The sequence below is a fragment of the Rhineura floridana genome, chromosome 7, assembly GCF_030035675.1.
Source record: "Rhineura floridana isolate rRhiFlo1 chromosome 7, rRhiFlo1.hap2, whole genome shotgun sequence".
NCBI lineage: Eukaryota > Metazoa > Chordata > Lepidosauria > Squamata > Rhineuridae > Rhineura > Rhineura floridana.
Genome location: NC_084486.1, coordinates 93,695,238 through 93,983,595, shown reverse-complemented (window position 1 = coordinate 93,983,595; position 288,358 = coordinate 93,695,238). Strand labels below are relative to the sequence as shown.

Genomic DNA, 288,358 nt, shown 5'->3' with positions numbered 1-288,358 from the left:
TCGGAGCCCTGAAGAAGGATTGTTAAAAGTGAGCTAGGAGTATGACCCGGTGTATTTAGAAGAATTGGGTTAAGAGATCGTTTCTAGCTTCCTCATAGAATTTACATTTAAAAAGAACATGTGAGACCGTCTCCACCTCGAGTGTTTCCCAGGGGCAATACCTAAGAATTCTCGGGGTCTTATCATACCTGCCGTCCAATAATTTCAAGGGTAGAGCTTCGAAGCGGGCCAATGAGTAGGCACGCCTGTACTTAGGGACAGCCAGTATAAGTAACGCATACCATCTTTACTAGGGGGTGCGTCCATGCCTAAGGCCCAAGGGGAACATGGGCCGGATGCAGCTATAGAAAGCTCTTGATTATCTATATCCATTGGACGATGTTTCACCATCGCCTTAGCTACATTAAGCTCCATACAAGAGGTCTTCTGTATCTTTAAAAGTTGTGCAGGGGGAAGGGAGAATTCCACCTTGGTTTTTCCCATTACAGTGTTGCAAGAACACCTGCACTTGGCTGACTTTCTCTTCTCCTAAAGATACAGGATCAGTCTCAGGCCATGAACCTGGCAACCCTAATGACCACCAGTCAAGGTAGGCCAGTCATGCCAATGGCTTAGGAACCCCCTAGCCCCAGACAGGAGTGCTTTTTGGGGATCCAGGGCAAATTCTTAAAGGGGAAACAGAGAAAGCATCCAAGTAACCTGGCTCTCCTCAAAGACCAAAGTAGCTTGCTTTTCTCTGTCAAACTCCTCTTGTACACACTTGTTAGCATGAACCAAGTGACTAGGTGCATGAGGAGTTGGAATAACTCTGAGAGTTTGGGCATCAATGTACCCAAGACCCCAACAGCCAAATTTTATGAAGTTTATTCAGAATAAAAAAGGAAGAAAGAGGACAAAGGGAAGAGGCAGAATGTTGCTACAAGAAAGTAACAAAAAGAACCTTTTCGTTCCTTATAGCTACCTACAAACAGGCTTCTGGTCTCCTCACATGTAAAGCAGCAGCATGAATAATCAGGTGAGATGAGAGACAAAAGACAGTTTGGCAACAGTCCACTTTTAAGAGTTTTGACCCGGTGGGTCTCCACTGACAGGCGGCTGTGTCTTGCGAATCACAAGTCAATGACAGAGCTTGGGAGAGAGCTATCACAGCATTAATTACCACCTAATTTCTCCGTCTCTCTGCCATACAGAACCTATCCTATACTTTGTGTATTCAAGGGGAGATGTGACCTCTCCATGAAGTCATAATGGAGAATAAGAGATTATGAGCTTTAGCTACAAGACCCACTGAATTCAGTAGAGTTTGAGCTGCAAATGTGTGCATAGGATTACAGCCTGGAAATTGCAACCCACTCCTTCACCTGCTAAGTGTCTCAATACTTGCTTTTGCTGTCCAAAAACCGGATGGGATGTCTGGACCTGATAACTGTACTAAAAGGCGGAGGAAAGACCCAACACCGATCAGGTCTTTAATTTTACTGAGTTAACAACAATGCAATTTGGATTCTCTGGAAAACATGAGTCGGGGGGTGGGGTAACCTGCAGCCCACCAGACGCTGTTGGATTCCAAGTCCCAGTCAATCCCACCCAGCATGCCGAAATGTCAGAGATGATAGCAATTGTAGTCCAACAACATCTGGAGTTCAACAGGTTCCCCATCTCTGGCATGAGTGAATGAAAGACAGCAATTCCAGATAAAAAGGGTTCATGTGAAAGCAACACTATTCACTCAGCCACCAATTCACCCTTGCAACATGTAGCAAACCAACCAGAGCTTCAAGTGAGTTGAACGGTTGTTACTCCAGGAGAAATTATGGACATGGAACCTCAGTCCTGCACAGAACTGAAGCTTCAGATCCATTTCCCACTGAAGTTCAGCTCATTTTGTTTGTTTAGAGTTTGAACAATGTTGAGAGGTACGGAGAGCAATTGTTCCTCTCCCAAATCAGGAGAGTGAGCACATAATCCTGTTTTCCTTCTGTTTAGGATGCCCACACATTACATTTCAAAACATGCATTCTCTCACGGGGGCATTGCTTTTATCAGTTCAGAGCATCCACCTCACAGGCTGTCACAAGCTTTCCACTTAAAACTCTGCATTCTGTTTATTTATTCTATCACATTCTAGGAAGATATCTATGCAACTCTTCCCAGGCCTACATCTACCTTCACCAACCTGCTGCCCTCCAGAATTTTGGCAATGGGAGTTGCAGCTCAAAACAACTGGAGAGCACCAGATTGGGGAAGGCTGCTCTACGTTATTCTCAATAAACAACCCAAATGAAAGATAAAGCACAGTGTACGATTGCCAGCTTGATTACCAGCCTCTACTGTGCTGTGGTGAAAGGTGTCCCCAAATATAGGTGGTGCTATAAGTCAAAACCGCCCAAGTTGCAACACCGGATGTCAGGAGGTAGAGTCTTGGTCAGGAGATGGGGCACTGAACAGCATGACAGCCATTAGGACTGAGCCATGGACAACAGTCTGGGACAAGCTGGGAGCAAACAGCCAGGACTCATGGGACTATGGTCACATCCAAACCATACACATTAAAGCACAGGCCTTCCTCCAAAGAATCTGAGCTACAACAGAGCTACAGTTCCCAGCACTGTTAACAAACTACAGTTTCCAGGATTCTTTGGGGGAAGTCATGTGCTTTAATGTGCTTTAAACACATGGTGTGCTTAAGCCAGTAGTCAGGACCAAAGAGCAAATCAGGACCAAACAACAAACCAGGATGCAGGACTGAGCCACAGCTAGAAGTCATGTTCTGCAGAACAAGTCCATTTGAAGGGTCTTCTATACTTGTAGCCAACAGCTGTCAGTCATATGCACTCAGACTTTAATGACTTCTGTTTAATGGAAGACTCCAGATAAAAGAATCTAAGCCCTTGCTTTCTAAGAGGCACTATTGTCTCAGTAATGCAATGTAATCTTTAATCTGAAAGTCAGGACACACTGCGATCATAGAAGCCATGATAGAGGCAACCCAATTGCAATATGCACTTACTGAGCTAGCTTGGCAGCTAAGCTAAAATGTGGGTTGGAGTCCAGCAGACAGCCAAAGCTACCTCTTTGCTGATTTTCCTGCCCCTCTAGTTAATCAAGGGGAAAGCAGCAGAGGCATTTACAAGTTTCCCATTTCTCAAATCACCATGCTCTGTGTGTTTAGCCTTTCTCTTGTGCGTGTCTTTTGTAGTGCACTTGGCCTTTGAGATCATTGGATGGGAGACAAACTGTTTTCCCAGGTCCTTTTCCTGGTACAGCTTGTCGGAAAAGACTTAAGAAGAGGTGGACGATAAATGGCTTTTCCTGAAAAGTGACTAACGCAGGAGACTGATTCCCACAGACCTGGCTAAGTTTTATTTATGAGGAATCCCTTGCCTATTGCCTGTTATAGTGTTCAGGAAAATGAAGAAAACAAAGGAGAGGATGCTTCATTGGCAGTTTGGAAGGCAATGGCCTCATTAAATACCCACTTTTCTAAGTCCTGCAGCACAAGTTTTCTTTGATCAAAATGATGTCAATCCTGGAGAGAACTGCTGAGAAAAGCTTTGTTCAGCAAAGCAAAGGCTGCCAAGGCTAGGAGCTTCCACATCAGTGTGGAGCCTGCCACTCCCTTGTGAGACAAGAAATGCCAAACCAGGGGTGGATAGGTGGGCTCACAGAGTATATTGTGATACCAGCCTGGCCAAGGGATGGAGTCTAGCAGGGCAGAGGGCAGAGTCCACAGAAGACAGTTTACTCATCCTAAGAAACTATTGCATAGGCACACAAGCCCCTGCCCACAGTACCATCCACACACAGTACAGCCCACTGAGGATCAGCTGCATACATCTTAGACTGCATCTGTAGCACAAGTTCAAGCACAAAGCCATATCTAGATGTGCACGCCAAACAGATAACTCAGTGATAGGAACAAGCTGTCTTATCCCAAGCCAGACCATTGGTCTATCTAACTCAGCACTGACTACACTGACTGACAGCAGTTCTCCAGGGTTTCTCACAGGAAACTCCCAGACCTACCTGGAAATGCCGGGGAGGGAACCTTTGCATTCAAAGCAGTTGGTCTCCCACTGAGCTACAGCCCTTCCCCATGGCCAGAAGTGACACATATACACAACATCTTCAGGAATTAAGCATTTTTAGAAGATTTCTAGGGCTGCAATCCAAACCGTCTTTGCTGGGGGGAAGGACTGTGTTAGGTGAAAGTGTCCCTTCCCCAGCCCTGGCCTCTGTTTCCCATTCCACCAACTAAACTTCAGGGATGTGTGGATGTGCTGCCTCGAGAAGCCCCAAAGCATGGTGTTCTGAGGGCAGGGAGGGCTGAGACAGCCCAGGATCTCTGGACCCTGAGCCACCCCAACTGCCATCAAATGACAGCACTGAGCTCCAGGCTGGCACAACAAATTTACCTGTTCCCTTGCCTTCTGCCCTGCCTGGAGTGACTGGCAGGGCTGCAGATGTGGCAGTAGCCCTGCTGCCGCTTGGGGTTTGGATTGCCGCCCATGTTATACATCTTACAGATGGGGAAGACTGGACCTAATTCCAAAGACAATAAATAATTCCATGGCAGAGAGCTAAAAAACCACACAGAGTAGATAGGAAAGTGGGACAAACTACAGATCAACTCACGCAGATAAAAGTATATGGTCAAGGAATTAAGCTTGCAGAAGACATGCTTTGAAAATGTTTACTAGTTCCAAAGACAAAACAGTGACTCTACAACTATGACACGGACCTCAAATACAAACAGGAGAGGAACACGGAAGCTCAGAAAGCCTGCATCGTACATATATCGTACAGAAATGTAGGTGGTTCTGAAGATTCACATGTAGTTAAGCTGAAATTCCCTCTTCTGCACAACCATTAAAAGTGCAGGACCCTTGTCCTCTTTTTCATCTGACCAACCTACATTGGTCTGAAATAAAGTTGCTCTCACTAATGATGGCCTTATTACTATAATAGAATTAATATGGCATTTTAGTTTGGATGCAAGATGTATGATTTCATACGTCAATAAAGGCTCTAGGGGAACTAGCCAACAGTTGTCTCTTTCTCTGATCATTCTAGACATACTTACCTGCAAGTAATCCTCACTTTCTTCAATGGGACATACAATAAATGCAACTTTTGCACATATAGATTACAACTCACAATCCAAAACTCCTTTCGGCTAGGCTGAAGAGGTGGGTTGGATTGGATGGAGATGTCCCTCCACCCAGCCTCTGCCTGTGGAATGATGCCACCATCACTCTGCCAGTGCAGAGCTCTCCTTTCCACCTGCTGAGTTCTGCACCTGCAGCAGCCAGCAGAAAGCCTCAAGGCAAGGTCTTCTAGGGAAAGGACTGAGTTGGCTCCACTGCCATCACGTAATGGCACCAGACCCAATCCAGGTCTGATTGCTGCACCAGCTCCAGAGAGAATAGTGGTATTAAGAACAGTGGTGCAGCTCTGCTTTCATACAGATCATTTAATGTGGAGTATAGGACTCCCTTTCTAATGACATATATACTCAGGAGCAGACAAAAATCTCCACTTAGGCCTATGACTGTGTGCGAGACAGGAAGTGAGAATGTAAACTTCTCTGCACCTTCAGCTGCACATGACATATTCATCTCCATGGCTAGAAGGAGCAAAGAAGGCATTGGGTCCTTATTCTGCCCTTTATGAGTGGAGAACACTGCAGGACCCAGGAACAGCCCTACCATTGGGCAAAATGAGGTGGCCACCTCAGGCAGTTAATTCAGGGTGTCATGAAATGGCTGCAAATGGTTTGGATGATGATGATGATGATGATGATGGTGATGATTGCACCTTTATTCCCAGAGAGATGCTTGAGGGATTTTGTGCCTCAGGTGCCAATATAACTTGTGCTGCCCTGGGTACTATGCACCTTAAATTGGGGAGGGGACAGGCCATGCTGGAGCAGCAAATATTCCCTGTTGGAGCTCCCTAGTCATCTCCAAGGAACTATGGACCCCAGGTGCCCTTAGGGGAGGGAATGGCTATTAAACCAGTTTAAAGAGTGTTCCAAGAATCACCATTTGGATTACTTTTTCCTCAGAAGACATTATCATCATCATCAGGTTAATAGCCTATGCACCTAATGAAAATGTGGGGATGCATTTTTTGAGCTGGGCGGTTGGACCACTCCTCCTTTAAATAACTGCACCTACCAGTACAAAGGGACTGTCTGGCAAATTCTTATCCAGATAATGAGCTTTCTTTCTCTTTTTCTTTCAAGTGCTGCTGCTAATGAGGGCTGAGTCAGTTTCCATGTCTTCAGAAAGCAAGCATGCAAGGGTCACAGATGTAGCTGAATCTAAATTTGTTTTCAAACACAAATGTTTGCAGGAAATATTGCCCATTATTCTCTCAGCTGTGCTAATTAGGGTACTGTTCTGACTATGTGCTGATGGCAAAGTGTTAATTAGAGTGTCACCATTACAGTCTGTTGTAAATAAATGCAGGGGCAGGATACTCGTGTGAAAGCCACAGAAGTATTGCCAGATTTAGACACAATTAGGGTTGCCAGGCTCAGGGCCTGAGACTGATCCTGTATCTTTAGGAGAAGAGAGAGTCAGCCAAGTGCAGATATTCTTGCAACATTGTGATGGGAAAAACCACAAGGTGGAATTTTCCCTTTCCCCTGCACAACTTTTAAAGATACAGAAGACCTCTAAGGTGGGAGCAATGATGCATCCCTGTTTTACACCTGATCCGACTCTGAATTGATTGCTCTGAAAACCATTGTTGTCCAAAATTGTTGCTGTCATGTTGTCATGAAGTAGTCGCAAAATATTCACAAATTTATCAGGGCATCCAGTTTTCAGAAGGATGGCCCAGAGAACGGTTCGATTCACAGTGTCAAAAGCCTTAGTCAGATCATATATAAAGGTTGATTCTGCTCCCTGCATTTTTCTTGAAGCTGTTGTGCAGTGAAGATCATGTCCACTGTCCCCCTGGAAGGGTGGAAACCATTCTGAGATTCGGGGAGGACATCCTCTGAGATCAGCAGGAGGCAATTTGTGAGGATCTGTTGCGCTGCAGCCAACTCAGAAGGGACAGGAAGGGGAGAGGCATGAGTTTCAGGCACCTCCGCAGCCAGAAGAAGCAGAGTTGGGGATTGTTGTGTCTGAGCAGGATCGTGCGGGGGGGGGCAGCCTGCTCTCCAGCCAGTTCCCACAAGTAATGCCCTTTCCAAGGAGCCGAGCGCACCGCCCCCAGTTGATGCAGAGGACTTGTGGGGGGAAGCTTCAGAGTCAGTGCCAGCTCCTCCTTTACCAAGCAGTTCCCAGGAGGATTCCAGTGTGGCACCGCCCCCTGACCTCGAGCCCGTTGCTCGGGAGCAGGTGTCTTCAGATGAGCTGTTGGATGCGCGTCCCCTGTCTCCTCGTTTCCGTCGCCGCGAGAAACGGACAGGGCAAAGACAGGAATTACGAAGGAGTCAGAGATTACGTTCGAAAACATTTCCTATATAAGCCTGCTGTTCCCAGTGGGGGGTCGTTGAGTCAACTTCCTTCACACGCTGCAGAGCATGTCTAGAGTATAGTTAGGGACTCTAGTGAGTTAGCATAGGGTTTCCTATGAAGCGCAATGCCTTTGATGTATCCATTACTCTAATAAAACGAGATTTACTTGCACACACACTCCAGCCTCATTCTTTCGGCTCTGGACGGGACAGGATCCTTACAAGGATTTTACCTACGGTAGCAAGAAGAGAAATACCTCGATAGTTCCCGCAATCTGTTGTGTCACCCCTCTTAAAAAGGATGATAATTATGGCGTCCCTAAAGTCTTCCGGGATCTCCTCCCTCATCCACATTTTTTTTATGAACTTATGAAGTTGTTGTGTAAGTTCAGGCCCGCCTTCTTTAAAGACTTCAACAGGAATCCCATCAGGTCCACTAGCTTTGTTGTTCTTCATTTGATTGATGGCTTTACTGACTTCATCCAAATTAGGGGATGCTGCAAGCTCGTCTCTAGTTTGTTGTTGTGGAATTTGCAAGAAGACCTCATCAGCCATTATAGAGTTACAATTAAGGAGGTCATGGTAGTGTTCGTTCCAACGCAGTGCAACAGACTCTTTATCCTTAAGATGTTTGCTACCGTCCATTGAACGTAAGGGATTTGTACTGTAATTTGTTGGTCCATAGATGGCCTTTGTGGCATTAAAAAAGCCCCGTGCATCATGAGCATCTGCAAAGTGCTGGATTTCTGGAGCTTTCTTTATCCACCAGGCGTTCTTAAGTTCTCTAGTTCTTCTTTGGACCTCAGCCTTTGCACTAGCATAGATGTTTTTCTTAGCAGCACAATTAATGTCTTTCTGCCATATCTGGAAGGCTTTCCTTTTCTTGTTGATGATATGTTCAATCTCACTATCATTCTCATCAAACCAATCCTGATGTTTCTTAGTTTGGTATCCAATAGTTTGTTCACATGCTGCAATAAAGGATGTCTTTAGTTTAATCCAGTGTTCCTCGACATTTTCAGGGAGTTCCATCGGTAGATGTTTCTTGAGAGTTGTTTGAAAGCAGGCTCACTTAATAGGATCTTGAAGGGCATGGATGTTCATTTTACACCTTGGTTTTCTTCCTTGGAGCCTACGTTGAGGAACAATATTAATGGCCATAGTGGATAGAATTAATCGGTGATCTGTTCAGCAGTCATCAGCACTCATCATGGCCCTGGTGAGGAGTACATCACGACGATCTCTGACACAGACAATTACATAATCCAGGAGATGCCAGTGTTTTGACCGAGGGTGCTTCCATGATGTTTTAAATTTATTTTTCTGACGAAAGAATGTGTTTGTGATAACAAGATTATGCTCTGCACATTTAGTCAGAAGTAGAATGCCATTCAGGTTGCTATTGCCAACTCCTTCTTTCCCAATGTTTTCTGGCCACAAATCGAAATCACGCCCAACTCTTGCATTGAAGTCACCCAAGAGGATAATTTTATCCTCCTTAGGTATCTCTGATAAGATGGTGTCCAGCTGGTTATAAAAATTTTCCTTGATGTCTTCATCAGCATCAAATGTTGGTGCATAAGCACTTACAATAGTTGCCTGCTGGGTTTTGGCGAGTTTTAACCAGAGAGTTGAGAGTCTTCATTAACGCCAATAGGAACTTCTCACAAGAGTTTCACAAGACTATTTTTAATAGCAAAGCCTACTCCATGTATTCGTTGTTCTTGTTCAGGCAGTCCTTTCCAGAAGAAGGTATAACCTCTTTTTTCTTCCTTCAGTTGTCCTTCTCCTGCTCTTCAAGTTTCTTGGAGTGCTGCTATGTCAATATCAAAACGTCTCAACTCCCTCGCGATGATGGCATTCCTGCGTTCAGGATGTTCACTGTCTGTATTGTCCAGCAATGTCCGTATATTCCATGTTCCAAAATTGATTTGTCTTTTGCAACCACTAAGTGGTGACTCCACTGGACGCAGTAATCCAATCAGGGAGAGATGAGGCAGACTATGTTTAGGGCACCTTTTCTAACCCCCTCCCCATATGGGGTGAGCAGAGTGGATCCTGAATAGGACTACTCAGTTGTGGATATAGCTGCCGAACTACTCAACTGCCTCGGTCCTTGAGCCAGGATGACTGAGTCTGTATCCACCACCCATGTGCCGGTCCATAACTAGGGGCTTCTGGATTTCACAGTCCTGCCCCCATTGCCATTCGCTGATTGCCATGGGACTTTTGGTTTGGTTTGGTTGGAAGACACCTATGCGTGAATTTGTTTTATGTGGGGAGATTGGTGCACGACGATCAACACACAATCTTGACAGAAAAAGGCTCTGATCCAATGGCATGGATACCACGACAATTGGAAGTCTTTTATCCTCGCTGGATCGTCACCTTGCAGTGGTGAGTGGGCTTGCATGTTCCAATGATCCCTGTGAGCGATGCAGTCGGAGTCATGTACTCCCAGCAGGGTCACCCATGGAGGTAAGGTCAAGCGAGAGGAACCAGACAAAGAACAATCCAAGAAAGTCCTCAATGGCAGAACAGGCAGAGGATAACAATGTGTACGTTACAATGGCTGTGAAGGCGGATGAAGGCTGCAGCAGATAAAAGACTACTTGCAAGCACACAATAACTAAAAAGTAAATATAAGATAGTCAACCAGATTTGGCTAAAACACTGTCATCCCAAAAACCCAAGCTGGAGTCATTAACTCAGCCTCAGCTGCAGTGCTGTAGTGGACCAGGAATGCCAGGGAGTGCAGCTCTGGTACTTTTTTTTTTCACAGCAGGAGGGATGACATCATCCACGGGAGTGGTGTTTTTCACTGTTGTAAGGTTCGGGAGGGGGAGGTTGGAAGACAAGTCTGGCCTGGCAATTGATTTCCTTGTGAGGTAGGCTAGGCTTAGAGAATGACTTGCCCAAGGTGACCCAGTGAATTTCATGGTGGGTCAGAAATGTGGACCCAGGTCTCCCCAGAATGCATTGTGGAATTTTCTTGGGAGCATGGCTATAGGAGCTGCCATGATAAAATCCTGGACTTTAATATTTACCACTATGCTACTGCCCAAGTGGCAATCTCTGAAATATCATCAGCAAGTATACTATCAATCTATTTTTTTGTTTTGTTTTTCTGTCTACCTAGCACTAGTTTTTCCCCCACCTGGTGTCTGTCAAACTTTTTGACAAGGCTATCTTGTACTTCAGTTTGTGCTGTGAAGAAATCCTTTATGCAAGAATCCATTACGCATCCTTTCCTTGCATTAATGGCTGCTTTATAGTTCCTGACTCTTTATGGGTCAGCTGAGGCTTGGATATTTTATGGCATCATAATAAACTAAATGCTGCCCTGGGCTCCTTTGGGAGGATGGGATATACATTTAATAAAAAAAAAGTTAAATCATCTAGACAAAACCTCTGGTGCTTGTTCTTGCATGTTTTGACTAGAAGACTACATCTATATTTCTGTCATGTAAAAAAAAAATTCTTCCTAAGTTAAGTGGTTGCCACTGATATGGCCCTCATCCCAACCAGCACAAATCACCAAATTAATACGGTGTTTTGCAATAGGAATAAGGCCAAATATGCTATGCATTGGTCAGAAGCATATTGGAATTAAAAGGCATCACATACAGAGTGATATAATCTAACCTGTTACCCAGGCTGAGCCATATGACCCAAAAGTAACCTTCACTGAATGAAGTTCATGTGTAGAAAGTGCCATTTCAGGTTTTGGAAGGGGCAGGGAGAAGAGATTTCAGCAGAGAGGGCAGATTCACAGCAAGTTTCAAAGTTTCTGGTCATTACTGGTCATTATTTAAATTGCAAAACAAACAAACCCCAGCATATATTAACAGCATTTTTGTGGTAGATATTTCATATTTCATAACAAATCAGAGATACAGGGCCCCTCCAGACTGGTGTTTTATTGTGAGTGTATTCTGCAACATGTTTGATAGAAATCTGTTGGCTATAGGTACTTTCTTAAACAGGAAGGGTTTCTTTTTTTTTTTGCCTATTAGTGCATTTCTCTGCTTTTTAATCTGGGAGGTAAGAAATGGGATCCTGTGCAAGTTTGCTGAGAATGGATTGATCATTTGCATGCTTATTGAGTTCAATGGGATTTACTCCCATGCAATCATGATAAGTGAAAATCTCCATGGGGGAGGGGAGGAGGTGGGGGAGGGAGGGCAGAGGGGAGGAGGGGCAGGGGAGCAGTCAGGAGGGGAGGGGAGGGGAGGAGGAGGCCAGGTTTGATCATTTGCATGCTTATTGTGTTCAGTGGGATTTACTCCTGTGCAATCATACTTAGGATAGGTGAAACTAACCATGGGGGGGAGGAGAAGGGGGGAAGGGGGGCTGAAGTGGGCAGGAGGAAGAAAGAAGAGGGAAGGGGAGGAAGAAGAGAAGAGGAAAAGAGGGGAAGGAGGGGAGGGGAGAGGAAGGAGAGATGGGGAAGGAGAGGAGAGAGGGGGAGTGGAAAGGCAGGGCTGGTCATACATTCTTATTGAGTTCAGTGGGATTTACTCCCACGCAATCATGCTTAGAATAGGTAAAACTGACACAGAGTAGGAAGAGGGGAGAGACAGGAGAGGGAAGAAGAAAGGGAGGAGAAGGGGAAGGGGCAAAGGGGGAGGGAAGGAACAAAAGAGAGGGGATAGGAGGGAGGAGGAGGGGAGGGCAAGTGTGATCATTTGCATGCATTTTGGGTTCAGTAGGATTTACTCCTGTACAATCATGCTCAGAATAGGTGAAATTGACCTGAGGGAGGGGCAGGGAGGGGAGGAGAAGGGGAGGAGATTGGATGGGTGAGCACTGGGCAGAGGGAAAGCCGCTTTCCTTTCCAAAAGGAATACATTGTGAACAGTATCATTCTTTTTCAGGGTTTCCCCCACCTTTTTATTCTACAGCAGGCACATGTAGCCTCCTACCCAAATTTAAACCAAAGCTGTCCCTGGCCACATCCTCACCAGGCCTTTATTTCACTTTAGACAGTCATGGCTTCTCCCAAAGAATCCTGGGAAGTGTAGTTAGTGAAGGGTGCTGAGCGTTGCTAGATGCCCTGTTCCCCTCACAGAGCTTCAATCAGAGGGGCTGACTGTTAAACCCCTCTGGCCACTGGAGTTCTGTCAGGGGAATAGGAGTCTCATTTCAGCACCCTTCACAAACTACACTTCCCAGGATTCAAGCCATGACTGTTTAAAGTGAAATAAATATCTGGCATGGGCTTGGCCCCCTGTGAGTCTGGCTTTTAGAACACTGACAGTTCTTACTGAGCACGCCTGATGCTTTCATAGACTCCAATGTTAAATTTCTTAAATTAATTTAAAAAATCACCCATGCATTTTTTAATAAACTACAGAGGATGAAGGTCAGAGTATGGGGCAAGGCCAGTAACAGGATTACAGGTACTCTGTGAACATGGCTGATTGTTAACTAATTTCAACAACTTATGAGACCACTGACAGAAAAAAGTCCAACAGGGGTCTGGATTTTCCCCCCTCTTGTTTTACACTTTGAACTCTCGATTATTTGAGTGTTTTGTGTATCGCCATGAAAACTTAAGAGTGTTCTTAAGCAAGCATTCTGAGTTCAGGACTATAAGTTTCGTAAGGTTTTGTTTTGAAACAAGCTTATGGTAAGAGGCAGAATGTCGTGGGGGTATTTTCAATTTAACATTGCAGAATGCAAAAAATCCATGGTGGCTATAGTATACAGCCACTCTTGTGGCTGTATAATTTTCTTTTCTAAACTACTTATATGAGTGACTTTCATAATATCCGCAGGGAATGTGTTTTGTGAGTGAACTGTATGTGGCATGAAAAAAACAACTTTTTTGCTTATTTTAAACATGCAGACTTTGAATTCCACCTGATTCACTTTTTTTTCTAACTCTGTCTCTTGGGAGATAATTGGTACATGTTATAATGTAGCAGTGTCCTTTGCACAGCATAGTGAACCATAGGAGGTTGTGACAGAGCACCTGCTTTGCATGCAAAAGATCCCAGGTTCAATTCCTGGTGTCTCCAGACAGAGCTGGGAAAGACTCCTGCCTGAAACTGCTTGAAACCCCAGAGAGCTGCTGCCAGTCAGCGAAGACAAGAGTGAGCAATGGATCAATGGTCTGATGCAGTATATGTTGGAAATGTGGTTCAACTCCTACTTGTGGGTTGAGGCTGCATGGGGTTAAAAAAGGTAGCTAGAGAGGAGACCTCTTGGTTGCTAGGCTATACCTGTCCTTTGATCTCCTGCTGTCTCTTCCTTCCTGCTAGACTGATATGCAAAGGATGTTGATCACAGTTCCTTCCCTCCTTCTTACTTCTTCTTTCTCTTGAGAGGGGAGCAGACATATTCCTTTGTCTCTCCCTCTCCTCCAAAGCATGAGGGCAAGCACTGGGTTCAGTGTTTGCAGCTCCAACTTAGCTAGTTAGCTAGATATAGGACTCTTTCCTATCAAGCATGTACTTCCAGAATAAAGTAATTATTTCTTATTTTAAAGCTTAAAGTCTCTGTCTGACTAATTTGCAGGGAAGGTATCATCTTTAGCAAGGATTCAAACACACACGTATAAGCTCACTCATAACTCTCCGTTCCCAGCACTGCGACTCTCCGACAGTATAAACCTTTTTGCTTGGTGTACAGCCAAACCATTCCTGTGTTCCTATGTTGTTCCAACTGACTGGCATTCTTATAAGAAGAGGAATCCCCCCCCTCCAGTGTGCTCATCTTCAATTATTTTATTTTTCTCTGGGCTTGTGGAAATGCCCCTCAATTCCCTACCCCACCCCCTCACACTTTTGTTTGTAATAAAGGAATCCGCTTCTGCCAGGTTATTTTAAGTGTAGTTGATGAAAAAAGTCAACTCTGAACTCTTGTCATGGCTATATATAGCTGGAACATCTCTCTCTCTGGGATTCAGACTCTATTTGGAAACCTTGTAGCTTGGTGTACAGCCAAACCATTTCTTTTTGCACAGACATCCCGCAGCATATGGCAAAGGGTTTTGTCCCTTTCTTTGTTTTATGAGTAACTGTCACTGCCATGTTAATCTGACTAGCTGAACAACAATGCCTTTTACGGTGCATCTGACAGGGTGGGTAAAGGTGGGGTGGGGAAGGATGTGGCTCCTCAGGCACTCTTCATCGAATCCCGGGATTCATTTTTTTAGCCTCCCTGGTACAGGGATAAGGTCAGCCTTCCTACTCTTGGAACAAAATATTTTACTAATTTGGAATTGGGGCCACTTAGACCAGTGGTGAAGAACCTCCAGCCCGTGGGCCTCCTTAGGCCCACCAAGCCATTTGGGGTGAACCATGCCCACATTTCCCGTGCCTATTGTGATGTCAGGCACGAGGAAGTTCAAGCCACAGCTGTAAAGGTAAAATCAGGAGTGCACTCTAAGTGCGCTCCTGATTCTTCTTTTGCAGCTGTTGCATTCTGAATTTGGCATGGAGGGCAACAGAAAAAGGCCCCACATTCACAATGCACTGGCTGCAAAGAAAGAATAGGGAGTTCAGTTAGAGTGCACTTCCAATTCTGTTTTGCAGCCGTGGCTTGAATCCTTTTAAAATCCAAGCCATTCAAGCCGTGGTTGGAAAAGAAAAGTGTCCCTTTGTAGCCTTGGCTTGAATTCAAGGACTATTGTTCAGACCAGTTACACAGAGATGGCCCTGACCCACACCTGTACCTGTAAGCAACTAATTGCACACTTTAGCTAGTGGCTCTGGGCAGTTTTTCCCCAAGGATAAATCTAGACTGGGGACCACTACAAGGGCAAAGGGCTAAATTCCCTCTCCCCCCCATACACCTGAGGCTTGGTGCAATGCCAGAACCTCCAAGTCATTCTCTAATAAGGAATCCTCAGACTCAGACATGACACCACAATATGTTGTTGTTGTTGTTATATTTAAATTTATATCCTGCCCTTCCTCTCAAAGGAGCCCAGGACAACAAACACATCAACAAAACAATTTTAAAAAGGCATTCCAAAACCAGTTAAAACATTCTAAACACAGTTACAGTTAAAAACATTCTTTCATCCAGTGATCTCGGAAATGCCTGGAACAGTCTCCTTCAGCCATCAAATGTCTGGGTAAATAGGAATGTTTTCAAATTCCTCTTAAAAGTCAATAATGACAGAGACAGGTGCACCTCACCAGGGAGGGCATTCCACAAGTGAGAAGCCATCATTGAAAAGGCCCTGTCAATGCCATGTCAACACCAACTGAACAGTCCCTGGTGGAACCACCAAAGCCAAACCCCTGCTGGACTTGCACCAACCAGAGCAGAAGGTGGGAAGGAATGGCAGGAGGGAAAGGAAGTATACTAGCTTCAGGGGTGGTGTACTTTCCCCTCTCCCCCATGGGTGTGTTGGAGCCATGGGAATTCTTTGGATCCTCCCCCAATCCCCCCCAACACACTCCTAGAATACTCTTTTCACCCTCTTCACTGCCAGGCTAATGACCATGGAGGGACAAGAGTGGTGGTCTCTTCCGAGGAAGGATGGAAAATCTGTCCATTTTGGTTTCTCATTTTTCCAATCTAAAGTTCAGTTCTCCACTTTTCCACATCAGTTTGCATTTAAAAAAAATGTTAACAAAAATGTTCATCAGCATTTTACTGCAAATTTCTCCTAATATACACATTTTTGTATGCAATTTTGCCTAATGTACAGCTTTCTGCAAAGCACTGTTCCCTAATATGATGCATTGTAAATACATAAATATATGCATTTTAATGTACACATTACCCCAATATATGCATTTGTGAACACGTTACTTGGCTGGAGACGTACACTACAAAATTCAGAGAAGTGTAGATCTCAAAGAACAGCTGTGTTTCGGTCCACATGTTGTTTCAGAAAAGGCTAATTAGGCAGGTTTGTCTTTAATGTGAACTGAATCAAATTTCCCCCCCATTCCTACTTCTGAGGCAGCTGGGACAGGGCAGCCCTCTCCACCCATGGAGAAGGCAATGGACAAAATCTTAATAGTTCCTGGGACACACACACACCAAGACAATAGGACTGCACACTTATTGATTAATCAGATCAACCGATTTCAAAGTTATAATCAACTAAAAAAGTCCCTCAATTAATCAGGCAGCAGATTATTTTCAATTCAGACTACAGATGGCAAGGACCATTATATCTTCTCTCACGCATACGAGGGGATGTATCTTCTCTAATGAAGCCTGCTACAACAAATGGGTGCATGAGCAATAAAAAACAAAGAAAATATGCTTCTTGCTTCACAAATATCATTTTTGCTGATATGCAAATATAACTGATGGATCACTCCATCAATCAATGGAAACACATATGATTCACTGATCAACATTTCTTTAATGGAATTGAATCCCTAATTTCAACACAATGTAAGTGTGCCTTTCATTGGAATGGGTCCTCTCAGGTGCAACTAGAGCAGAGATGAGGAACCTGTTGGCCCTCCAGATATTGTTGGACTCAAACTCGCATCATACCTGGCCATTGGGTGTGCTGGCTGGAACTAATGGGAGTTGGAGTCCAATAATATGAGGAAGTCCACAGGTTCCCCATTCCAGAACTAGAAGATATGCACAGAAGAACATCTGTTTGAGGCATATGGGGACAGCTGAATCCAGTCTTGCACTCCCCCTCCAGTCAGTATTATTGCTACAGTAATCAGTGAGTTCTGTAATGAAGATGTGGAGGGATGGAATGGTTTCACTCACTCACTCACTCACTCACTCACACACCCCAATTCTTTATCTTTTAGGTTTTCCATAACTAACAATATTCACTAAATATCAAGCATAATACTGTGAACCACCAAATACAAATAATTCAAACCCCAAAGAATACCATTTACCATGAAAACTCTATTCATAGGGTCACCATGAGTCAGAATCGACTTGAAGGCAGTCCATCATCATCATCAAGAACATAGGAGTCAGACCATTAGCCCACCTAGCTTAGTATTGTCAGCGCTGAGTTTTAGACAGGATTTTTTGCAGCTCTACTGGGAGATGCCACGGATTGACCTTGGGACCTTTGGCATGCAAAGTAGGTGCTCTACCACTGAGTTATAGTCTCTCCCTTGAATTCAATAAATAAATAAATAAACCACAGTTGATTACAAAGCCTAGTATTGTTCTTCCCCATTTCCTTAGTCTATTGTTTCTAGTGATGGATGCTGAAACACCTTGGATAGCTCACTGAAAGTCTGGACTAAAACCCAGAGTGACTTCCACTACTCCACTGATATGGAGCCACCAGCCACCATTGGGGAAGTGTGAATTAGGGTACATTTACATTAAAATGCAAACCAAACCAAATTTCTCCCCCCTCCGTAGTCATTTCTAGCCATAGTTGTTTTCCCTGTTCCTCTCAAGCTGAAAACTGGTCTGGTTGACTCTCTAGTTCCTCTTCACACTTGGCTTTCCCACTCCACTCCTGTGCCTTGTCTTCCTCTGAAAACTGGTCTGGTTGACTCTCTAGTTCCTCTTCACACTTGGCTTTCCCACTCCACTCCTCTGCCTTGTCTTCCTCCTCAGCTGCTCTTCTTCATTCCATCCTTGTCCTTCTCTGCTTGTCTCCAACTCTACTGTCTCTCACTCTGCGTACACACCATACATTTAAAGCACATCACATTTAAAGAACCCTGGGAACTCTAGTTTGTTAAGGGTGCTAGGAATTGCGGCTCTGCAAGGGGTAAACTACAGTTCCCAGGATTCATTGGGTGGAAGTAATGTGCTTTAAAGATATGGTGCGTACACAGCCCGAGTCAGCTTTTCCTTCCTCACTCTCCACGTTTCATGCCTGTCTCTCACCAGTCCAAAGTTCTAAGCCCTTGCAGGGGCAGGCATTACACTAGCCTTAGCTGGATATGCAATGCATAATGTTGGATGGGAGCATCTGCGTCTAAGCAAGGGTAGGATCATTCATTTAGCTCTGGCTCCCCCAAACAAGTAGCAAAGATAAACACAATTACTAAACTCTTCTTAGTCACTCGCATATAGAAAGTATTTCCTTATTGAGACCATCAGCACGGTAGACTCTGACATTAACAATGAATGAAAAGGTGAGGGATGCAATACCCTATAAAAGAAACAGCAGCAATTTTCTGTATAATAATTTTTTGCGTAAGAACTTTGTAACATATCATGCTGCCCTTTCATCCAATGTGATTCCCAGCATTATTCTGATGGAAAAGACACTGGTCTCATGTAATAGGCAGTCTGGAATGTCATTACAGTACTTGTACATCCATCACCAAAAGGAAGAAAATATAGACTGCATAAAATCTGCATATGTTAATTATACATATGGGCAACTTCAGGCCCCTGCTCTCCAGACAGCCCTTTAAATAGAACTATCCTCTGATACCTCTTGAAATAAAGGATTGTCCTCTGTAAAACAGAACATGTAGCCACCCTGAACTTTAGAGCATTTCAACAAGCAAAACACCTGGTTTATTTCCACTCAGAGGGACAAGGCAAACTCATGTTACCTAAGCTTTAATAAGCAGAAACGGAAACCCCAGGAAAAACTGATTACAGGGATCAGCTCATGGATGCATGATGGTGTTTTGCACCTGTGACTCAGCCATGCTGTTGTACTTGTTACTTGAGCCCAGGAAGTCTCCTGTGCTTTGGGCTAATTACAGCGCCATTATGAGTATACATTTTTAAAGTCTGGCAAAGGAGTTGGCCATCAGGCCTGGAGGAATCCGGCCAAATCCAGTTCATCCCAAGCAGATGGATCCTGTAAAAAGATGTCAAGCTGTTAAACCCACCTCAGCAGCTCCTTGCCTGCATTTCTTTCTCCAATCAATATAATATGGCCTCAGCCACTGGAAGAAATAAAGATGGCTTGCGAAGAAAGTGAATCAAACACCTTATTCTTTTCAATCCTTGTAAGCTCAGAGCGAGATGAGAATAAGCTCCGTTTTCTACCTTAGATTGAATTCTCATCCAGTGAGTCAGTAAAATGAATGAACATTCAGATTGACATGACCTGCTACACATACCTCAAGACTGTTCAGTCTGTGCTATCAGTGGCTCATTTAGCTTAACAAATCATCTGGGTTCATCTGGGCAATTTGGCTGCATTAAAAGCAGACAGGCTTTCTGCTGGAATGAGATGGCTTTTACTAACCATGAACCAGGACTCTCTCTGAATCACTTGGTTGCCTTTTCAGTTTCACCAAATCCGACAAGATTCCAAATAGGGCAACTTGGAGTAAGAACAACTTTCACATGAATATATTTCCTTTCATACTGCGCCTTCATTTCTATACTTACATTTTCAGATGCTCTCAGATGATCTGGCTAGGAAAGAAACAAAGCACGTTTTGCACTTTGAAAATATATGCTTCCCATACTCCACTGGTGATTTAGGTATAAATCTTAAAGCATTTAGACCTCCAAAGCACCAAAATACAGAAAATTAGACCCATCTGTCTCATTTTTTAAACAGAGCTTGTGGGGGAAGGGGGAACACAATAAACTCTTACTACATTTCAATTCAGTTTTTATCCATCGCTATCCTGGTACCAATCTTTGTGTAATTCCTTGGCATCCTTCTCCATGGTGGCTCTGTTTTTTCACCTCCACCCCCTCCGAATACTGCTGTAGATACACAGTTGCATCTGTGAAATGGCACCTGTACACATTCCAGTCAAGTTGATGCATTGTGCCTCAGTGCAGGATTATGAAGCTGCCAGATTTACCTTCTACTAAAATGAATTAGAAAGGTGTCTGTAGTGAAAGGCTGCATGGGTGCAATGATACGATATCTTTTATCCAAAAGCACCAGTTAACAGAACGAGGAAGAGCAAGGTAGTGGATAGGAAAGGAACAATATGAGACAGATTGCATCTTTTTAATAAAACAAATTCAGGAATTATGGTGCTGAAAACTGTTAGATTACAGGATGCCATGATGACTGCATCACATTGCAGAAATAATGATCACTAGCAAAACCTGCTCATCTTAATTCATCCTAAATGGTACAAGAGACCCACAAGTAATGCCTCTCTCATAGAGATTAGCTATAGCACCCAGATAATATGGTTTGAAGAATAGCTAAACAATCTGGGTACAATTAATTGGATCTCGCTAATTGCTTAATTGTTAACATTCCTGGAAAAAATTGCATTGTAAAGAAGAGATCTCAGGGTTATTGGGGAAGGGCTGTAGCTTAGTAGTAGTGCATCTGCTTTGCATCTAGAAGGTCCCAGGTTCAATCTGTGGCATCTCCAGGTAGGGCTGGGAGAACATCCTTTCTGAAACTCTGGACCAATAGATGCACCAATAAAGCAGCTTCCTATGTTCCTAACAGATTAAAGGCAAATCTAGTTATCTTTGCTTATGCCATAGGAAGCAGACCTTGAAAAGCCCAATAGCAGTTTTATGAACTAACCAGCTACTCTGCAGAAACCTGTTGTAATGCATCACAGCCTGGAAAAAAAATGTGTGGCCTCCTTAATTCCTGCTTTTCAAAGTTTTAGGGCATATGCTAGCTGGAATATAACATATCCATTCTACACTTTGCTCAGTTTTCCAAACTTGATTTAAGATTATAATTAGGCAGGGAGTTGTAGTAGAAAGGTTAACCAGAAAAGCCAGACCTTTCTTGGCTCAGTTAATAACAGGTTACAGGAAGAGAGTCTCAGGACTGCAGGGAAGAGACCTCTCCTCCCCCCCCCATCTCTCATTATCATGAAGTGTAAGAATGTAATTCGTATTTCTGGTCAGTGGTCATTATGAGGTGAAATGATAGGTCAGAGGAGTTAAAGGCAAGAAACTGTTTTATTAAAGAACTAAGTACTTAGCTACCTGCTCACTATGACTTCTTCCCTGCCCCCTGCTTGGGCCTATCCACCTAACTAGATATGGAGGTGCCCTTGTGGCGTAGTGGTTAAGGTGTTCAACTACAACCTGGGAGACCAGGGTTTGAATCCCCACTTAGCCATGAAGCTCACTGGGTGACCTTGGGCCAGTCGCTGCCTCTCAGCCTCATGAAAACCCTATTCATAGGGTTGCCATAAGTTGGAATCAATTTGAAGGCAGTACAAAAAAAAAATCCTTACATGAGGTATAAAGGAAGGATCATAGTTCAGTGGCAGAGCACCTGCCCTGCATGCAGAAGGGCCCAGGTTCAATCTCTGACACCTCCAAACAGGGTTAGAAAAGATCCCTGTCTGAAACTCTGAAAAGCCACTATCCAGTGTTGCCACCAGGCCAGAACTTTGGAGAAGAAGTCTAGGGTCCCCCTCAATGGAATGGAGGTCCCCAAACACAACATGGGCACATTCCGAAGTAAATCTAAAGGGTAGGGTGGATGCTTAAGACCATTAAGTCCAGGGATTAATATTAAACTGCCTCATTGCTGCTGCCAGTCAGTGCAGAAACAACTGAGTTAGATAGACTCAGTATAAAGAAGCTTCGTATGTTCATATAACCACAAAGAGTGCTCTTAAAATATGCTGCTTTTTGGCAATTTAATCTTGACTATTTTCAAAAGCCTGATTCTTTTTTCTATGTATGCTTCCCCCCCACTGAAATCTCCTCTCTCACTCCAAAATAAATCTGTAACATCTATCTATGTATATGCTGCTTTGAAAAAATCCTCAACAGTGAAGGGCTTTCCAGTTCAGTCTAAGTATTTAAAGATAAAGAACCCAAAGAAGGGAGAGCAGGGGGCCTTGAAGTTGCCCATCAAGAGTTAGCATCTGGATAGCAGACTGGGTAGACACAAGGTCAGCTGTTCACAGTCTGCCCCACTATAGTGAGATATATTTCTTTTTAAATTATGGTAATCATTTATATATTTGCAAATATCAATTAGCACATGGACATTCTATCCAAATCTATGTCATCTTTATCATGATGCATAAGTGGCTACACTGTTTTTGATACTGTTATCTAAGTGATGGGGATCATCTAGTAATCCCTAAACTGGATCTAGTCCACAAAGCAGTATCTTCTGCATATTTGTAAACAAAAATATTAAGCTGCATTTCAAGAATGAATTATTGTAATACAGCCTAGTTTTTGCATAGCTTTATTTTCTGTAATTTTATTTCTTTTAACATTTCACTTTGTGTTTGCCAATAAAAAATGAAATGGACTGCCTTCAAATCGATCCTGAGTTATGGCGACCCTATGAATAGGGTTTTCATGGTAAGGGGTATTCAGAGGTGGTTTACCATTGCCTTCCTTTGAGGCTGAGAGGCAGCGACTGGCCCAAGGTCACCCAGCGAGCTTCATGGCTGTGTGGGGGTTTGAACCCAGGTCTCCCAAGTCGTAGTCCTACACTCTAACCACTATCCAAAAAAAGCATGCTGGACTCAAATATATTTTGTAACTGCTATCCTGGCCTCACAAGCAGCACTGTGGTGTAACTATTTTATACCAGTGAAGAACTTATTTTTAAAAAATCAGTAAAGAAAGACCTTATTTAAAGAATATCCATCTCCACTCTTATGGGCCACTATGAAAGCTATAGAGGTATAGACATATGGTTGTGTTGATGGAAGTAAGTAAAAGAAAACATAAGTGAAACATTTAACATAAGGAATCAGGGCAATCAGAAAAAGACACCATAACAACACAAAGGAGACCTCACGTCAGTGAGCATATCCATAGATTTACAGAGCAGCCTGCGGCCCTTTCAACGCATATTTTCTGCACTTATTTTCTTGAATGATACATGGAGATAGGCAAACTAGTTTACTCTCACTTTTTAGTAATAATAATAATAATAATAATAATAAAAAAAAAAAATTGGCAAAGGATGCACATTTGCTCCTGTTTGGTGACTGAAAATAAATAACAGCCCTCTAATATTGAAGACTGTTGGAACATAGACTGAGGCACCAATTAAAGAAGCATGGGGGAGGACATTGACCATCTTTACTCCACCTCTGTTTCTGCCCACACATGATTTTTTTGCTCAAGAATATCCATATTTCTGGCCAACTGACTGGTTCTACATGCTAAGAACCTAGACATGATAGGGCAGCCATGCTAAGAACCTAGTCATGATAGGGCTCTCATCATGCCCAGCCAGCATAGTCAATGGTCAGGTATGATGGGAGTTGGAGTCCATCAACATCCGAAGGGCTATCGGTTCCCAATCCCTGATGCAAGGGAACAAAACCAGTTCCCCTCTCCTTTTTCCCCCCTGCTGTCCTTGATTGCTATAAGCAATTTTATTCCTGGCTTGCCAAATTTAGTAAGGTAAGGTGGTGGAGGTAGGCTGTCTACTTATGTATCACCAGAAATAGGAAATCAATCACCAAAAAAGGACATAGGTTTGCATGAAATTTGCATATGCAAATGCATATATATATATATCAGAGCTTGGAAAAGTTACTTTTTTGAACTACAACTCCCATCAGCCGAAACCAGTGGCCATGCTGGCAGGGGCTGATAGGAGTTGTAGTTTTAAAAAGTAACTTTTCCAAGCTCTGATATATATGCAAATTTAGAATAAATTTAAATAGAAGTCTCCAATACATCTCACCTTAGTGGGGAAGACCATGACCTGTGTGCCTGCTCAGTTGGCTGTCCAGGTGATATTTATTAAGCACAAAAAGGGAGAAACTTCTCCTCAAAAGTGCCAGCTATTAAGATTTATTACAGCTTAAGACATGTCAGAACACAGGTTCCTTCTTCAGGAGCAATCTTAACAAATTCTACAGAGTAGCTGAAGTAGTTTGCACAAAAGACCTTTACAGAAGACTATTCTTTGACAACCCTTCAGAGGACTGTTCTCGTTAAAGTAGGACATATGGTCACCTTAAGTGGAGGGGATGTGACTTTTGTTCTGCACACCCATATGCTGCTTTTCATGTAAACAGTAGACTGCCCCCTCCCTCCTGCTTTATATGCCAACAAGGCTGACACTTGGACGATTGCACCATCATATCAAACTTGGCACTGAGATTCTATTGTTATTAACAACCAAGTGTGACCTAAAACAAAATATGTTGCAATGTACCCCCAGACTGTAAGAGTGCTCTTGTTCAGGGCTTCAGCCAGCCTGTTACACAAGTTTTGTTCAGCCCATTCCTGGGAAGAGAAATAACAACTTTTTGCATCCAAAATCTGTAATGAGAGACAAGACATAATGATTTAGAATTTAAATGGCATATTAAAATTTCTTTAAAGGATCTGCAAAGAGGTAAAACTGCTATCATAACAGGGCTATTATTATTATTATTATTGATTAATATTAGCATGGATTTTTCACATTCTGCCATGTTAAATTGAAAATATCCCCCACGCCATTCTTCTGGTTCCCATAGGGTCATTTCAAAACAAAACCTTACAAATCTTATAGTCCTGAATTCAGAAACACTTGCTTAACAACTGTCTTAAGTTTTCGTGGCAATACACAAAACACTCAGATAGAATCCAAAGTTCAAATTCTAAAACAAGAGTAAAAAAATCCAGACCCCTGTTGGACTTTTTTCTGTCAGTGGTCTCATAATTTGTTGAAATTAATTAAAAATCAGCCATGTTCACAGAATACCTGTAATCCTGTTACTGACCTTGCCCCATACTCTGACCTTTATCCTCTGCAGTTTATTAAAAAAATGCATGGGTGATTTTTAAAATTAATTTAAGAAATTTAACATTGGAGTCTATGAAAGCATCAGGCGTGCTCAGGAAGAACTGTCAGTGTTCTAAAAGCCAGACTAACAGCTGTTTGGCTTGGCTAATCAGGGGGCCACACCCATACCAAACATTTATGCCACTTTAAACAGTCATGGCTTCCCTCAAAGAATCCTGGAAAGTTAGTTTGTGAAGGGTGCTGAGAGTTATTAGGAGATATCCTGTGTAGCTTGGAATTGGAATCCTTGGATTTGGGGGCAAGTTCCCTTGGTTCTGGGCATCAGAGCAGTTAACTCCTTACTCCTAGCCCTTCCTCACCAGCACATTATCTGTACCAAGGAATGTCTGACCTCCTCATGCCCCAATCCAGTCTTGAGACATTGAGTAGTTAAGCAGGCCAATCCTCAAGCAGGGCTTCTGTCCTAGCCATCTAGCCATGAATCATTGATGAACATGTATGAGGAAGAAGCCCTTCATCTCCTAGAAGTTTCCTCAAGGTGCTTACCAATTTATCCTTAACCCCAAATAAACGAAAAAGATTTAAGACAGATCAACATCTATGCATCTGGAAAACAGAAAGGTTTTAAGCAGGACTTCAGTACTTTCATTACAACGTTTTATGGATATCAGCACATTTAAACTTTTATCTTGAGACATCTTTCCCTGTGAGTTGCAAATGTATTTCACAGCAGAATAATTTTTTGAATGAGGTTTCCAAAAGTCAATAGATACTCCACACAAATTAAGGGAAACATCCCCCACCAAATTTACCATGTATGTTTGTGTAAATTCCATTGTAGGATTCTACAAATTCCCTTGATATCCTGTTGTATTACACAAATTCATAAAAGTTAGAAACTTCTGTTAAACTACCTCCTTCTGCAACTGGTTCTTCTCTTAATTATTGGGAGTAAGGCACCAATGCATGTTACAAGTGACCTGGATTGGGGGGGGGGATGATAGACAGAAAGGCAAGCTTTTCTTCCCTCTGCTGATTCCTCCTCTAAAGTTTTTGTAGTTTTTGCTCCTCCCCCTCCTTCCTTCTCTTCCTGTCTTTGTTCTTAGTAATAGCTGCCACAGTGGAAGCAGCATGGCTGCTTCAGCATGTATGACTTTACCTTTTTGTAGTAATAAAACTTGTTGTTTTATTCTTTCAACTACCAGTCTTTATAGACCAGTTACTTCTGCACTCCACTGCTATATAAATATACATATACATACTGTACACACTTAACATTAAATACTTGTGGCTGCTCAAGTAAATTTTCACCCATCTTATAACATCACTGAAATACTTGAAAATATTTGAATTTTCTTAGACTTCTTAGTACTGAACATGGCCACTTCCTTTAATCTCTTTTTAGATCTTGCTTTATTTATGAATCCATCATTTTTAATGTTCTGTTTTGTGCCCTCTTCAGATTTAGGTGTACTCCACTGAACATAACACTGAGATGTGACCAATACTGAAGTCAGCACAACTATGAAATTCTCCATAAGTGAATTTGGCTTTGGAGTGGTTTTGAATCATTGCTTCCTTCCTTGGATTTTGGGTGGTTAATGCTATAAACAAGTTTGAATGATCCCTAAAGAATATAAACCAGAATAGGAGAACTGATTCACACAATCATTCATGGCTGGCTACATTTTTCTTCTACAGATGAGACTTCATTCATGGTGAATGGGTTTGCTTGAGTCATTCACTAGAAATAGGAAGCAACAATAGGAAGTGGCTAGCATCCAAACCAAAAAAAAGAGGGGGGGCCAAAAACCAAGATGCTAGAAAAGTAGGAATTTATTGTATGTTTAAACCCAACATGTTTCAGCCTGTTGATTTTCAGGCCTTCATCAGGGGAATGCAGGCTAATGAGAAGTTCAAATGAGCAGACCACTTACAACAGTATAAACGCCTCCAAAGGCATTTGAACTTCTCGTTAGCTTGCATTCCCCTGATGAAGGCCTGAAAATCAACAGGCATCTGATATGCGTTGGGTTTAAACATACAATAAATTCCTACTTTTCTAGCATCTTGGTTTTTGCCCCCCCCCTTTTTTTGAGTCATTCACTAACATCTAGCAATGAAACACATTTTTGCAAAATTCTAGAATTTTGATGCTGAAATATGACAGCTAAACTTTAGCCTCTAAAATTAACATCCACATTTGAAATATTCCCCTTTTGACGAAATGGACAGATAAAGATAAAGTTAATATGAAATGTACTAAATTCTTTTCAACACAGCTCTTGGATACCATCAAAAGCTAGTTGCTGCTGCATGTCGGATGTCATACAGCAACCCAACACTGATTGATGCATGTCAAATGTTGACATCTGCTGCAGGTTAACTATCATACTGTCACATCTGAATGCTACTGCATCTTAGCTATCAGACAGATTTATGTTAGACTGCTATTGCATGTTAGCTGTCAAATTCTGGCAAATATTAACTGCTACACATCAGATACTGTTATGGATTGACCTTGCAGGCTTCTCTCACTTTCATATCTCTTCCTAAAGCCTCCTCTTGCTGCATCATATTCTAAACACTACCTCCTTTCCTACATAAAAGTGACTGTAGCTTTACTAAATCCTGTTTCTTTCAGCTCCTATGTATAAATACGAAACTGCTTCTCTCACACTTCCAGTCTGGCCAAGCACCCGTTTCTAGCCACCACCTTCTCCTGTTGTTCTTAATAATAATGGTTGAAACACACTCCCTGTTCTGCTGGTTCCAGTGTGCTTCCACCTCTCTCTTCTGAAAACAGGGGCACACAATGCTACTCAAACCTTGCCCCTTTTTACTGTAAAACCTGGTGGGAGCAGCTCGAGTGCATTTTTTAAAATTCGCTCCTAAGACATTTCTCAATTGATCAGCAGATCAAATCATTCCCCTTGCAGGTGTGGCTAATGGAAACATTTTGATCTGGTGACTAGTGTGACCAGTGTGTTTACAGCCTAACATTGGGCAGTAATCAGCTAAATCAGCAAGGATTTGTGCCAGCACAACAGGACTCTCCCCTCTATGCGCCCCTAATCTGTTCTGGGAGTTCCCCAACCCTCTGGAGCAGATTTGGGGATGGTTTGGAGCGCATGCGTGCAGGGGGAGAGTCCCATTGTGCCAATACTAATCCTTGCTCTAGTGCTATAATTTTGCTGAATACTGCCTATTATTATTATAGCAATTTAAAATTCAATATTAAGAGTTTAAAACAAATTACAGGCACAAGAATAGGGGGAGTCCTCAAGACATATATCTCAGGTGTCAAAGGCCAGGGTAAAGACAATATGTCTTCAGCATATGAGGGAAACAATTTAAGGATGGTGCCAGATAAGTACCTCTGTGGGGAGGGAACTCCACAAGTAACAGCCCAGGAGCTGTCTCTACCTCACCCGTCCCCAAATTCATAAGCCTGCCAGCCATTTCATTTGATTCATTTCTTTAGTACATTGATACCCCACCTTTCTTCCATGATGGAACTCTTGGTTTATCTAGAGTGCCTAGAGCACCATCATCTAGAGTTTATCTAAGGAGGCTATCCTTGCTTAGACAGATGTTGCATTCACCCATGACCCATGGCAACCCTCTGGGGACCACATGCCAGCAATGGATATGGTGAAAAGTGGGTGTGGCCACCACATATTCTTTCACATACCCTCTTGCGCATGCACACACAGGCAGACAGCTCTCCCTCAGCCTTATCTGATCTCTGCAGATCAGCTGAGGAGAGGGGTTATTGCCCCCTCTCTGCTCATCAAATAATCAATCTGATGCCCAGGGAGGGGGCAATTTACACTCCCATCAGGGCACTGGGCTCCACCCATCCTAGTGCTGTTGTGTCTACTTTAATTTATTTTCTTTTTGATAATGCTACCAGTCAAAATTGTTTGGGTCTTTGGGGAACCAGAAAATTTTGCTGGAAGAGGGTTGACTCAGCCCCCCAAACTGGGAGTTAGCTACCCCTGATTGGGAGTTCCCAGACAGCTTTCCATCCAGGCACTGACCAGTCCTTGACCGGCTTAGTTTCAGCAAGGTGGCTGCATCATATACTCTCAGGCCATGGTCTTGATCAGTTCCACTGGCTTTCCAGAACCCTTATTTCACCCTCTTCAGCACTCAGTTTCTAAAACAAGAAGTTGGAAATCACATCCATCAAACTGGATGCACTTCCTTCCAAATCTCAGACAAACGGATGTTGATTATGGCTTCCTTTGAATGGCAGAATTATATTCTGAACATGCGAGTTACTCTTTATTGTACTCACCTTTCCAGAACCACATCATGAAGTGAAATTATGAACAAATATGCTTTCCAACACAATGATTTATGGGATAAGAGCCCTTTTGGACTTAATATGTGATAGCCACACACTAAATCCTTTTCTCTCAGCCTTTGTTCCCAATCTGCATAAAGGAATTAAGAGGAAGTCATCAACGGATTGCGTTTAAAGATTTCCTGCTGCAGGCTTACTGTCTGGCCTCAAACAAATCATTTTCCCACAAGGGAGGAGACAAGTGGGGCAGGTGGGAAGTGTTGCATAGGGCGGGGCTTAGTGCAGAGCTATGGTGGACCTCTGAATGCTACCACCTTAGGGGGAGCATCAGACACCACTGTAGGCCCCCTAAAATACAGCTGCCTGGAACAATGGCTTTGGTCACTTGCCCAATTGCCCTGATTCTACTGAGAAATGACCCTAAACCCACACATTCTTTTGGTATTAGCTAATTGTCTTCATATATATGTTATATTTCCCATGAATATTCCAAGTGAGGGTGACGGAAATCTGAGAATTTCAAATGCTGCATGCACAAGTCTAGCAGATCTGACAAGCTTTTCCAACTGGCTACAATGTACCATCGGTATGCAAAATTCTTTCTCTGTCAGATCTTTTGATAAGACTTCACATGCTGAACTAAACATAAACCTCAGCCTTTCAACTTGAATGGACCCATTTGCTTTTTCACGGTTTGGGGCCAGCAATAACTTTTGAAAAGTGTTTTATCTATTTCATTAATATCCCCTGTGTGGAATTCAAGATGACATTTTAAAATTATTATTATTATTATTATATCCCACCCTTCCTCCCAAATGGAGCCCAGGGTAGCAATCAGATGATAAAGCACTCACAAAACTTTAAAACAAAACATCTTAAAAACAATTCCAATGCAGATGCAGACTGGGATGAGGTATCTATTAAAGACATGTTGAAAGAGAAAGGTCTTCAGCAGGCACCAAAAAGACAGCACCTATCTAATATTTAAGGGAATGGAATTCCAAAGGGTAGGTGCCACAACAATAAAGGTCCACTTCCTATGTTGTGTGGAGCAGACCTCCTGATAAGATGGTATCTGCAGAAGGCCCTCACCTGCAGAGCTCAGTGATCAGCTGGATATATAAGGGTGATAATATTTTATTTATTTATTGTATTTATATACCGCCCCATAGCCAAAGCTCTCTGAGCGGTTTACAGTAACTAAAAACATTAAAAACAAATATACAAATTTAAAACACATCTTTTAAAAACAATTTAAAACACAATTTAAAAATGTAAAACAATTTAAAAACACATGCTAAAATGCCTGGGAGAAGAGGAAAATCTTGACCTGGTGCCAAAAAGATAACAATGTTGGCGCCAAGCACACCTCATCAAGCAGATCATTCCATAATTTGGGGGCCACCACTGAGAAGGCCCTCTCCCTTGTTGCCAGACTCCCAGCTTCCCTCAGAGTAGGCACTCGGAGGAGGACCTTTGATGTTGAGCGTAGTGTATGGGTAGGTTCGTGTCAGGAGAGGTGTGTAAGGCTTTATAGGTTAAAACCAGCACCTTGAATCGAGCTCGGAAACCTACAGGCAGCCAATGGAAGCAGGCCAGAATCAGTTTTATATGTTTGGACCGTCTGGTCCCTGTTACCAATTTGGCTGCTGCATTTTGCACAAGCTGCAGTTTCCAAACCATCTTCAAAGGCAGCCCCATGTAGAGTGCATTGCAGTAATCTAACCTGGAGGTTACCAGAGCATGGACAACTGAAGCCAGGTTATCCCTGTCCAGATAGGGGCACAGCTGGGCCACCAACCGAAGCTGGTAGAAGGCACTCTATGCCACCGAGGCTACCTGAGCCTCAAGTGACAGAAATGGTTCTATGAGAACCCCCAAGCTACGAACCTGTTCTTTCAGGGGTAGTGCAACCCCATCCAGGACAGGTTGGACATCCACCATCTGGTCAGAAAAACCACCCACTAGCAGCATCTCAGTCTTGTCTGGATTGAGCCTCAGTTTATTAGCCCTCTTCCAGTCCATTGTCGCAGCGAGGCACCGGTTCAGCACATTGACAGCCTCACTGAAGAAGATGAAAAGGAGAAATAGAGCTGCGTGTCATCAGCATACTGATGGCAACACACTTCAAAGCTCCAGATGACCGCACCCAACGGTTTCATGTAGATGTTGAACAGCATGGGGGACAGAACTGACCCCTGCGGAACCCCATACTGGAGGGTCCAGGGTGCCAAGCAATGTTCCCCAAGCACCACCTTCTGGAGCTGATCCGCCAAGTAGGAGTGGAACCACCACCATGCAGTCCCTCCCACTCCCAACTCAGCCAGTCTTCCCAGAAGGATACCATGGTCGATGGTATCAAAAGCCGCTGAGAGATCAAGAAGAATCAATAGAGTCACACTCCCCTGTCTCTCTCCCGACAAAGGTCATCATACAGGGCGACCAAGGCTGTTTCTGTGCCAAAACCAGAGCTTGGAAAAGTTACTTTTTTGAACTACAACTCCCATCAGCCCAATCCAGTGGCCAAGCTGGCTGGGGCTGATAGGAGCTGTAGTTCAAAAAAGTAACTTTTCCAAGCTCTGGCCAAAACCAGGCCTGAAACCCGACTGAAATGGATCCAGATAATCGGTCTCATCCAGGAGTGTCTGGAGCTGGCCCGCAACCACTTGTTCAAAGACACTGCCCAGGAATGGAACATTTGCCACTGGCCTATAGTTATTAAGATCTCCTGGGTCCAGGGAGGGTCTCTTCAGGAGTGGTCTCACTACCGCCTCTTTCAGGCAGCCTGGGACCACCCCCTCTCTCAGAGAGGCATTAATCACCTCCCTGGCCCAGCCGGCTGTTCCATCCCTGCTAGCTTTTATTAGCCAAGAAGGGCAAGGATCCAGCACAGAAGTGGTTGCACGAACCTGTCCAAGCACCTTGTCAACGTCCTCAATAGTTCAAGTATCCTGGTCCCAAGCTGTTTAGGGCTTTGTACACCAAAACCAGAACCTTGAACTTAGCCCAATAGCTAATTGGCAGCCAATACAATCCTTTTAGCCATGGGGTAACATATTGGTGATATCTTGCTCCAGGGAGCAGTGACACCACTGGCATGAGGTGCAGCTTCTAGACCAACCTCAAGGGCAGCCCCACATAGAACACATTACAGTAAACCAGTCTGGAGGTTACCAGTGCATGGATGACAGGCTGTCCTGGTCCAGAAATGGTCACAGCTATCTTACCAGCCGAAGTTGTAGTAAGGGCAAGGCAGTCTTCAAATACTCAGAGGCACTCTCTTCATTATTATTACTTCATATATTCCAAGGCTAAACCGTGACTCCTCGATACAAGTTCTGGAGCGAAGCCATGGTTTGCTCTGGCTCAAATTAAGTCCTGCTTAGGGCTGGCCTTTAGGAGCTAAGGACTGGGTTTGTTCACATTTGCCCATCTGCACTGTAGGAGTCTACTTCAACAATCTTCCTCCTTACACTCGATGGCCCAGTTCTTCCTATCTCACTTTCATTACTGAGCATCTGACAATAATAGAATCCTAAAATATAAAATGGCTGGGGAGAACACAATCAAAACCAGCAAATCAAACTCCACTCTGGCACAAGGCCCCAGTGTTCAAAGGAGCTGCAGCAGGGGAGAAGCAAGGATAAAGGCTTGCATGCCAGTTGCTACCTGCCAATCAGAGCCTGCTAGTTATTTTTTCCACATACATAAGTAGCTTTTAGGCACTGAGCTCTAAGCCTAGCTGTACAGTAGGTGTAGCTGAAGTGGCCATTAAATCCACAGCAGGTGTCCTACTCAGGCAATTATTTCAGGAACATTAGTGTTTTCAGATCCCTGCAACCCTGCCTAAAAATCGTGACCAGAGAAGTCACTGAGTACCTAGTGGGCACCAGAAAATATGAATAAGTAGTAGCCTGGGTTTATGAAAGATACCGTTCTTCAGGGAAAAACCCCATGCCTTTCTTTACTTTTCGACAGGACTACAAAATAAATTGCTAGAGGGGATGCAAAATGTATGTCTTCACAAAGCTTTTTCTCTTTCTCTGTCTTTCTCTTGCCCCAGGCATCTCAAGCACAAAATGAATTCTGTGTGTTGGGATGGGAGTTTTTGAAAGGGCTGTAAGCTAGATGGAGGTGGGGGGAGTCTCCAGCTCCCCCCCAATGGAATTTGTGCTCCAATGCATAGAGTAATTTATTTATTTAAATGTATAGATTACTATTTTTATATGCATATTATATCACTTTCTAAACAGTAGAAGATGCCTAAGCCTGTTGATTAGTAACATACATTGTGCCATGCGCATTGCACACCTACCTACTTTACATACTAAAACCATTTTGGAAAGCAGACCAAATGACCACAGAGATTCCAAGTTTTGTTATGGGTTTTTGGAAATGAAACTGGGCAATTCATTTAAACGATAAGACGATAAACAGGGTGAACAGAAAGGCCCTGTCAGGCACCTGTGTAACTTTATTACTTGGCTGCTCTCCAGGATTTCAGGCGGTGTCTTTTCTCATACTTTATCTTTTTAACTGGAGATGCCAGGGGTTGAACCTGGGACCTTATGCTTGCAAATGACCTCTGTCACTGATTTGTGAGGGTTGCAGAAGGGGTGGCACAAAAAGTAGCTTGTGCCACCATAAAGACAAAGTCTGTGTTGGAATTGCTTTTTAAGAATTTTTTTTAAGTGTTTCTCTTTTTTAAAATATGTTTTTAAAGATGTTTTGTTCGAATATGTATTTCAAATTGTTTTGTTTTAATATATTTTAAAGTCTTTTGTTTTAAAGTCTTTTGTTTTAAGATGTTTTAAGAGTGTTTTTGTTTGCCATCCTGGGCTTCTTCTGGGAGGAAGGGCGGGATATAAATTTAATAAATAAATAAATAAACAATACTTAATAGTCTCTAACTATTAGGAACCTAACCTTGAACTTCAAATTGACTTTCTCTCTCTCTCTCTTTCATGATTTTGCAGCCACAAATCAAACTGTTCATAATTTATTCCCCCTGCCCACCAACCAAGGTCAACCATTCAGCTGAATGTAGTTACATCAGTGGCTTGTGAACTGTTGTGCACATAAATATTAAAGACAATTCTGCTTGGCTGAGGCATTTATTAAATTCATAGATGTCTGGCAGTTATCAGATCGAGAGCACCACTGATATCCTCCAAGACATTTTTCAAAATATCTTAGCTTTGTCAAACTGTCTGAATTCTGGTAGACTCTGGTCATAGAAGTACATTGCAGTGAATTGCCCTCTGTTGTTGAGATCAACATTCCTGATGCAGTGCTCCTTCAAGAATATAGAGCATTCTAAAGATTAATGCATTGAAACAAAATGATCATCTATCACAGATGTATGAGGACAAACAATTTTGAAATAAACTGTGCAATAACTCACAAGAAAGAAATATCTCGGTGTACCAACTACATAGCCTCTACTCCAGGCTCCGTTGGGGCTTATGCCATGGGCCACCGTGGCAGGATACAGCAACTGCAAAATATCTCTTTATGAAATCATATTATCCTGTTAAGATGTGCCCATAATAGTCAATTAGTGCATAGACAGTGGCATTCATCAAATTCTGTTGAGTGACCACCCAAAAATGGCATGTATTTGAGACAATGCATAGTGGGATACCAAAGCAAAATCCTCACAATGCATGGAAACATTCCAGCTATAAATTACAAACATCAAATGATATTTCTGGGGATATATTCAGTGTAGCATGAGTTGAAGACCAAATACTGAGTGTGGTTGTCATGGAATCAGCTTGCTGTATTGGAGTCCTGTCTTTCAAAAGATTCACATCATGAGGTGATTGGTTACCATATACAGCAGGACAGGAATTAAGGGAAACTGAAAGAGGCCACACAGACAGCTTTTTAACCACACATTCAACCATCCATTTTCATGCATGCCTCTATGTGCACATCTAGCAGAAAAAAGCATAGAATGCTAAAGTACTAGAATGGACTGTACCGCTTCAGATTACAGGGTGCGGCATATCACTTTTGACTGCTTCTGCAAGTAGGGTTGCCAGGTTCCTGGCCTGAGACTGATCCTGTATCTTTAGGAGAAGAGAAAGTCAGCCAACTGCAGGTGTTCTTGCTACCCTGTAATGAGAAAAACCACAAGGTGGAATTCTCCCTTCCCCGTGCACAACTTTTAAAAATACAGAAGACCTCTTGCAAGAACACCTGCACTTGGCTGACTTTCTCTTCTCCTAAAGATACAGGATCAGTCTCAGGCCAAGAACCTGGCAACCCTATCTGCAAGTTAAAAGCAACCAAAAAAACACCAAGACCCTGCAAAGAGACAATGAGCAGAGCACATTAAGCAGAGCACATTAAGCAGAAAGCCTTTAGCCTGGCTTCTGGCTTGTTTTGCTGGTTTCCTGTTTGCAGGAAGTCACTAACATAGAGCAGAATTCAAAAAAAGTTTTATAATTTTCCCCCAGTCTGAAGAGCTCCAGCCCATTCCATCACCTTGTTTTGTTGCACATGTAGACCAGGCCACCATGTCAGTAGTTGGTGTGTGGTAAAATTACCTTTAGCACTGGGCAGGTTGGGAAAAAGAGGACCTTTGAATAATTTGGTCTTCTGGATGGGGTCTGAGCCAACCAGGCTTTCATTCTGAGGTTCACCTGCCATCAGTTTCTTTACTACCCAACAGGAGACCTGAGGTCTGAGTTATACTGGAACAATTACTTTAAACTAGAGATATCTTTGCCTTATGGACTACCATCAGGGCCAGCATCAGCAGGTACCTGTTAAGGCCTGTCCCCTAGCAGAGGGGCTCGCTGGAGTCTTCTGCTCCTTGCAGTTGCTGCCTGCTCACCTGTCCTTTCTAAGCAAGCAGACAAACAATGTGAGGAATGAGAAAAAGGAGTAGTAACCTCAGTCTGCCTTGTCCTGTTCCTCTTTGAGGTGGGATGGAGTGGGCCCAGGGGGAGAGGTAAAGAAATAGGCAGTGGCAACAGTGGCAAAGAGAAGAATATGGACACACTCAGTGAGGGATGGACACTTAGAGACCACCTTGCTCTGAGGTTTTCCAACACTTGAAACTAGCATTGGTGCCCTGAGGCCTCCCCTGCTGACTGAAGGTTATTAAAACAGGCTATGCTCATTTTTTATCGATTACATTGCCAGATTAGCAGCTCATGGTTCTGGGCTGTGATATCACTGTCAATGGGCAGACACACCACTGCTACCATACTTGGCCATTATTATTCAAAGGGCATATAGAGTAATACCTGCAACCTCTCCAACTAGCAGGATAACAGGAGCATGGCCGTTCTGCAGAACCTAGCTCAAACCCTTCTGCTATTGAATGTAAAGGTATTGCATGTCTAAGTGGAAGGCTTGTCCTCAAGGCTGCAAACCTACATACACTTGTTGTTATATGCCGTCAAGTCGATTATGGTGACCCTATGAATCTGCGACCTCCAGTAGCATCTGTCATGAACCACCCTGTTCAGATCTTGTAAGTTCAGGTCTGTGGCTTCCTTTATGGAATCAATCTATCTCTTGTTTGGCCTTCCTCTTTTTCTATTCCCTTTTGTTTTTCCCAGCATTATTGTCTTTTCTAGTGAATCATGTCTTCTCATGATGTATCCAAAGTATGATAACCTCAGTTTCATCATTTTAGCTTCCAGTGATAATTCTGGTTTAATACACTTACCTGGAAATAATTCCTATTGAATTCATTGGTGCTTACTTCTCAATAGACATGTGTAGGATTGCAGAGAATACAAGGAGGCTCTCAGTGTTGTAATGACTTCACAATCAAAGATGGACTGACCATACCTCCTATAGATAGCAAGCCTTATTGCTGCACAGCTGTAAATTTCAGCAAAATGAGAGTACATTTTTCTCCCACAGGGCTGTCTGTTAGCTAACAAACTAATGGTTCATTCCTTAATAGTACTTAAAAGTGAATGGAAACTATTAATTAATCCCAGGAAGAAACTCAACCAGCTAACAGCACGTGTAATTAGAAATCTCCATAGCACACAAATGGGGTGATTTCTATGTACAGCCAAGATGGTTTTTCTATAGCTAACAGAAACAAATGATTAATAACGTCAGCAAGTATATTTCTGTTAACAGTTCTGCACAGAGCTTTCAACAAGCAGCAAAGTCATGATTTGATCAGGTTTTGCTGGCAACATGTGCCGCAATGAAGGTGTATCTATACCTAAGAAAAAATATTATTAGACAATATTCCCTGAGATGAGCATGAATCTGAATACTGAGAACCATTCTTTAGGCTGCAATTCTAACTTCATTTACCTGGGAGTAAACCCCATTGGATTCAATAGGATTTACTTCTGAGTAGACATGGTTTGGATTGCACTGTAAATTTGGGAACAAAGTATATAGATTGGTGAATTTAGGGCATAATCTTATAAATATTTATGCTGGGCTGAAGAGAGTTAGGATCTGGTAGATCTCTGGCTCAACTGGCTGGTACCCTGCTGAGCCAGGCTACTCCAGCATAAGTTATTTCAGCTCAGCCAGCAAAACCTTTCCCTCCCTTGGGCCTGTAGCGGGAGGGGGGAATGGGGGCACACATCCCCAGAGCTGTGTTTTGACCCCCAGGATTTTTTTCAGAAATTGTCATTTTAATTTGTGACATGACAGACAGTGACAACCTCCATTTAAAGAATGATAGCTTGTTTTAAGAACAGGAACAATTTAAGAAGAGGACCCATTGAAAAATTCAGTGACTAAGGGTGGATTTTTCATGATCACTATCGCTATCACTATAATTACTTAAGTGATCCTGAAAAAACCAGCCTGCAAAGTAACATGACCCTTGAAGAATTAAATATTAGAACTGTGTATTATGGGTTAGAGTTATACTCCACCCCTTGGACTTTCCTTTGCTCTGAGTTTCAGTTCCAGCCAGCTAAAAAGAAGCATGTTTGTTTGCCTGGAGTAAAAAGCAAGTGTTTGTTTATTCTGCAGTTATTAAAATGAGTACAGCAGGATTGGTGCTTATTGCTAAAGGGTGAAACACAGAGCTATCAAAGTAATCTGAAAAAATAGCTACCTTAAGTTACCTTTTACTCTTTTAAACTCACTAAAGTCACAATTATAGTGGCTATTTTTTCTTTTTTCTTGAGTACTTGATGGCAAAGGAGGAAAACAACCCTAGAGGACTAAAAATATTGCTATGTACACTACAGTTAGGGGGTTGGCTGGCCACCAGGGCTGTAACTGAGGCCTAATTTTGGATTTTCCCATTATGTGCAGCTCAGTGTGAGGCCTTTTCAGGTTTCTGTACAGAAAAATCAACTAAACAACCAGTTAGAAAAAATCTAGTTTCTTTCCGCAATTAGTTTCCAAATGCTTAGTTAGTCCTGTATATAGCAGCCAGTTTTCCCTTGATTGTCCAAAGGAAGGAAAATCTAAACGTCAGGAACAAGACTAGAAGGGACTCTCAAGGAGGAGTTAACAAACACACCCTAAGGAATTTATTTTCTCTCTTCCCCAAGGTATTTATTTTCTCTCTTTGTAGTATGGGCAAGTTTGTTTTTCGAGTGGAATCAGTTTGTGACGTGGCATCAAAGGCAAGCTCAGGAACTCATTGCCATTACCAAAGCAGTTCAGTTCTTAAAGAATCAGAACACAGGGTCAGACCACAGGTGAAAGAGGACTGTAACTATAGGCAAAGGCAAGAGTTTGAGTGTGGTATTCCCGGGGATCTCTCAAAACAGGATGAGCCAATTCAGTAGATTAAACTTCATGCATGTAAGTTAACATAAGAAGAGCCTATTGGATCAGGCCAATCGACCATCTAGTCCAGCATCCTATTCCCACAGTGGCCAACCAGTTGCCTACAAATTAACACACTCTCTGGATGGAGGAGGAGTTAGAGAGAAGGTCACTGCCCTTCCCTTCCTCAGCCTGACCCTCACATTCTCTCCACCAGTAAGGGGGAATGAATGAATGAATCTTTATTTTTACCCTGCCCTTTTTCCAAAACTGGAACTCAGGCGGCTTACATATAAAAACTACACATAGGTAAAAAAACATACAAAAATATACAATTAAAATAGAATTAAACTATTCACAACATTAAAACCATGAAACATACACTTAAGATACTAAGACAATTTAAACATTAAGAATAGGACCATAGAACAATCCAACAGACCTTATGAGGCCCTATCTTAAACATCTTCTAGTCCAAAAGCCTGTTGGAATAAAAAAGTCTTTGCCTGCCGATGGAAGGATAGCAAGGAAGGGGCCATTCGTGCTTCCCTAGGAAGACAGTTCCAGAACCTGGGGGCAGCCACCGAGAAGGCCCTATCTCACATCCCCACCAGTCGCGCTTGCGAAGGTGTTGGGACTGAGAGAAGGGCCTCTCCTGAGGATCTCAGCGCCCGGGCAGGCTCATATGGGGAGATACGGTCTGACAAATAGCCTGGACCTAGGCCGTATAGAGCTTTATAGGAGAGGATTGGTTGGTGCTATGTGCCTCTCCACCCCTTGCTGCATTGTAAAATGTGGCTACCCCACCTAACAAGGTCCAGGTTAGCTGGGGCTTAGCCAGCTCAACCGAGGCCAGTGTAAATTATGCTGAAGTAAGTCCCCAAAAGGGGTGTTCTGGGAGTTTGGCAGGGTGGGGCAGAACCAACGGGAAAGGGACATGAGGTATCCTACATCCATTCAGCTTGGTCATGTGACCTCTAGTCCCAGCATAAATTAAACTGGGAAAAAGGAGGGTGGAAGTAAAAACACACAATAGCTTTGTTTTTTTGCTGTTTTTATTTTCTTTCTACTGGCTTCTGGTGGCTGAGCTGGCATTTTTTCCTCCTAAGGGCTCCTGAATGGAGCTAATTTGTTTGACTGATGCAGGACTGTAAGTTTACCTCTTTGGCGGATATTGAGTTTTGAGCTATTATAATCCCCTGATGAAAGCCTATGTTTGGCTGAAACACGTTGGGCAGCTTAATAAGGATTTACAATAAATATATATTTTTATTAATTTTTCATCTTTGGCATTCTTGGTTTGCAACCTTTTTTCTGGTACTTTAAACCAGCATAATTTACAGCAGGCTTATATATACATATATATTTATGTAGCCTCCAGTAAAGTCCAATATCAAAGGCAAGCTGGTTGGTTAGTGGGTTTAGTTAGTTTTTAAAATCTGCAAAGTTTCAAGGCACAAAGACAACTCTTTTAACTTTTTATTAAGGGAGGGGTTGGGGGAAAAGTGAAATAATCCTTTCCGAAGAAATACATTAAGATCTGCGCCGGTATTATTGTGCAAATGAAAGAGCTGGGAAATATATATATTCAAATGTACTTAAGGAAAATTCTCCCCCCCTACACAACCTGTAATTTTTCCTTACCATGCTACAGGAAAAAATGTCCCCCCCCCCAAAAAAAACATTTATTGGATTTTTCTGGTTCCTCATATCACAAATTGTTCCTTTCCCTCACCCCTTCTATAGCACATTATTAGATTCTTGGCAAAGACCAGAAAAATCAGGAGCAAGGTGATGGGGAAGAGTTTAAAAACACCTGAAACATAAACATTCGGATGTGTGTCGAAGGCAAGCGGTGACTGAACGTGTCTCTGTGTGTTATGTTACGCAAAGGAGCAGAGTCTTCTTACCCATCAACTTCTCATCAGCTTAAGCCATCATTGCACTTTCCCAGCTTTTTGAAGTCAGAAAATTCTCTTTCTCTCTAAATGTATATATAGTACTTCTAAAATGAATATAGTGCAATATGATTAGATATAAATAATACAACATGCCTGAAATAGTGTCGCCTCTTGGCATTAAAGCATGCACGTCATGGAAAGAAAGGGGGAAAGCTTTTTATCTATTTTGGCATATTTTGTTTGCTGTGGTTTGTTTTGTTCCTTAGGAAAATTCAACCTTTGCCATGGAGGAAAACGATCAGAACCTTCCATTGTTTTGTTTTTGAAAGGAACTTGACAGAGAGATGAAAGAGAGAAAAAGGAATTTTTTTGACTGAAGGGCTGTCATAATAACACACTTGAGGGTTGTCCCAGCACCCCAGGTCCTCCTGACTTGGAATCAGAACACAGCCTCAGTTGTGATATCAGTAGGTGCCTGCAGTGTTGTCCACACAAGGAAACAGTCCCACATTGGGAAAGAGGAAAGCATTGCAATGGTCCTTCAATTTGCCCCATGTTCCATATATTCTTGTGGCTTATGCAGGTGATATATTTTCAGAGAAGTAGTAGCATTCTTATCTTCCTTCTCTTGTAGCACAAGATATATGTTTAATAGGGCTGAGCTGAAACGATCAGCCAACTTTACCACTCTGTTCTAGGGCTGTGACGAGTGTCCGTCCCTTTCAACAATTTGTTTTTAGGATGAGGATTTGCCACTGCTGCTGAGAACAATTTTTTCTCCTTCCTTCTCCCTCCACGACTCCATGTAGTCAGATCTTGCTACATGAAGATGTCCCAAAGCCAAATCAGAGTGAGGACATTTCCTGACCTCACTCTGATGTGATTCGTTCAAAAAAATAGGGGGGGAATGGTTACCAAGCAGCACTGAACAGCACAGTGGCCACCACTGACAGTATCACAAACAAGGACCAAAAAAGTAGAATGTAGGAGAGGCTTTTGTGAAGCCTTCTCCCTCCCAAAGTACCTCCTTTCAAGCCAAAATAAAAATTGCCATAGAAATATTCAAATTAGTCCTAATATTTGCTTTTTCAGTTGCTCTAGCAAACCAAAACTTTTCTGGGTTTTCACAGTACACCAGGAAGTATCTGCTAAAATCAGAAACCTCCCCTGCAATAAGTTCGGCCAGTGCTCTTATGACAGAGATTTGTACATTTTTTCTGTGATTATTAAGAGGACCAGCATAGCATCAGTAATGGCAAGACAAAATTTTCTTGCCCTAGTTTTAGAACTGTTTTTAAAGATATTTAACAACAAAGGATGAGGAGGTGCAGGAAATGGTTACTGTATCAAATTTGCAGATGATACAAAATAGGGAGGGATAGCTAATACCCTGGAGGAAAGAAACAAAATTCAAAGTGATCTTGATAAGCTGGAGCATTGGGCTGAAAACAACAGAATGAAATTTAACAAGGATATGTGTAAAGTTCCACACCTAGGGAAAAGAAACCAAATGCACAGTTATAAGATGGGAGATACTTGGCTCAGCAATACATGTGAGAAGGATCTTGGAATTGTCGTTGATCACAAGCTGAATATGAGCCAACAGTGCGATGTGGCTGCAAAAAAGGCAAATGCTATATTAGGCTGCATTAACAGAAATATAGTTTCCAAATCACGTGAAGTATTAGTTCCCCTCTATTCAGCACTGGTTAGGCCTCATCTTCAGTACTGCATCCAGTTCTGGTCTTCGCACTTCAAGAAGTATGCAGACGAACTGGAAAAGGTTCAGAGGAGGGCAACATGGATGATCAGGAGACTGGAAACAAAGCCCTATGAGGACAGATTGAAAGAACTGGGCATGTTTAGTTTGGAGAAGAGAAGACTGAGGGCAGATATGATAGCGCTCTTCAAGTACATGGAAGATTGTCACACAGAAGAGGGCAGGGATCTCTTCTCGATCGTCCCAGAGTGCAGGACATGGAATAATGGGCTCAAGTTGCAGGAAGCCAGATTTCGACTGAACATCAGGAAAAACTTCCTAACTGTTAGAGCCATACGACAATGGAATCAATTTCCTAGAGAGGTAGTGGGGTCTCCAACACTGGAGGCATTCAAGAGGCAGCTGGACAGCCATCTGTCGAGAACACTTTGATTTGGATTCCTGCATTGAGCAGGGGGTTGGACTTGATGGCCTTATAGGCCCCTTCCAACTCTACTATTCTATGATTCTACTATTCTATGATTCTCTATTTCTATGAAAGAGTTTATGGTACCTTGTGGCACCACCAGATGCATCTGATGAAGTAAACTGTAGTCCATGAAAACATATGCCTTTAGAAATGTGTTAGGCTTTAAGGTACCACATGTTGTTTTTGCTACAAGAGACTATTCCCTCCAGAAATTATATAAATTATATAGTTTGATAACAGGATTGCTGATTGACTCTGTCACATGGGTACACATGCATTGTCTTAAACAGAAAAACAAGTACGAAGCTACCTGCTACCATTGCCCTATGTCTAGCATAGCCTCTATTCAGCAGAGCCTACTGTAACCAAAAAGCAAAATCTTCAAGAACTTTAGCATTTGGAGGTATTATTTGCTCATTTCAGGTTGTATTTGCACTGTAGGTACCACAGTTATATTGTATCGCTCATCTATGTTGCTTTTGGGGCATTTGCTTTGTGCCATCCCTTTCGCCCATATTCTGATATATCCAGTACACACACAACTCCCCACCATCCACTATCCACAAATGGACTTATGCAAGAGTAAATGAATTACTTCTTGAGATATGTGAGCAGTGCCTGCCACCCTTAGAATTACCTTTATTATTAAGGCTTTAATTGAAAGGCAGCGGTGGACTCAACCCAGGGACTTTACCAGCAGGGCCCAAGCTTTTTATGGCCAAACTATGCATGTAACATTAAATGTGTCTTTGCACGTATGCACAGGATTTGTTTGTGTGTGTTTTGTTTAGATGCAAATAGCATCATCTGAGGGCTTATAAGCATGGAGATCACAGCAAAGTGTGTGTGTGTGGGGGGGTAATGTTATCGTTTCATCCCATGTTGTTGTCCTGAGGAAGCTGGGGTTTGCTTTTGCAGGAAATCATCCTTTGGTGGCAAAGTTTTAAACTTTCTGGACTGAAAGGAGGGGCAGAAATGCTTTTAATAAAAGAAATTAAAGATGACATGACAATAGAACAAAATGGTAAAATCCTCTCAATGTGTCCAAAGCGTACCAGAGTATGATATGGAGGCACATGAGACCACCAGTGTACTGAAGCTAAGCAGGTCTTAGTGCCTGGATGGGAGGCCTCCTGGGAACCACATGTATATCCTGCTTGGATTCCATGATGGGGGGGATGGGATTTAAATCTAAAAAACAACAACCATACACTCAAAGGGGTTGGGGGGGGGAGCAAAGCAAGCCCTGGTTAGAAAGACAGCCTTGGCAAAGGCAAGAGTGGGTTATGTGGAGTTCTTGCTCCCTTTCCCTGCAAGACCAATTGCCATTGCTGAAGGCTTGGTGGGAAGATAAACCAGGGTCGCTGACCACCAGTGAAGTTTCCATTGCGAAGGTAGGAGACACATCTAAGTATATTGGCAAAGTCCCAAAGAGCTTAGTTTCAGAAATGGCATTACAACAGACACCTTCAGTCCAGCATCTGGGGTTTAGTACTGCAACTATTCCTAGTATCTGTGCTTTATTTTGCACTCTTAATTTGCCAGGTAATTTACAGTCTATATGTTGATCACCTTAACAACAATCCTGAGAAGTAAGGGACCAAACTAGATGTGCACACATCTATCAAACACATGCTTGCCCATCTGCATATGAAGCTGGGGTAGCAGGGTCCTACTTTTGTCAAAATGAACATGCTGAGCGAGGGGACAGCAAAACCTACCCATCCCTGATTTTCTCCACCACGTTCAACTCCTTGGAACTGTTTTTCCTCAGCCCAGCTCCAATACTGGAAAGTCTTCCTGATCTGCATCCAACTCTGTATCTAAACATGTGGCGTTTCACATGTTTTTGTTGCAGCTCAGCATGTTGCAGCAGAGTGATCTATCAATTTTTCACACTGGTACAATTTTCAGCACCAAAAACAAGGCTAACAAAACTGCCAGATGGTTTCTGTGAAGATGGGTAGGGCTGCAATATTAGTTCAATAATTGGCTATATTAATCAATTAATACATTTTCATCAACTAAAAGTATCACTCAACAGACTTGCCTATTGAATTCAGTGGGGCTTACACCAGGTACATGAGGTTAGGACTGCAGCCTAAAAGCATTATTTTATTTATTTATTTATTTATTTATTACATTTATATACCGCCCCATAGCCAAAGCTCTCTGGGCAGTTTACAGCAATTAAAAACATTATAAACAAATACACAAATTTTAAAACACACAAAAAATTAAAAACACAATTTTTAAAAAATTAAAAAACACATTCTAAAATGCCTGGGAGAAAAGTCTTGACCTGGCGCCGAAAAGATAACAGTGTTGGCGCCAGGCGCACCACATCAGGGAAATCATTCCATAATTTGGGGGCCACCACTGAGAAGGCCCTCTCCCTTGTTGCCAGACTCCCAGCTCCCTTGGAGGAGGCACCCAGAGGAGGGCCTTTGATGAGCGTAGTGTATGGGTGGGTTCGTATTGGGAGAGGTGTTCCATCAGGTATTGTGGTCCCAAGCTGTGTAAGGCTTTATAGGTTAAAACCAGCACTTTGAATCGAGCTCGGAAACCTACAGGCAGCCAATGCAAGTGGGCCAGAATCGGTTTTATATGTTCGAACCATCTGGTCCCTGTTACCGATCTGGCTGCTGCATTTTGCACAAGCTGCAGCTTCCGAACCATCTTCAAAGGCAGCCCCACGTAGAGCACATTGCAGTAATCTAACTTGGAGGTTACCAGAGCATGGACAACTGAAGCCAGGTTATCCCTGTCCAGATAGGGGAGTAGCTGGGCCACCAACTGAAGTTGGTAGAAGGCATTCCGTGCCACCGAGGCTACCTGAGCCTCAAGTGACAGAGATGGTTCTAGGAGAACCCCCAAGCTACAAACCTGCTCCTTCAGGAGGAGTGCAACCCCATCCAGAACAGGTTGGACCTCCACCATCTGGTCAGAAGAACCACCCACTAGCAGCATCTCAGTCTTGTCTGGACTGAGCCTCAGTTTATTAGCCCTCTTCCAGTCCATTGTCGCAGCCAGGCACCGGTTCAGCACATTGACAGCCTCACCTGAGGAAGATGAAAAGGAGAAATAGAAATAGAGCTTTCCCCTTAAAGCAGTTGCTTTTCATATGCAAATTTATGCAGATTTAATTTACCAAGTTTTCTTCAAGTGGGTGACAGCCCTAATGCTGGTCATATATGCTTTATACAAATACTTCAAGCAGGCACTGATGTGCCATAGACTATTGATATCAACAAGGTCTTACTGTTCCTTTGGTGGAATTTGTATAGATGCAATTAGAACAGGAACAGAGAGCTCTTGTACTGATGTTTGTCAAATTCAGTTTCCCATTTTTCCCCTAAAAAGGGCTTATCAGTTGTCTTGACAGAAACCTCACCCAGTTACATGAGATAGCACTAGCAAGGTGTTACATCTTGTTTGTGCAACCAGAATAGGTAAAGCCTCTTAGCAAGACAGTCAAGCAGACATGTGACATGGTTAGCAATCTGTGGACATACATCAGACAAGCATGCACAGAATGCCAATTCACACTTCTAGATCTCTGAGGGTTTTGTATGGAAATGACACAAATTTTACAAGGGATGTGTGTGATCAGTCATGGGGAGCATCTCTGTGTATCAAGGTGAGTCAGTGAGCTTTTCATCAAGGCTCATCCATGAGGAAGCTTTCAGTTCCTCCTGGTTGAGCACCTTCGTCCAAAATTTGAAGTGTCTGCAAAAAAAAAAAAATGCAGACATCAGCAATGAGAAAAGATGTGCAAATCACACATCATCTTTCCAAGCTTCCAGGCATTAAGCAAAGGGGGAACATGCACATCAGCCCGGCAGGGAAATGCACACGTTGGGGCCATGTGGGGAGTACATGTGGAGATCAGAAGTGCTGAAGCAGAGCAAAGCAGTCTGAACAAACACATATGCAGTAGGAACGTAAACTGCTTTGGAAACGATTTTGATCCAGTTTAACAAGCACAGCTTTCTTCAAAGAATCCTGAAGGTTTTAATTTTATAAGGGTGATGGAATTTGCCGCCCCCCCCAAGACCCCTTTCATAAAAATACAGTTTACAGAGTTTCTAGATAGAAAGTCAGGATACTTACCCAGGTTTGAAATGGGTTGACATTATTATTATTTTTAAGTATGAATAGAGAACTCTGGGCTGCCAGCCAGCAACATTCTCCATTAGTGGATGCTACAGGAGGCTGACTTTCAAACATCATATCTCCAAACACCTTGAAAACAGAGGGCTACTCTCCAAACCAGCCTGAATGAGTTTAGTTTCGCTCCAAATCCCTGCTGACAATCAGGCCTTGACATTTCAAGCCTAGGGCTTCTCCCCCTTAGGGTTTGCACAGGTCCAGATGAGATCTAATGAACAATTGAAGTGAATTAACTGGAAATAGGGAAGCAATTCAGTTGGTGCCATGGATTTAAAGAAGGGCAAGGAGGTGGGGACAACACTCCGCCAGGGCTGTCCGTGGGTGTCTTTAAGAACTCTTGCCGAGTGTAAGAGACTCATTCCTGCTTAGCTGTAGCAAGCAAAACATTTCCGCATATGGTGAAGTAAAACAAAAATTACAAAGAGAGGGAATAATCAAAGGGGATGGTTGTTTCCCCATCTCATTCTCTGTAGTTAGGGGGCTTTTTTTCATTCCTGCTGAGAAGAGAGAACCAGTATGTTGCCTGAAGTATCCAGGAGGTACAGCTAGATGCAACCCCCCCTTTTTTTTTGGCAGGAAGAAAATCCTGTAGCTAGGGATTGAGAGCTACCTTAAGAGTGGTAGCTGGAGCTGTCAGGCTGAGCGGGGAAGCGCTCAGACAAACAGAGACAGCCGCTGCCAGCAAAGACAAGCTCTAGCCACAACAGCACAGCGAGCAGCCTGGAGGAAGATAGCAGGCACTCCTCCAGTGCACCCCTTGCCCCCTTTGCTTGCCTCCGTTTCCTGACACCCAAGGAGCCGGCCAACTAGCTAAGCCTCCTGGATTATAAGGGCCAAGGGTACAGATGGCAGGCTTGGGCATTCAAAGCCATCTGCTTGGTTTATTTGGTTGCCCTCCTAAGTAAAAGGGAAGAAAAGGAAAGGAGAAAAGAAAAGAAAAGCAAGCTTCTGGCAACTTGAACGGTAAGGCTAAAAAACACTAAACAAGAGAGAAAGGATTGCAGTCCGTGTAGCTGTGCACGTGTGTTTGTGTGTTTGTGCTTGAAGCTGCTGCATGCTTATTTCACTGGAGCCCATGTTGCAGACAAATGGAGAAGCTCTGGCTGGTGTCTTAATGTGGGGAGTTGGTCTGCAGTAGAACTGAAAGGAGGATGTAGCTTGAAGACTGCAGCAGGATGTCTGAGAGAGCCTTCTTTAATTCAACTGCAGTTTAATAGTCTGTTGGGTATAGTGCAATGTGAAAAAGATACTGGGCATTTGATGCTATTAGCATAAATACGTGTTGCCTAGTGTTGGGGCTTGTTAGGATGTAAATGACTATCCATTAAGAGGGCTGGAAGGAAAGATGTGAGAGAATGATGGGAGGGGGGGTAGAAGAAATAAGAATAGCCCCCTCCTGGTTTAAATACAGCTTCTGGTTTAGAGAGATAGTAAATGAGGACTTCCTTCCATACAATTTTTCTCACTGGTTAAGACACATAAAAATGGGGTTCTTCCTTAAACTGCTAGGATCCCAGAGCTTCACCTGTTCTGTTGGGAGACTAAAGTTTTGCCACTGCTGTTTTGCAATGTAAAAGTGGCATAGTTTCAAGCTGCCTGAAAATCTGATCCTGTTGTTTAGTAACGTCAGATCTGCAAGGTGGGCTTTTGCAAGTCATATTCCAGAAAATCCATTATGGGATAGAAGGAGGGTACCCAGATGCAAAAGAGGACGGTTCTCTTTTGACAAGCAACACCTTCTGAAATTCCCTCTTCTACACAGCTGTTAAAGGTGGAAGAGCCCTGGCCTCTTTTGCATCTGGCCACCCTAGACAGAAGGCATTATTGTTTAACCAAGAACAATATGATGATTTCCTACCAACCAACTTCACTCCAAATGGCTCTTATAGTGCTAATGTCTGCAACAGGTGAGTATCAGGTAAACAAAACAGAATGGAGCACACATATTTAATATTTATAAAAATGCATCAGGTCTGTACTTGTACAAATGTGCAAGCGAAACATCATCGAAGGAGCAAGTCTCATGATACATTTTTGAGGTCAAGTTGATTAGATCCAGGCTAAATATATCATGTAGTTATGATATTGTTCCGTCTTGCACCTAGCTTGGGACTTAAGCCACATTGCTGCTCATTGTCAGCTGCTTTGTGGTAAATGTATGTTGAATTGCAAGCTGAGCACATAACCTAAGCAGTCATCATTTCATCATGTGGTGCACTTTACCTTTATCCACTCAACACATACTCAGTCTGATCAGGTCTTGTGAATCAGCCTTAACCTTCAGGTTTCACAGCAAAGAATCTGTCTACGCTTCAACGTGGAGCTCAAACTACAGATTCCATGGCAGGTACTGGGAGATTCTTAGAGGTCCATAGAATGAGTCCAGTTAATATGACATATGATTATACGCTGAGTCAGCCAGTTAGTCCAATCATTTACCATTGTCTGCTCTGACTGACAGCAGAAGACTAGCCATGCTAAGACGCTACCCAAAAACCTTTATAAGTAAACATACTGGAGACTGAACAAGACCTTCTGTATGCAAACAATGGGTTGTAGTAGTGATAAATGTCCTCTCCTTGCAAAGTAATAGAAGCAAACACATGTCCATAGAATCAGGAAGTGCACTATAGTGCCACATCAAAGATGTTCTGGAATTGTCTTTCCTCAACATTCTTCTTAGGCATGGCACAATCTAACCTGGGTGTGGAGGTGACAAGTTTTGATCTGCCCACAAACTGCACCTTCAGAAAGCAAAATGAATGGTGGTCTAACTTGATGCTGCCATCTCCAAACTGGCTGGTATTTTTTCAGGCTATTTTTAGGCAAGCACTGATGATGTAAGGCAATGTGCAATTTTAAATTTACATATCTAACAAAATTAACAGAAGCAAATTACACCTTTTCTCTTTGAGGGAAATGGCAATCTATGATTTTATTCCAAGAATTGTGTCATCTCCCTCCCACCCACCCTGTTCGTGGACCTCAGCAATTAGCAAAATTAATCAAAAGGGATCTAGTCCCAATGTTTGCTAAAATCTTGAATGTGTGAAGTGGGTATCCCAATTGCCCTTAACCTAGCAGGCAAATAAAACCAGGAGAGAGTTAAATATTTTCCACTGAAATCAGTAGAAGTTAGTCCAGTCAAAATTAAGTACTTTTCAGTCCCATTGATTTCAGGGAAAATATTTAAGCACATGCTTAACTCTCTAATGGAAATCAATAGGATTTAAAAGTGCTTATCTCTGAATTGTGTCTCTGAACTGGAGCCCTTCAAACAGCACCCACTGATTCTCTGTTGTGGAGCGATGTATCTTTTCAGATGCTTAAAGGGTTTGGGTTCCCTTCCATTAGTATTTTGTGAGAAAGTAAATGAGCAGTATTATTCCTTCAACTGGTTGAAGCATTCACCATTATTATAATTTGCATAGCATTTCAATTATACAAGCGTTTCAAAGTCATTATCACATTCACTCCCACAACAACCTTGATATGTAGGTCATTCCCACTTTACAGATGGAGAACAGGGTCTGAGGTTCTCTTAGTGACTTACCCAGCATTCACAGCTAAGCAAGGATTGAACTTGCTTCCCTCCAGCCTATATTGCTGACTTCTTACTTTTCCCTGGGATACACAGCCACCTGATTATAGGCAAACAGTAGGCATTCTACTGTGGGTCAAAGACAGCTAAGTCATATGGCTATTGTATCTATCAAGCATGAACTGGTAACATAAATTAACTTTGAGGATATAATTCATGATTTTGCAATGGAAAAGACCAGAAAAATAAAGCTTCTTGTGAATTGGTCTGTTTATAAAATGTTTGCAGCTGCATTGGTCCCTTTGAATTGAAAAATATATAAAACATTACCGGATAATACCTTTATTAAGACCAACCAAAACATTACAAAATAATCAGCAAGCTTTGTAAGACTCTTCTTCAGGCTGGATATTATGCTAAATAAAATGGAAAAAAGAGAAGGGGTTTTGGGCGTCATGCTAGAAAAAGCTCAGTGTGGGCCATAGTGTAATTTCAGAAAAGTAGAAAATGTAGTATGTGGGCATACTACCTGTTTGTACTGGGCCGATAAATAATGCTTTGCCCCAGTTGTAGCTGGCATGGCAGAGCAAGGTAGCTTCCCAGTGCAGAGGTTGCTGCTGTTAACTGAGGCTGTGGTTACACTAGTCACTTCAAAAGCAGCAGGAATGGCTTTTCTGGCTGAGTTTTGAAGTGACTCTGCCCTCGGCTGGATATACCTCCCTTCTCCATTGCTGACTTCAGGACTTTCAGGACTTTCAGGACTGCCCATAGCAAAGTGCTGGGCCAACCACTGTTTCTACCTGAGTCTACAGCAAAGTGTTTCCATTGTCCACACCTAGAGGGGCAACAGATTGATCTACCAATCAGTTGCAAAATCTGTCTGAAGGTGAATTTTTAAAACAACCACACTGGAGCTATCCAACCAGATCCTAGAGTAAAGAGGAGCAGAGTTTGACTAGCATCATGTGCCCTAGTTTTCAGACAACAGAGGTGGAAATGCATGGGAACCGGCACAACAGTATGTCTCTACCCTGAGAGTGGGATGGGTGAGGCGGTGGAGAGGTTGGTGTGGTATAGGTGAATGTCAAGAGCATCAGATTGGCAGCACCAGCACTGTACCAACCTCCACGCTGCCTTTCTTCTCTCCCTCTCAGTAACTGGCAGCAACCTCTGCATTGGGAAGCCAGGTGAGCATGGTCCACCCCCGGACACTAATGGAATCCAATGGATTCCTGAATGCCCTTGTCATGCTGTGAAACAAGGTGCATCAGGCTCCTGACATGGTTGCCCCTGCTTGACCTCTCCAGCATTGTGGAGCCCATTCTGCACCTCGGTACACCAGTGAACTAAGGTAGTGAAATAGGCCAAATGATGGCTAGAGCACAAGTAGAAAAAAACATGCTGTGAAGCCAACCAAGCACATGTGAAACAACAAAATGGTGCTGTGTGGAGGTGAGGGCAGCAAAGAAGGCTACTTCTCTGCCTCTACCACATCCTCAAGTAGCATCCAGTGGAGCTTTTTCATATTGTCTGGGGTCTACTCAAGGGAAGGGAGTTGTAGATCCTTCAGAAACCCACTGTGAATTGTTTGCAAGGCACTTCGAGGATAAAGCAACTCACTTCCATAGCAATCTTGACACTACATCCACTTTCACTGCAGTCTCCAGTGAGGTGTCCAGTGCAATGACTACTGTAACTTCTTGGGATCAGATTCAGTTCGTGCAACCTGATGATGTGGACAAGAACACGATGCAGCCAGCAACATGTCACCTTGCCCCTCTTGGCTTACTAAAGCTTGCTAAGGAGGTATGACTAAGTGGATCCAGGGTGTGGACAATGCATCCTTGTGGGAAGGAGTGGTCCTAACTGCCCTGAAATAGATGGTGATCCAACCTTTTTCTCACCCTGGACATATTGGTTTGAAACAAAATGGAAATGGATTGCCTTCAAGTCAATTCTGACTTATGGTGACCCTATGAATAGAGTTTTCATGGTAAGCGGTATTCAGAGGTGGTTTACCATTGCCTTCCCCTGAGGCTGAGAGGCAGTGACTGGCCCATGGTCACCCAGTGAGCTTCATGGCTGTGTGGGGATTTAAACCCTGGTCTCCTAGGTCGTAGTCTAACACCTGAACCACTACACCACACTGGCTCTACCACCCAATCACCCTCTTTAGGAAAGGTGATTTGGAGGATTGTGGTGCAACAACTGCAAGTACAGATTATCTTCATCCCTATCAGTCTGGATTCAGGACTGTTCTGGGACTGAACTGGCCTTGTTTGTTCTGATGGATGACATTTATCAGGAGAATGGGGAATGCGACCCTGTTATTCTTACTTAGTCTCTCACTGGCTTTTGATACCATTGACCATGGTATCCTTCTGAGTTGACTTAATGAGATGGGCATAGTTTTACAGTGGTTCCGATCCTATCTCCAGGATCGGTTTCAGAGAATAGCATTGGGTGATTGTCTTTTGGCCCCCTGGCAGTTGTGCTGTGGAGTGCCACAGAGTACCATCTTGCCCTCAATGCTGTTCAACATCCATATGAAGCCTTTGGGAGCAGTCATTAGGAGATTTGGGGTGAGGTGTCATTCGTATGCTGATGATACTTAGCTCTATTTCTCTTTAACATATAAATCAGAAAGGCTGTGGAAGCCCTGGACTGATGCCTGGATGCAGTGGTGGGCTGGATGTTGGCTAATAAAATGATTCTGGATCTTGGCAAGATGGAGGGGTGGGTGGGTGGCTCCTGAGTCCAGATAATTGGTCAATTGCCTATTTTAGATGGGGTCATACATACAGGTTCATAATCTGGGGGTACTGGATCCATTTTTGTCACTAGGGATTTGGTGTCTGGATGCCTAAGTGAAGACCTCTGTTACGGTCCTAGGGAGAGAAGCATTCAGTAGCAGTTGGTTGGATGGGGTGGTGCTTCTTATCTGACCTCCTGTCACTGTGATGGTGAGATCAGAACTGTGCAAACACACCAGAGGAGCCAGTCGGGTGTTTATGCCAGTCCGCTTGCACTGCACGAAGCATGCCACCGCCTCACCCCTCCAGCTACACCACAGCAATGGCAGTGATGGGAAGTTAGGTAAGCAGTGCTGCTCCATGCCACCTACTGATACTGGAAATGTTAGCAATGTGCTCAAGTTCCCATGGGTGTTGTAAATCCATGCTGCTTTGTGCAAAATGCCACCCTGGGCATGTTAGGAAGAATGGCAGGATATTCATTTTATTCATCAATGCTCTAAGTGCACAACAAGGGGATAGAGAGCAATACTCACATGCCCCATTGTCTGAGATGTGTTCTTTCTATGTAGGGTTGATATATGGGTATTGGTGTGCTGTGATCCTATGCTCTGTGAGGGCAACATGGGTGGGGCTGTTGATGATACAAGAGCAGCTTTTTTTCTTAGTGCACGGAAACCAAGTTGAGTAGACTTTATGAGCCAGATCTGGAGCTGGTGTAAAGTAACAAGAGTACTATAATGGTTTATGCATTTGGTGGAAACTGGTGTACAAAATCATAGAATCATAGAATAGCAGAGTTGGAAGGGTCCTATAAGACCATCAAGGCTAACCCCCTGCTCAATGCAGGAATCCAAATCAAAGCATTCCCGATAGATGGTTGTCCAGCTGCCTCTTGAATGCCTCCAGTGTTGGAAAGCCCATTACCTCTCTAAATAATTGGTTCCATTGTCAAATGACTCTAACAGTTAGGAAGTTTTTTCTGATTTTCAGTCAAAATCTGGCTTCCTGCAACTTGAGCCCTTTTTCCCCGTGTCCACTGTGTGACAACCTTTCATGTACTTGAAGAGTGCTATCCTATCTCCCCTCATTCTTCTCTTCTCCAGGCTAAACATGCCCAGTTCTTTCAGTCTCTCCTCATAGGGCTTTGTTTCTAGTCCCCTGATCATCCTTGTTGCCCTCCTCTGAACCTTTTCCAGTTTGTCTGTATCCTTCTTGAAGTGCGGAGACCAGAACTGGACACAGTACTCAAGATGAGGGCTAACCAGAACTAATACTTCACGCAATTTAATAATAATAATACTAATAAACTTTAATTTATAGGCCGCCTATCTAGCCAATGGCCACTCTAGGCGGCGTACAATAAAACGTAATAAAATACAATAACAATATAGCCAGTACAGTACAGTAAGAATTACAGTATTTAGTAGATTGTTCGTATTACAGTTCCAGAACTAATTCATCTTGGAAGTCTCAAGGATCGTAAAGGCCTGATGAAAAAGCCACATTTTCAGGCCCCGGCGAAATATGTCTAGGGAAGGGGCATGTCGAAGATCTATTGGGAGGGAGTTCCAAATCGTGGGGGCCGCCACAGAAAAAGCCCTCTCCCGAGTCCTCACCAACCTAACTACCTTAGTCGGCGGAACTGAGAGAAGGCCCTGAGTGGCAGATCTTGTAGGGCGGCATACTTTATGATTTGGAAACTAAACTTCTGTTAATGTAGCCTAATATAACGTTTGCGTTTTTTGCAGCCACATTACACTGTTGGCTCATATTCAGCTTGTAATCAATGACAATTCCAAGATCCTTCTCACATGTCGTATTGCTGAGCCAAAATAATGAAGGATTGTCCCCAATGAAGGATTGTTCCAAAATACATTGGATCTGTAATCTTTCTTCAAGCACCTGGAGACAGAAGTTTCTTCCTCTTTTTTTTTTCTTGTAAGAAGGAGCATAAGATGTGTCTTGCTGGACCAGACCAAAGGTGCAGTTGGTCTAGTTGGCTGCTTTCTACAGCAGCCAATCAGATGCCTCCAGAAAGCCACTTGTATGATCGAAGGCAATAGTCCTCCACTCCTGTCCCCCCCCCCGGTAACTGGAATTCAGAGGCATACTACTGTATCTCTGAAAAAGGAGGTTTCATCTGGCCACCATTATGAACAACCTTTGATAGACTCTCCACCAGGAATTTGTCTAACTCTTTTTAAAAGCCATCTAATTGATGGGGTATCAACACATCCTGCAACAATGAATTCAATAAATTAATTGTGTGCTATTGCTTCCCTGACACATTTCAAATAAATCTAAGGGTGTAATAAGAGAATATAAATCATCTACTGAAGAAATTGAGAGAACTAAACTCTTGCTATCCAATGCAGTGGCATGATTACATCCACCTACACAGAGCAGTGTAGGAGCCTGACAGGGCTTTGTATCTTTTAGGTATCCATTTCACCATGCCATTATTCTTTGTATTGACTGAAAATAGTGAACCTATCATATTCAGAATATTACAAACTCAACGTCTGAGGATAGTAAGGATTCCAAAATTAAAGGAGGCATAGATTTTCTTCAACAGAACATGATCATGCAATTGAACAAAGATGCAACAAAGATTCCATCTCAAAAAGTGGATTAGCTAGAATAATTATTCTGCAATTAATTGATGGGCATTGTACCAAGAGAGCCTTTCCCAAACTGGTGCCCTCCAGTGTTTTGGACTACAATTCCTATCAGCCCTAGGCAGCATGGCCATACTGACTGGGGCTGATGGGAGCCATAGTCCAAAATATCGGGAGAACCCTAGGTTGGGCAAGGCTGCTCTAGAGTGAAATGGTATATGGAGATGACAGCTACGATGACTTCAAATGTATGCAGATAGAAAAATCTTGAATAGCAGATGCATTCAGAAGATGAGCAGATCATAAAGCTCATTATTTTCACTATTGAAAGCTCCCTTTCCAAGGCCTCAAAATGGCATTCTGCATTTAATTAGTAATCTCACTTGTACTAATACTGAACAGAAAAGTGAAATTGTACAATGGAATTTTTGAATCAATCCATGATTGCTTTCTGTTCTTCAAGAACTTTTCTCTTCCATCAAAAAGCATAACCTGGAAAGATCCAATGATCAAAGCAAGAGCAAAGTGTTATGCAAATGTATGGTTTTGCTCTGTGATGACAAACTTCATGCAACATTTTTAGGAGACCAAATAGAAAAACTGAATTCATAGAACTCTTGTCCTGCTCTATGGGAGACATTCCATACTCAGTCATGCCCTATGGTACTCTGGCACATCTTACCAGTCATCTCTCCTTGATTTTCTTCTGTCCAGAAATACAGGTTGGCTTACTGACATTTTTTGGAGAAAATTGTGTAACAATATTTCATAGCGTGGCTATTGTCAAAGAACTACATAACGCCTGTTCAATATTTGGTGAGCTTGCAAATACATTTTTGCTGAACATGTCTAATCTTGTAGCAAATGTACTTATAAGGCTTTGTTACAGATTTGCATCGTACAATTAGTTCACAGAATGTGTAACGGTAGTGAGCAGCTGGTGGATCCCATCCTATTCATTTTGTAGCTTTCCACATTTTAGTAGAAATGGCTTATTTTTGACAGCAAAACAGATTATAGATTACAGTCCCCTCCATACATTCATCGCATGAAGGTGCTTCATACAGTTACAGGGACTGTAGGGCTACCTGCTCTCTGGCCTTGCCTGCCCCCGTCCCACATCTAAAGGATGTCTGGATGTCTGAGAAGAAGATGCCTGTGGTTGTAGACGTCCACACAGGTAGGTTTACTCTTCTCAGACAGCCATGCTGAGGTCATGGACACTGGAGGGAGTGCAGCCTTGCAGGCAGGACTAGTGATGGGGCCTACTGCTACTTCAGTCATGTGAAGGAGGGTTATGCAAAAAGATGAAGGCTTGCATGCTGTAGGCAAAAGGCATAACTCTAATTGCACATTCTTTATTGTATTCAAGTTTCAGCACATTCACTGGGTGCAATTGAACAAAGCCCTTCTATGCGAAAAAATAAGGGAAGGGTATTTGGAAGAGTTATTTGATGCTTTTGCTCACATCAGCCACAGCCAGCACAATGCTTTGTAATCCAAAACATCTGGAGGGCAACAGGTTGACTAAGGCTGCTTTTGCCGAACTTCACTAACATGATCACATTGACAGAATCATCATACTGAATTTAAGAAACTTGAATACCTTCAATTTGGAAAAACGTCATCAAAGGATTTAAATAATGCCTGATATACACTGTTTTGCTTGGTATTCCCTTGACTGGTGGCATGCCCTTCTCAGGCAACTGATATTTCCTCACTATGCCAACACCACAAAAGGGAAAATTATAAGGCTGTTGTAATGAAGCACTCGCTAGTTAACGGGCTCCATATTCTTTCTGTTGTTGACTGTAGCTCTGGCTGAGACACTGAAAAGCTTCTCCTTGTCAAAACAGAGCACAGGTGGGGAACCTCAGGCTTAGGGGCCAAATGTGTCCCTCCAGGCTTCCCTGTCTGGCCCTCAGGGCTCTTCTGACTGAGGCCCATGCCCCCCCTTTCCAGGCCACACCTCCTCCCCCCAGGCCACATCCCTTATCAGCCTTGCTCTGACCCTCCTTGAGTGGTCTTACCTGGCTGGGATGTGCCTTTGAACTGGGATAATGCCTTTTGCTTGCATGGACGAAGGATGGAGAGATGTAGGTATGTGTGTATCTTCAGTGTATTGCTTCCATCTTCCTTTTATTTCATCTCAGTCAGTCAGTGTGTTCCCCTGTTGATTATTCAACATCCCTATCCTTGGTTTAAATTTCCCGTTCATTTCTCTAATCTCTTGTTCTTCCCTTTTTGTTGTCCTCTTCTCTTTCTATACAATAACTATTATTATTATTATTATTATTATTACTCTTTATTTTTACCCGCCCTTTTTCCAAAACTGGAACTCAGGGCGGCTTACAAATAAAAACTACACATAGATAAAAAACATACAAAAATATACAATTAAAATAGAATTAAACTATTCGTAACATTAAAACCATGAAACATACACTTAAAATACTAAGACAATTTAAAACATTAAGAATATTGTAATAGTTCCCTTTGTCCCTAAGTACTAGTCGCTGTATTGTTGCATTTAGGCTTCGGACCTTGTTTCTATCTCCTTTTGCTTTTGCTTTCCTTCTCTCTTTAACCATTTTAAGAGTTTCTTCAGTCATCCATTGTAACAGTTACTAATCTGTGTAAATGTATCCTGAGTATCCACTAGAAGAGTCCACTGGAAATTTGTCAGTGGTCCACTGGTAGATTGCAGCCTATGAGCTGCCTATTCTCAGCCAGGGTGACTAGAAGTCCAGCACCCCATAATATACTTAAGGCAGTGCACTGCAGCTTCAAGCATATTAAATGTCAAGCAGCCAAGAGGTGTGTACATATCTGCTGTCATGCTATCCTGCACAGACTTGTGTAAATGCGAGCAGGGTGAAAATGCTGGGGGGGAAACAACTCATCCTATGACCACCGAGGATCAGAAAAATTCATGGAAGATAAGGCTATCAGTGGCAACTAACCTTGATGGCTATGTTCTCCCTCCGCAGAGAAAGTATGCCTCTGAATACCAGTTGCTTGGAACCGCAAGTGGGAAGAGCGTTGTGGCATTCAGGTCCTTCTTTCAGCTTTCCCGTAGGCATCTGGTTGGCCACTCTGAGAACAGGAGGCTGGACTAGATGGGCCTTTGGCCTGATCCAGCAGGGCATTTCTTATGTTCTTATCCTGTAATTCAGAATTGACCTGACTATTGAGAGTGATTTTAAGTAGGATGTTTTGATTTTTGCACAGAAAACTTGAATACATTTTCCTTCTAACATAATCGCTACTCACTGGTTGTATACCATGGCAGTAAGCTGTGTTGGCCACCTTAATAATGTTTCTGCCTGCTCATATTTTGTTAGAAATTAAACTATTATTTGACAGAGACATTAAATGTAACCTGTAGGCCTGTTCTGCATGGTATTTTTGTATGTACTATGTTTGTGTAAGCTGTTTCTCTTTTAAGTTGCCACTAAAAAAAAAGTGCTATTTTTGGCTTTGTTCCTGTATATGAATCCTGCTGACAAAAAAAAACAAACCCTGCAAGAAATCTTGTGAACAACTTTTTTAGTCCAAGGGCAGTGAGGTTATTGACTACTTACATCCAAAAGTAGTTCCCAGATGGTGGAATGAAACAACACAATAACAGATCTTGCCTAATGGCCCACTGGTGGTTTCTAACAGGTTCAATTACCCCATGATTGTGCCTCTGCCAAGGTAAGAGAATGCTATAGTCATTAAGTACCAGTGCCGAGAGGAACTGGAAGCTGACTTGGGAGCTAAAGTATGTATCTCCTGAATCTATGATAAAATGTACTTCCAATAAAATAAGCACTAGTCTCTTAGAAGGATGAGAAGCTCTGCTGTTTGCAGTTAGGAAACAACAAAGGAATGAGAGTGGAAGTAGCTTCTCACATCCATTTCAGCTGAAGCAAAGAATGTGGCACTCAGCTGGGAATGTAAGGTTGGAAAAATGTTTCTAACATGGCCCAAGAAAGCTTGTGGCACAATACTGTCCATCTATGCCTCATCATTGTTTTTGTTCCGCTGCCCCTCTGGAATACAACAAAATTAACATCTTTGCTACTGATTAGCTGCTTTGGTGAAATGTATGTTATTTGGAATAAAATAAATAGAAATTGCAGCCATTGCTAATATAGCTCAGGGGTGGGCAAAAGATAGATCATGATCTACTGGGAGATCAGTGTTAGATTGGTGAGGGTTTCTAACTACAATTGTATAACAATGGAAATGGAAATGGACTGCCTTCAAGTCGATTCCGACTTATGGGCGACCCTATGAATAGGGCTTTCATGGTAAGTGGTATTCAGAGGGGGTTTACCATTGCCTTCCTCTGAGGCTAAGAGGCAGTGACTGGCCCAAGGTCACCCAGTGAGCTTCATGGCTGTGTGGGGATTCGAACCCTGGTCTCCCAGGTTGTAACACTACACCATAATAGCAGCAACTTAAAGGCTTCCCTTTACCATACTAAATCAAAACCAAAAACAGTGTGGGGGAAAACAAGGTGTGGACTTTTTCCCAGCACATTTAAAACACGTTTTCTATGCACCCTCAAATAATCCTGGGAATTGTAGTTTATTAAGGGTGCTGAGAATTGTGGTTCTGTGAGGGGCAAACAACAGTTCCCAGGATTCTTTGAGTGAGTGTGTGTGTTTTAAATGTGCTGGACAAAAATCCACACCTGGTTTCCACATTTCAATGTGCTTTCAATGGATGGTGTGTATGCAGCCTGAGCATGTGCTCCAAGGCACCCTGTCTAATTCTTAGCATACGTTCACCCTCCTCATTTTTTTGTACCTGTCTCTGACTGGTGGACCCTAGGATTCTAGTAAAAAAAAGAAAACAAAGTAGCTCCTACAAGCCTAAAGTGTGCACTCCTCTGATGCAGCACATTCAGTGTGCATGGCACTGCATAAAGAATAAGAGAACAGATTCTTGTCCCTATGAGATCACAATCTAAAGTGTAACAAAGGGGAACAACAGAGGAAAGGAATGGAGGCAGAAGTAAAGAGGGGAAGATCATCTATTTCAGGGGTTCCCAAACTGTGGTCCACAGACCACCAGTGGTTTGTGAGCCTCATTCTGGTGATCCATGGTGTGTCCAAATAAAAATAATACAGCTAATAGCACAGTGTATAACAATTGCTACAACAGGCAGAAAAATCAATAAGTGGTCTGCCAAGATCAAGACTTTCACCCATTTTCAGGTAGTCTTAGGGGATAGAGTTTGGGATCCACTGTTTGATTTCATTAACACATACTTAGACATAGTGGGGATAAACAAATCTGTCAATTTCAGTTTCTCTCAGTTTCTCATTTTTCCAGCCTTAATTCAATTCACCACATTTCTGCATCAGTTTGGGATCTTTTTCAAAAAGGCATCATGAAGATTCATCAGCATTTTAGTGTGCGTTTCTCCTAATCTACACATCTTTGCAAGCCATTTTCTCTAATATAATACGTTTGTGCGTGTTATATGCATACACAAATATATGCATGCTTTCCCTTAGTATATGCATTTTTATACGCACTTTTTGGTCAGTTGTATTGCAGAATTTGGAGAAATGTAGCTTTCAAAGAAAAACTGCATTTTGGTTTCCCGTATTGTTTCAGGAAGTGCAGTTGAGATAGATTCACATAAAAATGCACACTGAGCCAAATTCCCCCCCAGGCGCCCCTAAAGCTTAGTTACAGAGCTATGGGAACTAAGGAGATATGCTCAAGGCTTCACAGAAAATGTCGGTTTTGAGGAACCATTTGAGGGAGGTTGCATTACACAGAGGTTTTATCCAGGCAGCAAGGGAGAAAGGGTGGAGTCATTAGAGGGAGGGAGCAGAAAACCCTTAGATGGCTGAGGGTCATACAGCTGGAAAAATAAAGGTCAGGGGTAGGGGTATAAGAGCAGAGTTGTGGGGAAGTGACAAGATCATGGAGGGCTTTGATGATAAAGAAAAAGAATTTGTGCTGGACAGGAAGCCAATGTAAGGACTTAAGGAGAGTGTCATGTGATCATAGGAACATAACAGCCTGCTGGATCAGGCCAATGGCCCATCTAGTCCAGCATTCTGTTCTCACAGTGGCCAAGCAGATGTCTATGGGAAGTCCTCAAGCAGGACCAAAGCACAAGAGCACCCACCTCTCCTGCGATTTCAAGCAACTGGTATTCAGATGCTTACCACCTTCAGCTAAAGGCTGAGCATAGCCATCATGGCTAGTAACCATCAATAGCCTTTGTCCAATCTTCTTTTCAAGCCGTCCAAGTTGGTGGCCATCACTGCCTCTTGTGGGAATGAATTCCCACAAAGAAGTATTGTCTGTCCTGATCAAAGCAACATGAAAGCATGAATGTTTGGGCTGCAAAGATCTATCCTGACAGAGGTGAGGAGGCTAAGGCTACATGCACATGAGTGTCCTTAAAAAGCAGCGAGACCATTTTGTCTGGGTGCGGTTTGAAACATTTCTGCACCTGGCTGGACACATCTTTATTGTTTGATTCATTTTTTTATTGTATTGACTCCATGTACACACCAGTGGATGGAGCAGGGCAATGCTGATCAAACAGTTTTGAAATCAACAAGACAGTGACTTCTCTCTCCCTCTCCTTCCTCATAGTTACTTGTTTGTGTCATTTGTGGATGGCCGTGGATCTCACTTTTAAGCAAAGGGAGAAGAGCAACACTCTGTTGCTTTATGGCTCATGACTAGATGTTCTCTTCTTATTACTTCAAAGTTTTACAGTCAAAAAGGCAGCAGCTGAGGAGGTGAGGCAGTTTTGGAGCCTCTGAGGGAAGCAGAAGGCAAACAGGTGCCTCCAGGAGAGGATGCATGTGAAGGAATCCGCCATTCCCTCCCACTCCCCTGCACTCCCTGATGTGTGCTGGCATGGTGGCCCCCACAGCTCCCCCTGCCCCCTTCCTGCTTGGCTGGAGCTGTGGGGAAAGTGAGAGGTGCCTCCAGCCCCAGTCTCTTTTCTCCTGCCTTCTTCTGCACCCAGAGGAAGCTGCTCACCTCCACTGCCAGCCAAACAGTTTTGAAGTCTTTGTCAAGCTGGTTTAAAGGGAAAACGCATCTGATCTCTAAAATCAAAGGCAGGCAGATGTGACTGATGACATGTGTTTCTGAGTCAGGGCTAGCACCAGGTGTGATTGGGCACCATTCGTCCCACATCCCCTCCCGATACAGGCGGTGCAGAGCTTATATAGGCCCACACACCCCACCTACCTCTGGCGTCAATGTGCACACCCTGCATGCCTGCCATCACCCAACATAGCGGTGGGGACGTCAACCCTTTAGGGACACCACCACTGCCATCTTGGGTGAGGCAGGCATGCACACACATTGGGCTCCTGCTAGGAGGAAGGGCAGGGTATAAATCAAATAATAAATAAAAAATAAAAAATTGTGCTGGGCATGCACACTGACGCACTAATGCAACAGGTAAGTGAGGCAGGTGGGTTTATTGAAGCCTGCACTTCCTGTATTGGGGGGTGCCTGGGAGCTCCTACTCTGCGATCCCACCTGAAGGAGAGTCCAACCTGGCCATGCACTGGCACGAAGTCTGTCCCAGGTTCGCAGTATGGAGGTGGAGGTGCACCAAAACCAGCATGACTGCAAGTGTGTCTCTACCCACAGAGGACACAAGAGAAGAGAAGGCTGCAGACGTCAAGGCAAGGGTGTGGAAGACAGTTTTTGTAGAGCCAGTGGAGTGACAAAAGGCCATACTTTTGCAATATTGTAAAAAAAGAAGCAATGTGAATATACTTTTACCTATTGTGAATCTTGTTATCAAAACACACTAAGTTTGAATTTCTGTTTGTTTGGTTTTTTTGTTTCAATTTCCAGTCTCACCCTGGGATCTGACAGTCAAGCTGGACCTTTCCAGTTCTTCTGTAAGATTCTGCAACTGGATATGTAGGTGTTTTTTTTGTTTTTTTTAATTGTTACTGTGAGAGCTACGTAATACCCACCCTGGGTCAATTATCTTAGAGATTGCCATGTATATATGAGCACTAGGGTTGCTTTCTGAAAAGCAAGATAAGGCTCTGCACATTTATTTGTGTTTATTTATTTCATTTATATCCTGTCTTTCTTTGATGAGCTCAAGGAGGCATACATGGTACTCCCTGGTTTATCCTCATAACAGCCTTATGAGATAGGTTAGGCTAAGAGACAGTGACTTGCCAAAGGTCACCTAGTGAATTTCATGACTGAGCAAGGATGTAAACCTGGGTGTCTGCAATCATAGTCTGAGGCTGTGGTCATACTCTACACCTACAGCAAACCATTTCTATTGGGCAATGGGTTGATCTGACGATCAGTTGCAAAATCTGTTTGAAGCTGAATTAAGAAAAAAAAAGCATTCGCGCTGACCCGACCAGGTTTTTGAGAAAAAAGGAGTAGGGTTTGACTGGAAGAATCTCTACCCTGATACTCTAATAACCACCATACCACATTGGCTCTGGTTCATGCAAGAGCATCCTGTTTATAAATAGGACAATTGGTTCAGAGCACAACACCAGAGTGCCAGCTAATACAATTCCCAGTCAAAGATGGCATGGATATGTAGCACTGAGGGAGAAACTGGAGAAAAACACTGTTATTATTCCAGCCCATGCAATCTCTTTCTAATGTGTCCATCTTAGATTCCAAATTCATTGTGTATTATCAATCACAGTGCAAAGAACTGTTGGGCTAGGAGCAGGGTAAGATAAGCCAGCAGCAAACTATGATGGAAAATCAAGGGAAACGTTCCATTGTTGCATTGCTAATTACAAATGACATCTCAGTGCCTCATTGTAGAGATACAGGTTCGAGCAGAGCTACCTTGCTACCATATTTCTTTATAGACAAAAAGCTCTTTTCAGGAATAGCTAGTGAGCTAACAAATCTGATTTTTTTTTACTCAATCAAAGGTAGTTTTTTACACTTCAAACTAAATAATGGCTTAACAGCATGTAGTACAAAAGAGATAGGAGTAGCTACATCTTTTTCTCCACAGTTAAAAAATGGCTGAAAGGAACAGTGTCCTGACCCCTTGATTCTAGCTGCGATCTGGACACAGAGTCAGAGGCTGCCTGGGTACCATATGGGGAGCTGGGTTGGGTTCAGGGCTCAAAGCAGAGTGCTGAGCATGGGGAGACCAGTGCATTTGAGTCTGTTGGGTAGGAGCCCTCAGAGGAATCTCCTAGACCACGAGAGCTATAAGGACAAAACACAGACTGTTACAGGTATCTTTCCCTGAGCCTGAAAAACCAGATGCCTCCCATCTCCCATCACCAGTCCAGCAGTGCAAGGAGAGCACCAGGAGGTAGGCTTTGGAATAGGGAAGGAGTGCCCATCTTCAGGCTAGAGGATTGGCCTTTTAAGGCTCTGAAGCTCTCTACAGTGGGGGTGGAGGCTGGAGGAAGTAGTCTGGAGACAGAGGCTTAAAAGGCCTCTTTCAGATCCCAACCTTTGCTGGAGCAAATACTCACTTGGAGCTATCCATGGTCTAGCACCTCTGACAAGCCTTGCCTTTAGCCTGCGTTCTCTGTGGGATCTGACATTAGACCTAAACATGACAAAAAGACTTAAACAGGTTTTCATTCTCTCACCGTTCTAGAGGCTGACTCTGATTTTAAAAAAAGAAAAAGACAAGATACACACAGTTAGATGTAATGTATAGTTTGGTCATTTTAGAAGCAGCTGTGTGAGCAGCTGAAGCAAATGTAGAAATGCATTTAGCTCAGCATGTGCAAGTCAATGCGGCCAGGTGGGGTTGGGAAGATAACTCAATCAGCTGGTTAATCCATTTACACTCATCTCGAGCCATCTCCGTGCAGATGACCCTGTAGAGTGTGTGCCGTCTAAAAGGAACCAAGGGCTTATATATTCTCAGGGAAAGAATTATATAAGAATATCCATGACAGGAAGCTGAAGTGAGTGTATGTATTCTAGTACTTGTATCCACCTTGAACTCATCCAGTAACAGGTTCCCACAATAGATTCCACTGTTATTGTACATAGTGGTGAGATTTCTGTTGGGGAGAGAGGAATCTTACTCTGCGGGTGATTCATATGTGACAGTTACATGGTATCATAATTTTATTGTCTGCAGAACAGGTATTTCCAGCAGTCCATTCTAATCTAGACAAAGTTAGAAAGAGCACCCACTGCCAAATATGGATTGTGCCTTAACACAGGCCCTTATAGACATCTGTTTTCATTGTGCAGTCATGATTATTTGTGCTGACGCTTTCAGTACTGTTTGCATTTGCAAAAGTGCTGGGATAGCCATGCTGCTTCATTTCCACTAAGTGCATATCCTGTAACTTCCTGCTGAAACCCCATAACTTTTCATACTGCTAATGTTTGGAGGGGTGATCCCATTTTAGTTGCACTGTAGCTCCTCCAGATAGCCATAATGTGGTAGCATTGGGGAAACATCACAGAGCAACTAACAAAGCGGAATGATGTGCAGATAGCCCAATATAAATCTACCACTAATGTACTATTATTGTGTCAAGAGCATGTTGCAGAATACATTGACACACACACACAAATCAGTGTGGAGGGGTCCATTGATACATAGAGAGCCTGATTCCAGTATCAAAATCCTTGCCTTTACTTTCTCAGAATACATAGAGTGCACTAGCATTTGATTCTCATTGGGGTAGATGGCTCCAAAAGGATAAATCAATGTTAAATAATCCTCCCTTTGATCTAATGATAGACTAACAGTTCTGTAGGTGTGGAGGTGTGTCATACTGGGTGGTAAAAAGCAGTATGAATGAATTGCAGAAATCAGAAGGAGAAGCTGCCAGTGAAATGTGTGCTTTCCCCTCCTGGCACTGACATTATTAACATCAGTGTTCATTAAATACTTTGAAATAAAATTACCTTGTAATTGCCTGGAATATTTTAAGCAGGAATTGATTGGGTTCTCCTTAATTTAGTTAAGAGGGGAAGCCCAGACTCAAACTTAACGCTTTCCTTTCTTACATCAGAGGCTTATCTGAAGCAAGGCCTGAACACAGGCTGTTTTGGGGACAGCTACAGGGCTGAAAATACAATTTTTGAGTGGGACCTGGTTTTCCTCTCTATGCAGAGAGCAGCACTGAAGATGCCCCTATTCACTTTGATAGGACCAGCAAAGAAAAAAAAGGGGGGGGCGGGAGGGTGAACCATAGACACCAGAGGTCCCATCTGTAGCTCTTCCAAATATGTGTCTGTCTAGATGACAAAGGGTTGTATCAAATGCAACTTGAAGTTGCTTAACAGTATGCTTGTTCTGCTGGCAAAATGTTTTGACCCAGCAGAACACTGAGGCACAAGAGAATGCGTAAGCAGATTGCTGGTCACTTTGAAAGCACAATATATTGTGCAATCTGTTGCACAATGAGTTTCTACTACCACAACTGTTGCATTGGATTCCTCTGTTGCACAATATTACAACTCACTTGTCTGCTAGCACAAGAGCCCTTGTGCCAGTGGATGGAGAATACTGGATGCAGCTCTTAAGATTTTTTTGAGTTGCAGTAAATTCTTGGAAGCCCTGGGAAAGCAGGGAATTTTTTCCTGACACTGAGATAATATTAGCCAGAAGCAAAAGGCAGGCCATGAGGGGAAAAGGCCTTTCTTCCTGCTCTGTGGTGTTGCTCTTTGGGGGGATATATGTGCCTTTGTTTCTCATTTATTCTGCGCTGTCCAAACATCTTCCATCAAGATTGTGGGATGTGACAAAAGTATATTTTACTAAGCTAATCCCTTGAAACTTCCACCATGTTGCATCAGTGGGAATCCAAGATCTGTGTGTCTTTATTTTTTGCTTTTCTGTATACAGTGTGAAGGAGGAGATGATAGCCCCTGGCAGAGGGATTCTCCGCTTAGCAGCAGGGATGGAGCTTGAATGACTTGAGGCAATATAATGACTTTCTGGGGCTGATGGAAGGTCTTTAGGTGGACCTTGTACAGCCAAACTTTTCTTCCTTTGGTCCAGGTGGTGCCTACCTGGGATTGTGGCTGGCATTATCCTTGTAGTTGTCTTTGGATATCTCTAGCTCAGTGTTCTTTGATCTTGGGTGCCTAGAAGATGCTGATGGACTGCAACTTTCACCATCCCTGACCACTGACCATGCTGTCTGGGGATGATGAGAGTTGTAGTCCAACAACATCTGGGGACCCAAAGTTGAAGAACAGTGCTCTAGTTGATAATGAAGATCTTGTCAGATCTGTTTTAGTGTAGCAAGTTGGTTTTAAAAAATCAGCTTTCAATTTTCTGTATAAAACAGTAATAAATAGCTGTATTTCATCATGGCTTGTTATTTTTCTCATAATTATATTCTTATATTTTTGATATATACCTACTCAATGCTTTATTTTATTTTTTATTCTTATTTTATTTATATTCTTATTATTTGCTACTGAATTATTTTTATTGTAATAATATTATTTCTTTCCTGATAGTGTTTGTACCTATAATTATGCCTATATATTTTTCTGCATATATATATATATATATATATATATATATATATATATATAGTCTTCCCACTACATTTCTTCTCCTCTCATCTTCTCCTCCATCCTCTCTTTCATGTTCTCCTCCCTCTCCCTTTTTTCTTTTCTCCCTTCACTTATCTTCATTTCTTCAAGAGTAGTAATTGTAAATCAATTTCCTTCAAAAAGAAATATATAGAAATCATATCAAACAGAATAAATAATAAGGGGGGCATATTTCCTTCAGTTTAATTAATGAGCAAGGGCCATCTTTCAATGAATTAATCCACCTGTGAATTCATTACTGATGTTCTTTGGTAACTGTAGCAAAGTGAGGTATAGTGTAGCTGCTGCAAAGCGTAGATAGGGAAAGAACGTGGAAGCCATAGTTGGGGAGGAAACGGTTGTGTTTGATAGAAGTATGGCAAATGGTGCTGATAGGCAGCAATCTCCAACACAGCACCTGTGGGTGCATATTCGCCCACAGAGGCCTTCCCTGGCATCCATAGCCCCCCCCCTCAATTAAGCTTGAAAGAAACCTTATATTGTAGGCAGCCAATATAATAAGTTGTGGAGTGTGTGTGGTTGTGAGGCTAATGACAGTTTCTGTTGGTTGCAAATGTGTTAGTGGGCCCTGATTTAGGCAAACTCTATTAAGAACTGGTTGCCTGGTTATCCTATGCCAACTGCAGATATATTGTACCAGTATTTGGATCATCTGTTTTGTCTGCTCATTTATTCAAAGATGACAAATGGAAGAGAGTTGATTTCTGATTTGTAGAGGTCACTCGAACCATAATAGGAACTATGTGTATTCATCTGTAATAACCTGAGTACTCTGTGAAGCCAAAGAAGAAGAAGTGAACCATTTTGCTAATCAAAGGTATTGGATTAGCAGGGACAGAACAAATTGTAATCATTACTGGGAGGTTGTTACACAGTGAAGCAAATGATGGTTGCTCAGGGATAGGTTGGCATAGGTGATGGCAACAAATCAAGACACCACAAGACTCTGTGTTAAGTCTGCAGCAGCAGAAACAGCATGCCTACTCTGAAAGGCATTAGGGAGTGCGCTGTGTGAGACTCTGGTGTACATGCAGGAATTGCACTGGGGCAGATGTTTCCAAATGGTGAGTAGAAAGTAGAACACTGGGGGAAAGTGGCTTACCAGTTCAGTGGTGTGTGAATCCCAATATCTCCTGTAAAGGAGGAGTTATGGCACAGACGTAGCACCTTGAGTTCCAGCAGGCATCTTTGGGTGTAAAACTGATGGTTATAGAAACGATTTGCAGTAGGTGATATTAACAGAGCAGATAAAAAGGTCATGGGATGTCAGAATGCATCTGTTTCCTACTTATCCTTATTTGGTTTTATTTCTTAAATCAGGGGTGGGGAACCTCAGGCCCAAGGGCTGAATGCAGCCCCTGGGACTCTCTATATGTTGCCTTGGACTCTCCCCTAGTCACACCCCTCATACTTGTTCTGCTTTGCATCCCAAGGGCGTTTTGCCTGGGTAGAATGTGCCCTGAACTCTAATAATATGGGGTGTGAGTGCATGTGCATGTGTGCAAACTAGGCTACTGTACAAGTGTAAAGTTTACATTTCTTGTTCCCCATCCCTGCCTTAAATTTTTGGAGACTGGATCCTCCTTTCTCATATAAATAGGAGGGTGAACATCAGTACAGCTGTATCTTTCACAACAAGGCTATCCCCTTCGTCTCTGGCACGTAGACAGGAGACTGAATCACTGGCATTGGGAAGGAGTTTTGGAATAGAATGCAAAAGCTCAATTCAGCCAATATGCATTTTGGCTGTCTGGGCAGGAGGACCTAAGGCAAAGTTGCACAAACTCCCATTGATTCTTCCCGCTGCAACCAGGGCCTTTGCAAACTCTCATTATTTGGAAGGAACTGGGGCAGGCAGAGAGTTACTTGCTTCCTGCTGGGATCCCACAACCCTCTCTCTTGGTAAGGAAAATCCCTGCTATGAACATGCTGTCATGCTGTATAATCATGACCAGGTTGAGAAACTGAATCTATAACCAAAACATTTCCAAAATAGCCTAGCCTCAGGGGATTTCCCACTGGTTGCTTGCTCATCTGCTGTACCCAGAAAGGGTGCCTTCTGTATTACGTCATAGATGCCTGAGAAGAAAGCTGGCAGCAAAGATCAGGCTTATCAAGAGGAAATGCTTTCTAGTAGTTTATGGTCTCGAGCACCAGAGCTTCTGTTTCTGGTCTCTGTCAAAAATGTTATGCTTTGTGGCTCAGCCAGCCGTCAGTGCAACTCTAAAGAGCCTACGATCTTAACTGCTCTGGGAAGGAACAATAAAAGAAAACAACCAAGCTAAGACACCAGGAATAGCACAAGGGAGTTGCAAGACAACATTTGGATGTAATGCTAAGCTAGAGTTTGATTAAACCACAGTTGAGCACAACAAGCAAAGATTCTGTTTACGGATACCCATATAAACCATGGCTTGATTCACCTAATGTCTCCCCCTCCCCAAATGACCAGCTGCTATGTCAAAGCCCTCTGTGTCACCCAAGAACTGGGCAAGAATTGCTAGTTCAGTTCTGCAGAAATGAGGGGGGGGGGAGAGAGAGAGAGAGAGAGAAATACTCTTCTCTTGACCACAACTCTGAGCAAAATGCTCTCTTCCCCCAATTCTAGGTACTTCATGAAGGCTTGTTGTAACACACACATGCCATTCAGTCTTCCTGAACAAAAGTCCTTCCTGCTATGGCCACTCTTTCAATAAAGACATAAGAGCCCCTTCCCCCAATATTAAAACTTTATTGGTGAACAGTTACTCCCCACACCAACACACGCATACACACACACAGAGAGAATTGAATGTCTTGGTCAGGCACTCACTTCACCCCAGCTCCAGAGAGATTTTTAAATGGTGTGCAAGTTATTTGCCAGCACAATCCAGAATGTTGTTATGAAAAAGTGACAGAGAACATAAGAAGAGCCCTGCTGGATCAGACAAAAGGCCTGTCTAGTCTCATATTCTGTTCTCTTCTCACAGTGGGCAACAACCTCAAGCAGGACATTTGTTATTTTAAAATATTTGTATCCCACCCTTAATCTAAACATTTCCAGGTGGATGATAAAATACATTAAAAGTACAATATGTACTATAATTAAAAACACAGAGAGAAAATACAATACACACCATATAACACATACTTTCAGCTATACGTCAGCGTTACCACAATCTTTGCCCCCAAAACCTCATGTAAACAGCCAAGTTTTAATCTGGTGTTTAAACACTCACAATGAAGATGGCAGAGGGATTTCAGGGGGTAGAGGATTCCAAGCATGAAAGTAATAGCTCCCTCTCAGAAGTATGGGACTCTATGCAACTAAGTCATATTTGGAGTAGACCCATTGAAATCAGTTTTGGGTGTTGTGGACATGCAGCAAATTGATATTTAATTTATTGTATTTTTATTGATAGGGATGGTTGCTTGTGAAATTTTCTGCCAAAATAACTTGCCAGCCTTGGTTTCAGTGAACCTTGACTTGAACCTTGACAACACTTGCTGTTCTAGAGAAAATATCTTGGGTTGGTCCTGGTATGAGTGATATCCAACTTACTATCTGGAAATTGACAATGCCTTATGTGCCTAGCGCTAGCCCTGAGAACAAGTGGCTAGAAAATAAAGTGAGTGACGCAGATTTAGAGCGACCACAGAAACAGGGTTCAGCATGTTTCTGGCTGGATGGCACTGGGATAAGACCTTGTAAGAAAAATGGACCATTTTCCATTCTTACCACATATGTAGGTCCCTGGATTAGAAGAAGACATCAAAATATTATTTGAATGTTGCTTTGTTCCTAACCTCCAGTCTAATTCTAAGTGACAAAGGTCATATACCAGTATCTTTCTCACACACACTCACACACCTTTGCGTCAAGTTAGGGAAATCTAGAAGGTTTTCCTGTTTCTTTGGAGTTGCTTAGAAGTGGGTGTTTCCTTCCAGCCCTTTTTTTTCTATCATGGTGCTGCAGCAGCAGGACATACCACAACTAGCAGAAGCGGCCCACCTTAGAGTCACCACGACTCCTGAATAAGGAGACACATACTTACCTTGAGTCCATACTTTTCTCTCCTAGTGAACATGTGCCCCAGGTTTAGGTCACCGTTTATCGTTCTAGATTGTGCAAAATAGAATAGAGGCCAATGTGTGCATTTACTGGTGGATTCTTATGCATGTTTACTCCAAAGTAAGTGCAGTTTAGTCTTACTGTCAGGTGTGCATGGGACTGCAACCTAAGTTATGAACACTGGTTGCGCAGAAGAAACCACAGGCAAACCTGCTCAGGGGTCTTGAAAACAAAAACTTAAAGCAATCCTCCTTGAGGAGGATTAAACATTTTAGGGCATCTCCAACACCACAGGTTTTGTTAAGTGTTCTTCTTCTCAACATGCTCTTTCTCAATTGTACTCAGTTGTGCTGATACAGCACACTATCCAGAAGCACTTAAACGCTGTGTGTGTTGGCGTGCTGTTTGGATGTAGAAAAAAAACACGAGGCTTGTTTCTTTGGATATGTAGCATGCGTGACGGCCTGTCTAACCATCAGAACAGAACAAGACCCCTGCTGGATCAGACCAACAGCCTATCTAGTCGAACATCCTGTTTCCACATGAGCCAACCAGATGCTTAAGGGAAGCCCAGATGCAGCACAGGAGCACAAGTCCACTCTCCCACTCATGAGCCCCAGCTACTGGTATTCAGAGGGACACACCCTCAGATACTGGAGGTAATATATAGCCATCATGATTATTAGCCTTTGATATTTATTCTCCATGAATTTAACCAATGCAGTCCCCTGTCAAGCTATCCCAAGTGACAGCTATCACTCCATCTTGTGGTAGTGAATTCCATGCAGCTGTGCCCCTTGGGGGGGTACAAGGCCCAGGTCAAATCTCACAGTGTGCCCCCCATTGTTTCATCCAACCTTGCCTCTGCTGCCCCTCCTATCTTCATGTCAATAGTGGCAGTGGTGGCCCCACCTTCTCCCTCTTCCCATCTCTCTCTCTCTCTCTCTCTCTGTTTGTGTGTGTGTGTTTACCGCTGCTGCTGCTGCTGCCCCCCCTATTGCTGCTTTAGCAGCACCAGTGCTGGTGAGACCCTCCACCTCCTTCCTGCCTCCCTGCTTTGTTCTAATAATGAAGTAGGTGGAGGGCCTCGCTGGATGGGCAGGAGGTGCCAGGGCTGGTCAGGCCATGGGGCTGTTGTTTGTATCTACTGGCACCAGGCACAAAGCCCCTCAAAGTACAGGGCCTGGTGAGGTCACCCCTATTGGCCTCCAGCAGAGACAACCCTGTTTCCATGGTTTAGCTGTGCAATGTTTGAAAAAGTACTTCCTTTTGTCTTTCGCTCTACTGTTCATAGTTAGTGGAGTCCTGTTGCTCAAGGCTGTTCTTGCCTTCCAATTACCTTTTATGTAACCTAAACAAAGCTTTTCTTTGTTTCTTCCTTATCAGGGTTATGCAGATGGGCACAAAACTGCTGGGCATAAACATGCTAGCCTCCTCATTCCATGCACTGCTGCTGAGTTTTGGTCTATATTATCTCCTTCAGTTAAAACTTAAAAACAAAAGCAAAAAATAGACCGTTCTAAATATCTGTGCAGGCAGGCTTGGAAGAGAAAAGTTCAGGGAAGAAATTGGAACTGAGCACCAGGCTCACAATGCCGAATACTTTATGCACAAGAGGAAACTACTGCACAGTTTTTAAAAAAGCATGAAGGTATTTTCTGTGCTGTTTTTCTCTCTTACTCAAATCTTACTGCTGTGCATTATGACCATATAAAGAGAATCATGAGATGTTACCTGTGGGCTGTGGGCTGTATATTTGGAGCACCAGTGCTGTTTCTGTCTCAAAAATATGAATGTCCCATATGTGTCCGAATAGCAGGTGTGTTGTTTTCTTTTATTGCAAAAGCAGACCATGGCAAATGGTCATTTGCTCTAGTTTCTTAAAGAACTTCACTTTATTCCAAGTGGATTATTCAGTAGGTTAAAAAATGTTTTTAAAAGCAAACCGATGTACAGGAACAGCAACTGACCACAGACCATTATCGGACTGTAGAAGTAGGAAGTGTTTGGTATTTTTCCTTGCTATCTTATTAAGCATTCTTTCAGAAATATGATGTCTTGCAGTGAAGGGGTCACCAGTCTGTTGTATGTGGCTTCTCTCTATATATATACATTCAGTTAGTACCTACATTTCTACCATGCCCTCCCGCAGTGCTCTCAAGGTGTCTGACAAGATCACAGTCAGCTTATTGCTGGGCAATGATGAAACTTTGTCATGGTGCAACTGTTCAACGCCCACAGCCTGTGCAGAGTAGATAGCAAGAGTGACTCTTAAGGGTTCACTGGCAGAGAATCCAAAGCCCCTCAGAGTGCTTTTGGGGAGGGAGATGTCAATATAATATTACTGCTTCAAAATTTCTCTCTCTTATATAGCTTAGGGGGGAAAGCCTTTTGAATGTTTTAGTGCTCTGACGATCGAAGCTGCCCTCTCTCCCCCAGCAGCAAAAGCCAAGATCCATTTTCCAATCTAAGTCAGAAGCGATGCTGCTGGATCCCTGGCTTCCCATCTCAGGCACTTTAAAAGCAGAGTTGCTACTGGTAATGGTTCTTTCAGCAGCTACCACCTCTTGTCCCCTGCCCACTCTGGCACTAGAGATGGAGAAAAGAGTGGGTGGGGATACTAGAGGAGGCAGCAGTTGAAAGTAGGGAAGAGTGGGGAAAGTTGCAGTTGATGAGAGCAGAATAGCTTTACAAGAGATTCTGTGTCAGAGGGGAGGAAATTCAGTTGTGGGCAGCAGCACTGGAGAAAAGTGTGTGTGTGTGTGTGTGTGTGTGTGTGTGTGTGTGTGTGTGTGTGTGAGTGAGTGAGTGAGTGAGAGAGAGAGAGAGAGAGAGAGAGAGAGAGAGAGAGAGAGAGAGACATTTCTTGCTAAGATGCCAGTGGAGAAAAGAGGGTGAGTCTTGCCGAGAAATCTTCTCCTCCCCTCTGTCTCTTTCCCTCATTTCACATCTACTTTTTGCAAGTATAATGATGTGAAAATGGGGAAGCCAGTTCTTAGAGTGCTATGGGGATCACAAGTGTGAACATTTTAATTCTAAAAGCATTGTGTCCAGGAAATTACAACACTTTCAGAGTGAGAGAGAGGGAGAGGGAGATACAATAGGTTATCTGAATTATATTTATTGCCTGGCTTTCACCAGCAGGTCCCAGAGCGGGTTACAGCAGTCTAAAATTCAGTATTAAAAGCATTTAAAACAAATGGCATTCACACAAATGGAATGGGTCCTAAAAACAAACATCTCAAGTGCCAAAGGCCAGTGTAAAGAGTCTTTAGCATTTGCCAAAAGCTATAGAGCAGAGGTTCCCAAGTTGTGGTCCATGAACCACCCATGGTCCACCAGCTTCATTTAGGTGGTCTGCAGCATGCCCACATTAAAGATTTATATCAACTTTAACTGTATTTTTATTGCTTCTTTTGTTTCTTATATTGTATTTTATTATAATTTGGATGCTAAAGAATGCAAATTGTAATACAATAAAATAAAAAAATGAGAAATAAAAGGAGCAATAAAAATCCCATTAAATTCATACAGCACTTCGCACAGTGCATTACAATTGCTACAACAGGCAGGAAAATCCTTAAGTGGTCTGCCAAGATCCCCAGCAATTTTCAAGTGGTCCATGGGGAAAAAACATTTGAGAACCACTGCTGTAGAGCGATTAAGGGAAGGACCTGAATTGCATTCATTGTCCTAGGCTTGAGACCAAAGCAACCTCATGTCAGGACACTGAACTGCCAACAGAATTTGTTTCATCTCTCTGTTGGCACAAGGAAGGTACATGATCCAGGTTTTGATACTGGAAATGGCTCCAGTTTCCTGTGCCCTAATGTTTGTTGTCCTGAATAGGGCCCTGCAGGTTTTATTTATTTGCTTGTTTAAAACATTTCTATCCAGTCCTTCCTACTAGTGGAGTCTCTGCTTATGGAAACAGTTTAAAAAGTATTTATAGGAAATAATGAGTTTTTATGATATATACGGTATTATAGTTTTTCTACATTATTATACTATATATTAATATTAGTGTGATTTGTGTGTATATATTATGAAAAATAAAAGCAATAGATTGCAATTAAATAAAGACAAGCCAATTAACACCAATTGGTTTTAGTTAAATTAAATAAGCCCTCCAAAAGCTTGGTCAAATTTCATTGATGACTAAAAGGTAACCATGTAGGAGCCTGACAAATAGCCCTAGGGAGGACATTCCAAAATATGGGTGCCACCACATACAAGAACCTGACCCCATTAGTCATCCATCTCACCTCAGAATTTGGAGACATACAGAATAGGGCCTCAGTGGTGCTGGATTCTATATATGGAAGCAGTGATCCTTCAGATAAGCTGATCCCAAACCATTACTCACAGCTTACCATGCTTTAATAACTGCTTCTTTTCCTAGGATCCTGGCTGATCCCCAACATCTGGCCAAGAGTGTGAGGTAGCAAGCATATATTGCCTTGAGCTATCCAGGAGTCCCACTTGAGCCCCATGAGAATGGAATGTGGTTCCTATGCCACATGCAGTGGTGGCTGGTGACTCCATGTCAGTGGGACAGTGGAATCCGCTCCAGGTTTTCGGCTGAAGCACCTTGGACATCTTGAAAGTCCAGACTAAATCCTGGATTGGATTCCACTGCCCTACTGACAAGGAGCCACCAGCTGCTGCTGGTCACACATCTTGATGTAATGCTAAAACCGTAGCAACTTGTAGAAGAGAGCTGGAGTGATGGCATGTTCATGCTAATTCCTGTGTTCTTAAGCCCTTTCCTTTTTTCCTTGTTTGAAGATCCTGCATATTAACTGTGCAGAAAGAAAACAAATGAAGAAACAGAGGTATCCATCCCTGCTCATTCATGTATCTATATCCGTATATATAGGTAGAGGTTTTTACCGTGCCCCAAATTTCTGAAGCTGTACCTGATCGCACAAGACAATGTGACTGCAGTAGGGAGCTTGAGACCAGTTTACTGTGTCTGCCTCCTTTGTCTCTCCTCACTAGGACTTGAGGTGACAGCAGATCTTGAACATGTGACCTGAGTCACACTAGGCAGGGATGTTTCAGCTTAAGTGTTGCCCCTCAGCTCTAGCCAAAGGAGGGGACTTCATGGAGACCAGCCAAAAGCTTCTGAGGCTGTCTTACTCACTGACCTAAGCAACTCGGAGCCCACCCACCCCACTCCACCCTGGATTAAAGTCTGGCACCCTCTCCCATTCTTCTCTCTAGGTTTTCTGCTAGACTACTGTACTCCATTTATGTTCACCCCAGGGAGATTCACCTGGTGATAACTTTTTCTGCCTCTTTTGGTACCAAGCAAAGGCCATTTCATTTTCCTGGGCCTTTTTTAACATTGGCTGAAATTTGACTTTTATCTGCTGCTCTGCTTTTTAAAATCAGCTCTCTTTTAATTACTATTGTTCTATTGTGGATTATTTTTACTTTTGAATGATTACTATTATTTATTTGATTTATTTATTTATTAGCTGTCTTAGTATTATTCATGCTTAGGATTGGGGTGTAACTCTTTTAATAGACAGAGAAAATGGAAGGTGTTGTCTGGCATATTTATCTACTCATCCCAATCTCCTCCTCTGAATCCCTTCTTTAACAAAGCCTGTCTCATCTCCTGGGCTCACCTGACTCTTACAAGATTGACTGACTCTGCTCTAACCATCTCTGCTATTCAATGTTCAGTGCTGGTCTCTCCCAGCATCTCTGACTCATCCATCTAATACAGACTAAGGCATAGGGACCTCATTACTTGGATACCTAGATTGCAGTTGGTGCTTAATGATATGTTCAACAGAAGTCGCCATGGCACTGATGTACTTTGGGAGCTGCAGCTATTAGGAAATTCCACCAGGAGCAGCAAAATGCCATGTTAGCATTTTGTAGAGTTCGAAACACTGCACATTCGTTATCTCTAGCAATCCTTTCAAAAGTCCTGAAGGTGGGTCAGTTTTCATATCCTCTTATTGCAGATGGGTGGCTGAGGCTGAAAGGCAGAAGCGGCTCCCTGGGTGGGGCAGAACCAGTATACCAGCTTCCCAGCAGGTGGTTGTCGGTTACTGGGAGGGAGGGGGCAAAGTGGTGGGGAGGGCAGCGCAGTGGAAATGCACCAGTGGAGCCAATCTGGCCCTCCTGCCGGGGCATTTGCACTATGCTGCCTTCCCCTCCATCTCCCCCTCCAGGTAAGCAACAGTGATGCATTTATCAGAAAGCTGGCATCAGTGCTCTGCTCCACCTGACAAGGTCTTTCTGCTGAAAGGTAGTGGCTTGCTTAAGACCAGGACATTAAGGCCCAAGACATTATGCTGCTCGAGGCAAAGGACAAGATGACACCCCACACATACCTTCCAAGTACAGAAAACCAACTGGATTGAATGTTACTTTACTTCTACCACATCTGAGGGCAGCAGAACCTGTCCCCATTAGTCATCTTAGCTTAGGGGGTGCAAGGCAGGCCATGTGACACACACGCCTGTCCTCTAGCCCCTTGCTGCTGTTCATGCTCCACTCCGACTGGTTGCTGTCATCACCACCATCCAGCATCTACTGCCTGAGGCAACTGCAATAATCTTCCTAATGGTAGGTCTGTCCCCACTAGGCCAGCTGGTAAGTTCATTAGTGAGAGAAAATTTAAAGCCAGGACCTCCCAGCTCATAATCCACATGCTACACCAGATGTAGTGTACAAGCAGCCTGCTGTTTCCTTCTTCTTTGAAATAATCACCCCCCTTATCTTTTATCAAATGACCTTTCTATGTAACAGTGGCAGGTAACTTTAGAAATGTCTATAATTTATTCCTGATGCATTGGAGTACGTTTCAAATGTTGCCTTAAATAAATTGGGCTGTACTTCCATTTTGCCCTGGATATATGTAAGGTAAATGAATCCAGTTGATGGCATTTCTTTTATTAATTGACAGCTAGTTTTAAAAGGGAAGATGAATCTCAAATAACTGTTCTTCTGTGGCTTCTCTGTTTATATGTGCATGCTAATATTGAAGACATAATGTCCTGTTCTGAAGCAGCAGAGCCCGTGGACACTACAGAAGGCAGAAGATCAGGCTGGGGGGCAATAGTAAGAATCTAGATCAGTGAGGAGGACAGTTCACTATGATATCCACAGGCAGAGACAGGCACCCAGTATAGATCCAGGGTTCAGGAGAAACAGGAGAGCTGGATACTATACTTGGCAGGACCATGGACAGATCACTAAGTACAAGGAGCTTGCTCCAACAGAGTCCAAATAATGCTTTATATCAGGAGTGGGGAACCTTTGGCCTGCCAGATGTTGGTGAACTATAACTCCCATCAGTCCCAGCAAGCCTGACTAATGGCTTGGGATGATGGTGATTGTAGTTCAGCAACATCTGGAGAGTCAAAGATTGCCCACACCTGCCTTACATCTTTCTGGACCCAACTCCAAATGCTCTACCCCCCATGGCTGAGGAATGGAGATCCTTAAAGGGATAGCCCTCAAGCTTGACGCCTGGCACTTTGGCACTTTTCCTTTACTTTCTGCCTATTATGTTCTCTGCACCAATGAGCAGGCATTGGGGGAGCAGGAAGTGGCTACCATAATGTGGTTTGGGTCCTGGTGGGTGAAGGTAGCTCAGGAGGAGCTATCATGGTGAGGGTGCATGTGTGATTTGGTTACCAGACCTTGATTTCCAGGTCACCATTCACAGGCACAAGATCAGGGGCTGGGTCTCATTCCTCTGCTGTGGATATGGGCAAGATGGACTCAACCAGCTCCTCTCATTTGTTTTCTGAGCCCTAGCTGCTGCTTGGGACCAGGGCCATGACACACAAAGGCTGTGCAGATGTTTGCCTCTATGTGTGCACTAACCGCATGGAGAGAAGAGTGGGATTGTGGCTGCTGGCCATGCCCCAAAGTTGTGCACCTCATTGCCCCCATTGTCTGGAAGCTCAGTGCAATATTTAAACAGGGGAGCCAATGTGCAAAGATCCAGCTGAATACTTTTAGGTTCTGGTGTGATTGCAAATCCCAACTGCGTACGATTCCTGACTGTGTGGAGAGCATACATGCATACAGCTTAGTACATTTGATTATGCACATGGAGGCAAATGTCTGTTTCATCCTATAGATAGGAACATAGGAAGCTGCCTTATACTGAGTCAGACCACCGGTCCACCTAGCTCAATATTGTCTACACTAAGTGGCAGCAGCTCTCCGGGGTTGCAGATGGGAGACACTCCCAAGTCTTACGTGGAGATGCTGAGGATTGAACCTGGGACCTTCTGCTTGCAAAGCAGATGCTCTGCCACTGAGCTACAGCCCTTTCCTTAAAGGCCGTGACAGCCCTTTCCTAACAGCTGGTGTTTCCCACAAAATAGAATCCATTACAATGCAGATCTTGTCCTTTTGTCCATTCAGGCCAAGTCTGTACTGGGGTAGGGGAGTTTTTTCAGCTGGAGGGCCACAGTCCCTTGTGGGCAAACTCCTTAGGGAGGGCACATGCCAGTGGTGGGTGTGGCCAAAGTCAAAAGTGAGCAGGGCAAAACATGTGGCTTTTCCTGTTTTTACACTTGGCTGCCTTCTAGCCCTTCAAAAAGCACAGCTGTATGCGCATACACATATACACCTCCATCCAAGCAAGCAAGAGGCATGATCACAGTTCAGACACACATTTTGGCCAGGCAGAAGCACCTGAGGAGGATGTGGAGCAAGACCTTTGAGGGGTGGCCTGAGGGAAGGGGTGCGGCCTGGACGCAGTCCTGGGGGATAGATGGAGAGGCCTGGAGGGCTGCCTTCAGCCTCTGGGCTCAAGGTTCCCCACCCCAATCTATCAGATTGAATAAAGTTTGCTAAAAACTCTAATGTTCTGTGTATGGATGTGTGGAAAGTTTTGCAATACAAGGTAGCACAATACAAGCTAATTTAGAATTCCACAAGTGGTTAGCCTGTGGATTTCACTGGGTCAAAAAAATTTTTTCTTCATTAATTTTTTTATTCAAAGTTTCAAAAAACAAAACAAAACAAAACAAAAACAAATTAATAACTAATACAATAAAATAAAATGTTGACTTCCGATTTGTCGCAGATCAGTTATAGGTCTATAATATATAACAAACCTGTCTCTTAATATATTACAAAATTACTTTCCTCCAGTAGTTATCTTAATTAATCATCAAATCTCATTAACATCACTTTATTCTTTCCGCAAAAAGTCAAAGAGAGGTTTCCAGTCCTTGAGAAATATATCCATCGATTTTTCTCCAAAAAAACATGTCGATTAATCCATCTCATCAAGTCTGCTAGGTCCAGTAATTTCAATAGCCATTCTTCCATTATCAGTGTTAATTCCATCTTCCATCTTCCATCCTTGCATCCATAATAATCTTGCTGTCATAGTCATATAATAAGAGTCTGATGGGAATTTCCTTCCTCACAAATATTTCCTTGCCATCAATTCTGAATGTGTTACTGAAATGTTGTTGTAAAGTCATATCTCTGTTCTTCTTTTTTACGAAATGCACTAGCACATCTCTTGAGAGTTTTTCCATTGTCACATATCTGTAATTAATTCTATAAATTTTCTCTATTTCAAGCTCCATCACATCATTCCAGTCCAGAAATTTTTTTGAAACATTGATAGCTTTATCTCTGATATCTTCATCAATTTCTTCAGGGACAACGCTGAATTCCAAACAGTAATCTTTATCTCTAAAGTCCATAAACTCCAAATCTTTTTCCAGTTCCACATTTGATATATCTGTTCCAATCTCCAGGACTTGCATCTTCCCTTTAATTTTTCTTTCTTCTTCTATTGCTTGTCTAGTTATATGTTTGATCTCATCAACCTCCTCTCTCATAAAATCCCCTATTTCTTTCAGCTCCTGCTTCATTTTGCCAAATTCAATTTTCATCTCTTGTTTGCCATGTCTAAGTTCTTGTTTCGTTATCTCAATCTCATCCATTATTTTCTGAAACATATTTACTTCCAGGGTCTCAGCCACTTTCTTAATTGTCATTTTTAAAACCAAGAAAAAAAAAAACCCTTCAATTTCCAATGTAGCACTATTCCCAAGCAAAGAGCAATTTATTTCTTTTTCCAGCAACAAAGGAGTTAATATTCCAAACCTGATGACATCATAATGTAGACAGCACAAACTGCCTTATCTCTTATGTGTCCAAGAATGTGTCGGAAGGCAGAGCTAGGGTCCCAATCCCAGGGAGCTGGATCCCGGAGAGTTGGGAGAAGAGTATTCGGATGGATGGCAGAGGGAAGGGGGAGGAACTTCCCCCCTTTGGAGCGAAGACGAAACAGAGGAACTGCCAGTGATAAGGTCGCTTAGCGACGGGGAGCCTGAGCCCTCCCTGGACATTCTCACGCCTCCCCCTCTTTCAGGCTCAGAGCAAGAGGGGAAAGAGGGAGGGCTGCTCACAGCCGAAAAGCGGGGAGGCTGTTTACCATCAGCCCCTCCCCTATCCCCCATCCTGGAATCGGAAACTTCAGAAGAGGAGGGGGTGATGCTTCCCCCCTCAACGCGCACACGCAGACAGCTGAAAAGACAGGAGAGAAGGGGGGGAAGGCGGGCAGTACCTGAGGGGCAGTTAAGGAGGAGCGAAAGATTGCGCGCCCGTTTGGCCCCTTCTTAAAGAACAGGCGGGAAGAAGTCCCTTGCTCTGTCAACTTTCTCCCAATGCCGCAGGACCTGTATCCCTGTATTGCTTCATGAGAAAACGCAGTCTTTGTTTGGACATTACCCTAATAAAACACGAATTAACTACAGCCGTTGGTCTGGTTCCTGAGTCACATCCTGGGCCTGACAGCTTGACAGAGCCACCTAAATCACCCTCAACGCTCTCTTCACTTGACTGGGACAAGATGTCAAAGGGAGCAGCGGGGGGGACAAACCCCACTTCTGAGACGGAAGAAGTGGAACTCTTGAGGACTAAGGTAGCTGATTTGCAGACGGATGTTCAAGCCCTGCTAGCAGCAGTCAAGGCGCTGAAGACGGATAATCAAACCTTGAAGGCCACGATAGACCAGATGCGAACAGCCCCTCCAGCTGCCGTAGTAAAGGTTCCCATTGGATTGCCCCCAAAATACGCGGGACAAAGTGATCAGTTGGCAACCTTCGTGGCTCAATGTGAGTTATATCTGGATGTCAGGCACACGGAATTTCCAGACAATGGGGCTAAAGTAGCTTTCGTGATTAGCCTCCTGGAGGGAGAAGCTGCAAAATGGGTGACTCCGTATCTCGTGAGAAAATATACTGTCTTAGGAAGGTACAGAGGATTTATACAGGAGATGACCGAGATGTTTCAAGACCCGCAAAGGCTGAAACAGTAGCGCGGCAACTAGGCGCTCTGAAGCAAGCTAAAGGGACTGTTTCCGAGTACACTAACGCTTTTAAAATTCTGTCCCAGGAAACTGGTTACAATGACGCTGCCCTGATGTTTATGTACCGGAGTGGATTAAATGCTGAAATCCTGGATGAGTTGGCCAGGACCTCCCCCCCCCGCTGACCTACCAGGGCTCATCCGGCTATGCCTACAGATAGATCACCGGATGGAAGGAAGGCGCCTGGAAAGGAAGCAGGAGGCCCCGAGATACTCAGCCTCAGCATCCCGCAACAAGACCCTTCCCACTACAGGGATGGCAGGTAATGCAACTGAGGGACAGGGAGGGGCTAGGCCAAGACTGTCGGAAGAAGAAAAGGAAAGACGACGCCGGGAACGTTTATGCTTTTATTGTTCAAAGCCGGGCCATGTGGCCAGAGACTGTGGACTGAAAGGGGGGAAAGCCGAGCCGTCAGGAAACTAGAACACCCAGTCCACGTGCAGGCCGGTGGACTGGGGGCAGCGTTGTATAAAGGCCCCCCAACGATCCAACCTCCCTCAAAGGGGGTGTTGGTCTTGCCTATTCGGATTACAACTTCCAGAGGAGTGGTGTTTAATTCCACTGCCTTAATTGACAGTGGAGCCTCCACAAATTTTATTGATGCAAAGTTAGTCAAGCGTCATGGAATTTCCCGGTGGAAACTGGACGCTCCCCTAGCTGTGGAGACTATCGATGGGAGACCCCTGAAGTCAGGAGGGGTGACACAAGCCACAGAGGAAGTGAAACTTCAAATCCCTGGGCACGAAGAGTTCATTTCGCTATACGTGTCAGATCTCTCGAACTTTGAGGTGATTCTGGGAATGCCCTGGCTAGCAAAGCATGAACCCAAAATAAGTTGGAAGGAGGCGGTGGTGTGGTTCACCTCACAGTATTGCCAGGAGAACTGTCAACCTGAAGGAATCAAGAACACCTTAGCGGGGGCAGTGCAAGAGATCGAGCAAGTGACCCTGCCGCCAAAGTATGAAGAATTTAAAGATGTGTTTGATGAAATAGAGGCAGAGACTTTACCCCCCCACCGCCCTTACGACTGTGCGATTGACCTAGTGCCAGGAGCCAGCATCCCATCAGGGAGAATCTACTCTCTCACAGAGAATGAGAGGGAGGCCCTGAAGGAATTCCTGGATAAAAACCTGAGGCGAGGATTCATACGCCCCTCACAATCCCCTGCTGGAGCGCCACTATTGTTTGTGAAAAAGAAGGGGGGGGGACTCAGACCCTGTAACGACTATCGCGCATTGAACCAGATCACCATCCCCAACAGCTACCCGCTGCCCCTGATCTCAGAGTTGCTGGACCGACTGCGCTCTGCAAAAATCTTCACGAAGTTGGATTTGAGAGGAGCGTACAATCTGATCAGAATGAAGGAGGGAGATGAATGGAAAACAGGATTCTTGACCGCTTACGGACAGTATGAATACCTGGTCATGCCGTTCGGGCTTTGTGGAAGTTCAGGAATTTTTCAAAAATTCATGAACGACGTGTTTAGAGACTTGTTGGACACGTATGTAATCTGTTACTTAGATGATATCCTGGTGTTCTCAAAGAACCAGGAAGACCACGACCAGCATGTGAAGACGGTGTTGAAGAGACTGAGAGAAAATCACCTGTATGCTAAATTAGAGAAATGTGGATTTGACCTCAAGTCTCTAGACTTCCTTGGATATCGAATCTCAGCGGAAGGCGTGGAGATGGACCCAGGGAAAGTAAGCTGCATATTGGACTGGGGCCAACCTGTCACCAAAAAGGATGTACAACGGTTTTTGGGGTTTGCCAATTATTACAGAAAGTTCATTCCAGGGTTTTCCAAATTAACAGCTCCTCTGACTGACTGTTTAAGGGGGAAGAAGAAGTTTCAATGGACAGAGAACACCACCGAGGCCTTTGAGGAGCTGAAGAGAAGGTTTGCTACTGAGCCCATTCTGCGCTTTGCTGATCCGAACCGCCCTTTCGTAGTGGAAGCAGATGCTTCAGATTTTGCCATCGGGGGGGTCCTGCTACAATTAGACCAAGAAGGGAAGGAGCTGCACCCCTGTGCGTACTTCTCTCAGAAGTTAAAGCCTGCAGAGAAGAACTACACAGTTTGGGAGAAGGAGCTGCTGGCCATCAAGGACTCTTTTGAAAACTGGAGACAATACCTAGAGGGGACCTCTCATCGAATTGAAGTGCGCTCCGACCACAAGAATCTTGAAAGCCTCCAAACAGCCAGAAAGCTGAACCAGAGACAGATAAGATGGTCCCAGTTCTTCACTAGGTTTAACTTCCAGATTACTTACCATGCCCAAGCCAAAAACCAGAGAGCGGATGCCTTATCCAGACAGCCACAGTACAAAGAAAGTGAATCCGAGGACCAGCCTCAGTACGTAATCCCGCCAGAGAAATTAACGTTGGGAGTATGCCAGCCTTCATGGGAAGGGGAACTCAAAAAGGCACAACAAGAAGATGCAGACATGCTAAAATATCAGCAGGAGACAGGACAAGGTCAAGACTCAGGAGCCTTTCACTGGAGAAATGGACTGTTATGGTTCAAAACCGCCAGATATGTGCCAGAAGGGGAATTAAGGCTCAGAATCCTACGCCAGTGTCATGATTCCATCACAGTGGGACACTTTGGGATTTACAAGACCATTCAGAACATGGCCAAGGACTTCTGGTGGCCTAAAATGCGTCGGGATATTGAGAGTTATGTAAAGTCCTGCTCTGTCTGTCTGCGGACAAAAACACAAACAGGGACACCAGCAGGACTGTTACAACCGTTGCCTGTCCCACACGAACCCTGGAAGGACCTCTCCATGGATTTTATAACTGATCTACCCAAGTCCCAAGGAATGACAGCCATCTTAGTAGTGGTGGATCTACTTACCAAAATGGCACACTTTCTTCCTTGTGCAGGGGCCTTAGAGGCTAAAGAAACGGACAAGTTATTCATAAAAGAAGTCTACCAGCTGCATGGATTGCCAAACAGCGTAGTCTCAGACCGAGGAACTCAGTTCACAGCCAAATTTTGGAGAGCAATGTGGAAACAGTTGCAGACGGAATTAAAACTCTCCTCCGCCCATCACCCCCAGACAGATGGGCAGACGGAACGCTTGAACGCCGTTTTGGAAAGATATTTACGAAGTTATGTGTCCTATCAACAGACTGACTGGGTATCATATTTGCATTTTGCAGAGTTCGCCTACAACAATTCTCTGCACTCCAGCACTCAACAAACCCCGTTCTTCGCTAATTATGGATTCCATCCTAAAGTCTTTCCAAGCAGCTCAGAAGGAATGCTGGTACCGGCAGCTGAGAACTTCCTTAAGGAATTGCAAGCGGCTCAACAGACACTGAAACAGCAGTTAAACGAAGCCAAAACGGAGTACAAGCAAGTTGCTGACCTGCACAGGAAGGAGGGCCCCCCCCTTCAACTGGGAGACCAGGTATGGCTGTCCACCCGCTTCCTCCAGATGCTGGGCAAATGTAGAAAATTACAAGACAAGAGGGTGGGTCCTTTCGAAATAGAAACTCAAATCAATCCCGTGGCGTACCGACTGAAGCTGCCTGACACGTTTAAAATACATCCTGTGTTCCATCGATCCCTCTTAACGAAAGCCGCCCCTCCCAGTGAGTTACGGCTGGAGGAACCTCCCGGAGCTCCACTCCTGGTAAATGAGCAGCTTGCGTTTGAAGTTGAGGAGATCTTAGATTCCAGGATCAGACGCCACAAGCTGCAGTACTTGATTCACTGGAAAGGCTATGGGGTGGCTGACAGATCATGGGAAGATGCAGCTGATGTGCATGCTCCAGAATTGGTAAAACTTTTCCATCAACGTTTTCCCCACCGTCCCAAGCCAGACAAGGGGAGGGGGGCACAGCCTGGGAGGAGGGATGGTGTCGGAAGGCAGAGCTGGGGTCCCAATCCCGGGGAGCTGGATCCCGGAGAGTTGGGAGAAGAGTATTCGGATGGATGGCAGAGGGAAGGGGGAGGAACTTCCCCCCTTTGGAGCGAAGACGAAACAGAGGAACTGCCAGTGATAAGGTCGCTTAGCGATGGGGAGCCTGAGCCCTCCCTGGACATTCTCACGCCTCCCCCTCTTTCAGGCTCAGAGCAAGAGGGGAAAGAGGGAGGGCTGCTCACAGCCGAAAAGCAGGGAGGCAGTTTACCATCAGCCCCTCCCCTATCCCCCATCCTGGAATCGGAAACTTCAGAGGAGGAGGGGGTGATGCTTCCCCCCTCACCGCGCACACGCAGACAGCTGAAAAGACAGGAGAGAAGGGGGGGAAGGCGGGCAGTACCTGAGGGGCAGTTAAGGAGGAGCGAAAGATTGCGCGCCCGTTTGGCCCCTTCTTAAAGAACAGGTGGGAAGAAGTCCCTTGCTCTGTCAACTTTCTCCCAATGCCGCAGGACCTGTATCCCTGTATTGCTTCATGAGAAAACGCAGTCTTTGTTTGGACATTACCCTAATAAAACATGAATTAACTACAGCCGTTGGTCTGGTTCCTGAGTCACATCCTGGGCCTGACAGAATGCAAAACAAATTTAGTTCACAGCATCCAAATAGTTAGTGGCATAAAGAACAAGCAGATTCATCAAAATGAAGTAGACCAGAAAAAATAGTCCCAGACATATAATACTCAAAAGTTCATATAAATCAAAATTTTTCTCCTCAGATTAGATATCTCTCATCCGTTTGTATCTTTATAGTTCTCAATTCCAGGCCAGCTTTTTGCAATAAAAACAAAGATAAGATATTTCGATTTCCTTCCGCCTTAATTCCGTGTATAAAAGAGAAAAGTTGTAACTCACCCAGGGATTCTTTACTGCTGATTCTTTTAACAAATCTCTTTTACTGCAACAATTTAAGCCAAATGATAAGGATAGAAAGAAGAATGCTTGCCTGTTAAAATCTGTTTTTCTTTGAAGAAAAGAAAAACGTCTCGCTTAATCAGTTTGAGCTTGCTTGAAATTCCTTGGCTCTGTCCGACGTTGCTGGCTGGTCCTTTGTTCATAGGCAATCCTAATGAATTCAAGTCCCCCAACAAACACAACGAAGCTTGTGGATGATCTCTTCATTTCTCCCTTGCCTGGGAGAAAGTTTTTACCAGTCAAAAAAAACCTTTTGACTGGTTTTAAAACTGAAAAAGCTTCCTCTGAGACGAGAGCTCGTCTCAGAGGCAGGCACAAGCGAAGCATTCCTTCCCGGAAGTCAGATTTCACTGGGTCAAAATTGATTGCACTAGCATAAAATCCCTTGGGACGTTTTCTGTTGTTTAAATCTGCTGGCTTTAAGGCTTCGTGTCCTCCCCCTTAATTCATTCTGTAGTTCTTTTTCTGTCTTTCAATTTGTGTCTTCTTTGTCTTTTCAAATTCAGTGTTCCATTGTACAGTGTACACTGTACACATCGAGAAATGCGTATTGAAAGAAAATGGTATTACTGAGCATTTTGCAGATGGCATACTGATGGTCCAAGCAAATCTATATGCAAGTGCTGTTAATTTTGAATTTTATTTTTGATATTTTAATATTGTTCATGTTGCTTATGGCAAAAAACAAGTACTTAGTCACTCTTTTTTAAAAAAAAGATTCCCCCCTCTTTCAGAACAAGAGATGTTTCCAACTATTCAAGGATTAAGATTTTGGGACCTACGCCACATTCATACTGTGGATTTATTCCACTATTATTCCACTTTAAATAGTCATGGTTTCCCCCAAAGAATCTTGGGAAGTGTAGTTTGTAAAGGGTGCTGAGAGTTGTTAGGAGACTCTATTCTCCTCACAGAGCTACAGTTCCCAGAGTGGTTTAACAGTCAACCCCTCTTGCCAGAGAATTGCAGCTCTCTGAAGGGAATAGGGGTCTCATAACAATTCTCAGCATCCTTCACAGACTACACTTCCCAGGATTCTTTGAGGGAAGCCATGACTGCTTAAAGTGGAATAATGGTGGAATAAATGTATGATGTGAGTGTGACCCTAGTTTACAAAATCCAGTTTTAGAGGTTGTCATCTCGGACCAAATTCTGGAGCAGGGGAGGCTTTGGATCAGGGCTGCTGTGCTGCGGGAGGGCACAACATATTCTCCACTGGCTGTTTCCCTGCTTAAATCACCCCCTTAAAACCACTAGCTGCAGTGCGGGGAAAGAGACACAATATGGGTACCTACCTCCCTACCTCATTGCAGCTAATAGCAGATTGGGGCTTTGAAGATTTGGATCAGGGCTGTTGGTACTGTAAATGGGGGCTTATCCCTTTCTCTACATACCATTTTCTCCAAACTGAAATCCATCTCTACAAAATCTGTGTTCCTATTTCTCTCTCTCTCTCTTGTGCTTTTTGAGTAGGAATAGCCAACCTGAAGTCCTTTAGATGTTGTTGGACTCCAGCTCCCATCAGCTGCAGCCAGCAAGGACAATGATCAGGGATAATGGGAGTTGTAGTCCAACAACATCTGAATGATACCATGTTGACAACCCCTGCTTTTGAGGATCCCTTTTCAAATTTTGCTTAACGTGTTGAGATGCAGTACAGTTGTTCAGGGTTCAACCCTCTCTTCTGTATCTCTAGATGTAAATATCTGAACAGAAGACAGGAGCATCTTGACTGTGGTGCATATGCATGTAAATGTAGAGATTAATGTGACTGCATTTGATACTATTGTATTTTATCCCATTTAAATGTACGTCGCCTAGAGTGGCTATCTGCCAGATAGGCGACACACAAATTAAATATTATTATTATTATTATTATTATTATTATTATTATTATTATTAATGTATATGCATGAATACACAACAGTGCTTCTCTTCTCTTCTCTTCCCCAACAGCCTCTCCAGATGACAAATGTATATTTCTTTATTTGTAGACGACATTTATTTCTGTCAACACACTCAAGGTAGTTTGCAGTTTAAAATAATGTCTTACAGTCCGAGACATTAACAAAAAGAGAAATGAATGGATAAGGAAGAGGAGCTTATTCAGGGAGCACCAACTATTTCATACTGTTGCATAATACATAATGACCAAGTGAAAGGAGGCAGTTCTGGGGAGGGAGGAGCCAATTGGCAGCTGGCGCCAGCCAAGTGGATGAAGTGAGGCTTGCAGTCTTGCTTCCAGTGCAGCTGGTGGAATGGCTGGTGATGGTGATAGTTCTGGGAGAGGAAGGACCAAATTGGTCCCATCTAGGCTGATGGAGGGACGCATTGCTGCCTGTCACCTCTCCCTCAGATGCATCCAGATGGATCTGCGGGGTGCATTTTGAGCTGTGACTGTTCTCTAATAAGTGCAACCAGATCAATTTTTTTAATGGTCAGATTATTAACACACATACCCTTTTGGATGGCAGCACAATAAATATACCGACAAACGAAATTATGTAGAGCAGCCTTTTCAGCAACTGTGGGAGTGTAGAGGTGGGGGCTCCAGGAGTGGTTCTTGGTTTCAGAGAAGGGGTGTTACAAGTACAAATCCTCAAGATACAAACCATGGCCAGTGGTTTTTGAATACAGCTCTGCTAATCCTGCCTCCTCCCATCTCTTCTGTGCAATGATGGCCTCCATTGGCAGAGGCAATATGCCTCTGAATCCCAGTTGCAGGGAGTCCAGAGTGGGAAGAGCTCTGTGACACTCCAGGAGAGCAGGATGCTGGACTAGATGGAGCTTCGGCCTGATCCGGCAGGGCCCTTTTATGTTTTTAAACATCTGAAATTAACTTCCTCTCTCTGTCAAACAGTGTTTCATCCATGTCTTCTAGAGGTTAGTGAGGAGATGCAACTTTGAATGTATTAATGTGACTGCATGCATCAATTTTTCACAACAATCATACACTTTTACAGAAAAGTACCACATTAACATCAGGGGTGGACTAATGCATGGTGACAATTTTCAGATATGGAGGCATGTGGTATAAGTCATGTTTCCAGGATGCTCCATTCTAGGGCTGTGCACTGGATTCAGCTGAGGTCTGAGCCAAATTGGGCCCATTCAGAGACTTTTGAGCCTTAGCCGAGTTGGGTTCTGACAACCACAGATTGCAACGGTTGGATTCAGTGACCTAGAGTGACCTAGAGCTGTCTGGGTGGGCATCAGGCAAGAAGAAGAGGCAGCCATGGCTCTCCTACCGCCTGATGAGCAGATGCAGTGATCCTCTAGGGGCGTGGGTGCTGTTTTGTCAAGTGCTTTCCTGCAAAAGAGCATTACAAAGGATCACTCCCTCCGCACCAGAGTTAGGGGAACAATTCTGGGGGATGCTGTCATGTAGGAAAGCCCTTTGCAAAACAACATTGCGAAGAATAAATTGACCCTGCTCTCAGTCGGGGGGGGACACACAACATATGCTTTCCCCCTCCCCACCATATTATTGATTGGGGGTTAAACCCTAATTAAGCATGAGCCCCACCCCCAAACTTATTAGGGAGTGGCTCCAAGCTGGGGTGGGTGGTTCCTGGGTTGACCCAGGGTAGGTCGGCCTGATGCTACCCCTCAGATTGGAGCCACAAGATGGATACTACTCAGCCCTACTCCGTCGCATTCCTTCACACACACCCCGGTTTTACTTCCTTCCCCCACCCCAGCTGTCAATCAGCATCCTGCAGCCACTGAGCATGCTCAGTTCTTACTGGGCTGTTTTGGGGCCTCCCCCTCTCCTTTATATTTTTCCATTAAAATGTGTTTGTGGTCCCATCCACACCATACATTTGAAAGCACATGGCCTCCCCCCAAAGAATCCTGGGAATTGTAGTTTACCCTTGTTTTAAATGTATCGTGTCGATGTAGCCTGCATGTGTGTTTTAGTTGTGCAAACGTTGGCTTTTCCCTGAGCCTGATGCTACTTTCCTCCTGTATGTGAATGGTGGTGCTTTGACTTACAAGGACTAGCACTCAAAACTGAGATCACTATTATCCCTAATGATGATAATTAGTGGGACCTGCAACAAATTGTTGCAGTATGGAGTGCTCCTGTTTGGAATACTCCAATATTCTCCCTCTCATCCAGTTTCTGGTCTTTTCCCGCTAACAGTTAGCCAGCATTCTGTGGGCCCTGAGCATGCTCAGTTCCAATTGAACTGTTTTGAGGGTACACACACACACACACAGAGAGAGAGAGAGAGAGAGAGAGAGAGGTTTTTCTCTATCAGTTTTTGTACTTGGGTGTGGATGGTACCATTTTGGCTACTTAAGGACCTGCACTCGAAAAACTGAGAGCCTTGTGAGTAAATGATAACAACGATGGCCCTGTCCCCACATAGTAGAAGGGGACAGGTGAAATCTTGCTGCCCAGGAATAGTCTTGCTTTTGGAGACATTATTGCTATTGTCATTGTTATTAAATTTATTACCCACCTTTTACCAGCAGGTGCGAGGATGGGTTACAACAGTATTAAAAACAATTAAAACAAATTATAATCACAAGAATAGAATGGGTCCATGATGCACCACAGCTCTGGAGAGGGAATATATAGTCTCCTGGGCAAATAGGGAGAAGGAGTGAGGAGAACGAAGGAAAATTGATTTCTCAAATGGCAGAGTATTAAGAATGGCTTAGGTATGCAGCAGAGAGACTTCTCACTGCCAGGAGCATGACACAACGCTGCTGTCCTCACGCCATTAACACACACAATATTTGAAAGAATGACAGTTCTCAAGGATCTCAGTTTAGGATTTTGACTAGTATTGCAGACCCTGCAGTTTCTCTACAGCACTTGCTGGGTAAATGTTATTTAGACCATGCAAAAGAAATCAGTGATGGCTGTGCTGTTTCTGCACAAACAACATAGTGTCATTCTTCACATCCATGTTTAGGAAATTCCTTCGTTTGTGTGACTTAGAAAATTAGAAGTTAATAAAGCTTCTTACAACATCTCCTATGTAATTAGAATGCCTGGGGCACACAGCAAATTCTAAAAATCACAACTTTTTGGGAGATGCTTGCTTGATTTGATTTTTACATGGGGTTTCAATGTGAAACAAGGTAATGGGATGCATGCAGCTGCTCCATGAATTGTGACGCAAAATGCCAAATGGCATTCCTAGGACTATCAGGCATTCATGTTTTCAGGAAATCGTCTCAAATTTCTGCACATTCTTCCCTTTATAGATCCATAGGATACCTCCTGTATTTTGGAATTGTCATTCATTTCAGAAACTGTAATCTGCTGCTTACATTCAAATTGAGGTGAACTAAGTTGTTCCTGCTTTGAAGTTCCTTGCATAGTTATTTATTTATTTATTTATTATATTTCTATACCGCCCCATAGCCGAAGCTCTCTGGGCGGTTTACAGCATAAAAACATCCAGTATACAATTAAAAACATATATCAAACACATGGAAACAATATAACAAAATAACTAAACATAGTTAAACACATGGACACGACAGACACAATCCTAAAATGTTAAGTATAAAAACGTATTAAATCAGTTAAAATATAAAGCTGTTTAAGATGTTAATGTTAAAAATTACTAAAATTAAGATTGTGAGTTATAGATGTAGGTGTTAAAAGTAGATATTAAAATGTTAAAATGCCTGGGAGAACAAGAACTATAGTTCACCTGGTTGAGAGATGCTCTCATTTCTTTAAGATACAAGAGAACCCTTTTTATATCAGCAACACAGTTAATCAAATCTGTCTGAAAGCTTTTATTTAGTTATTAATTTTTTATCCCATCCTTTCTCCAAGGAGCTCAGAACAGCACACATGGTTCTCTTGCACACATACCCTTTATCCCAGTGATTCTCAAATGGTGCGCCCAGGCACTCTGATGCGCCCTAAGAGGTGGCTAGGTGTGCCTCAAATATCATGAAAGTATATTTTAAAAATGAGAAGAAACCCATTTGTATAGGGTAAGTAATAGTTTTCTATAGTTTGTTATTATTATTCATAGTTTAAAATATATTAATATATTTTTAATTTTGTACACGAAGTGTGCCAGAAAATTTTTATATGTTTTACAGTGCACCACAAACCAAAAAAGTTTGAGAACCACTGCTTTATCCTCTCAACAGTCCAGGTAACAGTGAGGTGGTTTAGGTCATTCAGGAGAACTTCATGAGTGAGTGGGGTTTTGAACCTGAATCTTCCTAATTGTTGTCTGACACTCCAACCGCTCCACCACACTGGAAACAGCTGGTTTCATTGTAGGAATTCTGATACTGTTATTTCTTTATTTTTCATATTATTAAATAAGTTTAAATAAGCTCAATTCTGCCTTCCCTTCCCTGAAAGCCAACATGAAAAAAGTATCTTTGAAACATGTATGTACTTCTGTAATTTGTTCATTTTAATTCTAGGTTTGAAGACATTGGCATTCTCTATGAAGCATTTTCTGATGGCACTCCTAAATACTGTTGTGACAAGGATGGCTCTGAAGGGGCTAGGCACCTCTGCACTCATTCTGATCAGGATTTGAGTTCTGCTGTATGCATTTCATGATAACGACAGTTGACTCAGTAGACATCTGCAAACCTAAACTAGAGCAATGGTCCAGAATAATTCTTAGTTCTAGAGGTGCAGCTCCTCCCAAGGACCTCTGCTAAAGGTGGACACAGCCTCTCCAGAGCTCACCTGAAAGATGAGTGATGGCACATGGATCACCCTTAGTCCGGCAGAGTTTGCTCAGCTCCAGCAGTATTCTGAGTGTAAGTACTATCCCTGGCCCAGCTCTAATGACTGTCATTTTGTTGTGGATTATTAGTCTGGTGTCAGCATAAGGGCTTCCAACGCATTATGGATAAAATACAGGCAATTCCTGTCCTTCTTTTCATAGGAGTGGTACAATTAATTTATGCTGTGGCATATAGTTCTGTGAGCTATGCTTCAATGACTTAAGTACAGAACATTAGAGTACAAACAATAAGATCATCTTTTTAAACCTGGAGATGTAAACCTAATTTCTGACTGCATGGGGAGAGTTGGGCTGTCTGCCATCAAATGCCGCAACAGCATATTCATTCTCCCACCACATTGTGCCTGCAGTCCAACCTGAGTTCCTGTTTGTCTGCAGAACAGACTGGGACACTAGTGAGGGATCCATAGGGTTGGAAAGGGTGGCAGGCTCCATGCAAGGGCAGAGTGCACTTTCATGTTATACTTTCATTTTTCAATTACTGTTCCTAGCACTAAAGTGCAAATCTGGGAGTCTGAGAAGCTCTTAATTCCATAGTATTTTGGCACTACCAAGCCTTTAGGTTTTAACAAAAATTCATAGCAGAAAGAAAATATAAAGACTGTGCAGGCAAGTCGCTAACTTGTCTTTTTACCTCTTCCATGAAGGGCTGGCTTTTGTAAGAGAAGGAGTTACTGTAAACCGCCCAGAGAGCTTCGGCTATGGGGCAGTATACAAATACAATAAATAAATAAATACAAGGATTCCTACCACACAGGCCATAGGGTAATGCATGTGTTTTTCAAGGATTCACTAGTAATGTGGCAACTGTGTGGTGTGGCTCCACAACATTGCAGTGAAATGTACAGATTTTCATGGAAACTTATATGGAATGGGTTTGAATTCTGTAGTTAGTAGTCTCAAAGCTATCTCTCAAATCAGGTATTATATTTATTTATTTCTATTTGATTTATATCCCACCCTTCCTCCCAGCAGGATCCCAGGGTGGCAAACAAAAGCACTAAAAACACTTTAAAACATCATAAAAACAGACTTTAAAATACATTAAATCAAGACAACTTTAAAAACATTTTAAAAGCTTTGAAGACATCTTAAAAAAAGGTTAAAAACATACTGTTTTTAAAAAGGGTTAAAAACATATTAAAAACAAATCCAACACAGAAGCAGACTATATACACATGCATTGTTCCTGCAGCATAAATTTTCCACGCTCTGACCTCCCACAGTGGGAGGCAGCATGCTTCTGAATACCAGTTGCTGGAAACCGCAGGAAGGGAGAGTGATGTTGCACTCAGTTCCTGCTTGTGGGCTTCCCATAGGCATCTGGTTGGTCACTGTGAAAACAGGATGCTGGACTAGATGGGCCACTGGCCTGATCCAGCAGGCTGTTCTTATGTTCTTATATCCTACCAAAGCTTCATCCTCTGCACTCCATCACCAGGCTCAAGGGTAGCGTTTCAGTCTTCTCAAGGAGTTTTTTATCGTGGAGGAAGAGAGAAAGATTTTTTGGTAAATTGACTGTACCTGAGGATCCATTTGCAAGAGCCTTTTTATTTTTCTGTGCAGGCTAACAAACCTGATCCAAGTGTGCCTGGAGTGAAGTGATCAAACAAACACAAACTCTGAAACCATGTCTCTCAGCACACCACCATGAACACACCACTAACTAAGTGTGAATCTGTATAGTCATCAGCCTACAAAAAAGTGCAAATGACTGCCATGTGCCTGCCTAGTGCCTGCTGGTATAAGCCAGCTGGGCTCTTCCTGCATTCTTATAATATGACTGACTACAAGACCAGGGGTGTAGTCATCCAGGGTCTTGGGGGGGGTGTCTTAGACCCCTTACTTTTTTTGGAGCAGGGTCTCAGCAGAGTCCTTATGTCTCCAGCATCCTATGAGACAATCAGCATAAAAGGGGAGTGTGTTAGCCAATGAGAAGAGTCTTCTAACATGCTTCCTTGTCCTTTTCTGCTGGTTGGAGCCAATCAGAGTGAAAGGAAGTGAGTCAACCACTGAGAAGACTCTTCTGAGCAGCTAACACACTCCCCTGTCATGCTGATTGGCTCCTAGGGATATCTGTTGTTGTGGGAGAAGGTTTAAAAAGGATCTCATTCTTAACCCAGCAGCAAAAAGGGGGGAATGGTTGTGACTAACATGAAAGGACCCTGCACTTCTGAATTTGCCCCTACACTACTGCACAAGATGCTCATCAGTCGAAGAGAGAGTACCTAGATAACAGATTAAGAGGCAGTCCCATGGTCAAAAGAGAAGGCAGTGCAATTTGTGAAAGAAGGAGGAATCTTAGTTCATCTAGCACTAGTCAAATTCTAAGTCAAATGGGGCCAATTCCAAAGGGGCAGCTCTTCAGCCTGTCCAGACAGCAACCTTCTTTGTTTGTGGTTGGTAGATCCATTTCCACATGGTATTGTGTAAGCCTGTGGAGTAAGGATGTGCAGAACATTTTTTCCCACTGACCTTATCTCCACAAACATAATTCTTTTGAGACTTTAGCCTAAATGTCACAGTATTCATGATCCTCTTAAAGGGAGAGGTTCTTGAGCATTTGATATGAGCAGTCCCCTTAGTTTATTTTTAGAAGGTTTTTGTAGGCATCTGAAAGCAAATCCCTACTTTTACGCATTTTCCTCTGGTATTTCAGTCTATTTTGATCCTTTTCGGCTGACTTCCTAATCCAGGGCAGCTGAGCTGTGAGCCTGCTGGGCCATTTCACCTTCTGGAGCTCTGAGACCCCAGCAAGGGGGATTAAAAAAAAAACTGCCTTCCATCAAGACATCTTATCAGAGAACACTTCTCAAATACTTTTAGTGGTAGAAATAATAGATGATACTATTGCATCATGTTAAATTAATACTGTTCTTTATGCAGGGAGCATGGGGAGTTAAGCTGCTTTCAGGTCTTCACTCAGAGGTTCAGAAGAGGAAGTGCTACAATGAAAATGCTTCTATCCCATTTCAGAACTAAGTTATAATTCTTGCTGGAGGGAAAGTAGGCATGCCATTGATCAGATAATTTTTGTGCACAAGGTTTGAAATGGGTAGAAAGCATATCAAATATATTTCTTGAGTCCTACACATGGGCAGTGTTAGCCTATCCCCCCCTTTTTGGCCACCCAAAGGGAATTCACTCCCACAAGAGGCAGTGATGTCTACCAACTTGGATGGCTTTAAAAAAGGATTAGATACGTTCATAGATGCCTACTAACCCTGATGGCTGGGCTCTGCCTCCACTGTCAGAAGCCATATGCCTCTGAGTGCCAGTTGCTGGGAATCACAAATGGGGAGAATGCTCTTGTGCTCAGGTCCTGCTTGCAGGCTTGCCATGAGCATCTGGTTGGCCATGGTGAGAACAGGATGTTGGACTGGATGGGCCACTGGCCTGATCCAGCAGGCTCTTCATATGTTCTTAACAGTTGAATTGCCTCTCTCCTCTTACCTCCCCAACCCAATCAGCTCCTCCTGCTCCCTAATGTTCCCTATAGTGGCAATAACAGTCAGGAGGAACGGTGGTCAGAAAATGGCTTCCAAAATGGTGCTATGTATGTGTATTGTGTGCAGGGTTCCTAGTTCTGCTGCTCCATGGATTGCACCACCTTGGAAAAGACTGACCCATCCTAAAGCAGCTGCTCTGAGACTCTTGATGTCAGTGTTCATTTTCTCAATATATTTATTGCGATAGTACACCTTATGATGATTGGCTGCTGGGAATGAGTCAAAGAAGCCATGTCTAAGAAGAGTCCTCTTGGATCAGACCAAAGGCCTATCTAGTTTACTATCTGGCTGACCAGATACCTATGCAACAACACTCGCCCCAATTGTGCTCCCCAGTAATGGGTATTCAGAGGCATACTGCCTCCTACAGTGGAGGTAATATAAAGCCATCGTGACTAGTAGTTATCCTACTTTAATTTGTCTAATCTCCTTTTAAAGCTGTCTAAGTTGGTGGCCATCACTACGTCTTGTCCAAGATATTCATGGTTTAGTCCAGAAGTCATTAGTTTCCCAAAGAAGGAAGCAAGAAACAGGGTTAGGGTTACCATCATTTTGTCATTTCAAAAAGAGTACTTTTGGCTTCAATAAGTGAAAAGTAAGAGTATGTTGTTGCACCATCTCAAAAAGAGTACATATACTCTTAAAAGAGTACAGTTGGTAACCCTAAATGGGGTGCGACTTCTGAGAAGGTGCTTTGTGAGATCATTCTCACTTGATAGAGGTCCCAGCCTCCTCCCTACACATTGTGTATTGAGGCTTCTGGAGTCCATTCAGATTGTCTTTCATATGTTGCTTTCAGCCTTCCTAGGTACCCTGCACAGAAATTATGTTCCTCTAAACTTGAGTCTGAAGTGTTCTGTGCAGGGTGCCTTGGAAACTTAAAGAGGGAGACTCAGTCTGCGGCCAACATTCTCAAGCATACAGCTGATGAATTATGGCATATTCAGCCTGGGCTCTCAGCCTCAGCAACTGCCTGCTATTTATTAGCACCTGCCACATTTTGAGTAGGGCTGAACTGGTAAACATTTTCAGCATAAAAAGGGGGGAAGGAACATTTCTTGAAAGACCCTAGAAAGCACACTTTTTCTGCCCTGTTTACCCTGGCTACTGCTTTGGTGCCCTTTAAAAAGAAGTGTCCTTCCTAAGAATGGCAACATTGTTGTTTAGCTAATCACATTTGGCTATGTAACAACATCAGGGAGAGTGAATGAAGCTAGTTCAGAGGGATGGCAGTAGTTACTAGAGAAGCCCACAAACCTCTACCCTCTTTGTCTTCTGTGATTATGGCAATTAATCACAAGGGCAAGTGGAAGCATGGTGCCAAAGCTACAGCTAATACAAGAGTCTTGTAATGAAGCTACGCCCAGGTGCCAGGGATGGAGGGCATGGGGAACGGGCAGGCTGAATGTGTTCCAGAGGATGACTTCTCTCCACATTTCTCCCACCGCTATACCACAGTAACCCTCCCCATTTAGGTCATTACATGGCTTGCATGGGGGTTCCCTGTTTGGAAGTGCTTTTCACTGATGAAATACATTAACTTTTGAAGTGGTCCTAAGGTCACTAGAACTTCTCTTTCAAGGTACTCTTACAAGAACGCAGTTGCTCCTTGTTCCCTACACTATACTAGAATCAAATATTTGTCAATGCCACTCTGATACATATTCTGCTTTAAAGAAAGATCTGGGATATTGTAAATAAAGAGTTTAGGGAGTTCACTCATTAAAATGCAGGTTGATTTTAAAAAACCCTTCAAACATAAATCAAACTGAATTCCCTTGAAATTACAGAGCCTCCCATGACTTTTACAACTTTGTTTTATTTGAGGTGTTCCCATGGCTGTGTATAATCATTCCTAAGTTTGACAAATTGCAGGGAACTTCTGAGGAAAATGACTTCCTCAGACATTCCCTGCATTTATAAGTAATTGAATAATAAGAAGGCTAGGACTGGGAAGGGCAGCTATGAGAGAACTAGAAAAGGTCCTCAAATGTAAAGATGTATCACTGAACACTAAAGTCAGGATCATTCAGACCATGATATTCCCGATCTCTATGTATGGATGTGAAAGCTGGACAGTGAAAAAAGCAGAGAAGAGAAAAATCAACTCATTTGAAATGTGGTGTTAGAGGAGAGCTTTGTGCATACCATGGACTGCAAAAAAGACAAATAATTGGGTGTTGGAACAAATTAAACCAGAACTGTCAGTAGAAGCTAAAATGATGAAACTGAGGTTATCATACTTTGGACACATCATGAGAAGACATGATTCACTAGAAAGACAATAATGCTTGGAAAAACAGAAGGGAGTAGAAAAAGAGGAAGGCCAAACAAGAGATGGATTGATTCCATCAAGGAAGCCACAGACCTGAACTTACAAGATCTGAACAGGGTGGTTATAACAGATGCTATTGGAGGTCGCTGATTCATAGGGTCACCATAAGTCATAATCAACTTGAAGGCATATTACAACAGAAACAATATTAATTGTATTGACATGAACTTTCTCCTTCTAGATTCCACAAAGAAATTGAAAGATGTTTTGGAAGAGTTCCATGGGGATGGTGTCCTATCAAAATATAATCCAGAGCAAGTAAGGAAATTTACAGTAAACATATTCCTAATTTCTATATTGAATTGAAACCAGTTAGCTGTGTTGGTCCATTTGAACAAAATTAACGGAGTCAGTGAAATGATGCCATTTGTTAGGATCAACCAGTGTTTGCAGTGCAGCATGTGAAATATTTTCAATAATACAGAACTTTTTCACATGCTGGATTTCAAAATAAAAATGACAGTACAGATATTTTATTTATCACATCACAATATAGTTTCCAGAAGGGAAACTATATGTCTATTATAGCAAAAACAAGAATGTCTTATAGTCACTGTTCTTTTTTCATTTCATTTCCCTCTGAGCTCACTCTTCTACATCTCCCCACCCCATGCAAATATATTCCTGCCAATTCAGGGTTATACTACTGTGTAATACTTCCATTATACTTGTGGACTGTGGTCCACAAATAAATTTGTTAGCATTTAAGGTGCCGCAGGACTCTTCGTCTTATCATAAAATAGATGTCTGAGCGCCACACTAGATGTGATGCTAAGCATGTCTTAAGCAACCATGACAGGGTTTAAAAAATAATAATAGCAGGTGCATGGAGTTTGGGGGTGGGGATCTTCATCAGGACTGCAGTACACAACAAGGGGAGCTTTCTTCTTGAAGCTAATAGCACTGAATTCAATTGGAAATAAGACTTAGAAATGTGCTGAGGACTGTAGATTTACTTAGGTTAGATTTTTTGCCAACCTGATTTCAGGTTGCACCTAGGGCTGCTGGGGAAAAGGTAAATACAATAGCTGATTCTTCACAGCAGCCCTAGGTGCAACCTGAAATCTTCATAGCATATAAGGGCTATGGTGGAGGAAGGGCGGTAAATAAATAAATAAATAGACTATGACTATGGACTGCCTTCAAGTCGATTCTGACGTATGGCAACCCTATGAATAGGGTTTTCATGGTGAGCAATATTCAGAGGTGTTTTACCATTGCCTTTCTCTGAGGCTGAGAGGCAGTGGCTGGCCCAAGGTCACCCAGTGAGCTTCATGGCTGTGTAGGGATTTGAACCCTGAGTCTCCCAGGTCGTAGTCCAGCACCTTAACCACTATACCACACTGGGTCTCTCATAGCATATAAGAGAGTCTCATTGAATGTCTGCTACCTCCTCTCACATTTCGTTTTAAGGTTGTAACCAGATCCAACTGAATGGCTTCACCATCAGTACCCATTTTTTTCACACACACCCCTTTACTCTGTTTACAATCTAGCCTGATAAAGAGTTCTGGAAAACTCAAAGGCTTGCACACTATTTCATGGCATTTTGGTTGGCATAGTAAAGGCATTGCCCTACTATGGATTTTGGAATATCTTGAGATGTATTCTCACCAGCTTGTTTCCCAAGGCTGATTGTGTAAAAAGAGAGAAACATCCCTAAATGAAAACACTTATCAGGGTTTAGAATTGCCTGTATCATCAGGTTATAGGAAATTACAATTTCATTGTTTATGAACAATGATACCAGCATGAATATAGCTGCATGTAAGTGCTATGATTTTCTTATTTGAAATTTGGGCTCCTGCTGGGAAGAAGGGTGGGATATAAATTAAATAATAAATAAATAAATAAAATAATTTGGGGGGAAAGCATATGTATGAGATTTAAAGCCGGTAACACTACTTTCTCTTCATTTTCACATTTCCCCCTTAATACTTGCTTTAAAAAAGTTGAACAGAAAACATTTTTCAGTCCTCATTACATCCCACATGTTAAAAGTACTGTTCTTCAGATTCTGGAAGCAATTGCTCTGTAATTTAACTTGGGGAGGAGAGACTGAGAAATATGATTGAAGGATGGTGTCCTTTTTAATATCTCTTTTGAGAGAGGTGTGGAAAATGTTTCTGAAGGGTAATAGATCTACAGAAATGGAGTATATCTTCTCTCTTATAGAAAAGAAGATAAGTAAGAACAATAACAGTGGGTTGTTCCCACTTCCAAGGTAAGAAAAGGAAATAACTGCAGTGCTATTAAGGAAGAACACAAAAGGCACCAGAACCAAAGAATATCAAATGAAATTAAATACGAAACGGGCTCAAAGAATTTGTGAGGGAATTCTTGACACACAAAGTAATTACTAGGACAAGCTAACAAAAGAAACAACAGAAATTGCAACTGCACTCCCTATTAAGAAGAGTGCTTGTTAGGCACTTAGGAGGGAACAGGACAAATGCTGTGTTGTGGTGGGTGGTCATAAGTGGGCTGCATTGCTTTCTACCAAGAGCGCATTGCTGCGGTTTGTGCCCCACAGCGGGAGATACTACTGTGATTATTTCTATCGCACAAAGCAACCGACGAAGGGATAATTCATTACTACCCGCTCAGAGAAATTACTGCATTTGCCATTGGGTTTAATGACTAATTGCCTTTAAAATCTCTTTGAAGAACAGAGCTGCTTTCCAGCAGAGGCTGCGGAGGAAGTGACCATAAAGGAGTGTATGGGGAGAGATTTTCCTACAGTCCCTTTGTGTTATTTTGTTTTTTATTTGTTAAACGGCACTCCTACTACTTTATCCCTGCAGTGATAACATATTGGGGTGAGGGGTTGTAATAACCCCCTGCTCAAAATTATACTGCTGGTCCCCCCTCCACCTCACTCAGGAAAAGCCAGAGTAAAATCATTATTTCTTTCTCTGTGAGGGGATATCCCACCATTGCTGATAGGCAGGTTGAGAGCATACGTCAGGCAGCCACTTGCCTGTAGCGATGGCAACATAGCAATAGTTATGAGCAGAAATCAAGGATATGTATAGATGTGTCTGGAAACAGGAGTGGGTGCAATCTCTGGAGTGAATTCTCCCCTCCCCACTATAATTTTCTCTAATGACATACGTAACAGCGTCAGGATGAAATTCTTAAGTACCTTTTTCCTGTTTGCTCCTCCCGTTTCAGGTGGGCTATCCTCTTTTTGTTTCCAAGTGCCTTATATGTCGATTTGCTCTGAATTTTGACACTATGGTGTTTTTTTTAAAAAAAGTATTTCTACAAGGTTTGTATTTCTTGGCCACTTTTCCATCCAAAGGCCTTTGAAATGGCTTGCTGGATAAAAAGATTAAAAACCTAACAACCACAAAACCAAAACACCAGATCAAAAACTAAGAAACAGAGCAGCCACACAATACAACTATAAATACTGAGCATCCAGAATGCTAAAAGAAAATTGCTCAAGGGCAAAGGTCAGGCAAAATATAGTCTTGCCCATATGATGGGATGCCTGTAGTCTGACCTCATTTCAGAGCAAGCCTAGAGATGAGGATTAAAGGTCATGAGTGATTATCATCCCTTACTCTCCATCTGAGGCAGTCAGTTGGGAAAGGGCCAGGAAGGAGAGTCTAAGGCAGGGGTTGCCGACATGCTGCCCTCCAGACATTGTGGACTACAGCTCCCATCGGCCCCAGCCAGCATAGCCAATAGCCAGAGATTATGGGAGTTGTAATAGAACTGGAGTGATCTGGAAGTAAAAAATTTAAACCTAATAAATAAATGAACTAATTTTTCACTTGATCCTTTGGATAGTTAGCTCTTCCTTGCAAAAACTATGTCTGCTGCCTAAGTCAAAAGTTTGCATATCAGGGGGAAGGCTCATTGACCAGCATTCTCTCTAGCATGTAAGCTTTTCCATCTGCTGGGAAATTCTGAGATGGGGATGCTTTAAAATTTAAAGTTTTTAGAACAATGAGTTTCCCCTAAGTATGTTCTGAGATTAGCACAATTATGGGAAAGACTGTACCACATGCCATTCTGAATGTTTGGTTTGTCTCTGTTCGGCAGAATAGCTGCTTCTGTTCCTTCTCCTGCTCTGCACTTCTTCACTAAACTTTCCTTTGTCTTATTTTCTACTCTTCCTTTCCTCAGAAACAAGACACTCTCAACCAAGTAAGGCTTGTTTTTCATGCTGTAGCTATCACGTGTGGTCTTTACGTGTTGCCTTGCATGATTGCTTCTGCTTAAACTGAGAACCCCACAGATCAAGCAGGCTCAAAGTTATAACATGCCATTTCAGTCAGCACTTTATAAAAATCAGAAAACCTCAATGCTGTATCTATATTCTAAGGGAATCAAGGTAGAGAGGACTAAATTTCAAAAAAAAGTTTTGGAATGGTAAACTGATGTCTCAGTTCTCACACCATCCTCAGTGCCGAGAGTTGCTTAAAACAAACGGGAAGAAATCATGCAGTCATGAAGTAAAATTTAAGGGCATTCGCACTCATGACATGAGACTTAAATCAACTTAAAATCTATCTGTGAAGTAAAAATAAAGTCTGCTTTGGCTGCAACATGCATTTATACTAGTAGTGGACTTGGTTCTCCAAGCGCCTATCCTTTTGCAGCCAAAACAGCACACACACACACCACAAACAAGAGGGAGGCATCTGTATGCTCTGGGGAATCCCAAGGTTTGCAGAAGTACAAAAAAGTTTTTAGGGATGAAAGACCTAAGGGGGCAAAAAACCCTAGACAGTCCAAATGAGGAATGCTCAGAGGTCACAGAATGCTGACTGACTATTGGGGAGGGGAGACAGAAGATGGGGAAAAGGGATGGAATGGGGTAGCCTACCAGAAGGCACGACAAATTGGCTGGAATATTAAACTGGAGCACTTTACTACAACATTTTATCTCCAAGTCCCACGTGTTCTTTTCTGTCCCATGTTAATTACATTTACAGGTGTGGCAAAAATGGCAGAGGAGAGGCTCAGAAATCTGCCTTTGGTCCCACCTTACCTGCTCACCCCAGTTCCCTGAAACGGTCCTTACCATCACAATTGTGAGCCTCCTGCCAACTTTTGTATGTCAGCCGGCCATCTCTGGACCCGGAGCAGTGGAAAGCTATCTGAGAATCCTCCGGTACTCCTCCTTCCCCTGTGCACCCCCAAAATCTGTTCTGGGTGTCTGTTCCCCCAACCCTCCAGGCAGATTTGGGGAGGGTGTGTGGGGAAAGGAGAGAGAGGAGAAGTTCCACTGCACAAGTGGAAGCCCTTATGTAAACTGAATGCTTTCATTGAATACAGCCCTATCTTTTCTTGATTGCAAGCAGAAAAGTGCAGATAAGGGAATACATGAGAGTTGGGTGTACCCTACATAGAGAATCTTGGTGTTACTCAGCCCAGCAGCCTAACATGTCTCCAAAGGGACCCATGGATTGCGCCGAGCGTTCCACCCGCTGTTGTTATGATGTACATTCTTGAAGAGCTTTAGCTGCATCCATTATTTAAGTGCTGCTACTGCCGCTGTCCCCCACATGTGCATGTCATCCAGTATGCACCACTGCTATACATGTATTTGAAAAGTGTATCACTGCATTTTCTTGTGGCAAACGTACGTAAAGGTGGTCCTCCTGTAGCCCTGCTTCAATGTGTGTGCGAGAGAGCTTTCTAGTTGCATATTAGTACTCTATGGTGCATTTCCTTTGTATACCTTTAGATCAACCTTCTCCAACCTGGAACACAATTCTCATCAGCCCCAGCATCATTCACCCATGCTGACTGAGCCTGCTGGGAGTTGTAGTCCAAAGCATCTGGAGGGTACCAGGTTGGAGAAGGATGCTTTAGATGTTTGTGTTGAACTTTAGATATGTTACACTTATGAGAAAAGCTTCAGGTGGAGCTCAATGCATTCCTGCTGTATATATATAAAAGGTGTCTTCTCTGTGTGTGTGTTTACAGTCTGACCTATTTCCATCTCTTTTGTATTGGCATAGCTAGGTTTTGCACAGGGCCCAAGATGCAAGGGGAAGGTAAATTTTACAAGGCTACAGAGATCCAGGGGGCCCAGCCCAGGCTGCAACCTCATTTTCATGGGGGTGGGGAAAAATTAGACTAAACAGCAGATTATGCTTGAGGATATTTATGGAAATTTATTTATCTATGTACCTATTATCCAGATCTTGTGATGGAGCCAATCAGAGCAGAATGAGCAATATTCCGAACAGTGAGTTGCTGACCAAGGCTCTTCTCTAGAACAGTGTGGGTGCACTTATGCAGTTAAAGCTGGATTTGTAGTTTGAGAAGCAGAGAGATTTGTGTGTCCGTATGTAGCATGCTGTCTCAGGAACTACAGTTCCCAGAGTTCCTTGTGCCTAGGGAGGAGGGGGCGTACAGCTGGTGGGAGAAACAAAGCACCATAATAATTGGGGACATTAATCACAGGGCAGAATGAGCCTGTGCTGCTGGCAGGATTTACTGACCCAAATATATATGTGAGTAAATGTCACACACAGCTATTTTGTTTATCGGGATAAAAACTTGCAAGTTAAATTGAATTTAGGGAGATAACCTGATTTTGCAATGAAAAAGGCAGGGAAATAAAACTTTAAAGTGAATTGGCCTGTTCATAAAATGTTTTTTTGGTCCATTAGAATAAAAATTAGAATCAACATAAATCAACAGGGTAGTAATGTCTGTGTTAGAACCAACCAAAAGATACAAAATAATCAGCAAGCTTTGTAGGACTGTTCTTCAGACTCAGCGTTGTTAAACAAAAATAGCAAAAGGATGGGATTTGGGGGAAGAGCCTCATTGTGTGCCATAGTGTAATTTCAAAAATGTAGAAAATGTGATTTCAGAGTTAAAATAGAAACTTTTATTTTATGACTCATGAAATTGTATGTATGGGATGGGATCATGGTATGTGTGTGGGAGGGAGGGAAGTTTTTACCAGGCAGCCCCCCCCCCCCCCGTCAAATGATACTTGGGCGCTAGTTTCAGAAATAAATTCCTACTGTGCAGTCTAGAGCTATTTCTTGTATTGGCTCTTGGGATATAAATGCACCTTTTTTCTATCTAACAATATTTTCTCTGCAGTCTTGAAAGCAGAACGCTGCAGCTGCAGAATGCACACTGCAAGCTGGTCTCCAGGATGCATCTGTTGCAACAAATGTGTTTCTTTTTGCTTTATTTGCTTTAGCAGGGTTCTGGAACCCATAATTGCTGCTGCCACTCCCATGCCTAGTGAACCTTCATGAAATTTAATTCTACACCACTGATCTGGAAACATCTCTTTTCTATCCATCCAGGGATGATGAGCTACTCCTTGTGTGATGGATGGGGAAAGCATTCCTATTTATCTGTGTGTGTGGGGAAGGGGGCAATGCTATTCAAACCCTGCTCTGTAACTTAAGGTTGTCATCTTTACCCTTTAACCCTCCTCTACATCCTAAGGTAAGGAATCCACAGACCACAGAAGAGGGAAGCTTCTGACCTAAAACTAATTTTCCCCATTTTCCCCTGACACCCTCCTGTGAGAACCTATTGTCCCATCCATGTTGTTGCAATGGCACACTGAATGCTACCTGTTTGCAATTTAGTAATCAGTACCTTAAGGGCACCGCTGTGTATACAGTGGGCATTAGCAATAGCCCAAATGATTGGTAGTTGATCATAGTCATTGTATTGTCTGGAAGAACTCTTACTTCTGTGGGCAGTCCCTTCTTCAAATGAAAAAGCAAACAAATCTAAAGGGATTTTCTTTTCTTGTCTCTTTTTTGCTTTCCTCCCTTATTCCCTGTAGCCAATTGACTATGAGGGGTTCCAACTTTTCATGAGAACATATCTGGAGGTGGATATTCCGGAGGAGCTCTGCCAGCACCTCTTCATGTCCTTCAAACGAAAAGTCTGCCAATATTCCCCAGAGAACCAGCAGCAAAGTTCCAGCATTATGCAGCTCAACAATCTTGGTGAGCAGCAGCATCCATGTTCTCTGTCTGTTTCATACATCATTGCTAGTCCATGCACATGGTGAATTCCCGGTTCATTTGTAAGGTTTTAAGTAGATTGCTGCATGCACAGTCAAATTAAAACTGGAAATAAAGCTGAAATATTTTGAAGTCTTCTCTGGCAGATTTGTGTTTAGAGGGGAACAAGTGGGACCTGCAACAAAATGTTGCAGTGTGGAGTTCTCTTCAGGGTTCCAGTTAGCCCATTCCTCCATTCCATTCCCACCCCCCTCAAATCTTCCAGTCCCATTCTGTGACTAGTGAGCATAGTCACTACTCATTCCTCATTGGACTATGTTGCAGGTACCCTCACATGGTTTTTTTTCTTTAAAGATGTGGGTTTTTTGCAAACCTTGGGGTTCCCCCAACCCTTCCGATACCTCTCTCTTGTGAGTGGTTAGTGCCATTTTAGTCACATAAGGCTAGGCACTTGGAGGATGAGTTTGCTATTAGTGTGTGCATGCATGCATGCGTGCATAGTGGGACAGTTGTTTAATTGCTGTGTGTCAGTAGAGTTTGAAAGATACATTCCTGAAGACTGGCATATTCTTAAGATGACCATATTTTGGAATTGTATATGTTCTTCTGCATGCCTGAACTCACATTCAGTATTCTTTTCTGGCATTCGAGTCTTTCCTACAAGTTGTCTTACAGGAGCAAAGTTATGTGGATACCACTTGGACTGAAATTCACCCATAGTCTTAGTGAGTATGAAGATTAGGGATATTGCTATATATCATCCGTGGAACAGAGTGGCTGGACCATTAGAATAATAGAACATAAAAACTGCTTTGCTGGATTCTGTTTCCAGCAGCAGCCAGTGGCGACTGGTGGCTCCATGTCAGTGGGGCAATGGAATCCATTCTGGGTTTTAGTCCAAACTTTCATGGGGCTTCAGCACCTTGGACAGCACCTTGAAAGTTCAGACTACAACCCAGAGCAACTGCCCCATTGACATAGAGCCACTGGCCACCACTGGCAGCAGCTACCTATTGCCTCTGGAAGCTTACAAGCAGGTAATGCAAAATGATGGCCACCTTCTGTAGTTTGTTCCCAACATCTGGGGACCAGAAATATGGAAATGCACTGCTTTGGCAAATGTTCCCAAGGGTGTAAATAGTGAACAAAGAGGATAGAGTGGCAACACCTAGAGATAGGGAAATTCAATTCAGTTGGCATTTAAAGGGAAATTGACCAATTTCACACTTTTTGAAATAATACACAAATCAAGAGACAGCCATCCTTTGAAATTCACACTTCTCCAAATTTTGCAGTGCAGTTTTCCAGCCAAATACTGTGCACAAAAATGCATATCATAGGGTAAAGTGTGCGTAAGAATGCATGTATTAGTGACAAAAGAAATTACTTCATGCAGTGCATAGTTAAATGTTGAAATTTAGTTCCATAAGAGACAGTGATGGCAACCAATTTGGATGGCTTTAAAAGAGAATTAGACAAATTCATGGAGGATCAGGCTGTCAGTGGCTACTAGCCATGATGGCTATGCCCCAGCTCCACCGTTGGAGGCAGTATGGTTCTGAATACCTTTTGCTGGAAACCACAAGAGGGGAGAGTGATGTTGCACTTAGGTCCTGCTTGTGGGTTTTCTATAGGCATCTGGTTGGCCACTGTGAGAACAGGATGCTGGACTAGATGGGCCATTGGCCTGATCCAGCAGACTCTTCTTATGTCCTTATGACAATAACATACAAAATGCATTCTATTAGGGAAAATTGGGTTGCAAAAATGTGTATATTAGGCAAATTTCATAATTTCATAATTCATTTCATAATTCATAATGTGTATGCTAGGAAAATGAGCACTAAAATGCTAGTGAATTTTCATGATGACTTTTTTAAAAAATGTGTAGAATTGAATTTAAGACTGGAAAAAAGACATATGGAGAGAAACCGACATTGACAGATTCGCCTCTCTCTACATATAAGTGGATGAATTGCACCATCAACCCCGAAAGAACACTTTCCATCAACGCTGAGAAACCCCTACTTGTTGCAGAGGACTCTGGGAAATGTTCTACTTGTACACCCAGGTCACACATGGCGTATCCCATGGGCTAGGCCCAGAGGGTCTTGCTGTAATCACACATGAAGTGATCACACTCAGTACTTTGGCTTCCCACTGCAGGGAAAGCATCATAATGGTGGGCATGATACTTTTCAGGGAAGCTTGTCTACCATTACTGATCTCATTGAGGGACTCCTGATAAACTTCTCAGAAACTCCAGGGTTCCCTGGGACCACTGTATTACAGCAATATCTGATAGTGAAAAATTAGGTAAATCTTCTAATGTATATTGTACTGCTGCAGAGCTTTTCTTCAGGAGCTTGCATAATACATTGGTCTCCCTGGTAGAGGTGCTCCAATTACATTTTTATTTTTTTTAAATAGTGTGTACCTTTTTCATTTTTGTGTGCAGTGCAACTTATCAACAACTTTGCAGCCAAACCAGAGAGAAGAGCCATGTTGTACCAGCAGAAGCTTTTGTTAGAACATTGAGCTTTAGCTGTATATAATTCTATTCATTCAGTCATGCCTCGCTGGCTGGTGTAGCAAACCAGGGCACAACGTTATAGCAAGCTGTGGAGGAAAAGCAGGTGGGCACATAGAAGGGAGCAGATAGACTCTCTTCACATCATTAATCCCTTAATGGTCTCTCCCAATTGCATTTTTCAGGAATGGAGCTAGAAATATTAATTCTACATTAGTGGGTTCTGCATAAATCATATAACTCTGTATATTCATGCTATGCAGGGTGGCTGCAGTCTGTACATGGTGGGTAGTTCCTGCTGAATATTCACCTGGGGTGTGATCTATCAAGAACTGCTTCATAGGGGGACCCTCCATTGGCTTTGTGACTACAAGGGGAATGGGGCAGTTGCATCAAGTTGATCAAACAGAATAAACATAACCATGTTCTGACATCACTGGTTAAGAGCAATTGTCTAGGGTTGCTTCACATATCACACCTCAGCCTGCATCAGCCATGTTTTTGAGCAATTTTGCAATGGTGTGATACATGTGGGTTGAGTTTTGAGCTGAACAATTAGTAAAGTTAGTCACTTTTATTGACTTTTATCAAATGCTAAGCTTGGCCTAGTGGGCCAGTTATTAGATCCTAGGACTCTGGGGCTTGATCCAGGATTCTCATTAACTGGGATCTAACTTGATGAGGTAACTGGGACTTTTCAAGGTGCTGAAGGGAACAGTAGGGTGCAACATCGGCTTCTGTATTTGTCAGGCAGTATAAAGCCTCTAGATTGCCTTGGCCTGGTGTAAATGCCAGGAATCTGGCCTTCTTCTCTTGGCTGATATATATACTATACTTCCAGCTCAAGATTCTAGCCCCTTTAGCTCCCCACTGCTTCCAGTTTCTCCACATCCTACAGACCTAGATTCAGGTTGGGCCATCCACAGCTTTGGCCAGGCCCTGATTTTTTCTGTTTGAGGTTTGTATTATTGATGATGAGACAGAATAATATGTGTCTCTAACCCTTTTTGTTCTAACCAAGTATTTATGTAAGTATTTTCCAAGAATGGAAGTGTTGAGTGAAGGAATGTGACAGCTGTTTACTGTAACAGCTTGCAACAAACGTTTATTTATTTGTTGCAATAAATTTTTACTGAGTGCTAAAGTGTGTGCTTATTCTTCTGTTTCTCTCATGCATTCAGAGTCCAAGACTATTGATACAGGCATCTCCATCCAGACCGAAGTTGCTTGTGCCCCTGTTACAGGTATCTACAATAAGCACTTTTATGAAATCCCTGTTCCACCTAGACATAAATGGGCAGAGCTTGATTGTACAGAGATATATAAGTACAAAAGAAAAGCCTGTCTAGGCTTGTCTAATCTAGTATGCTGTTTCCCACACTGGCCAACTAGATGCCTATGGGAAGACCAGAAGCAGGAAATAAATGCAACAGTCATCTCCCATTTTTGTTCCCTAGCAACTGGTATTCAAAGACATGTTGAACTTGATACTGGATATAACATATAGCTGTCATGACTAGTAGTCACTGATAGCCTTATCCTCCATGAATTTGTCTAATCCCCTTTTAAAGTTGTCCAGGTTGATGGGCATCACCACATCTTGTGGAAATGACTTCCACAGCTTAACGATGTGCAGTTGGGAATCTAGATAACTAGATAGGTTATCTAGCCCAACCTCCTGCCAATGCACTACCACAGCATCCCTGAGAGATGGCCATTCACCCTCTGCTTAAAATCTCTAACAAAGAAGAGTCCTACTACTTTCTGAGGCAGTCTGTTTCATTGTATCAGCAGAAAGTTTTTCTCAATGTGTAGGCTAAATCTTTTTTTCTTGCAATTTGAACCCATTGGTTCAAATGACACTGGGTTCCAGGATTATATTCCATTTCTGCACTCTCTTGCTTTCTCCTCACTCTTTATACCAGGAATTACCTTCTCTCTCTCTCTCTCTCTCTTCTCTCTCTCTCTCTCTCTCTGTCTGTCTCTCTGTCTCTCTCTCTCTCTGTGTGGAATCCTGCACAGGGACATGCAGCAGCTAAGTAAACATATGACATAAATAGTGTTTGGGTGCCAAAGCTTTTTAAAACTCTCTTCCATTATTTCAGTGTGACCTGGCATTTGTTGTCATCAGGTCTTGCCAGGAAACTGTTGCTATGCAAGGATGTCTCTTTCAGTTCTGTGTTCTTGGTGGCATCTACCATTGTGTTATGCGTGGAAGACAATGAAAGGGAAAGGGTGTGACAACAAGTTTTGGTTCGGACCCTCATTCACTTCAGAAAACTTAGTCCAAGGTACTTCAGAGGCTGCCCGATTCAGTTCAGGGTCTATCTAAATCTGCTTCATGTCCTTCCTCCGCTCCCATTCACTATTGGGAAATTGAAATACAGTGATAATGTTTTCCCCTTTTGACTGAAGTAGATAGCATTTGTAGGCATGCTAGCCCCTCTAGAGTTTATGATTGCCAAATTACAAGCAAATAGGTCCAGAGGGTTTTGGTTTTGGTTTTTTTAAAGGCCATGAGGCCATGAATCCTACCAAATTTCAGATGGATAGCTGCAATGGATTTCCTGCAAGAGTAGCCATAACAGTTTTAGAGTGGGCAAAAAAGGAACCACTTAACCTCTTCTAGTGTTTTGTGGGCAACGGGTCAGAAAATTGCAAACCTGAAACAATTTCCCCTGCATAAGAAACATATCAAATTGCAAACAAATAGAGGCTTTTGTACTAGGCACTTTTAAATTGATTTTAGGACAGGAAGAATGAGAAAGTATCCACACGCCAACATTTTCTGGGTAAAAGCATCCTCTCTGATTAAGAGCTTGACCTGTCAGTCACAATGGAGCTCTCCTTCTACCTCCCCCCCCCCCCCAGTCTGGTGTTTGCTCTTCTTCCTCCATCACCCCATCCTGGCATTAGAGTAAGTTTAGAGACTTTACTTTCACTAGATGCTTGTCTGCTGCATTTTTTGATGTCTGCAGCACCAGTGTGCCACAAATTACTTCAGGGGTCCCTGCTTCAACTTGTGCTGCCTCATATAGATCCTGTTTCTTCACTGACAAGGCAAAAATCCCTCTGAGGCACCCTACTCTGCCGCTGGATTCATCAGCATCCAATGCACATTTCTAATACGTCTCTTTCATCCTGACAGCATAGTTATCATAGAGGAGACAACCAGAGCTTGTTCAAATACATTTTAGGAAATGGCAAGCTGCGATATAATTATGTGTAAGGCTTTCTATGGAAACAGGAGCTAAGGAGGTCCCTGAGACAACCACTTTATATTTTGTTCTCAGGTTCCTCTGATGAAATTAAATATGAGCAATGGCATCTTCTGACTTACTAAAGGGAATAACAATCGAATGGCTAAAACCCAATTCTGCAGTTTGGAGTAGCTGAGCATCCTCTAACATAGTTGGCCCCTTGTAGTTGCCCAGTTATATGTGCAATACCTGCCCTCTTTTGCTATCCTCTTCACAGGGGGCATGGGGCTCCCTCGGCCATTGCCATGGCTTTTTGATTCAAGCATTAACTCTCAAGAAACCTCACGGCCCATTCCACACAGGAGGTGGGCCAGACTGAGCGCAAGAGGAAGAGCACAAGGTAGACATGCAGCGTGCACAAAAAATGGCCATGCTGTTTTCATGCTCTAAAAGCACTCATGCACCAAAAGAAGAACAATAAGGGCACAGTTATGTGTGCCCTTTGTTGATTACATCTGATGAATAATTCCTTTATTAGGACCAACTAAAATGTCACAAAAATGAGGCAGCTTTTGATTAGTAGACCAGAACTCTTCAACAGGCTGGATATTAAGCAAACTGATGCAAAGGAGATATGGTGAAAAAGGACAAAAACGTTCCTGGCTTCTTCCCCTCTTCCCTCTACCCCTCGGTTTGCAGAACATCCAGCCTGATGAAGAATTCTAGAGAACTCAAAAGGTTTCAGTCAGTCCTAATAAAGGTACAGCCCAACTGTGCATTTTGGATTTTTTCTTATGGACTAATATGGCTTTCTTTGCTTTTTATATGCTTCAGAACATCTGTTCTTGCCTCTTAAGTGCTCTGTACTTCCCAAAGTGAATTCTGTTATGTGGGCAAATTTGAAAAAAATCCCTTAACTCTTCTGCTGCCATGCCACCCTCATGCCAATAGAAAGCAAGGTTAGGCCAGTGGTGAGCGTGTAGAGGGAGACCTTGTTCAGATAGTTTGTGCACTACATTTTCATTCAGGATCTCTATAGCAGCTAACAACATGAACTATAAAATATGGCATTATCTATCAATCAGCAAAAAAAAAATTGAAAGTACAAGTTAAAAAGAGCAAGCAGGGTGGCAGATAAAGCAGCCAAACAAATCAACCAGTGAGATTTAAAACTGCCTGCAGAAAAAAACATGTTTTTAAGACTTAATGAAAATTCATTAAAGAAAGCACCAGACAGATTGCCCTGTTCAGAGAGTGCTATAATCTGGATGTGGCCACAGAAAAGGTTTTCTCCCATGTTCAAACCAGACCTTTTGACAGAGGTGAGACATGGGGGAAAGCTTCCTCTACTGATCGTAAAGGATGGGCAGGTTCATAAGGGAGAAGATGGTCCCCTGGTTTCCTGGCCCCAAACTGTTTAGGGATATAAATACGTGAAAGATAATCTCACCTCTTATATCTGTTACTGCGCTGTTCAGGTGAGGGCTCCTGCAGATACCTTCTCATTAGGAGGTCTGTTCCACACAATATAGAAACGGGAACTTTAGTGTTGTGGGGCCTACCCTTTGGAATGCCCTCCCATTAAATATTAGACAGGTGCCATCTCCGTTATCTTTTCAGTGTCTGCTGAAGACCTTCCTCTTCCAATAAGCCTTTTAAGTAGAAATATTTCCCAGTCTGCATCTGTATTGCATTGTTTTTAGGATGGTATGTTTTAAAGATGTTTTTATTGTTTTATCACTTGTTTGCCACCCTGGGTTCCTTTGTGAGGAAGGGATATAAATTAGTTTTAAAAGGTAATAACCAAGAATGAATTGAGCCCAGAAACAAATTAGAAGCTACTGTATCTGGCACAGTAAAGGAGGGGATGTGTTCAGTGAGCTGGCTCCAGTCAAACTGAAATTCAGACAAGCCAGTGAAAATCTTTGGTCTTTGGTACTGTGGACACAGACCTCCTGAATACCCTACTTATCTGACTATGCTTAGCTCTGTGCGGAATACGCCAAAGCAGGCATCTGGTAGAGAATATCTGAGCAGTAGAAAATAAATAAGCTTTCCAGGGAGTGAATGAATGAATTTATTTCGGTCATGGGCCAGCCAACATAGTATGAACACAATACACAAATTACACAAATTACAGAATATACGATTTACAATAAAACCATTAGGAGGCATAAAATGTATAAAATTAGGAATACTAAAATATATAAAAGGAACCAATAATTAAAATAATTGATTCATATCTAGAATCTTCTGTCTGCAGGTGGTGGCCGCTGCGCAAAATTTAGCTACCCTGAGTGTCACCATTGGGCTAGTGTCTGCTAACAAAAGATGGAGGTAGTCAGCTTCAGAGTTTATAGAAAGCTCGTGTAAGATAGGAATAATAAGAACGTGCCGGAGGTCTCGGTAAAAAGGACAGTTCAAAAGAACTTGTCCAATGGTCTCCACCTCCCGTGCTTCACATGGACAAACTCGATCTTGATAGGGCACTCTATTATACCTACCATCAAGCAGGGCAGATGGCAAAACATTGAATCTGGCCAGAGTAAAAGCTTTTCTATATTTGGCCACAGTTAGATTTGTTAAATAAGACATAGAAGAAAATACTCTTTGATTTAGACTCAGATTAGAATATGCCGCAGCCAAACTTAAATTATTCTGTAATTCTATATCCTTGATCCGTTGCTGGATGGCTATTTTGGCCTTAGTGAACCCGAGCTCTATGAGAGCCTCAGGCGAAAAACCCAGGGCGTAAAGTTTGTTGTATACACGTCGCTTCCATCTAGATTGAAATGGGTCTTCTAGCGTCAGAGGGGCCAATTCTATGGGTGTAAATATCATTTTGAGCCAGTAATTGATTCTATAGATCCAGGCATGGGATTCAATTAGTACAAGACCGACCTCGAGGCGTATAGCCACATTAGGTACACAAGAGGGGAGGCCTAAAATGGCTCTTAGGAACTTGGATTGGATAATTTCCAGAGGGCCATACACCTCGAGCGCACAAAATTGTGCTCCATAGAGCATCTGAGCTATTACCTTGGCGCTAAACACCTGGATCGCCGAGGGGACATATTGTCCCCCTTTACCATAGAAGAAAGATAAAAGCGCCTTGACAGTCCTCTGGGCATTCACCATAACGTAGGTAACTTGCGGTTTCCAGGAGCCAGAGGAATGGAAAATAATGCCCAGATACCTATAGATTGTGACCTGCTGAATCGGATGGTCATTTATTTGCCATTTGTGCTTGATCTTTTTCTTGGTGAAGATCAGCACCTTGGTTTTATCATAGTTTATTTTAAGCATCTCCTCATTACAGTAGGCCGCGAGCGCCCTCAAGAGGCGCCAAAGGCCAACACTTGTTTGAGCTAAGAGGACCGCGTCGTCCGCATATAATAATATGGACAGAGGCCTATTCCCCAATTTAGGGGGATGAGAATTTACTGACCTTAGGTAACTAGGTATTGAGTTTATGTACAGATTGAAAAGAGTAGGGGCAAGAATGCAGCCCTGTTTGACTCCATTCAAGGTGGGAATGGGCGCTGACAAATGCCCTGCTCGATCAACTCTAACCCTTGAGCTAGTGTTCTCGTGTAGACTGCGAATTAGAAGCAGCAGCCTTTTATCAATATTTAGGCTCTCCAGTTTATACCAGAGTCTGTCCCTGGGGATCGAATCAAATGCCGATTTAAAATCTATGAAAGCAGCAAATAGAGTCCCATTTGGTATTGCAGAATATTTTTCAGCAAGGTGTTGGAGGACAAGACCTTGGTCCATGGTCGATCTTCCCATCCTAAACCCTGCTTGTTCATCGGCTATGATTTTCTTTCCAGGGAGTGAGAGAAGGTCACACAGGAGACATGATGGGAGCCCTGGAAAAAATAACAAGAAGAAAATGTGACTTTTCTGGAAGGTTTCACATGAGCTATGGATACGTTCTTTCTTGCCCTCACCTTCCACTTTCACTTGAGGTTAGGGTCACATACAGTCCATACATTTAAAGCACAAGGCTTCCCCCAAAGAATCCTGGGACCTGTCATTTACCCCCCACAGAGCTACAATTTCTAGCACCCTTAATAACTACAGTTCCCAAGATTCTTTGGGGGAAGCCATGTGCTTTAAATATAAGGTGTGGATGTGACCCTAGGTCTACAGGGCTATATCTGTTTCTAGCTGAGAACTCTTGTTAGATGCAATGGCACCACCAATCCAGTGGCAACAGAGGAGGGGATGGCAGTCCTTACGTGGAGAGGGATGTAAGACAGAGCTGATCTGAGAAGAAGCAAGTCTTGTGTTTAATCTGAAAGAACTAGTAAAGAACAGTCTTAACTTTCTGGGGACCCTTGCTGGCATAAGGATTGTGTGAGATATTTGTCCATCTGTACAGGACACTGAATGGACAGTCCTTGTCCCATAGACTCTAAGCTGGAGAACCTAGAATTACATGTTTCAGTAAAGAGTACTGACATCATGCTGTGTTTGACTTACAGGAATCAATGGGAAAACTCTCCTCACTGCCATGGGCAGGCACACACCTGAATCCAAAAGCTCTCAGGCAAACCTGGCAGAACCACAATTGGCATCTCTAAGTCCCACTCCAACAGCCAACACCAATGCCCTTGGGAATGCCTCACCTAGCTGGTCCAGGTCATCATCACAGAAATCCACTGCTGGCACCCCCTCTGCTCATAACTCCTCAGGGTCCTCGAAGATCTCCTCAGGTTCTCTGCTTAGCCCACAGTCCCCAGGTGAGTCCCATCTTTGCCCTTCTTTTCCCGAGGCCTTGCATGAACACTACCATTTTCCAGCCTTCCACCCCCACCCCACCCCTCTGCAGCTGTAGGGCCAGGCCAAAGACACAGCCTGGAGTTCTCTTTCTGGTTTTATCAACTAACTCTGGTAAGGAAACCTGAAATGGAAGTTGAGCAGATGCACTTTTGATCTCTGCGAGTATTTGGGAAGCAAAAAAAATCAGCATCAGGCCTAGAGAGTGATTTTTCACAAAGGAATTTCTCTTGTTGGGTCAATAACTAACTGTGTTCCTTCCAGCATCCTCTCTCCCCAGGCCCAGCCACGTCCATCTGCTGCACAGTGGTAGTCAGGGACTCCTGGGAGTTTCCTCTGAGACACTCTGGGAAGCACATTACTGTTGTCTTTGCAAACATTGGACTGTGTTTGCAGCAAGCTAATTTATCTGAGGTGGTGCCACCAGCTGCCTAAGCTCAGCTGCAAATCCACTTTTCTGTTTCAAGCCCAGTGGATGCTGTAACATCTTTAGATGTTTGCAGGGTGGCATGGGTGGGGGTGTCCTGTTTTCCTGCTGAGATCCTGTCAGCCAATATCTTTATTTCCTGGCAGTAGGAGCCAGGATGGGGGAGCCATGGAGTGACATATGCCTCCAGCACACTCCTTTATGCCAGGCAAGCAGTAGCAGAGGATGCAAATATCCTCATCTCCTAAAGGCCAGAGTTCACATCAAATGTGCTTGTCTATGGTCACTTCAGATTTGCTTATGGAGTAATGTTTTAGTTGCCTGTCTTGAGCCGGTAACGTCTCTTTCACTTTTTGATTGTTTTCACTAGGTCATATCTTTCATTTCATGATCATGTATTCATGCCTTATATACCATGGTAAACTTGCTGATTTAGGATCTTGTGTGAGTGGTCTACTTATATGAGCACTATTGGCCATTCTGGCTATGGCTGACATTTGTTGTAGTCCAACAGCACCTGGAGGGCACCAGGTTGGGGAAGGCTGCTCTGGAGCAACAAAACACAAAAAAACAAATTTGCTCCATCATTTGTATTTTACAGCTTTTCATATACAGTATTTAAAGATGGCCATCATATGGTCTTTTAATCATCTGTTCTCCAGGCCAAGGCATAAAATACAGTGGGACATAAAATCCCGTATAATCACTATCCAGCAGTAATAAAAACTGCAAGCTGAGTAAAGCAGCAACACAATAACCCCTGTCCCCCAAACAACTGGGAAATGACGTGCTTGGCATTGTCCCCAAAAGGTGAAAAGAGAGGAAGTGCATTGATGCACGTCCTTGGAGTATATTCCAAAGCCTCTACATACATAGATCTGGCAGGGGCAGGAAGATGGATGGCCTCATTACATTCAGCCACTAGAGAGTAATGAAAGTTTAGTGCAATTCCATGCACAGCTTTCCTGAAAGTAAGGAGCCAGCTGGAGTTTTTCCCCTCCAAGTGGGAGGATTGCTCTGCCGCACTTTTGCTGTTGCAGCTGGAGACTGTTTAGAGATAAAACAGACATATAAGACTGGGATGCGGGCAAACCCTCCCTGAGGTCCTTGTGTCATTGATAGGATCAAGTCAAATAAGTCCCAAGGACTAAACGAGATCTCTCGCTGATTGCAGGGCCCAACATCTTTTTTGTCGCTCTGCAACATCTGTGATTATTTTTGTCTCCCTTGTTAGGCTCCAGAAGCTTGGAGAAGAAACTACAATTCAGCCTCCGAAAGAGCCACATCTCCCTGAAAACAGCCAGTCCGCAGTCGCCAGCCCCACTGGCTCAGGTAGTCTACCTGAAGGACATTGTCTGCTACCTGTCACTGCTGGAAAGGGGACGGGCTGAGGATAAGCTGGAGTGTAAGTGCATGGATGGCAGGAAGAATGTATGTGACCAGAGCATCCTATATAAGACTTGCTTGTGCTGTGGTCACTGGAGGCAGGGGGAGGGTGGGGTGGGAGGCATTGGGAGAGTTTGTGGTTTCGGGGGAAGTAGTAAAGGCTATGAGCTCCAAGATGGGGCAAGAGACCAATTTGTGTGTGTGTGTATGTGTGTGTGTTCTGAATCAACCGAATCACAATCCTCCATCCCTTTCCACTCATCCTCTCATCGCTTTTCTCTAGAGCAGTCTTTCCCAACCTTTGGTTCCCCAGATGTTGTTGGACTACAGTTCCCATAATTCCTGACCATTGGCCATGTTGGCTGGGGCCGATGGGAGTTGTAGTCCAGCATCATCTGGGGACCCAAAGGTTGGGAAAGGCTGCTCTAGAGCATTACAGGTAGATATGGTAGGTGTGTGGCACCTCTTAGTTGACTGGAGGTTGCCCCATAGCTCTTTCTCTTGGGTTCCTCCTTGAGAGTCTAAAAACAGACCTAGGCTGTGGACCCTTTTCTAGTGTTCAATTTATGGTGGGAGTCTTCATGTAATCCACATGACCTACCCCTTGTCTCTCCTAGTGGTAGACAATCCATGGCCCTTATAGCCTTCTCTAAAATGTATCTAACAAGGTATCACTAAGGTAAGAGGACCAAGCCCCCTCTGCACCGATCCCCCCCCATTTTGAGTATTGTCCCTTTCTTTGAATCTGCCAGTCTCCAAGAGAAAACATCGGCCATGTCTTCATTTGTATGTTTGGAGAGGTTGAGAGATTTCTTCTTCTTAGAGCCACAGAGTTCTTAGCAGTGAACAGGACAAGTAAAATGCATAGCTCTTGCTTTTAACACTTCCAAAATAACATAGGAAAAACATACACACATACACCTTTTTTAATTGACTTATTGTGTTATGGTGTCATTGGTCCTAAATCCTCCCTTTGCCAGCCACCAGTTACCATTTCCTAAAATGGTGCAGCTGAGGAATCACTATTGAAAGGAATTGACTGCTAGGTTCAATCAGACTTCCAGGATTAACTTTCAGACCCCTCTGTTGGCATTTATCATATGAAATAGCTTTCCTTCTTTCTAGTTCAGGATGGTGCATCTTTTTGACCCCGCAGGCCAGCTTCAGCAGGTGAGCAATACCACCCACCTGTCAATCACCTTGTCTCATTATGACATCAGGTGATTGACAGGTGGGATGCCTCATCCACCTGTCAAAGTTGGCCTGGAGGGGGGAGGGAGATAGTGACGAAGCAGGATTGAACTCCCTGTGCATCAGGTGGTAGACAGGTAATTAAATTTGTTTTCTGCAGAATTTGGATGTGCCAGTGAGTTCCCTGCAGGGAACTCATCCTTGCATCCAATCAAAGTAGGACTACACTTCCTACCCATCAGCTGATGCATGGGGAGTTCAATCCTGATTTGATCCAGTTGCGTCTCTATCTGCCCCACTCCTGATGTCACATATGATGTCAGTGTGGGGTAGTTGGGCGTGGTTTAGGGAAAATGACCTCACAAGCCAAATGGGGAGGCCTGGTGGGCCAAATTTGGCCCATGGGCCAGAGATTCATCACCCTTGTTCTAGAGTGCCAAAATAGAATTGGATATCTTATACTACCTTTTAACATTGACCTGGCAATCCTAGAGACCAGGGATGGAGAATCACCAAGGATGGTGAATCACAATTTTTTAAGCTTTAGCCCCCAGAATCCCTGCAAGTGGTAGCAACAGAATCTGTAGTGTGTAACACTGCTGATGGGCTAGTTGGTGAGGTTTAAATGTCTCTCTGCTCAGCCCAGTGTCACAATGGGAAGGAAAATCAAACCTTCTCCACTCATACAATTATCGATCTGAAGGCTAGAGAGGGATGCACAATTTTCCTGCCCAGTGTCACAATGGGATAGAAAATATCCCTGCTTCTCTGCTGATTTGTGCTGGGAGCATTGTGCCTGCCTCAGTGTGTTGTTTGGGTGTATGTGTGTGCCTGCCTACATTTGAGTGTATGCTGCACTTTGTCTGTCTGTGTGTGTATGCATGTGCAAAGGTGTGGGTGATCATACCCACTTTTTGGCCTCACCCACTGCTAGTAAAGTGGCCCTCAGGTTAAAAATGCCATAGACCTGGCCATTTAAGTGAGAAATGGGTATTTAAAAATACAAAAACTGAAACTTCATACAAATGCAAAATTAGGCAAAACTTTGTAATTTATGTATGATTTTTAATTTTGAGCAGCTTTACATTAATGTTGAACTTAAACTTTAAAGAAAATCTTAGGGGATAATCCTTCCCTTTGTGCATGCAACTCCGATAGCACCATTTTAAGGAGTCCAATTCTAACAAGAAGAGAGATGAAGACTTATCAGTTTCAGTGCAAATTCTTTGCAGATCTGATTCACTAAACCACAAAGCATATAATAGCTGCTTTTCTTCTTCATCTTCTGATGGCTACCAGTCTGTGCCAAGCTGACTGTGTGATTCATTTGCCATTAGAAACTCCAGTCATTTTATACACCAATCTATGTTAATGTAGACTGCAAAGGGCAGGTTAATTATGTGAATATTACTAAGCAGAACACTGTAGGATCCTTCTTGCAGGATCAGCTTGGGAATCATAATGTGAATCACCCACTGTGCTTGTGCACAGGATCTTTTCAAAATGTCATAGCAGGAATGGAAATGTGATGTCAGAATTGGCCTCTAGAAAGAACATCCCTGACATGTAAACGGGTGACTAGGTGTACTGATAAGGGGAGTCAGAGAGGTTGCCTGTTTGAAGTGACACTTAGGAAATGTGTAAGGGGGGTTGTAAATAGGTTACTTCTGGGGCAAAGTTGCACATCTCTTCTCTGATTAACTGCCCAATTCTAGTGTTGCATGAAAAGTATTATTTGCTTCATGGGTTGAGCTGGTTGTCATGATCTGAAGCAGAGACAGGAGAACGGAAGAAGATGGCTAGAAACTGTACTATGAGGAGGAGGAACGCAAACCACTACTAATTTATTACTCTCTCTACAATGCACAGAACCAAAGCCCTGGGAAATAATTTATGGCTCTGTTACCCATTAGCATTCCAGAAAACTGTGCAAGGCTGCCCTCTGGTGCCCTTGGCTTGTTTTTCTTCGTTCTTTTAATCATTTTCAGAAGACATCATATACTGATGAATTTGACATCCCTGTTTATCAATGAATTTTGTATGAAGCCTGCATAAAAGAGAGACCCCCACAGTTTATTTTAAGTGGTCACTTAAAAAAAATTATTTGAGAATGAACCGACATTATATAAAGGAAGTGAAGCAATTAAAGATTCATTGCATGTGGAGCATATTGAGGTCAAAAGATAGAATCAGCCCAAGTTATAATGCCAAGAACATAAGCCAGGAGAAAAATACCGTACCTGATGAAGCAGCACTAAGAGCTGCAGGCAAGCTAGCTCTGCTGGGATGACACTGTCATTAAGACAGGAACTGCTAGTTACATAATAATTTTGCCAATGAAATGCCAATTTTTCTGGTCTGCTGGTTTTGGAATTTCTTCTTATTATTTTTCTTGCATATTCAGTCAGCTGTTAATGATGTTCAGGGTTGGTTCTGTGTCTGAGTGGGCCTTGGGCAAAGTGTTCACTGGTCAGGGCCCTTCCTCCTTTGGTGGGTCCTGCCCTCCACCAGTGGACTATGGTGGGTTTACTTGTGTAAGATATATTGCAGATTCATTCCTTGATCTAGACAAGGGTTCCAGAATGCTCTGGGCTAAGCATAGGCTAGTCCACCCCAGGATTTACAGTAGCCAGGCAAGGGAGATGGAATCCTGGAAGGAAGGACACCAGTCTGCATGGAGCTATAAGCAAGGAAGGAACTCTAAAGTGAACCTGTTATCTAATAAGCATTGTCTGTGTCCAGCTACTTATTTCTAAGAGTCCCAGGTCTCTGAACACAACAAAACACACTCCAAGCAACACAAGACAATTGAGTCTAGCTGCCTTTTAATTTCCCGATTTTAATTGGAGCAAAGCTTTAAATATTAAATAGTGGCTAGGAGCATGACATCACACACACACACACACATCCACACACAATTAAAGAGGCATCAGGAGTGAGCCAGGCTGGTAGCCATGGCAGCTGGCCAAAGATGCCTGGTGTCTGCACTGGCCATACTGACACTTTTATTAAGCCCACTGATGTTATTGTTGTTGTACATAATATAATTTTTATTTATTTATAAATTTATAACCCGCCGTTCCTCCCAAAGGAGCCTAGGGCGACAACACATCAGTGATAAAATAGTACAACTAAAAATAAACTTAAAACCTATTTTAAAACATACAAAGCAATCGCATACTCTCATAGCTAGTAATTTCAAAGTTGCCAAGAATATCTTTGAGCCATCAAAGCCTGAGTAAACAGGAAGGTTTTACATTCCTTCTAAATGTTAATAATGAGGGACACAGATGTGTCTCACCAGGGAGGGCTTCCACAATTGGGGAACCACCACCGAGAAGGCCCTGCCACAGTTCACCATCAACCAGGGAACACCCAATGATAATCATGTTCAGAAAAAATATGATATATAAAATAGGTAGAATAATCTCTTTTATGGTTAAAGTGCATGTAGGGTTTAGTGTTCCATAAAACTTTTCAGTAGGGCTTTCTTTCAGAAACAAAATCTGACTTCACTCAGCTTGGCCAGTTCTTTAGGCTTATGCATGATTTTACCAGGCAAATATTTCTTTCTTAGGTGCTCTGAAAAATCAAGCACAGTAGGGCTCTTGATATCACTGAATACGTTGCTCCAGTTGGAGAAGCGTAGTTGAGAGAGAGGAGCCCAGCCTAGAGGAGCCCTAGATGAAGGGGCACTGGAGAATTAAAGTGTCTTGTAATAATTGCTTTCTTTACAAATATACCTGTAGAACATGAGGCCAACGGACACTCTTCCAAGGCAGACAATCCTCCAGAAAGCAACCAGGACAGTTCCCAAGAACTGCAGTCCCAGCCAACTCCACCAAGGAACTCTCAACCCACTCTCCCTCCCTCCATCTCCTTCATGGCTAGACTAGATATGATGCTAGGCATCATTAGCAATGATAGGTTTGTTTGCTTTTTAAAAATTAAAATCTGTGGTCTGCACACCTGCCATTAATTAAGAAACAGCAGAAATGTGGATACACTTGGCATAACATGGAATTTGGCCCTCACTTCCAAACTGAAAACTGCTATTTCTGTCACATACATACATTATATAGATATACCTGCCATATTTATCTGTCTATACACACACACACACACACACACACACACACTTACCTGCATGGGCATATCTTTCAAACACAAGTATCCTCCCGTTGATCAGGAAACCATCTTCTAACCACCAGCCCTTATCAGTTCACCATACTGGTCTATTAGCCTAACAAAGGAATGAATCACCCATCAGCCATCACAATTTTAATACATATGCGAGGGGGTCAGCTATCTATCTAGCCTTTGTCTGTATGGTGTGAGAGAGTGATGGATTTTTAAAATGGAGGGTGGGAGGGCATACAAATACTCCTCATGCTATGAGCCCTCCCAACACAGCTAGCTCATATCCTCAACTTTATTACCTGAGGAAAATACTCTTTTGATGTAGCTTGTTTTTCAGTCCTGTTCTTGCTCTCTAGAGCAGGAAGAGTTCCCCAGTTTGAATGGTAAGACATTTTAATCCAGGGGTCACCATCCTTTTTGGACTAGAGGGCACATTGCAAATTTTAAGAGAGTTCTGGGGGCATTAGTTACAAAATGGTTGACATGGGGGGGCACAACATAACTCAAAATTAGAGTAGTTCTGGTGAAGCTTTTTCCATAATTTATTTCCATACTAGAAAAGGCTTGATCTGTTGAATTTGTGCCTTTTGGGGGGAAAGAGATTCTTTAACATTCACCCACACTTATTGTGTAGTAGTATTTGCAGAAAATAATTTCTAGGCACTACCTGATCTCAAGTGAACCCAGCACAGGAAAGATGCATCCTGGTTGCTAGGGAAAATGGCAAAATCTCTATAGAAAAAAAGGCTAGAAAAAAAGACAGAAGCAGGAAAAGTGCACTAGAAATGAGGGTAAAACAGCAGCTCTTTAGGACCCCAGGATTCCTATTGCCTACGGTCCAGATAATTCACTTACCAATCACAGCACAGGGGAAGCAATCATATGCACAGGGAAAGGAGAGGGGGGAAGTCTTATGCAAGTGGAAATCCTTGCACTGATGGAACATATTAGTTGGAAAACACCATTACTGCTGTAAGACTCCGTAAATCCCTTCCCCACATCTCACACCTTACCCCTGACTAGTGAATACAGGTCAGTCTGTACATAGGACTGATCCTAACACACTGCAACAGCACAAAAACAATTCTCTGGTAGATTAGGGAACAAAAATACAACCCTACTAGTTGGCCTCATATTTCTGTTCATGAAGGTGGGTGGACCAGTGCAAAGCCTTTGGTTTCATTGCCTTCAGGAACCCAACTTTGGTGCTCAACTCTGCAGCCCAGAGGCAGAAAAGATCCCTTGATGAGACCTTCGGACAATAGTTAACACATTTGTTTTTAATATTCATGTGTCTGGAGATGAGAGATGTGAATTATCTAATAAGCCTTTTAACAGGAGGGCTGCAGGTTCACTGAGGGAGACTCCTATATTCAAGTTAACGCAGCAGTATAGCTTAGCGCATGATCAATCATCTCATTATGCCTTGGGGTGCATGCATTTAATACAGACCTCTGCTGCATTTGTTTTCTTTTGCAGTTATGTTCCGCCTGTATGACACAGATGGCAATGGCCTCCTGGACAGCTCGGTAAGTCATATCTCGAAGCAGTGCCGTTCTTCATATAGGGAGGACACCATTCTTTCTAAATGCCTGGGGGGCTTCCTGCTACGATGCTGGCCCCATGAGCAGAAAATCATGTGTGCATCACATCTGGGTCTCCTGTGGCAGGTAGCAGCAAAGTATCCTCTCTTGGGCTCCCCTCGTCCATTGATAGGTCCTGGTGGGCTTATCTGTTGTTGGCCGCAGCATCACAACTGAGTTTAGTCATTAAGTTTCCTCAGTGTTCCTGATGTAAAAACAAAATAGAAAAATATGTATATTACACATTTCTAGCTTATTTTAAATGATAAACGTCCTTAATTGGCAATAAAAAGTATTAAATTTTCTATCATTTCTCTATGTCTCCTAATGAGACATAATCTCTGTGTCTCAATATGGATTTATTTGTTCTTGCGCCTTATTGTTCCAGTATAATATAAACAAGCACCTTTTTTCAATAAAGTTTATCTTCTATTTGCCTACCTTCTCACACTCTTATTAGAATTATAAATTTAGTCTTAAAGGCCATTTCCCAAGCCAGGAATTTACTGGTGGTACACACATATTTCTATTTTTGTTACTGTTAATAAATAGGTTACCACTTCTTGATCTTCTTCTGGAATGATCCTTTTGAGATGTCAGAATATTGTTACAATGGGATCTATGGGAAGGTCTTGACTAAAGATGTTATTTATTGACTCCCAAAATATTTTAATAACCAGACATTTTCAATTATGTGATAAATGTTTGCAATAAAGAGTAAAACAGAGGCAGCCATTGATGATTGTGTTGGCGGCAGCAACAGTGGAGGGAGGGTATCAGTAACAAAGCTGGGGAGGGGACCTTTAGCAACACTGTGTGAAGGGCCCACTCAAGCCTAATGCAATCCCAGATTTTGTACCAGAAATTCCATACAATCCTATTTTCTGTCTGTGACACATAGTTATTATATATTGCCCTAGAGCAAGCTCTTCAGCTTATCATCACCACATCCAAGAACAAGAAACTGAACCCACATAGCTACAACATAGAGGCATCTAACAAAAAAAGAGCATTCACCAGCCTGCATAAATGTCTTCTTTGTGTGCTGATATATGTTTGCAATGTCAGAATATTTATATTACTACTTTACTGTAAATCAGGGATGGGAAACTGATGGCCTTTCAGATGTTCCTAGATTATAACTCCCAGAATCTCTGCCCATTGGTTATGCTGACTGTAGCAGATGGGAGTCCAGCAACATTTGGCGGGGAGTACAGGTTATCCATCCCTGCTGGAGATGTGCACACACCTACTTTTTTTCTTTGATCCTTCCTTTTTTGTTTTATTTCTGAACTCAGGAGCTGGATCGTATTATTAATCAGATGGTTCATGTAGCAGAATACCTGGAGTGGGACTCCACAGAACTGAGGCCGGTGAGTTTCACTTGTATCTCTGCTGAGCATGGTCAGAATTAAGTCATAAAGACTGGCTTTGCAACACCTTTGAGGATCTGCCATACATCCTTGGGGGGGTGTTAAGGGGGGATCTAATGGTTCTAAACAGACTTTGTCTTGTACAGATCTTGAAAGAGATGATGGAAGAAATAGACTATGATCATGATGGGACTGTGACACTGGAAGAGTGGATTCGGGGTGGCATGACCACCATTCCTCTGCTGGTTTTGCTGGGCATGGAAACAGTGAGTAAAAGGCCTTACTTCAAAGCAGATAAGCCAATAGAGGATGCCCATCTGAGTAGTGAGCTAGTAAATGTCTTCCTGTTCTTTCAAAGTGGATTTCAGTGGTGGCTGGTGGCTCCATGTCAGTGGGGCAGTCGAATCCTCTCCTGGTTTTAGTCTGAACTTTCAAGGAGCTGTCCAAACTTTCAAGGAGCTGAAGCCCCTTGGACAGCTCCCTGAGAGTTCCAACTAAAACCCAGAGCAGATTCCACTGCCCCACTGACACGGAGCCACCAGCTGCCATGGATGCTAATATTGATATATATTTGTTCATTCATTCATTCATTATTTGATTTATATCCCGCCCTTCCTCCCAGCAGGAGTCCAGGACGGCATATCACCACTCCTGTATATGCAATACATCCAGTTTCATTCTATTTGTATTTTTGGCTCAATACTTAATAATATTATGGCACTTCAAAATGTGAGTAGTTTCAATAAATGCTTGTATATAAAGCAGGTATGGGAAACCTTCAGATGTTCGTGGACTCCAACTTGCATCAGTCCCAACAGTCTCGGTTATTATGGCTGTTGCAGTCCAACAACAACTGGGGGCCACAGGTTCCCCACCCCAATTTAAAATAGTCATGTAAATACATGTGTGAGGAGCCACTGTCACTCAGTAATAGAGCATCTATGTTTCATACGAAAGGCCCCTGATCCAGCTAAAAGGATCTCCAGTAGTGGATGCTGGGAAAAATTCTTGTGTGAAACCTTGGAGAGATGCTACAAATCAGAGTAGATAGTACTAGACTAGCTGGACCAATAGCCTAATTCAGTTTAGACAACTTCATAGAGGGAAAGGGTGGGTGAATTCTGCTCTGAGCTTCCTTGTGGGAGTATGGGATTTTTTAAAAAATGGATAGGCTGTAGAAAGGCAGATATTGGATGAACAATATGAATGTGTATTAAAGGGAGAGTATTCTTTAGGAACAGGCAGTGGTGGCTGGTGGCTCAGTGTCAGTGAGGCAGTAAAATCTGCTCTGGGTTTTAGTCTGAACTTTCAAGAAGCTTTCTAAGGTGCTTCAGAACCTTGGATAGCTCCTTGAAAATTAGGACTAAAACCCAGAGTGGATTCCACTGCCTCACTGATATGGAGCCACCAGCTGCCATTTGGAACGGGACTTGGTTGATCCAAGTCTGGTGAGACAACTAAATGTGTTACTGTTAATACATACTACCACTCCTGTATGCCAAGATTTTTTGCCTTCCCCTGTCAGCTTGACTGTAAAGATAATTGTTCACACAGAACACATGATGCTCTACTAGATTCAAGAGAAATGATAGCTAAAAACATTTCAATAACCTACTTATCAAGTTAAAGAAGCATAGATCTTAACAATTTATACGTGCAATTCTTGAGGAGCATCTCCTGCACAAGCTGTATTGACGTGAACAGGACTTGAACAAGAGCACCAATTAAGGTCAATGATAGCTAGCAAAGGGAAAGGTTTTATGCAATTGGTTTCAGAGGTAAGACCACAGGAGGGCGCCAGAACCTCAAAAGCTAGATTCTCAAATAATTTCCTTTTTATGAACACTTTTCTACAAGGAAAATTAATGAACTCCTTGTTGTTGTTATGTGCTTTCAAGTCGAGTATGACTTATGGCGACCCTATGAATCAGTGACCTCCAGTAGCATCTGTTATAAAACACCCTGTTCAGATCTTGTAAGTTCAGGTCTGTGGCTTCCTTTATGGAATCAATCCATCTCTTGTTTGGCCTTCCTCTTTTTCTACTCCATTCTGTTTATCCCAGCATTATTGTCTTTTCTAGTGAATCATGTCTTCTCATGATGTGTCCGAAGTATGATAACCTCAGTTTCATTATTTTAGCTTCTAATGATAGTTCTGGTTTAATTTGTTCTAACACACAATTATTTGTCTTTTTCACTGTCCATGGTAACATTTGCAAAATCATATCAAGAAAAAATATAAGGATGTAAATGTAGTTAACTTCAATAAACATTTAAATTCAATCTAATGAAAGGTTTTTTTTATTGTGAACCTCTTTTCATTTTATTTTTTTATGGTACCATACAGCTTAATGGCATAGTTGTAAATGTCATTGGACTACGACCTGGGAGACCAGGGTTCGAATCCCCACATAGCCATGAAGCTCACTGGGTGACCTTGGGCCAGTCATTGCCTCTCAGCCTCAGAGGTCATTTACCACTTCTCAGCCTTATTTCCCCTAATCATTCAAATACATACACAGGGTTTCAGTTTCTAGAGGAAGCACAGCCTGGGAAAACCAACATGAGGCTTTTTTAAAACTCTGCTCCAACTCTCTAATCCAGTCACCCAAGAGTCCCAATTTAGCCAAGGAATGCAGTGTGGTCAGAGAGATTATCTGATTATCTTGTCTCTCTGTATCATCCACTTGAAACCAGAATAGTCCAGGACAGGTGATACAGTGACAAACATATTACCCAATTCTACAGCGCTGAGCTTGACGAAGGTTCAAGGTTCAGCTCATGCCAGAAAATTCAGGCTCTCTTTTTTTCATAATTTTGGTGCCCAGGATATGCTCAGTAACTGCCACTTTCTTTTCCTTGCTGTGAGCACATTGGTGGCAAATGACCTCCTATCTAACCTGGCCACATAGGCCTCTAGGACCTTGAATCTAGGAACATCTGGAACTGTCTGGATGTCCACAGTCTCTCATACAGTTGTCTCCTGGACCATAATGTCCATAGATTCCACACAGTTCTGTCATTTTCAGGCTGACTCCCATCAGTGCCAATTAGAAGTCATTACTTTGTCTGTCCTTATACAATATTGCCTGGGTCATATGCCTTTCTGTAGGGAATGATTCAGTTGAAATGCAGGATTTAAAAAAAGAATAATCTGCAGGTTGTGCAACAGACCCTTGATGGCCACACTCATAAAGCCCTTGTAATATATATTTGGTATTTGTCTGGCAAATCTTATCAGTCTGGGGATAGAGGTCCCTGTGTCATGACAAGAACTCAATGTTTACGAAGACTAGGGTCCATTCCAGCATGGGGAAAAGTTTGTATGTTGTTCACTCTATAAGGGGGGGCAGTAAAGTTGCTCTTTAGTATCATTATTTTTAAAGTTGCTAAGCAGAGCAGTACTTTACAAGCATTGTGTAGGAGCGCATGACACTGGAAAAGCACTTTGCGGAATCCATTTTTGCACATCTTACATGCACAAAAGAATAGCTTTTATGAGTAGGAGGTAAGAGAGTTAGTTGGTTTGCTGCTGAGAAGCTTCTATTCACACCCTTATATTCCAAATGGAGATGTCAGCCACTAGCACCACCACCGCCACCACCACACCAAAGAGACTAGTGCTTGAGATTAGCTAACACACATGCCTGTAATAAAGGACTCCTAAGTGTATTTGTTCTACCTGCAGTGCTCATGAGGCCATATATCATCTCACACTACTCTCAACTGTCCTCCTTCATACAATACAATTTGAAATAACTACAATAGAGCCTTTGTGCCCATTAATGATATCCCATTACTGTCTCACTGAAACAGGTTTTCCATGATTACAAACCTGCAAAATCTGTCTGACCAGAGAATGTAGCAGAGCAGAAAAACTAATGTGTACCACAATTATCATACTATAGAAACTTTTTAAATAAATACTGCCTCCAAGTTGCTGAAAACCTAACATCTTTACAGCCTTGGAACCCAAGTTATAATTCCATTGGGATACCCAAAAAGGGAAAGACTTTCTGTTTCCATTTTAATGGCTGTGTCACAATAAACCAATGGTATAGATAATTTTTCATTGTGACTCTTGAGACCTTTCTCTTGTATATTAATATACCTTATATAATCTGTTTATTGAATTTCATTGTTGCTTGGATGTAGTAGGGCCAATGTGGTTTACAATGGTGTATAAAATAAAACATACAGTCCTCTGCCTTGGCTTGGTATTCCTTATTCATTGACATTGTAATCCTGTACATGTGGACTTAGAAGTAAGTCCCATTGAGTTTAATTGGACTTACTCCCAGGTAAGTGCATATATGGATTGCAATCTAAGGAACATGCTTTTCTATGTCATCACAGATTGTCTCTTAATAATTATAATAATAATAAAGGCTTTTTAAAATCCTTTTGCATCATGTCAACTGGATCATTCCTATACATTGTCTCACTAGCATCTTCAAAAGTGTCATTAGGATGTTGAGGCTGTAAATGGGTTGATGACAGGTAGTTCACATGGCACTTATACTCATTATGAGTTTAAAAGACTCTGGGAAAAGATGCTGAAATACACACCTTCTTTCACTCTGTATCTTTCACTCAGACTCTCAGTAGGCTTTTTTTTCTCCCCTACAGAACCTAAAAGATGACGGACAGCATGCCTGGAGGCTGAAGCACTTCAAGAAGCCTGCCTACTGCAACTTTTGTCGCACTATGTTGCTGGGGGTCAGGAAGCAAGGCTTGTGCTGCTCCTGTAAGTGCCCAGATCTGCCGTATGGTCAACACCAGTGTGAGATTTACCCTTGTCTGTATGCTGTAGACCTGCAGGTGACAAATAATGTCAGAATCATAAGGAGTAAATAATGTCAGAATCACCAAGGCAAATGGGGAGAAGGATTTCTTTATTTGTTTTGTTTCTTTTTAATCCTAACACAGAGCAAGCAGGGCTTTAGTATTTCATATTCTGCAAGGTTCCTTCTTTGGGGAAAGCTTGGGATCTTTCTAGATGTGCAGCTTTCAAAGATGGCAAAAGAGTTGAACCATAAGCCAAGCCTTGTTGTTGTTTTTATTGTTATGTGCCTTCAAGTTGATTATGATTTATGGCGACCCTATGAATCAGCGACCTCCAATAGCATTGGACCACCCTGTTCAGATCTTGTAAGTTCAGGTCTGTGGCTTCCAGCATTATTGTCTTTTCTAGTGAATCATGTCTTCTCATTATGTGTCCAAAGTATGATAACCTCAGTTTCATCATTTTGGCTTCTAGTAATAGTTCTGGTTTAATTTGTTCTAACACCCAATTATTGGTCTTTTTTGCAGTCCATGGTACGTGCAAAGCTCTCCTCCAATACCACATTTCAAATGAGTTGATTTTTCTCTTATCTGCTTTTTTCACTGTCCAACTTTCACATCCGTACATAGAGATCGGGAATACCATGGTCTGAATGATCCTGACTTTAGTGTTCAGTGATACATCTTTGCATTTTAGAAACTTTTCTAGTTCTCTCATAACTGCCCTCACCAGTCCTAGCCCTCTTCTGATTTCTTCATTATTATCTCCATTTTGGTTAATGACTGTGCCAAGGTATTGATAATTCTTGACAAGTTCAATGTCCTCGTCAACTTTAAAGTTACATAAATCTTCTGTTGTCATTACTTTAGTCTTCTTGACGTTCAGCTGTAGTCCTGCTTTTGTGCTTTCCTCTTTAACTTTCATCAGCATTCTAGTATGGTATCGTCTGCATATCTTAAATTATTGATATTTCTCCCTTTCACACCTTCTTCATCTTGTTCCAATCCCGCTTTCCGTATATGTTCTGCTTATAGATTAAACAAATAGGGTGATAAAATACACCTCTGTCTCACACCCTTTCCGATGGGGAACCAATTGGTTTCTCCATATTGTGTCCTTACAGTAGCCTCTTGTCCAGAGTATAGGTTGTGCATCAGGACAATCAGATGCTGTGGCACCCCCGTTACTTTTGAAGCATTCCATAGTTTTTCATGATCTACACAGTCAAAGGCTTTGCTGTAATCTATAAAGCACAGGGTGATTTCCTTCTGAAATTCCTTGGTCCGTTCCATTATCCAACATACGTTTGCGATATGATGTCTTCCCTTTCTAATCCAGCTTGGACGTCTGGCATTTCTCGCTCCATATATGGTAAGAGCCTTTGTTGTAGAATCTTGAGCATTACTTTACTTGCATGAGATATTAAGGCAATAGTTTGATAATTACTGCATTCCCTGGGATCCCTTTTCTTTGGAACTGGGATGTATATTGAACACTTCCAGTCTGTGGGCCATTGTTTAGATTTCCATATTGGTTGAAAATTTTTTGTCAACATTTGGACAGATTCAGTCTCAGTAGCTGAAGACTACTCAGTAGCCAAGCCTTATATCTATATTTTTTAAAAAAGAAAAAGTTACATCCTTTCCTAGGATCTAGGGGGATCTAGGTAGTTGGGCAATGAAGCCAAGCACCTTGTGCTCCAAAAGCCTACCACCCCACAGCTGTTTCTATGTGCTACAGGTGTTTATCAATATTCTGTTGATGTAGGGGTAGGGAAACCTCAGGCTGGGGTTTCCTCAGGCTGCAGCCCTCCAGACCTTTCTTTCTGGCCCTCTGAACTCTTCTAAGGCCACACTCCTCACTGGCCCTGCTTTGCAGGCTGAGTTTTTTTTGCCTTTCTGGAATATGTCCTGGAACCAGAGCTTGGAAACATTACCTTTTTTGAACTACAACTCCCATCAGCCCAATCCACTGGCCATGCTGGCTGGGGCTGATGGGAGTTGTAGTTCAAAAAAGTAACTTTTCCAAGCTCTGCCTGGAACTCTGATAACACCACTTGCTTGTCTGGATGGAATATCAAGAGGGGTGTGTGACTATGTGTAGAAACTAGCCTACTGTGCAAAGGTAACATTTATATTAGTTGCTCTGCCCCATTTTGCCTCTGCTCCTACCCACTGCTGGTGTGTGGCCTTGGAAAACTATGTGGCCCTCAGGCTGAAAAAGGTTCCCCACCCTGTGCTGAAGAAGTTCATATTCTAACAGCTCTCAATCAACAGGACAATTTACCAAACTGTTACTCAAGCATCAACCAAAATGGAGCCTTAAAAAGTGATTCTGACTGTATTCTTAAGAAGTTGACTTGGACATAACATTTTAATGAAATCCATGTGACTTGTTTCTAAGTGTTGTTACTATTGTTATTGCATTGTTTACTTATTTACCAGGTTTCTAAACTGCTTTTCAGAAAGTGTTCCCCAAGCAATATATGTGAAACAAATAAAACAACTTCAAATCACAGACTAACAATGAATATGAAATGCAAACAACCAAAACACATAGTAGAGCTAATTTTCCAAATGCAAAACAAAATAGTATTGGCCTAAACGACTTCCAGGACACCATGACAGAGGGAGCCAAATGAACCACACATGGAAGAGAGTCCCAATGTTCCAGTGCAGCAACCACTGCAAGATCAATCTGGCCTACATACTGGTATATGGTAAACTACAGGGAGGTTCATTAGGGAGAAGGTGTTCCATGAGAGATCCTAGTCAAGGAATGTAATGCAGGGATGGGGAATCTGTGACCCTCCAGATATTGTTGGACTACATCTTTCTTCATTCCTGTCCATGCTAGCTGGGACTGGTGGGAGTTCATCAATATCTGGATTGTGGATAGCAATTATGGGTACTGGCATAATGCAATGCCATCTCTCCCAGGATCTGGCACCATTTCTTCATTTCCATCATTATTGTTATTATTTTTCATTTGAATAGAACAATCTTTCATGAAATTCCTGAAAAGTATAGCTTGTCAGGTACCTCTTCTGACTCACTTCTTGCAATTCACATGTTATCACATTGAGTACCATGTGGGAATTTCAGAATCTTAAAAGAAGTTTCCAGTGCAATTCTATGCATGTGTACCCAGAAATAAGCCTCACTGAGTTCAATGGAACTTACTCCCAGGAAAGTTTGTATAAGATTACAACTTTGGGAACCTAACTCTCAAAACAGGTTTCACAGATGAGAAGATAACCTGGATGAGACTATCCAGTAAGTCTGTGGCCTCAACTGAGTTTTAAACACATTGGATGAACATCCTGTGATGGGTACCATGCTATGGATTCAGATAGAGTATCACCCATTTGGAAAATGTATTTTTAATGTTTATATATAATCTCAGACAAATTTATGGAATCTTGGTTTTAACAAGCAATCCTGCCAAATAGCTGGATGCTTATCTTGAATGTAGGGTGGACTTAGAGCTGCTCTCTCTCTCTCTCTCTTCTCCTCAGTTTGTAAATACACGGTCCATGAAAGATGTGTGTCCAAAGAGATTGTCCCCTGCATCAACACTTACGTGAAATCCAAGAGAAATACAAATGTGAGTGAGGCATTTATGAATGACTAGTGCACATGTTCACTCATTGATAATCTTCCATCTACCCCAGGCCATATGCAATACAGAACGTTCTGTCCCAACAGTCATAGTGCCAAAAAGATTCCTCCCTTTTCAGTTTGGTACTTATGCACCATATTTTGTAGGCTGCCACTTCACTGAATTACCATGCTTCTGGTATAGTTCATACTACCAAACTGAAAAGGGAGGAATCTACCTTCTGGACACATGTTGTAGATATGGCTAGTTCTGCAGAGGAGGTTAGACAAGCAGATGCTCAAAAGCAGGATATCATGGAGCCAATCTCTGGCAGAAGAGTCCTGCATTCTCAGGGCTTCTCAGTTCCAGGTTCCCTGAACTCTGAATGAAAGCACCTGTCTTCAGGATGGACATCGGCAGTGTCATTGGGTACACAGGTAAATTGAAATATGTGCTGGAATTCTAGCTAGGCTGGTAGTCAGACAGTAAGCAGCGCATCAAAATAACTGGCCAAAGTTGAAGCTGGTACCAGGAGCTGTACTAAATCATAGCTGACAAATCAAGACAAAGCAGGAGCAGAGGCAATAAGACAGAAAAAGAGCAGAGAGAAACAGTAGAGAGAGGCAACGATTTGGGAGTGTGCATGTGTGCACAGTTCCGCTTTTCTGGGTATGTAAATTGTGAACAATTCATTGTGGTATTCTCTAAAACCCTTTTTGATTGGCAGTAGCCTGCCATATAACAGAGCAAGTTAAGCTGAAGATTCATAAGATAGCAGTGCAGTGGGATTTGTGTATATGTTGCCAACTAGTCAAAGGTAGTCCCTAAATTCAAGAGAGCGGTATGACAGGCACTTCCCCAAATTTACCCATTCCTTTATTCCAAGCTTCAAAAGAATATCCTGAAACATTTGAATGAAGATGATTCTGATTCATATTCAGGATCATTTCATCTCCCTTGTGCCTCACACTGAGCACCTGAATTTCTTTTCCAGCATGGATCACCTTATCTCATGCATTTCTAGGTTATGCAGCACACATGGATTGAGGGGAACTCTCCAGCCAAATGTGATCGATGTTATAAAAGCATCAAATGCTACCAGGGCATTACCGGACTACATTGTGTATGGTGCCAAATCACAGTGAGTACGTGCAGTGAGCGTGGTGGTATTTCCCCCCCAAAGATACTGGAAAGCTAACTATTAAAGGCAAGTCACCTCCAGCATCAGCAGGCCAAGTCTCATCTATGTTGATAACAATCATGCCATACCTTTAAATGAAAAGGGATACTCTGTCATTCCTTGTTGCATCTCCTAATCGTGAAATAGCTGTAACACTGAATGCTATTGAGAAGCCTTGGAGCATGATTGGACTTTATTACTTGCTTAATAAGGGGTGATGAGCACGGACTGAAATGCAGAAGGCATCTTGCACTTATGCAAATCACTCCATTATCCATCGTTTGGTTTTCACATTCACTCTGACATACTGTCAATTTCTCCAGCTCACAAAAGGCTGTACATTTGAGCTTGGAGCTCCAAAGGAGCTATTTCTTCAGCAATTCAGACTGAGAGCATATATAGTAGGTGGAGGCTCCACCTTTGTCTAGCTCTCAGCCAGGCAGTGATCCAGGCAGGAGCTTACATGACCTTCCTCCTCCTTCCCCCAAGTAGACACATGCAGTTATCTAGTACTTTGCTGGTGGCTCTGAAGCTCCTGGCCTGCTTGCTATCTCCTCAGCTCCTGTGCCCTGGGGATGAAGAAGGAATTCCAAGAGCTACCCAAGCAATTGATATGGACAACTCAGGCCCTATGGGTGGAATGTTTAGGTCTGAAGGTTGCTGGCAGTGCAGGGTCTGTTGGGGGTTCTTCTCCTCCGAGGAAACCCCAGGGTTCTAGGTGTGGTCAGAGCTGAACCTTGACACATTTCTAAGATAAAGCTCTACAAAAGGGAAAGTACACACTGTGTTATCACCGCCATCACAATCACAGTGATTGGCTTTCCATGAGTCCTATTGTGGCAAGAATATGAGGCATGCAGGATGCCTTGTTTCTTCACTCCTAGATAGTGGAGGCTGATCCATTAGGGCAAATGGGGCTTTGTCCCACCAGCCTCAATCTGCCCTCAGCCAACCCTCACCTTCTTACATAGAACCTGCCCAGGGATGGCACTCCTTGTCATTGTGGTCCCAGTGTTGCATGTTGTAGAACTCAGCAGGGAAGAGTACGGAGAACAAAATCAGAATTAGTTGGCTGTGCCTGACATTGGTGGCTCTTGCTCCACATACTGTTTCAGCTCCCTGCTATTTGCCCGACCAATGTCAATGGGCATCAACCACCATTGCTCCTAGGACATTTCTCCTTTCAGCTTTAAATGAGGAACATCCCTGCTGTGTATGGGTGGGTTGATCTAATCCAGCTTTGTCCACCTGGATACTCGGTGCAACACCAGCACAGGCTGCAGGGATGGGGGGGGGAGGAGTTACTGTGGTCTACAGAACTTCCATCTCTGTCACCAGGAAACCATTGTCTTGGAGCTGGCTATGAGGGCCTACACCTGGTGTCAGGCCAAGGAGACAAGAAACCAGGGTTGCTGCTGGTGTACCATCCACCCTGCTGCCCAGCAGTTTCTCTAACTGAGTTGGTGAAGGCCATCTTGGCTGTGGTATTGGAGGAGCCCAGAAATATAGTCCTAAGTGATTTCAATGTCCATGCTAAGGCTGCCTCTAGTGTTCTGGCTTGGGACTTCATGGCCTCAATGATGATCATGGGGCTGTCTCAAGCTGTCAGCGGCCCAGTGCAAAAGACAAGGCACACCGTTGACTTGGTTTTTGCTCCAGATGGAGGAAGGGGTGGTCTGGAGATAGGGGGGAGTGAATGTCACCCCATTGTCATGGTCAGACCACTTCCTGGTGAAGTTTAGACTTGTGGCTCCGATCCTTCCCTGCAGGGGTGTTGGACAGATTAAGATGGTCAGCCCCTAGAGACTAATGGAATCCACTGGATTCCTGAATGCCCTGGGGGAGTTCCCAGTAGATAGAGCAGGTGACCCTGTTGAAGCCCTTGTCACGCTGTGGAACAGTGAGGTGCATTGGGCTCTTGACACGGTTGCCCCTTGGTACATCAGTGAGCTAAGGGCAATGAAACAAGCCAGATGACGGCTAGAGCACAAGTGGCGAAAGACGTGCTGTGAGGCTGATCGGGCATGAGTAAAACATCATAACTGTGCCTACTGTGTGGCGTTGAGGGTGGCAAAGAAGGCCCACTTTTCTGCCTCCATAGCATCCTCAAGTAGCTGTCCAGTGGAACTTTTCTGTATTGTCAGGGATCTGTTGACATAGACTCCAGGAAATGGAGTTTTAGACCCTTCGGACGCCCACTGTGAATTGTTTGCAAGGTACTTTGAGGGTAAAGTTGCTTGCCTCCATAGCAATCTGGATGCCCCATCCACATCTACTGTAGTCCCCAATGAGGTGTCCAGTGCAATGTCTGCTGCAACGTCTTGGGAACAGTTTCTTCCGTTGATGTGGCCTGATGACGTAGACAAGGAGCTTGCGATGATGCGGCCAGCAACGTGTCCTCTCGACCTTTGCCCTTCTTGGCATATTAAAGCTTGCCGAGGGGGTTTGACCGAGTGGATCTAGGGTGTGGTCAATGCATCATTGTGGGAGGGAGTGGTTCCAGCCACCCTAAAAGAGGCGGTGATCTGACTGCTCCTGAAAAAGCCCACCCTGGACCCATTGGACTGCGACAATTACTGATGGTTGCAAATACCCCCTTCTTAGGGAAGGTGATTGAGAGGATCTACTCCCATGCAATCATGCTTAGGATATGTAAAGCTGACCATGGGGGGAGGAGGAGAAGAGGGAGGGAAAGAGGGAGGGCTGGAGTGGGCAGGGGACGAGGAAGAAGGAAGAGGGGAGGGGAGGAAGAAGGGAGGAGGAAGGGAGGGGAGACAGGAAGGAGGGGAAAGAGAGGTCTGATGATTTGCATGCTTATTGAGTTCAATGGGATTTACTCCTGTGCAATAATGGTTAGGATAGGTAAAACTGACCATGGGTGAGGAGGCAGGGGAGGGAAAAGGGAAGGAAGAAGGGAGGGGGAAGGAGGGGATTGGAAGGGGAGGGGGAAGGGGTGAAGGAAGGGGAGGGAAGGGGCAAAAAGGAAGTGATGGGAGGGAGGAGAAGGGGAGGGCAGGTTTGCATGCTTTTTGAGTTCAGTGGGATTTTGTCCCATGCAGTCATGCTTAAGATAAGTAAAACTAACCATGGGGAAGGAGGAAGGGGGAGAGAGGGGAGGGGGATGAGAGGGGAGGGGGAGGGGGAGGAGGGGGAAGGAGGGGATTGGAAGCAGATGGGGAGGGAAGGGGCAAGAGGGAAAGGGATAGGAGGGAGGAGGAGGAGAGGGCAGGTTTGATCATTTGCATGCTTTTTGAGTTCATTGAGATTTACTCCTGTGCAATCATGCTTAAGATAGGTGAAGCTGACCTGGGGGAGGGGCAGGGAGGGGGAGGAGAGCAGGGAGGGGAAGAGATGGGGTGGGAGGGCATTGGGCAGAAGGGAAGCCCCTTCCTTTCCAAAAGGAAAACATTGTGAACAGTATTGTTTTTCAGTGTTTCCCCCACCTTTTTATTCTACAGCAGGCACATGTAGTCTCATACCTAAATTTAAACCAAAGCTGTCACTCGCCACATCCACGACCACATCAGACCTTTGTTTCACTTTAGACAGTCATGGTTTCCCTCAAAGAATCCTGGGAAGTGTAGTTAGTGAATGGTGCTGAGAGTTGCTAGAATTCACCCTGTTCCCCTCACAGAGCTTCAATCAGAGCAGCTGACTGTTAAACCACTCTGGCCACTGGAACTCTGTCAGGGAAATAAGAGTCTCCTCTCAGCACCCTTCACAAACTACACTTCCCAGGATTCTTTGGAGGAAGCCATGACTGTCTAAAGTGAAATAAAGGTCTGGCCTGGGTGTGGCCACCTGGATAGCCAAGTCATGCAGCTGTGAGTCTGGCTTTTAGAACACTGATGGTTCTTACTGAGCATGTCCAAGCTTATCATTGACTTCAATGCTAAATTTCTTAAATTAATTAAAAATCTGCTAGGCATTTTTTTAACTTTTAAACTGCAGAAGATGAAGGTCAGAGTATGGGGCAAGGTCAGTAATAGAATTACAGGCACTCTGTGAACATTGCTGATTTTTAATTAATTTCAACAAATTATGAGAACTCTGACAGAAAAAAGTCCAACAAGGGTCTGGTTTTTTCTTTCTCATTTTACACTTTGAACTCTCGATTCTCTTTGAGTGTTTTGTGTATTGCTATGAAAATTTAGAGGGTTGTTAAGCAAGCGCTTCTGAGTTCAGTACTATACGTTTTGTAAGGTTTTGTTTTGAAAATGAGCTTAGAAGGATCAGAATTGCATAGGGGTATTTCCAATTTAACACTGCAGAATGTGAAAAATCCATGCTGGCTATAGTATACAGCCACTCTTGTGGCTGTATGATAAACTCGTGCTACTAGACTGAATCCTACAGTCCATTACCTAACTTCATTTCATAGCATTGTAAAACCGTACTGTTTCCCCTCCCCAAAAAGTAATGAGGGTTTTTTTTACAATAGTAAAGATCAACCAGTTTATCATAAACTTGTATTGTCATTGCCTCTTATATCTTGTTCTAATAAAATGTGTGAGTTTGGCTATTAAGGCAAACTTCTACTTTTTTTTGTCCACTCCCCTACAAACTGTATTGTTTGTAGCCTCCGTTTGTTTGCAAACAAGATCCTGGCCACAGTGACCACATATGAGGCTATGATCTTTATGCTCATCTTTTACCGTATGTTTCATATAATTTAATTTACCATACCTTTAATATGAGGCTCCTATGGTATCTCCTATCCTAGGATCTTTTCCATTTGATGGTTAATTAATCTCCAATACTTGTTCTGCAAATTTGCATTCCCACCAAGTAGGATAATAGTCCATTCTTGTTTTCTGACATTTCCATCAATGAGACAGGTCATATTTATTTATTTTGTTTATTAATCCTGTTAAAAGAAACTACCTTGCCATTACATTATAGAAGTTTTCCCTTATAGCCATATTTAAAGAAAATCTATGTGCCATGTTCCATATGTTCTTCCTGATGTCCATTGCGATGTTTTCCCCTATACTGTATGTCCATTTACCATATAATCCTTAACATGTTGACAAAGGCAAAACATAATATTTTAGAAGCAGTTTATACATTTTTGATAAAAAATTATTCTTGGTCTTTTATTATTCGTTTTTAATAGTCTGTTAAGTCTCTTGACCACTGGTTAGTTCCTAGACATTCTTTTAATAAGGTTTTTCAGATTTGAAAATACTCAAACCAAGGAGGATTTATGCCATTTAAAAGGCTCAGAATATATTATCATCCTATTTTATATCTACAATTTCCCCCATATTTCAAACCCAAGAATTAACAGTTTCAGAGGGAGGCTGTAGATGTTGCCTGTCTGTGATAGAGGACAGTGTGTAAATTCCTTACCAGACTAAGGCCCCCTCCAGACTGGTGTTTTTTGCAGGTGTATTCTGCAACATGCCATTGATACAATAATTGTGCATTAGTGGTGGATTTATACTGAAGCATCCACACATAATTCCATTTTATTAGTTGTTCTGCAGTGCTTCCCCAATGTTACCATATTATTGCTATCTGGAGGGGCACTCTTGTGCCATAGTGCAATAAATGCAGGACAAAACAACCCCAACTGTGGATCATTTGTGATATAAAAAGTAACAGGATTTCAGTGGGAGGTTATGAGACATGCACTGATTGGAAATGAAGCAGTATGTCTGCCCCAAAATATTTCCAGTATTGAAAGCGGGATTGTGTATAGCCACCCTGATACCACCATGAGCACAAACCATCATGAATGTGCAGTTTTTAAAAAGACATCTGTAGAGGGCCTTAAAAGGTTGCTAGGTATTGGCAAGGGGGAGTGTGGTACTTACTCAGACTCTGCTTTCTCTCCTGTTGCAGCTTCACAACAAATGTGCCTCTCACATGAAGCCTGAGTGTGATGGTGGGCAGCTCAAGGACCACATCTTACTGCCTTCCCACATCTGCCCAGTGGTTCTGGTAAATGAGCCTGCTTGTCACCTATGAAATGGGCTGAGCAGCTGGTGTTTTCTGTCTCATATGCTCTCTCAAAAACATATCTTATTATTTTAAACCTATCCAAACTGATTTTGTTAACTTCAAACCAAAGTACATTCTGGTAGAGCCACTAGAGAAGGCCTCACCTGCCACTGGTTATGGGAAGGCTGGTGTTTCCTTAAGAAGGCTGGATGAGAAACTGCTTGCAATCTGGACTAGTCAATTTCACATCCCACTTCTGTCGCCTCCTCTCCGCCCTACTCTGTTGCCTTTATTTGTTTTTCAGTTTAAAACCCTGCATTGAGGCTAGGTGTAAGGAGGAAATCACTCCAGTTGCTTCAGGTATATCATCATTAGTACACCATCTTAGGCTTTATTATAGCAAATAAAGTAGTTTTTTTTAAAAGCTCAGAAGTAGAGTGTTGCACAATGTGCATATGATTTGACACAGGCACTTCCTTATGTCAGAGTAGGGATGGGGAACAGCTCCCCCATGGATCATTTTGACAGTTGGGTGTAGCTGTTCACCTGTCAATCACCTGATGTCAGATGACCCCAAGGAACATTTTTTTTCTTTGCAGGCACAGCTTGAGCCATGCCTGCAGAGGAAGATCTGCATGATGTCAGGTGTAGGAAAGGTGGACGTGGCTTGCCCCAAATGGCCTGTAAGATCAACTCCCATTAGAGTCCTGGTGTATTTAGTTAGGTCTGCAGGCTGGAGTTTCCTCATGCGTGCATTAAAACCATTTTGAGATTACTTTGAGAAGGCACAAACATGTATTGTGACTCAAGCTGTGCAAGAATGTTAGATGGACAAACTCGGATATGATAATTCCTGAGAGAAGATTTCTACACTTTCCATAGCCTCCTTCTCCAGTTTTACATGATACCTTGTTTTAAGGTTTGTGTTTCTTTTCATATTCTTAAGGATCCTTTAACCTGCTTTTTTAGCATTTGATGTGCTTGAAAATGGACTGCCTTCAAGTCAATCCTGACTTATGGCGACCCTGTGAATAGGGTTGTCATGGTAAGTGGTATTCAGAGGTGGTTTACCATTGCCTTCCCCTGAGGCTGAGAGGCAGTGACTGGCCCAAGGTCACCCAGTGAGCTTCATGGCTGTGTGGGGATTCAAACCCTGGTCTCCCAGGTTGTAGTCCAACACCTTAACCACTATACCACACAGGCTCTCACTTGATGTGCTTAGACTTCTTCAAAAGAAAGCAGAGTTAAAGGTTCTTTAGCATGATGAAGATTCTTCTCTAATGAGAAAACTGTGGGGGCGCAAGCTGGACATCTGCTTTCAGGTGTTTGGGGTTGTATTCAACATAGCGCTAAGGCAATAGTTCCATCAGCTCAAGGATTTCTCCTTGCACGATAGAACAATTTCTCTCTTCTCCTCCTCCCCCTTGTGCAACAGAACAATCTCTCTTCTCCCCCCACACATCCCCTAAATCTATTTTGGGGGTTCCCCAACCTTACAGAGCAGATTTGGAGATGATGCGGGGGGGAGAAGGGGGAAAATCCATTGCAGTAGTGCTAACTCTAGTGCAAAAAAGTTAGTTGAATACTGCCCTGTACTGTATCTACTGTTTCCACTCTATGTTCAGTATATTAGAACTTTGAGACATAGGAAAATGCTGGAAGCTGGTAATGGAATGAAGATAATGTATATGTGAGCTCAAAACTCACAAAAACGACAATGTTTAATTGTAAATTAAATATGGAGAACAGTAGCATTTGATGACTTAAAAACGATTGTATGGATAAAGCTTCAGAAACAGGCAACCAAGTTACCAGTGTAGTACACTAGGTATCTATCTATGTATCCTCAGATTTGTATCTCTCTTTTGGGCAAGTCTTTTCCAGACTTGTAAAGTCAGAAACTCTTAGAGCTGGGGAAGAAATGAAAATGTTCCTTATTACTTGCTGGTGGAAGTATATCCACCCAAAAAAGATAACAAAATACTAGAAGTTAATACTGTATATAAAACATGTGTATTAAATGCTGTCTGTCAAACAATCCCATGATAAGCATTCAGTAATACATTTCATAAAGTGCAAACTAGTAGTAGACCACATGGTAGGATGGAGGTGCTACCTGGCCTACCAGCAGGTGAGTCACTACTGCTTGCTGGAAGAGGCAAGACAGCTGTGAGGTCAATGTGGTGCAAATGCACCAGCAGAATGAGCTTGCACTGTGCTGTCCTCTTCCTCCTGGCAAGCAGAAGAGATTCAGCTGCTGGGAGATCAGGTAAGTGCCTCTGCCCCACCACGCATTCCGCTACTGGTGGAAAAAATCTTTCGTTAATTTAGCATCCTGCAGTGAATGGTACCGAAGTCCTGAATCAATCACGCCAACAGTAGCTTGAAATTGTGTACACAATGATGGCTCCAATACTTGACTTGATCCCTGGGTTGTTGCTGCTTGGAACTTAACATGAGTTCCATAGTTCCACAATCTGCACAGCTCATAAACTCTATGAAAGGCCTATCCATTTTTACACTTGTTTCAAAAAGAGGTTCTTAGAAGTTTTTAAACATAGCAAATGCTGCATTAAGATACCTTCAAACAGCAAATGAATTCAAAAGATTTATGAGTGCCATCACAGTTGGTTTTTTTAAAAAAAAACAATGTGGAATTTACTTTGCTAGCTGAGATGTGGATGTTATGATTTGGAACACTGTCATGCACCAGTATTTCCCTTTTGCCATTGCTAAGAAAAAAAACAGATCTGGGAGTTAATTCTGACTAGATCCAGTTGAGGGAAGTCTCTGTAGATATTTACATGTGGGACAGCTTAGGCTATTTTATTATGTGGTATTCTATTCCTTTCTCTGAATTTTTCTTATATTGGTCTATTCCTCTTACTATTTCTGTTCACAACAATCTCTGGGACTTTGGAATGTTTTAATTGTTGTCAGCTGTTTTGAGAGCCAACTTGGCTGAAAACTGGGGTCTAAATATGATTAATCAAACAATGAATTAATAATATAAATATTTTGGATTTATTCACTTTTCAGGTATCTTTAAACATCACAAATGCAGTATCAGTGTGTAAAAATCCATGATTAAGAAGCTCCCTTTTCTAAATATTATGCATGGACCTCTCAGAGAGTTTTTCAGCTGTGCAGATCGTGGAACTTTGAAGTTAATATAAATCTTGGAACAGCATCATCCCGGGAAGCAAGTCAAATGTTGAACTCTGGAGCCATCATTGTGTACACAACTTTCAAAACTACTTTTGGAGTGATGGACTCAGGGCTTCAGTACCATTCACTGCACACTCACTATATTCAGAAATGGTTTGCACTTAATGAAATGTATTATCGATGGTTTATCCATGTATTAGCATTCTGTGTTGTTTTACAGACAGCATTTTACAAAAGTTTTATACTTTACTAACTTGTGGTATTTGTATGGTCTTTTTGTTGTATATCAGTACGCTTAGGAGGAATCCATCATTTTCCCTTTGTTTATATTGTCAGTACTTTCTTGTTATTTGCTGGCCTTCAGCCATACTTCGAAGTCCTTTATGCGTTTTTCTCTATTCCAAAGGATAGGCAATCCCACCCAAGAAGATCAGACAGTGAATCACCATCCAGCACAACCCCAGATGATACAAACCTATCCTTCAGATACACCACCACCACAGTGGATGGGCATGGACTACAGGTAGACAGTTCACATCTGCTGCTGCTGCCATTTAATTTAATTTAATTTATTTATTTATTTATTTATTTATTGAACTTCTACCCTGCCTCTCCTCAAAAGAGCTCAAGCTCAACATGCATGGTTCTTCCCATTCCCATTGCATCCTTGGACCAATCTTGTAAAATAGATTAGACTGGAAGATGGTGGCTGTCCTAAGGTCACTCAGAGAACTTCATGACTGAGGGAAGATGCGAAGCTGCCTCCCCCCCACTCCCAGCCCTTGTCCAGAACTCTAAGCACTACACCACACTGGCTCTCACAGTTTTCTCTCTCTCTTGTGAGTGACTATGTGAGGAAGACATTTTGTGCATCTTGCCTGAATTGTAGACTAGTCGTGGAGAACACCAGGGAGAAGATGTCATTCTTTACTGGCCTCCTGTTCTCACAAAGCTTGTCATGGAATGTACTTTGGGTGATAGTAGCCCTGTGGAATTGTGTTTCTTGGTTAATAACCCTTCAGTCCATTCTTCTACATTTTCCCCATCTTTCTCCTCTCCCCTCTCCTTTTTACAAAGGATGGTTTTGCCACAGAAGTGAACCCATGCCAATAGAAACTCAGCTAGATAATATTGTCTCAGTAATGCCTGCCTTGTCCTTTACAAAGTTTACTCTCTGGATGTATATTAGGAAGAGTCAAAGAGGACATATGGGGAGCACAAGGCAGACATTACTGAGTTAAAGGATGCATCTCTTATACAGGGCCAAGCACACCTGTCTGTGGCTTGTATGCTAGAAGGCAAAAGGTGTGGATAAGAATAGGTGCATGGCTTGTTGGTCTTCAGTGTTTCCCCAGATTCTACTAACCCAATGTGTTGCCGGTTGCTTGTCGTACTTCCTCTGTGGCAGTGCCGCCCTGCATGACTCATTCTCCCCCACTCTGCATGAATGATGTTTTGTATACTGCACAAGGAGGCTCTTTGTCTGATTTGCAATTTGCTTTCCAGATCACCCTTAAGCCTGGAACACATCCACTGTTGGTGTTTGTGAACCCCAAGAGTGGAGGAAGGCAAGGAGAAAGGTATGTTTCCCTTCTTCCTATTAGAAAGTTGCACCTTCCCATGATAATGGTTTTGGTGCAGTAAATGCACAATTGTTAATCACTGTAAGCAATCCAAACATCTTCCCTCAAGGAAGTGCTAGCAGAGACTTCAGACTGTAATATTGTGGTGCTTGGGAAATGCCATCCTTAACTCCAGCTAGCATAGCCCATTGCTGTGTAAAGTAACATGTGGTTGTGAGATGTCATTGATGCCTATTAGCTAGAGCCAGGGATATCTTTTGCTTAGTAAAGACAATGGTAACTTAAAAGTAGTAGTAGTAGTGGCAGCAACAGCTGTTGTTGTTGTTGTTAATATTAGTATTATTAAATTTATTACCCACCCTTCACCAGCAGGTCCCAGGATGGGTTACAACAGTATTAAAAACAATTAAAACAGATTACAGTCACAGGAATAGGATGGGTCCTGAAAGCACACTCTCAGGTGTCAAAAGCCAGGGCATAGATGTGCGTCTTCAGCATTTGCCAAAAACTTTCAGTGAAGTTGCCAGATGCACCTTTGTGGGGAGGGAATTCCACAACTTAGGGGCTGCCACAGAGAATGCCCTCTCCCGGGCCACCATCTTCCACACTTCTGAGAGTGGTGGACCTACCAAGAAGGCCCCCTCTGCTTAATATCCTAGAGAGTCTGTAGGGAAGGAGGCAATCTCTCAGATATTTGGGGCTTAAGTTGTTTAGGACTTTAAACGCTAATGTGAGCACTTTAATTTGGGCCAGAAACAAAATGGCAACCAATGCAACTGTTTTAGAACAGAGGTTATATGAGTCCTAAAAGCAATCTGGTAGCTGTATTTTGGACCAGTTGAAGTTTCTGAGTCATCTTCAAGGGCAGTCCCATGTAGAGTCCATTGCAATAATCCAATCTGGAAGTTACCAGAGCCATGGAGTTCTTTAGCCAAGCCATCTCTGTCCAGAAGGAGCTGGAAATAGGCAGTCCTAGCCACCATAGCCACTTGGGCCTCAAGTAACAATGCTGGATCCATGGGTATCCCCAGGCTATGAATCTGCTCCTCCCGGGGTGTGTGTGTGTGCAACCACATCTAGGACAGGCTGTCTTTCCACCTTCTAGAGCCGAGAACTTGGGACACATAAACACCTCTGTCTTTTCAGAATTCAGTTTCAGTTTGCCGGCCCACATCCAGCCCATCACTGCCTTCAGATACTTGTCTAACACCTCAACTACCTCTCCTGATTCAGATGGAATAGAGAGGTAGAGCAATATGATATGCCATATTAAATAGCATGGGGGAGAAGATGGAACCCTGCGGAACACCACAGGATAATTCCCATGGTGCTGAACAGTAGCCTCCCATAACTACTTTCTGGAAACATCAAGGGAAAGGAGCTTAGGATAAGGAGATAGGAAGGCATGGGTTCTATAATGCAGTAAACATCCATTCCTGAGTATCTGAACATGCTGCTTGGACAGGTGTGGGGAACCTTTGGCGCTCAGATGTTGCTGAACTACTATTTCCATCAGCCCCAGCAAGCATGGCCAAATGCCAGAGATGATGGGAGTTGTAGTATAGCAACATCTGGAGGACTAAAGATTCCCCACACCTATGCTAGAACCATCCATAGAGAGTCACTAGGTCCCTGCAGAAGAGACCCTGTAGAATGCATTTGGAGATTTGTGGTGGCAAGCAAAGAGGTGGTTTCTACTCATGGCAAACAATACTTGCTAAGCTTAGGGAGCTGCCATAAATAGAATGCGGGTGGGTGGAGAGAACCTGATGTGGAGAAAGTGTAATAATCGGCCTTGGCCAAGGGTAGGGGACAAACTGGATTCAGTTCACATTTAAAGGCAAACCTCCCTAACACACACTTTCTGAAAGAATATGTGAACTCAAACGCAGCCATCCTTCAAAATTTGCACTTCCCTGGATTTTACAATGCAGTTCTACAGCCAAAGAATGGGTACATAAATTTATATACTGGGGTCATTTCATCAGGGAAAATCACTTTGCAAAAATGTTTATATTAGGCAAAACGTGAACATTAAGAGAAATTTGCACTAAAATCTGATGAATTTTCATGAGGACTTTTTCTTTAATGCAAACGGATGTGGAAATGTGGATAGCTGAACTTAAGATTGGAAAAATGAGGAATTGGGAGAAAGCGAAAGTGACTGATTCACCCATCCCTAGCTTTGGCTCTCATTTTTAGGAACCATCATTTCTTATTTTTCTTACTCACTTGTAGGGTTCATCGGAAATTCCATTATCTACTCAACCCCAGACAAGTTTATAACCTGGATCGAGGAGGACCCACTCCTGGGTATTGTAATTCGTTCCTCAGCACACAGTCCATGCCCATCCTGCATCCATTTTGCCCTTCTTCTTTCGATTCCATCTCTGTTGCACTGCCCATTCTCACTCCTGTTTCCTCTTTGCACTCCTTCCCCTGTGCCTTCTCTCTCCAATTTTCCTCTCCACTTTCCTCTCTGCAGAAGCTTCTTAACATGCCTGAGTTAGACTGAGGAACTAACTTGCTGCCAGTTCTTCAAAATTATGTGTATGGCTAGTGTTGGCATTCATGCTATTTGCCATGTCTGTCTTACTGCAATAACCCTTTGGGCTCTGGGACTCTATAGATTCATGTGGATGTTACACCGGCATACAAATTATACAATCCTGCAAAAGTTATTTGTGGTCAAGACTCATCACATTGCTTTCAATGGGATGTTGTTGCAACTACCTTTTGCTGGATCATGCCCAAAGTTTGTATGGGTTTTACAGGAAAGTTTCAGGAGCAGGAGCAGGCAGAAATCTGTTTTCCTCTATGCAGATCTTTGACACAAACTGGATTTTGTGTGAAAAATATATTTTCCATGTATTCCTGTATAGGCATTCTTCTTGAATGGGCCCTACATACTTTGACTCTTCACTAGTTTTCACTGTATCATTCTATTGTAAACTTGTGAATTAGCAAGAATTGCATTATTTCAGAGAACAGCAGGGCTAATGTGTCTTTCTTCACATTCAGTTTTGTGTGCCATCCTAGAACTTAAAAAGCAGGAGGTTAGCTGTGGTGTTCTTTCCTATATATGACAAGCAACCAATTCTAAACCGCGTTCCTTCCTTTTTCTTCTGTTTTTTCTTAGTTTAAATTTTTTCCGTGATGCTCCAGACTTCCGTATTCTGGCTTGTGGAGGAGATGGGACAGTTGGATGGATCCTGGATTGCATAGGTAAATTAGGATCCAGGGACATGATGAGAATTAAATTACATTAGAAGCTTGGGGCAGCGAATATGCCTGGGGTCGCTGCTGTGTAAGCAAGAGAGAAAGGGTGTAGTAGGTCAGTGGCAAAGCACATGTTTTGCGTGCAGAAGGCCCCAGGTTCATTCCCTGGCATAGGGCTGGGGTGTCCCCTGCCTGAAACCTTGGAGTGAGACAGTCTCAGTGTGGACAATACTGAGCAAGATGAACCAATGGTCTGCTTCCAGTAAAAAGCAACTTCTTATGTTCCTATGAGGGGGCTGGAGTCCTCACACAGCGCCAGCCCTTCCACTTTCTAGCCACTTCAAGCAGTAGATGCTGGGAGGCAGGGAGCAGCGTTGAGGAGTGGAGGACAGAGCACTGTGTCACACCACCTACTCTGTGCCCCCTAATCTAGCCTGCTGCCCCTCAGGTCCGCTAGAGGATGATGTCCCATCACTACTATTGCAGTAAGATTTAAGTGCCGGTCTGGTCAGCTTTTAAATACAGAATGGAGGAAACATCTTGTCCTATGACCCAGGAAGCAAAATGTCTTGGGCTGGCCCTGTCCACACACACACCAGATTGTCCTATGCCTCAGGCAGCAAAATATCTTGGACTGGTCTGGTCTATATACAAACACACACACTTCAACCACCAAGAAGACGCAGTCACATATAAAATGTACATTTTATACGTTTTATATGTATTTCTGTGGCCTTGGTGGTTAAGTTGTCTTGTGGGGACCCTTATTGTGTTTAGAATTGTATATATGAGCATGCGTGCATACACCCTCACATACACACCTCTGTTCCATACAAGAGTTATGAATGAGAAATGTGAACTAGCATGTAATATTGAACTAGGTGTTGTGCAAACTGAAACCAAAAACAAGCCTCTGCCAATGGCTTACAGTCTATCCAAGCAATGCACAAAGGTGACAAGGACTGGGAAGAAAAATATCCGCAGTTGGTACCCATTGATTAGAATGGGGCTTACTTCCCCAAGTGGGTATACATAGCCATAGGTTTGCAGACTGATCACTTCTGCTCCCACCCCACTCCATACAGTCTGTGTGTCTTTTCACTCCTTCAGCGGAGTTTCCTTAATTAGGGAGCAGCACTCCAAGGATTCCCCAACCCCACCCCAAGACTTGAAAAGAAGCCAGATGTTGGCAACGAATGAGGAAGTGTGGGCGGGTGAAAATGTATCTCTCATATAGCCTTAAGGACAGGGAAAATTCTTTTGTGCTGTTGAAGTGTACACAAGGGAAAGTTTGTAGCCCAGGAGACTCTGAGGCAGGGAGCCCAAAGAGATGGATCTGCAGCAGGAGGGGCTGGATTTCAGATACTGATTGGCGTTAGCCAGTCAAATCTTTGCCTGCAGGTCCCTCGTACAGGATTTTTTTTGCTCTTCTGAATGTTGTCCTCGTAGATTGGATTGCAAGCCCCTTTGCTTGTGACACTGGCTTGTTACCCTACAAATGTCTCTCCATCTCCTCGAAACCCTGAGAAAGAAAATAAAACCCTGAAGCTTCATGTCATACCCTGCAGTCTGGCAAACTTTTAGGGTTCTAGCTAGAGGTGGCTGGTGTCCATTGGGACTGGTAAGGGGGAAAGCAGGGAGGCCAAGAGTAGGTGGAGCCAGAGCCAAAGACAGACAGAACCAGAGCCAATGATAGGCAGAGTCAACTAATTCTAATGTTGTCCCCAACCTCTTCCCTGATGTGCTACAAAGGAACCTGACAGGCAAGTGCCACCTCCTGGACTGGTTGTAAGTACAAAGACAGGCAGATGGGAGCAGGCTGAGGTTAGTGGGGCAGTGGTTCTAGTTCATCTGGTACCCAGAAATGACATCTTCCCTTTGCTCCCAACTGCGGAAAGGGAATAATATATAAAGTAGTTCTTTCAAGTACAGAAATCTAATATTTGGACAGAATCCACTAATGCTTCCCCATGCACACATAGCTAAGGGCCAAACTAGATATATTAAACGTCTCTTTGTGTTTAATGTGCAGAGTTTTTTGGAGGAAAGTAGCATCAGCTAGGGAAGGATGATCATTATCAGGATTGCAGCAACTGTGGATAGGGCATTTAACCCTTTCTCTCCCAGCTGCTGTCCTCAAGAAAATCCCTCCTTTGGCACCAATGGGGGATTTCCTCCCAATGCAAATATCACCTTTGTGGAGGGGGGAGAGCTTTTGCTCAGGAACCCAGCAGGGGAAGAAAGGATTACACTTCACAATCCTGATAATAGCTGGTGCTATTTGCTTTTTTTTAAAAAACTTGCCCATTAGTTGAATTTAACTTCATCTCTAATTTGGCTTAAGCTGCCTTCAATTAACATAAAGCCCTCTGAATACCTTTCTTTGTCCGCTTCACACACATTTCACAGCTACTGCACTTTTATATCTCTCCCTCCCCCAAAACATTCATAGCCAGTAAATACGATTGCAGTGAGTTCAGCCCCTGGGAAATGGTTAAGCTTTTACAACCCCTGTCAGCTCTCTCTCCCGGCAGGTGATGTAGAAAAAAAGGAAGTCACATCCAGCAGTCAGTAGGTCTCTACTTCTGTTTCTTTTTTGCAGATAAGATAAACTTAGCAAAGCATCCTCCTGTGGCTATCCTGCCATTGGGAACAGGGAATGACCTTGCCCGCTGTCTACGATGGGGAGGAGGTAAGTATTCCACATCAGCCCAACACTGTAGGGTCATCCAACATGACCTTACACCATGACTTGCCATTGATCCCTTCTGCCAGCAGTCCCATGTGCTGTTGAAACCTGTCAGCTGCTTCTAATCCCACTTGTCATTGTCCATGCACCACTGGAGACTGTCCATCACTGACAGCTCTTGATTTCCCATTACTCTGAACCATTCATTTTCAAAGTACACATTTTTAAAAATCTCATAATATCTCCCATGTAACTAGCAATCCTATCCGGCCCACAACACTATCTACCCTACAAAGCACTGCTTCCAATTCACTATTGATGTTATTGGGCCCAAATCGTTACCATTGGGGTTATTTCTATTCCTCAGTTTCCGATCACATGCCCTCCTTTTCTGGTTTTGCATGCCACTGAGGCATCCATTACCACACTCTCTGCAACACAACTGTCACCCCATTAACACTTGGCAAATTCCATTGCTGGCATTCTGTTCCTTACCATATGACATCCCTTTTTCCACTCCAAGGTTATGAAGGAGGCACCTTAATGAAAGTCCTGAAGGACATTGAACACAGTACAGAAGTAATGCTGGACCGATGGCAAATTGATGTCATCCCCACTGACAAAGAGGAGAATGGGGATCCTGTCCCCTACAGCATCATCAACAACTATTTCTCCATAGGAGTGGTAAGCAGTCTGTACACCTTTTGTTTCTATGATATCCCTCCTTTCTCCTTGTGTAATATTGGAACACCCATTTGTGTTAGACTGGAGACGGACAGTAATTTTTACAGAGTAGAATATGGCACCATAGAGGCATGGTTGCCTGTGGTGTACACATTATTTTGTCCCATTGTTGCTGAGGATCAAATGGGTTCTGCAAGTTTTTGAAGCATTGCAAATCCCTGCAAGCCCTGTTAACTAGAGCCACAACAGTGGAATGTATACACACTGTAAGCAAAACATTCAGCCAACTCACAGCTGTAAGTTGGGGTGTAGTTTTCTTTTTATGGGCATGCTGTGAAAAGCTCATACTTGAGACTGAAAAGTATGTTTTTCCCTTGGGAATGAAGATCATGAATCTTGTGATGACTCTTAGATCCCTGTGGGAATTTATTGCAGACTTATGTTATAAGAAGACTCTTCTGCATAGATAAATATTACTTTTCATTTAGATAGCCCTCTTTGTGAAAAGAGAAAAAGCAATTACAGTCCTTATCTTGAAGTCTGAGTTTATCTCTTACAATATTTGTGGTTTCTGTCACCATTCAGTACTTGAAATAAGGACTTTGAGCTCACATCTCATTGTGGAGAGCTAAGCTAAACTAAACTAAATGTGATGCAAGCATGTGGGGAACTGACCTATAGGAGTATCATGGGACTTAGCCGGTTGGTCACTGACCTTCCAAAGGTGCACATGACCCAGTCAGCTGACCTACAGAAGAATTTTGTGGGTAGAGTGGTCAGGAGCAGAGCTGGATAAGGGGTAAAGCAAGGGTGAATTCCTGTGTAAAAATAGGCTTCAGCTACCAGAAAATCCTGGCTTCAGTCAGGTTAGGAGGGAAATATAATTGGGTTCCCATTTCTGAGGCCCTTTACTACAGGAAGAGCAGTTTTAGCATAACAGTGTCTCTTTGTCCCACGCTGTTGGTCCTGCTAGTCCGTATAAACTAGCAGTGATCAGAAAGGGAGCTCACTTTCAAGCATGTGGGTTGTGGGTAACTGGTGCTCTGACTTAGGTTTAATTCATTTCACATCACAACTGGCGTGCATGTGGGGCACAGGGTAGATTATGATAATCCAATGCTTGCAGCTGTATACTAATGCATGTTCCTCACTACTTGCATTAGCATGAGCATATCTACACTAATGAATGTCCTTTCTTGCTATATTATTAGCTGCATTGCCCTCTCTATATCTAAAATTTTAACTAACTTTCAATTCTGCCCAGTTAAGAATTCTGTGTAACTTAATGGATTGCATACTCCTTCCCTGACAGATGTTGCTCTAATAAAAGATATCACTTTACCTGTGTTGTAGGGTTGCTAAGAAGCTGCTCACAACAGCTGACTAGTTTTAGTGTTCTGACGTAGTGGAAGAAACAGCTGATGAAAAAGACAACACTGGAGCATTTGTTTAAAATGGTCTCATGTTGTATTGAGGGTCCATTTAAAAGTGATTGATTGGTTATCATCAGTGTGCTACAGACATGAGTGGTTTGTCTTACAAATGGCTAAAATTGATGTGCTGACTTTTTAGGTTCCATAACCCATGATTAATACTTCATTAAATAACTTTACATCATTTTTATTCTTTGTAAATATTTAAGGAAAATGACTTTTGTGTAATATGGGGCACTCTGTCCATAGATCCATTATGCACGATAATTGGTTGCAGGGTGCTAGCAGGGCAAAAGAAGTAAATAAGAGGGCTGTGGTGCTATGGAATCTCAGTGCTGACAAAGTGCCAGTAAATACTACCATTAATGATGACAGGCTGTTTCACCTCTAAGTCTAGGCTGCCACATGCTGCTTCCTATCTTTGCTCCCTTTATTTTTGGGCTGTGAGAAATGTGGGCTCGCAGCTATATCACTAACAGGAAGTTTTGGATTACAAATAGATCAGATCATGGGCTCGCAAAGTCCCTGCTAGTGACACCTCTGCACCCCATCACTGAGATGTGGATGATGAACAGCCTGCTAATCCTTGGAAGGAGTAAAGTACATTCCGTAGGCTATCCAAACTCAGAGATTGCAGGGGGGGGGCTTGTGTTACTATTTGTGACCTCTCTCTCCCTCTCTCATGTCATCATTCAAAAACTACTTGAGGTTTTAAGTCTGCTCAAACACAGCAGACCTGTATCACAGACCCATATCTCAGCACATGACAGATATGGGGGATAACATGTTGGTCAGCAAACCAAATGCTTAACCCAGGCCATCCTATAATGGACTGTTTTGATGCATTCTTCATTGCTTTCTTATGATGATCAGGGCTTCTGATTATTTTATAAAAAACACTTATGTTAGTATTCAAAAGGTGCAAGGCATATTACAGTGAATAATATGCCTAGACAAGGTGGATCCTTGTCCTCCGAAAAGCTGTTATTCTAAGGGCCTGACACCATTCTTTACCTGCATCTTAAAACACAAACTGGGGTTGCCTCCAGACTGCCAGTATTTTGCAGGAGGGATTCAAACACATACTGGAAATTTATTTTGTGCCATTAATGTGAATTAAAGTGCTCTGTAGTTCTGGTATAACCAATCCACTATTTTTGAAAAAAGGACATATAGTTAGGAAAGTGACAGAGAAATACACTAAGAAGTGTGGGATGAACAATTTAATGAATGAATATATAAATGCCACACAAGCAAATCAGGATGAATACGCAGTGTGGCATAACCACCCCACAAACAAATCAGAGCAAATGCTCAATAAAGACTGGATATGGTCTAACCTCCATGTAAGCTTTGTACACGCAAATTAAATGAATGCTCAATAAACAGATCATGTGAAGGAGCCCTGTGAAGTATGGAAGAAGTGGCAGAAATGCACAAGGATTCATAACATTGAATTAATCAGATGAAACTCATCATGGGTAAATTTAGGATGTGCTTTGGGAGTCCGCAGAAGTTTCATGTGACATCTGATTGTTCAGAAATGGAGAAATTGCCCACTATTTCCCCAGGTGTCCCCATTTTATAACTTTAAAATGCACGTGGAGGAAAAGTAACATTAAAATCAGTTATAAAGTCAGTTGCCCACAAAAATTGGAGGCACAATGAAAGGGTGAAAAGTACTCATTGTGCAGCTGCATGGTGGACATCTGATTCAGAGCTCTGATGAGGTTGTCCTCACTCTGTGGAAGGCTTCATCATCACCTGTCTCCTTATTTTCCCCTCTCTCTCTTTTTATAGGATGCATCCATTGCACACAGATTCCACATGATGAGGGAAAAACATCCTGAAAAATTTAATAGCAGGTAAATATCTTTCCCCATTTCCACTGTCATTGTAGTGTTAAAGGAGAAGGTGTTCAGTGAATTTGTTATGGGATAAATCCATTTGTTTATATTGTGTGTTGCTTGGGAAAACATCTCCCAAGTTGGGGAGGAGATGAATGGTACTGAATCCAACTTTACCTTTGATACTTTCTTCTCCATTTGTGTGTTTGTCTATGATGGAGTTATGATAATGGGGTGGAACACTGCTTGGCAGGAAACTACCACCTGGCTCTGGGTTCTGTTATCTTGGTGGGAAAATAGGTGTCTGGAAATATTTATTTTCTCTGAACCTGGGGCACTGGCCAGGTTTCCCTGGCATATCTGTAGGACAGTATCCTACTATTATGGATAGTGCCATGATATTAACAGCTGAATGGCAGGAAGAAATCAACAGGTGAAGCTTTACCCCGCATGGAAATAGCAATTTCTGTAAAATGCAGCTGTTAAAGATAACCCACACACAGGCTGAGGTTTGCCCACATTGTTCTCTCACCAATTTCCTCAGCAGGCAGGGATGAACATGTAGCTAGTAGAGTCCTCATATGCATAAACCAAGGGATACTGATAGCTCTTTTATGTTGCTTCGCATCTTGTAGGATATGTCTTTTCCTATACTTCTGGTTAGGTGCTTAAATGTTGAAGACCAACATATACTTGGTACACACTTGACCCACTGACTGATCATAGCTCTGGTGCTGTTTTTCCAACTCAAATGAATTCTCAATTTAAAATCACCCTTGTCACCTTTCCCCATTTTTGGCATTTCCCCCTCCTAAAATGACTGTAGTTCCTAACTGGTATTACATAATTTACTATTCACATGACCCATCATGTGATGTGTGTGTGTGTCCATTGATTGCAAGAACCTGTAGCCTAGCTAAGCTCAGAGATACTCCTAAGAAGGACATAGCTACGCAACTGGTAGGGAAGCCACCTGCAGAGAATGACTTTGAGGGATTTAGTGTCAGGCTGGAATGATATGATAAGTGGTAGTTTACATATGTCTGTTTTGTTGCAAAAGACTGAGAAATGGAATAAACTTTCAAGGGAAGTTGGCTTAAAGTTTTCAAAAGAAGGCTTAGTGAGCATTAGTCAGGATTGGTTCATATCTAGGACAGAGATGAATAAAGCAAAGTCCAAATCTGGACCTCTAGAGCAGAGCTTGGAAAAGTTACTTTTTTGAACTACAGCTCCCATCAGTCCAATCCAGTGGCCATGCTGGCTGGGGCTGATGGGAATTGTAGTTCAAAAAAGTAACTTTTCCAAGCTCTGCTCTAGACCAGCAACTTTTCAGATCTTGAAATGAATTGTCTTTTGCTTGTGGTGGGCAGGAATGCCCAACTTCTATGTACTTAGGACTCTGTACCCATCCTTTTCTCCCCAGAAATCTATTTTGCTGTACAGACTGGCCCCCCTCATGTGCGATCAGGCTTCATAATAAAGTTGGCACCACCTAGCAGTAAGGGTTTTGCCATTGCACATACACCCAGGCATGGCATTATATATACATGCATGTTACAGTACAACATCCAAAATGGAGATGTCACATTCTTTAGGAACATCTCTATTTCTTAAAGCTTGAAAATGTTTTTCAGTCCCATCCAAGTGAAACTGTGGGCATACTTGTTACTACCTGTTGATTAATATTTAGTGGGGTACTGGGTGCCCAATAACACATTTCTGAGGTGAGATCCAGCCCTTGAGCAGCCAGTCGGCCTTCCCTGGTTTAGGGCAGTGATGGTCCTCAGGCCTGATGAGACTCCCAGAGCTATTTTATTTGGCCCCCAGTGTCCCTACCCAACTTTAACCAAGGTGCGGTATAAATAGTGCCCATAGTTTTCCCTACTTGTCACTGTCTAGTGGTTCAGAACACTAGGGTACTCTCTGCTCCATCCACTAGGAGGCAGGCTCTTTATAGGGAATGTTGTTTTCAAAAGTTGGGAAACAAACTAGGAATTCCACACTTTGACATTCCATTTCTTTAGTTACATATTTATACCCTGTCCATGCCCAACTGCATCTGCTCATGAGATGAGTCCTGCTGGTTCAGGCTAAAGGCCCATCTAGTCCAGAATTCTGTTCTCACAGTGAATGGCTAGGTGCCTTTGGGAAACTCACAAGCAATAATTCTCTCCCAATCACATTCCCTAGCAACTGCTATTCATTGGCATACTGTCTCTAATCGGAAGTAATATTGTCATCATGACTAGTAGCCATTAATAGACAAATTCATAGAGGTTATGAATTCATAGAGGTTATGAAGTTGGCACATCTTGCGATACCAAATTCCATAGTTTAGTTATGAACTGTGTGAAGACGTGCCTCTTTTTGTCTGTCCAGAATCTTTCAACGTTCAGCTACAATGACCCGTGGTTCTAGCATTGAGAATAGGAATGCAGGAATCTGTCAATTTTGTTTCTCTCAGTTTCTCATTTCTTCCAGTCTTAAAGTCAGATCTCTACATTTCTGCAGAAATTTGCTATTTTTAAAAATATAAAATCGTCATGAAAATTCTTCAGCTTTTTAATAAACACATTTTTGTATGTAGTCAAGGCTGGCGCCAGATGGCAGCCAGGTCAGGCCCTGGCTGAGGTCCACTCCTTGGGGTGGGAGAGTAGCGCTTCCATTCCATGATCCATGGCAACGTCAGCTCCTGATCCTGCTGCAGATCGTGGAGAGGGAGCTCCCAGGCACTCTCCCCAATACAGTCAGTGTGGGTTTCAATAAGTATGCACTGTGAATGACGTGGGTGCTGCACGTGTATGCTTACCATCAACCAAGATGGTGACGGGGGCTTCCCTAAGGGGGCTGTGTTTCAGTTCTCATATTGTTTCGGAAATTGCAAATTTGATAGATTTGGCTTTAAATATGAATTGTTCTCCCCCATTCCTAATTGAGAGGGAGAAAAACTTCTCTCTATCTACTTTCTCCACCCAATGCATCATTTTATACAGTTCTATCATGTTCCCCATCTTCATTTTTTTCTTAATTAAAAAGTCCAAAACATTGTAATCTCTCCTCTTATGGAAGTTGTTCTGGCTCCTTCAACATTTTGGTTGCCCTTTTCTTCACCTTTCCACTTCTATAATATCTTTTTTGAGATGTGTCGCCCAGATCTGTGCATAGCGTTGCAATCGTCGTTGCACCATAGATTTGTAGAAAGGCATTGTAATATTGGCAGTTTTATTTTAACTGTGGAGCATAACTCCATCATAATAAAGTCCATACATGGTACCCATTTGTAGCGTATATTAATCAAAATGAACATGGTCAAAAGCCACCCTTGTATTACACCCACATCTGGAATGCCTAAGAGTTGCAATATTGACTCGGAGTGGTTTAAAACTCTACTAATCCAATATTGACACTTGATTTTTGCTTTTCCTTTTTATGTTGTGTAAAAGATTTGGCAAAGACACTTCAATATGTACAAATAATTGAGATGGAGAATGTTGGCAAAATGTATTTTCTAGAAGTGCAATGACTGGCGAGGGTTGGGTGGGGTGGGGGGAAAGGGTTACTTTCTTGAGATAAGCTTTATTTATGTTTTCCAGTTTCCAACAGTTGTACGGGCAAAGGAATATGTTTATTTTGAAAATTAATAAAAAATATTTAAAATAATAATAATAAAGCCCATTTAGCACCTATTTTTATTATTATGGAGCTCAACTACTCATGAGGGAGAGTCAGATTATTTGTTTATTTTTAAATTATTATAGGCCACCTTTTAAAGTTAAACTCTCCCAAGGTGACTTACACAATACCACACAAGAATACAGTGTCCAACAAAACAAAAATAAGAGTATAGTACAAAAATTCTAGAAAAACCTACCACATTAATAAACCCAGCAAAAGTAAATACACATCCAGGCAGAACATACTTTCACCCCATTATCTAGAAAATTAACACACACACACACACACAAAAGGTGGCCATCCCTGGGTTAGTCAGTTCTGCCATTACCGTGGGCAGGACAAGATGGTGGTTGAGATCCCTTCCAGTTGCATCTTTTTGTGATTCTTACCAACTGCTGCCAACCCATTTGTAGCTACTTACTTTCCATTCTTTGAAAAGCAGTCAAGCCAAATACCCAAGAAGGAGTATTTTAGTAAAGCAGAAGGAAATAATCTCTTTCACTCATTTCTGTAAAGAGCACGTATTAGAATTTCCGTGGCTCCACTCCTGCAGGGTCAGAGTCGTTCATTTGCAGGTAATATCCAAACAATGGCCATCCAGTATAATGGAAAGATTCTTTGAGAATTTGTATATATTTATATCCTACCTGGCCATCTCTGCTTGAGCCCTTCTTTTTGTCTTTACTCTAACTCAGCTGTAAATTGGTGACTGTTTTAAAAAAAAAAGACTGAAATTGTAACTAAACAAACTCATTTCCCTCTGTACAGCAGTTCATTATGTCAGGCCCATGGCATGCAATCCCAGAGTAATGTGGCCTGTACCATTGTAGGATCTGTAACTATTACATTTCTCAGGTCTTGATATTTTAGCTTTTGTACGAAAGCTGCTAGAATTTGGCTGTAAACCCAGTTCTGTTCATTCACACTTCATAATTACATAGAAATTCCAGGGCCAGCAGGAACAGGCTATCAAGGCAAAGCACCACATCAGGTTAGAACTAGCTCACGTTTCACATACAGTTCATAAAAAATGGTCCTGGCCTGCAGTTCATAAAAATGGGAGATGGTCCCTATTGGCCTGTGCAGGAGATATTTGGGGAATTGCTCCTAAGATTCTTGTATTCATAAATTCCTTAGAAGTTTAACAGTCTTCCAGTGACACTCTAGGCTTTCTTCTATCTTGAAAATCTCTCTAATCCTCCAAAAGGTACCCCAGGGGTAAAATCGCTAATGAGGGATGAGAAACCTAAGACTGATGTAATGTTTTAATATATTCCCTTTTCCGGATAGTTCACACAACTGCTCTGCACCTCTTCACTGACATTGTTTAGCCCAAATTGCAATGTTCAGACGATGGCCAGTCTGAGTCACTTGGTACATGCACAAACATCAGTTTGCTGCAGGCACCCACAAAACTACCTAATAGGTTGCGCAATGCAGTGTTGGCCATAATTTACACAGTGCAGTCCGAACTGGTGAAAGAAATAACTGGCCATATGTGGAGTGAGTGCATGAAGGGACAATCTAATAAAGAATCAATAGGGAAATGCTAAAGCCAACTCACACATTTTGAAATAAATAATTTTATCCCTGTGAGATTTCTAGCTGATGTCCATTTCCTATAGTTTTTTGTGGGTTAAGGTTGAAACCCATAGTATGCACTAATTCAGTCACACACTCTTCCAAGTGAACCTATGAGCAATGCAATATGGGGAGAAATGATCAATGTGAGAAATGGTTGAAGGAACTGGGAATGTTAAATCTGGTATAGAGAAGACTGAGAGGGAACATGATGGCACTTCTCAGATAGTAAAGGGCTGTCACACAGAAGGAGACAAATACATGGTCTCTGCTGCCCCAGGAGCAGTGGAGGCTGGTGGCTCCGATGTCATTGGGGCAGCAAATCCACTCCAGGCTTTAGTCTAAACATTCAAGGAGCTGTCCAAGATGATCATTAATTTTAATGACAAAATGCTGCATTTTGCTTTGGCATATGTGGCATATACATACTGCTTCCAGGAAACTTAAGTACGGGTACCAGCCTCCTGGAAGAATCAGAGATGCCAATTAAGTGCTTATGCATCTGAATGCTTCTTGTCCTATGCTGTCATCTCTCTCTCCCTCTCTCCCCCCATCCAAAAAATACTTGACTTTCATCCAGTTTCCTGGCCTTCTTATAAAGCCATCCTCCATCAAGAGCTACCCAATCAACATCTCAACTCACCAGCTATCTTCTTATGACTTTCCACCTCTTATTAGTGGTTTATTCTGGTTAACCAGGGATTTCCTCTCCAGCACCTGTGGATATGCATGCCTGCCCAACTGTCTGCACAAATAATAGCTCTGAGGAAGGATGGGACATTAGGTATAAAAAATAATTTGAGAAGATCTTTTTCAAACAGTGTTTCTAGCTATCCTGGGGTTCTCTGGAAATTTTGCTAGGATTCTTCACAGAGGAAACACAGCTCAGTAGCTGCACACATCCTTTGCATGCAGAAGGTCCCAGGTAGCAGTCTGAGAAAGGGACTCCTCTCCAACTGGAGTAAGGAAAACTAAATAACCATCTGATGGATTGTCTGAATCAATATAAGGCAGCTTTATATGTCCTCCATGGGAAGTTTGCCCACTACAGCTAATCTTCTGCCATGTGTGTTAGAATGCATTCTCAGACTCGGTTCATGAAAGACAACACAAGGCTCAAACGGCCCAACTGATGCTGGGCATCATGTTCAGATTGGATACCCTAGAGTCTTTGGACCATCTAAATGCTTGTGTGGTAAAGGAGTGTGATTGTGTGCATGTCTGGCCAGGCCAACATTTGGGTCTGATCCCTCATGGCTAGAATGCAGTTCCCAACAGCTTTCCACAGAGGTAATAGAGCCATCGGTTCAATAAAAGATTTCCTACACCTGCCTTTCACCACACCCCATAACCTTCTGCAATGGAACTGGGGTTTCATGGCAGGTGTTCTGGAGCAGAAGAAAAGTCAGTGTGAAATATGTTCCCTGAATGTTGAAAGCATCAACAGTTGTCCACTTCACCCTGTGTCCTATCTCTGACAGAGGCAGGTTTTTGATGTTTCAGAGAAAGCACATAAAGGAAGGTCTGCTTGACTTTGAAAACCTTAGGGGGAGATGTCTTTGGGTTAAAGTGAATACCCACACACCTGCTGAAACCTATATTGTGCTTGCTTCAAACACTCTTCCCAATGAATTTATGAGGAGAGCTAGTAGATATATTCCTGACCAAATATTTCAGGTCTTCAGTGGCCCTTGTAAGGCTGGACAAAAGGGTTTCCAGCATGCACACAGATCTGAAGGCAGTTTGAAAGAGGGATTGCTGCTCAGCATGTAGACTCATCCCATTTTTTATTCTGGTAAATAGGTTTTGCAGTTTTTGTATTGTTTCAAAAGCCCTGCAAATCTTCACGGACCGGACATGATAGCAGAAAAATAGAAATGACCATATCATGTCCAGAGTTATAGTCCAAACTGTATGGAGGGCTCCAGACTGGGGAAGGTCAGTGTATGCCCTTCTGTAAAGTAGACTTTTACAAACCCCTTCTGAGTAAATATCTTGAAAAGTATTGTCTGTCTCTAGCCTATGAAATAACACAAAATGCATGTTCGTCGTGAGAGGATTCTGTGCAGACACATTCTGCTATTAGATAGGAACAATTCAGGTTGTGACTTTACTTTCCCACATGAATAAGGATCTGAGATTTCTCTTTTCGGCAGAACAAGTAGACAACTTTTGTGAAAGGCAAGAGTATGAGTTTTTAAGATGGAGTAGGACACCACACAATGCGAAGAAGAGTATTGCAAGAAACCTTGTGAGATGTGTAATACCTCAGGGCTGCCTTATTTAGTTCTGGAGATGTTTTTACACCTACAGGTGGCTGGGAGCAGAACAGCTGCTGTTTCTGTCTTTATAGCATTACACTAGGCTCAAAAGATTTCTGGGGACCGAGTGAGAATTTTGGTACAAGGAATGAAGCACAGAAATGAAGGCACTTCCTGTAAACAATCTCTATTAGGTTACCATGGTCTTTGGGATTGCAGTAAAGTCATCTTAGGCTGGAAAGGTGCCATCAGACGTACACACGCACATGCACACACACACACACACACAGGGCTTTGTTTATGATAGAATTCACTAGTACAGAGTACCGGCACCTCTTTTTTGGCTGCCTGTGGCAACCATTTTGTGCTGGCACCCACAGCACTATTATCGAGGCATGAGTACAAGCACCTCATTTGTGTGTGGGGGGGATATGGTGTGAAAGGGGACAGTACAAGCATATTGCCTTCTTAACTTGGGATGAAAGGGACTCTCTTTTCCATGGCCAGCTCACACCATTTTGCTGCCCGAGGCAGAACGACATATTCCTCTCTCCCAAAGTCAAGCTGCATAAGCCCAGGACTGGTCAAGCTATTTTGGTACCTATGGCAAAAAGTTCCCTGAGTACTCTACATCACCCTGGCAGTAAAAATACAATAATAATAGACTAAATTACAGTTTGCTGCCTTTTCATGACACCCCAAATCAGCTTCCTTTGGCAGCCACCTTACTCTGCCTAATGGCAAGGCTGGCCCCATTTCTTTTCCTACATTGTCTACAATTGACCCCTTAGTTCTAATTCACTCCTCTCTCCTGTTAGAAAACTCGTAAGAAGTGTGCCCACCACTGATATAACAAGGCAAGATTCCTAATTGTGGTGCTTCCACACAGGTGTTTATTGTGAGATGGATGCTGCTTATGCATGCAAATTTTTTGCAGAGTCCCCATGATGTTGTTGGCATCAACATGACAGCCAGTATTCCCTTTAATCCAGATTTACTCTTGGGGGAGGGGAAATCCAATAGGTTTTTAAAAAATAACATGCTTGTGATAACTGAATGGCCCATTTGCAATATTAAGTCAGCATCTGGAAGCACTCCGTGTGGAAAGAGGCTGCCTCAAAATTCTCTTAGCCTGCCTCACTCCAATTGTTCTTTATGTGCCTTAATCCTGAAGGAAGGCTCAAAGGGCCAGGCAGGGCCAGGGCCAGGCATGCCAGAGCCCTAGGGCACCAGCCTGCCCCAGGCCCCAACACCTGCATGCATGCAACCCCGCATGACTAGACCCTTGGGCACCAGCCTGCCCTGGGCGCGCAGCTCCTGCCTGTTCCACCTACCTCTCTCCTGCGTCCTGCTGCTGCTCACGGTGCATCTGCAGGGCTGTCATCAACCAAGATGGTGGTGGAGGCTTCTCTAAGGGGCTAATACCTCCGTCGCCATCTTGGTTGTTGGCACACATGCACGATATGCTATGTGCATGCATGCGCACATGCCTGCCATTAACCAAGATGGTGGTAGGTGCATCAGCCCCTTAAAGAAGCCTCGGCCATCATCTTGGTGGATGGTAGCCCTGCACGCGCAGCAGCAGAAGACAGGAGAGAGAGGTAGGTGGAGTGAGCGAATGGGCGGGCAGCCTGGAAGCTCCCTCCCTGCGATCCTGCCGTGGATTGCAGAAGTGGATCACTACTCCCCACCCTAATGAGGGCCCCTTCAGGGGGCCCTGTGGGCCATGGGGCCCTTGGCCAGGGCCCGACCTGACCGCCCTTTGGCACCGGCCCTGGGGCCAGGTCCTGGCAAGGGCAAAGGAGAAGAAACTTCCTCAGAATTGTATTTTTTTTAAAAAAAAACTAATCTTGAGTGGGAGATTGATGTGGTAAGGGCTTGGCCTTCGCAGGAGTAGAGGCAGGACCCTGTGGGCCCAGGAATTTGATAGGAAGAGGTATATCTCCTTCGGTAATATTAAACACTGCTATGATCTTAAGCAGGAAGTAGAGCAGAGATGGAAAACTTGTGGCCTTCCAGTTGCTGCTGTCCTACAACACCTGCCATACCTGACCATTAGTCATGCTTGCTGGGTGATGGGATTTGGAATCCAGCAACATTTGGAGGGCCTTAGTTTCTCCATCTCTGACCTCAGTCAGAGAAAGTCTCTTCTTTTTATTAGGATCTCCCTGTATTCCTGCAGGAATAGTGAAGGACCAGAACTGTGTGATTACTCCTCAGCCACCTTAGTTTTGACAGTTGTTAAACCCCTAGGTGCCCAAGTGAGCCTGTTGCAGCTAAAGCCTGTTGTGTTTGGGTCCAGACAGCTAGTGGCAAGGGTTATCAGCAGAATAAGTAGACAATAATATTCATTGTCCTGCTCCACAAAGCAGTGGTCAAGGGTCAGAGGCAACTTGTACCAAGCTAATCACACACTCTTATACTCACACACTTTGCTTTCCTACAAGCCCTCTTCCACAAACACATGTACCTTTGTAAATATGTAACCAAGTGTTTTGTTAAGGGATGACCCTGGGGCTCAAGCCCTGGGCTTTGTGCAGGGGGCCCTGGATCTTCTGCCACTTCCCCTCCCCTTTTTAAAACCTTTTCTAAAAAACTTTGGCGTAAAGGTCACTGGGACATCGCAAATTGCAGTGCTGGTGCAGGCACCCATCAACTTAATTTACCCAGTCATCTATTCATATGCATTAGCTTATGCAAATTTTATGGAAATTTATGTCATGGGATGGTACCTATCCTGAATCCTTTAAGTCCTTAGCAACACCCCTGTATGTATGTAACTGTTGAAACTCTACACATTCATAAGCTAAAGCTGCTAGCTCTAAGACTCTGCATGGCTGTAACAGCATTGCAAGATGCAGAACATGGCTTCAAGCACTGAATGCCTGAAACTTGATCCTGAAAATCTTAGTTGTTCCATTAAGAGACCACATTTCTGAGACATGTCACATAATTGTGGAGAAATACCTAAAGACATTTTGGTCAGTTCCTCTAAAGACTGGGCAAAGCTCCCAGGAATCAAGGACCAGGAAGCCATCACTCAGCACAATTCACAGTGCTTCATCAGGACACCTCTCTTCTTCCACACATCGCTCTTAGGCTTATTTCCCTAGTCCCTCCTGACACCCCCCCCAAAAAAAGAGGGGATTAAAACATTACAAAATCTGCAAAGTTGTTTTCAATAAGGAACTGTTCAAAATTAAGCAAGCTTTATGCAGACATGCATAATTGCCTTTTCAAAAGTTTAACCATGCAATTGTTTAACCTCTGACGACAACTCCAACAATGTCAGGATGAGGCACGTAGCAGGGTGAAAATAAATACTGCCTGACGTGTGTGTTTGCATTTAGTAAATCAACCTGTCTCCTCTGCCTTTTCTTTCTTGACTGAACGTGGGCGGATTTCTCATCCACCCCAAGCCTCCTTACATTTTGCTATTTTTGTTAATTTGCTTGTGGGACTATGGTTTGGCTATAGACCTCATTTGGGGAATCTAAAGTGAGGGAGAGTCCTAACCTGGTTGTTCAACTCAAAGACCCTGCATTTTTATCAGGCCTTGCATCTGCTGGTGTGGAAACTGACACAATCTTTCAGAAATTCTTCTGGAGCAAATCCCATAAAAGTGAATGAAGATTATGTACACAATTTTTTGCACACAATTATTTATTTGTTTTGAGGTTTTAAAAATCCTGGTCCAAGGAGCTTATAACAAATTAAAGCAACAATTAAACAGCCAATACAAAGGGCATTGTGCACATCCCATTCAATTTTGGGGGTCCTACACTGGAGCCATTCACAGTGGATTATACTGTTATGGGTTTGGGGCTGAGATGGATGATTTCTATGAGTCCCTTTCCAGCCTGTGATTTGGAACCCTGCACCTGGAGGTGAGAAATCTGCTCTGCTGGCCAGATCTCCCTTTGTTAGTCTAATAGAGTGGCCAGATTTGTTAATGGGCCTATCAAGTGCCCATTAACTTGCGAATGAGCCAGGGAGATCCTGTTGTTATTGAAACTCTTTAGGAGAGCTCCCCCTTTCCTGAGGCCAAGGAGAGGCTTGTGTTTTGAGTTGACTTAGAGAAAAGTCTGGGAGCTGGAGGCAGGCAGAGAGGCTGGCTCTCTGCACCATGGCTTTAGAGTGCCTCCTGTAAGCCTGATGGAAAATGCAAGATCCATTGGACTGCTGATGCGCTGAACCCCTCCATCCTAAGCTCAGGTTGGAATGTGTGTAAATAAACAAACCATATTTCATAAAGACACCGCAGTCTCTGCTGACCTTCTTTCCAAGGAAACCAAACCCTGGATAAGCACAGGGACCCCTGGAAATCTCTCACTGTTCGGAGATTGGGATGGCGCGCAACAATACATTATTACTTTTCATTGGAACAAGATCTAACTTCAAGTAAACACATGAAGTATACAAGAGCACTTCCTATCTGTCCCAAATTTATATCTGTTTTAGATGGTGTTTGAATGAAGCCTGTGCCCTCCCTGATGTTGAAGTCTGATGTTGTTGGACTCCAGCACCCATCACCCCCAGTCAGCATGGCCAGTGTTCAGGGATGATGGGAGCTGTAGTCTAACAACATTTGGAGGAGAGCAAGTTCTCCATTCTTAAGCAGGTGCCTTTTCAACACGTCATTCAGTAGGGCCCTAGCTCATAGATAGAACATATGCTTTGCATGCAGAAAGTACCAGGTACAATCCCTGGGATTTCCTTGTAGGACTGGGAATGTTTCTTGCCTGAAGCCCTGGAGAGCAGCTGCCAGTCAGTGCAGACAATATTGAGCTAGATGGACCACTGGTCTGGCCAGTGTAAGGCAGCTTCCTATATTTCCTATTAGAAACCTCTAAGGCAGCCTTTCCCAACCAGTGTGCCTCCAGATGTTGTTGGACCATAACTCCCATCTTTCCTGACCATTGGCAATGCTGGCTGAGGCTGATGGGAGTTGTGGTCCAACAACATCTGGAGGCACATTGGTTGGGAAAGGCTGCTCTAAGGAAAGAGATTCCACAGCTTTTGCCATACCATTGCTAAAGTGTTGGTGCTGCTGAAACAGTGATCTGAAGTCCTACTTAATTCTGCAGCTAGGTGTAGTTACAAAAACAAACAATGAGGAAAAAGCAATAATTTATAGTCTTGTTTTCCACAGAGCCTTATTAACCCATCCCACACTGCAATTCTGTTATCTTGCAACAGCCTTGTTCTGCTGAGTCATGTTTAATCAGCTAGCTGTTCTAAACATGGCAGCATTGATTGTTTCCCCTTCTGTGTATGTGAACATGATTATCCAGCAAGGACACCAAGGCACTCTGCTATGGTCTTTAATGGGTTTAGCATCAGCGATTTCAGTCCCTTTCTCCAGGGCCAAATTGTCCCCGCAAGGTTCTGTGACGTTCCTGTACAGTTTTATTAGCCTGAGAAATCAGGTAAGCCTGATGTCTGTCCCCCAAAGCGCTTGGCTATATTGGGCCAAGCCTCACTATGAAGCTGTCATGTTCTGGCTCGGGCTGCCATTTTCCTGCCTCTGTCTCTGTCTTTGTGTGATGTTAACACAAAGCCTATATTAATGTACGCTTGGGATGGAGGAGAAATTTTTGCAATGCAGTTCTCCAACGAATTTTGTGATGCAATTCTCCAACTAAACAATATGTACAAAATGCATATATTAGGGGAGAATGTGCATAAAAATGCATATATTAGTGAAAATAACATTAAAATGGATTATATTAAGGAAAAGTGCTTGCAAAAATGTGTACATTAGTCACTCCATATAAAAATGTGTTTATTGGGAGAAATCCACATTAAAATTCTGACAAATGTTTCATGAAGATTTTTTTAAAAACATTTGCAAATTGCTGTGGAAATGTGAAGAACTGAATTTTAAGACTGGAAAAATTTAGAAATTTAGAAGAACAAAATTGACATATTTGCCTATCCCCTAGTTGAGGCTCAATCAATCTTCAAGTGCGGGATTTGATGAATTGAACCGAAGTGTGAAAATGTCTTGAAGACAGAAATAAAGTCCATCATGAGAAAAGGTCCAGCATGTGTTTGAGTTCATACAGGTTCAGCAAACCTGATTTTTAAAGTTAGTCATGATTTATACCATCTGTAGCCAATGTGGCGTCTTCTAGATGTTGTTGGACTACAACTCCCATTAGCCCCAGGTGGCAGGGCAAGTGACGAGGGCTAACAGGAGCTGTAGCCCAACAATATCTGAAGGGCATCTCATTGACTACCCCTAATTTGCACAATGGCTTGCTTACAATTGGTAATTGCATAAATTCAGCAATATTGTAGAAAAGTAATTAAAAATGCAAACCAACTATTATAAGAGGAAGGAATGTGTATATAAAGAAACTCTGAAGATCTGTGACAGGCAATGAGACTGAACAGATACAGAAGCACCACAGGAATGTTTAAATATTTGGTAGCATTTCCTTGTAGAGATGACACCGGAACAGATATTTAAAACAATTTCCCCCCTGAGTCATGTGAATTGTCAAACTAGCATCTAAGTTCTAAGTTTTCTTCAGAATAACTTTTCAATGCTTTACATATCATTATTGCATTTTTGTTTAAGATGTTCATAGAATGTATGGCATGTGCAATGAGTTAGTTGGCCTTGAAGCACCGCTCTCGCTAGATAACACATTTGTCTCCAGCATGAGATTATTCTGTTCTAATGAGAACAAGCTTCTTCTCAGCTATAAGATCTTACCCACCAAATCTACAGTGCAGAGCCATTTTCTTAGGTCAAAAAACCTGTTTCCTTGACACTTGGTTGTTCCACTCCCTCAGAAGTGCAGCCAATGGCAGCCCCGAAATTGTGGAACTCCCTCCCCCCAAAAATGCATCTAGCATCTTCATTATGTAGTTTTTGCCATATGCCGAAGGCCTGTGACAGTTGAGGTATTTTGTTTTATGGGACCCACTTTTTTGCTGAATTTATATTGTTCTGTTCTGGCTGGAACAGTTTTATTTGTTTTTATATTTAATATTATCTGTTTTATAATTGTATATTATATTGTTGTAACCCACTCTAGAATCTTATGGTTAAGGGTAGGTAAGAAATCTTATCTTTTTTCCTATATCTATATTTTTTGAAGCTTCTGACCATCACACTGCAGTTCACTTTGCCACAGACAGGTGGCACTGCAAACTGCAATATGATTGAGCCACACTGGGTTCAAGGCCATGTGGTGGGGGAAAGGAAGGAAGGTGGGTGGCTGCACAGCCAGACAAGACCAAGAGGAAAGCAGCAGAGCTAACAGGCAGCATGTAGGAGTGAACAGTGGGAGGGAGCAGTGGGCTGCAGAACCACTTAATGGTATCACTACCATGAGGCTTCCGTTTCCTCCAGGCCTGGAGGGGGGACACTGACCTGACAGCAGGACACTGAGTGTACAGCGGCAGACTCTGGCAGATGGCAGTCTGGGTGACCCACAGAGCCACTCCATGGGAGGCCTCACCATCGCTAGCATAAGGTCTCCCTTTCCTCCAGGCAGTGGGAAGTATGAAGGAGGGTATGTGAGATTGGGGGGGAAGTGCCTTGGGTACCTGAGAGAGGGGGAGGGGCAGCCTTAGCAACCTAGGAAAGGAGGAGGGGAAGCCATGGTGACATGGGGAAGGGGGAGGTGCCATGGCAAACTGAGGGGGAAAGGGATGGCCTTGGTGACCTGGGGAGAAGGCATTGCCTTGGCAACCTGAGGGAGGGTGGAAGTACTTTGGCAACCTGAGGAAGGGAGAGGAGGAGAGGAGGGGGAAGGTGCCTTGGAGAACTGGGGAAGGGATTGGTGCATGAAGCATGCAGGGGCAGAGCCCCTAGTAAAATAAATATTCTCAATGCACAATGATGGATTATTGCAAATAAGAGAGAGCACTAGAGGGGACACCCTTTTTTCCATTGCTTGATCCCTGCCCTTGGATCCTCCTTGCAAACCTTTTTTTTGTAGAATGTTTGTAGAAATCTGAAATTTAGCAAAACATTCAGAATTTTAATTGACTTTATGAGTTTCAAACATTTTGAGATCCTCCTTTGGAAATTTCTCTTTGTGTTTATACTTTAAAAAAAAAAGTCAACCTGAAGTTATGTTGGTAGGTTTTACAGTATCAGCTCAACCTTGAGCTCTTAAAACTATATATACTCACTGCTGTTATTGCACCTGCTGTCTGTATCTTAAATTTCCTTATGTAGCAGGAGGAAGATGCCACCATTCCAGGTCTGTGGGGCAAGGCTAACTTTGGGTTCCAGGACAATGTCCAAAGCTCTGTATGATCCTCACAGCAACCTCAAATTACAGTATTCCCCTACCTAAAGAACAGCTAAGGAACTAAAATGGCTGTTTTCCCTGAGTTCTTCTCTCTCTCACGCAAACACAAAATGAAGGGAAGCTACTAATACATAATCCATTATGATACATTTGTAATGTTCTAGGTCATATGCTTAGAAGCCCAAGTTCTGCTCTGCCAAAATGAGCATGATCACACTGAGTTTTTGGTATATATAGTATATCAAGGTGCCACATGGAAAGCTGCCTTTGTGGTATTTCTTCTCAGCCAAAGGCAGGAATTCAGCCTAATTGTTTCCACCCTGGCACTCAGCTCCAACCAGCTTCTAGTGAGTAAACCTTAGTAGTTTACCAGAGACTTGCCATCTCCCTCCAGGCCTTTCAGATAATTAGTATTTAGCATGATCAGCATGCAGTTTTTATCAATTCATTGCATGTAATGTGGATGGTATCCCTTGAGATTGTGCTTCTGTTTGAGGAATGATGCATTTTTCCAGCAGGAGATGTACTATATTTTGTATACTCTAGGAAAATGTGACTCTTCACTCTGGTAGTGCTGCTACTGCAGCTTCCCTGGAGAATGCCTTTGACGAATGATAGGCAATGCCCTCTGTTTCAACCAAGCCATTTTGTAACTTTAAAAAACTTTTTTTCCCCATTCTTCAGAGGCTGACATGCTTCCCCCACTGCACCCATCCAGTGTAGGTGTGATCATCTACCCCTTTTTTTTAATATTGCCAAACACCAGCAGGTTTATTCTCTTGCAACAATCCTTCCCCCCTCCCCAGCCTCCTCCAGTCCATAGAAACATAGGAAGCTGCCTTATACTGAATCAATCCATTGGTCCATCTAGGTCAATATTGTCTACACTAACGGCAGCAGCTCTCCAGGGTTTCAAGCAAAGAGTCTCTCCCAATTTCATGCATTGTTGCCATTTATTTTATTCATTGGTGATTATAGACTCCTTATCACCTCATTTATGCTTAAAGGAGGCCAACAGTAAGACATTTGTACTTCCACAGCAAGGTGATCCCTCTGCCACCTAGTCTGTGTGGATTGGAGGACGATCATGCTATTGTCTTTCAACTGGGATTTGTGACTCTGTTATCCAAATGGTGATATTTTGCAGTAAACCTGGATAAGCGCTCCAAGATCCTATTTTCATGGAACCTTGGTACTCTCTGTGTGCGGTGCTTTAAGAATGCCTCAGGAAATTTACGTCTTGGACCTCTTCCCACCCTCTGTATTTCACCAGACCATCCTGCACAAAAGGTTATAGCACCATCTGAGAATTCAATTACACAATGGCCCTAATTTTCTGGAAGAAAGATGTCCTTTCCTAGCTTTTTCCAATGGCAACGTGGTCGTTCTCTGCATGTAGACTTTTGCAGTAGACACTGGGCTTAGTGACTGCTGGACAGGACAGTATGTGCAGAAAAAAACAGAGTGAATATATCCCATTACAATGCCCCCCTCTCTTTGCTCTATCTGTCAGAATGAAGAATAAACTTTGGTATTTTGAATTCGGCACAACGGAAACCTTTGCTGCCACCTGCAAGAAGCTGCATGACTATGTAGAGATTGAGGTGAGTTTCCAGTGATCCTTAAGCTGCCGCTCCGACTGGGGACTGTATCTCAGCATTGCCAAGGTGACTGCAGTGCTTCATCATTGTCCAGGTGATTATATAGGTAATTCTTAGTGCTGATATGAGTTTCGTTCCTGCCTCTCTGTCCATTAAACTGATCCTACATCTGCTATGCAAGAGCTGCTGGAAATGCTTCCTAATGGAGTTGACTCCATGTAGCATCTGTAACAATTGAGAGTTGCATGTAGCTCCTGCTGGCACCACTTTGAATCATTTCCAGGAGTTTTGACATGGCAACAATACTGTAGAGGTCAGCTTTCAGCGTCAACATACATCCCTTACTTCCAGAGGACTAGCCATGTCAGCCGGTAGCAACAGAAGTGACAAAGGACCTGGTAGCACCTTAAAGACTGAAAAATATACAGTGCAGCCCATCAGATGAAAAAGTGTTATCCATAGGAATAGCAATGGGTTCAGAGGCATGGGGGGAATGTAAAAAGTGAGGTCAAATAGCAATGAAAAGTAAAAGGCAGAGTCTGTGACAATTCAACTTAGTGACCATTTACAACATCAGTAATTGGCGATTAAAACGCTAGTATTGCTGAGCTAATTAACACCTATGGTAGAGTAGAAAACCATTGTCCTATCATGCCCAAAACGGATATGAATCAAATCTATTAGGCAACTGTAAGCTTTGGGGGCAATTAAAACTTATCCACAGTAGGGATCTTTCAAGACTTGGGAAATTGATTCAAGGCACCTCTGCCCTCAATTACATAGCACCTGTTCTGCTTCTGTGCTGATTTCTTTATAATCTATTTAATAGTCAAAAGATTTGTGCAGGTGACTGAATCTACACTAAAAAGTGATCTGGTTCCTGGTTGCGTACTATGTCACCAAATGAGGAGCAAACAGAAGTTACACTCTGAACAAGCCCTTGTACTATCAATCAACACTGAGGGTATTTTTGATAGACCAATAACATCAACAACTGAGTTCCAACAATGGAGCCTAAGTCCTGCCTGAACTGTTTTAATCTTTTTTCTTCAGATTATGACTAATAATTAATGCTACAGTGTTTAATCAGTTAAATCAATTGGTTGGTTAGAGTAATGGATTTAAAATATTAATTGACTAAACTGGTGCCACTGATTACATGGAGAGCAGGATGTATGTATGTGTGTGTGTTCTATTTGCTTATAAAAACTGTAGGTGACAAGTCCCATCCTAAAAGAGGCATTCTCCCTTTGCTCACACACAAGAGAATGCCTTTTCTAATGTAATGTTTGCTAAAACATGTAAATGCATCATCTAAAAATAAAGGAAGTACATTGCTTCATTCAGAAACAATGTTGAGCCTAAATGCAAATTCAATCTATTAAACAACTAAAACTGTCATCATACAAACTTTATTTAACCAGGTTGCAGCCCTACTAATAATTAAAGAACAGGTTTGTCATACACATTTTTTCTTAACGTTATGGCAGAAGTAACAAAAAATCTTGTAGCACCTTAAAGATTTAGCACATTTATTATGGCATAAGGAAAGTGACAAGAAAATACACTGGAAAATGTGTAATGTTGTATAACCTCTCTGCAAACAAATCAGAATGAATGCTCGATAACTAGTTGATGGCATCTAAGTTCTCTGTAAGCTTTGTGCAAAGAAATAAGGAAAAATGCTCCATTTGTCTGGAAGCAACCAAAATGAGAAAATATCCAGGGCACTCATTTAACTACCCTTGTGCTGCTGACTACAAAGAAGAGGGAGGAGGACAAAGCAGCGGGTGCATTTTGCCTCTTTTCTTCCAGGCATGTTGTTAGTAGGATCCAGAGCCTAGAAGAGAGTCAAGGAGAGAGATTCCCAGCAAAACTTTGCCTGATGGGACATTGCCGGAGGACCACTTCCTTTTCCTCTTGGGGTTTACGACTTCCACAGCCTGAATGAAAACAATCCTCATCTTATTGCTAATTAGAGCTGGAACATATCATGCTTCTGGCTCACAATGATAGATATGAGCAAGTCTTCAGATTACAACATATTCAAATATATTCCAGCTAACAAATAATCTCCTGTTGCTCTTTGCTGTTAATGTGTAAACAGAAGCTTTATTTTCTACAAAAGCTCCAGCCTATCCTTCAGTGACATCGCCATCCACTGCGCCCTTATGAGATACTCTGGGTACAAGGGGCAGTTTATTTACAGTGGAGAAAGCTCCTGTTTGCATATACAGATACCAAAGGCAGTGTTTCCATGACAGGAGAAACAACCATAGATGCTAAGCAGCATTTTAAAAAATTGTACACATCACTGATAGATCCCCTTTAAGTGTCCTTTGTTGGTACTGGCATCTGAGCTCTTGTCATCTCTGAAGCCGGTTTGAGGAAAACAGAATTAAGCCTCCCCCTCCTCCCCCTTACAGCTGTATTCAGAGCTTGACTGGAAGTAAATGTGTGTGTGTGTGTGTGTGTGTGTAAACTCTGTGCCTGCAGGCAGCCATCTTCGGGTTAGATAGAAACAGCCTTTAATTAGAGAGCAATGTGAGCAGCTTGCCAGTGGTTGCTAAGTGCTCTGTCATTTTACTCTTCTTTTTCTTTTTTACACAGCTTGTATTGGGGCTTTTGAGAGGTGTGTATTTTCTGTAAACTTCCTTCTTTCCCCATCCGTAGATAAACAAACCTTTCACTAGTTATTCATTAAAGCTAGAATACAGAAATGTCAGCTGGCACGAAGACCTTGCCATGGCAGTTGAGTGTTTTGCAAATTAACCCCCCCCCATCAAGCACAACATAGGATGGCCTCGTGGCAAACACAAACCAATTACTGAAAGGGGGAAGCTCAGAATTGGGTTAACTCAATGACAGAGGCCACTATAGTGGTAGTGCTTTTAAGAACAGCAGTGAAGCACCACCTGCTTCACAAGTTTGCCTAGGATCCCTTGAGGAAGAGCTGTAGGTCAGTAGCAGAGCAGCTCCTGTATATGCAGAAGGCCCCAGGTTCATACCCCAGCATCTCCAGGTAGGGCGGGGAATGTCCCATGTCTAAGAACCTGGACAGCTGCTGTCAGTCAGTGTCAACAATATGAACTAGATCCAAGGTTCCCAAACTGTGGTCTACAGACCACCAGTGGTCTGTGAGCTTCATTCAGGTGGTCCACAGCATGTCTGTAAAAGTGTATGTATTTATTTAACAAACTGTATATTGCGTAACTGCAAACAAAACCTCTTAAGCGGTTTACAAAATGCAGTTGGAAATCACACATCTGGCACAGCACACTGCAGTTGGTACAACAGGAAGAAAAAGCAGTAAGTGGTCTGCCAAGACCCTCAGCAATTTTCAAGTGGTCCATGGGGAAAAAAGTTTGGGAACCACTGAATTAGTTGGACTAATGATCTGACTTGTTATAAAACAGCTTATGATGTTCCTATCAAAGAGAGCTCTGGAGTCCACTTCTCAGGCTGAATACAATCCATGCAACAGTCTTGCCTCCTAGCATTTTCTGCAACACTTAGGGATGGGGGAGAAATTTGATTCAATTCACATTTAAAGGTGTACCTACCTAATTTGTACTTTCTGAAACTATATACAAACTGAAACACAGATAACTTTTGGAATTTGCATTTCTCCAAATTTTTCAGTGAAGTTCTCCAGCCAGGCAATGTTTACAAAATGTTTACAAAAAAGTAGAGTGTGCATAAGAATGCCTATATTAGTGAAAATAACAAACACAAATGCATTATGTTAGAGAAAATGGCTTTGCACAAATGTGTATGTTGGGAGAAATTCACAATAAAATACTGATAAATTTTCATGAGGACTTTCTAAAAATAATAATAATTGCAAACTGACATGGAAGTGAAGAGAACTGAACTTAAGATAAGAAAAATGAGAAACTGAGAGAAACTAAAACAGACAGATTCACCAAACCCTAGTGCCACTGCAGGGATTCCTAGGGCTCCTCTCGGGCCATGCAGCTGCTTAGAGCTGCAAAATGTGTTGGAACAGGCTTTGCTCAGAGAGTACAACTTCAGGCTTCATCCAAATAGCTCATTTTAAGGATTGGGAGTATTGCTTTCAGTGTTTCTGCTTACTCCAGCACTGCAACTGATCTTTTCGTTCGTTAATCATTAAAACGTAAGTGTAGAACTGTTAATTGGTGCAAAGGCCTTGTCATGGCAATCCATGATTCTTCATCCTGCCTTGGTGCCCACCATTCCTCATAGTTGGTAGGTATAGGCTAGGAGTGTGTAGTTCAGACTGCTGTGGCCCCCCATAATTACCAGAATGCATCCCAGAGGAAAAGGTACTTGCCCAGGAGGCTTCCCATACTCCTCAGACTTGTAGCTCTGCTAAACCAGGAGTGCAGCAAGCCGGTATCTGCACAAACCGTAAGGCACATAAAAAGAGAGAGTCTGGTTTACTGGTACATTCATCTCTGAATCAGAAATACTGTTCACTCTTAGGGTGCTTGAGAATGTATCCCAGTTTGGCATTTTAATGGACTGGAGCAACTCTATGAAGAATACAATGTTTGGGACTTTTTCATTTTTTAAAAAAAATTAATAAGGGGGACATGGTGTGGAGAAAATGGATAGAATGACTTCCTAGTAGCAGGGGTCACAGTCAAACAATGAAGCTAAATGTCAGAAACTTCAGGACAGACAAGAGGAAATGCTTCTTCACACAGCACATAGTAAAACCATGGAATTTGCTACCACAAGATCTGGTAATGGCCACCAGTGTCTGTGGCTTTAAAAAGGGATCAGACAAATGCATGGAGGGTAAGGCTATCAATGGCTAGTAGTCATGGTGGCTATGTGCTAGATGCAGCATCAGAGGCAGCATGCCTCTGAATATCAGGCACTAGGAAACAGTTGCAGGAGAGTGCTACTGTACTCATGCCCTGCCTGTGGGGTTCCCAGAGACATCTGGCTGGCCAATGTGAGGATGCTGAATTAGATAGGCTTTGGGTCTGATCCAGTATCCATTCTTACGTCCTTATGGGAGGAGCAAGTACCATGTTAATGTAGTTATAGCATGATGCAGGCAACTCACTCTATATTGATGTCCCTCCTTGGGTTGTGCAGATAGCCCTGTCTATTCTGGTCCTGCTATTTTAGTCTTGTGTGCCGAGAGGGTGAGGTGCCAGCCTGAACTCAACTCTTGTGTATGGGGTGGCTTTTAGGAATGCAATGCACTGGGTTAGCACATCCGGTCCTCCTCAAAAGCCCCATGTGAACATGCCCTACTGCTCATTGCTGGTTTTGCCCTTTTCCTTCTTCATCAGTTCTTCACTGTAAAGTTTCTTTGTTTGCTTTCTGGCTGGGTACACACTGTACCTTTAAAGCACATTCAAAGCACATCCCCCCTCCCCCCAAAAAAGAATCCTAGGAACTAGTGTACCCCTCACAGAGTTACAATTCCCAGCTTCCTTAACAAATACAGTTCCCATGATTCTTTAGGGAAAGTTATGTGCTTTAAACGTATGGTGTGTTCATAACCTTAGCTTTGGTAGGGCAGGAGGTAGCTGGTCTCTTTCTTTCCTCACCTCCCCACTACAACTTTTAGGTGTAAAATATTCCCCACAACCAACACTTCCTGTTCTTGGTCTCTCTTTTACTCTCAGCTGAAATTCTAGCAAGCAGAACTTGCTCCTCTGGACAATTGTTTCAGATTCTTTACAAATCAAGTTATGCTGTAAAATATTGTATCCTTATCCGGACAACTTATAAGTGCCCTCTTTTGAGAAGCTGAAGCTCTAATTGTCTGAAAGCCAAGCTTCATATTGTGTTATTCTTTTTTTTTTTAAAGCATGCTTAAACTGGCCACTTTAATTTTGAAGAAAAAGCAGCCTAGAGTGTCTTGATCGTACTTGCATCTTCAGGGGCAAATAAAAGGCAGGGAGGGTGGATTTTCAGCAGGGAACTGCAGGCCTTGATCCCGATCGGGAACATGTTCCAGATCAGGGTCCCACAGCTCTTTTTTCCTCAAAATAGAAGTGCCATGTTTAAGCCTGCTTTTTAAAAGCCATGCATGTAATGTGTAGTTGACCCTGAGCCATCCCAGATGCATCATATGGCTGGATCTCGCTCATTTGAGCACTCCTTCCCTTCCCTTGTAGTAATTGTAGGTCTGGTCCCTTTAGTAACAGGGTGCAAAAACAAAACAAAACCCTGCAGGAAAGGAGAACCCATAGCTTCCTTAGAAAGTTTTTTTCCATTGTCCAACTGTTTTTAAAATTTAGGGAAGGGTACTTTTTTGGTTTGGTTTTTAAGCAAATGCTACTATTACCTCCTACGTCCTGTGCACTCAGTACATCTATAAAATAAATGCAGCCTAAAATGGCATTTGCCTCTTTTTCCCCAGTCATCAACTGCCAAGATTGTATTCAGGTTGTGAATCACTGCAACTCTTAGGTCCTTCTCATCTGTGCTACATCTTAGGAGGTTTACCTTCATATACCTAGTCGTCTTTGTTTCCAGTTTGGAATCCAGTATACTATTACATTGCCATTTACTTTTCTGTTGTTTTAGGGGTCTTAAAAATCATTTTGAATTGTCATAAGAAATGTATGCACACTTAATGACCTCATCTGAACCGCAAAACTAGTAAGACAATAGCCCTGTTATACTAATTCAAAAGACCAAGCCATGAGTGGAGTGGGGGGGCCCACACCCCACCCAGCATCTATGTGCACAATACGACCGCATGTGGAATACTGTGCACAGATCTGGTTGCCTCATCTCAAAAAGGAAATTGTGGAGCTGGAAAAGGTTCTGAAAAGGGCAACTAAAATTAACTAAGGGCTGGACCAACTCCCTTATGAGAAAAGGTTACATTTAGAGTTGTTTAGTTTAGAAAAAAGGCAAGTAACAGGAGACATGATAGAGGTGTAGAAGATTATGCATGGTATGGAAAAAGTGGACAAAGAGTTTTTCTTCCTCTCTCATAATACAAGGGGCCAGCCAAAACTATATTTTGGAAGATTTATTTACTTACTTAATTTTATTTTATTAGTTATATATCTCACCCTTCCTCCTAGTAGGAACCCAGGGCAGCAAGGATCAGGACAGACCAAAGGAAGTACAAAAGAAGCACATAGTTAAACTGTGAAATCTGCTCCTACAAGAAGTATTGATGGCTACCAACTTGGATGGCTTTAATTACTATTACTATTGCTATGGATATTTCTATACTGCTTAATAAATATAAAAATATCTCTTTAAGCAGTATACAGAAGGGTAAAACAACAAATGTTATAAAAATATGCAATAAAACCATAATACAAATACATAATACAAAATACAACTTAACAAATACAAAACAATTCCCTTGCACTTCCCCACTCAACATCACTCAACCTCCTGGCTCTCACCCAGGACTCCACCCACCCATCCTGGCTCTCACCCATGGCCCAACAAACACAGATCACCCCAAAAAGTCTCACAAGAAAGAATGTTGGGTCTTCGCCTCCCATGAACTTGCTGAGTTCTTTGTTGAACGCTCAAACAGAAGACTGGGATTGTTGAAGCTAAGCACCAGCTAAGCTCTGAGTTGGCCTGCTCCATGAGTATTCTGTCAGCCAGCATCTTGAGCTTGGGCTGCTGGGCTTCAGCTGAAAGCCAGAGAACAAAAGCCCTTTTACTCTCACCCTTCAGCTTATGCCCTTGCCAGGCACGAGATTTAAATACCTGGAGAGGCTGAAGAAAGGGAGATAAAACACACTTGTTAGTCAGCTGCGCCTCCTTCCACATCCAGTGCAGTCCCACCCTCCACAAACAGTTCTAGGATTAGCCCAATTCATGGAAGATAAGGCTATCAATGGGTACTAACCTTGGTGACTATGTTCTACCTCCACTGTGGGATGCAGTATGCCTCTGAATCAAGAGTTGCTAGGAATCAAAAATGAGAATGCTTGTGTACTTCCCATAGGCATCTGACTGGCCACTGTGAAAACAGTATACTAGACTGGATGGGCCTTTGGTGTGATCCAGCAGGACTCTTCTTACATTCTTATTTGCAGAGAGGGAGCCACTTGCTCATGGTTCCAGGTCACATGGAAGCCTTTACATACGTTCATACCTGCCAATGTTCATACTTTTCATGCAGATGCCGGGTGCAGGTTAGTCAGTGCATGCAATGTTGGGATGGGAGTACAGTCCCCTCACACATTGGTGCATAACTTCTGAATAGGCATTATTCAATGTTCCTCCATATGAAGCTGGGGGGGACACCTGCCAATAGAAAATTGGATGTTAAGGTTCTAGTCTAGCCTTCTCCCTGGTATGCTTGTTTTGCTTTTGTAAGGATTTTTAAAAAGTCACTTTTTTGAGGAAGTATTTAAACACATGGTCCCCCACCTACAATCTGATTTGGTACAGTCCACGAATAATTTTACCCCTTCATCTACTCTTTGTGTAAACTAAGCCTCAAAGAAGATGCACATGAAAGAAATAGGCTCCTCCCTATATCTAAATGTCAGTTTGGCATATACTGTCCTGGGGTTGAGAGGCCAATCATTACAGCTGGACATGTGGAGGTTAATGTCTTGAAGGGGTGCCAACCATTGTACTGGGCCCAGTGACCCACATGCACAATACTCCTTCAAGCAAAAGAGGACACAAATTTGCATGAACTTTGCACATGCTTTGAGCCATATGCAAATTTGTGTCCTCTTTTGAAGGTAGAATGGAGGGCCCAAAAATAAATTAGTGTCCACACACATAATAAACTGTCTGACAGACAGAATGTGAATAGGTGAAGCTTTTCCCATAATTGTGTTTCAATACTACAAAAGGTTTAACCTGCTGAATTTCTGCCTACCACACATCTGTTAAAGGCACAAGAACCCTACTTTTCCCCAGTGCCAACCCTAAACCAAACCTTTGGCTGCAATTCTGTACCCACATACAGGGCTGGTTCTAAAGGGCGGCCAGGTGGGGCACTGGCCGAGGGCCCCTGGGGGTGCGCTCCCCTTCCACAATCCATGGCAGGATTGCTGCCACAGATAGCAGGGCAGGAGCTTCAGAGCCGCCCGCCATTCCCTCGCTTCACCTACCTTTCTGCTGTTTTCTGTGGCTGAGCACATTGTGCGTGCAGGCGCACTGCTGAAAAAACAGTACAGAGAAAGGTAAGTAGAGTGGGGGAATGGGGGGTGGCTTGGGATCTCCCGCCCTGCGATCCATGGTACCAATCCTGCCATGAATCATAAAAGGGGAGTGCCGGGGCCCGGGGCAGGCTGGTGCCCAAGGGCTCTGGCATTCCTGGGGCTGGCCCTGCCCACTTACCTGGGACTAAACCCCATTAAACCCAAAGAGACTTACTTCTATGTTCATATGTATACCATTCTACTTAACTTGAATTCTTAATGGGTGCCTGGTCTTGCAAGTCTCTTTGCAAAGTTTTCACATTTTGCATTTGTCATTTGCGAGGGATAGGGATTCTTTAACATCCACCTGCACTTATGGTGTAGTAGTATTTGCAGAAAATAATTTCTAGGGAGTACCTCATCTCAAACGAATCCATCACAGGAAATATGTATCCTCAATGCTAGGAAAAAAGGAAGGGCAAACTACAGAGATTCCAAGGACTAGAAAATGTGACAGAAGCAGAAAAGTACACTAAAGGGGAGAGGAAAACAGCAGCTCTTTAAGACCCTAGCGATTCCTATCATCTGGTATTAATCATACCAAGTGGGATTAATCCACTTATCAATCACTTATTGTCTAAAACACTGAAATGTGGGTGCAGACAAGCTGGTTTGTCTCACAGAAATCATTTAGAATGGTACCTGCACATTTTGCTTCATAACTTTCTTTCTGGGAGAGCTAGGAACTTGCTGTTTAAAAATAAAGCTTAGAATCTGGAGGCTCTGCTGGCTGTCGGCTCGGAACATCAGTATCTCCTGTGGTATGCCCATCTCTTAGTAGTCCTGATGTCTTCTGTGAAATATGACTGCCTGTTCTAGTGTATATATTTATTTGATTTATGTCCTGCCATTCAAGCAACAGAAATGAGGATGGAACTGTGTTATTTACCAATAACACTGAGTTAGCCTTGAGATTTACTGGTAGATGTTAGAATTTTCTGACATATCCTAATGGCCTCCTAACAATCTTAAGAATTGCCAGTAAATGTTAAACATCACCAGACTTCTGCCTTTGCACACTTACCTGGGAGGAAATACCATTGAACCCAATGGAGCTTACTTCTGAGTAGACATGTATTGGATTGCAGCCATAATCTAAAATACACGTTACTGCTTAAAATGCCAGACTTCGTACTTACTCCTGTGCAGATGTGGCTACCTTTGAAAGTCCAGTCTCCTAAAATGCTAAAAAATACCAAGCAACTTAAAACATTTCCTAAATTCTGACATTTATTGAAACACACAAAATCACACTTAAAGAAAGCAGGAGTACCAGTTCTTTAGAAACCATGTTAGGTCAATATGCTGCTATCTATTGCCTTGTAGGCAAGTAAAGAGAATTTAAGTTCAGCCTTTAGGGGGGACTTAAATTTCCTGGCAAGGAGGCAATAAAATACTTCCTAAAGAGGCATTCCAATTTAGATAAAGCCATAGAAATTCCCCTTTCTAGCTGCAATGAGGTATGGAAGATCCTCCTTGTCCTTTCCCCCCCCTTCCTTAGAGCTGGTATCTTTGATTCTACTTTTGGATTGCTTCTCTGACTTGCTCTGTGAGCCAGCTGGCCTAGGAAAAAATACAAAGCTTTCTTTCAATAGAATGGTTGCCTTTGAAGATTCTGTTTTATACAATGCAGAAAAAGGATTTATGCCTGAGAGGTTGAAGTCTGATGTGGAATATACAAACAGTACCTCTTGCCAGAAACATTTGGGACAATCTGAAGTGAGTGATGCCTGACTGGTTCTTGGATTCGCTAGGGCTTAGCCCCAGAGGACCTGTTTTCAGTTCCATGGCTCAGCCATGGGACATATGAAGCGATAAAAAAATGTCTATGAGCATGTGCAAAGTGATTTTCATTTACCCAAATGATCACAGTTAGTCTCTCTACATCTAGGATTAGCGAGAAAAGCTTCTTCTGTTGTTATAACTTCCATACAGGCTTGTCTGTTTTGGAATTCAGCACCACTAGTGAGACTGTGTAACATATGTTCAGAGTAGGGTTGCCAGGCTCAGGGCCTGAGAATGATTCTGTATCTTTAAGAGAAGAGAAAATTCAGCCAAGTACAGGTTTTCTTGCAACACTAATGGCAAAAACCACAAGGTGCAATTCTCCCCCCAAACAACTTTTAAAGATACAGAAGACCTCTTGGTTGGCAGGCTGTAATGGTTGTAATCCCTTTGATTACAAAGAAGAATTCTACTTACCTTTATTCAGATTCTATACTGTACAGCAGTACATCTATGAGATGGGAAAATAAGATGTAATGCTTGTGGAAATATAGATGGCCCTCATTTCCCACTCCTCCTGGATCTTTGTGCAACTATATGTATGTGTGTTCAGAAAATGGCAATTTCAGGACTGCAAATTGTTAATCTGGCAGCATGAAAGTAACAGTTTGCCCTCCCTTTGGCTCCAGGCATCTGTCATGAGCACAGAGAAATTGCAGTTTTGTTTTGGAAATTGGCATCAGTTACAGTATAGACTCCTAGAAATAAAGTTGGATTTTTCCCCCCAGCTGCAAATGTCTGCTTCCAGTCTCTCTGCCAACAGCCTGTCAGCTGCCCCTTCTCAAAGAAGCCATTGTACCACACTGGCACAGAAACAAAGCAGGGTTAAAGAGGGAAGCATTCTCGCTGCCCATTGGATGTTCGTTCCTGAGTTGTGTGAAAATTTGGCATCTGTATCACGTTCTGTGCCCTGCCAGACCTTTGCTTACCTAGCCAGCACAGAGGAGGTTCAATTGTAATGTTCCTGTGAAAAACAACAGAACAGATAGAGTTTAGTTTGCTGGCAATCATTGTTCCTTCTGGACTGAAGCAGCACTCACATCCCTTTAGCTATTTATTTACCTTGCATTTAGACCAAAGTAGGTTTTTAAACATAGCTTTCTGCTGATGTCTGGCTATACTGCTTTTACAGTGACTAGCATTTGTGGAATATAATTCTAGCAAACATCATTAGTTAATTAAAAAAAACCTGTTCAAGCCTCCCCATTTATAAGTGGGAAGACAAAGACAAATTGCTCAGCTGGCATGGCAGGGCCCTTCATCCCAGAGACATCCTCTAATGACCCCAAGAAAGGGTATCTGGAAGAAGTCTAAAGGGCGTATCTACATAACAGTTTTGCTTGTTTGCCACTTTAACTGTCACAACTTTAAGGGAAGTTACTGTACCTTATCAGAACAATGTTGCTTTGCTACTTGATCAGCAGAAGTCAAAACAAGGAGTGTCTTTCATCCATTTATTTTGATACACCAGCTGGACACCCAAGCTCTTGCAGCAATTAGCTATGACTTCATAATCTTCTAATTCAACTGTAGTAGGTACTCTACACAGGGCTGCCTTGTAATATTGTCCAGCAGCTTCAGCTGGTTCAGAATGCTGTGATTTGCCTTCATGCAGGAATAGGGAAGTGGGAACACATTCAGTCTATTGTACTTGGTTCAAATTTGTTTCTAGGCCCAATTCACGCTGCTGATTCTCACCACTGAAATCCTACATGCACACATACATCTCTCCACAATTTAAACTCTTCCAGCAAGGTCCCATGCAGTCTGTGTCCATTCAGTAAATGGACAAAAAACAGCTGCAGAATTATGCAGACTTGTTTTGCCAGCATGTCCCTGGGATTTTGGGATGCTCTTCTCAGAGTGAAGTGTACATCATTGCCAAGCCTTTCTGTTTCAGAAAGCTTTCCAGGGACTTTGAAGGGACTCTGGTTCAACATTCTTGCTGTGATGGATTATGTATTTTGATAAAGGTGATGTCTATTGTTTCTATAGTAGTTGGAAGTCACCTTGGATTTTTAGGAAGGTGGAATAGAAATGTTTAAATAAAGATTCTGTGCACAGTAATTGATGCAGGGTGTTTTATGCCTCACAATAGCTTCCTTTATCTTTGTCTCCCTCCATACCTACCAGTGTGATGGAACAGTTCTGGATCTGAGTAACACTTCACTGGAAGGTATTGCAGTCCTCAACATTCCCAGCATGTACGGAGGCTCCAATCTCTGGGGGGAGACCAAGAAACAACGCAGCTATAACCGGATGAGCAAGAAAGTACCTGAAAAGTTACAATCCTCAGTTGTGACTGATGCCAAGGAGCTCAAGTTCTGTGTTCAAGGTGAGGGTACTTACTGTTGTGATTGCAGTAGGAAGAACAGATGGAAAGCTACAAGTACTGCTGTTGCCACAAAAATAATCCATGCCTACCAATTTGGAAGAGCCAAACATTGCTTTGGCACTCAACTCAGTGTATATAACTGCCTACTTCATCAGTGAAAGTGGTGGGCATATATATGCATGTGTTGAGATATCTGCAACTTCACCTTTGTAATGCAAACTTATACTAGGGGCACAATCCCTCTCCATTAGAATGAATGGGAACTGTGCCATAATCCCTGCCAATCTTGCACTAGAGAATTTGATGGTAGATTGTGACCCTGAACTTTATTCATTGCCTTCAAAACACTTAACAAGTTTGTTGACAAACTCCAGTACTGCTGTCTCTCCCTTTTCTTTGTCTTTTGAAATTGAATATAATGAACTATCTATCAAAGTGGGAATGTCTGGGGAAATTGAAGTTCTCTCCCACTGAATATATGTATTTTTAATTTGTATAACATCAATTACCATACTGCCATCAAGGTACATAACATTTTCAAATTAGTTAAGGACAAGCCCCTGCTACAAGAGGCTTGCTATCTAGAAATTGTCACCTGTTAGATAACGGGGGGGGGAATAGAGGCAGAGGAAAAATTGATTTGTGAATTCATTTTGTGTCATTCACTTACATCAAAATGTCCCAATTTAACCTGCCAGCACTCCAAACTACCGAAGGACAGTTTGACAGATGATGGCATATAAAACATTAGCGCATGTCAGACGAATGAGCCCTTGACACTGTGGCTGATGTCTTTAAAGCCTTTAATGATATTGTTGAAGAAGATGAAGAAACAGCCGGCATCAAAGTTTGTTTCAGGGCTGTGTTCCGGGGTCTATAAATCTCTTGAGTTGTCTGGTCTGATGCTGCTTGTAGCAGGCAATTCTTCTCCTGGCAGAGTTCATGTGCCCTTAACAGTTGGGTGACATTAAGCTTTTTTTCCCCCTAATGCTGTGGAGACGACGTGGTGTGAGGGAGATATTGTTGACGTGTGTGCGTTGTTGCGTGAAACAGCATACATTACGTTGGAGTTACAGTTTTTCAGACTTGATGGAAAACAGACTCAGTGACAGTGCGGTTCAATGGTCAACAGATATTTACCTGCTGCACAAGGGAACTTGCACACACACAAAAAGTAGGCAATTCTAGAGTTGTAGGAGTTGCTTTTCTAGTTTAGTGGGCTGTCTGTAGGCAAGGATGGGGCTTCTCTTCCCTCGAGGACGTCCACTGATACAGATAAAGGATACTGCTCGGGAATTTACTTTATTCTCTCTAGTCTAGCAGTTCATCTCTTGCAAAACTCACCCTGCTTATGCGAATTGCTAGCTGCATTGTTTAGGAAACCTCCATGAAGAAATAAACATTATGTAACACTTCTTATGAAACTAGTCAGAGCGAAAGCAGGTTACAAGATTGGTAGATGAGATCTCAAAATGATAAGGAAAGAGGGCCATGCTTTGTTTGGAAGTTGTTTCAAGATGGTAGCTATCACCACAGCAACTCCCAGAGACTCAGGAGCTGACTTCGTATAGTTCATCAAGACATGCCTATTGTGCCACTGTTCCCTAGGGTTGCTAGGCCCAAGCCACACATTACAGTGGCAAGCCAAAAACAGGTCTGATCTCCTCAAGTCGAAAGCGGGGGATGGGATTTAAATTGTCAGAACAGTGCACAATGCTGAGAAGAGAGCTGGGCTCAGGTGGCTGTAGCTGACATCTTGGGTCAGTGGCCCAGTGACAGGTGGTGGGCCCTTCTGAGGACTCCTGCTGTCAGCATCTGCCTGATGGTGCCAACCCGTGACACTAGGCTTGACTGAGAAAGGAACCCATGGAGGCGCATGACAGGAGATACAACAGCTATACCCCATCTCCTCAATATTACAGAGCATTAAAAAGACAGACAGATATTATATCTGGCTGAAAACCTAGGCCCAATTTACATGTGAAGGTAGTAGACTCATGTTTTTGAATGTGAGTCTGCTCTAATCATGTCTAGGGCAGAGCTTGGAAAAGTTACTTTTTTGAACTACAACTCCCATCAGTTCAATCCAGTGCCTGTGCTGGCTGGGGCTGATGGGAGTTGTAGTTCAAAAAAGTAACTTTTCCAAGCTCTGGTCTAGGGTACAATTTAAAGTGCTAATTGAACATAGGAAGCTACCTTATATTGAGGCCACTGGTCCTTCTAGCTTAGTGGTCTCGGCTGTGCGGTTGTTCTCCCCCAATTTGTTGGTTTTGGGGGACTTCAACGTGCATGCTGAGACCACTCTCGTGGGAGCCCCTCGGGATTTCATTGAAACCATGACTTCTTGGGAACTGCACCTTAGTAATATAGGGCCCACCCATGCAGCCAGTCATGCTCTTGACCTTGTGTTTGTCTTGGGAGGGGAGGGTAGTGTTCTGAAAATGGGGGCTGTTTCTTCTAACCCCGTGTCATGGTCAGATCACTATCTGGTAAATATAGGCCTCTCAATGCCGCTCACCCTCCGCAGGGGTCGAGGACCTATTAAGATGGTCCGCCCCAGACGCCTGATGGAATCTAAGGGATTCCTGAATGCGCTGGGAGATATGGAGCTGTCAGAAGGTCACTCGGTTGAAACCCTGGTGGTGGATTGGAATAGGGAGATTACCAGGGCGGTAGACCAAGTGGCTCCGGAACGCCCTCTCCCCCTGAATAGAACTCAGACAGCACCTTGGTACACACCTCGGTTGCGAGGTCTGAGACAGGAGGTGAGACGACTAGAGCGCCGGTGGCGGAAGTCTCACGCTGAAGACGATCGGACACTGGTTAGAGTAGCAATAGCGGCCTACCATGTGGCAACAAAGGCAGCAAAGAGGGATTTCTTTGCTGCCTCTATTGCGTCGGCAGAATGTTGTCCCAGGAGGTTGTTCCAAGTGGTCCGAAGCCTGGTCGGTCCAGTTGTGCAGGAACCATGGAACATTCTAAAGCCTCCTGTGACATATTTGCTAAGCACTTTGCCGATAAAATCGATCGTCTGAAGTGCACGATTCCGCACGCCGTGGATACAAGTAGTGGGCCAGAATCGGCCAGTGGCATTCCGGTCCGATGGGAGCGGTTTCAGCCTCTTCTCGCTGAGGAAGTGGACAAGGTGTTCTCTACTGTGAAGCCAACCACTTGTCTGCTTGATCCTTGCCCCTCGTGGCTCATTGTGAGCTGCAAGGAGAAACTGGGCGAAGGGATCAAGGCGGTGGTAAATGCATCCTTGGAAGAGGGTGCAATGCCATCAGCCCTCAAGGAGCAGAGCTTGGAAAAGTTACTTTTTTGAACTACAACTCCCATCAGCCCCAGCTAGCATGGCGCTGGCTGGGGCTAATGGGAGTTGTAGTTCAAAAAAGTTACTTTTCCAAGCTCTGTCAAGGAGGCAGTGATAAGGCCCATCTTGAAAAACCCCTCCTTGGATCCCCAAGAGTTGAAGAACTTTTGCCCAGTTTCTAATTTACCGTTCTTATGATGGTAAATGATGATATGAGGAGGGCGTTGGATAGGGGAGAATACACCTTCCAAGCTCTGTCAAGGAGGCAGTGATAAGGCCCATCTTGAAAAACCCCTCCTTGGATCCCCAAGAGTTGAAGAACTTTTGCCCAGTTTCTAATTTACCATTCTTATGATGCTAAATGATGATATGAGCAGGGCGTTGGATAGGGGAGAATATACCTTCCTCGTCCTCCTGGATCTCTCAGCGGCTTTTGATACCGTCGACCACGGTATCTTGTTAAGCCGCCTAGAGGGATTAGGGATGGGGGGCACTGTTCTACGGTGGTTCCATTCCTATCTCTCAGGCAGGTACCAACGGGTAGCATTTGGGGATGAAGTTTCAGACCCTTGGCCTCTCACTTGTGGAGTGCCACAGGGTTCTATCCTCTCCCCCATGCTATTTAACATCTATGTGAAGCCGCTGGGAGCCATCATCAGGAGTTTTGGGCTGCAGTGTCACCAATATGCGGATGACACTCAGCTCTATCTCTCATTTAAGTCCTCACCAGAGGTGGCTGTGGAGACCACGTCCAAGTGCCTGGAGTCCGTTAGTGGATGGATGGGCGAGAACAGGCTGAAGCTAAATCCGGATAAGACCGAGGTGTTACTCGTGGGTGATAAGAGAAGGTTGGGAGACATCGACTTGGTGTTTAACGAGGTAAGATTGCCCCTGAAGGATCAGGTCCGCAGCCTCGGGGTCATTCTTGACTCCCAGCTGTCCATGGAAGCTCAAGTTTCGTCAGTGAGCCGGGCAGCTTGGTATCAATTACATCTGATACAGAGGCTGCGACCCTACCTTCCTGTACAGCTTCTCCCGCGAGTGATACATGCCCTGGTCTCCTCTCGCTTAGACTATTGTAATGCGCTCTACGTGGGGTTACCCTTGAAGATGGTCCGGAAACTCCAGCTGGTGCAGAATGTGGCAGCACGCTTGATTACGCATAGCCGTCGCTGGGAACACATCACTCTGGTGTCGATAGATCTTCACTGGCTACCAGTGGTTTACCGGGCCCAATTTAAGGTGTTGGTATTGACCTTTAAAACCCTATACGGTTTCGGCCTGGTTTATTTAAAGGACCGCCTCCAGTATCACCAAGTGAGCCGCCTTACAAGATCAGCCACGCAGGATCTCCTCTCGGTCCCACTGGCCAAAACAGCTCGGCTGGTGCGGACCAGACAGAGGGCGTTCTCAGTAGTGGCTCCCACCCTCTGGAATTCCCTCCCCTACGATCTTTGACATGCCTCCTCCCTGATGAGTTTTCGATGAGCGTTAAAGACCTGGCTCTTCAGGCAGGCCTACAGGAACTTTGAGCTAGATTAGTTTGTAATGTTTTAACTGATGTTTTGATGTTAGTTCTAATTGATGAATATGGTTGTATTTATTGTATTGTACATTGTACTTGTTGCTGCTGTAAGTCGCTTAGAGTGTCCAAAAATTGGACAGATAGGCGACTAACAAATTAAAGTTTATTATTATTATTTAGTGTGGTCTACATTAACTGGGAGCAGCTCTCCAGGGTTTCAGACAGGGGGCATTTCCTGTACTACCTGGAGCTGGGATTTCTCAACTCCAAAAAGTCAAGATCAAGCATTTGGGATTAGTTCTCAAAAGTGGGTTGCAAATGGCACATAGAGCTACAGCCATGCATCAGCCAAGCTCAGTAGGAACTATAGCTGCTAAACAGAAGACAATGCAATCTCAATTCAGAAATATTATCTATTGAGTTTGATGGAACTTACTCCCTGGTCAGTGTGTGTGTATAGAATTGAAACTGCAGTTACAGTAGGGCCCTGCTCATATGGCGGGTTCCATTCCGGACCCCTGCTGTAAAGCGTAAACCGCCGTAAAGCGAAACCCATTGACGATAATGGGACGCGTCATGCTAAAATGATGTCAAAATGGCGCACGACGGAAAAAAAACACCGTAAAAACGGAACAAGCGCCTTAATGTGGGGACTTTCCCTAATTGAAAGCCATCGCATTAGGGAATCGCTGTAAAGCAAAGTGCTGTAAAGCGGGGCCCTACTGTACTTATTTTTTACTCTTATGTTGAGAGCCAGCCTGACACTCTTCCTCAGGTTCTGATTGCATTCCAAGATTGCTCAACAAGGCGAGGCTGAAAGGAATGGCATGAGGCCAGATTGGGCTTGTGGATGTGGCAGGGCACACCTGATAATTAGCCAGCCTTCCTAGTGACAGTCTACCACACAGCAAAGAGCCATAATTAACAGATCTAAATAATCTTTTAATGTAACCAACACAGTTGGCTTCCAGCTGTGAGCACGAGGATGTCTCTGGAGAAAGGATACATACCTGTCCCTTGGATGCCCAACTAGGAGTATGGACAACAGGGAGAGATACAATAAGTATACAGAGTTTATAATGACTGGCTATCAGCTTCTTCTTTTTTCCCTGAGCAACCTCTTTGCAAAATATGATCACCATTTCTGCTGAAGAAACAGCCATGTGTGGCTTGACTTGTTTGAATGAACAATTTCAATCTACTTGTCCTGTAAGCAACTTTTCTACACTGCGCTTCATCTCTGTTTGTGGCTCACAGTGCTCTGGATTGCTTCAGTTGATCTGTAGATGGGTGGATCTTCCCTTTGGACTGAGACTGGACTAGGTCAGGGGTAGCCAACATGGTGCCTTCCAGATATTGCTGAACTACAGCTCCCATCACTCTTGATCTTTGGCTATACTGGCTGAGGCCTGATGGGAGTTATAGTCCAACAACATCTAGAGAGCACCATGATAGCTACCCCTGGACTAGATAATATCTCCTAGACTATGTTTTTTGTCATCCCCCCATATCCTCAACATAAATACATGAATTTCAGGGTGAGAGAGTTCTGCTCTACATGTCACATTCCCAAATCAGCATTTTGCATGGGGCAGTTATTTTTATGCTTGCCTTTAACCTGAATTTCATTAGAGGTTGCATATTTAATTTTTCTCTATCCATGCCATCTCCTCTGAGTCTGAGTATTTACAGAAAATGGATCTTGTAAGTTAATTAAATATTAAAGGGCTTCAGCTAATAATGACGCTGGCACAGCAGGGCAGGGTAGAGCTGCTGGAAATGAAAAGGAGGCTCAGATTCATGGACCACACCACTAGTTTCTCCAAAATGCTCTTTTAGTAAAAGTGCCTGGCTGAAAATAAGAGAAAGCCCTATCTATATACATGTGGGAGAAAGCGGAAAGCATTGGCAAGGAGCTTGGCATAGCAAGCGTTACTTAGGCATGGCTGAATGACTAATTAAGAGGATGCTTTAATACAGCTATAGGCTACAATAGGAGCAAAGAAAAGGAAGTTACAGAGGTGGTGAAACAGCATGCTCTCCAGAATATTCCATTGTGACTAATGCAAGAGAATTTTCTGAGTGGAGAAGGCTGAAGCAGAATCAAAGAGGCAACAAGGTCTGCAGGCGTTTGCAGCACAATCCTCAAAGCAAGCCTTTGGGCATCATCCTCATTTAGAACAGTGGGTGGCAATTTTCATATTATTTTTTCCAAATGGGTCTCTGAGTTTATGGAGGCAGCTGCAACTTTAAAGGAGTAAAGCAGAGGTTGGCAACTGAAGGCCTGCCGGCCATATTCAGCCCACCTAGGCTTCTCTCCTGCACAAGTTTTTACCTCCTGGAATTATTGGTTCAGATGAGTGAACTAGGCACATAGCAGCAATGTGCAGTTGCATGCTGTTTTTACATTGCCTCCACAGGTAGTAATGGATAACTAACATACAAATGAGCCATTTGGCTATATACCAGGATAAGGTTTGCAGGGCTGAGTCTCAGGAATTGAGTCTCAATTGTTGCTTTTTGGAGCAGCTTCTTCTGCAGTGTACAGAAAACACAGATTATTGATAAACTAGGCTTGAGTCACATAAAGGAAATAGTTTAACAATGCAGCTTTGCACAATCTACTATCAGTGTGATCTTCAGAGACCTTTGTCACACCTCCTTGTTGCCCAAGTACGCATGTTACAGCAGAGCCATTTGAGATTTGAGCTGTAAGTAGCTCTTGATCCACAGCTTAATTATGTATCTTGTCTCCTGGAAAAAAAGAAAAAGAACCACACCAATAAGAAAAACACTCTGACACCAACACACAGGCTGTGCTGTGTTTCAGAAATGGAACATATTAGTCCAATGGACTCCCCCGAGCAAAGGTAGGAAATTAAGGCTGTGGGATAGTTTGAGGCCATCAACACTGATTTCTCAAGGTCTTTCAGGCCAGGCTTACCTTCGGAGAATTGAACATGCTGGTTTGGGGCAATGCAGAAAGGAAATGACTAAATAGAACTGACTCCAACTATTAGGACTGCAGGTGCATCCTTGGCATGCACAAATGCCTCCAGCTTGCTCTGTTTTCACATTTATTTTTCCTTGCCTGCTATTCATTGTTAATCTGGGACACACTTTTCTCCCTACATAGCAAAGGAAACAAAAAAGGGACCACACACAAACATAGCTGAGCTTAGGCAACAGAATTTGCCAAACACCAAAACAGAACAGGGCAAGGCCCAGCTATTTATCATTAGCTGCCTCATTATTTTGAGTGCTGAGGAAAAAATGTTATATCCTTGAGCCAAAAGGTTCTTCTTAAGGATAAATATTTGTGCGCTATGCAACAAATGAGCCACAATTGGTAGCCCTCTTGGGCTGCACAGTTCACATGTATTTTACCTTGTACATGTCCCCCTGGAAATGATTGGGAGCAGCCCAAGGGTGCTACTAAATGCAGCATAGTTGATGCTTCTGTTAATTTGTATTGCATCTTCCTCCAAGGAAGGGTCTTTTTTTCAGGGATATCACATTTTTAAGCCCTCAAAACATTTCCCCAGAAAATAGGGTTTTTTTCCTGGCTACACATGCTGATAGATGGTGCCCATGACATCATGGATGACAAGCGGCACAGCTCACTTCGCATTGCCTGTGCCATGTTGTGACTTTAACATTGATGTTCAGCCTTCTAGGAGGGGACCAGCTCATCTCAAGGCAAAATGTGGAGAAGCACCTTGTCAAGTTTAGCACTCATCCTCCCCCTCAGTTCTGCATGAATATCCCTGCTATACCTTGAGAATTCACCTGCAGGGTGAGCATAGGAAGCTGCAGTTTACTGACTCAGACCATATAGTCCTGCCAATCTATGGTTTAATCTGAAATTTATTGCAACAAAACAAAGGGAAGGGTTGTAACTCAGTGGTAGAGCATCTGCCTTGCATGCAGAAGGTCCCAAGTTCAATTCTTGGCATCTCCAGGTAGGGCTGGGAGAGACTCCTGCCTGCCTGAATTCCTGGAGAGCCACTGCCAGTCAGTGCAGACAGTACTGAGCTAGATGGACCAATGGTCTGACTCGGTGTAAGGCAGAAACCTATGTTCCTATAAAAGCATATCATACACCAAGATGCACAGGAAGATGAGTTCCATCACATACAAAAGTCTCCCAGAATTGTATACCACTACCCTGGGTAAATTCCTCAAAACCCCTTTTATGGCCTTTCCCCACTTTTCTTTATGCTTGCAAATTTCCATTGGAAATTAATAGAACTTCAAAGTGCTAAATTTGGCTGGATTTTGCCCATATTATTTTTAGAGAACAATTTAGTGCTGGTCTGGAGAAGATGGGCTAGTCTTTTGGCGCCTCAGCCCTTTCCATTATGCCCATTCTTGTATCATCATTTGTTTAGAGAAGACTCCAAATTCAAAAAGTGGCTGCCTAAGGGTCTGTGCCGTGTGAGAGACTTGTTTCAAGATGGATCCCCACTCTCTCTCGAGCAACTTTTAGACCAACTTGCCCATCCTGATTCCAACTTGCCCAAGTGTGCTAACTCTTTTTGAACATTGCTATATGGACACTGATAGGACTTTGAAAGGAATAATTTCTGTATTCTATAGGACTAAGGGACTACATCCCATCCTTGTCAGGTGTAAAGGCAAAGTGGGAAGGTGATTAGAATGTTGAAATGGACGACACTCAGTGGAAACTGATGTGGGTCAACCTCCTTTAAAGATACTTTTAGCATGGATTTGGGAGTCCTTGCAGAAGAATGTGTATGGGTGGTACTGCATTCCAGCTAAACAGCAACAAATGCATAATATGCTCTCAAAAGTGTTGGAGGGGTTGTGGGGCTAGAGGAAGTTACTTCCATTTGTGATGGGAATGCCAACTTGTTCAGTATTTCTGGCAACATCTATTCCAGGAAATCTTGGCAATTGCTGATCATATCATCCCCATGGATCTAGGGCTGGGTCTGCTTTCTCTTTACCCAGAAGTGATGAGTAACCTGCTGCATTAAAAAAAAAATATTTTCTCTTGGCCACAGCACGTTCAGAAATTGCCAAACATAGGAGATATCGCTCCCCATTCACAATACAAGGCCAGTGGTCGAAGGTATGGGAGCTAGCTCTAGCAGAGAAGTTGACAGAAGCTAATAGAGTGGAAAGAGGTGCACAAATGCAATATACATTTGAGAGTACTTGGCTTCTTCTTATTGTATTCCCCTCAGAGCAAGATAGGTTTGTAAAACCTTCTGAAGTACATAAATCCTTCTGGTATGCTTTCCTTCCCAAACATTTGTGGTTATGGTTCATTGACTGTTTCTTTGCTCTTGAGAGGTATTTTGTAATCTCATCTTGCTCAAAATCCGTATATGTATGCAACTTTTCACACATGGGCAGATAGGTAGCACATTTTTATTAACGGTTTTAGTTTATTTTTTAGTGTGTTGCATTTTTGTGGTTTAATTCTGAAAACTTAATAAAAACTTAAAATAAAAAAGATAATTAAAGCTATTGCATGTATAGTCAAAGTGTTATATATCAATTTGAAGCTTAAGGTGTGCTCTTCCAGATGGCATTGGATCCATTTTTCTGTCTTGGTCATTTCAAGAGATATTGAGTTGCATAAAAGGTGGAGGGGGATTTTCCCAGAGGGGGATTATTTTGTATGTGATGAACCTCATCTTCTTCAGCGTATGATAACGAATTTGTTGATTGTATTTATTATCATCTTCCCCATCCTGGTGTCCTCCAGATGTTTTGGACTAGAATGTCCATCCAACCAGCTTGGTCAATGGACAGGGATTATGGGAGTTATAGTCAAACATCTGGAGGACACCAGGATGGGGAAGGCTGATTTATTATATTTGTATACTGACTTCCTTCCATAGAACTCAAATAGCTTACATGGGGTTACAAATCAGTCTCCCATCCAGACACTGACCAGACTCAGACCTGCTTAGCTTCAGTGTGCCTTCAGGCTATGTCTTGGGGTCAGTACATTCTACTCTGATTGGCAATACCCCTCCAAAAGGCAGAGGTCTTTGGAGTCCATTGACATGATGTTCTATTGAGAGGTGACAAAGATTGAGCTGCGGACCTTCTTCATGCAAAGGTGATGCTGAGAAAGTGCTGTTCCACACTGTGACTTCAGACCACACAGATTCAGCTCCCATGTGCGTCTTCTCTTGCTCAGCCCTCCTACGCTCTGTGATACCCACAGAAAACAAAACCCATACTTGTATTTATTTATTAACATGTTACCCTTTCTCTCATTAGACCTCAGTGATCAACTCCTGGAAGTTGTGGGCCTTGAAGGGGCTATGGAGATGGGGCAGATCTATACTGGACTGAAAAGTGCTGGCAAGAGACTGGCCCAGTGTTTCTCTGTTACCATCAGGTACCCACCCTGGGGTTTTGGTCCCACCACCAAGGTTTTGCCCAAAGCCTGCTGAGAGCTCTGGACAGTGTTCAAAGCATGAAATCACAATACAAACAGGACAGTATCATGGGGGGGGGGGCTGTGGCATCTCTTTATTGTTGTACATGCTAGTATCCTACTGAAGAACAAATTGATGTCTTTTGTGGCATATGACATGAGACGGATGAGAAATTCGATATAAAGGGCTGGAGGAAAACATTGATTCAGTTTGCATTTTAAAATGAACCTAATTTGCACTTTCCAAAACGAGACATGAACAAAACACAATCACCCTTCAAAATTTGCACTTCTCCCAATTTTGCAGTATAGTTCTTCAGTCAAGTAATGTGCACAAAAATGCATATACTAGAGCAAAGTGGGGATAAAATGCATATATTAGTGGAAAGAACATGCAAAGGGGAAATTGCTTTGCAAAAATGTGTATATCAGGCAAAACTGCATTCAAAAATGTGTATATTATGAGAAACTTGCCCTACAATGGTGGTGAATTTTCATGAGGACTTTTTAAAAATAAAAAATCACAAACTGATTGGGAAATGCGGAGGGCTGAATTTAAGATTGTAAAATGAGAAACAGAAATTGAAACTGACAGATTTGGCCATCCCTAGTCATGCATAATATCATTGGGCTGAGGAATCTATGGTGTAATGCAGTACTCTACATTATAGAAGGATGGACTAGGTTTAAAATGAATCTACCTAATCTGCACTTTCTGAAACAATACATGAACCGAAACACAATCACTCTTTTTTGAAGAACCATGAGATATCCCCACCTCTGTCTCACTGTGTCCTGGTGAGAGAAGGAAGGAGATTAGTAGACAAATTGAGGGAGTGAACCTCAGGAGAATCAGCAGCTTAGCTACGGAGGCAGTAGACAACCATGCCTCCAGGATAGGAGAAGGCAAGTAAGATGCCACTGGTGGTCACTACATCTCCAAATGCTTCTCCTGACAGCAACTGGGAGTATATCCTGCTTGTGAGTAAGTGCTACTTACAAGTGGGTGCCTTTTCATACATATGTGAAACAGGAAAAGAGTGTGTCTTAGAGAGCCATGTATAAGAGGCAGGAAAGCTGAGAGGACCTCCAGAGCTTCTCTCAGACTCAGAGGAACATAGTTAGGTTGAGTTCCAACCTCCTTCTGGGGCCTTGGGCAACTGGTTGAAGCAAGCAGACAGGATAAACTGTGCCTTTGGACAGATTGCAAGATGCTTCAGCTCCAACAATCAAATATAAAGCCAATGCTAACAAATACTGGGGGGGTAAGGCTACCAATGGCTGCTAGCCATTATGGCTATACTCTGCCTCCATAGGCAGAGACAGCATGCTTCTGAATACCAGTTGCTGGAAACTAAATGAGGGGAGAGTGCTGTTGCTTTCAGATTTTGCTTATGAGCTTCCCATAGGCATCTGGTTGGCAACTGTGAGAATAAGATGCTGGATTAGATGGGCCATTGGCTTGATCCAGCAGGTTCTTGTGCTTGATCTGTTTTACCTCTACTGGCCGTACTACACATGATGCTTTGTCATTTGTAGTTTGCCCCTAACATTTTGTTTTGTTGTTCAAAATCCAGCTGCAGAGGCTGAAATTTAAAGTAAACAGTTGGGGGTTCTTAACTTTTTCATCTTGTGTTGTCTGCCATCTAATATCCCCTCACCAACTGCTTTCTGCAGAGGAAAGGGCATAGGTACACCTCTGCTTAGTTTAGCTTTCTAAAGCTTAAGTTATGGAGTTATCTATAATAATTTATCAGCAACACCTTTAGACATACCCTTAGATACTTGCATTTTCTCTTGATGAAGAATCTGAAGTTGCTGGGGGTTTTCTTTCCCACATTATGCAAAGTCCATTCATCCCTAGGTTCATCTCTTATTGTCCCTGAAATAAATCTGCTACCTAGCAGTAATCCTTAAGGATGAAACCATTCAGCATGGAACCACATCCTGCAAAGCATGGTGATTTGTGCCATATGAAAACAAAGGGTCTGGCACTTTCAGACAATTTTTTGAAACTGTCTTGATGACTGTTTTGTTATATGACATCCTCATGATGTTATGTTAGCTGTTGTAAGGTATTTTCATTTTCCCAACATTCACACTGCAGTTGTGATTGTGGTATGGATTACAGAGGTGCCACTGTGTATGTGCTGCATCTTCCCAGTTGGGATGGAAGTAACTTTACAGGTCCTGATACTGTCTGGTAAGCTGGACTGTGTGGGGCCTAGGTGAGGAAAGGGGCACCTTAAAAGAATTGCACCCCTCACCCTCTTTTCTAGGGCAAGTCATTTTTGTAATCCTCAACATCTTTGTTATCTTTGAAATTATGTTTCAGCTTCTAGCCTTCATGATTGTAGTGATGCATTTGAAAATGAGGTGGCAAAAATCCTAAAAAGTCAGAAACATAGAGGCATATTTGAGAATTATTTATTTATTTATTCGACTTATTAGTCGCTTATCTGGCTGAATTGTCAGCCACTCTAAGTGATGTACAAAGCAGAACATGTAAACATCAAAACATTAAGAGACTAACAATAAAAACTAACAATAATGTAAAAGCTAAAAAACAGGAACAGCAAACCAAAAGCATTCATCTTCCTGGTAAAGGACAGTCCCCAAACAAATGTCACTAAGAGCAGGGGTGGGGGGCAAGGCAGATGGAAATGCTTGCCCCTTGATGGTCCCAGCACACTCTCATCCCTGCAGCAGCATGACTCAGCCTGCAGCTCCTCCTGATAATGCCCAGGCAGAGGGGTGGGGCAAGGCAGGTGGAAATGCTTGCCCCCATGATGGTCCCAGCACAGTCTCATCCCTGCAGCAGCACGACTCAGCCTGCAGCTCCTCCTGATAAGGCCCAGGCAGAGGGGTGGGGCAAGGCAGGTGGAAATGCTTGCCCCATGATGGTCCCAGCACAGTCTCATCCCTGCAGCAGCACGACTCAGCCTGCAGCTCCTCCTGATAAGGCCCAGGCAGAGGGGTGGGGCAAGGCAGGTGGAAATGCTTGCCCTTTGATGGTCCCAGCACAGTCTCATCCCTACAGCAGCACGACTCAGCCTGCAGCTCCTCCTGATAAGGCCCAGGCAGAGAGGTGGGGCAAGGCAGGTGGAAATGCTTGCCCCTTGATGGTCCCAGCACAGTCTCATCCCTGCAGCAGCATGACTCAGCCTGCAGCTCCTCCTGATAAGGCCCAGGCAGAGAGGTGGGGCAAGGCAGGTGGAAATGCTTGTCCCTTGATGGTCCCAGCACAGTCTCATCCCTGCAGCAGCCAACAAAAATCCCAGATTCATCGCACACAAGTATTCTAGAAAAATGCATAGCAGGTTCGCACATATGTTAGGTGAATTACATTAAAGAGATTATCTGAAAAATGCAAATTGACTGTGGTTTTTGCATTCTGCAGCAGATTGCTCAGCCTTCTCCATTGTCAGTAAGTAACATAGAAGTCCTGACTAGCCGTTACAAAGAGTGTAAGGCTAGAGCATCTTATTTTTCTTCCTTTTGGCCACAAATTTTGTTGTTACCAGCTTGCAACAAGATACAGTTTCTGCACTGGCTTGTCACTTCACTCTTGTAATTTTTTCACTGTGTCTTTGTGGGTTCCAGAACAACCAAGCTGTTGCCCATGCAGGTGGATGGAGAGCCCTGGATGCAGCCACCTTGTACAGTGAGTATAGTTGAACCTTGTGAAAGGTTCTGGAATATATAAACACAGGTCATTTATCAGTACTATAAGCTATGGAAGATTTATCTCTAGAGCAGGAGTAGCCAATGTGGTACTCTCCAGATGTTGTTGGATTTCAACTTCCATCATCCCTGGCCACTGGTCATACTCACTGGGGCTGATGGGGGTGGTGGTCCAAGAACATCTAGAGAACACCATGTTCGCTGCCCCTCTTCTGGAGACTGAACTACAGGTAGGAACCAAATTTCAGTGGTGGATCCTGGAAAAGGGATAGATTTCAAAAAAAGCTCCTATTCCACATGGAGACAACGAAGCAAAATAGCTGTAATATATCAACAAAGAAGCCTCTTACATTTTTATAAGAAAGAGACATGATTCTCCTATCTCCTTTGATGTCACATCCTCAAACCCTTATGTAGCAATGACAGTCACATTTGTATTTCTAATGGAAAATCAAAGAAAACAAAAAGAGAGAGAGATCTATCATGGTTGTACATAGCTGGAACATTATGGAAATTATTGGAGACTGCCAATCAGTGTATCTTCAGTGTATCCACACCACTGTACATTCTCTGAAGATCAAAGGAGGATGTGTTAGACATGTAAAAAGAAGAGTATGGGACTCAAATAGTCCTCTGTTGTTCACAAATGAGTAGAACAGAATGTTGCAAAAGGCATTTCAGTTGAAAATAAAGGATCTTAAGGTTCATGTATACATTCAGCAGTAGTTAGGAAATATCACCAGGAATATTTTTCTCATTGGTCATTTAAAACCTTGCATAGTATTTTTTTCTGTTTCCTCAGGGGGCAATAAGCATTGTACACCTAGGAGATGAGCAGCACTGGTTTTAACTGAACTCTGGTGGTGGTGTAAAAATATTCCAAAAAACAATTGAACTGAGAGCCTGATGATATAAATGCCATAAACAAATAAACAAACAAACCTACAGATTGGTTCCTTTTTGTGTGTGGTGCTGAATACCAGCTCCCATCCTTTACGTTGCTTTGAAGCTCTAACTTTGTGGCAGATGACTTGTCAGACAAGAAATGCTTGATGTGGTTGTCCTGATCCTTTGCTGCCTCCACAGCCATCCACTGGGTTTAAGGACTTGAACTGTCATAGTGCTATCCCCAGTTTGATGTATATTCTGATAAGCAGCCTTGCTCATGTTGCATTGAGAACTGGACAGACTTGTCCTTCCTTTCCCTGTTTCCTGATGCAATAGGTGTGGGGGTAGAACTGTGACCAGGGCCTTTCTTGGGAGTGGTTTGATCTGAGAGAGAGCACTTTGGCGCACCATACATTTAAAGCATTCTTATACCACTTTTACATTCATGGCTTCCCTCCCCCCCTCCCCAAATAAATCCTGGAAATTGTAGTTTGTTTGTCACAGAGCAACAATTCCCAGAACACTTATAAACTACAGTTCCCAGAGCTGTTTGGGGGAAGCCACAACTGTTAAAGTGGTATGAGTGTTTTAAATGTGCGGTGTGGATGTGACCTGGATCAGGCAGAGCAGGATGCAGAAACACCAGCTAGCATTTTCAATGGAATAGATCGGCATATATATTCCACCTCAACAGACATCCAACCCTGCATTGTTATTGGGAAAAAGCTCTTCTTATAGCTCCCACTCAACAACTTCAAATCCTCCAGAAAAACAGGGAGATGGCGAGTTTCCCTTTTCCATCCACTCAGGTATTACAAGCTGTTTTAACAGGGCCGGCCCAGGACATTTTGCTGCCTGAAGTGAAGACCAAGACAGAGCCCATTGGTCAACTTTATTAAATACGCAGGTGCAAAAGAACATGGCTTTTGCCTTCTATCAACAGAAGGGAATCTATGGCAGGACATTCTTGGTTGATAGGACACATGTAAATGATGCATTTGTCTTCTAGAAGCTGGTTATAATTGAACCCTGGTCGTGGTGTAAAAATCTCCTATGGGTTGTTTATGTTTTTCTGTAAAATAAATTGTTGTTAAATGCCCAAGCTCCATGCCATGTATAAAAGTTGATTGGACAGGTAGTTGATTCTTTAACATTGGTGATGGGACACATCACCTTCTGCTGCACCTGCAAGTATCAGACTAACTTAGGGGTGCAGTGCAGACCCTGTGGCATGCAGCTCCACCTTCTAACACCTCAGTCTCCCCACCCAAGGCAGCCACCTCAGTCAGTCCGTCTGCTGTTAGGGCTGGCCCAGTAAGCATTGTGTACATCTGAGTGCTAGAAGAGAGAGCCCCCTAAGGGAAACTGGAGGGAAGAGAACCCACCACCACCTAAAATGCACCATCTAAATACATCAGTAAGCAAACAGTAAGCCCATATATCCCTGACTTCTATGTCTGCTGTAAAAATGCAATATTTTCAGTACTTGATGGTATCAATTCTGTATGAAAGATTATTAGTGTAGGTGTGCATGTAACGCTTGGAAGATAATACTTGGAAAATGTAATTGAATGGGGAACCTCATCTCCAGTCAGTGATTAGTGGGAAGTACAGTAACTGTACAGTATGAGTAGGGATCATAATCTCCATTCGGTTCATTTGGAGTGTCCCTCCTATAGCAACCTGCTAAGTTCCCTTGAGATAATGTCCATGTTAACTGAACATATGATTATCAGGAGTCTTACAAAATCAACAATCCCGTCCTCCCTCCCCATTGCCCTGTTCTGGAGAAAGTTCGTTTGATTTGAAAGATTCCACAGTCATGAAGGAAGCTCAGGTGATTTGACAGAAACGATGTGTCTAGAAAGACTCTGATACTACCACCCACACCGATTTCTCATTCCTTGCATAACAATTCCAGACTTCTTTATGACTGTACTGTGTCCATTTCTTTGCACTGTACTTTAAGAAGAATATAGACAAAGCCCAACAGGTCCAGAGGAAGGCATCAAAGGGGGTCAGCAGTATGGAAAACAAGTCCTATGGGGAAAGGTAGAAGGAAATTGATAAGTCGAATCTAGAGAAACGAAGACTGAGATGGTCATAGCTGTACTCTTCAAATATCTGGTTATCACATAGAGGAGGAGAGAGACTTGTTCTGTGCTGCCCCAGAGGGGAGAATTACATCTAATGGGATTAAGTTACAGGAAGGTAGATTTTGGATGATTGGGGGGGATGCGCCCATGTGTGCACCCGTGTGTGTGTGTGCATAATTTTTCATTGTTTGAAACCTACATAGCCAAAACAAACACATTCCTTCCGCCCTAGAGAATTGCACAGCAAATGATATTATGAAATATTGACTCTATTCCAATGTCTTCTTTTCAGGTTATAAGTCCCCATTATAATGTTCCTCAACTATGGAACCAATTACTTAGAGTAGAGGTGAGGAACCTGTGGCCCTCCAGATGTTGTTGGACTACAACTCACATAATTCCTTGCCATTGGCCATGCTGCCTGGGGGTGATAGGAGATGTAGTTCAACAACATCTGGAGAGCCAAAGGTTTCCCACCCCTGACCTAGAAGGTGATGGTCTCTGTCTTGTAGAGGAGCTGGGCAGCGATGTCAGGAATGGTCTAGCTCTGGATGTTTTGCATCAAGCATGGGCGTTGGACTAAATGATCTGCCAGCTCCCTTCCAACTCTGTGATTTTATTCATCTAACAATTTGGAGAGGAAAGGAGGCCTCATCTCCTCCCACTCCCCCCATTTTGCTTATACTTCTTGGCTTTATCCAGATCAGTTTCTTCCACTCAGGGCCAGCCCTGTCATTAGGCAGAATTAGGTGGGTGGGAAGTGATGGCAAGGAGTTGGAGGCTTGCCCTTTGCCCCCTAAGCTAGCCTGCTGCCCTCAGATATGACAGAGGACACTGTCATGTTGGCTGTGTTGGATTCAACTGTTAGGCCAGCTGGCTTCTGTATGTGGAATTGGGAGGGGGTACATCTTGTTCTTTGCCTCAGGCAGCAAAATGCCTTCAGCTGGCCCTGCTTCTGCTGCCTTTCTATTGACAAAGTGAGTCCAAAACAACCCAGATTTTGCAAAGGTGACAGGATCATGCTTGGGCCTCCTAGAAATCAGTTTTCATGGCGGTGTGGGGGTGTAGAGGTCCTCCCCTCTTTTCCTGCCCCTCACAGGTGCCAAGATTCCCTCATTACAGGATCCACAATGTTAAAACATGAAAAAGAAGCTAATACAGTAAGTGGGATAGGGATTAGAATTCCTTTTATGTGTCACATTGTGTACCCCATTCTGTGATTCAGTAGAAACTCACACTGGGTCAGTTCAAGCATTCCAAGGGGATGCCTCTTCTCAACCCCTGCTGTTCATGGCCTTGATGTCTCAAATATGGCATGGTAGTCTTCCTCCCCTTTTATTTTGTCAGGCCCAGTCTAGTGCATGCATGAATATGTGGCTTCCACTTTAATTCCTCAAAAGCAGAGCACAAAATAGGGTGGCCAAATCCATTAAAGGATGAGGCTCCTGTACCTTTCCCAGTTGGGTAGAAGAGGGAATTTCAACAGGTGATGCTTTTCTTCTTCTGTAAGCCAGTGCCATGTGTGTAATAGCCTCTATACAGCTATTCAAGGTGGTGAAGCTTTGTCCTCTATTGCATCTGGTGATCACAAACAGTAATCTGGCATGAATGAGGTTGGGTGTGGGGAAGGGTGATGCACTGTGGATGCTAACAGTAGCATTATCCTGGGTATCAGAACATGCTTGTCCTCTCCTTAAGTGGCTATGGAGGAAGGGCGGACCACTGCCTGAGACCCCAAAGAACTGCTGCCAGTCATTGTAGACATCATTGAGCTAGATGGACCAATGGTCTGACTTGGAATAAGGCAGCTTCCAAAGTCCTTTAGCCACTTGGTTTAGTGGCTGAGAAGAATCAGCAATGATCTAATCCTGATCCTATTTGTTTCTGTTCTTTTCCTTACAGATTAAAATTACCCACAAAAGCCAAGTGCCGATGTTGCTAGGACCTCCCCAAAAGAGCAGCTTCTTCTTCCTGAGGAGGAGAAACCGAACTCGAGACTAATCTGCACCCAAGCAAAGAACAATCTTCAGAAGCAGCAATTCTCCATTCCAGTGGCAACCAACCACACACAGGGAAAGCCTATGGAAAAGAAACCTTCAGCCCTTCAGATCTCCTGGCTTCTGAATCTGCTTCGGAAACATCAGTCTGGAGGCAGCATTATGAACTCTTAGTGGAAAATAACAGGGTTGGCATTCGGCAGTCAAACTGAAATAGCGGTGTGGGTTTGTATATACATGCACACATAGCCACATTCTCTAAATATCACTGGCAGGGATAACACTAACATTGATGGCTCAGGAGGATTTTTCCCCTCCTCAATGCTACAATCTAAGGAGGGGAAAACTCTCAACTGCTCTGGTTGGACTGTGGTGAACGTCGGGACTCTTCTGAAGAGAGCTGTTATGGGCAGCCATGAATTACACAGCCCTGTCTGAAAGCAAACAGACATGGAAATGGCATGTTTGATGTAGCCCTGCAGATGGGATGTGGGATCTTTTCCATTTATTCGGACTCTTTAGAACCGCAGAAGTTGCTGTTAAAACTCATACTTGGCAAGAAACCAAGCTTCACTTTATTTATTTTTTAAAGTATGTCAGAAGACTTTTGGCATCTCGCTATGCTGCCCTCATGGTCACCAAATCCTACATATTATTACAAATGTTATTTATTTGTTGCCTTAGTTTAGAAAATGCTGGGGAGGTGAGAAGGGAAAGGAGGAGGGCACATTAATTCCCCCCCCAGCTCTTACAACAACAATGTCCTCTGATAGCTTGGTTGTAATTTAATTTTAAGCAGAAGTTCGTTAGGCGTTCCATTTCAGAAGCTTATAAATGCTGAATGCAGAGATTGCCAGGAGAGGAAGCCAGAATGAGTGAAGTCAACAATAAAAAGGCAGGAGTCTCTCTTTTTTTTTTAATTAGAAAGCAAACTCAGGGTATTTTAAATGTATGAATAGCCAGTCATATTGGTATATGACAACCTCAACAAATTTGGGAGTCCTTTCAGCTTAGATGTAGGCCACACCTCTCTCTCTTACTATTTTTGTATTCTCCTTTCAGTTTTGGATGATTTTTTCTTTTTTTCCAGTCTGACCACGTTTGACACACGTGAAACTGTTTTTAAGTTTTCCGTGGCAGCACATACTGGAGAACTCCTCCAAACTCACTCTCAGCATGGGACCTACTTTAATCCAGCGGCAAATAATGTGAGTTGAGCTGAATGTTAGATGTATTATAACATGCAGCAAGGATTTGATCCAGAACCAAGTGCAAATTCTATGGTTGGCATTGGAATGTCATTTTAAAGGCCAGCTTGGTCCCATGATGAAATTTAAGCAAACTCCGAGGTCAAACTAAAAAGCTAGTATTTTCCCCCATGGATTTGTAACAGAGCACAGAAGAGAACTCTAAAGAACTGAGAAACACAAGAAATGAAAATGGTTATATGTTCTGATATGAATTGGATACCCAGGTTGCCTGCTGTTCTTATGTGCTCTAACTCTTTTAACTGTATAGACTATGAGTCAAATTTTGAATTGGGCAAAAGCATAATGTGGCATTCAATGTTATCCCAAGCCACATCAGGTTGGATCCACCAATAGCCCTCATGCCATCTTGATCCAATTCCCCCCTTTTTTTTTGTTTGAAAGAGCCTGAGAAGTGGGATCCATGAACAGCTTGAATAGCCTGTAACATGACTGTTCTTCAAAACAAACCAATCATTGGCAAATTGGCCAATGAAAGAGTATTTTTATTGCATCAATCCCTGTAAAAGGGTCTGAGCCAGAAAGTGTTCTTAAATATAACCTTCTTCAGTGTGAAGTAGGTTTGCAGGACTTTGTTTGGGTGGTTCTTGCTCCCAGTTTAATGCTGCTCAGGTTCAAGTATATCTCATTTACCTTTAACTACAGAAGAATAAAGAAGTGTTAATTGGCTGTCCTTGTTGGATGACAGTACCATGTGGAAGGCTCTCCTCTACATATCCAGGAGAAAGGAATGCAATCTGATGTATTCTTTAAAAGTCTTGAAAAAGCTAATGGTACAATTCCATCTGTTGTGCCTATTTATTTAACTGCTTAAATAAAGAGGAATGATGTTCTCAGTTAATGTAGTTCTTTCTAGATTAAGACATCTGGCTTCACCTAGAAAGAACCCCATCTAATGCTCTGAATAAGCTAGGAAATCTGGTGGAGACTTTGGCATCCATGAGAACATGACTGTATTTTCATAGATATCCTGTATTGCCATCATGAACTGTACAGTGCTGAAGTGTTTCCGTTGGGACTTATTGGGATGATGGTATGTTCCAGAGAGTATCCTGATGATTCTGCAAGGGGCAAAATGTAGAACAAGCTGTAATGACTGTGCAGATTAGTTCTTACAATTGGAAATTTGGGGGGATTTCTCCAAATAGGAAAATGTTGACCTGGTGGTCTCAGGAATTATTGAGCCCTACTTACTGCATTGCTTGCCTCTTTGGGGCTCTGTGGCAGCAGTTCCCACAGAGTGACATTTACACTCAATAGACCAAGTGTTCATGTGCAACTTATTTTTGTGGGACAGAAGATATCTTATTGGCTATCAGCTTCATTATCCCACCTGCTTCCCTTCCTCCCTTTCCATAGCTCCATTTTCTTCTTGCTCTGCTCTGCTCACCTGTCTCATAACACCTTTGCATCTAAACATCTTTGTCTCTTGTCTTTTCTGTATTTTGCTTCTTTTTGATTTTGGTTCTTAACCAGAATCAATGATGCAAGTACAGCTTATATTCTCTTTTCTCAAATATAATTATCTTCTGCCATTGATTTGGTCTTTGGTTTGGGTTTGGTTTAATGAGTGTATAGTAAAGAAGAAGAATTTCCCCAGTAGCTAACATCCAGAAATCTTTGGGTTGCTGAGTAGAAAAACAACACAGCAGGAATTCTGGTCCCTTTGGAGTTTTTAATTCAGTTCTAATCAGATCTTAGGCCAGTTTATCAATATGATGCAAAACCACAGTAGAGACAGGTGTTAGGCACTAGACATTTCATAGTCTTAGGATAGATCAGCCTTCCCTGATATAGCACCCTCCAGATGTTTTAGACTATAACTCTCATCATCCCTGACTGTTGTCCATGCTGACTTAGGTTATACTCCAAAACATCTGGAGAGCACCAGGTTGGGGAAGACTGGAATGGAACCTAAAATATTTTTTATTTTTCTACAGATGGAAATATACTAATAGAGAAAACTTTAGGCAATGGACCAGGATTTGGTACAGTGAAAAAAATAAGTGTTTGCCTCTCTGAAATCTGAGGACGTACCAGTGCCACAGCCTTAAACTGATGTACAAGTTAGTCCCTATCTCAGGGAACTATCATTCTAAGAAGAGGGCAATTAGCAGAATTTTCAGCACCCTAACCAAAACCAAATCATTCCCATGATTTGTTGGTGGAAATCATGACAATTAAATGGGCATAAAGTTGTACCTTGAGCGTTTATAGGCATGCTGTAGATCAGGGGTTCCCAAACTGTGGTCCATGGGCCACCAGTGGTCTGCAAGCTTCATTCAGGTGTTCTGCAGCATGCCTGTGGATTTGTCTTTAAAGATGGGAAATGGTACATCCATCACATTGAATATGCACATTGATTTTTAATTTTATTTTTAATTGCTTCTTTTATTTCTTGTATTGTATTTTATTGTATTACAATTTGAATTCTACAGAATTACAATTGCTACAAGAGGCAGAAAAGTCATTGAGTGATCCACCAAGACCCTCAGCAGTTTTAAAGTGGTCTGTGGAGACATATGTTTGGGAACCACTCAGTAGTGTAGTGGTAAATTAAGAAGTGCAGGGTCCCTTCATGTTAATCACAGCCACATGACTTTTTTGCTGCTGGGTTGAGAATGATGTCCTTGTTAATGCCTCCTCCCACAACAACAGACAACCCTAGGAGCCCTTCAGCATGAAAGGGGATAGTGTTAGCTACTGAGAAGAGTGTTCTCACTGGCTGACTCACCTCCTTTTACCCTGATTGGCTCATAGGATAGTGGAGACCTTGCTGGGACCCTGCTTCCAAAAAAATAAGGGGTCTAAGACCCCCCCAAGACCCTGGATGAGTACACCCCTGGAACCACTGCTCTAGATGGTTTGATTCAGGACTAACATGCTGGCTTACTGTAGAACTAAAGATCTTGTTATTTATAGGACAGTGTTCAATCGATTAAATTGTGCTGGTTTAACTATAATTCAATCCACCTTCTTACATGGATGACTACTCTCTGGACTTGAAAGAATTCTGGAAAACCATAAGTGACACAATTGTTATAATGAAGCAGGAAAACAATCACAGAAGGAGTCTGTATAATCAGAAACTGTTCAAAAAATCTTTAACCTGGTGGTATAGAAGTAGCTGAGATTTGCAAAGAAAAGGTCAAGAAACCAAAGTTCAGAATGGCTAGGGACATCCAAAGGCACAGAGAGGATTAAGAATGAAACTGGAACATATTCTAGTAAGGACAGCAGCTGAACTGAAATCACGTTTTTTAAAAAGGTAATAACAAAAGTTAGTGGAAATTAGATAAGAAAAGGAAATAGATTTTTTCTCCAGACCAGCAAAATGAGATTCTGAGGATCCCAGAGAAAATGGTAATTGTTAACATGAATGGTTCAGGGAACAAAAATACCATATTGCATTTCCAGGTTTCAAGCCTTGGTACTTACTAACACTTATCAGGTACTCAGATTTAAACAATTGACTAGTTGGTACAGTTATTATGGATGAAATAACTCCATATTGTCAGGTGTGACTGAGGCTTTGATACATTTCTGAAGTGTCAAAGCGTCATAGAGATGTCTGATGAATTAAGAAGGAAGTAGCAAGGGCACCATACTTTCAAGAAAAAAAAATAGTGGGGTTAGTCTCAGGTCATGTGAGAACAGCAATCTTGCTGAAGTTAATGCATCTAATTTTAGATGTCTTTAGAAAATCTAACAATCTTTTTCACCTGGCTACTCTGGTAGCAAAGGTTTAGTTCCTTTTGGATATGACAGCTCCAGAGGCTATGGGCTTGCTGTAATACTTGCTTTATAAATATGTCAGTACAGCATAATGAAAACAAATAGGCTTCTGCAGCAGCTAGAAAGAAAAAAAGAAACACTGATCCTGCTTCAAAAAGAAAAGTGTGGATCCTTGGCTGTCCTCCAGGCTGCTTCCAGTCCAGCTAACAACTCTCAGTTCACTCTGTCTACGTTCAAAGTCAAATTTAATACAAATGGTTTCTTTGCCTCTTTTCCCTGGCTGAAAGGTGTCACCTTCCAAAAGCAGAGACTGGGGAGACAGAAACATTTCCCATAAGCAAGGACAATAAATGTTCTTTTGTTCAGACCCTGACCACACATTGTTTGTTCCATTACATGTCCATTGGCATTAATCAAAAACATAGTAGCATTTCTTGTGTTTGCCCAGTGACATTCAGGAACAAAAGTTAATAGCATAATTTAAAAACCACCAGGTATAACACAACAGCCAGGTTAGACATCACCTCTCCTTTGATAGAACCATAATATAAATGAATTTAGAAAACCATCCTGGACATTACAGAAATGGCTGGAAAAACATTCTAGAGAGCAGCTTACAAGAGGTATGAAGTGACACTCTTTACCTGATGTTTACTTGGAAGTAAGTCCCACTGAAGTCAGTGAGACTTGCTCCCAACTAAACATACACAGGGTTGCAGGTGGTCAACAACCCAATCCTAAATATAGTGACACTTACTTGCAAATACTTGCAAGTCTGGCTGCTTTGGGATAGGAAGCAAGCCAAGAAAAAGATTTAGATGGCTAAATGAAAGTATATCGTCAGATTCCTATAGGGTTAGAGAAAGGTTGTTGAAATTCATTATAAAAAGGGCGAAGAAACAATAGTTTGCCCTCCAAAAATCCACTCCTGAGAGACCGGGAGAGAACAATAGCTGCAGGCAGATATTGAGTGAAGGAGAAATTCTTAAAAGACAGCAGAAGAGGCTCCAGAGCATCAGAGCAGCTCTAAAACCAAAATGAGCTGGCCACACTGCCATAGTTTAAGTTAATCTTTGCCTTCCCACCCACCCCCAGTGCCAAGTATAACTTGGCCAAGTGAAGGTTTTACCCTGTAACATGCTCTTTTATTAGTACATAGCTCTACAGGCATTTCAACAGTAAGCAAGAAGCCACCGCTAACTTACCTCCTCCTGCTGCATGATGATTAAATGTTCTCCAGTTTGAACCTGACACCCCACCTGCCTCATAGAGACCCATTTGACTTTTCCATACGTAGCTCTAACGACTGGTGGCCCTCCAGATGCCACAATTTAGCTCTATCAGCTCCAGCTGGCATGGCCAATGGTTGGGCGTGATGGGAGTTATACTCCAGCAACATTCCTACGCAGGCCCATTTGTCAACAGATACTTGCCAAATTCATAAACTGGTCTTTCACTTATTATTTTATTTTGACCCACAAAGGCAGATTTAATACATAGAATAATCATTTATGAGCTCATAAGGGTTGGTGTAAGACAGCTTGGGACCTGTTGGGGGTTTCCCCCTCCATTTTTCATTATTTTTTTTCATTTTGCTGGAACTATTCATGATTTGAAACTGTAACTCCAAACAGAAAAATGCCTGCATCAAAACAGAAACTCCTTGGACAACAGCCCTGCACCTTATGTGGCTGTATGCTTACTGTGTGGCATATTCCTAAACTGTCATGTCTTTACAGGGAAGGCAGTCACATGGTAAGCAGAAATTGTCTAGATACAGTGGTTTCTATCATCATTCCATGTATATATTGCAAGAGCCTGTACCTGTTGGACTTCTGGCTCTCTTGCAGTTGAAGATCTGCCAGTGGAAAAGAGGCAGCAACCTGGCTTGTTCACTGTGCAGAGCTAAGGTAGCTCAGGGAGAAGAAGCAAGAGCCGGGTTTGGCTTTTGCATTGTCAAGAGAGCAACTGATCTGAAATCCAGCTTTTGTGTGTGTGGGGGGGTGTATTCCAGGTGATGACTCATTAGCCCAGCTTGATCTCCAGCCCAGGCATAGTATACAGGCTGACAGACAAAGCAGTGTTCATTTGTGAATGTCGCAAATGCCTCTTGCATACAGTCAGTGCCCAATTTCCACAGAGCTCTTCTAGGACCATTAATAGGGGGGATGCTATGTTGGCTTCTCCAGTGAGATTAACAGCATGTTTAATTTATTTCATGTGGCAAACAGTTTTGTGGACTTGGTGCTTTATAGAAAGCGGACCATATTCTTGGCTGATGGGAGTAAAATGCTGTTTACTCTGCATGTACATCAGGATAGAATTTTGGCCAAGGAGTTTGGGGGTGGCAGATGGAATCTTCCACATAACACAGGAAGTAAAAGTGAAACTGTTTGTAGAAGCAAATTTCTGATAAAAAGTTCCACCATAGGGTCATGGAACTCCTGTATCTGTACCATGTCTGTTCCTTGCTTAGCTTTCATTCTGTCACCATACCTATTGATCATTCTTTCTTCCCACCTTCTCCATCTGTTCATCTGCAGTGGCTTCCTCTCCCTGTCTCCTCGTATCACTGGTCTTTCTGCCCCTCAGTGCTCCGAAGTGCATGTTGGGATACTGCCTAGAGAGATTCTGGGGAATTTAGCTTGATGAATAGCCATCCAGGATGGAAACTCCTAGTAGAATTATTTGTTGTGTTCTGCGTCTCCATGTAATGTATGGATGTGCTCGGACTTTCAGTCTCTTGTCAGTTTAGTAGGCTGCTTCCTTAGCCTGATCATCCTCTTGCAAACGGAAAGCAAAATGCCCCATAGAGCTGCTGGGCAGCAGTGCTAAATGATGCCACCTGACGCTGCATGAAAGGGCTCAATACAGCACCTTGGCTCCTGAGGAATCACTACTCGGTTAAAACAATTTAATTCCAAAGAAATGCAGTTCTTTCATATGGTGGTGCTCTGACAGGCTAGAATCCAGACCACAATCCACATTCATCATATACTGTCTCTTGATACAACCAATATTTGCACGTGTGAATGAAGAACGAGCCATTACAGATTAATCACACCACAGACAGAATATCACCTCAGTGTTTCCCAGTGGACATATTTCACACATTCAAATGAGTCACCAAGGGTTGGGTAATCCAGTGATGAGAATTAAATTATATGTATGTCTGTGTGAAGCAATCAGACATTTATAAAGCATTTGGGAGAAGGGGTGCTATTAGTGTCGTTCATGGGAGCACTTAATTCCTAAGAGTTTATCCCACTGCTAAGCACCATCACTTACAATGCTTATATTCAGGAACCATGTCCTAGCTGTTGAAATCCATGTTGACTAGGAACATAGGGAGCTGCTTACAGGATATCAAGTTAGATCATTGGTCTACCCAGCTGAGTACTGTCTACAGTGACTGACAGCAGCCCTCCAGGCATCAAACAGGAGTTTTTCCCAGCCTTTCCTGAAGATGGGGACTGAACCTGGGACTTTTTGCATGCAAAGCACGTGCTGTACCACTGAGCTAGCCGTTCCCCTAATGAAATGTCAGTCTTTGTTCCTGTTGCTCTCACGATCTAGTGGATGCGTTTTCTCTGCCCCAGTTTGGTTCATGCTCAGAAACCTTCTGAAGAAACATGCCAATAGTCCCCCAGTATATGTTCAACATACAAATACACCAAAGCATAAAGCAAAACTCCTGATGGCAAACTCAGTGTGCGCAAAAGTTGTCTCTATTTTTCAGAAGCTACCAGACTAAACTGCACTTCACTAACATCTCACTAACCGAGTATTAGAAGTCTCTCAATGCAGCCAAAGAGAGAACCAGATCCAGAATCAGGCAAAATGAGCATCTCTCAATTCAGGCTGTAATCAATGCACACTTTCCTCCTCATGTATTGTGTGAATACAGGCAGCCAGAGTAATCCTGTTCCTCACCATGAAATGTACTGTATATCTTCCTGAGCATGGACTGCTCTTCCTCCTTTCCCATGGATCTTGTTGTAGTTCCCTGCATGGAATTGTGTGAATTCGTAATGTAGCCCATGTTTATATGTGAATCCTACCTGATGTGGTTTTACATCAAATAAAATGACAATGAAGCAATGGCTAGTTCTGGAATGACTGTGGGCTAATGGTACCATCCATGGTATCATCTATTGCACTTTTCGGTGTAAAGAAATTGTGGTAGCGCTCCTCTCTCATGTACTTAAACATGAGCATCTTGTGTCATGATCATAGGAGTTCTCTGAGCAACTTTTTGACTCTCCAGTGTTCATGGTCAACACAACTGCAGTGAGTAAAAGATGGGCCTGATAGAACAAGGTTATCCTCTGCAAAAATGTTAGGCTGTAGTTAGCCCTGGCGCTGGAAAACAGCAGCATCAAAACAAATGGTGAAGTAAAAACAGAAACTAAGGGCAGATTGACATCATACATTTAAAATGCATGACTTCCCACAAAGAATGCTGGAAACTGGTTTTCCCCTTACAGAGTTACAAATTCCCAGCACCCTTATCAAACTATATTTCTCATGATTCTTTGGAGGAAGTCACATGCTTTACATGTGTGTTGGATATGCTATAAATATATTGTGTGGACCTGCCACAACACCCTCATCCTAAACACAGAAGGGGGAGAGGAATCTCATCAATCTCCATGTAATTTAGTGTTAGGATGCAAAGATGTGGCTTCTTTGCCATCAAGATGCTCTCCAGGTCATCTGTTTCAAAACAGAGCTATTCATAGGGTTACCTAGTAAGTTTTTTCATATATATTGGGACAATACCTTTGTTAGGCCAACCAAAATATCATATAATAGTGCAAGCTTCTGACATCCCCAGATCTCTTCATCAGGGTCACTGGTGAAAAGAGCGATAAAGGTATTGCCTCAATATGATTTTTTATCTTTTTCCTTATGGGCCAACACAATTACCTTTACTTCTAGTCAGTGCTTTTTTTGGAAGAAAAAAAATGAGGTGCCGGTATTCATATCTTGGTAAAAGCGTTGTAAGTACCAGCACAAAATAGCTGCTACATTCAACAACAACAAAAAAGGTGTACCATCACAAGAAGAGCACTGCTTCTAGCAAGTTTTTGAAAATCATGATATAAAAAGAGAGCCCACAACATCACAAAGTGAGTGCAGCTTCAGCTGAAACAACAGATGTGCATACCATTAAATTAAACACTGGCTCAGCCATCAAGTCTTGTCTCTTCCACTGAGCTTCAGACAGGTGGTCCACTTTTTATTTGTCAAAGCACCCCATGACAGTTTGTGCATTTATTCATTCAATTATACACTTACTGGGTTTTTAAAAGAAGTGTAAACTGCTCAAGGGATTGAGGAAGTGGTTTCTTAGTTACATAACGAGAGGGCAACCAATCTCATGCAGTGCACAGCCAGCATCTGTTGCAAACCTGTAGTATCTTTTTTCCCCTTCAGAACTATGCCCCTGGAGAGGAAGAGGTATATTTGAACACACTGAGGGCACTTCCAGATCAGCTTTACCTCCCATATACATATAACGTCTCTTGATTTTTCAGCGTCTTGTGAAGGTATAGGTCCTGACGATTTTCTGTTTCAGTCCTAACAATTGAGTATGATCAGTTTTTACACTGCCTTCTCTGCTCGAAATGCTTTGCAAGGCAAAGAATAAAAATGAATGTTGATGTACTCCACCACATTTACAGTTGCCTATCATTAAGGCAGCCCTTGGTTATAGTCATAAGAGACCAATGGCAATCTCAGTCTCTCTGTCTGCCTGTATCTGTGTTGGTGTTGCACACATGTGCCACTTTATTGCCATAGTTGTAATACAACCCAGCAGTAGCAAAGTTATTGCCTCCAAGCTATCATTACATTGTCTGTGTTAGGAAAGTGCTTACCCTAATAACCCATTGGCACAATCAAGCCCATAATGCCAGTTGCAGTCGACAGCAATGTCAGTTAAAACCAACATCTGGAAATCTGAGGCTTACCTTGCAGGCAATTGGCAAAAGTGCACTCTAACAAAGGTTCTGAGAGTTCCTTCACTTTTTAGAAGGTCTATTCTTGATGATCACATGTGGGAGCTAACAGGCCACTCGGTTTCAGTTCATGAAACATAGGAAGTTGCCTGATACTGAGTCAGATCACTGGTCCATCTCATCATGTATTGTCAACTCAGACTGACAGCAGCTCTGCAAGGTTTCAGATAAGTATAACTTATCTGGAAATACCAGAGACTGAACCTGGGACCTTCTGGATACAAACCCTGTTTGAGCTCTGCCCTCTCTCCCTCAGCGGTGAGGGAAATAGGGAAGGGACCACTTGCTCCAGTTCTCTGCTCAGATAGAATTCCATGTGAAAAATAACTTCTGGACCAACCCACTGTTTCTCAGCCTAAGCTTCTTCAAAAAGGTGAGGCTAAAATATTTGAGTTCCTTGCAGGACACAACTTTTACAAATGAATAAAACTACAGTCATGAATGAATTTCTTAGTCTCTGCATCTTACATGGACGTATAGACCCAGTACTAGAGAAAGTCATCCGTAAGTCCTGCTGATATCAGTGGGACAATTGTGAGTTTTTTGACTAATAATATAAGTTGTATTGATTTCAGCTGGACTTAAGTGTGACTGACTTTCTATGGATCAGGGCTAGTGACCCAGGCATACCTACAGGGCCAGTGCCAGACGTAGGCCAGGTCAGGCCCTTACAACCCAGAGGGGCCTCTGAAGGGGGTGGGAGGGTAACACTCCTGTTCCATGATCTGCAGCAGCAGCAGCTCCTGACCCTGCCGCAGATCAAGGAGAGGGAGCTCCCAGGCACTCCCCCATAAGGACAGCACAGGCTTCAACAAGCCCGCACACACACCCCACCTACCTCTTTGTCGCTGTGAATGTCTTGTACACTGCACGTGCATGCCTACCATCAACTTAGGGGCTTCCCTAAAGGGCTAATGCCCCTGCCGCCATCTTGATTGATGGTAGGCGTACACATCCAGTGCAAACGGCATTCACAGCAATGGGAGAGGTAGGTGAGACGTGCAGGTGGGCGTCATGGGCCTGGGGCAGCCTAGTGCTCAAGGATCCAGTCACGCCTGGCGCCAGCCCTGCATACCTAGACACAAGAATATATTTGGACCAGACCAAGGGTCCTTCTAGCCTAGCAACCTGTCTCAAATAATGGTCAGCCCACAGATATGCTAATCTAAGTTCTCTCTCCACTTTTTTGTGTCAGAGGCTGTAAAATTATCGTGTGCTTCTTTGATCGCCTCCCCCCAGCTCCACTAAACTTTTAAAAAATCCTTCAGAGGCCTATTCTTTCTAAGCCCTGCATTTAGAACCTATTCTGCCATCTTCCAAGTGCCATATGTCATCATTCAACAAAGAATAGCAAAGAGCATTCTAGCACTTTAAAGACTAGCACACTTATAGCACAAGCTTTTGTGGACTTACAGTCTATTTCATCAGATGCATAATTATGTCATAATAAATGGATTAGTCTTCTCAGTGTTTCATTCTGTGGAGATCTCCCTAGCGGCCCTCTGTACATGGGGCGTGATACCTGTACCATTTTCACCATCCCAGTTGATTTTCACAGCATTTGTTAAACCTTCTACATATGTATGTTTGGTACTGCCCCGAGGATATTAGCACCAGGGTCACTTGAATGTGAAGATAGCAACCCAAATCACCCTGGAATAAGAACTGAACTTTATAACCTTTTCTGTAGAAGTGAGCTAATGGTAAGCCTGATGGGTACAGCTGCTCCAATATCTGGGAACCATTCACTATCCAGAGCAGGAGTAGCTAATGTGGTATCCTCCAGATATTAGACTACAACTCTCATAATCCTTGACCATAGGCCATGCTGGCTGGGACTGATGGGGAGTTAGAGTCCAGCAACATCTGGAGGGCATCTAATTGGCTACCTCTGGTTCAAGGAGATACTCCAACCTGGGCAGAGCTGTGGGCTCCTGGTTCTAGTCTTTCTTTATATAAACTGCCTACCTTGGAGCTGTGTGGATATTAATTTGTCCTGTAAATAACAAATTCTGGATGGATATGAAACATTTTGTCCTTCAGCTCCCATGTCTTACATAACCCATCTTCAGTGATGACGAAGACATGAAGCAATTGTGACGCTGTAGAAAGGAGAACTTCAAACCATTTCATTCTCTTTTGTGATCTGGGCAGAGGTGAAGTCTGAAGAAAAGGCCAAGTGAGGTAGGGCATACTCCCTAAGGGTCCTTTCCCCCTCTTTCGTTTTTCTTTTTTTTAAGGAGCATTTTGTTTTAAAAGGCTAATTTAAGTCATTGTAGCCTGTATAAATCAAAGCGTCTGATTTAAAAATAATCAGTGTCTTCTACACACACACACCCTGAGAATAAAAATAAAAGGCAGCAGCAGGCAAGCTCACGTGTCACCAAAACCAAAGAAAAAGCTCCATGTGAAAGGTATTGTGTTAAATTTAGAATCTATGATTTAAAAAATTTTTTTTAGAAGGAGCTATATTTAGTCAAATTTTCTCTCCCCTTTCTCCAACAGCCTGGAACAGCAGAAAAGTATAATATGGAAGGGAAAAGATTGCTTTAAACAGTTTATTCCATCTAATCAGCTAATAAACCAGGCTTTATCAAGGCTGTGTAATCATTCCATGGGTCCACCATTTCACCTTGTAAATAATTTTATATCCTGAAAATGCTACAGACTGGCCATAATTTAAGAGGCCCAGCCAGAATTGTATCCTCTTGGCCAGTTATCAGAACTGATGGGTCCAAATCTCCCCCCCCCACCCTATAGCATATTGCTCTCTATATAATAAAAAGGTAAGCCATCACACCATCGTGCTGTCATGACATCATGCAGCATGATGTCAGGGGTGGGATGCAGCAGCAAAGACAGGTGACCAAGCAGGTGGGCTATGTGGCGGCGGCCTCAGCCTGGTGGATGGGAGGCTGGGGAGCCTGTTGTGGTGGCTCCTGCAGTGCAACAACCAAGGCAAGCGGGTTGGCTTGGGTTAGGTTGGGTTGGCTTGGGTTGGGGAGTGTGGGTGCCTGGAGGGGGCGGGGAATGGTGAGTGAATGAGCAGGCAAGCAGGCAGGCTGTGCAGCAGTGGTGTTCTTCACCTGGAGGGGGTGTGGGAGGCCTGCAGCCGCAGCACAGCAGTGGTGCCTGCAGAGCAACAACCAAGGCAAGTGGGTTGGATTGGGGAATGTGGGTGCTTGGGAGGGTGGAGAGCGAGCAAGAAGGCTGCACAGTGCTGATAGCACCAACCTGGGTGGCTGGCTGGCTGGCCTGCCCTGTGTGTCAGTCCCTGAGTGTGTGTTTGGAAGCACCTGGGGGTGTTTGGAGGTGCCTGGGCTGTGTCACTTCCTGTGTGTGTTTGTGTGTGTGCATATCTGTGTGTGTTTGGGGTATCTGGGGTATCCGTGTGTATTTGAGGGTGCCTGGGGTGTGCATGCACGTGTTTGGGGTGCCTAGGGTGTGTTTGTGTGTCTGGGGGTCCCTGTGGTATGTGTGTGTTTGGGGGTGGGGGTTGGTGAGCAAAGTGAGCAGGGGGCTCTGCCCTCTTAGTCACAGCATATTGTTATACAGTAGGACCCCACTCATATGGCGGGTTACGTTCCAGACCCCCGCCGAAAAGCGAAGCCCGCTGAAAAGTGAAACTCCTTCAATAAAATGGTGCCTGATGCCCGAAAAATGCAGTAACAGAACAAGCGCCGTATGAGTGGGGCCTTACTCTAATTTTAGCTGCAGTATTAGCGGAACACCGAAAAGCGGGGCCCTACTGTAATATCATAGCATATATGTTCTAAGGAGGCCCAGGAGTCAATTGCATGCATGGTCCGTACATGTATGGCAATCTATCCCTTAACAAATGATGCAAGGAGTGCTATTTTGAAAGGTGTGCGCAGAGAAACTGTACACATGTGTGTTTGTTTCACAGTGCTGTCTTACAGATGACACAGCCAGCCAAAAACAGAGCTCACACCTCTCCCTCTCATTCCAGGTTGCAGTCAGCAAAGAGCTTAGGTAGCCACCATTGCCCTAGGCAATGCTGAGGTGTCCTCAATACTGAGGACAATATGCAGGGTCCACAGCACGTCTCGTTAGACTCTAGAGTCTAGAGTCAGACAAGGCAGCAATTCTTTCAAAAAGGAAAGGAACTTTACATGTGCTAAAGGCAGTTTGCTTGGGAAGGAGTAAGAAAGGAATGCTGTACATGCTCAGGGGTACAGCCCAAGGTACCAGCACTTAAAAAAAAAAAGCTGGCAGTTTCTGAGAGTGGGGCATTTGTTTCCCACACCTATTTCTATCCATCTTTCATTCCTATTTCCACTTCTCTCTCTGTCCCCCAACATTCCTACCCTGACCATCTAAGTGCCCTGCCTTCTCTCATTTACCCTATCCCATCCCCCCTCCAGACTCAAATGTTCAAATTATTTGAAAGCATAACTACCCAGAATGTCTGGTTGCAATATTTTACTTTCTTGGCACATAATTTGGACTTTTAGCACATAATACAGAGATTCCTGGATCTAGATCCTCTTCTGTTATACATACGGCTGCAACGTGGATACATAGATCCTTCTCCACTGGGGACCAAAGGGCTAGAACCCCAAAACCCACTTCCCTTCCATTCCTGCTAATGGCACTGCCACACTTTCTAGTGCCAAATTCAGTTAACATTCTGATGGTCACTCTGCAGCTTTTGGTGAGTGAAAAGAATCTGTCCAGGTATCTGGCACAATGGCCAAGACAAAGCAGACTTCTCATGTGCTCCACTCATGTGCTCCACCAAGCCAAGTGCAACACATCAGAGAGAGATGGAGGTCCACCAGGGATTCAACAAACATTCTGCTGTCTGACTGGCACAAAAATATGGCAGACCACAATGGCAGAATGCATGACTAGTGGGCTCGGTTTGGTGACAAGTTATGGAGGTGGATATTTCCCCTGCATATTTGCACACCCATAACAAAACCTGGCAAGGAATACTACCCTTTGAAACCATAATAAACCTTACTTGGGGTTATGTAAGAAAGGAGCCCAGGCCAGGTAGCTCATAAACATCAGCTCCCAAAGTGACCATTCATGGCTTGAGAAAAATGTTGGGGCTCCTCTCCCACTGCCACCTTCCTGACATACAGATGTACAAATCCATCTATTTCCAATCTATGTCATTTTTGCATGTGCTTATTTCAAAGTTTGTTCCATCCCATTTCTTCATTTATCTCCCTTCTCGAAAAAAGCATGAAAAGTCATACATACTTAAATACATACATTATCACAAAATACATTATCAATATATAATTTAGCTCAATGTATGTATTTCTAAACTTCTTTCATCCTAAAATGCACATTTCTTTATGCAGTTTTGGTATGTCTTCTGAGTATATTACTGTATCATACCATTCAGAGAAGTGTAAAATCAGAGAGATAATGACATTCTGACTTGTGTATTAGTCCAAGGTATGTAAATTAGGTTGATTCACTTAAAAATACAGACCAAACAAATTCTTTCTCCATCCCTATCCTGGGGCTAATTAAGAACAGCCTGTGTGCCTTGAGGAAAGGCAGAAGAGGGGAAGCCCAGGCCAGGGAGTTTGTGCCCTCAGTTCCTGAAGTCAGCCAAGATAACTCTATTCTGTATGTATGTATGTATTTATATTCCATTCTTCCTCCCAGGAGGAGGTAAAAAGAAAGCTGAAAAACAAAGTCCAGAGGGTCACATCACTCGAAAATGCCTGGAAGTTGTTTAAAAACACTGTATTAGAAGCTCAACTGGAGTGCATACCGCAGATCAGAAAAGGTACCACCAGGGCCAAGAAGATGCCAGCTTGTTTAACGAGCAAAGTCAAGGAAGCTCTTAGAGGCAAAAAGTCTTCCTTCAGAAAATGGAAGTCTTGTCCGAATGAAGAAAATAAAAAAGAACACAAACTCTGGCAAAAAAAATGCAAGAAGACAATAAGGGATGCTAAAAAAGAATTTGAGGAGCACATTGCTAAGAACATAAAAACCAACAACAAAAAATTCTATAAATACATTCAAAGCAGGAGACCATCTAGGGAGGCAATTGGACCCTTGGATGATAAGGGAGTCAAAGGTGTAGTAAAATAACGATAAGGAGATTGCAGAGAAGCTAAATGAATTCTTTGCATCTGTCTTCACAGTGGAAGATATAGGGCAGATCCCTGAACCTGAACTAACATTTGCAGGAAGGGATTCTGAGGAACTGAGCCAAATAGTGGTAACGAGAGAGGAAGTTCTAGGCTTAATGAACAATATAAAAAGTAACAAATCACCAGGCCTGGATGGCATCCACCCGAGAGTTCTCAAAGAACTCAAATGTGAAATTGCTGATCTGCTAACTAAAATATGTAACTTGTCCCTCAGGTCCTCCTCCGTGCCTGAGAACTAGAAAGTGGCAAATGTAATGCCAATATTCAAAAAGGGATCCAGAGGGGATCCCGGAAATTACAGGCCAGTTAGCTTAACTTCTGTCCCTGGAAAACTGGTAGAAAGTATTATTAAAGCTTGATTAACTAAGCACATAGAAGAACAAGCTTTGCTGAAGCAGAGCCAGCATGGCTTCTGCAAGGGAAAGTCCTGTCTCAGTAACCTATTAGAATTCTCTGAGAGTGTCAACAAGCATATAGATAGAGGTGATCCAGTGGACATAGTGTACTTAGACTTTCAAAAAGCTTTTGACAAGGTACCTCACCAAAGACTTCTGAGGAAGCTTAGCAGTCATGGAATAAGAGGAGAGGTCCTCTTGTGGATAAGGAATTGGTTAAGAAGCAGAAAGCAGAGAGTAGGAATAAACGGACAGTTCTCCCAATGGAGGGCTGTAGAAAGTGGAGTCCCTCAAGGATCGGTATTGGGACCTGTACTTTTCAACTTGTTCATTAATGACCTAGAATTAGGAGTGAGCAGTGAAGTGGCCAAGTTTGCTGATGACACTAAATTGTTCAGGGTTGTTAAAACAAAAAAGGATTGCGACGAACTCCAAAAAGACCTCTCCAAACTGAGTGAATGGGCGGAAAAATGGCAAATGCAATTCAATATAAACAAGTGTAAAATTATGCATATTGGAGCAAAAAAATCTTAATTTCACATATACGCTCATGGGGTCTAAACTGGCGGTGACCGACCAGGAGAGAGACCTCGGGGTTGTAGTGGACAGCACGATGAAAATGTCGACCCAGGGTGCGGCAGCTGTGAAAAAGGCAAATTCCATGCTAGCAATAATTAGGAAAGGTATTGAAAATAAAACAGCCGATATCATAATGCCATTGTATAAATCTATGGTGCGGCCGCATTTGGAATACTGTGTACAGTTCTGGTCGCCTCATCTCAAAAAGGATATTATAGAGTTGGAAAAGGTTCAGAAGAGGGCAACCAGAATGATCAAGGGGATGGAGCGACTCCCTTACGAGGAAAGGTTGCAGCATTTGGGGCTTTTTAGTTTAGAGAAATGGCGGGTCAGAGGAGACATGATAGAAGTGTATAAAATTATGCATGGCATTGAGAAAGTGGATAGAGAAAAGTTCTTCTCCCTCTCTCATAATACTAGAACTCGTGGACATTCAAAGAAGCTGAATGTTGGAAGATTCAGGACAGACAAAAGGAAGTACTTCTTTACTCAGCACATAGTTAAACTATGGAATTTGCTCCCACAAGATGCAGTAATGACCACCAGCTTGGATGGGTTTAAAAGAAGATTAGACAAATTCATGGAGGACAGGGCTATCAATGGCTACTAGCCATGATGGCTGTGCTCTGCCACCCTAGTCAGAGGCAGCATGCTTCTGAAAACCAGTTGCTGGAAGCCTCAGGAGGGGAGAGTGTCCTTGCAGTCGGGTCCTGCTTGCGGGCTTCCCCCAGGCACCTGGTAGGCCACTGTGAGAACAGGATGCTGGACTAGATGGGCCACTGGCCTGATCCAGCAGGCTCTTCTTATGTTCTTATGTTCTTTGGAGTCCAGGGCAGCAAGTAGGAGCCTAGGGTGGCATTTGCACCATTTGTTTGTTGAGTATTTTAAAAGCATACACCACCTTGGCAGACAGGTGGTATTTAAATGCAATGAATGAAAGAATGTCTCTCCTCATCTGACTTGATGACAGTTCTCCAATGCTGTCAAGGTGCCTATGGACAGCATAAAGCAGGAGCCAAGATGATGCCCTCCAGATGTTGGACTCCAACTCCCATAAGTCTCAGCCAACATGGCCACCGGTCAGGGATGATGCGGGTCGGAGTCCAATTGCATCTGGAGGGCACCAGGTTGGCTACCCTCGTGTAAAGGGATGTACTTGCTTGTGTGGACTGTTAACTCTAAACCTTTGTGAACGTTTGACTTCAGTGGCAGCCTAGAAATATAGGAACCTACCTTACACGAAGCCAGACCATGGATCCGCGTAGCACAATATTGTCCCTGACTCGCAGCGGTTCTCTAGGGTTTCATGCACGAGGCTTTCCCAGCCTTACCCAGAGATGCCAGGGATTGACACGGGGGGCTGTGAGCATGCAAAGCATATGCTTCGTCACTGAGTTACAGTTCTTCCCCCCAAAGTCCCTGAGGGACAGGCTTCTCTTCCTCCCACAGCCCAGCAAGCAGGACATGCCCAGGATGTCTTGCACCCTACGTGAGTATCATGACCCTAGACTGGCAAGCCCAACTCGCCTCATACTGTCATTTCTGACCTTTAAAAAAATGCCATCTGTCTCTCCATGATGCTCGGTATAATTCCAATTCCAAACGGAGTCCACATTATAACTGAGTTTCACACCAGGGAAAAAAAACTGCTCTCAGGGAAAGTGTTCAATCAAAGATAAGCCTCACTAGAAAAAAGAAAGAAATGCTCTCAGCAAGAAGGCGGCGAAACCTGGCAACAAGCTGCTCTGCTTCCTCTTGCAACCTGCCTGTCTGTCTGAAACAGCAACTGACGCCAAAGCATGAGTTTGAAGAACTGAACCAAACCCAAGTTCGGCTGCAAGTTCAACCGTGCTGATATCGGCCGAAGGACTTATGTGAACATGTTCAAGATCAGAACGATTGAACAGAATATGAATCTATAAGTTTTTGAGAAAACTCTTGTGCAGCCGTCACCAACCTGGTGCCCTCCAGATGATCTGGACTACAACAAACAAAGAAATCGCCCTGGGGCTGATTGGAGCTGTAGTCGACTCCAAAACATCTTGAGGGCGCCAGGTTGGTGAAGGCAGCACTAGTGAGGTGATGAGAAAGTGCATGGAAATGGAATGGAGTGGGTGAGTGACTTGGTGAGGACCAGACCTCACTTCACTTCCCCTTTTCCTGCTGGCTCTCTCCTACTTTTCTTGTCCTCTGACTGCTGCTTCCTCAGGGCTACTGTCCTACTCTCTGTGTTTCCTCTTTCCCATGCCAGAGGCTGCTTATACTGCCTCACTGTGAACTTCAGGTCTGTGTTGCCTCCACCCCCTTTCCCCTCACACCCTTCTCTTTCCGTAGACCCTCTAGACTGGTCCTGCCATATTTTCCCTATCCTGTGCTGTATCTTTCTTTCCTAGGCTGCCTCCTTTGCCCAATAAATTCCCTGTTCACTTTCTAGGCATAATGGGCATCCATTGTGATACATTTCACAACAATGCTTTCGAATCATTCACTCTGTGTTGCTGAGCAAGTTGCTTCCTTTCTGCTTCAGAACTGGATTTAGGGCCCCAGGAGATGTCGGATGATCAAGGTGAGGTTCAGGCCACCAAGGTGTTGGGCAACTATAGATTCAGCAGACTTGCCAGCTAGCACTTGAATCTAGAATCTTGCAATTTGATATGAGGTAAGGGATATGATTGGTGTATTGGCTAGTGATCTCACAAAGGCACTGAAGCATGTTCCTGTGGTTTTCTCCAAAGCACTTCTAGGGGGCACAGGCATTTGGGGTCAATACCCCGCCCCCAGAAATTGCAGGTTACAATCAAATACTGGTACCAGATACTAATTCAAATGCCCAACCATGCCATTGACAGGGCATGAATGTGAACTCATGCACGACTTGTTGTCCACACAAATGAGAGTACAGTTCAAAATCCTCTGTGATAATACAAATTCCTTCTCAAACTGGTGAGAGGCAATGAGCAGGGTACTACAGGGCTCAGTCCTGGGCCCAGTGCTCGTCAACATTTTTATTAATGACTTGGAGGAGGAGGTGCAGGGAATGCTTATCACATTTGCAGATGATACAAAATTGGGAAGGATAGCTAATACCCTAGAAGCCAGAAACAAAATTCAAAGTGATCTTGATAAGCTGGAGCATTGTGCTAAACACCAGAATGAAATTTAACAGGGATAAGTACAAAGTTCTACATCTAGGAAAAAGAAACCAAATACAGTAAGAAGATGGGGTATAGTTGGCTCAGCAATACTACATGCAAGAAGTATGTTGGAATTGTTGTTGATCACAAACTGAATATGAGCCAACAGTGCAATGTAGCTGTAAAAAGGGCAAATGCTATTTTAGGCTGCATTAACAGAAGTATAGTTTCCAAATCATGTGAAATACTAGTCCCCTTCTATTCAGCACTGGTTACATCTCATCTTGAGAACTGCATCCAGTTCTGGACACTGCACTTTAAGAAGGATGCAGACAAAATGGAACAAGTTCAGAGGAGGGCAACAAGGAAGATCAGGAGACTGGAAACAAAGCCCTATGAAGAGAGACTGAAAGAACTGGGCATGCTTAGCCTTGAGAAGAGAAGAATGAGGGGAGATTTGATCACACTTTTCAAGTACTTGAAAGGTTATCACACAGAGAAGGGCCAGGATCTCTTCTTGATCATCCCAGAGTGCACAACACGGAATAATGGGCTCAAATTACAGGAAGTCAGATTTTGGCCAAAAATCAGGAAAAACATCCTAACCGTTAGAGCAGTACAACAATGGAACCAATTTCCTAGGGAGGTGGTGGACATTCCAAAACTGGAGGCATTGAGGCAGCTGGATAGCCACCTGTCAGGTATGCTTTAAGTTGAATTCCTGCACTGAGCAGGGGGTTGGACTCGATGGCCTTATAGACCCATTCCAACTATGATTCTATGATTCCGTGAAGTTATTCTAGGGCACCCTTTAAATTCACACAGAGAGCCAACCAAGTTGGAAGTGTATAAGCTCTCTTTAGACATTGCCATCCATTTTTAGAGAGACCAAAAAGATTTATAATATATCCGTTTATAAATGCTTTTAAATCAATAAATCCATGCATGCATAGGGCTAAATGCAAAACCAAAGTGCAGAACCCCACTTCCTAGCTAAGCTCTTGATGCTTTGCACTCCTGTCCCCTGGATACCCATTCACTGAGCATAGAACATGCAGCTGGCTATGCACAGACCCTCATTCCACCCGGAACCCTACACAACTAAAGTTCCAATCTCATGGAAGGACTTATGGGTCAACACTTTTAATTTGGCTGGCTCTCTGTGTGAATTTAAAGGGTGAACACTAGAACAACTTGTGTTGTCACAGAGGATTCTGGATTTCATTTTTGTGGGCAACTGGCTGTGCCAGAAGCTGTGCTTGCATTCAGCTGTCCTAGCATAGATTTCCCCTTTCCAGATGTATGCATTCACTTTGTGGACATCCAGTAGGCAGAATGTGCAACAACAGCAGCAGGGCCAGGAGGCACATCCCCACAAACCCACCCGTACAGTTTTAACCCTCCACATGGATGTCTAATAAAATGGCTTTTCTCTTGCTTTAACTGAAGAGGTCTCTTTTCAAGAACATTAAGCAACAACCCCTTAAGTCAGACCCCCATATTAAACCAAGCCACCAGTTACCCAAAAGAGGATGAATTAGTACTTGGGGAAGTCAATGCCTCCAAACCAACACAGGCATAGTGAGGGCCATTTTGCCCTACCAACTTCACAGAACTGCATGGAACTGGGCTCACTTGCTTCACCAGTGCCAAATGTGGTTTGAGTTGCTAAAGGTGCTCATAGTGAACCAATCACACAACCACTATACCATAAGCACAGCCCAAGCTAGGCTTGCACAATCTGCATGTGCACTAGTCTGAACCCACTTGACCTTCAGACTACCATCCCTAGTCATGAAATGGCTGTGGGGAGTAGGCAGCAGTTTCTGGAAAGGATGTGACCCAGGGATGGTGCTAGAGAATATGTTAGCTGACTTCAGGATTTATTTATTTTTTAAGTGGAACCATTCCTAATGTCTTGTAGGACATATTTTAATATCAGCTGCTTGCAAAGCCCTGTGCGAGGGGTTTTGCAGGTACTGTTAATCAGATGATCAACAGAGCCTGAAAACTCCCTTTGATCCCCACCGTGTCTTTACCTGCCCCACTGGTGTAGGGCAAGTGGGTGTGGTTTGGTTTAGTCAAAATGGCCTTGCAGCCAAAAGAAGGACCTTAGAGTCAGCCTTCAGCCACATACTCCCCACTACTGATACAAAGCAGGGCTGTGTGCTTAGGATCAGAGCTGGCCCTAGGATAAATTGTGCCTTGAGTCAAGAGAAGTGTCTTTGGTGCACTCCACTGGGGTCTCCCCACCCTGCATCAGGGACTGTTTTGCAATGTTGCCAAACTCTTTGACTCGTGCAAGATTGCAAAACCTATTAACTTCTCCCAGGATTTCCCAGGACAGTCCATAAAAAGGTTATAGATTTCAAACATCAAGCCATACCAAGCCACTGTGCTTCGTTCCCCCTTCAGCTTGGCACCCGGCATGAGAGCCCAGCTTGTCGAACACTAAGGCTGCTCCAGCTCAGAATAGCTTCAAAAAGGCAAACTACTCTGTGTTAAGTGAGCCGTGCTTAAGAACACAAGAATCACCTGTACTGGAATAAGCCAAGGTCCATCAGTCCTAGTATTTTGTCACCCACAATGGCTAGCCAAATGCTTCTGGGAAGCCCAAAAGTAGGACTTGATGGTGATACCATCAGTTATTTGCCCTCTGTATAATAGGAGAAAGATAAGATAGCTTTTAAATGTGCAGTACATCACTTGGAGACCTTTGGGTAACAAATGACTGATAAGTCTAATGAATAATAATACACAGCCCCTGAACATCATTGTTCCATTTTTGGCTACTACAGCCAATATCCATTGACAGACTTTTCTATTTCAGGGAACCACACAAAGTGGGGAACAAAATATAAACCAACATTACAATAGCACATTTCAGCTACGTGAAGGTTTTAAATATATCAGCAATCAATCAAACATCAGAACCGACCGCAGTACCAACCCACTGTTATTCAAAGGTAGCACTCGAAACATCCTGCCAAAAGAGAGCTGCTGCATGGAGAATAAGGCTTTGAATGGCTCCTAGTCATGATTGCTACCTCCAGGATCAGAGGCACCATGTCTCTGAATGCCAGTCCGTGGGGAATATGAGCAGGAGAATGCTATTGCCTTCATGGGATTTTCATAAACATCTGGTTGCCCACTGCGGGACATAGGATGCTGGACTAGATGGGTCCTTCATCTGATCCTGCGGGGGTCTTCTTATGTTCTTAACTTTTAAAAATAAAGTATTTTCGAGCAGGTACAGTCCAAAGGACACTTAGCTCAGTGGTGAAGATCTGTTTTGCTCACAGAAAGCCTCAGGTTCAGTTCTTAGTATCTCTAAGTTAAGGCTAAGAGGGACTCCTGCCTGAAACCCTGGTCAGTCAGTGTATTGTAGACAAGACTGCACTAGATGGACCAATGGTCAGACTGTATCAGGCAGCTTCCTATGTTCGGGTCAACAATGCAGTGCAACCCTGTGCATGCCGACGCAGAAGTAAGACCTCCCACTGAGTACAATGGGCCTGCTGCCCGGGAAGTGCGCTGTAAGACTATCTCAGAAGTTTCGGCAAGGCTGGGGCTCTGTGAACTCAGGGCGCACTGTGCAGTTAGATCCTACTGCAGCCCAAAGCGCACTTATTTTGGAGTAAATAAAGCTCTCTGAACGCGACACTCTTAATACACTCTTAATACCAATGGGTGTAGCACATCAGAGCAGAAATGTTTGCACTGTTGTAACTAAAAATCTGATCGTAGGATTAATTTCAAATCCAAAAACCAGATGGGGCAGCGGCCGTGATTTTCTTGGTCGCGCGTTTCCTTTAAATCTTTCCCTGAGCCTGCCTCGCCCTCGGAAGGCAATCATTTTTTCTTTCCTTTTTTTTATGAATGAAAACGCTCCTAGAAAAAGTATGTAAATCAAGACCGCCTTGATTGGCTATATTTCCCTGGAGGAGGAAAAAAAACCACAAGCAGTTCATCATTGCGAGGAGGAGGGCTTAGAATGCGCTGCTGGGCAACTGCAACCATTCAGGAGTGGGAGGTGTTGCAACATCCGAGCGCCATTGGGTGCCTGGTAGGGTAAACAAGCTGTGATTGACAACCTCTGGCGGGCCGTGGGCCAATGGGGAGAGGGTGGGGCGGGCTCTGGAGGCCGCTCAGGGGCTCCGGCAGCAACCCAAAGAAGACACAGGGCTTCTAGCGACTGCACAGCGGCATCGCGCTAGTTCTATAGCCAGGTGAGGAGGGGCGGAGGCTATTCAGCTTCCAAGGACTGGGGTCAAAATCTGGGCGGAGGGTCCTGAGCAACGGGGTGCTTGGAGATGTGGGATCGGAGGGTGGAGGCTTGCGGGGGTGCAGGTGTTTGGGGGTGCAAGGTGATGCTGGGGGGGTGTTGTGTTGGGTAAGCTTTGAAACCACAACTGAGATGGAGGCGTTAATTTAGTAGTCTGGAGCCGGGGATAAGCAGTAGGGCTGGATCTCAGGTGCGGGAGGGGGCAGGTTTGGGGTCTGCAAGAGTGCTGTGAGGAAAGCTACGGAGTAGAATTGCAAGGGAAGCCTGCACAGCCGCGCCGCCACAGGCTGCTGCAGGCAGTGGCTCTGTCGGGAGTTGGTGTTTTTTTTCTTTTTGTGAATGTGGGCGATTTTATGAATGGAGCCGGTTTTGTGTGAATGAAGCCTTGCGTGCGGGGGCGGGGGCTGAGTCTCTTCGCGGCGTTCTGCTGAGGGCTGCAGGGGTGGGGGCCCATCTGAAGGCGTTTCATGAATGGAGTGAGCTGGGAAGTGCGTGTCTTGGTTTTGTGAATGGGGCCCTACGCTGGGGATCTAGTTACGCTATCTGCTCTTGTTGCTTCCTCCGCCATTCATAAAAGTTAAGGCAGAATTTTTAGTGACAGCGGGGAAATGGTAATTGTATTGTTTGGCTCTGCTAAAGGCTTTTCTTAGGGGTACAGGAAAAGGGGGAAGCGAATTGCAGCGGCCAAGTAGAATGCGGATTTAGGACGCGCGACGTAATGTTTTTAAAGATGTTGCTTAAAATCGACGGAACAAGTTGGGAATGGCGGTTTTTCTTTAGCATTCATTGATGTGCACGGTCTAAACGTTTGTGCTCCCGGTGACATTTAGGAGCAGTCTGCAACAGTTGGTCTACTAGATAGGGAAGTTCGTAAGCGATCTCTCTACCACCACCTTTCTCCCCCCCCATCTTATGAAACTGCACTTTTTCTTCTAGTTCTTTTTTCGAAATTACAGATTCTATATTGTTGTGAGGAGTTCATAGAAAATACTGTTTCTTTTAAACAGGATGCATATCTCTCTTGGGTTAAACGTCTCAATAAATTTATTTTAGAGGCGACTGAAAACGGCCCTTTGCTTAGCCAGATTTCTTTAAAATGTACAGGCTGCTCAAGAGCAGCAAAAGTTGCATCAGCAGAACAAGGGACTAAGCTGCTTTCCATTCGTGCTGGATATTATGTCAGCCTAACATGGAGATTCTATTGCAGTGTGTTTTAAATAAGTTGTCTGAGATTTCCTTGGCAGTTGAATGTTTAGATTAGCTAGAACAATACTACTTCAAATACTGCTTGGAAGGCTACAGTTCTAAGCATATATTCAAGTCGCATTGAAGTCAGCAGTATATCTCAGTATATGAGATTAGGGCATTTGCTGTCTTCATAATCTCAAACAGTTGTATATAGACATGTATCATCTCCTGAAAGCTTTTTCACTAACTCCAGCTGACTTTCTGTGCACTTGTTGCTATTTATATATTACCTTTTGACCATGTAGGGAGAAAATGTACTCCAAGCCATATGATCTCTGCCTTGTAATCCATGCCATTCTCCTTATGTTTGTTCTTAAGCATTTGTAATTCACATTTGGTGATGTCACAGCTGTCTCCATAGTAACTCTGTGACATCATGGATTAAAGGTTGAGGCTTTTGTGTGTTGATTTAAAAAGATCAACTTAATGAATGAATATCATAGCAACTAGATGGAAAGGGGGAAATACTATAATGGATTGATTTTCCCCCTCATGTTTTGTGTATGTTAATTAAGCACAATAGATAATCCTCAAAAGCAGAATGTGTTCAAGTGCTGTTAGAGATTGTCTCTTAAAATGGTTTAAAGGCAGAACATATTTTGATTTCTGTCCTCTCTCTTCTAGTCTTAAATCCACCAGAACTAGATTCTGAAAACTCTTCTCATCCTGGAATTACTCGATGCTAAAAACATTCAAGGGAATATTAAAGAATTGGCAAGCACAATGGATGGTTTTTATGACCAGCAGGTCCCTTTCATGGTCCCTGGGGTAGGTCTTGTACAAAGTTTTAAAATGTGGTTTTGTTTTCTTAGCATGTGACCTCCCTGTCCCACACTCCTTGGTATGAAGTTCATGTTGGTTTTGGTGTTTTGGTTTTGAAGCACTGCCCGTCATAGTTACATGTCTTTGCTGCTTCCAGAAACCTTGCACAGATGAATGTCGCGGGAGGCCAGTGAATGACAGAAAAAGGAAGTTTCAGGACACTGACTTGGCTCATGATTCTGAAGGTAGTAAAGAATCCCTTTTGTTGTTGTTGTTGTTGAGAAAAGCTTATTTGAATCATCACCATTTTAAGCAGTGTGTGTAAAAGACATGTAAGTAGAGAGAAGTCAATGTTTTTTTTTTCCTTATTTTCTTTCAGAATTGTTTCAGGATCTCAGCCAGCTGCAGGAGGCTTGGTTAGCTGAAGGTAAATCCCTGTTGATGTCAGTATTCTGTATCTTATTGTGCTTTATTACCTACTGGCTATGATAATTGGTTGTGCTTTTTGTTTCTGTTGAATGCTGCTGCTTTTTTTAAAAAAGATGTCTGTTGTGTTTGTGTTTTGCTGGTGCTTTGCTCTGGGTTTTTTTATTTTGTAAAATATGGTATTTATATTGATTTTAGCTTGTGAGCTGGCTTGTGCCCTTGGATAAGGAAAAGCAGGGGTAAATTATTAATTAATTGAGAGACAAACCCCTTTTTTCTTTCTTATAGCCCAAGTTCCCGATGATGAACAGTTTGTCCCAGATTTCCAGTCCGATAACTGTAAGTCATTCTCTTGCTCTTTTGTCTGCGTGCTGTAAATATCTAGTATTGTTGCAAGATGTGTGGCCAGTTTTAGTTGCTCCCTTGATTTTTGTTTTTTTGCTTCTGTTAATAAAATGGTAATAAAATGGTGCTCTGGAATGTGCATTGCATGAATTTTGTGGAACTGGTGGATCTTGACAGGAAGGGAGCAGGTGGAATGATGTGATATTGGAGGCTCTGTTAACAGCGCTGCTTTAATTGGCATATGTGTTTGAGTATTGCTGGGGCTGCCTATTAACCTTGTTCTCTTCAGAACCCTTTCAAGCCCCCATGAATACTTCATAATGTAAAAGATATTAAAATCCATTTGACAGCAAGCACAAGAGCACTCTGTCTCTCACCAGCCCTGTGCCTCCAATTCCCTCAATGACTTTTCTAGCTATTATAGCTGTAGCTAGTGAAGCTGTGAAGGACAAAGCTTTGCTGGTGAAACTTGAGCAGCTTTAGGGAGCATTAGTCATTGGCAAGCTAGCAGCTCCAAGAAGGCGGCTAGAGAAGCACTGCTGCTCACACTGCATCACCACCAAGAGTTCTTTTCTGCGGCATCTTGAGAGTTAACTCCTGGGCTTTTGAATGCTGCCAGCTTCTTAGGAATGCATGTTCTCTGCATATTTTTAGGCGCTGTGATTGTGGAGCATTAGAGGTTTATTTAACTTGTTAAGTGGAAATGTCACTCCATATTCACTCAGGGTTCTATTTTTTTTTAATTGCTAAGTTGTTCTGATAGCCACAAAATTTGAAGGGAAGACAACATAGCCTGCAGTGGAACGGATTCTTGATTCAAATCTCTGTCATAGCATGCAGTGGAGTATCTTGTGCTACAGTAAATGCATGTTAATTATTGCCCTTTGATTACTTTGAAGTGAGTGGGAAGCTTGCCACGAAAGCTTCTTCAGACAGACAGCATGTTTGCTGGGTTGTTGGGGTGTGTGTGTTTTCTGTCTTCTTCCTCCTCCTCCTCCTCCCTGAGATGAAAGGCAGCCCGGAGTAAGAAATTTTCTACCTGTGTTGACATTCTGACCCAGCCCTTCCAGTTCTCCTCCTTTGAGGAGTATAAACTGCAGTCAGGCTGTGTGGGAGGAGACTCGTTGGCAGATGCTTTCTCAGATGCCTCTTGGCGAGCTTTTATGGCTCAGGAACCTGAAGGATTGTGGGAGAAACAAAATGTCTTCTCCTGAGTGATGGGCCTCTGCAGGAAACCTTAGTGAAAGGCATCAGGAGTTCTGTTGGGTTAAAGAGGCGTTTTCTCTGTGGTTTGAGCATACTTGCTGTGCTTTGCATTTATGGCAAGCAAGTGGATGGGAGGAGGGGTTCGTATTGAAAGCTGTTTATATATGAATGAATGGCTTCCTGCCTGGAATAGGCCTAGTAATGCAAAATTTAAATCTTACTGGAACAGTGCATCTGTAGAGCAAACAGGCTTGCCTTTTGTCCTGTCTTAGTCTTTCAAGCCACTGAGGCTAGTGAAACTCATTGCAGGGAAGGGGAGAGGACTGGGCTTTGAATGTCGTAAGAGGGCTATATTCTAAGTGAGCTGTTATACCACTAAAATCTACTTCCAGTTGTTATTCTCCCTTTTTAGGGTGCTCTCTCTCTCTCTCTCTCTCTGTGTGTGTGGGGGGGGGGAGGTCAGGCAATATGGGGACAGAACACAGGTAATATGGGGACAGAATCTGCAGAGTGAATCTCCCTTTGTGGCCTTTGAGAAACTCGATAACAAAGTCTGCTCTAAGTGCTCGGATAGCTGTATGAAATATATGAATAAAGGGAAATGAATGGGGCATCTTTTGCACATTAAAGAGTTTTTGGAGCTCTTGTTTAATATATCATAGATTGATGTAGGATGATTCATGGTTTGGATTATTATTACTGTGGTTTCTGGCACAGAAAGCAACTGCTGTATGAATAACATGCTAATCCTAAACACCCTTAACTTGGAAGTAAGTTCCATTTAAAATTGGTGGGACTTGGTGCCAATTGAATGTGTTTAGAATTTTAGAATAAGGGTGTAGCTGATGCTGTTTTGTATCAAAAAGTTTGCCTGCAATGTGTGGAATAAGAGTAGGGCCACTTCTGATGCTTCCCATTATGTATGAACACATTTTCTTGAATATTCTTGTAGGCAGAGCTTGGCAAGCCTAGTTCTTCTGCAAGCACTATGAAAAGCACAATATGTCTACATGCATCTCTGCCTCCAGTCTGGCTCTAGCTCTCTAACAATGGCACAGTGAGAAGCTTTGGGTTAAGGTGCCAGTTTCTTATTACTTTTTAGGCTTATTGTCTTTTTTTTAAACTACTATTTCTTCCACTTTAATGAGGGACTCTTCCAGATGCTGCGTGGCATCCAATGATGGCCGCCTGCTTGTGTAATGAGGCTTCTGGTTGCTCTTCTCCCCGCACGTGCCCCCAAATCTACTCTGAAGGGTTGAGGGCTGCAGAGGGGAGGGGAGGAAGGAGAAGTCCCATTGCACAAGAGGATCCCTACTTATGCTACATTGGATCTTACCCACTGTGTTTTTCATGCAATGCCATTGTTAGCATTTGTTGAGCAGGCTTCAGATGGTTTTCCTCCATGGTAACAGTTCTGTTTTGTTGACAGAAACTATTTCCCCTGGCTAACATAATTGCATAATGGTTAGCACTGGTGTGTGTGTATGGCATACACTCAGGGTAGCGTGTCTGACATCACAAGTGACACAATTCTTTTCCCTAGCCACAATCTGTATTACTTTGTGACCATTTAAAAATTCTTAGGAGTCTGAATCCTGCCTTTCTGTGCCTACCAAGTATTTTATTGCTGTTGACTGTTTGGGTTTTTGATTGATTATAGTTTTACATTTTAAAATGTGACCTGCCTTGGACGTTTGATTGGAAAAGTGAGACACACATGAATTGTAACCTGTCTAGGAATCATATGATGAAAGGCAGGTTAAAATAAATTTAATTCATAAAATAATAAATACAATAACTGATACTAAATTAACAAGCTCAGAAACACTCGTGTAGCCTCAAAATTGGAACACCAGCAGAGCTACCTATTGCCTCCCCTGGCCAGAACCTGTCATTTTAGGAACTTTTTGTTCATCCTGTGGAGCAGCAACTTACTGAAGTAGACTTAAATAAGTCTGTAGAGGTTAAAAGGGCACATAGTACAACCTTCTTCCTGTACATTCCTGATAATGTCTTGAATAATTAAACAGGCAGCTACTTCCTTTGGCTAAGAATGGGTTTGTGGATGGCTGGAGGAGACAATGGTATTTTAAAGAGTTGAAACCAATCTTAAAGTGGGATTGCTGTGTGTGATGTGTATACTTATTCTTCTTTTACTTACTTATTTGATTGAATCTGGACTTACCTGCTATACTTAAGCTCCATTAAGGGTCCACTCCTAAATTAGTTGTGACTAACCTAGACTTGTATTCCATGAATTGTCGATCAATGGGTACTAGTCATAATGGCTATGGAGGTAGTACATCCAGTGTAAAGAGGCAATATGACTCTGGCCCCATCTGCACTATGCATTTAAAGCAGTATCATACAACTTTTAAACTGTCATGGCTTCTCCCAAAGAATCCTGGGAACTGTAGTTGGTTAAGGGTGCTGAAAGTTGTTAAGAGACCACAATTCCCCTCTCAGAGCTACAATTCCCAGAGTTGTACAATCAATTCCACTTCCCAGGAAATTCTGGAAATTGTAGCTCTTTGAAGGGGAATAGGGTCTCCTAACAACTCTCAGCACTCTTAACAAACTACAGTTCCCAGGATTCTTTGAGGGTTAGAAAATAAAGCATTCCTAAGGAGAGCCAAGATGAGCAAAGTTCAGGGCCCATACAGGACTGGTTCAAAACTGTATGAAAGGCTTGAGGCATGGAAGCTTTGTCCCTGCCCCTCAGTCTGAGTTCCTACTGTGAGGAAGGTGGGATATAAAACAAATCAATCAGTCAGTCAATCTCTGGCCTCAGTTCTGCAAAGATAAGAGGCAAAGAGATTAAGGCTTGATTGGTGATGGAAGAGTCTGGCCTGTGGGAATGTATTTCCTTCCAGTGCAGTCATCTCTGGAGTTGAGCAGGTGCACAGTGATCTAGATCAATTGGCTTTCCATGCCCATGAAGGCACACAGTTCCCAAGCAACTGGCTTGTTGTACAAGTTGCTTTGGAGTTGGTGGCAATTGCTTCAGTATGGAATCTGCGCTAGCCTGGGAAATTATGGCTGTGAATAAGGTTATGCTTCTCCGGAAGGTAAACAGATGAGCAGGTAGTGGTTGGTACCATGCAAGCAAGCACAGGGACATCTCTGCATGGACTCTTAAATAGATATTACCATTATAATCTTGGGCCAGTCACTGCCTCTCAGCCTCACGAAAACCCTATTCATAGGGTCGCCATAAGTCGGAATCAACTTGAAGGCAGTACATTTACATTTATTATAACTGCAGTAGATTTGACACTGAATGGAGTACAGCACAGTAAGGCAAAGAGCTTAAAGCCACATACCCTAGTATGACCCAGGCGGGTGCTAGAAACAACACTGTGGCTTCTGAAAAGTCTCTCTTTGTACAGATTAGGTAATTTGCCTCATGTGGGTCATAGGCAAGTCTTTGGACTCTAGTTCTGTATTTCCAGCCTACAGATGTGTGTTTCCTCCTCTGAAAAGTGTATGAGTCATCAGAGTTGTGGGGAAAATGCATATTTCAGTACAGGCCTCGATCAGGAAAATCACATAGTGCAGCTCTTGCTGCACTGTTCTACTTGATACTGTAGACAGGGAATTTCCTCCCCACTCCCCCCACCAAAAAAAGAATTCTCAGCACCTAGAAAGTAAGTCTGTCAACAGAAGTAGTACTGGGCTAATCTTCTCTTTGATAAGCCAGCTTTCTATATGCAGGGAGCACTTGGTGCGGAGGAGATGCATTCAGACATGTGATCCCTCAATGGCAGTCTGAACTGGTGCAGTCTAGAAGCACCACTTGACTCTACTGATGGTATCTCCTGGGTCATTCTGTTGGCATAGATACGGCTAGGGCAATCAGTGATAGTGATTAATTTTTTATTGGGGCAGCAGCCAAGATCAGAAGTATGGTATATCTAGCTTTTAAATATCCTTTACCCTCTTAAAACGTACATCTTTACACACTTTCAGAGATGCAAACCGTACCAGAATAATTCCTGCTAAAGACAGTACAATAGCGCCTCTGCAATGGCAGGGCAGAGCTTTGCCGGCACAAAGTTCTGTGCATGCAAGGTCCTGGCTGATTTCTTGATGCCGTTTCAGCATCTCTTGTCCTCCTTCACTGCAAGTGCACAGATAAGTAAGGCACAAGCCCTTGATACTTCCCTATTCCAAGTAGTTCTGTATTCCTGACTTCCTCCCTACTTTGACGTGTTAAGACACATCCCATAGTTGTGCTGCTTGCTTGCTTGCTCTCTCCCCCCCATTCTAATTATAGTGAGGATATTAGAACAGGGAAATTAGAACGTATACTTTCTCTGAGACACACACACACATGCCTTCGAGGCACTGAGCTCTTTCTCTGGATGCTGGCATAGGTATGTGTTCCTCCATCAGTACCCAAGGAATGCACTTTTGTGGTGGTTGCTACTCTTGTTGCCTGGTAGGGCTTCTGAGACTACTATTGCCAGGAATGGATTAGGATTTAGTGGTTAACAGGAGTGCGTAAGAAAAAAAGATACTGCCTAGTTACTCCATTTGTTTCATTCATTTTTGTGGTTTTTATTTGGAGTTGGTTTTTGTTTTGTTGGCTGCTCAGAAGCAGCATGTATGTTGCTTGCTTGGGATCTGCAGACTTGCCTCGAATGCACATCATGAGCAAGCATGGGTGCTGCCTGCCTGCCTTGAATTGCCTGATGGAATGCACACTTGGATGGGTGACCAAATGGGCATCTTGCTGTGGATGGGGAAACAGCATTCCATTTAAAGCTACACAGTGCCAACAGACTGTGTCTGCATTTGAATGTGTGTGTGATTTACTCAGCAGCCTTTTAAACTGAAACAGCGTGTTTACTTTCACAGCTTAAAGCCAGGATGGGGAGCCTGTGGCCCTTCAGATATTATAGAACTCCAGCTCCCATCGGCCCCTGCTAGCACAGTTAGGGATGACAAGAGTTCATAGTTCAACAATGTCTGGAGGGCCATAAGTTTCACCACCCCTAACTTAAAGGGTCCTTTGTATCTGAGGGCACCTGTACTCTAAGCCAGCCTTTCCCAACCTTTGGGTCTCCAGATGTTGCTGGACTACAATACCCATCATTCCTGACCACTAGTCATGCTGGCTGGGGCTGATGGAAGATGTAGTCCAGCAACATCTGGAGACCCAAAAGTTGGGAAAAGTTGCTCTAAGCAGTTTCCTTTCAGCCTGCTTCCCAGTTCCAGCAGTTGAGGGCTTGTTGCCTGCACAGTGGCAGCATGAGGGCACTGCATGTGTATAGCCCTTGGTTCTTGTGGAGAGGGACTTTCTTTTTAAACCAGGGCTTTCTGCATACTTCAAGGATGTCTCCTGTCTATAAGGATTCCCTCCAACCCTACCCCCTTTCCTTTCTTTGCACCCAAAACTTCCTTACACAAGACACCCATTTTACCAATGGGGGTGGGATGAGAGTGAGCTCTCAAGTCAAAATACTGTGTGGCTGAAACATCAAAATCCAGTCTGTACAGGCAAATCTTGGCCAGGCTCCTAAAAAGTTTGTATGGGCAAATATCTATGAGCCTCTGCAGGGAAGAAGTTGGCCGAGGGATATGCTATAGAGAGCTATCATTCTGTATTGTCATCTGTCTTGAACTCTTAAGAAAGGTGAGCTATCAGTAAGTAAATCAACCCGTTTCTCAGGCTTGAGAGCCAGTGTGGTTAGTGTGTTAGACTATGACCGGGGAGACCAGGGTTCGAATCCCCAGATAACCATGAAGTTCACTGGGTGACCTTGGGCCAGTCACTGCCTCTCAGCCTCAGAGGAAGGCAATTGTAAACCACCTCTGAATAAAACCCTGTTCATAGGGTCGCCATAAGTCAGAATCGACTTCAAGGGAATGCATTTCCATTTTTTTCTCAGGCTTATCTCTACCCACCTTCCCTGGAGTGGATATTTGGTGCAGGTATCCATTACCAGACTGTAAAACAGGGATGGGAAATCTGTGGCTGTCCAGATGATATTGGGCTGCATCTCCCCTCTGCCCCAGCCAGGATGCCTAATGGCCGGAATGATGGGAATTGGGGTGCAGTGACATCTGGAGGGCCACAGGTTTCCCACCCTTGCTAGAAAGGATGGGAGGACTCGAGAGAGGTGCCGTCTATTTGAGGCTGGACGCAGACCAATAAGAACTCTGAAGGTGAAACCCCCAAACTTGGGTTGTGTTCAGAAGCTAATTGACAGCCCGAGCAACTTGCATAGGATGGATGTTGTATGACTTAAGCAAGCTGTTATAGCTTCCAAATGCCCTTCAAGACCAGCTCCTTCTTGAAGTTTGTAAGACAGAGCTTTTTTCTAGAGTGTTTGTGTTTCCTTTTATGTGACATTAGGCTAGCAATATCTCCTGTCTTTCCTCCTACAGGAGTCCTACTTACTTCCTCCCCCCCCTTTTGTTGGAGCACTAAGTACAGAGGCTATAGGAACAGTTATAGATGGGAATAAGGACAAGGGTGTCATTAGTGTTAAAAGCAAGGTTTCTGTCCACTGGCAGGGAGCCGTTGTTTTGAAAGGGGAAAAGTTGATTTTAAAAATTATTTTTACTCCCCTACACCCCCCAGCCAAAGGGCATTTCCGGACCTCACCACAAGTGGGGTTGCACAATCATTTGGGTCTGCAATGAACTCTTTAGAGAGGTTGGCTGCCTCCTAGATATGCAGGCCATTCCTGCAGTGTTTGAATTCCTTATATAAACGTTGCCCGCAGCACAAGTTTCTCTGTACAGGACAGCTGGTCCCTGTTATGCTCTTAAGTGTCATTTCCCTTCCCCTGATTGGTAGCGCTCAGCTGCAGGGAGAGAGGGTTTTTTTGTGAATGGATGGAGTATTCCAAATTGGTTGTGAATGGAGGGTGGTGCCTGCTTGCAGATTCCCCCCCACCCCACCTTCTTCTTCAATGAATAACTAAGCCCCATTGTGCTGCTGGCAGAAAAAACAACTGCTCAAACAACACAGAGACTGTTGGAGAGAAACATGCTTGTGACTGACAGCTGGAACACCTCCAAAGTGAGTTTCCTGCTGTTTGCTGTTCAGAAAGGCTATGCCTATTAGGAGGTGGGGGTGAGAGAGGGCCAAGAACATTAGGGAGGGCTTTTAACTCTTGAAATGCCAAAAGATTCCTAAAATGAAAATGCATAGAGAAATGCAGCTACTACTGTTTAGAAAGAAAGAAAACACCAAAGTTTGATTAAATCAGTTGAGTTTTTTTTACCTGATGGAAGAGTTGCCATAGCCTCTTCAAACAAGCAAAGCCAAAATGACACTTTACCCCTAAAAAGTGGTTGCAGACTGAGAATAGGGCATGACTTCTGTCTCTCTTCCATTTTTCTTTGGAGGATTATTGGCTGGCACAGTTAGGGCAATGTGTCTGAAAGCACTCTTGGATCTCCTGTTTTGCCCTCTCAAAGGAGCATTTGAACACTCTAGTTTAGCACTAAATGTTCACCCCCAGATGTGTCCAACTGCACAAAAAGAGTTGATGCTTCTCCATCTCTTGGAGGCTTGACTGCACACAGAATATAGGAAACTGATAATTGGTGGTGATGGCTGGAAGCTGTCAGACCCAGGCGACACTCTCATGGAGTAACAGCAGTGCGCTTAGCCTTTGTAGAGATAATACTCCGCTTCCAACTAAGCCAAGCTGTTCTGTTCTGTCACTATTTAGGTACGGAACTCTGACGCACTTGCCTTTTCCTAGAATGTCTTCTTTTAGAAATTAATTAGGCTAAGCATATATTAGTTGGTTTCAAAATTATATATAGTAGAAGAACTCTACTGTAGCATGAAGGCCGGTGGCAACCTTCACTTCATCTCTAGTTCATCATTTAAGATGGCCTGTATCCACTGGAGAGGCCCCCCTTGTTTTATATATATATAAACCATAATTTGCTCTTTCCAACCCTAATCTGAAATCTGCTTCCAAATTCAAGTTGCAGAATGGATGCAAGTTGGAATATATCTTCTTTGGTGGCTGCAAACTGAGAATAGGGCATGACTTCTGTGTCCCTTCCATTCGTCTTTGGAGGATTATTGGCTGGCACAGTTACGGCAATGTACTTTCTCCTGATCATCTATCCAGTCTGTTCTAATTCCACCTGAAAACTAAACTAGTCACACTTTTTGTGGATGTCCACACAAAGCCTGGGAGAAGGGCTGTAACTCAATGGTAGAGCACAAGCCTTGCAGGCAGGAGGTCCCAGATTCAATCTCTGACATATCCAGGTAGGGCTGGGATAGACCCCTGCCTGAAACCCTGGAGAGCTACTGCCAGTCAGTGTGAACAATACTGAGCTAGATGGACAAATAAACCTGTTTTGGTATAGGCAGCTTCCTATGTTGTCATGCTTCCTAGCCTCTCCTGAAATGGGTGTCTCAGTAGTAACATATTCTCTTGTGAGGGAAAACCAGGATCAGTCCTCTTTAGAGTGCATTCATCCAGATGCTGGAAGAAATAACCTGCCATTCTTGGCTTTGGGTTTTCTGCAGCACTGCAGTGAGTAAGCCCTTGCAGTTATTCCTCTGCATGGTTGGGAGGAGTACCCTTTAATAGATAAGTTCCTCTAACAGGGCAATTCACTCTGGAGTAAAAGGATGGGAGCTAATTAGTGTAGAAGCACATTCCTTGTTCTGCCGGTTCCAGTGCGTCTCCACCTCTGTCTTCTGAAAACGGGAGCACACGACACTAGTCAAACCCTGCCCTGTTTACTGTAATACCTGGTGGGAGCAGCTTGAGTGCTTTTTTAAAATTCAGCTTCAAAGAGATTTCGCAGCTGATTGGCAGATCAACCCATTCCCCCTCCAGGTGTGGCCAATGGAAACGCTTTGCTCTAGCAACTAGTGTGTTCACAGCCTTGGACTGACGGCATCCAGCAGAACTGGTGCTACTGAAGCCAGTACCTGGGAAATGGTATCGTGGAATATGGTATAACAGTAGAAGCTTCTTGGGTCACATGAAGGAGTGAGGGTCCCAAGAATATGGTTCAAACTTTTTGCCTTTAGTACTCCAAGGTCAGCTGGGAAACTAGACAGAAGTAATGGAACTGTAAGGGAGCTTCTTAAATGGCCACTACTGGCAACTAATGATCACTTACGTTATAGGAGTAGAATATAGATGTTCCCCCCCCCCCCCGGGTGCTTCTGATATTTCTATATAGAAGAAATCACGAGGGAGAATGTGGATGGTCCCCCCGGCCCTAGCTGTCACTCCTTCCTTTGCAACCATATTGTGGACAATGACCAAGTCCTAGAACTGTTAAACAGAACACTTTCTTGAGCCCCCAACAACAGAAGAAAGACACACGCGCACACAGTATTCCATTCAGTGTTCTGCAAAGCCTTCTCATGTCAATGCATCAATGCATGAAGTAACCCCAGTCGGCACTGAGTGGCAGAAGGCAACTGGTCAGCATTTGGAGTGATGAATGGCTAAGAAACATGTATATACACAATATTTCCAGGGTTGTATGCCAGAGAATAACTTGCATTGAGAAGAGAAGACATGCAAGGGCGGAAGGTACTCTGACAACTTTTGGGTCAGCCCTTTAATTACAGTTGGGTGAAGGCCAGGTTGGTGTTCTCCTGGATGAGCAAGTAGGAATATAACTTGTTGCTTCAGATGCTGTGAGCTAAAAACAAGATTAAAGCTGAACTGCAGAGTGCATATCCCACATACAGAGATCTTTGAGCATGATTGGGAAGCCAGGAACAAGACTATGGTTTACTGTGCTTCACCATGATGTGTGAATGTAGCTGATGTGTGCTTGGGGATGGTCATTATAGAAAATAAATGCTGTGTGAAGCTGCTCTTAAAATTCTTAGCCTCAAAGAAGCATAAAGACCATCTAAACCAAACCTCTGCATTGGAATAAGACCCAATATGCCCAAGCGACCCTAAACTAGAGCAGCCATATCATGCCACAGCTGGTAAGCAGAAATAAACAAAGTAAATAAACAGAGTAAATGTAGGCTAAATGTTCCAAGCCAATATGATAGAATGAGTGCATGTGTACATACATATGTATTTAATGTTGAGGTAAGTCTTGCTGTAAGCCTTGAAAATCTTGCTAGTTTGGCAGTACTTTCCTATGAGGAGAGGACCATGCTTCTGCAATTGCCCAATGAACTGGATGATGACAGAAGTAATGTTCAAAGGCACATAATCTTGCTGAAATGGTAATCTGGGACATTCTACACAACTCTCGTAATATTATGAAATAATAATATTATGAAAGATCCATTCTAGTCAAGAACTCAGTGTGTGCTTGGTATCTGTTGATTAAAAGCTTCCTGTGGAGAAACTACATTCATGCAACTTTGGCCTGAGTTTAGTACTTGCCTTGTGTAGTAATATAGAATGCACATAATCAAATAATGCTGTCAACATGATGTTCTGCATGCTTTGGAGAAGAGAATGTACTACTTAAAAAGAAAAAGATCCAGATGAGAAAGCCAACTTAGCCACTGACCAAATGTTGGATTCAGCACTGTGTATTTTTAGAATGAGTTAAGCTGAAAGTGAGTTTGCCATGATCCTTGTTTGAGCCAAGGTTTTTTTTTTCTAACAAGGTCACTTCCTACTTTGTAGTTTATCACCCAGCATAGCTGTAGCACTTGTATCCTCAGAAGTGGACTTCTGTTGCCAAGCCTTGCTTGGACAGTATAGTGCTGTGAAGGTTGCATCCCTCTCAAAGGGATATTGGAATACTGGGATAGCAAGATTGAATGATTCATTCAGTGAATGATCACTCGCAAGTCTACTTCCCTAATGTCTCTCAGTAGCAGCTCAGGACAGGCAGTTATCCAAATTAGCCAGGTCTCTTGGCATATTTTGATGGCATTTCTCTTTGTGTTGGTATAAAGTGAGATGGAAGACACAGAGGAGTTCTGTTGCACTCAGAGTGATCATGTGTGTGTGTGTGTGTGTGTGTGAGAGAGAGAGAGAGAGAGAGAGAGTTGGTATGCAGTATGAGTACTAGAATTCATTGAAGTGGAATACTTTTAAGTGTGGGTTATAGCTTTATATATCAATATTTTTTTTCAAGCTACATTCCATAGGGGTTTGGTGGAGTCATAAAATATGGCTTGTCTGCCATTAACAGTCTTCTGTTGTAACAGGCAGCTGCAATCAAGGGTTGAGTTTTTTCTAGAAACACCTATTTGCATGGCATTTCATGATGGCATGCCCTAGAATATGTCCCAGAATCCCCTGCAGGATTATTGCTGGAAGGGCAGGACGACTAAACTCCGTGGTTCTAGTGTAATCCACTTCAAAATGTAGAGATCTGTCCATGACTATGGTCTCAAAGCATGTGCCATCATACATTAAATTTCTTAGTGTGTAGTCTGGTATCCTGAGTTTTCCTCCTGTTCTGTTCATGCTACCTATTCCAGAATGTGTAGGTTTGGGCCTTGACAAAGAGAAGTTGCTCTGGGGCAATCACCACCCCGTGTTCTCATTTGTAGCCTCCTTTCTCCCACCTTATGCTGCTGTTGCTCCTGCCAACAGTTGATCTCTTCCTGCTGCTATGCAGTGCCTGTTGTATCCAAGGACAGCAGTGGGAGTTTGTGCTATTCACACAGCCTCCATAGCTCTGACACACAGCTATAGAAGTTTAAATATGTGTCTCTTCAAGCACGAGTAACTCTCTTTAAGGCAAGGAGAAAGCTGTGTGTATGTACTTATCACCATGTAGTACTGTTATTATTTATTTCATTTATGAAATGTTTCCCATGAGGCATCCAGAACCAATATTCAATACAGTAACCCTATATAAAACAGGTATCTATATAAAAATGATTTTTAAAAACAATTACATATAAAAGTGATTTCAAACAACAACAGCACATACATAAAATCAAGTCAAATTCAAGGGTTACCAACTGGGATGACACTAGCATGTACAATTCTAGCTCTGGGGAAGTGAATAAAACCTGGTTGTGTGTGTGTGGTTATTACACTCCGTAGGGATCTGGGTAAGTGCTAAATTATATGGCTGGTTTGTGACAGATTTGTTTGGTTTTCTTCCACTTTTTTTTGTCCAGTGGTACTTCATGCACCACCCCCAGCTAAGATCAAGAGGGAACTCCACAGCCCTTCATCTGAGTTGTCCACCTGTAGTCACGAACAGGTGCTCTGTGCTAATTATGGAGAAAAGTGCCTCTACAACTATTGGTAGGTTGGATGAATGAAGCACAGCTAAGATGTTTCTGCATGTTGGGGAGAGCATGGAAATGGAACTGGGCTCATTTGGATGGCCAAAGGAATCAAATCTACCTGCAGTTCCAATTTGCTTCAGTTGTGCTGATAAAAACCTTGCGAACCACCTGGTTGTAAGCTGAACTGGGTAGGCAGCGTGGGATTATCAAGAAATTATTTACATTGATATTGCTTTGGGCTCATAGCACTTTAGTAACAGGAGCCTACCAAGAGTTGAAGGGGTAATAAGTAGGAGCCTATCCAAGAGTTGAAGGGGTAATAAGTAGGAGCCTATCCAAGAGTTGAAGGGGTAATAAGTAACCTCCATTTTTAAATGTATGTATTTAAATGGGTGAAAGAACTTACCAACCTTTGGACTGGCTCAGACCTTTTTGTCAGGCAAAATGAAACAACTCTTTGCCAAGTTCCCCCAAGACATGTTACTTCCCCTGGGGAGTCACTGCCTGCTGGCGGCTTACATGCCTCCTTTCTAAGTATCAAGTTTGGGAGGCTGGTGGGGAGTTGATAGTAAAGTCCTCTGCTCAGCTGGGAGGCCCCTAGGTAAGTCTTAGTGTGGAGCATTAGTCTTATTGTGGAGCATTTGGAAGGTGAGTGAAAAACCAACCTGGATTTGTTCTTGTGTTTATACCAATTCTAAGAAACCAAATACAGGCTTGTGGGGATAGTACTAGATATTAGCGGTACTCAGATGATTTGACTAATGGAAAGGTGTAGGGGTAGCAGCAGGGGGTGTATGTTGCCCCTGTGCACTGTCACTCAGGAAGATCACTTGTGTCTATCTGCATGCAATCTCTGTGAAACAGGCACTTTTACACACGTGTGTATATAGCATACACTTTCCCCCTTTTACATTCATGTAGGAGGAAAAGTCATATTTGAAGCAGCCTTCAGGCATGACTGTTGATTGGTGGCAAGCTTGTGTGCCATTTTGACTGCAACAAGTTCTTGTTGATTACAAGAGAGAGAGGAGGGGAAGGCTTTTTTTCCTCTTTAGTACAATGAGGTTTTTTCCTGAAATAACGATGATAATAATAATTAAAAGAAAAACAATCGGAAGCTACAGTTATCTCAGAGAAAACTGAGAGAAGTGTTTTTAAAATGAGCCCTATGACTCAGCCTGTTTTGTCGCTTGCTTGAAGTACAAAGATTCCCTTGAGGCTGTGAACAACCTCAACTGTTACTTCCTGACAACCATGAAATGCAAACAAGCCAGAGCTGTCAAGAGCAGCGAGCAGAGGCTGTGTAAACGGTCTCGTTGTTCCTATTTATTGTGGTCCTCTCTGTCTTGTTCCCACAGTGCCTACGACAGGAAGCCCCCTGCTGGTTTCAAGCCATTAACTCCACCTACCACCCCAGCATCACCTGCCCTCCAGAGTACCTCTCTTCCACCCCCACCTCTGCCAGAAGCACCTGTCCAGACTCCCGCCCATGTCCCTACAACAGGCCCTCTGCAAGGCCCCCCCCCTCCATCTGTCCCTCATGCTCTTCAGGAACCAAGGCAGCAAACCTTTGCTGTTCCTCGACCACCTCATCACCCTATTCAGATGCCAAAGATGATGCCTGAAAACCAGTATCCACCAGAACACAGGTAAAGAGAAAGGTGTTTGTTCTTTCTTTTCTTTTTTTTGGTCATCTGTGCATTCAGGGACATTTTTTCCCTCCAAATGGAGCTGAACGATAAACTTGCAGCATTGGCAGTGCACACAAATTGGTGGCACTTGGGACGCTGAGGCTCTGCACTTAACTGTTGAGTACTGGCAGGAAGTTCTGAGGAACAAAATCCTGGTCTTATTGCAGGAATGCATACACCTTCTTACCTATATTCTGAAGCAGTTTAGGAATGCCATATTTGAAGCTGGGGAAATATATCCAGTTTAGAATTGAGGCAAAAGTTCACATCTTCATAACTATGACTCATAACTGACTTTGCTTCACTGGCATCTAAGGAATGTGGCTTTCTTGTGGATAACATCTTGCTTTCTGGTCCTGCCATCTCAGGGACATTGTATGCTGGATGGATGTTAAATTTAAGAACTGCTTGAACTTCAAAGGTTGCCATTTTATTGTTGGGTACTGGGGACCCTTTCACTTGCCCTCCTCCTCCTCTTCAGATACAGGAGGCCAGCCTGTTTCGCTCTTCTCATTTGTCATGGGAGAAAAGAGCTTGGCTTGTTCTCTTGTTACGAGGTACATACTCCTCTAAGAGACCATCCTTTTCGGTCAACACTCGGTGTCTTCCAAAATGGAATGTTCAGTTTTATTTATTTATTAAAGATTTACATCCTGCCCTTCGATGAAATTCCCAGGGTGGGATGCAGAATTCTGGAACATAATAAAAGAAATTGAAATAGATTCAAGCCTTCGTCTTAGTTTCTCAGGGCCTGTTTATCATGCATGTATTCACAATGGCATTTGCCATCTCCTTTTCCTTTCCAGGAGATTGATCTCCATAGCATAACAGTGACCTGGTTCACATGACACCCTTAGCCAAACCCTGACTTAGTGAGACACTGTGGGCTCCTGGGGAGGAGCTCACAGGCACTCTGCTCCTCCCTAGTCGCTTAGTGTGTCATCTGAACTAGAGGTCATGGTTAAGTTCTCCTTACTAAACACGAAAGGTGCTCCCCTCTCCAATGTTTTATCAGTGCTTTCCATGCTGTGGTTTAACTCATTTAGTATATCTGCCACAAAATGGCTATAAATCTTCTCTCCCACCCTGCACTTGTATTGATCTTTGCATTGTTATTGACCTTTACATTGATGCATCGTTTTCCAGTTGCCAGCTCCCTGTGGTGATTGATTCCCACCAGATTTAATAGAAATTTATTGCACTTGATATTGTGACATTGTGTGGCCTATATCTTCTACTTTCATTTTGTGGCTTGCCTGATATTCCACCTTCCCATCTCTACTAGAATCCTTTTTCTCTGAGAACTGGGATTTGTGAGCCTGTGTGCTTAGCGCAAACTTCTTTGAAGCTTGCCAAACTTTTCTTCCAACTGCTTTGTGCTGCAGTGGTTTCTGAAACACCTTCTAGTTCTGACTGTTGAGCTTAAAGCGACAGTAGGATCTGGAGGTCATAGGCACATAAATTAACAGGATTTCACAACTGGAGCCGAGGATAACTTCTGTTTGGGTTCTTTATTTTGCCATTGAGGAAACCCCTCTGCCTTTTTGGCCACTGCAGATTTTCCAGATTTGTACAGTGTGAGCTTTTCAAAGTGTCCTCAGTTGTTTGGATGGATGCAAACCCTTGCAGATGGGTCATGAAACAACTAGCACTTGGCAGGGGGGCAATTCTTAGAAATGCAGTCAGTCCATGTGTACGTAGTTCATCTGTGTGCCTCTTCCCTATTAAAAAAAATCCTAGGCAATATTGGGTGGACAACCAATGTGAAATGAGCTCTTAAAGCAGTGGGGAGAACTTGAAGGTCACTATACAAAGCTAGCCATATCTATTTTGTGTAGAATGCCATGAGAAGTCCTTTGCTAATCTATACAACAGAGGAAACCATAGGAACGTAAATCAACATTAAAGCCTCAAAATACAAACTTACCTCTCCAGAGAGAGATCTCATCTGTCTCTGTGACCCTATCTCCACCCCATTTCTTTAAAAAGCAGCTTCTCTCTGTCACCAGGTTCTAAAATTGCCTTTTAGACCCCCAGGCCCTGAGTTCCCAATGACCTTAACGCTATGCTAGGGACACTGGGCACAGTCCCATCTGGAAGTGCCTCTTCCTGCAGAAGCCATACCAGCCCAGCTCTAGAGTTACAGTCTGGAAGGTTGGAAGGACGAGGATCGGAAGTAGAGTAATCTGGGCCTGTCAGCTGTGGAGGATCATGTTACAAAGCCAAATGGAGCCTGTGCGCCTCTTGATGCTTGGGAAAAGAACTGATGGATAGCAATCGCCTTTCAAGGTGCTAAGATGCTGCCGAGTCAAGGGAGGGGAGAGGGTGTGCCTTGCTTACAAGCCTCTCAAACTTCAGAAGCAGGAATCTGGGCACTTCTGCCCTTCTCTCATTTGCTTAATGCTTCTTTGGACTCATCCAGACACATTGGATTTGGGGGATAACAAGAGCTATTTCAGGTGCCTGCCATCCAGTTATGAAGGTACCCTTTGAGTGTGAACAGCTGACAGAGACATGGGTGTCTATGCCAGGGAATGGCCAATGTGGTAGCTCCAGATGGTGTTGAACTCCAGCTTCCCCTGCCCCAGCCAGCATGGGCCATGGCTGGGTATGATGGGAGCTGGAGTCCAAAAACATTTAGAAGGGCACTATACGTTGGCTGCCTCTGGTCTATGCAGTCCCCACAGCTGGTTCCTATGAAAAATAGGGGGTATCCAGGAAACAAATAGCCCTCTCAGGTCATTTCCCATATCTTTTAGAATCCAACCCAGAATCTGGTGCACTTCAGAAAGCTAAGCTAACATCTGGACATGCCCTTAATAGTAATTGATTTCTAATTGGCACTTTCCCTTCTATCTCCAAACTCTTTCCTCCAGATACTGAAAGTCCCAAGGTCAAAGTGACATTCGCACATTAGGTTTTCCGTTAAGATCTTAGACCTGACCAAGAGCATTGCTGCTCTCATGCCAGGGGCATGCTATGTTGAACCTCTGTGTGATCCATATAGCCCAAAAGTATTTCAGAAAGTGCACACATATTCCCATGCATGGGGAGAGTTACAGGCTTTAATCCCTAGTTTTACAGGCAGATTAACAGCTACTTGGCATTCATAGATTGCTGAGTGGATTCACAATTACATGTTTGTTTCATTTCACTGTTCTTCAACAAAGGGCAAGCTGCTTGTTCCTCTTACTGAGGACATTCTTGCCCAGATGAAGATCTACTTTGCATGAGAAGGCCTTCCCTAGTTTTGCTGCAGATAAATCAGTGGGTTTATCTTGAGGCTGCCCTATCACGGTATCCTTCCCCAGTGCTGTTATATATGACATTGGATATAAGATAGGTAAAGACATGGCTAGCCAAAGGGGAATTTAGCAGCACCTGCAAAGCCCTGTGTGCAGCACTCTCCAGGTGCTGACAATTACCTGCTCATCAGGGCTTGCATATTGCAGGGCAGGGCACTTTGCATGGTCTTGCATAGTGCTGTGCTCAGAAGTCCTGATGATCAGGTGATCGTTGGAGCTTCTGTGTATAGGGCAATGCAAAAAGGGGTTGCTTGATATCATTGGGACATCAAGTGATTGACAGGTGGGTGAGGCCTACAGGGGGTGGTGGAGATCAAACCTGGCCTGCAAGGGGGGGGGCGCAGATAAGGACCTGGCCTCCTGGTTGGAATCAGTTCCCTACCCCTGTACTAGAGTTCGACTAAACTAGGGTGTAATCCAAACTCCCAGCTGATAGTAGCAGGGCTTACCTGAGTGGTGAAATGGCTGCCTCATCCGGGGCCCTGCTGCTTGTGCCAGTTAGGGTGGTAAATCCTGTGGTTTTTTTCATTGTGCCACCTTCAGTCTGGTGCAACTGAGAAGGCCTAGATCAGGTCTGGTCCTGGTGACCAGACTGTCTTACAATCCAGCAGATTCTTGGCCAGGCCAGCTCCACCCTCCGCCCACCTGTTTCATACTGACATACACCAGCTACTGCCAGTGGGGATGCTGCTGTTGGGAGCTTCTCATGGTTTAGGCAGATGCAGTTCAGGGTTCTGCAGCAGCGGAGCCTGGAACAGCCAGGCAGATCTGGGCAGACAGAACAGCCTCATTCCAGCCTCCTATAGTACTGTGAACTGGGGGTTTGGATTGCTCTGCCTGTGACTGAGAAGTTGGCCTAAAACCAGATGAAATCCAGGAAGTAGAGGGACTCACTCTTTCAATCTACCATCTGAGGCTTGACCTCATCGGAAGCATTGTAATGGCAGCACTTCGGGGAGGGGGATGAAGTTCTGTCTGCTGTAGAATTCCTTTTCAAAACATGTATTTCCCCACAAAATGATACAGATGTTAGCACCTTGTGTGCAGGCAGGGCTGTATGCCTGCACTTGTGTAACTGTGTCACAGACACACAAACTGGAAGCTGCTCTGTTTCATCCACTCCTGACAAACTAATGCTGCTACATTGCACATGACTGTTGATACTAAATGTGGATTTCTGTCAGATACATATGATGAGTTGACTATTGAAGATATGGTTCTGGGCCTGAAACAAAGTTGAGCATCTTGGTTACCAGGACTACTCCATTTGCAGAAGTGTGCAACTTGGAGGAAGACGGTACTACAGGAGTAAATAAAGTGATGCCTTCCAGTTGTAGATTATAACACCCATCATCCCTGACCATTGTCCATGTTGGCTGGGACTGATGGGAATTATAGTCCACAACATCTGGAGGGCACCACATTGGCTACCCCTGCTGTAGTGTGTCTGGGGTCTGTTGACTGGAGTTATAACTCTCTCTCTCTCTTTCATTTTCACCAAGGTTTCAGAGACAGATGTCTGAACCTTGCCACCCATATTCCCAGCCAGGAGTTTCTGGGGAAAATCGCCCCATCTATCACAGGCAGATGTCAGAGCCTATTGTCCCTGCAGCTGCCCATCCTCCTCAGGGATTCAAGCAGGAATACCATGACCCACTCTATGATCATGGGGTCCCAGGCATTCCAGGGCCCCCAAGGCATGGATTCCAGTCTCCAATGGGAATCAAGCAAGAGCCCAGGGACTACTGCATTGATTCAGGTGAGTGCTGGACTTATTATTTATTTATTAATTTATTTATTATTACATTTATAACCCGCCTTTCTTTTCATGATAGAAACCCAAGGCTGCTTACGTATGGTTCCCAGGCAGTCTCCCATCCAGGCACTGACCAGACCTGACCCTGCTTAGCTTCAGCAGGGTGCTGGCCTCCTGTGCCTTCAGACCATAGCCTGGGACCCCCTTGGTCTTGAACCCCTCTTAGTCATGTGCAAAGGTGTGTTTTCTCTCAGTGCCTGTCATCAAGCAAATAAAGCAGCCTCTGTGAACAGTGTTCACTGTGTAGCCTAGGACTGGCTGTGGCCCTCCAGATGTTGTTGACTTCATCTTCCATCATCTCTGATAATTGGCTTTGCTGGCTGGGGCTGATGGGAGGAGTTCCACAACACCTGGAGGGCCACTGGTTCCTCATCATGGTGCACCCAATGGACCAATCTTCAGGCAGCCCTTTTGAATGAACAAATTCTACTGCATTTGTCAAATTGCCCAGCATGGAGAGGCGCACATGTGTGCGTGTGTTTAGAATTCTAAGCCCATATCTAGTGGTTCTGCCCTAGCTAAGAAAGTATTGTGTCAGCTGTTCCTTTCTTATTCCTGCCATGAAAGGAGACGGAGGATACAATCACCATCCTACTGTATCTATTATATTCATTCCACCTGCTCCTGTGTTCTGCCTGTTCAATTTCTTTGAGGCTTTTTTCTCTCTACTGTTCCTTTAAAGCTCTGTTGTTTTCTGCACATTCTAGTGAAGGGAGAGGTGGAACAGCTGCCTATTGTGGCTGTGTTTAACCTACTTAGAATGTTAAATTATCTCTTTCTGTTTTCATTTTTAAAAAAAAAACAATAAATGTTAACATCAGGCATTCAACAGATGTTGCAGAATCTAAGCTTCCATAATCTGAGAGGCATTACTGGAGGGGGATTGGGGCGGGGGGAGGCAGCTTTGCACACTTGCTCGCAGAGGCTCTTTCCATCTTCTCTTTGGTAGCTACAGTGCAAGTGACCAGCTCCATTGGGCAGCTATGAACCTGCAGTTGACTTTGGGTTGCTACTGAACACTCACCTTGGGACATGCAGGGGGAAGGAGGGGTGCCTGATCACTTTAGACTGTACAGCTGCTGTTGGTGCAGGGCCCGCTACATAGCTGCAAATCGCCTTAGACCTAAAAATACTGTGACCTCTCGGAGGCAGGGTGGAACAGATGGGAAAAGATCTAAAGTTAAAGGAATTTTTCTCTTATTTCACTGCTTCTCACGTGTTGTCAGAGGGAATGCAAAAAATGAAGCTTGACTTTTTAGATTATTCTTCAGTGTGTCCAACCTATCCTGCAGGTCCATAAGTATTTCTTCCACATGCTATTGGAAAGGGATGCGGGAGGCATTGCCTTCTCGGGAGACAGCTGCAGCAATGAAGTGGATTGTATTACAACTTCCAGGAACTATATGATGTACCTGAATTTTCAAAGGATCGTATTATTGCCCACAAATTCAGGTCATCTCTTATTTAGCTGTTGATTCATCTTGTCTCTTAATGCCTAATCCCAGTAGGTAAAAATCTTAGCAGATGGGAGAAGGATAGAAATAGTTCTCATGCGAGGCCTAGCCCCTCTCTGAGTTTGTTGTCACAGTTGAAAGGAAATTTATAGAAAAGGCTGTAGCTCAGTGGTTGAGCATCTACTTTGCATGCCATGGGTTCAGACTTGGGTTCAATCTCTGGCATCTTCAGTTAGTAGGATCAGGATGCAGGCGATGGGAAAGGCCTCTGCCTAAGACCCTGGAGAACCACTACCAGGTAGTGTAGGTGGCCGTGGTCAGATTCCTGTTACATTTTTACTTTGACTTGCTATGTGAAGTTGAAAGATCAGGCCTTCAAATATGATATATTTACTTTCTAATCATCACACTGCCCAGTATTCCACTTCAGGGGTTGCTTCTAGACACCCATTCGTGTCATGGTGGCTACCTGTGTATTCTCTGTGTCAACTCTACAGTGATGTAGAGCAGGGTTGGGGAACCTGTGGATCTCCAGATGTTGTTGGACTCCCACCAGCCCCAGCCAGCATGACCGATGGTCAGAGATCATGGGAGTTGCAGTCCAGCAACATCTGGTTCCCCATCTTATTTTATTTATTTATTTATTTATTATTTGATTTATATCCCGCCCTTTCTCCCAGTAGGAGCAGCAAACAAAAGCACTAAAAACACTTTAAAATACATTAAAATAAAACGTATTTAAAAACACTTTTTTAAAAAGCTTTAAAAACATCTTTTTTTAAAAAAAGTTTAAAAACATATTAAAAAGCAATTCCAACCCAGGCGCAGAAAATCATGAGAATCTATGATGCAGAGAATCAGTTTAGCCTATAGGATATTGCCACACAGAAATGTAACTCTTACTATGCATCTAGAGCTGATTGGCAATTCGGGTTGTTGAAGCCAGGCAAAACTTACTTCACTGCCTGGCTGGATTTTATAGATAACTGGGGTCTCCACTTAGTTTGTTTTGCAGCAACCTCTACAGCACAAACTGTCATCTGAATCTAGCTTAGAGGAATTTTCACAGGACCGTCTGTTCTTGGGATTTGCACATGTGTAGAAATCTGATGCATAGCAATTTGAGCAGGATTTTTGCCTTATTTTAAAACTGGAGGCAATCCTACCCTGGCCCCCTCCATGTCTCTTAGATGGAAGGCACATTTTGAAAGCCTTACAGTGCAATCCTGTGCATTTTTACTAAGAAGTCCATCCCATTATGTTCAGCAGTGCTTACTTCTAATTGAGTCAGTTTGGGATTGCAGCCTCTGAGTGTAAAGGTACTGCAATACATCTCTTTCCTATCTGAATGGAGGTTGTACTCTGCAAAGCATTTATTTTTAGGCATCTCCAGTAATGCCTCTTTAAAGTATTGGATGACCAGGAAACTGCCAAGTGGAACCTCACAACCCTAGACTTTTGGTGTGTCTGTGGTTTTCTTTGTAGGACTGACCACTATTTAATCTGAACAAGAAGAGAAGTGTGTTGGGTTCAGGGTAGTGAAATAACCCTACTTCCATCTTTCTTTCAGAAGTGCCTAACTGTCAGTCTACATATGTAAGAGGAGGAGGAGGAGGCTACTTCCCCAACAGCCATGATGGTAAGTGGTCAGTCAGGATTTATATCAGCCTTTTTGAACCTGGTGCCCTCCAGATGTGGACTACAGCTCCCATCAGACCCAGCCAGGATGGCCATGCCAGCTGGGACTGATGGGAGTTGTAGTCCAAAACACCTGGAGGGCATCAGGTTGGCAAAGGCTGGTTTACATGAGTAAGCTTGTGCATGCCGATGCACATATGAGGTAAAATTGAGTGGAATGTAGTTGTGGAGCTGTATGTGATTATCCCAGCAGCAAGGGAAAGGGAAACACTCTCTGCCATGAAACCGGAAGTGTTGGCTTGCATGTACCTCTGCTTAGAGGGTATTTTGCTGTAATACAGGAGGAGATATCAAGGGAACAGTGCAAGACTCCTAATAATAGCAAGACATTTCAACCATTTTACAGTGCTTAAGGGTGTTCAGAGGTCTTTATTTTTGTGATCCTTACAGCAACACAGGGCTGTATGATTATACTCGTAATGCAGATGGGGAAATGAGGCTAAGAGGGAGTGGCTTGCCTAACCCCCCTGTTTGTTTGTTATTTTTATGTTAACCTCCTCAAAGGAGTTGGTCCCTCCCTCCCTTTTTATCCTCACAACAACCATGTTAGGTAGGATAGGCTGAGAGTTGATGACGGGCCAAAGGTTACCCACCCATCAAGTGTCAGGCCAAGTGGGTATCTGAATTCAGGTCTCCCAATCCTGATCCAATGCTCTAACCACTACACCACACTGGTGCTCACCTAGTAAATTTAGCTGTTGGATTTGAACCAGGGACTTGCTGTGCACAGCCGTTACTCTTACCCTTCTTCCTCTTACTGTTTCTAAGCTGGGTTTTATGTCTCTTTCCTTGCTGGTGCCTGGTTCTTCTTGCGCTGTGGCCCTCCCTGCACTAATCTGAGGTGAACTGAATGCCCAGCAAACTCTGGGAAAGAGTAAAATGAAATCAGTGCTGCTCAAAAAGACCAATTGTCTCAGTGACAAAATTCAGCCACACTGGACTTTTGTCCATCAGCTGAGTTCTGTGCTAGCTCTTCACAGATAGTAAGTGCTCTTACTCATCCCAAGCAGTGAAGGGAAAATCAGCAGTTGCCAAGTGTGAGTGTGTCATCTTACAGCTGTTAATTATGTTTTTACACCTTACCATTAACTGGACCAGGGAGCCAGTTTTATTCAGATTGTGATGTTCTCTTTGTCCTGTTAAGTCCTCATTGTCTTACTGTAACTCAGCCTTCCCCAACCTGGGGCTATCCAAATGTTTTGGACTAAAACTCTCATCAGCCTCAGACACCATGCTGGGGCTGATGGGAGTTGTGGTCCAAAACATCTTGACGGTGCCAGGTTGGGGAAGGCAGCTATAAGCTGTCTATTTCCCATACTGCAGGGCTGAGGAAACTGTGGCCCTCCAGATGTTGTTGAATGACAACTCCCGTCATCCCTAGCCATTGGACATGCTTGCTGAGGCTGGTGGGAGTATGGTCTGAAGGCACATGAGGCTGAAGCAGGTCTAGGCCTGGTCAGTGTCTAGATGAGAGACCCCTGGGGAACGACATGTATACTGCCTTGGGTTCCTTGATGAAAGAAAGGCAGGGTATACATGTAATAAAATGAATAAATAAAAACATCTAGAAGACCATAGGTTTTCCACCTCTGCCTTATTGCATGGCAAACAGATAGGCCCAAAACAGCATTGTCAATCGGAAATTCAGTATGTCTCTCACCCATTTCCTTTTCTTGGACACAGATATGACTCCTATCATTTTACCCACAAAGTGGTTTCTTCCTTCCTCTTTTGGCACATTAGGTGGCCACAGTGGCCAGAGTTGCTATAAAAGTCTGGCTTCAGTGGAATCTTATCTGAGCAAGAGTAGCTGTGTATGTGCGAGCACGTATACAGAAGGACATAACTGTCTTTAAACCCAATAGCTACACCTTGAAGCACAAAGCCCACTTGGCATTTTTTGAATGGAGTAGAAACAAAATGCTGCATAGTTCAGCTAGTTGTTGTTGTTGTTGTTATTTTATTCATTTATATCCTGCTTTCCCTCCAAAACTGGGACTTAAGGCGGCTTACAAAAATTAAAACAAATGCAGTTAAAACATATAAATAAAACATAGAGGTTATAATTAAAATGTAATTAGACTAACTATAAAATTAAAGACATTTAAAACATAGCATTTAAAAAAGAACACAAGATACAAATCAGTAAAAACAACACCCTATTTAATAGCCCTTGCAGCCAGTTCCCAAAAGACTGTCAGAACAGAGAAGTCTTCACCTGCTGATGGAAGGACAAGTCTAGCCTCCCTAGGAAGGGAGTTCCAGAGCCTGGGGGCAGCCACCAAGAAGGCTCTTTCCCATGTTCCCACCAGACAAGTCTGTGAGTGTGGCAGGACCGAGAGAAGGGCCTCTGACTTTTCAGATAAAATTGATCGTCTAAAGAGTGCAATTCCGCACGCTATGGATACAGTGAGCAAGCCAGAGTTGGCCAGTGGTTCTCCGGTGGTGTGGGATCAGTTCCAGCTTCTTCCTTCTGATGAAGTGGACAAGGTGCTTTCAACCTTAAGGCCAACCACCTGCTTACTCGACCCTTGCCTGTCGTGGCTCATTATGAGCTGCAAGGACAGTCTGGGCGAGGGGATCAAAGCGGTGGTAAATGCGTCCTTGGAAGAGGGCATAATGCCATCAGCCCTCAAGGAGGCAGTAATAAAACCAATTTTAAAGAAGCCCTCCTTGGATCCCCAAGATTTGAACAACTTTCGCCCAATCTCAAACTTACCATTCTTGGGCAAGGCGGTTGAGCGGGTGGTGGCGAAACAGTTGCAAGCGCAATTGGAGGAAGCGGATTATCTGGATCCATTTCAGTCGGGTTTCAGGCCTGGACATGGGACTGAAACAGCCTTGGTCACCTTGGTGGATGTTATGAGGAGAGCGTTGGATAGGGGTGAGTGAACCTTCCTCCTCGTCCTGGACCTCTCAGCAGCTTTCGATACCGTTGACCATGGTATCCTTCTGGATCGCCTGGAGGGGTTAGGCATAGGGGGCACTGTATTGCAATGTTTCCATTCCTTCCTCTCTGATAGGCACCAAAGAGTAGCATTGGGGGATGTTTCAGACCCTTGGCCTTTCACTTGTGGGGTGCCACAGGGCTCCATCCTCTCCCCAATGCTATTTAACATCTATATAAAGCCACTGGGGACTATCATCAGGAGATTTGGGCTGCAGTGTCACCAATATGCAGATGACACGCAGCTCTATCTCTCATTTAAATCTTCACCGAGGTTGGCTGTAGAAACCCTGTCCAAGTGCCTGGAATCAGTGAGTGACTGGATGGGAAGGAATAAGCTGAAGCTGAACCCTGACAAAACCGAGGTACTGTTCGTTGGAGACAAGGGAAGGTTAGGGGATTTGGACCTGGTGCTCAATGGGGTACAATTGCCCCTGAAAGACCAGGTCCGCAGCCTCGGGGTCATTCTTGACTCCCAACTGTTCATGGAAGCTCAGGTTTCAGCTGTGAGCCGGGCAGCGCTGTATCAACTCCATCTGATACGGAGGCTACGCCATCAGTAGTACATGCCCTGGTCTCCTCTCACCTAGACTACTGTAATGCGCTCTATGTGGGGCTACCCTTGAAAACGGTCCGGAAGCTGCAACTGGTACAGAACGCAGTGGCGCGCCTGATTAAAGGCAGCCGCCGGCGAGATCATATCACTCCAGTGCTAAAAGAGTTGTACTGGTTACCAGTTGCTTACTGGGCCCAATTCAAGGTGTTGGTTTTGACCTTTAAATACCTATACGGTTTTGGCCCAGTCTATCTAAAGGAGCGCCTCCAGCATCATCAGCTATGCCGCCCAACAAGATCAGCCTCAAAAGACCTTCTCTCCATCCCATCAGTCAAAACAGCCAAACTGGTGAGGACTAGAGAGAGGGCTTTTTCAGTTGTGGCCCCCACCCTGTGGAACTCCCTCCAAAATGATCTCCGCCATGATGAGTTTCCACCAGGCCTTGAAGACCTGGCTCTTCAGGCAGGCTTTTGGGGTTGGCTAGATTTTATCTTCATTGTTTTAGATTTTTAATGTCTAGGTGTTGTATGCCTATTTTGTATGTCGCCCAGAGTGGCTGGACAGCCAGCCAGATGGGTGACTAATAAGTTCAATAAATAATAATATGATGATGATGATGATAACTAAGGGCATTCCACATGTAGCACATTCCTTACATTGATAGCCATGTTAGAAATGTGCATGTATTCCAGCCTACGTAATCATAATGGCAATCTTGCTGATAATAAGCAGGTTTTGGTCTGGTCAGTGCCTCAATAGGAGACCATCTGGGAGCCTTACATACTCCCACCTTGAGTACTATGATGGAAAAGAGGCAAGAAAATTGTAACAAACCAAGTCAACTCCCAGTACGATGACTTAGTTTGTAAATGAGGCAAAATAGATCTGTGTGTATTGGTCTACACTGAATTTATATTTGTGTGAAGCATCCCTCACTAACACAAAAATTGTGATAATGGCCATAGCTGCCATGCTTATTCAAAGAGGGATTTTATAACAAGCTGTTGATGTTTTTCTGAGTACGGAACTAGAGATTAGATTTCAAGGAAATATTTGGTGTCTAAACCAATTTCCAAATAATACAAATAACATTTCTGAAGCAAACCCAGTTTCTAGGATTAGCGCCTTTAAACTGCCTCTTTGTCAGTTTAGAGGAGGCAGTCTGCAGCAGAACCCCTCTCTCCCTCTGGTCCAGGGATACAAAACCTGTTCACTCCAAATGATGCTGGACTACAACTCCCATCACCCAAACTATTGGCTGTGCTGGATGGGGCTGATGGGAGCTGGATTCTGGCAACATCTGGAGGGCCACAGCTTTCCCATCCCTGTTTTAGTCAGTTCGCAAGTGTTTTGGCAAGAGAGGAGGGGAGAGATCCTGAAGGGGAGTTTGTGTGAGTCAGTGGGCAAAATGAGCAAAGCCTGTGTTGGTTGCCCTTCAAGCCTTGCTTGGTTTAAAAATGCTGCCTCTTAGTTTTGGTTTTTAGTTTTTAAAGTTGCTGACTAGTGGAAATGACTATACTTAGGAACATCTAGTGAGGCAGCAAGGCATCCCTCCCTCCACTGTATATGTATAGTTACCTAGCTACTTGTGCTGGTCTGGGGCTAGCCCCACGATACTCATGGCAAAGAAGTTGCTCTGTGGCCACAAGTCTGTTCACAGCTTTAAAGTGACACATAGTATAGCAATATAGACGTTTGTTTGAGGCATAAAGAGTGTAATGCTTCTGAAAACCAGTTGCCAGAAGCCTCAGGAGGGGAGAGTGTTCTTGCACTCGGGTCCTACTTGCGGGCTTCCCCCAGGCACCTGGTTGGCCACTGTGAGAACAGGATGCTGGACTAGATGGGCCACTGGCCTGATCCAGCAGGCTCTTCTTATGTTCTTATGTTATTTCTTTTTCAAGTCATTTAATCTAAACCACTTAAAAATTTGGTCAGATCCAATCAATTAGTATAAAAAAACCCTTAGGGTGCCTTTAGATTTTTTTTTGGGGGGGGAGGTGAGGTTCTTGAGGGACAAACCTGCTGATACTCTTGCAAGCAACACTGGGGAGCTGTGTGGATCCCCGTGCTTGTCCCTGCAGTCGACATGGCAGACTGGGACTGGCAGAGTCAGTGCAGGTGATACAGGTCAAATGAGGGACTGCAGCTCAAGAACTCCAGCTTAATGGTACTTTGCTTGCAGTACTCTTTCCTCCACTTGTGGCTTAGCACTTCTGTGTGAAACCAACTGTGTAGGACCCTTCTGTCTGGACAAGTCCAGGGAGTTGGCAGAAACAGCAGCTGGTAAAATTGGCAAATAAGCATTTCAAGGCTTTACCTGTTGCTTTTAATGAATGGCTGAGTAGCAATGGAGTGAATGAAACTGTCCGGGAAGGGACCGCTTAATATTTTATGTGTATGATACATTGCAGAGAATAAAAAAAGGTATGCTAATGGATGTGTGTTCTCCTGTCCTAGGATTTCCCTATGAGAAAGATGCCCGTTTGTACTTTGACGACACTTGTGTTGTTCCAGAGAGGATGGAAGGTAAGGAACTATATATGTGTGTGTCTGTCTTTGGTGGAGATATTTTGCAGAATTCTAGAGAGAGGGGATTAGCCAATAAGCAGCCTTTTCATGTGCTTCAGCAAGATCTATCTCACTTATGCTATCTCACTATTATGGAAGAATTTGCTGCAAGGCACAGGGCTTCAATGACAGAGCTATGTACCAATCAGTTTCTTGCTAGAGCATATCAAAAGCACTGCCAGCCAGATGCGCAGTTGATTCCACCTTCAGCGCCTTATGTGGCACTTTGATCCATGAGGGAGATGCAAAAAAGTAGAATCACCAGCCAGATGTCCAGTCACTTCCTCATTCACCAGGCTTCTTTCAAATGTCCGAAGCTGTTTTGAGAAATCTGAGGAATCTGCAACAAGGAAAGGAAAGGCACCTGGGATGTTAGTTCTAACTGGTGTGGTGGTGGTGGTGTTTTGAACAGGTAAAGTGAAGCAAGAACCCACAGTATATCGTGAAGGGCCTCCATACCAGAGAAGAGGGTCACTCCAGCTGTGGCAGTTCCTTGTCACACTCCTTGATGACCCAGCCAACGCCCACTTCATTGCGTGGACCGGCAGGGGTATGGAGTTCAAGCTGATTGAGCCAGAAGAGGTAAAAATCTGAGAGTAAGCCTCCCAAATGGCTATTATGATTGCACTTTTCATTTCTGATTGTCAAAACAAAATGTTTGAATTTCAACTGATGGAATGCCTGGAAGCTTACTAGACTATAGAAACGGAAAGCATGAAACATTTGTTCAAATGAAAGTGTCACTGAGAGAAGAGGGCAAGATGAGACCTTAGACTGGCTGATGTGAAATGCTGTTGCTTTACTTATGTTGACTTCTGGATCATGCCACTTAACCAGGTGCATAATAGCATTAGGGCGAGACCTGCCATAATGGGAAGGTTTTTGTTCTGGCTAATTGAAGGTGGCTCTGACTTTTGGTGCATGGAAGTTGTGGAGTGGGGCTGCTGATGACTGCCTTATGGTGGAAACTGTGGTGTGTCTTTTGCTTGGTGGTAAACGTGGCCATGTACTAGAAAGATTGCAAAAATTTATTGTTGTTTTTTTCTGACTCCTTCCTGACTGTATTTTTTCTGTCTGAAAAGACTGATGTTGGGAATCAAATAGCAATGCACGCCCTGCAGGGTAGGGTAGCATGCAATCCAGCCACTATTGAGGGGCTTCCATAAGCCTGCCTGGTAGGAGTATGGCCATATCTGACTGGAGCTGACATGCCCAAACTTGAATGATGACTGTTGAGGCAGAGAACATGTAACTGTAGCATATGAGCAGCTTCATATGGCATAGCAAGTGCTCGCAAGAGGACATGGAAACGATACCTGAAGGGCTAGCTGTGCATTGCCCTCATGCAGGAATACATCAACACCAGATGTGGTGACAGTTCCTGTATCTCCATAGGGGGGAAGTATGTGATTTCACCTTTTGCACAATATGAACAAATAGCACATCTCTTGTTGGTGCTTCCTGTGTAATCTCTAAAGCTGCCTCACTTAGTTTTGAGCAGAGGTGCACCACATGAACACTTCATGTGGCACCTTGACAAGGGCAACCCCTCTTCAGATAGTCCTAGTTATTAACTTACTCCCAAATTGCAAATGGCTGGACTTGATTTTGATTTTAATATTTCTACCCCGCCTTCTGGCCAAAAGGCCCTCAAGGCGGCTTACAAAAGAGCACCCGTATATAAAAAATACACCAATAAAACAATAATATATCAATAAAACATCAATAATACATAAATAAAACAATTAACAATACAATTGGTAATACATTTCAAAGTTAACACAAACCACCTCCCCCCTCACTTTGGCAAAATAGATATTATAGGCATTGGGCTACTTTGCAAGGCTAGCCACACTCTCTGTCATAGTCCTACCCCCTTAGTTCTGGGAGTGGCGCAGCCCGTGGAAGCCGGGGCTCCTGCTTACAATGGCGGCGGGATGGCGGTTCTGGCCCTGGAGCCACCAGTTCGCTTTGCGAGGGTCCCAAAGGTGGAGTCCGATGGGGGGAGGGAGGAAGAGCAAGAAGCCGCCGGAGGCCTTTCCTCACTGCGGCCTTCCTGCGTCCATTTCTCCTTCTTGGTGCGGGAGACGACGCCTTCCGCTTGCTTCGCGCACTTATTGAGCTTCTTCTGGCCAGGCCCTGCGCTTGGCGAAGGACTCCAGGTGATGGGGACGCCGCTGCCTCCCTTGTGGCCTTCATTGCTTTTGATTTTGATAAGCCGGTGCTTGAGGGGAGATGTACTTGGCAGCAGCAGCGTGAGGCGGGGTGGTGGCTCACCTTTCGCTGAGGCAGGGCTGTTGTGCCTTTTCCTTGGTTGCCTCCACGGAGTGATCCTCAGGGTCTCTGCCGCTTGTAACGCTGTTGAACCAAGGGCTCCACTCTCTGCAGAGGCTCCTTGAGTCTCTCTTTCAGACCACCGAGCCCAGGAGCAGCCACAGCAACCATATTGCCCAGGACTTGTTCCCAGGCCTGCAGTAACAGGCAAAGAGGCTGCAAATAAAGCAATTTCTGGCCCTGTATACATCTGTTTTTTGAATCTTCTCCAGTCCACATTAAGGTCAGATGGGGAAACTGCAGAACAGATGGCAGAAGGCCCTTTTCCACATTTCTTGCTGAACCTGTTGAGCACAAAATTGCTTTGTTTGGCTGTTGCGGGGCCTGATTATTTGCCAGCAATGACTCCTTGTCTTAATTGGTTGGATTGTCTTTCAGTCTTCAGAATATCTTGTCCAGCTACTGTGGTTGTATAACCTTATTAGAGATAAAATGGAATTGGACTAGACACAATGCATCTTGTATGAGGCACTGATTTTGCAGCACAACTGCAACCTCTCAATTAGACCTGCACTGCCTGATTCAACAGAAGATTCAGTTCAGTCACACTGGCCCCTGTTCACTTTCCCCAAAATGGCTTTGACTCAAACAGAGTGGGGTTATTAAGTTGTGAGACTCTCATTTGTAGTCTTGGAGCATATGTGTTGGAGCTGCCCTGAGATGGTTGGCAGGGTTTGATAATCCCATGGCAAGGGAGGGATGAGTGTGAAATGGAAGCCAGGCTCTGGTGTGCAACATAAGCCTGAGGTTTGCTTCATATCTTAGAGTGATGGAGGAGAAAAGTTGAACCCTGCACGCTCCCCAGTCCCAGCCCGAGATTTGTTTCAGCTTTGCTCTTGACAGGTGCAAGTGCAGAACTGTAGCAAGCCTCAGTCTCCCATCTCCAAGCTAGAAGGAGGTGAGGGATTGTATGTGCACCTGATGGAAGCTCTGTTGACCACAGAGGCAGAGCAAGCACTGCACTTCCCTCCTGCAGCTCAGAACTGTTAAAAGGCAAAGATTCTGGGAACTACCTCTGTACCTGATGGATACTCCAATCTTGGAACATCTATCAAACACAGAAAGTTGCATCCAACAAACAGCTATTTAGAGTAGACCCACTGAAATTAATGGGCCTACGTTAGTTGTGCTCTTTCAGTTCAGTAGGTCTACTCTTTCGCAGAACTATCCTAGAATACAGCCTATTGGCAGAGTGAGCCTCTTTCCTCCCCCAAAAAGCTCTGAGCTGAGATGGGGTGTGTTGTTAGTTTTACAAATGTGTCCAATATAAAAATCAATTAAAATCTGCAGATTTAAAAAGTAGGCAGCATATAACGCATAGAGTCTAGCGAGGATCCATTTCTTGCTTTTTGTTTGTCTCTGTCACAGCTCACTGACTTTCCATAACAGCTTCCCAGTTAGCAGGTACACAGCATGTTCTTTTCTCATAGCTGAAGGCACAAGAAATCTACCCCTTAAAAATATGCTAGGAAGCTAATAACTGTTAATGCTAAAAACAGTTATGTTTTCTCACAACATGATTGGGTAAACTACAGCAACAACATGCAGTGAACAGATCAAAAGATAAAATGCTGAAAATACAAAATAAATGCAACACCAATGACCTCATGGGTGTAAAATTGCTCAGCAGCCCATTAGTGCAGATGAGATATTTCTTAACGTTCTGAAAAAATGCTGATGGAAGGCTGGTTCATTCATCCATTTTGAACCATTTTTATTCATGAAGAACACATCAGCAGGAAGGGGAGAAAAAACACCACCCATTTGTTAATCAGTTATAACGGTTGGAAACAATTGCGCTCAGCAATTTTAGAGAGACTGCAATGTGTGCTTGCTGTCTGTCAAGTATGGCAGCTCTGCAGTTATTATAAACTATTACAATATTGATCATTATGGTTTGGAAATAAAGTTTTATTGTTCTTGCAAGTCCTTTTCAATAAAGGGGAATATGCACTTCCTTTTTAAAAGGTATAGTACCTATAACATTGTCATTGATTAACAGTTGGATGTGTCTTTTTTCCTGCTGATGTGTTTCCCATAAATATGGATAATCCAAATTAGATGAAGGAACAGAGATTGATACAGAATTTAAGAAAATATTTCATAGGCATTGGTGGACTTCTTGTGAGCAACTTGGTGGTCTTGTTGCTTTCTACATGATCCTGAATGTATTTTTAAATATTCAAATCATTCTTTATGGTCAAAGACCAGCGTTCAGAAACAGCATACAACACGTTACCCATAATATGTAATAGAATGAAATTAAAGACAATAAGGTAATATAGCATAGCATGTCATTGGATAAAACAAAATATAGATATTTGCTATTACAGAAATACAGTTAAAACCACAAATTCCAGTAAATAGCATTATAGGGTGGCTGAAATTACTTCTTGATGATGTTCACATGCTGCAGCAGAGAATTTAGCTACATTGAGTTGTGTTTTGCTCAGAGAGGGAGATACAAAAGGTATCCGATCATCCTGGAAGTTTCAGTATGAGGGGTTCAAAAATTTTTTTGCATAGGACTTGATAGTAGAGACAATACAAAAGAAAAGGGGCACCAATTCAACCTCTCGAGAATCACAGAGATGCTTGCATTCACAGTGAGGAATTTTGTTTTGTATCTTCCCTCCAAAACTGATAGAGAACATTTAGGTGCCCCAGTGTATTTTTGTATTTTCAGTGTGTTGACTTTTGTAGTGTTCACTATAAATTATTACTGTAGGTGTTAAATTGTGATGTGACAACATAACTTTTTTTGTCATTATAGTTATGAGCTTCTTAGCACATATATTTTTAGGGATGGATTTCTTGTGCCTCCAGTTTTATTCTTATTGGTTCATCCCTTTCCCCTTACTCTCCTCCACCACATTTCCCCCCTGCTTTTCTCATTAAGCTTCAGACACTTGGTTGTGCCTTAGAGAAAGGCTTTCTGCTAATTCTCACTGTTGCTGTAGGCTTTGCTCTGTTGTCGCCCTGCAGAGACACTGGTTTTTGTAAATAAACCCTTGAAATTACTGAGAGGAATCTTGTGGTGCACTGGGTTGTGCTGAATGATACAGAGGAGGAAGCTGTTTGACTAATAATTGAAACCAGCTGCACAGCTGAGCCAGGCAGTGCATGGTGGGTAATTATCCATAATATACAGTACACTCTGCATGGAAATTGTGGTTTTTTCAAACAACAATTTGGCAGCCCCCTCTAGTCAGAGGCCTTTGAGAGTCTGCCGTTTCACTCCCTCTCCATTAGGAAAAGGCACTGCTTTGATCTAGAAATGCTTTAGCCATGAATCTGTGCTTCCTGGCAGCTTCCTTTGGCGAGAAGGCCAAAGGAGTACAAGTGGGAGATGCACAACTACATTGCAGGGCCTTGCTCCCCATGTACAAGGTGAAAGGCTTTACATTTGAAACCTTAGTTCTCTGTGTAGATGGAAGCCACCTCGTTAAAAGATCAAAGGGCTGGTAAGAGACCTTGGTTTCTGTCCGTATGGTCCAGTGAGAGGATGCAGGGCCTTGAAGCAGTTCATGGTTTTCTATGCCCTGCTGTGCAGCAGCAAGAGGAAGCTCTTAGAGTGTAATCAAAGCCTGGGTGCTGAGAGATGATTATGTAACAATAGCTACAGGGCTGCTTGGAATCTGTGCATTGGCAACGCACACTCTCAGCTCTTCCTGCCGTTGCATACATGTGCAAAGAATTTCTATCTAAACATGCAAAATGTAACCAAACATGCTTCCACCCTGGAACCAGTTTTGGGAGGTTTCATTCCCTCTGCTACCGAGAGGCCTATTGCTCTGTGTTGACTGAAAACAAAGAGGAGGAGCAGCATAACGGAGTTTTTTGCGCTTTGACGCAGCAGGTGATTGGCTAAACACTGCTATGTGCATGCAGCTGCAGTTTGCTCCAAGTGCATTGCTTCCCAGGGTATAAGAGAGAAACAAAGCTTGGGGTGGTGGGACTGAACATGAGTGTGAAGGGGCATTAGCTGCCAGCTCTGTTGTGGGTTTTTCTGAAGCTTTAATTGAAACCCTGTAATAGATGGAGAATGAGCCACCTTGATGGACTTTTATGAAAGTGCGCCTTGTAAATACTTTAATAAATAAATGAAATAAAAAGAGGTATGCAGTGGGAGGTATATGCATTTCTGTGTGGAGGAGCTGTAGTGATTTGAGGTGCAGAAATAGTATATTCTGCTTTCTTTGTTGATCACATATTTATTCAATTCATCTTCTCTATTTCTTTGCACTGATGAAAAACCAGTCTGATCTGTGCACCACATGAATGTAGCTATCCAGCTACTGAGGCCATTGGAAACACCCCATGTATTTGGCTTGGATGGCTGTTCTGGGCCTTTGCAATACTTCAGGTGGATACAGACTGCCTCAGTGCACTTGATGCAAGGAACTCCCATTAATCTTCTCTGAGTACCTCACAGATTGTCCATTCCAGAAATCCCATGGGAAACAGTGGGTTGGTTGGCAACAGGCTTATGTCATTAGATTCTGCTCCCAAAGAGAACTAAAATGAGTAATCCTCTCAACACAACTGTTCCAGAATCATATTAGAATTGAGTCAGTGCCCTTGCAACCCATTAGGAATATACTCATCGTAGCTTTCATGTCTTGTTGGATGTGGTTTCCTTTGCAGTCAATAAGTATGATGTACTAATGGTCTGTTGGTCAATACTCTGTGCCCTGGCCAGCAAAGTTTGGCTAGTTCTCAGTGACTTTGTAAAGCAGTACCTGTGAGTTCTTTCTTTCTTTCTTTCTTTCTTTCTTTCTTTCTTTCTTTCTTTCTTTCTTTCTTTCTTTCTTTCTCTCTTGTTATATGGTCACAGACCCATTAAAATAAATAAAATACAAAATCAGTATGACATTAAAATAGTTAAAATACAAAAACACAATAGATATGGCATAAAAGAGATTACAGTTAAGAAAAAAGAATCCTCTTACGACTACTTTGGGCAAGGAAGAGAAACTTGGCCACTGACTCAGTTGTAAGCTTATTGGTATCAGCCAGAAAATATTTTAAATACCAGTCCAATGTCCTACCAGGAAAGTTCCTCACGATAGGGCCAAGTAGTCTGTTACATTCCTCCTTATAAAAATGTAAAAAAAAACATGATCCAGTGATTTGACAACTTCATCTCCACAGGGGCACAACCAATCCTCATGAGGGACACCTTCAAACCGCCCATCCAAAACAGTGGAAGAAAGATAAACCTAGCTCTAGAAAAAACATGGCAATACTTAGGAATAGTCAGATTCTCCAAATAAGTGGCATATTTGGAAAATTGAAAACTCAAACCAGAATAAATAGGGGAACAAACTTTATGCACATTCAATATGGAATATTGAAAATCAATATCCTCAATTCTTTGGTCTAAAATAAATTTGGCAGCCCTGCAATCTTGTGTATGAAGAAAATCCATAGAAAAACCTGATAAATGCAATTTAGTAATAAAAGATTTAAACCAAGAGCTGGTATAAACATCTTTCTGTAGAAGACTTAAATAACCTAAGGAGGAGTCACGGGAAACAACCTTAAACTAGTACCTAAAAGCAAGGGACCAAGCAATGCATTCTGTTGATATAAGACCAGCCTCAAGCCGTAAACCTGTGGCTGTAACACAACTTGGCATTGTGAAAAGTGCTCTCAGGAATTTTGAAAGAACATTCTCCACAACTAAGTTAAATCCCTGGATCCAAATTTGAACACCGTACAATAACTGGGGCAAAAGTTTAGCCTTGAATACCTGAATGGCAGCAGGTATAAATTGAGCCCCCTTAGTATAGAAAAAATGAAGGACTGCCTTAATAGTATTCTGAGCTACCTGCACTGCGTATTGTCTATGGGTGGCCCAAGAAAGAGCAGAAAACATAATGCCCAAACATTTAAACTGCTTAACTTGAGCTATTTGTTGCCCATCAATTATCCACTTATTTGTCAAGGGACGCCTAGATAAACCATAGTCTCTGCTAAAATTAATTGTCAACACGTTGGCCTTGCAATAAGTCATAAAACCGCGAAGCAAACACTTGAGACCTATTTTTGATAAAGACGTAAGGACTGCATCATCTACGTATAATAATGGGCATTTAGTCTCTGCCCATTTTGGAGAGCGAAAATCAGATGTAAACAATACCCAATCAAATCATTTAAATAAAGATTGAATAAAGAATAAATAATATACAACCTTGATGAACTCCCTTAAGGGCAACAACAGAATTTGACAAGTTACCTTCTAGTCCACACCTTACTCGAAGCATAGTATGCTGATAAATACATCTGATAAGGTAAAGCTTGTGAATTCTAGTGCTTAGACAGGGGTTTCCAACCTTGTTAGCCCATGGGCACACCTGAATTTTTGAGTGATTTGCCCCCACCACTGGTCACTTCTCTCTCCCCCCGGACCAGCCCCTCCCTTACTGAGAGACAGACAAAAAGAAAGCATGCATGCATGCATGCATGCACGTTTCACTTTTTCAAATGATCTGGGTAAAAGTTGGATCCAGTAAAATTAATTGGTCTTGAAAGGCATGTACAGCTGAAAGGAGAAATGAGGGAAAGTGTCACTATTCCAACTTCCTCTTTCAGCTTTATATACTTCTCAAGGGAGAAGGTAAACCCTCTCATTACCTCATGTCCAAGGGGGCAGCATAAGTGGGGGAGGAGGCTCACAGGCTTTGTGGGCACTAGGGCAAGGCCTCAAGGGCACCATTGTGCTCACCTTGTGCTGGGTTGGTGGCCCCTTATGTAAGATTGTTAATACTGGAAGGCCTTTCTGCGTCTTACAACAAAATAAAGAGGAATGATTAGTCTAATCCATGGTTGGTAACATCAACATCTTTAAATAGATCTGACACAGGACCAAGTACCTAACAGGTGTGTTAGACCCCAACTTTCAGCCTATGTTAATTGAACACCGTGGGTGTTATCCAGCATCATATGAGTGGACTTTTCCCCCTCCTCCTCATTCCCCACAGTCTGCTCCAAAATCTGCTGTCCCACAACCCTCCAAAGCAGATTTTGTGGCATGGATGGACTGCAGGGGGGAGGAGAGGAAGGCTCCATTGCGAGCAAGAGTTTGTTCCACTGGTAGATGGACAAAGTTGGATCTCACCCCATATATTTTTTTTTGTTCCTTCATTTGCCAAAAAGGAATAATGTGAATGCTGAATTTGTCACTTTCCTCATTGATCCTAATAGTGTATTGATGTAAAAAGTTATGATTGAATCAGTCATGCATTTGACTTCAGTGGAAATAACTATATGGAAGAGCTACTAAATCCCTCTTAAAGTCCTGTTTATGGAATTCCCAATTCCAGCATAACTTTTCGGTCGGGGATCTCTTCAAAACATGGTCTTATGGGTGCAAGTGTCGTGAAGGCACCTAGATCCTACGGCTCAGAAGCCTTGATGCCACTATGGCAATGAACTTAAATTTGACCTACAGTAGCTAGAAAATATTGTTCATAACTAGAACCAAAACATGCAATTATGGCTCTTAATGAGTACTAGATTTCTGAGGAATTTGAAGCATCTTGGCCAGCTTGGGAAGAGGTCACTGGAGCAGTGTTCAGACAAAATCAGACGTGCCCTGGTTAGGGATACTAAAAGAGAAACTGGGAACTGGAATAAGGGAAGTCAGGCTTGAGGCATCTGTGGAATTTCAGTGCCCTATTTGATTCCCCCAACCTATGGCTAGGGTATCTATGATTATTTTGTGGCCAGATATTTTCTATAGAAGGAACTGGATCTCTCCATACAAGTAGTTCAGAATCTGTTGCATTACTGGTGTTGGCATTTGTTTTCTCTAAAGGAAGAACTTGACCCCAAAGACTTTCCAACCAACATGCCAAACAATGACAAGCATTGCACAGCTTCATGGCTGTATTTTTCACCTTCTCAGGTAGCTCGTCGGTGGGGAATCCAGAAGAATCGGCCGGCGATGAACTATGACAAACTCAGCCGCTCTCTTCGCTACTACTATGAAAAAGGCATAATGCAAAAGGTAAGCATCCCATTCCTTACTCTGAACATCTCTGATACGTGAGAATTGTGTGGCTGTAAAGGAACAGCCTTTGGCACAAGCATGACTTGCTTTTCAGGACTAGCCTTCCTTCTGTTCCAATTGCCTAATGGGAGAAAAGTCAGCCAGCACACCATTTCTTGGTGCATTTCCAGGCAATCAGTTTATAGATTTAAAAAAGCAAATTGGTTTCTCATTTGTTTGCACAATCTACATTTCTTCCCTTGAGCTTGTACTTTTTATCATGCAGGTATTTCATTTCCCTAGTCTTCAAACAGCGATGTTCAGGGGGGGATGAAATTCTTCTCTTCCCCCACCCAATAGTACACTCATTTCTATTTCATTTCTTGCATGGAATGTTGCCTGAGTGTTGCAAGCCCCTCCAGTTTGTTGCATTTGAAGAGACTAGTGAGAACTTACCTTCACCCTCCCTGTGACTTTTTCATAGCTTGTCTTTCAGTGTTTAAAATTGCTTGGTTAGCTTTTAGACAATGCATACCCTGCAGCAAGTCCACCACATCTAAAACTGACTACAGGTTCAGAAGTATCTTGTTTAGGCCTTGCTGTAGTGGTTAAGGTGTTTGACTACAACCTGGGAGACCAGTGTTCAAATCCCCACATAACCATGAAGCTCACTGGGTGACCTTGGGCCAGTCACTGCCTCTCAGCCTCATGAAAACCTATTCATAGGGTTGCCATAAGTCGGAATCGACTTGAAGGCATTGCATTGTTTTTTCTTGCTACTATTAAGGCTGTGTAATATGTGCTCAAGTACAGGAAACCTTATTGTTCAAAGATGGGAGCCCATGAGAGTTGCCATTTCAGCTCTACATTGTCACCTCAGCAAAGAGTTTTGAACAAAGCCTTGTGACACCTTAAGTATCAGCAAACCTATTATGGCATAGGCTTTCATGGACTAGAATCCAGAAAAGAAAAAAAGTAACTGTGCCTCAACCCCACAGCAAAGATGTTTACTTACAACGTGTCACCCCTTCCAGTTTATTGCTTCTGGAAGGGATATTCCAAGATTTTTGTGTACTCTGTGCAAAAATCATATTCTGCAGCAGAGCCTTGTTCACATTCAGTAGGTATCCTGTCCGGGCCCCCAGCCCACTCCTTTTGGTTCTGAGATTTCACCAGGCATACTTTTAAGTCTTTTTTTTTTTTTTGCAATCTTAGGGGCTAAAAATACCCTTTTAAAAAAATGAAAATTGGTTTTCTCAAGATGACCAACATTCTGCACTTCTGCCACATTCTTTTAGAATCTCAGCTCTCATGCAGCCCAGATACAATGCTATACAGATTTGTGGGAATATCCCAAAAAAGATAAAATATAGTTCTGGGGAGTTTGGTGTAGAGTAGGGTTTCTGAAAGGAGTCTATCTGAAAATCCTCTGCACCCTCTCCTTGCACCCCTCCTTCACAACAGATTTCGAGAAGATACGTTGCTGCATGAATAAAGTAATTTTAGAAACAACTTTTAGACATAACCCCTGGAGAACATGGTAAACTGCTGTAACAATGACTCTTCACTGCCTATCTCTCCTGAATAACTTCCTGTCTTGTCAGTCTTCTGTGCTGATTAAACCATCCATCCATATAGACAGATATACACATACACCTGCCCTTCCTTACCTGTATTGCCCTCATGGAAATTTCTGCCTTTTTTTAGGTGGCCGGAGAGCGGTATGTCTACAAGTTTGTTTGTGACCCCGATGCCCTCTTCTCCATGGCCTTCCCTGACAATCAGCGCCCATTCTTAAAAGCTGAACCAGACTGCCATGTGAATGAAGATGACACCTTACCTCTGACACACTTTGAAGATAACTCTGCGTACCTCCTAGAGCTGGATCACTGCAGCAACCTCCCCTACGCTGAGGGCTTTGCTTACTGACTTGCTGAGCAGCTGAATGCTGACAGTAGAGACTCCAGTTCCAACAAATAAGGGCAAATGGTTTTTGTAAAGGATTTCTGCTGTTCATGAAGCGGCTCTTTGCAAATATTATCAGAAGAGCCTAAAATACTTAATGGCCCTCCAAATTGAAGACAGCCAGTAGCATGGCTAGTGAATAGGACCTCCGGTTGCTGACTGCTTCAGCTACAACCATGAAGAACAATTGGAGAAGGAGTTCCAACAGGGATGTCTTCTGGAACCTGTTGCTAGGGTCATGTGTGACATACATGTTCACAGGACTTGAATAGACAGTGTGTGATTAGCAAATGTCAAGAAAATATGCTATATAACAATCACAATTTTTGTATCTACCTTGTATAATGGAAAGGGCTTGGAACTGCAGAGGAACCAGTGCAGTGTAAGCCCTTTGGAATGGGTCATGGCTTAGTGTGGTGCTTCTGGCATGGCTGAATTAGCTCAGTCCTCTGGGTTCTCAGTATACAGCTCTTCAATCTGAAAAAGGCTTTTCTTCTGATTCTTTTTTGTTTGTTTGTTTGTTTGTTTGTATTAGGAAAAAATGTTCTGTAATAAGCAACCCAACATAAAGGACAGCACTTACACAGCAGATCCCTATGAGCCCAGCAGGCTCTTGGCCACACTCTCTGTTACAAGGCTGCACATGGATGGCTTGCTTTTATGGGGTAAGGGGACTTGGCCAAAACCCTTTTTATGTTGTGGGGCAACATTTGTAACTACAGTTTTGTAGGTTTTTGTATCTAAGGCACAACCAGCTTTTAGCAGTGCTGAGCTGCTGCTTTCTTGCTTCCGGAGGCGCTGATGCTAAGGGTGCTGCAGCTTGGACAGGGTTCCTCTTGCCCTACCATGCCCAGCTTTGTGCTGTTCTGCAGTGGATCCTGTCCAGGACAGTTTGTACACTGTGCTCTGCATTCAGAGTATGCTCCTGTGCAGCAGCAAATGCAAGCTGTTCGGCTTTTCCTGTGACTGGAGACTGTATGTATATAATACAAGACGGCTCCAGCCATTGAACTTCCCCAAGGTAGGACAGTTCTCACCCTGTGGCAGCATTGCCTTGTTACAGCTGAACCACCTTTTCCAGTTCTTACTAGGCTTGCAAGCAAAAGAGATGCAGAATGTGTATACAGACACGTTTTTAGCTTCATTTGTAAGTTGCTTTACCCTTCAATTCATGCAAGTTGCATATTTTAAGAGGATTTTTTAAAAAGAAAAAATATAACTTGGTTTGTAAAAATTCAGAGAGGAAGGGGAGGAGGTCAGAGTTGCTTAGTATATATAAAATATATCTGGATCCTTCAGAAATTTCTCCTCTTCTTCCTGTGAGCCTCATTGGCATGCACCTGTAATATGCTTGACCCAAATATGCATATATTTCCCTGCGGGCTCGCAAGTTTTGTTGTAAATGCTGTATAGGATTTCTCTTTCTGCTTTGATAACTTTGTTTGGGTTTTTGACTAACTTTTTTTTAAGTGTGAAGATTAACTCTTTTTAGACAACTCAGCAACTCTCCCCAGAATGCATTAAGTGGCCTGTCACAAAGCACAGGGCATCAGTAAAATCAGCTGCGGCCCCCATTATGCCCCAGGGCTTAACAAAACCAATGGTGTTTTTGTTTCATTTTGGTATGGGAAGTCGATAGTGCAGAAAGGGTAAATCTGAGGATTGATGTGAAATGACTATTGCCTGAGCAGGGCTATATAATATATCTCCTGCAAAGCTGCATTACATTCTGTACTGTGTACAATAAAGGATTTTTGCTTTCTGTTCAGGCACTGCTAGCACGTTCCCTTTCATTCATTTGTGTTTCCAATATTGCCATGCAGAAGTGGATTAACACTAGCTTGTCTGCTTGAGTTCTGAAACTTTGTATCTGTGTTCAGTTTCATCTGCACTGGACTGCAGTCCTTCAAGACAGCAAGTGATGTTTCTGCAACAATTGTGCTGACTCAAGTAGCCCGCTATGGATGGTGGATAGAATACTGCAGTCACAGTAGTGAGCAGTTCTCACATAATGTCTTTTCCCAACATCACTTGCCTTCAATCTCTTCTTGCGTTTGCTCTGCTAATACTTCTACAGCTTCCTCTATAATGCTTGTAGCAACAACAAAAAAGTGTTGTTCCCTAAAACCAGGGATGGGGAACCTGTGGCCCTCCAAAGGTTATTGGCCTGTAATTCCCATAATCAATGACCACTGGCCATAGTGGCTAGGGCTAATGGGAGCTGGAGTCCAACAATATCTGGAGGGCCACAGGTTCCTCGTCTCTTATGAACTTGTTTAATCCTGCCGTTCTTCCAAGAAGCAAAGGAACAGTATATATGATTGTGTCTCCCTAGGCCTGTTGATCCTCATAGGATCTCTCTGACAGGTTAGGCTGGACAAACCATGAGTTCTCAAGAGGCTCTGTGGCTAAGCACCATTTTGAATCTGATTTAAGAACAATGCACACTACACTACACTGATAATACTAACCTGAGGGGCTGTTCAGCCGAGATATCTCATTTGGAAAAAAGAAGGGCTGCTATGTACACTTATGTCACTTTAGCAATTGAGCAAAACTTTCACTATAGTTGGATAAAGTCCTAAAACACACTGAGGAGTGTATCCAATGCTAATCCTACTCAGAGTAGACCCATTGAAGCTAATGAACATGACCAACTTCGGTCCATTAATTTCAGTGGATCTACTCTGAGTAGAACTTAGTTGGGTACAATCCTAACTTTAAAAAAGAGGAAAGGGAATTTCACAGAAAAAATGAATAAACTGCAAGTTTCCTCCTGTTAATAACATGCTATCCAACTCTTCCTGGGACTTTGTGTGCTAGCAATTAATCAATAAACCATGAAAAACTAATCATTGCCATCTTAAAGGGCACATGATTATCCTGCTTCCAAGCTGGATATCTGTGGGACTCTGCAGAATTTTGTGGATGCATGCAGTCTTTCAGTATCTGTTTTCATTGACTTTAAAATAGAAAAATAAATAAAATATATTTTCCCACATACTCACTGGATGATAAGCATGTATCAATTACCTGGATTCAGTAGCAGTTCATTAAATAATATGCCCACTTCCATTGGAAAAGGGCTCCCCCCCCCGCTTTGGGGAGAGGGAACCTGTTTTCCAGGTCTCTGGAAAGTAGAAGAAATCGTAGCTAAGTCCCTAGGGACTGCATCAATATTAAAGGCAGGAGTTTGTAAGCAGCCTAATAGTAGCTTGAATCAAGTAATGAACTGGAAAGATCTGATCTACTTCAGCTAGCCATTGCCAATGATAGCACATCCTCCTTAACCATCTGTGGAGAGGATGATACAGAAAACAAAAAAGTTGAAAGGCCTATTTTATGCAGGGTGACCACTTTCCCATTACAAGAAAAAAAGGAAAAGTATCACCAAAAAAGACGCAAACTTGCCTAAAATGTAATCATCCTCATTTATGTATATAGAAATAATTACACCCTACACTGAATAGAAATATAATGCAAATTATAAATTAAATAAAAATATATAGAAATAGCAAGGAAGAATTATCAGTGACCTGCGTACCACTTATCCCCTTCTGCTTTCCCCCACCCTTATACTTCTAATTTTTTAAAATTCATATACATTATCTATTTTTTAAAGTATCACAGCAGGCCTCCAATGGCAGACCCCAAAGCCTTACCCTTAATGCCACTAAAGAAAGGAGCTTCCAGGAGCCTCTGAAACCCAAGAGTCCTCATCACTGACATCCACCAGCTCCAACTGCCCCTCACACTTTGCATGAAAGGATGCCTTGTCGTCATAGCCCTGCCATTCCTCCATGAACAGCAGAGGTCTGCTGCCACAATCACTGCCACTTGCAAACTCCTGGTAGCTTGAGGTTGGTACCCGTCTACCAAGGACTATTCAAGGCCAAAATAGAACATGTGGCTGTTGTTGATCACACAGTGAAGGAATAGGGCCCACTATTTCTGCCAGTCAGGGAAAGATGATAGGAGGTTGCAGCCTCTGCCCCCCCCTCCCCATGGTGCATAACATAATTAGGGTTGCCATATTGCCCGGTTAGCTGAGTTTTACCAGGATTCTTTGCATGCCACCCAGTGCCCATTTAGGCCCATAGGTGGCCTGGATTCTCAACTTTAATTTTTTTAAAAAATTAAGTTTCTAGGTGGTCCGGTTCTCAAGATATACATAAAAACGTCAGCCAACCCCCCCACTGTTAAATCTTTTTTTTAAACAAATCTGTCCTGTATAGCACTTTGTAGCTCAGTCTAACCCCGCCCATTCAGGATTGCAGCCAATCAGTGTGAAGCCAGTTTGGTTGACCTGGGCAGTGTCTAGAAAACCTCATTGCAATGCCAGAAAATAATGGTGTCCCCCCCCCCGTTTATCTGAAAATCTCATAAATTGGTAAAGTATATACATTTCAGTTTTTTTCCCTCTTGTGTGCAGGAGTCAGATCCTGGGCAGTGTTTTCAAAACCTTCCCAATACTTGCTTTTGTGGGGGTAAAAATGCTAATCCCATATGCCCAGAGTAAATCCCATTGAATTCAATAGGACTTACTTTTGAGTAGACATGGTTATCATGAATGTGCTATAAATTAATAGGACTTTTGAGTGAATGTAAAAAAGAATTGTGTTTGTGTTCTAACTATTTCTGTCCCCCCTCCAGTCCTATTTTAAACCAAGTAGACAGGTATTACAGTTTTTATTCTGTAGGAAACTAATACTGATTTTTTTAAAACTAATACTGATTTTTCTGCAATGACCAACTGGTTTGACAATAAACTATTATATGGGCTGTATGTATTTATACATCTGCAGTGTGTGTGTGCGTGCGTGCGTGCGTGCGTGCGTGCGTGCGTGTGTGTGCAGTCTTTCCAACAACCCTGTGAGGTAGGGTTGGGAAACCAAGGCAACTCACAATAAGAAATAAATCCCTTTAAAATCCAATAACCATAAAGCAAGAATAAACAGTTGGAAAACAGCCTAAAGAGGTATGATTCTGAATTTTGGGTTGGGTGAATGAAGTTTATTTATTTATTATTTGATTTATATCCCGCCCTTCCTCCCAGTAGGAGCCCAGGGCGGCAAACAAAAGCACTAAACACACTTTAAAACATCATAAAAAACAGACTTTAAAATATATTAAAACATCTTTGAAAATATTTTTAAAAGCTTTAAAAAAACATCTTTTTTTAAAAAAGGCTTAAAAATATTAAAAAGCAATTCCAACACAGACTCAGGTCTCAACTTAAAAGAACAAGTTGAAAGAACACGTTCCTTATCACTTGAGGCTGTAGTTCTCTGCACACTTCCCAGTTTGAGTAAGCCCCACTGAATACATTGGGACTTGCTTCTGCGTAAGCAAACATTGGATTGCACTATAAATATATTTACAGATTGTGTAATTCATAAACATATTTGATAGTCATGTTTATATCAATATTTCTTCATACTGTGTCCCAATAAGTATTTGATTTCACACTATGGTTGTAGATGATTTTTTCCTCTACATTTTAAGTGTGCCCTTCTTCCTGGAGGTGGTCATGGTTCTCTGTTGTTTTCATCGTGAGGGGAGGATAGGCTGAGAGATGGCGAGTAGCACATTTAAGGTCTCTTCACCTCCCCCCCCCCTTTTTTTAATTTGTATTTATTTTATATTTCTCCACTATCTTCCCCTGGCTGTTTTTATGTATTTTAAATGTTTTTAGATTAAATAAATAGGAAAGTTTGCTGACGACACTAAATTGTTCAGGGTTGTTAAAACAAAAAGGGATTGCGAAGAGCTCCAAAAAGACCTCTCCAAACTGAGTGAATGGGCGGAAAAATGGCAAATGCAATTCAATATAAACAAGTGTAAAATTATGCATATTGGAGCAAAAAATCTTAATTTCACATATACGCTCATGGGGTCTGAACTGGCAGTGACCGACCAGGAGAGAGACCTCGGGGTTGTAGTGGACAGCACGATGAAAATGTCGACACAGTGTGCGGCAGCTGTGAAAAAGGCAAATTCCATGCTAGCAATAATTAGGAAAGGTATTGAAAATAAAACAGCCGATATCATAATGCCGTTGTATAAATCTATGGTGCGGCCGCATTTGGAATACTGTGTACAGTTCTGGTCGCCTCATCTCAAAAAGGATATTATAGACTTGGAAAAGGTTCAGAAGAGGGCAACCAGAATGATCAAGGGGATGGAGCGACTCCCTTACGAGGAAAGGTTGCAGCATTTGGGGCTTTTTAGTTTAGAGAAAAGGCGGGTCAGAGGAGACATGATAGAAGTGTATAAAATTATGCATGGCATTGAGAAAGTGGATAGAGAAAAGTTCTTCTCCCTCTCTCATAATACTAGAACTTGTGGACATTCAAAGAAGCTGAATGTTGGAAGATTCAGGACAGACAAAAGGAAGTACTTCTTTACTCAGCGCATAGTTAAACAATGGAATTTGCTCCCACAAGATGCAGTAATGGCCACCAGCTTGGATGGCTTTAAAAGAAGATTAGACATTCATGGAGGACTGGGCTATCAATGGCTACTAGCCATGATGGCTGTGCTCTGCCACCCTAGTCAGAGGCAGCATGCTTCTGAAAACCAGTTGCCGGAAGCCTCAGGAGGGGAGAGTGTTCTTGCACTCGGGTCCTGCTTGCGGGCTTCCCCCAGGCACCTGGTTGGCCACTGTGAGAACAGGATGCTGGACTAGATGGGCCACTGGCCTGATCCAGCAGGCTCTTCTTATGTTCTTATGAAATCATAATTGTGAACCTCCCTAAAAGCAATTTACCTATCCTTATGTTCTGGCAAAGTGATGGTGTGAAGGCATGCTGGTAGAACAAGAGACTATGTCTGAGGCATGTTATAAGGTGTTTGAGGACTTTGTCACACATTACTTTTTGAGACCTGTAGATTCATGTTGGAAAGAACACGTGCACATATTGAATGGTGGCTTGGGTGCTGTTTTTTCCATCTACGCTGCATGCGTAGGGAAGGTGATACATCATCTGGCAGCTAGCTTCATAACGTGAGCATGAAAAACATTTGGATCACCATTCATTTGTTTACTTTTCTCACTATTGAGACCACTTCATATATTACTTTTTCATCCACAGAAATTTAATCTTTGTATAGGAAAAAGTATTTTGTAAAATATGAAGGACAGTGGCTGCCCAGTCAGTATAACCAACATACAAGATCTACTCAGCCACTGTAATTACCTTTTTGTTTTGAGTGCCCTGTTGTCTGGGTCTCGGTTCAGGTGTGTATCCAACTTTGATGTGCTTATGGAAGGGGTGTGCAAGTAGTGCCCCCCCCAAGTGTGGAGGCTTGGACGAACATTGTGT

At 43.1% G+C, this 288,358-nt stretch overlaps 2 protein-coding genes and 1 long non-coding RNA gene across 11 annotated transcripts; 2 read left to right on the top strand and 1 right to left on the bottom strand.

Annotated features, from left to right (window-relative positions):
* Positions 1–18,996: 18,996 nt before the first annotated feature.
* LOC133388481 (uncharacterized) lies at positions 18,997–24,034 on the bottom strand. The gene is made up of 3 exons (XR_009763823.1): positions 23,979–24,034; positions 19,751–19,777; positions 18,997–19,211 (listed from the first exon to the last, which is right to left on the bottom strand). It is a non-coding gene; the product is annotated as an uncharacterized LOC133388481 (long non-coding RNA).
* Positions 24,035–48,071: 24,037 nt separating this feature from the next.
* On the top strand, positions 48,072–215,076 carry DGKG (diacylglycerol kinase gamma). 4 transcript variants are annotated; one of them, XM_061636546.1, is made up of 26 exons: positions 48,072–48,295; positions 95,485–95,832; positions 101,845–101,921; positions 109,453–109,618; positions 113,348–113,410; positions 119,857–120,114; positions 121,813–121,983; positions 128,775–128,824; positions 130,177–130,251; positions 130,398–130,517; positions 134,881–134,998; positions 138,555–138,643; positions 139,662–139,778; positions 145,665–145,763; positions 149,338–149,454; positions 150,438–150,511; positions 152,753–152,827; positions 153,654–153,739; positions 156,336–156,425; positions 156,946–157,106; positions 160,340–160,404; positions 177,693–177,783; positions 190,851–191,052; positions 202,149–202,269; positions 205,912–205,972; positions 210,879–215,076. In XM_061636546.1, exons 2-26 carry the CDS (start codon positions 95,766–95,768, stop codon positions 210,975–210,977), a joined length of 2,712 nt encoding a protein of 903 aa, XP_061492530.1. In that variant the 5' UTR covers positions 48,072–48,295; positions 95,485–95,765; the 3' UTR covers positions 210,978–215,076. The 4 variants fall into 4 exon arrangements, with proteins under 4 accessions (XP_061492530.1, XP_061492534.1, XP_061492533.1 ...); XM_061636547.1 differs by lacking the exon at positions 48,072–48,295 and adding an exon at positions 49,212–49,239; XM_061636550.1 differs by lacking the exons at positions 202,149–202,269; positions 205,912–205,972; positions 210,879–215,076 and adding an exon at positions 195,083–195,229.
* Positions 215,077–236,370: 21,294 nt separating this feature from the next.
* ETV5 (ETS variant transcription factor 5) lies at positions 236,371–282,798 on the top strand. 6 transcript variants are annotated; one of them, XM_061636539.1, is made up of 13 exons: positions 236,371–236,479; positions 238,408–238,551; positions 238,703–238,790; positions 238,925–238,972; positions 239,260–239,310; positions 252,590–252,719; positions 254,062–254,352; positions 259,202–259,458; positions 262,540–262,608; positions 268,628–268,696; positions 269,151–269,320; positions 278,985–279,086; positions 280,776–282,798. In XM_061636539.1, the coding sequence occupies exons 2-13, from the start codon at positions 238,507–238,509 to the stop codon at positions 280,995–280,997; spliced, it is 1,542 nt and encodes a 513-aa protein (XP_061492523.1). In that variant the 5' UTR covers positions 236,371–236,479; positions 238,408–238,506; the 3' UTR covers positions 280,998–282,798. The 6 variants fall into 6 exon arrangements, with proteins under 6 accessions (XP_061492523.1, XP_061492528.1, XP_061492527.1 ...); XM_061636544.1 differs by lacking the exon at positions 236,371–236,479 and adding an exon at positions 236,530–236,553; XM_061636543.1 differs by lacking the exon at positions 236,371–236,479 and adding an exon at positions 236,595–236,617.
* Positions 282,799–288,358: the final 5,560 nt, after the last annotated feature.

Coding starts and splice junctions, on each gene's coding strand:
- DGKG (XM_061636546.1), top strand. CDS start 95,766: ATGAGTGATGGCACATGGATCACCCTTAGTCCGGCAGAGTTTGCTCAG. Junction 138,644..139,661: donor AATCCAAGAGAAATACAAAT/GTGAGTGAGGCA, acceptor ATGCATTTCTAG/GTTATGCAGCACACATGGAT. Junction 160,405..177,692: donor CCTGAAAAATTTAATAGCAG/GTAAATATCTTT, acceptor TCTATCTGTCAG/AATGAAGAATAAACTTTGGT.
- ETV5 (XM_061636539.1), top strand. CDS start 238,507: ATGGATGGTTTTTATGACCAGCAGGTCCCTTTCATGGTCCCTGGG. Junction 238,552..238,702: donor TCCCTTTCATGGTCCCTGGG/GTAGGTCTTGTA, acceptor TGCTGCTTCCAG/AAACCTTGCACAGATGAATG. Junction 239,311..252,589: donor AGATTTCCAGTCCGATAACT/GTAAGTCATTCT, acceptor TTTTTTGTCCAG/TGGTACTTCATGCACCACCC.